The following is a 283,992-nucleotide window of genomic DNA, read 5'->3' on the forward strand; positions in this document are numbered from 1 at the left end:
AAGCCAGGAAGTGGACACACTCACCATGTGTCAAGGCTGGTGCCTTGACCTTGGGCTCCCAGAACAGTGAGAAACAAATTCCTATTGTTCAAGCCACCCAGTTCATGGTATCCAGTAAGGCACTTCGAATTGACTAAGACATAACCTTCTGGTCAGGGAGAGTGTTCCAGAGTGGGGAAAACTTGAGCTCAGCACACCAAAAAAAAAAAAAAGGCCTTTGGCTAGGGGATGAATGACAGCACTCCTGGAGGGCACTCTGAGTCTGCCCAGGTGTGGAGAAAAAAGGACAGCAAGAATTGACCGGTCTGGGGGCGCCTGGGTTAAGCCTCTGCCTTTGGCTCAGGTCATGATCTCAGGGTCCTGAGATCGAGCCCCACATCAGGCTCTCTGCTCAGCGGGGAGCCTGCTTCCTCTCTCTCTCTCTTCCTGCCTCTCTACCTACTTGTGATCTCTGTCCGTCAAATATATAAATAAAATCTTAAAAAAAAAATTAATGGGGCACCTGGGTGGCTCAGTTGGTTAAACGACTGCCTCTGGCTAAAGTCATGATCCTGGAGTCCTGGGGTCAAGTCCTGCATCAGGCTCCCTGCTCGGCGGGGAGTCTGCTTCTCCCTTTGACCCTCCCCCTCCTCATGTTCTCTCTATCTCATTCTCTCTCTCTCTCTCAAATAAATAAAATCTTTCCAAAAAAAAAAAAAGAATACTGTTAAAAAAAAAAAAAAAAAAAAAAAAAAGAATTGACCAGTCTAGAACAGGACGAGTTGAGAGAGACAAGGCCAGAAAGGTAGTCTGGGACCAGGTCATGTTGAGGGGACCCCAGAGCAGGCTGGGTGATCCGGCAGGAGCCCCTGGGTCACAGGGACACGTGGAAGGTTGTGGCACGCAGGAATAAAGCAATCAAATCTAAACTATAGGAAGCTAACTGGTGGCCAGTGGAGGAAGGTGCAGGGTGGTCAAGGCTAGCCAAGGGCAGGGGCTGTGGGGCTGGAAGGAAAAGGCTGGAGTCAAGCATTGGCAGAGACCAGATGGGGGACGGAGGAGGCCAAGGGAAGGGGCTAGACGATGGATGTCTCTGCAGCCCGCATCTCTCCCCGCCCTTGTCACTACCACCTACTGCGTCGGTTTCAGTGGCCAACCCCCACCAGCCCCCCACCGGACCTGCTCTTTCCTGCCCTGGAAACTCTGGGCAGTTGCTGTTGCTGGTCAAGTACCACTCCCCCACTTCACAAGGGGAAGCTGAGCTCATGGGTTTAACAGGTAAATAAAATCTATTTGTAAGAATTCAGGCTAGGGTGTGGGCTTTGGAGACTGACTGCTTACGTCGGGATCTAGACTCGACCCCCCTACTAGCTGTGTGACCTCGGACAAGTTAATTCACCTCCCAGGCCCTCAGTTTTTCCATCTGTAAAATGGGGACAATGCTGGTACTCACCTCATAGGGCTGTTGTAAGGATGGAAGGAGTTAATAACATTTAGCTCAATGCCAGGCACACAATAAGTACTCGGTAAATGTCACGTCATTTGTATATAATCATTTGTATATAACGGGTCATCTGCTGCCCTAGGAAGGCACTCCCTAGGGAGGCCAGACACTTACACATTTAAGGCAGGGTCCCAGCTTTGTAGAGCAAACAAGATACGAAGATATAAATACTTTTTTTTTTGGAGCAACAGACAAAAGAAATAGAAAATACCGCCGCACCCTCAGGGAACCCCCAGTCTGGGGAGAAGTGTGCAGGGGCTCAGTCTCTACCTTCCAAAAGCTTGGAGTCTTGTGGGACACTCACGGTCTCTCCAGGGAGTTTCCACTCTGCTGGGGGAGGGTGGATCTCTGCACATTGAGGTCTCTTCTCCTGGGCTGTCTGACCCCTTGGAGAACTCCTACTCTTCCTTCAAACATCACCTCCTCTGAGAAGCCCTTCTGGATCCCCTACAGAGACAAGGAGTCACCCATCTTTGACATTCCCAGAGCACTTTGCTCCCTCCTCTATTGGAATTCTTCATACTCTGCACCAAAGGAGACTCTGTTTTTTGGGTGGGTGGGGGGGAGGGTGAGTATGCGCGCGCGCGTGTGTGTGTGTGTGTGTGTGCGCAGGTTTGGGTGTCTGTCTCTAGGCACCTTGCCCCTGGCCCACAAAGTCCCACATTCATGAGGGTGGAGACCAGGCCCGTCCTTGGGGCAGGAGTCCTGGCCCACAGCTGGTGCTGACCCAGTCCGCAATGGCTATGGGACTGAATGGATGGGTGAGACGATCAGGACACATTGGTCAGCCAGGGAAAATGAACACTGGGTCAAGCCTCCTCTCTTTGAGACAGAAATAGGAAACCGATAACCTGCCCAGGGCCTCAGAGGAGGTGTGGGGTGCGAGACGATGGGGATTCTGCCATGTGTCTCTGTGCCAGCCTGCCCTCGATGTCCCCCTCTAGGTGAGGAGCAGCCCCAGTACTGGTGTTCTGCCCCTCTTGGGCAGCATACTTTGGAAGAAACACTAGGAATATATACCAATCTATTGCCAAACAAAAAAAGCGGGATACACGGCCAGAAAATCACAAAACGTGTCCCAAATTCCTCCGGAAGCAGGTTGGGGCCTCTCTGCCCGTCCTTCGGAGGGTTCGCACAGATCAGAACCAAAAGCAGACTCATCGGACCAGCAAGGGTTTGAGGGCCCAGAGGACAGCGCGGGCTGTGCTCCCCTCCTCCTGTAGGGGTTTCTCCTAAGAGTCCAAAGGACAGCCTACAGAAGAGCTGTCACACCCTGCCAGGTGTGATCTTGGACAAGACACCGGGCCTCTCTGAGCCTCGGCTTCCTCATCTAGAAAATGGGTATGATCGCATCGAGGCAAAGCGCTGTGATGAGAATAACACGTGCGCTTGCATTTGAAAGAGCTTTGTGGAGGATAAAGGGCTGCACAGCCAAGAGGCTTAGACCATTCGAATTGTTGCAGGACTATTGTCATTAGAGCAGAAGAGCAGAGACTCACACCCGTGACCCCGAGACCAGCGCTCTGACCACCCCCCCACCCCAGGGGTCCTTGGCATCTGCTCTGAGCTGGATTTTCTGAAACAAGGTCTGCCAAGGTGTAGAACAACTGAGGAGAAGAGGGGGAGGAGGAGGACGTGTGGGTGCGTGTGTGTGCACGTGTGTGTGCACACTGCATGTGTGTGTGTGCCCATGTGCGTGTGTGTGTGTCTCTCTGCCCCGGGGTGGGGGAGGGGAGGGGATGGAGGGAAGAAAGATAGAACTGAGCAGAAAAGCAGAAAAGCACAGGGAAGAGAAGGACTGAGGTATTCGGTTACATGATCTAAATTCTAATCAAACATCATTTAAAGCGTGTTTTATTTCAGCCTCGGGAGAGCCGGTCCCTCCTGGCTGCTCACCATGGCAACGGGCCGCTCATTTCAGAAGTGTCATGCCACATTATCGTCCTGCCGCCTCACACGCTCTCGCCGCCTGACAACTTCGCTCTGCCCCTCGCGACAACCATCCCCGCTCCGCTGGTTTATTTTTGGTGTCAGCCAGCCCCCCTTCCCTACCCCCTCTCCAGCACCAGTGGATTGAAAGACAACCCCAGCCCTCCAGCCGGTGAGCATCACAGCCTGTTTGGTGATAAGAGATAATTTCAGGAGATATTTGCTTACACATATATGAACAATTTGCTGCATTAAGACAATTCCGCCCGGTATGTGGGGAGAGGGAGGCGGTGGTCAGGGCTCAAGCTGACAACACCCCAGGAAATAGGAGGGCGGGGCACCCTCAATACTCAGGACCCCTCCAAAGTGGGGACCCTATGAGATTCTCATCTGGCTGTCTTCCCTAGCATCATCTGGACACCTGCTGCTGACTCACTGTGTGACCTTCTGCAAATCACTCTCCTTCTCTGCGCCTCCCTCTCCTTATCTCTCAAAAGACCAGGTTGGACCAGCGGTAGTCTGGATCTCTGACAAGTGTGGCATGGGGCAAATTAAGGATTCTAAGGACCAGAGTGGGCCCAGCAGGGAGCTGAGGACCCAGAAGGAGAACCCTGGTCTCATCACCCATGTGAAGACCAATGAAAAGAACAGAAATTAGCCTGACACAGCCCACTTCCATCCATGTGACTGTTCCATGTGGTGGGGTTGGGGTAATCCTGGTGGGAGCTGGGAAAATCCTGGACCTAGGATCAGACCCTGCCCTGGGAAGGGCTTTCCAGGGAATACACATCCCTGCCCTCTGCCTGGCCTCCTTTTCAGGACAAGTGACACATCTCAAACCACCCACTCCCTCTCTGGCATGTTTACACTCTCCCACATTCTCCCAGATCCTGGGCCAGATGGGGACACAGAGGCAGACTGAGAAAAAGTTGGGAGGGAGAGGTATACCCTGAAACCCCAGGTAGGAAGTTGGACTCCAGGCGCTCAGAGCCGAGCCCAGAAATAAGGGGCTGAAAGGCGAGAGGGCCCACTTGAAGCCAAGAACAGTAACAGCTGTAACTGCGGAGGGCTTCCAGGAGCCAGGCCCTGTGCTGAGATTAAAAGGGTTTGGAAGCCCCTCTCTACATGCCATGCCCTCCTGCTCACCCCCATGGGCGTTGAAAGCAGACGGGAGAGAGTTTACTCATCTGTCAGATGGGGTGAATAATAGCTCCTACCGCATACAAGGGTGGTCAGGATTAAGGGAAGGCTTAGCCTGGGGCACATAGTAGGTATTTAATAAATGGTAGCTAGTAGAAGTTGTCATAGTCATTGGGGTCTGAGGAACTAGAACTTCCTGAGATTGGGCCTGACTTCAGCCTGCAGTGCAGCTGGGTCCTGTGGCTAGTCTGGCTCCTACCCAGGCCCCATCCTAGAGAGGATGGGTTCCCTGGGATGTCTACCCCAGCCTTCCACCCCCATAGGATGTCTGCCTGGTTTCTTTGGCCCCTCTGACAGTGTTTTAGACCATGAACGGTAACCTCTCTCTCTACCCAGGCCCCTTCCAGGACATCTTCTCCTGAGACCCCAGAACCTACAGCCCCTCAGGTCACAGCCGGTAGACCCTATTCTTCTGTCCACCTCTGCCTCTTGTCTGCCCAGGGTTAAGGGTAACCCTTGAGCAGGAGCCCAGAGAGCACCTGAGAACTCAGACCTCACCCAATTACTCTCTGCCCTGACCAGAAGGTACATGCCAGCTTCCTTTCCCATCAGGCTCTGGGTGGGCTCCCCCTCCCAACCCCCAGGACACAGACATGGGGGAGAGAGGCAGTGGGCTACAGAGAGAAGAGTCTTTAGGGTTAATGGAACCAGGGTCCAATCCCAGCTCTACCACCTCTCAGCAATGGAGTCTTAGAACAAGGGACTAGTCTTCTCACCTATAGAATGGGGATAACAATAGGAACTTCACAGCGTTGCTGGCATGATTAAAGGCATACCTAACATAGCAGGTGCCCACACAAAGCAGCTATTATTTGTAATAACAACCAAAGCTGCCCGGGGCGGGGGGACCCAGGGAGCTGTTTCCCTTCCACTGGCTTGAGGCCTCTGTGAAGGCTTCCCTGGCCAAGACCTTGAGCCCTGGACTTACTCTTCCCCCAGCTCCCCTCCATTCTCCCTTTCACTCTACATCCTTGTCCCAAGTCTGGAAAGTGAGGGGCTGGGAACTCTCCTGCCATGTTATGCCCCAGCTCAAGCAATGCCCACATACTCCCCACTGGGTCCTCTTTCTGCTTCCCTCTCTTTTTCAGCAAGATAGCAAAGTGAATAAATTACTCATCTCAGCACTGCTCTCACATGTGCTTGACTCAGAACTGGTGGGCACAAGTGGCAGCACAAGGCGGGAGGGGCAAAGAAATCTGGGTCCAAAAGAAAAAAAGGGTACAGGGGACAGGCTGAAGGGTTACCTAATCACACCCACATTTCTGGATTTTTTAAATAGCAAGACCACGTGTTAATTTTTATAACCACACCTCCAAACAGCAGAAGGTTGGCTGGAGGCCTCATTTCCTGCACCCTCATCTAGATCCCAGAGCTCTTGAAGGCAATGTACTGGGGGAGAGAGGGCTCCACGGGGACTCAAAAGTCCCCTGGGCCTGAGCCCCCAGCCTCCTTACCCTTTCCCAGCTGCACAGCCTTCAGCAGCTCCCTTAACCTTCTGAGCCTCAGTTTCCACATCTGCACTGTGGACGTAAGGCAGGCCCTGCCTCCGGAGCCTCTGGAGGAGTTAAGGGAGAGTATGTGAGCTCCCTGCACATCAGACAGCACCCACTCACCCTTCGCCCAACAGAGGCAAAGGGCCCTCAAAGAGCCCGGGCTGTAAGCCTTCTTCTCAACTTCCCTCCCGCAGCAGCTCCGGGAGGATGCCAGGCTAAGGAAGCCCTCTCCTCGGTGCTCTGGGCTCTGGGTGCACTCAGCCTCCCGACCCAGGAGGAGTGTGGGGGTAGGGGAGCGGCTGGGGCGACGGGGATCCCTCCTGCGGCAGTCTGAGAATTGGGGCCTGGGTCCAGGGAGGGTGGGCAGGAGCGCCCACCCGCACCCCGCCGGGGCCTTGGGGGAAGGGCAGGGGCGGGCGCCGCCGGCTCACCTTCTGACGGTGAAATGTGGCCATTTACCTTCACGCTCCAATGCCAGCACCTAAATCACTGTCGCAGCGCCCGCGCTCAAGGTTGCTCCCGAGCGGCCGCCAACAAAGCCGCCGCCGGCCCCCCGCCGCCACCGGGAAGACCCGAGGAGGGCACGCCTGCGGCCCCTCGGTGCCCCCCCTTCCTCTCCGCGCCCCTTCCCCTTCCTCCTCTTCGTTCTCGCTCTCTGTTGTCCCGAAGCCCTATCTTGGGGACCGGGCGGCCACAATGCCCGCTCCAAACTCAGCACGAGCGTCCAGCTTAGGTCGCAGCCCAGAGCGGGGCCGCAGGACACCCGGACCGGCGGGAACAAGGCGGCCGCTGTGCGACAGCAACTTTCCGGGTGGATCCCTCCGCCCCGCCGCGGGCCGGGAGCACGCGGAACGTGCACAGGTTTTGATCCAGTAACTCCCTCCTGAATGTCACTCACAACGCAGCGAGCATGGGTGCGGCGGGGGAGGGGGGGGGTGCTACTCTGCGGTAGGCGACCATTTAGCCCATCTCAGTGGCTCTGTTCTGACATGGCTGCATTAGCCCCGCTCCCTTCCTTCACCCCTTCCCCTCCCTGATCTCTCTCATTCCTCTGCCTCCCCTCGGGCATCTCCCCTGGTCCTCCCTCCAGAGGGGATAAGGGCAGGAGGGGTGGGAGGAGATGCAGGCCGCCCAGGACATCTGAGGCCTCTTTGGAGAAGGGGGAGCAGGTGGGGGCTGCTGGCACCTAACCAGAGAGGAGGAGGTCTCCACACACACACACGCCCACCCTCCAGTCAGTCACAGGAAGGGGTCAGCCCAGAGGGAAATGGGGAGAACATCTGCCCTGGAAGGGAGAGGAAGGCACTGAGCTGAGACACACACATCCTCACCCCCCCACTGCCCCCCCACCCCTCCACCAGGAGGGGCCCACCCAGGTCTGCCCTCACCCTCAGAGCACACTATTGGCGATGGCCATTCCCTTGGCCTCGGATTTATTCTTTTGTACCTTATCTTTGCTTGTTGTGCGTCGATGAGTGGGATTGGTACTGGCATGCCCCTCATCTGACTGAGGGTTCCCCTGGGGACAGAAATTGCTTTCCTCATCAGACCGAAGAGCCCCCAGGACAGAGGTTGTATCCCTCCCATCAGATTGGGGGCTTCCCAGAAAATGGGCTGTGTCCCCTTTGTGTCTGGGAACGTTCCCTTGTCAAGGGATCTTGTTCCGCCATCAGACAGGAGCTCACCAAACAGAGGCTTCTGTCTCGTCCATCAGATGAAGTAACCCCTCAGGTCAAGGGCAGTGTGTCTCCCCTCCAGACCACAGGGTCCTCCCCAGGAACCTACTGACCACAGCTGACATAGTATTCAAAGCCCTACCAGGGTCCTGTCCCGCTCACAAACACTGTGGTTCCAGGAGCCCTCAAGTCTGGCCACAGATCCAGTTTCATCAGGTCTTAGCTCTGTGACCTTGAACGAGTCACATGACCTCTGGAGAGAAGACTGCCACTGTTCAGGGTCTTACGAGGTTCCAAGGAGACCACATTTGGTGAAAGGACCTAGCCCAGGGCCTGGCTGATAGCAGGCGTTCAGTAACTGCCTCTCATTCCCTTCCCCTCATCAGCCTGGCAAGTGTGTTCCAAGCCTGCTCTGTCAGCCAGGGCTGTGAAGACAGAGGTGGGCCAGGGTTGGAAAGGAGCACCCACAAAACACACACACACACCCTCCCATAGAGCAACTGGGTAGTGGCCTCCTTCGTTAGGGGACGGGGCGATGGCAAGGAGTTAAATGTATTAAGCAATTTACAATTAATATAGAAGTCATTCCAGAGATAGCTACTAGAAAGAGTACAACAGGGCAATTAACCCACTAATACACTAGGCTATTACATCGCTATGTCTCTTATTTTAGCCCGAGGTGATTTGAAACGCATTGGATTAGAGGATATTACAGCAGATAGCATGAAAAATAGCTTAATGTAATGAGCCATCCCGTGATGTCTGCTATTAAAGATGATTTGCAGTTGAAAACTACAACATACAGTAGTTCAGCTATTTGAGGACCAAGGGGGTGGGGGGCTGGGGCGGTGCTGTTAACCCTTCCCTCCTTCGGGCTGCCCCACCCCCACCGGGCCCTCTACTACCTCCACGCCAAGATCATCAAGTGCATCTTATTAGGCGACAATGGCTTCATTGGGAGATTGGAGATTGGGGCCTGGAGGTTGATAAAGAACCAATAATCTGCTAATAACCTTTAAAAAATAGATTCCCCCAGGGAACCGTGCTAATGGGCTGAGGCTAGGGAGGGAGGTTGATTGGCAACTGGGCGGCTAATATGGAGAAAGGTGTGGGACAGGGAGGGGGCCTCCCTGGGTAAGGAGAAGGTCCACTTCCCCTCACCACCCCCCCCAACACACACACCTAGGCTGGAAGGTGTAGGGGTCATGGACTGCTGGTTAGGAGCTGTGCGTAGGTAGATGTGTGTGAATAATTACAATACACAAAACTGATTTTTTTTTTTTTTCTATTTAGCCTATCTTTGTCTGGCAGGTCGCAGCTTTTCATTTTCACTCGTTTTAGTTCTCCGGGCTTTGCAGGCATCCGGAGGGGCAGGTAGGACTAATACCTTCCGTGTACAGGGCATCCGACCGGCAGCAAGCAACTTAGCCAGGGCTGACACAGCCTGCTACATAATAAAACAGGGATCAACGAGATGTTTTCTGATTTCAAAGCCCCTGCTTAAAACTATCCCACGCCAGCCATCACCATGTTCTACCCGAGAAAGCTCTGCCTGTCCCAACACCGCGGACGCCTTCTTTTGTGTTTCCTTCCAGAAGCTTTACTGTTTTTCTGTCTTACACTTAGGTCTATGCTCCATTTTGAGTTACCTTCTGTGCACGGTGTGAGGCGAGGTCTGATGTTCATTTTTTTTTTTCAACTGGACCGTGAGCGCATTTGCCCATCCACGTGCGTGAATGCGTGTGCATACACACGTCTGCCAGGGTGTGGAAGGGACCTACTCTGCAGTTGCACACACAGAGGCCACTTAAGGCATAGAAGCCTGGAAACCCACTGAACGTCCCGATTATCTATACACAGTGGGTGTGAGGGGTGCGTGAGTCCCCAGGGCGGGCACGTGGGCACATGCTTGTCTCGGGCAGCATGCACGTGTGTGGCACCTGAGTACGTGCTGGTGTGTGTCCATCGCCGGACCTGTGTGTTGGTATAGGTTTGCACCTGGGCATGTGTCCAACCGTGGACATTCACGGTTCTTTGTGTCGCTGTTGTACATGTGTGCAAGCAGCCTGTGTGCCATGTCATCGTCGTAGTTGAATCTGTGTGTGTGTGTGTGTGTGTGTGTGTGTCTGTGCCCATGTGTTGCTGTTTTCTGCCCCTCCCCGGGCGCTGCCACCTCCAACAGCTGCAGGGCCGGCCGGGAACAGCCCCCGCGCCCCCCTCACTGCTGTCTTTTATCATCATTTGCCACGAAAGGGAGCCCAGGAGGACGGTGATAAATAAGGACCACTTAAAATACGAGACGACCACTCTGACTTTGGGGAATATTTCTTCTGTGGAGCAGCTGGTGCTGCCTCTGTCCTTGTGGAAAGGGGTCCCAGGGGCCGCCAGCCCCTGCCCGGCTTCCGGCTTCCGCAGTCTCCCTCACCTCCTCCTCTCTGCCCCCTCCCCCGCCCTGGCCCTAGCATCTCTGGTGTTGGAGGCCTTAGGAGCCCTGGGGAGGGAAGGAGACAGGGACCTACCTGGAGGCCCATGCAGGCAGGGAAAGGCAGGCCCTCAGTTTGCCCTTCTCGTGGGCTCTGTGGAAGACGGAGTATCATGGAGAAACTATAACTAACTAACCCAATGGGCTAGGAAGGGACTGAGAGGGGACTGGAGGGCATAGGGCCTCAACCTCTGGAGGTCCCCTTCTAATTCCCTCTCCCTTCTAAGCTCCGGTGAGGGAATGGTTGGGGGTCCAGAGAGCTGAGATACACAGAGACACCCAGGGACACACACAGACCAGTCACACGATCCTGAGCACCTCCAACACGCCAAGCCCTCAGAGACGGACACGAAGACCCTTATCCCAAGAGGAGACGTAAGGTACACACAAACTATACTCGCCCCACGAAGATGCACAGACATGCAAAAGACAGGTGTAAGACTTATTCTGGGAGGAGATGAGCTCGGATGGGAGAAGGGGAAGAGATAAGAGAAAGGAACTGAAGAAGGAGGAAGAAAAGGGAGCAAATACCAAACCATGGATGTGAATTGTACCACAATTTTATCAAGATAGAGGAGGGCCCCCGAGGGTGGGGCAGGGATGCAGGTCGCTTGCTGCCCAAGGGGACAAGTGAGGGCTGAAGTCCAGCTTTCCCCACACTGGCCAAGCCACGGCCTGCTAGGAGGCTGCGCCCACCAGGTCAAAGGATGCCTCATTCACAGAAAGTACCCTCCACTTCCACGGATGGTCCCCACCAGGCTGGGGGCTGGAGCTTCCCAAAGGGGTCACCTTTTCCTGATTCTCACAGAGCCACGTTCTGAGCTAGCCAGGTCTGACCGAAAGGCTCTTCAACTCTGCCTGTGAGACATTATTTCCTTAAAAATTAAAAAAAAGAGAGAGTTTGGGGTGCCTGGGTAGCTCAGGTCGTGATCTCGGGGTCCTGGGATCGAGCCCCGCAACAGGCTCCCTGCTTGGTGGGAAGCCTGCTTCTCTCTCTCCCACTCCCCTTGCTTGTGTTCCCTCTCTCACTACCTCTCTCTGTGTCAAATAAATAAATATAGTCTTTTAAAAAAATTTTTTTTAAAGAGAGAGGTAAGGAAATAGAAACAGAGACATGAAAAAGAGGAAGAGGAAGGGAAGGAAGGAAAGGAAAAATGAAAGGAGAGGAAGGGGGAGAGGAGGAGTCTGGGGGTGGGGGAATCATCCTCAGAGGTTTTTCTAATCAAAGAACTTGTCACTGTCACTCTGCTAGTTGAGACGCCAGGACCCATCTGGGCCCGTCAGCCTCTGGGTTTGGGGGCGAGCGGTGAATCGGGCTTAACAGGTGATACACCCATACTTCCTCTCCCATGCCCACCTCTCTCAGCCCATCCCAGGTGGCCAGGGACCTGTCATGTCTCATTTCCTTCCCCCGGAACTAGGGATGGGAGCCGGGGGTAGAGGGAGCCTGCCCAAACTGACCTTTTCTCCCTCGATTTCCCTCCCGAGCTCCTCAGCCGTCAGCCACACTCACACTGACACTTCCTTTCCCATGAACCCCCTAAACACACAAAGCCATGTCCCCACCATCAGGGTTGTCCCCGGGAGGAGGGAAGGCAGGGCAGAGCTGGCCTCCTTTCTCATCTAGGGCTTTCAAGCCCCAGATGGGCACCCGAGGGCCTCTCCCCTCAAGGTTCAGACCGCTGAGGGCCTGCCCTGGCCCCAGTCCTCACAAACATTTCCTAAGTGCCCGGAATACCTTTCGGGCTCATCCACCCTGTGGAAGGGAAGGTGGAGGAGAGCTAACCTTTACTGAGAACCTTTCGGGCTCATCCACCCTGTGGAAGGGAAGGTGGAGGAGAGCTAACCTTTACTGAGAATCTACCGGGTGCCAGGGGCCCCTGAGCCCTGGCTGGATCACCTACCCTTCATGAGAACCCTTTCAGGCAAGTTTTAACTCAGAATCTCCAATTTACAGATGAGAACATCTCAACCAGAGCAGGGAGAGCCTCACAGTTTATAAGGAGAGCAGCAGGAGAAACTATGCCTATCTTTCGACCTTACATCCCTCTCTTTCTCCACAGCGTCGACTTGCTCCTCGAAATCTCCCTCTACCCAAATCTCCCAGTTTGATCATTGGAGGCGTACCCGGTGCTGGGCACGATGCTTAGTCTGTTACCGCATTATCTCATTCAACCTCACACTCACCCCGCAGGAGGCTTCTATTGTTAGCCCCATTCCACAGGTGAGGATGCTGAGGCTCAGAGAGGTTGAGTGACTTACAAAGAGCTACACAGCATGGGAATGGCAGAGCCAGGACTCAAACCAAGTCTCTGGCCTCCTAATTAACGCACCTTGCCCAATACAAGGACGTCGAGATTCTGCCATCACGGTCTACAGCCCAGAGCCTGCAGCAGGACCCCCAGGCCAGGCCCCTCCCCTCCCCAGGGCCAGCAAAGAGAGATTAAAGGGTGGGGTGCTCAGGCCCCAGCAGACAAAGAAGAAGGGGTATCGGGTTGAGCACTCTGCATCCTCTATCTTCCCAAGAGCACCGGCCCCATTGTCCCCACAAGTGCCCTCAGATTGTCAGAGCTCGGGCCTCATCTGGCCCTCAGAATATATGGCCGCAGAATAATATGACGATTGGGGGAGGAGGGCTGGGAGGCTGGGGCGGAGGGGCAAATGAAGAAGGCTCTGCACAGCCCCCAGAAGAAAACTTAATAGTCTGGGGGCTCCCTTGGGTCCTTCTCATTAAAAAAAAAAAAAAAAAAAAAATCTCTATTTAAATGCAAATTTGTGCTGGAGCTGGGTTGAGTTGGCGGGAGGCAGAGAAGCATCCAGACGCTGACATAGACCAGCCATTGGACCCCGCTCCCCAGTCTCGCCTTGTAATCTGGGGCCTGTGTTCAGAAGTTAGCTCCATCCTCAAAGATCACCCCCTCCCCACCGCCCTGGGAAGCCCCCGTTCAATTTAACCCTTTATTACCTCTCTCTTTGTGTGTCTGTCTCTCTCTCTCACACACACACACACACATCAGGTTTCAAACCACACAACAGAAGACAAACTTGGTCCTCAAATCTGATTCTTGGGGGAGCAGGGAATGGAGGGCTTAGCAGCTGAGATTCACACCGGCCCAGCTCCCAGATCCCGTCCCTGTCCACCTCCCACAGATCCCTCTGCTCCCTCAGCCTCAACAAACCCCTCATCCTGAGCTCCCTCCCACCCTAGCCCTCACCCTCACCCCCACCCCCACCCCCACCTCTCCAAGCCCATTACCTCCAGGAATAATTATGTGGGTGATTCGCTGGCCCTGGAGAGCTCTTCAGTGGCACTAACTCGATATGAGGGAGGGAGGGAGGGGTTGCCCCTGGTTACCACCCTGAGCTCCCCCTTCCTCCCCCACACCACAGAGGGTGTGATTTAGGGGGGAGTCAAGAAGGGGATGCTATGTAAATCCGTCTAGTACACAAATACAAATACCTGCCCCTGAATTGTCCTACTGGCACTTCTGGCAAGGTCAAGGGAAACTGACCAAGAACCTCATCCTAGGGGAGGCGCAAGTGGCCCGCTGGCTGAGAACCCCCAACATTCCTGTGGGTCCTGCCTCCCGCACAGCCTCACTCCTCCTTCCTGTTTCTGTCCTCTGCCAACCTTGGGACTTTTACTGATTCTGCTCCAAGTTGGTGGGATGAGCTATCTCACACTTCCACTGCATGGAGATTCTTAGAGGAGGGTCAGGAGTACCTGACCTCCTGGGGGTACCCAGGAGACTCCGTACAGCTTCTAGACCAAACTCAGATTTCAGGCTTGTCTGCTCATGGCCTTGGTAGCTGTTGAGAAGAAGAGTCATGGTCAGTTCACCCACAGCCTACTTTCCCACCCTCATGGCCTGCGCTGGGCTCTCCTCTGGACACCACAGGCTTCTTGGCATTGGGAGGAAAGGCCTTGGGGACCCAGACTGGTCAGAGGAAGTGTGGCCACATTGAGTGTCCCAAGACAGAGCAGGGGCTGGAGGTCAGGAAGAGGGAGAGACACCTCCTGCCTGAGAGAGAAGCAAACAACCTAGTAGAGAGAATGAGGGTCACAGGGACTTGGGGCCAGTGAATCCCTTACTGAGAGAGAACTGGGCCCAGAGAGGGAAAGGAGTTGCCTGAGGTCACACAGAAGGCTGGCATCTGGTTTCTTGACTCCAAAGCCAGGACCTGATTTCAATTTGATAGAAAGATATAGGAAGATATATATATATGTATATATATATATAGATAGATAGAGATATAGATATAGGAAGATAGAAGATATATATATAGAAAGATAGATATAGGAAGATATCTATCTATCTCTCTCTATATATATATCATGTATCTTCTATATGTACACACACACACACACACACACACACACACACTTGCAACAATGCCCTCCATGTAAAGGGCCTTTGTTTGCATAACTGAGTCAGTGTCTAAAATGGGCAGTTCGTCTGCCTCCCTGTTTGTGATGTCTGTGGGTACGAGCATGTCTCTGGCATGGGGTTGGGTCACCCATGGAGACAGGTGTGTGCAAGAGGGAAGGGCGCAGGGGCGCCTGGGTGGCTCAGTGGGTTAAAGCCTCTGCCTTCAGCTCAGATCATGATCCCAGAGTCCTGGGATCGAGCCCCGCACTGGGCTCTCTGCTCAGCAGGGAGCCTGATTCCTCCTCTCTCTCTGCCTGCCTCTCTGCCTACTTGTGATCTCTGTCAAATAAATAAAATAAAATAAAATAAAAAAAGAGGGCAGGGCGCAGCTCTGTCTGTGGGCTGAGGAGCAGAGGCCTCCCCATCCGCAGGGGTCCCCGTGACCAGAGCATCTCCCAGGGCTGCCCCCTGGACAGCCAGCTCTCCCAGCCTCAGCCGAGCCCCAGCCTGTGCTGTGAGCAGCTTCCTTCCGAAGGTGCTGCCTGGGGTGTGGGGTGGGGGGAGCAGCTCTTCCCAGCTCCTAATATGCTGGTAGAAACAATTAACTGGAAGAGACAGCTCATACCCAAAGGAAAACATTTCTAGATATGATATTACAACCTCGCCTCAAAAATGGGACTTTACCGTGAGGAAATACAGTTTGTGAGGAGACACACTTTCTTTTAATTTAATTATATAATCTTTGGCTTAAAAAAAAAAAAAAGGTGGTATGGAGTGGGGGGAGGGGCTGAGATGTTGGAATCAATCCTTTACATTTCCTTTGTGCTCACTGACCACCAGGGCAAGGGGGTGCAAATGAGAAGACATCTGGGAACAGGGCAGACCCTAATCTATCCACTAGCCCCCCATAAAACACTGTCACAGAAGAGGTGGCTTCAGGCACCACAGGGTAGGGGAACTGAGAAGGAAGGGCCACAGGCACCTTGGGGAATGGCAGGGGTGATCCATCTCACCCACCAATTCAGGATATAGAGTGCTCTCAGTGCCCTCTCCTGACATGCGCAAGTGCACGCGAGCGCGCACACACACACACACACACACACACTCACACCATGGAGTGGCCAGGCATATCAGACAGAAACACAGAAGTCAGACCCCGACCCTATACACAGTCCCAGGAGGAGCTCCTCCACTTAACCCACCAACAAGCGGCCCCACGCCCCAGTTTCCCCATCTTGCAGGAAGGTGGATAAGATGGTTTTAAGACCCTTCCCAGCTTTAACCCTCCTTGCCTTAAGTCACTGTCCCAGGTACATGCCTCCTTCCTCCTGGACTTCCACAAGGGGTAAGAAGCAGGCCCTGGAGTCAAGCAGTCATGGACTCCAATCTCCACCCACCCCTTGCTAGGTGTGTGGCCTAGGGCCAGGCACCACGTCTCTCCACGCTACTATTTCCCCATCTGTAAAATAGGGAGAACAACTATCCCATAAGATATCAGCCAAACCCTATGCCTATGCAAGGAGCTCGTGGTCTCTATCATGCTCATTCATCCCCAGAAGAGACCATGAAAGGCTCATGAACACCCTCCAGGGATGAATCTAACAAATCCTGGTAAAACAAACAAACAAACAAACAAACAAATGAACAGGGGCCTCCTATTTGAGGATGGGGTCCTCGAAGTCCCCAGCATGACCTCTTCCATCCTCAATCCCATGACCACATGACCACATGACCCCATGGCCAACACAATCACCTCCTCCATTGTCCATCCCCCAGCCCAGGTCCAGGGGCCACAGCGCAGCCAAAGAAAGCCAAGTGCCTAAGTGTCTAGCCCAAAGTGCCTGGTGCTGCCCAGATGCGGGGTAGGGGGAGGGCGGAGGTGGTGAGACAGCTATGGCAACAGCAAATCTCCCCACTTAGGTACTAATGTAATAAGTCCTATCAAGACACAGTGAAACGGGGTGTAATTTTTGCAGAAAACAATGCAGGTGATGTATGCCCGAGACTGGCACACAATAAAACTGTAGTAGAACGCAGAAAAAATGCACCCAGTCAATACAATAAAATCAGCACAAATACACCCGTGTAAAGCAAATAAATCTCCCAATCCAAATATTTTACAGCAGGCACACCACAAGGAAGAAAGTGGAGAAACGTGTGTGTCTGTGACGTTCAAGTTTTTTTCCCAGAAATCTCTAGGGGAAATAAACAAAATGACCAGAGACACCCCCCCCCAGAAGCCCCTCCAAAATGTGTACACACACACACACACACACACACACACACACATGCGGGGCTGGTTTGCATTTCTGGCCTCAGACCGTTGTGGTCTGGCAGCAGCGACTGGGGGCTGGAGGCCCCCAAATTACCATTCATCTGGCCCTTGTTGTGGAAATTTTCAAGGGATTTGCAGTAATTATATGACAAAATGCTTGCAAATCTCACTCATTGCTGAACAGAAACAGGCGGGTCAGGGATTGAACACTTTCAGCTGGGTAATTTGTAAATGTCAATCAGGCACCGGGGCAGAGAGAGAGAGAGAGAGAGAGAGAGAGAGAGAGAGAGACCAAGACAGAGAAAAACCAGAAAAATACTGTAGCAAATCTCAGTGTAGGAGGCCTCCTCACCCTCCAGAACCCGGGGCTGGAAAGACTCAGGCCAGAGGCAAGGCAGGAGGGAGAAGAGAAGGGAGCAGGGGAAAAAGACTGCGGGAGGGGCGGATAAGGAGGAGGAGGAGGAGGAGGAGGAGGAGGAGGAGGAGGAAAGGGACAGAGCCCAGAAACAGCCACAGAAAAGAGGCTGGGATGAGAGGGGAGGAGGGGTTGAGGATGGAGAATAAAGAGAGTGAATCAGGAAAACAGTTTAAATAAGACCAGGAGAGATTAAATTAACTGATACATACATTCTAAGAGGTAGGTCGCAGGAGCAGCCATAAATACCAGCTCCCTATCTCCCCTGCTCAAGACAGCAGGGAGAGCAAAATAAAATTAAAAGATATAACAATAAAAATTACAAATGCATCTTGAGGGCCATGTACCTGAGGTCTGTAGTGGAGGCACCAAGCAGGGCTGGGCTTGGGGCACAACTCTCGCTCCAGCCTGGGGAGGGGGCGGGGGGAGCGGCAAGGTGGGAGCAGGAGAGAGGGGACCAGTTTCTTTTCCATTTGGCTGGTTGGTCTATGTTTCCTATTTCATCCAACGGCCTTGCGGAGCCTCCCTGGCATGCATGTGAAGAAATCGTAAACGGTGACGTTTACCACATGACACTGGATTTGGCACTTTATAATTTATAAGATTTCCCCCCCACACCCGGTTATCACCACCCCTTGGAGCTGGGTTTCATTCCACTCATCTTACAGGCAAAGAAACCGAAGCTTGGAGAGGCCATGGATTGGCTCAGGATGACTCACTAGTTAACGGAGCAAGGATTCGAACCCAGGCCCCCTGACTCCACACCCTTTCCACCCACTGCCCTCCAAGGGCTCGTTCCTGCTAGTTTCATCCAAGAAACCGAACATGCTTTCTGAGTACATGCACATCTCAGCGGGGCCATGCCCCGTGGGTAGCGACCCAGACAGGTGCTAACAGAACAGGACAGCATCCTCTGAAGCAGGGCCGTCCACCGCTCCAGACTCCAAAGATCTTCCTTAGCATCCCAAAGTTACTGGACACCCCACCAGCTTCAAAAGAACACTCGCGGTTCTACCTTGAAACGTCTGTAAGCTGGGAAAGTGCCTAATGGCTCACAGCTATGGTAAATCCAGGCACACTTTTAAAGTAATTTTAATATTACTCATCACCATATTCTTGGGGGAAAAAAATAAAAACATAGACATAAACGAGACTGAATCTCTGTTGGCTGCAACAGTAGACATGTGTGGGAATCAGAAGGTCCCTCTGCAAGGATTCCTGGGCTCCTTCCCCCACGGAGGTCCACAGTCCAAGAGTCCGGAGACTCTGACCGAGAGGGGCTCTTTGAGCTACAGGGTCAGGAGGTTATGGGTTGGCAGGGTCCAGCCCAGGAAGACTCCCTGAAGGAGGCAGATCCTGCCTGAAGAAGGGCAGGGAAGGAAAGCAGTGTGCAGCACCAAAGCTGGTATGGGGCAAGAGGCGGGGTAGAGTGGGGCAGGGGGCAGGGCGGCATGGCCCCAGCACTCTGGCCCCAAAGCCACCAAACGTCTCAATTTGTCATGATCTCTAGATGGGATAGGTTGACAGCCACAGGGACTCTGCAGCGTGGTTTCAAGAAGGTGTTTCTCCTACAGCAATAGGCTGGAGCCTCCCTGGGGCCCTTTGCAGCCGGGGGGGGGGGGGGGGGGGGGGGGGGATACCCTTCCTGCATCAGTGAAGCAGCAAAGATGCTGGGGCTCCTACTGTGTGCCAAGAACGGCTCTCCAGTCTGGAGCTCCAGGGGGAACAAACCAAGGGACAGAAAGCCTGATGTCATGCAGCCTATCTCACCTTCATCATTTGCTCAGTCTTGAAATGACTTTTGGGAGCTGCACAATTACATGCACCGTCTTTTGTGAGTTAAAAGTGTTATCTTGTGGAATGTAAATCAGATGACACTTTGGCCACCATGTTCGGCATTTCTTCATATGTAAGTGTATTGGAGCTTTTACCATAGAAGAGGCGTGCAGGGCTGGGGACTGGAACTCTGTCTCACAAAGAGTAGTGGCTACCCTCCTAGATGCCAGAGGTTCCCAGGGTGACAGAGACGGGGCGGTGGGGGGACACCCTCCACCCCTAGCTGACCCACCTCTTCCTCTGCCACCTCCTCCCTCCACCAAGATCACAGCTCAGTAATGAAGAGAGCCCGTCCTGAAGGCCCAGCAGACTGTTTGCTCTTCCAGCCCACCTCCTCTCAACAAAAAGAAAGAAAAGGCATCAGGAAAAATTTGTAAATAATCTACTGAGCTTTGACTGCACAGGTGTGGTCACTGCAAAGGACTCTAACGTCACTGTGTCTCTTCTGCCTCATCTGTAAAATGGAAATATAGTAGCTAGTGTAGTGGGGGCCGCTGTGAGGACTCAAGGACAGAAGGCATGTGCTCCCCATTGTTAACTATTAGAATGATACTCTCCCTCTGAGGCTCTTAACAGGTGGTATTGTTGGGGAGGAGGAGGGAAATTGGGAGCTAAACTGAAGAGTGTAAAGCTGTTGCTGAGTCAGCAGAGTCCAGGAGGAAGAGGCCTGGGCTGGGAGTTAGGGTGACCGGGGTCTGCCGTTCCTAATTCTGCGCTAGCCTCTCTCTGGGCCTCAGTTTCCTCACTTGTAAAATGGGAAAGTTGGCCATCTGGGCTGGAAGTGTCTCTGGTTCTAGGAATTAGCACTGAAAAGAATGAGAGGACCCAAGTCAGATCGCAGTCCATGAGCAGAGGTGGGCTAACTCTGGACAGAGCGCTCTACAGGCAGGTTCTCTTCAAAATTCCAGCCCCCAGATGAGAAACTAAGCCAAGATCACCTCACAGACCCATCACCATCACCACCAGCAGCCAGCAAAAGCCAAGTGTTTGGGAAGGGGAGGGAAAAAGAGGGGAAGGGAAGGGAAGGGAGGGGAAGGGAGGGGAGGAGTGGAGAGGGTGGGCGGCACCCTACCTGCTAGCCTTCAGTTTTGTAATCCCATACCTGCTTCTTGTCATTAGCTCCACCCTCAGCTGAATTTAATGAATCTGAGAAAAATTATGAAGTCCCATAAAGCCACAAGTATCATAAAAAGTATAATAAAATTGAGAAAAGCTATTAAGTTATAAATACAACCAATGCATGCAACATCACTCAGTCGGGGAGGAAGTCGCTATAAAATAAAGTCATTCCACAAGTGACTAAATCTCTTAATTCACAAGGCACACGCTCCCCTTTACCGAGCCCAAACAAAATGAGGCACAGACGACCGAGGCAGAGACAGAGAGAACCCTCTGACCTAGGTGGAGGTCAGGGAAGTAGGATACGCTAAGGAGTCCGCAGTGTGCGGTGGGGTCATCCCTAGATCCCAAATCTAGATCCTTACTTTGCCACGCAGCCGAGATGAAAGGAAACGAAAATTACGAAAAGACCCTGCACGTGAGGGATGTTGGTGCTTTGGTTTGGGGGCTCCGGGGATCGCCTGAAGCGAGGAGGGGCTGTGATCCCACGCACCCTCCCGGTTCTGCCCTACTCCGAAGCCAGCGCTGCGCTCTGGGGCGCCCGAGACCAACGCCTCCCACCTCCGCGGGCGCCTAGGCCCCAGCGCGCGTCTCCCCCGGGCTTCTCCCGGTCCCCGCTGGGAGCCCCCCCCCACGCACTATGAATATTCATAGCTGTAATTAGAGAGCGCGCCCGGCGCCCATTACGGTGATTGTGCGTCCAATAAAAACAAACACGCTAATGAGGAGCTTTACGGCCGGGCGGGAGGTGCGGCCCGCACGCTCCGCTCGCAGCCCGGGAGCGCAGGAGGAAGGCGGGGTACCTGGGAGGAAAAGGAGCGATCCCTAAGAGGGGGTCCGGAGGGCACCGAGTAGGGGAGCAACAAAGACCGAGGGGCAAGGGGCGAGAGCCAAGGTCACCCACCACCACCACCCCAACCCTCTCCCCGGCAGCGGAGCCCATTGATGGAGACGTCGTCCCAGCGGGCGGGACGGGGGCTGGTTTCACAACCGGCCGAGAGAACTGGACACTGTCACATTCGGGAAGGGGGTCTGGGCATCCAGCAAGGGCTCCTGAGACACCGGGCAGTGAAGGCACACAGGCCCCATCCCAGGCCGAGACGCATTCCGCGCGGGTAAGCCCTGGCTGGACCCGGTGGTTCCAAAAGACCCTGTATTTTCGAAGATTTCTGAGGAGAGCCCACGGCCTCGCGCGCCCAGGCGTGGCTCCAGCTCCCTGGAAGGGTGGCGGGAAGCCGGCAGCGCTGAGGCGCAGGGGCCCGGAACAGGGCGGTATTGGAGGCGGCTGCCGAAGGGTGAGGTGAGGAGGCGGCAGTGGGTTCCAGGGCGGGACCAAGGACTAGGAGCAGTTGACAAGGCAGGATGTAGAAGCCGGAGGGATTTCAAGTCGACCCTCTGACCTCCTGAATACCCCCAAACTACTTTAGTGGAAAAGTGGGGTTGAGGGCGGAGAGCAGTAGACGCCATCCGCACACTATCCAGTTATGATCCGGGCATCCCTGCAGGTCAGCCCTAGTGTGCCCATTTTACCCGCTGGGCAAGTAGAGGCAGCAGAGGTCAAGGAAATGTACACAATCACACTTCTGCAAATAGGTTAGACCCAGCGTGCAGGTCTGCTCAGCTTCTCTGAGGAGCTATGAAAGGTGCATGGGTGGATGGACAGAGCTGAGCTGCGGGAGGGGCTCCAGTGGGAGGGAGTCGCAGGCCTGCTCTGCAGGGAGTTGGGAATGAAGGAGGAAAGCACCAATCTACTCTTCTCCTGTTAGCCTCTGGCCCACCCTAACCTAAACCAGGCACACGTAGTAAGTGCTGCATGAATGTTTGTTCGGGGGATGAAAAAAGGAAACCCCTGGAAGAAGGGCACTTCATGAAGGAAGATGGGAGAGTAAAGGAAAGATCTAGAAGAGAGATGGGGGATGAGGCCTAGCACAGTGGTTCTCAAGTTCAGCAAGATCAGATTAAAATACAGATTTCTTATGGTCACGCATACAGAACTTGATGCACCGAATTTTCTTCACAGCATTATTAGGAGAGCCAAAAACTGGAAACAACCCACAAGTCCATGAGGTTGTGAATGGGTAAACAAAACGTGGCCTATTCATGCAATGGAATGCTATTCGGAATCAAAAGGACTAAACTATTGACAGGCCCTACAACATGGAATAGGCTAATTTATTAGAGACAGAAAGTGGATGAACGATTGCCTAGGGCAAAGGGATAGGGGAATTTGGAGGTGACAGCTAAGGGGTACAGGGTTTCTTTTTGGGGTAATGAAAATGTTCTAAAATTGCTTGTGCACAACTCTGTGAATATACTAAAAGCCACTGAATTGTACACTTTAAATGGGTGAGTTGTATGGTAATGTGAATTATATCTCAATGAAGCTGTTAACAATTAACAAAACATTATGCTAAGTAAAAGAAGCCAGACTGAAAAGATCCCCCAGAATAGAGAAATCTATGGAGACACAAAGTAGATTAGCGGTTGCCTAGGGCTGGGGTGGGGAAGAGATTAACTGTAAACAGACACTAGGGATTTTATTGGGGTTATGGAAATGTTTTACAACTGGATTGGGGTGATTGCTGCCTAACTCAATACATTTATTCAAAAGGTATTGAACAGTATGCTTAAAACAGGTAAATTTCATAGTATGTGAATTACACTTCAATAAAATTGTTTTTATTTTTATTTTTTTGTTTTGTTTTGTTTTAAAAACAAAAAAAAAGCAACAAAAAAAACCACAAGATTGCTGGGTCCAGCCTCCAGAGTTTTTTGGGATGGGCTGTTTGGAGAATTTGGATTTCTAGCAAGTTCTCTGGTGACTCCGATACTGCTGGCCAAGACCACACTGGAGAACCTCCAGCCTATGGAGGTGAAAGGCCAAGGCCAAGAAGGGGGAGGGGTGTGTTAAAAAAAAATAATAAAGAAACCCTTTGGGCACCAGCTCTCCACATCCACCCACCCACTCCTCTAGTGGAACCTGGGCATATAACCGGGAAGGACTGTAATGGGAGGTAGGGAGCCCGTGGCTCTCCGAGCCTGGCCGGCATTCCTCCGCAGCAGACAGCGACAGAGTTAATTTCAAGGCAGCCTCTCCACGATCAACCGAAATTGCCTGCGTAAATAGGAACCGCTGTTTATTTGCCACTTACCTCTGTGTTGTTCCGCTTAAATACTGAGGGGAAACCTGGGCCATTAAGGTCAGAAGAAAATACCCAGCGTCGCCGTGGGTGGGTGAAAATGATATTAGAGATTGGGGAGGGGGGCAGCAAAAAATAGAGGAAGAAAGGAGGGTGGAGAGAGGAGGAAAAACTGCTTTGCACCAACAGAGCATGAAATAAAATTAAATTAAATAAAGATCTGTTTGGTGGGTGGGGAATCTTTGTCCCAGGAAATATGGGTGGAGTTTGAGGGAGGGGAGATTTCTGGAGTTGTTTGTAAAGCCCGCCCAGGGAGACTGTAAATTCTGATTTCTGTTTTCCAGACGGATTAGAACAGTTAGGACCGATTCTCTTTCTGTGGGTCACCGGGGAAACGGGCCCAGGAAGGGGACAAAAGCCCAAAGCAACCATCGCCCCCACCTTAGGGGTGTCTCTCCCCCAGTTCCGTGGTGTTGGAGGGTCCCTGCCCCTAGGGGCTTCACACCCAAAGGCGACCCCCCTTCCCCCCCCAGCCCCCGCCCCCTGGCGGCATAGATTGGAGGCGAGAGGAGTTCCACGTTTATTGCCTCCCCTCCTTCTCCACACTAAATCTTGTGGCAATGCTTCTAAAAGTCAATAAAACGAAAAGGAAGATGCGATAAAATTAAGGTGGAAAGTGCGATGGGGAGAGGAAATGGGAATCTTCTTTTTAATTTAGCTTTAATTTTAATTTTTTGTCACCTCTCCAAACAACCTCCTTGCTGCCACAGCAGAGGGCACCTGGGGGGAGGGGCTGGCCTCGCTATTTAAAGACTGGAGAAAGCTGCCCACTGGGCCGGGTCTTGGGGAGCCATGTGTTGGGGGAACCACAGGGGGGAGCGAGCATGGGGGTGCGGCCAGGGGCTGCCTGTCAAAACCCTACTGCCCAGGAAGGAGGCACTGTCTTCTGGGGTGCCCAGAGCCCACTGTCTAGACCAGAGGGCTTTCCTACTGCTCATTTTGTACCCCCTGAGAGCAGGACCTGTGTCTCGGGCATCTTAATCATCTCTTTTTTGTTTAGTTTTGTTTTAATTTAATTTAATTTTATTTATTTTATTTTATTTATTGGAGAGAGGGGGTGGGGGAGGGGCAGAGGGCGAGCGGGGGAGAGAGAGAAGCAGATTCTCCACTGAGCAGGGAGCCAGTCACAGGGCTTGATCCCAAAACCCTGGGATCATGACTAGAGCTGAGCCAAAGGCAGGTGCTTAACTGACTGAGCCACCCTGGTGCCCCCCAACCTTTTTTTTTTTTTTTTAAGATTTTATTTTTAGGTAATATTCGCACCCAATGTAGGGCTTGAACTCACAAGCTGGAGATGAAGGGTCTCAGACTGTATGGACTGAGCCAGCCAGGTGCCCCCATCCTAGTCATCTGTTTATCCACAGCACCCGACACAGAACAGAAGGAGCAGTGGTGAGGACACCTAATAGTTACTGAGCACCTGTCCCAAGCACTGTTCTAAGCCCGATTTGCAGTTACTATTTCATCTTATTCCTCCCATCAATATTATGAGATATGTACCATTATAAGAGCCCCATTTGACAGATGAGGACATGGAGGACGGAGAGGGCGAGCACCTTGCGCCTGGCCGTAGAGCCAGCAGGTTTTGGGAATGCTGCTCATGAAATAGATAGTGGCTAACACTCATTTATGGAGTGGATGAATACTGAATGAAAATGGCATAAGAGGGGCGCCTGGGTGGCTCAGTGAGTTAAGCGTCTGCCTTCAGCCCAGCTCATGATCTCAGGGTCCTGGGATCGAGCCCCGCATCCGGCTCTCTGCTTGGTGGGGAGCCTATTTCCTCCTCTCTCTCTCTGCCTGCCTCTCTGCCTATTCGTGATCTCTCTTTCTCTCTGTCAAATAAATAAATAAAATCTTAAAAAAAAAAAAAAAGAAAGAAAATGGCATAAGAGTTTTAACAAAGTGCCAAGTATGCATAGCAGTGGTCCTGTGGTATCCCTCTCCTTCCGTCCACGAAGGCTGGGGTTGGGGCTGATAAGCAATGCAGAGGTAGTGGTAGATGGCCTCGGAGCTCTGGGGAAGGGGCTGAGCTTCGTGGTATTGGTGGGAAAGCCCTGGAGCTCAGGCCAACATTTGTTATTACGTGCTTTCCCATTTTCAGGAAGAGTGAAATCACACTCAATCTCACATCTCCATCAAACCAGAAGCTGTTCTTTCCCCAATGGCCCAATCATGGGGCAGAGTCTGTGGCTCCCCCTGGAAGCTTCTTCTTGAGAACAGGACCTCTGAGGCCACAGCAGTATTGACCCTCCCTCACAGGGGCACCAGTTGGGCGTCTGGAAGCTCCCTAGCAGGGCCCCATGTTGGAGTTCAGAAATCCTGTATGTTTCCAGAAGAGACTTTCCTCCTCCTAGCTCAAGTTCTGACACAGCACTCCCCCATATCTTGCCCCCCCCCCACAGGGGCCCACTGAGCTACCCTGCCCTACACTATTTCTTTCCCCCGAGTCCTAAAGATCCCCAGCCTCTCCAACTGGAAGAGACAGGAAACGATGTACTTCTTTTCAAATGGGATCCTTCTTGTCCAAAATATTGTTCCTCTCATTAAAAAAAAAAAAAAATCATATTCTCAAAGACTAATCCCATGGGGGAAGTCTACATGAAAAAAAAGATGGGGCGCCTAGATGGCTCAGTGGGTTAAGGCCTCTGCCTTCGGCTCGGGTCATGATCTCAGGGTCCTGGGATCGAGCCCCGCATCGGGCTCTCTGCTGGGCAGGGAGCCTGCTTACTCTCCACCCCCCTGCCTGTTTCTCTGCCTACTTGTGATCTCTGACTATCAAATAAATTTTAAAAAATCTTTAAAAAAAAATCAAGTTACCAAATACAATATAATCCAATTGTGTTTGGTTCTGTTTTAAAAAATAGTTTATGGCTATATTTATGTACACACAGAAGATTGGAAAAATAGACATCAAGATATTTATACTGGTTTTTGTTTCCTTCTTGGTATTTCTGTATTTTCCAAATTTTCTACTGGGAACATACATCCTTTTATATTATATAAAGGGAAATTATAAATGAATTTTAAAATTCTGTCTTATTAGGTTCCGTTTTTTAAAAATACTAAAACTCCTTTAGCTTGCTGGCTTTGCGGACGGAGAAGCAGCAGCCAAGAACAGTTCACATGTGACTGTGTGTGTGTGTCGGGGGGTCCCAACTCCCCCACCCTCTCCCAGTGACTGCTGTTCATCATAACCAGGACAATTAACCATCCCCTTATTATTCACACGTCATGATTACTAATCACCCTTATTAATATCCATGCTTTGCAAAACCAGGAGGCAGCCTGGCTCAGATGCTTGGAACTCCACGGGAATCCATTCCTGACCCCAGGCACGTCCCTTTCTGCTCTATGCCTTCACCTCCCCGTGAATTGGGAAGATCTGCCCCCTCCTCATCCGTCCACAGTGACCAGTGTCCTCTGCTTCCCTCCTGTGCCAGTTCATAAGAGCCTCACACCCCAGAGGTGTTCCCATCCCCATCTGCCACCTGAACCACAGCCCTCCCTTCCGATGAACTGAAATGAGGGTCTCTTCCTACAGCAGATCCCTTTGCCCAAATTCCCTACGTGGTTCATAAAATGTGTCCTTTACACCAAACAGACTAGTTATGGCTAAAGACTACACTTTATGGTTATACCATTTAACCATGTTCCATCTCTAAATCTTATTACCTGTTTTGGGAAATGCATTAGCAGTTCCAAGTTAAGCCTGCTATTGATACATTGGCCATTCAGCTAATGTTAAATTTTCTGGCCAGTGTTGGAGGCAGATTTATGCTCAGGGTCACTTCAGCCCTTGGTTTTTAATGTGGTGCTGGCTCCGAGAAATGCCGAGGAGCTTCGCTATTATCAGGGAAGTGGGTCCAGGCTATACCACAAGGGCACACCAGCTCCTCGAGGGGTGGTTTTGTAAGCTCTTCTGGGTGCAGGTGACTTTGCCGTAAGAGGGGGCTGCCAGCCAGCTCTGCATTGGCCACACTCTGGGTCAGGACACCAAGCACTGACCACCACCCCAGCCCCGGTGGAGAGGCGGAGCCTGCGCCAATCCCGAACCTACACATGGAACTTGGGGGGGCGGTGTGACAGAAATGATGGATGTAATTTGGAAAGGTGCAGCAGTTGCATTTATTACGCAGGAAATCAGACACCTCTCACCCCACAAGAGTGACCAAAGTGACAATCAGCAACATGATGGGACACCATGTGGCCATTAAAATGACAAGACGAGGGGCGCCTGGATGGCTCAGTGGTTTAAGCCTCTGCCTTCAGCTCCGGTCATGATCTCAGCGTCCTGGAATCGAGCCCCACATCAGGCTCTCTGCTCAGCGGGGAGCCTGCTCCACCCCCCTCTGCCTGCTGCTCTGCCTACTTGTGATCTCTCTCTCTGTGTCAAATAAATAAAATTTTTAAAAAAAAATGACAAGACGATGGGCTTGGATGAGAGGGGAAAACAGGAAACCTAGGAGTGGGTGAGTGGATGAGAGGGGAAATCAGGAAACCCAGAGGACGGGCAGGCAGGGCACACAACCCCCCGGGGGAAAGAGACCTGAGTCAGAGAAGGGAGGAGCTGGGTTCCAATCCAGCCTTGGTGGTTAACAGTGTTCAGGAGCCTCGGGCATTCCATTTGTAGAGGGAGATCAGCAGCCTGGCTCCAAGGGTGGAGAAAAGGCTCAAATCAGGTCCCTGTGCTCAGGACCTTTTAGGTACTCTGGAACAAAAATGCCCCTGAAGGGCAGTGATACCTCAGAGAGGACTGATCCGAATGTGAACCTGTAGAAATTAAAGTTCTTCAGATCCTTTTGGACCTGGTTTGGGAGAACAGGCTCTGGCCCTTGGAAGGTTCCCCTTAGAGGACCGGTAGCCCATCCAAGAACAGCTGGGCTCTGGAAGAATGAAAGGAAAGAGAGAAATGTGGGCTCTCTACCTACCCCATGTCCCACAAAGGCTACGAAAGCCACACTCAGGAACTGTGCATGAGAAGTCCCAAGCTCAGTCTAAAATGAGAAGAAACAAAAATTTCCCCCACCCTGTGCAACTCAAGGGAATCATGGGGCCCCCTAGGAGTCCCCTGGGGACTTGCCTCGGGAATCAGAGGGAGACGGCACCAGAAGCAGGGAGGAAAAAGGGTCCAAGTTGCCTTTTACTTTAGCCTGTGTTCTTGCCTGCTGCCTGCTGTGGGTTAGGGACAGGCTCTCCCACCCTGCTCCAGGAACAAGAAAAATAAAGCAGGCAGCTCTGCCCGCAGGCTACTGGCCCGCCTCCTCACCCTCCTCCTCTCCCTCCTCCCTCCCCCTCCTTCTACCACCTCTGCTAGCCAAACTCCACCCCCTTCCTTTGGTATCCTAGAAAGAACGAAGAGTGTCGTGAGCCCAGTTTAATGTAAATTACTTGACAGGAGAATTTCTGGCAGAGAAAAGGATATTCCCCCCATGTACCTGCCTTCAGGGACCCAAGCGTGAAATGTGGCTTCGACACCTCCAACCCAAGGCCATCCCTCCTCATTATCGCAGGACAGTTTGGGGACCACCTATCTCCACCCTCCCCCCAATCTTCCTCCTATACCACCTTCTTTTTTGGAGGTGTGGAAATGGGGTTAAGGACATGATGGGAAGCCAAGGGAGAAGAGGAAGAAGAAGAGATTTTTTTTTTAAGCCTGTTATTCTGGAAGGGAAGGAAAAAGGAAGTGGGACACCTTGAGGGAGCAGAGCAGATCCAGGTATTTGAAAGAACATTTTAGTAATTTTCCAAATAATTCAGCCTCCTGTGCTCTTCCCTGATACAGTGCACTCTTGTTTTAATAATCTGGGAATTTGCCACAACTCCCGTTCAGCTTCAAGTCACTTAAACTTTGCTCTAGGAAAGCAGCCTGTTCTCAGTTTCCTGACTGTGGCCCCAGGCTTTCCACCTGTCAGGCAGTTGGAGTCATCTGAGAAACACTCCCTCTTTTATGAGAACTTTTCGGAATCCCCCAGCTAGAAGAGCTCCTTTTCTTCTATGCTGTCCTGGGAAGGAAGCATACTCTGGGATTTTCTGCTCACATCCTATCCCCCAACTGGATGGCACCTTGCTTGTTCCTGTGATGCCTTTCACCTAATCCATCAGTCAATGAGCTGAGAAAAGCAGCTGGCGGGGGGGTCGGTGGGGAGCCACAAAATTGCCCAAATTCCAGTTAAGTGGCCCTTTCTCGAGGATGCTTGAATTCACAGTCGAAGGCCCCTCACTCTGGTGATCTCATGCAAGTTGTGTATCTACCTTCTAGAGTGAGTCCTATTTCCAGTCATCTCGCCTGAGACACCCCCAGCTGGTGGAGATTGGAACCCAGGCTCCCTGACACCACCATCCGGGCTCTCCCCACTCGACCACACTGCCTCCTACAGCTCTTCCCCCCCCCCGGAAACGGGGGGGGGCCGCCTCCAATCCTAAGTCTCCCAGATGGGAGTCTCCTCTGTGGATTCTTTCCTTCTTCAGTCCCAGTCCAAGCTGAACCGTGGCCAGGGCCACCATTCAGTCAGCTGGGTGGCAGGTGGGATAGGTAGGGGTTGGATAGCCCCAGGCACTAATAAATGTGGCAAAGAGGTGAAAGGAACCCTCTCATCTATGTGAAAAGCCAGGAGGCAGACCTCAAAAACCTCTGGGATAAAGCCCACTGTATTATTTCTTCCTTGTTCTGTACCTAGGCAGCAGGAATTCGGCCTGGCAGGGAAGGTTCCACAGAGAAAAGGACACCCAGAGAGGGAGAGAGGACCCCTCCTGACCTCAGCAGACAGTCCTGCCCAGCTTTCAGCCCAGAGCTGGGGTGGGGGAAGGGTTGATCCCATCTCCATCTCTGAGATTTACTTCCGGACTCCCTAGGCTTTGGGGGAAATGCTGCAAATTCTCAGGCTGGCTCTCATCTCCATGTCTCCACCGGGGCCTCAGTTCCAGCCCTAGGGATCTAGAACAGACGTTCTGACATGAACCGGCAGGGCACTGTACATCCACAGTCAACTCTCCCCACTCAGGTAGCCCGCAGGGTAGACGGGGCACAAATTCTGGGGTCTTACACACACACACACACACACACACACACACACACAATTTACATGCACCCTTCCCAGGCATCCTCTCAGTGGGTTTCGGCCCCACAACAGGATCCTGTGCGGTGGGCAGGGCAGATGGTGTGAACCCTTTTCTTAGAGGAGGAACCCAGGGTTCAAGGAAGGTGAGCAACTTACTCACGGTCCCAGTCTCTGAGCTAGGGACTGCCCTCGTCCCAACCAAGGGCTCAGCAGTTCCCACCATTAAATGCTCTGCCCCTCGAGAGAGCACCTTCCCTGCACCCAACATCCACGACAGTCCCACAAGGAAGACATTTGATCTCCATTTTACAGACACTGAAACAGGGACTTCAGGGTGTTAGGTGCCTGGAGTCAAGCCTTGAGCAGCCTGATTCCATGGACCCTCCCCCAGGGACTGTGTCCGGCTGGGTCCCCTGAGCCCCCAGCCCCTATAGGAGCCCCAGGCCCATATAAGGTGTCTCGATGAACATCTGCAGAATGTTTGTCCCCTGAAGTCTGTCCCCACTGTCCTTGCCCTCGACTTACTGCTCCTAGACTCTTTCTATCCTTTCTCCAAGTGCCTCGCTGGTCTCAGGCCAACCATTTGACACCTCTTTCCTGGGAGTTTAGGGTGAAGACCCCTCCACCTCCCACCCCTACCGGAGTTCCCCAAGGAGGTTAGGACGTCATTCAGCCCCTCGCTCCCCACACCTACCAGCATTCAGGGATTTGTAGTTTGTCTCCATGGCTCCCCCTTGCCTCAGTTTTCCCCACCTGTACCAGCTAGGAGGGAAGTGGGGAGCAGACTACTGGAAAAGACTACCAGAGGCAAGTCTGCCCCTTTCCTTCCTTCCCCCCCAGAGATTGTGGTGGTAGATACCACGGAGCCCCAGACAAGCAGAGAGTAGCCTGCAAGGGGGGGGGAAAATGCTAAAATCTGAGGGCAAAAGTCTCTGGAGGATGGTCTCCCACAGGGTCAGATTTTGAAGGCCCCCTCTGGAACACTGGCAGCTCCAGCTGCCTTCACCCTCAGATATTAACCAGTCAACATCACTGAGAACTGACCAAGCCTGCAGGCACTGAGGAGACCAAGATGCCACTTCCACAAACTGAGGAGACAAGAGAGATGCCCCATGCTGGGTGCTGTGAGTGCCTGTGTGACCTCATTCCAGTGTCCCAGCAACTTGGAAAATAACGCCTGTGTCACCAAGAATGAAGCAGGGACCTGAGACTTCCCCCACGGGCACATGGGAAGGACACAGCTCCATAGGGACAGGAATCCAGGTCTTTGCGGCCTGGGCCCATGTCTTGCCAATATCTCTCCAGGCTTCCTTCAGTAGTAGCTGGAGGCTTACACACACCTGGTGTCCCCAGCTTCCCTCTGAACCTGGCCCTGGGGTCCAAAGACAGGTGATCTGGGCAAGTCCCATCTCTAGGGGGACCCTGGGTTTGGAAGCTTGGGCTTTAGCGGCTCAGGTCACCCACACACTCAGGGTCACAACCCACACGGGCTGCCCCTCCCTCACCGGTACCCCCACGCCCCCTTTCCACAGCCCCTCTGGTCCCTCTGTCCCTTCCACTGCTACTGTGTCAGCCCCCCTGCTTGAGGCCCCAGGAATGACCAGCAGTCAAGACTGGGAGGAACAGTGCCCCCGACCCCCCCCGCTGGCGTCTGGCCCCTTCCGCGGCCCCCCCACCCGGCCGTAACCCCCCCCCCCCCGCACCCCACCCCCAGCTGTTGGGTCCGGGGAGAGGGACTTCTGCCCCTCCCACCGGCCGCAGCACAGCCGGGCACTCGGAGGATTGACCAATATCAGAGCGCCACCTAGTGTGCTCGGCGTGCGCCCTGTCCCCTGCCTGCCTCGGCCAGTCCGCTCACTTTGTCTGGGGCACCACCTCTGGGGGGAATAAGGGGCTGAAAAGGAGAAACGGTTTCTAGCCTGAGACTCACACTTATGAAGGGCCTCAAATCCAGACTGCCGACACTATTCTTAGCTATAACTTTGTTAACCACTCTTCTGCAAATATAGTAACAAGAACCTAAACTGTCCAACGGTGGCTGAAGCATCATTAACCATCCAAGTGGCCCCGTCCGTGTACGGTGACTGTGCTCTGTGCCTTGCTCAGCCTGTTTTGTGGTCTTCTCTCCCTCCCTGCCTCTCCCTTTCCCCCTCCTTCCCACACCTGGCAGGTGGCCTGATAGAGTAAAACAAGCACTGAGCATGGGCAGAGAGGTCAAGCAAATCTGGGCTTCTGTCCTCACACTTTACCAGCTGTGTGACCCGGAAAAGTTCACCTGAGCTTTCTGAGCCTTACTTTTCTCATCTGTAAAATGGGCTCGTAATGAGCCTCACGTGCAATGACAAACATGAGGGACTCGCCAAAGTGGCAGCCGCTTACCAGAGGCCCCCCAACCGCCAGTCTTGTCCTCCTCACCCGTGGGGTCTCCATCGTGACATCTGCTTCCACAGCACCCCGAGCTGGTTCTCCATCACCCTCCTGCTCTCTGAGTGCGGGTCACAAGGCATCGTGCAGCTCCATGTTCTGTGGCTAAGTCCCTCTTCTCCCTGGCCCCCTGGAAGCCCAGCCCAGTGGCCAGCCAGGGGCTGAACAGTATGTTCCACGCCAAATGGCCACACGCTGGTAGGAGAGCCTGTTCTCCAGTTCCGAGGCCTGACCAGGTTTCTGGCCCTGTCAAAAATGAACGCTTTCTACAGGCTTCCAGTTATGGAATGTATAAGTCACAGGGATGAAAGGTATAGCGCAGGGAGAGGAGTCAGTGGTATGACACTAGTGTGGTGGCAGATGGCAGACGCACTTGTTGTGGGCACAGCGTAACCCACAGAGATGCCGAACCACTGTGCTACACACCTGAAACTAACAGAATATTGTGTGTCAACTCTACTCCAATTTAAAAATGAACAAATAAAATTTAAAAAAAGAAAAAGTTTTCTCTCCCAGGGCCTCGGTCTTCTCTTCTGACTGGCACAGCTGTCACCGGGATTAAGGAGAGGACATTTGTGAAAGAACTTGTAAAGGTTGTAACACACAGCAGGCCCACAGTGAGTGGAATTTATTATTGTGTGAGCTTGGGAGGCCCAGTGGGTGCTCAAAGCCACGTCGAAGGAAGACGGAAGAGTCGTATTATCTCAGCTGCGCAACTTAAACAAAGACGTCCGGGGCAAGGAGGCAGAAGGCAAGAAGGGGAGGATGGGAGATGGTTTAAAATCAGCAAAAATTAAAACCCAGTCAGGATCTCAGTCAACAACTTATTTAAGAGTAAGGCATCCCACAGGCTAGGGGTAATGGGGTGGCGGAAGCCAGGGGCTGGGGTGGGGATGGGGAACAGGCCAAGCGGGGTGGGGGATGAGGGGACGAACAGCCTCTTTATTAACACAATTATTTTATTTGCCGAAAGGTAATCATCCTAAGTGAGGTCAAGGCGGCTGGCCCATGTTGCCATGGTGATGGAGCCCGATCACTTCCAGCAGCTGCAAGGGCTGGAGGTTCCTGAGAAAGGTGCCCCCGGATCTCTCTTCTCCCCGCAGAGAGAGGTTGAACAGGACCTTCGGGTATCTGCCTTCCCCCTCCCAGCTCCAAGTGACAAACCTAGAGTCCCTGGGGGGAACCTCCAGCCGAGGTTCACAGGGAGCCCATCCTAAAGGAGAGGGGCCCCTGCATCCAACATCTCATTTCATCCCATAATCACCATGAAAGAAGGGACTGAGCATCACCTGACCATCTTCCAGAAAACAGCAGCTCCGAAGAGCTCGTGATCTACCCACAGACACACAGCCCCTAAAGATCTAGAAGCTGGAATCTGAAGCCTAAGTTCCCATTTGCAGCTGCCTCAGAACCAGGGGCTGTGACAGTGACAATCAACACCAGGGACTTGATTGATTGGAAAAACTGGGGCAGAGGAGAAGTTGCTAACTGAGAAGTCAGGGAAGCCTGGGTTTGTGTCCCAACTCCCCCCGCCACCCCACCCAGGCCACTTCACCCTTGCCAAATGTGCTCCAAGCCTTGGTTTATCCAATGCATTCTGCACCTGTGATTTGCCAGTCTCTGCAAAAGTAAGCAATGACCAAGACACATTTCCCCATCTGCAAAATGGGCCAACTAAGCCTTGCCCTCAAGGGGCCCGGGACGGCAGCGGTGATGGGTAAGGGAGCTGCAGTGTACCAACATAAGAAGCTTCTTCTCTAATGTTCACCCAAATCTCGAAGGGTGTCATCTGTGCCGCAAAGGGAACAAAAGGCTCCTTGACCTCCAATCCTCCAGCCCTCAAGTCCAAGAGACCGCAGAGCAGAGGGAGGCCCGAGGAGGATGCCTCCGCCCGGAGCTGGGTCCGTTTTGCTTGTGCCCACGGTATCTATCGCCCTCTGGTGGAGGAGTCTGACACAGTCACGGGGACAACTGTGCAAACCACAGGGAATTCAGAAGGGAGTGAAAGGGGTGGATAAGGGCAGGTGTGGGGTGTGGGGGGCAGAGAAGGAAGGAGAGGGGTGACAAGGAGGGAGTCCCATTCTCTGAGGGCCTGCTCAGCTCCTAGCCTTTCACAAGAGGTCCTGGTAACCCTAGAGATCAGTGCCCTGAAGTAATTATCCTTGTTCTACAAGGAGGAAATCAAGACTTGACATGGTTGGCAACAGCCCAAGGCCCCTGAGACCAGGACACAAGCCTAGGTGAGTCTGACCTCAAAGCTCCTCACGCCACAAGCAGGAAGAGAAACTAAGGCTCCAGGAAGCAATGACGCCTTCTTCCAGGAGTAGGACCACTCTGGCTCAGATACCAGGGAGAGGCCTTCTGGAAGCCCCTCTCCTCCTCCTGCAACCCCTCCCAGCCATCTTCTCCACCAACCACAACAAGGTCCCAGTGTCCCATGACACACACACACTCACACTCTTGCTTTGAGGGCACGAGTGATGAGGAATATCTCTGAGGACATTGTCAAAGAAGCAGTTCCTCTAACTGCCCATTTTAGATTCACTCACCTCCCCTGAGGCTGCCAGCTGGAGTCCCCATGCTGTGCCAAATGACATGGAGCAAAGGCAGGGGTTGAGAGGGGAACCACTCAGGATGGGGCCCGTGCACACGGCCGGCAGATGCCCCCAGCCCTGGGGGTCCCCAGGAGGAGGGACTTGACAGTCTGGAGAACTTCTGAGCAAAAGGTGGGCAGTGGAGAAGAGAGTTCTTGACGGGTTACTCCCTCTTCCCAACTAGTCACACAGAGACTCCCAGGATGGGATCCTGCGGAGCGGGGACAAGGGCAGCAGGTTTGAGGGAGGTTTCTGGGTCAGAAGACAGAATCCGAGATGAGGTGAGAGACAGAGAAAGGAAAGGGATGGTTCTGGCTTCACAGCCGGACCCTTCCCAGGGTACCAACCGGCCACACTCCAGCTGGGTGATGGTGCCAGTGCACCTTAAACTTCGATCTGTGGATCTAAGGCTTGACCACAAACAGCAGCAAGGAAGATGAGCCAAGACCTGGCAGGGAAAGAGGAGGGGGGCGTTTGGCTAAGGAAGGGTTGTATGGATCTCTCTTGGGTCGGAGTCAGGGGCTCAGTGCCCCTTCCCATGAGGTGTGGAGTGAAAGGCAGAATCAGGCTATGTCAACAGGGAGGGAACAAACCTGACCCACTGAGGCTCAGCCAGACCCCAAAACTCAGTCCCAACCCTCTGTCCCCCCAATCTCAGCAAGCCTCAAGTGAGAGCCCAGGATGCCTGAACGGGGCGGGTCAAGGTGTTCCTGCCATCCTTACTTGGAGGGGAATGGTCTCTGCATAGGAGCTGTGGTGGCCCCATTCTCCCCTTCAGGCCAGGCTGTACAGAGGCCTGGAAGGAATGGGCCACATCCCCACCCCCCAAGTGCGCTGGGGAGAGGGTGGAAAGTAGGAGGCGACAAATGGTATCAGCTGCCCAGCATAACTTATTAGCATCCAGGCGAGATTAATCAAGCCCAGAAACCTCGAGCAGACCCCTAATTAGTTGCTGCTGATAACTATATTTGTCATGCTCTCCAATTATTCCACTGTAAATTTCAGAGTTTAATTGCACCTTGTTCTTCATTGAAGTGTCACTGTTTGCACACGCTCCCCTAATTCTTTAGCAAATTTGACAAAATTCAGCATTAAATATAGATTATCTTTAGATTTCCATAATTAACACAACCAAACTGTCTCAGGCCTAAATATTTCTCCCAGCGCCATAAATCTGGCCTGTCCCCAGAACCCGGAGAGCTGCTCCCAACTCCCCGGCACAGGCCTCTGGGAGAACATGCATTCACATCCATGAACATGACAGGCCTTGCAGGACTGGGGTAGGGGCAGTAGACAAGACTTCACTGAGGGCACATACCCAGGGACCAGCCCACCCCCAAATTTATCAGAGGCCTCATTGAGGCTGCTCCCTGGGGTAGCTCAGCTGTGTCCCAGAGTTTAGAAGGCTGGTCTGGCATCATGGCTAACCTCCTGCCCTGGCAGGTGCGCTGGAGGCAAGTGGCCCAGCCTATGGCCAGGCTGAAAGTCACTTCACCCCACAAAAGCCAAAAGGCCCCTGTTTGTGACTTTTTTACCCATTAAGGCTGACTTTGATGTTTGACATTATGCTAGGAACATGACCAGCCCTTGGCCCCTGGGAAGAGAACCAGATCTTGGGTTTATCCCAAGTCAAGCCCCCTCCCCTTCCTCAGGCTGGCTGTCTCATGGGCAGCATCGTATCCAGAGCTCAAATGCAAGCCAAGACCCCCAACCCCACTGCATTCATGCAAACACACACACACACAGGCTTATAGACACACACACATATACAAAGATAAGTACATACAGGTGCACAAAGACACACCACTGACACCCATGGACACACACACAGACACACAAAATCACACACCAACATACAAGGACAGACAGACATACACAGAAACACATATCCCCCACTGCATAGGCCCTGCAACCCGGGGACAGCCAGATAGAGAAATACTCACTCCCCAGAATCCAGCTCCATGTCCAGAGTCCAGCGGCACGAAGGCCCGGAGTGGGCAGGGGGCTCCAGCAGACTCTTATGGCCGTCCAGCGGCGCACTCCTCAATTTCCCTGAGAAAGCTATGGTGGCGGTTGAGGGGCTGAAGTTGGAAGCCCAGCAGTAACATTGAGAAGCCTCAAAGTGTACTCGCAGCATTTTGGAGGAAAATCAATGGCCTTTAATGAGATTTGATTTTTCTCCATGATGGGCTGGGCTGGGGGTAATGTGAGGAAAAACATTTGCAAATCATCATCTGATAAGGGGTTAATATGCAAAATATATAAAGAATTCCTACAACTCAATAGAAAACAACAACAACAACAAATGACCCCATTAAAAACTGAACGAACGCATTGGGGCGCCTGGGTGGCTCAGTGGGTTAAAGCCTCTGTCTTCGGCTCGGGTCATGATTCCAGGGTCCTGGGATGGAGTCCCCGCATCGGGCTCTCTGCTCAGCGGGGAGCCTATTTCTCTCTCTCTCTCTCTCTGCCTGCCTCTCTGTCTACTTGTGATCTCTGCCAAATGAATGAATAAAATCTTTAAAAAAAAAAAGAGATTTAATAAAAACTGGACGAATGCATTTGCTAGGACATGGATGGAGCTAGACAGCAGAATGCTAGTGACCGAAATCAGAAACAGACAAATACCATATGATTTCACTCATATGAGGAATTAAAAAACAGAACATATAAGCAAAGGGGGGAAAATGAGCAAGAAAGACACAAATCAAGAAATAAACTCTTTTTTTTTAAAGATTTTATTTATTTAAAAGAGAGAGAGAGCACACTCACACCCAGGGGAGCAGCAGAGCAGGAGGGAAAGGCCGACTCCCCGCTGAGCTGGGAGCCCGACGTGGGACTCGATCCCAGGACCCCAGGATCATGATCTGAGCCGAAGGCAGACACTTAACTGACTGAGCCACCCAGGCGCCCCAAGAAACAGACTCTTAATTATAGACAGCAAAGTGATGGTAACCCGAGGGGAGAGGCCTGGGGGATGGGTGAAGTAGGAGATGGGAATAAAGGAGGGCACTTGTCATGATGACCACCTGGTGATTATGGAATTGTTGACTCACTATATTGTACGTCTGAAACTAATATAAAATTGTATATTAACGATACTGGAATTAAAACAAAGAAAGAAAAAGTTGGGAAAAGTACTTGAATAACCATTTCTTCAACTTTCATCAAGGTTAATACACACTTGGCCAACAGGCATAGGAAAATATGTTTGGCACCACTGGTAATTAAAGAAATTAAGCCCACAATGAGATATGACCTCATATCCATTAGGATGATTACTCTCAAAACAAAACAAAAAACAGAAAGTAACAAGTGTTGAAGCATTTGGGGGGCTCAATCAGTTAAGTATCTGACTCTTGGTTTCAGCTCAGATCATGATCTCAAGAGTCCTGAGAACAGGCTCCCCGCTAGGTGTGGAGCCTGCTCTCCCTCTGTCTCCCTCTGTCTCCCCCTCTCCCTCTCTGCTCCCTCAACACTTGTGCTCTCAAAAAGAAAAAAAGGAAAGAAAGAAAGTACAAGTGTTGGGGAGGTCATGGAGAAATTGGAGCCCATGTGCACTGTTGGTAGAAGGATAAAATATATAAACAGTATGGAGGTTTATTAAACAATTAAAAATAGAGGGGCACCTGGGCAGCTCCATTGGTTAAGCATCTGCCTTTGGCTCAGGTCATGATCCTGGGCTCCTGGGATCAAGCCCTGCATCGGGCTCTCTGCTCAGCAGGGAGTCTGCTTCCTCCTCTCTCTCTGCCTGCCTCTCTGCCTACTTGTGATCCCTGTCTGTCTAATAAATTAATAAAATATTTTAAAAAAATAAAAAATAGAATTACCGTACGACCCAGCAATACTACTCTTAGGTATATATCCAAAAGACTTGAAAACAAGATCTCAAAGAGGGATTTTCCCACCCACCTTCATTGAACTATTCACCAAGCCAAGAGATGGAAGCAAGTCGGGCATCCATCCGCCAATAAGTGGATAAATAAAATGCAGTATATACATGCCGTGGACTATTATTCAGCCTGACAAAGGAGGGAGATCTTGTCACATGCCACCTGGATGACCCTCGAAGGCATTAGGCCAAATGAAACAAGCCGGTCATAAAAAGACAAATGATTCCACTTGTCTGAGTATCTGAAGTTGTCGTGTACATAGATACGTAGAAAACAGGATGGTGGTTGTCAGGGGCTGGGGGAGAGAACAGGGAGTTACTATTTAATGGATGTAGAGCTTCTGTTCAGTTTCAGATGGAAAAGATCTGCAGGTCTGTTTACACAACAGTGTGAATAAACTATTCAATTCTATACTTAAAAATGGTTAAGGAGTGTGTGGGTGGCTCAGTTGGTTGAACGGATCTGACTCTTGGTTTCAGCTCAGGTCATGATCTCAGGAATTCTTTCTCTCTCCCTCTCCTCCCCCTCTGCTCCTCCCCACCCGCCTCTGTTCGCACACACTCTTCCTGCCTTTCTCAAATAAATAAAATCCTTTAAAAAAAATGGTTAAGACGGTAATGAAAAGAGACGGAAAAGGCAATGGTTTTGGAGGAAGAACTGGACTTGAATCCCAGCCCTGCCATTTCCTGTGTGTCCTGGGGCAAGTTGCCAAATGTCTCTGAGCCTCATCATCCTCAACTCTACACCTGGGAGTGAGAGAATCTAATCAGGTTACTGGGAGCGTTATCTCACTAACAAAGCAGTGAAGGACCTAGGACATTGGTGTGAAACTCTAGGCATGGAGTTGCGGAAGCGGCAGAACCATGTTCTGGAAGCTTCCCTTGGTGAAAGCTGCTCGGGCCTCTCAGACTGGAGTTGGGGCAGCTGTCAGCCTGGGCCTGACCATCTGCCCCAAGCCTTGGACAGCCCCTGCTCCCGTCCCATCTCCCACCCTTTCCCTCCTGCTTTCCTCATTCCTCACCTCACTCCCACCACATTCGCCTCTCTGGGAGCCCACTGCCCACGAAGCAGGCTCTGCCAGAGGGTCTCTGCTCTTCCTTGGTGTTTCCTCCACCTGGAATGCTCTCAGATGGCTCCCTCCCTCCCTCTCCTCAGGTCTTTACTTAAAGGTCACCTTTGCAAGGAGCCCTATCCCTCAGGAACCCATTTAAAATGTCACCTTCCCCCAACCACTGCACTCCCATCCCTTTTTCCCTGCTCTATTTCTTGCATAACACATTCTATAATTTTACTTACTGATTTTTGACTTGTTACTGCTGTAGCCCCAGCCGGCACATAGTAGGTGCTCAATAAATCTTGTTAAGTGACAGCATGAGCCGAGCCTTGGCCTTCCATCCTCAGAGGCCCTCTGTTCCATCCTCTACTCCCATCCTAGCTGGCGGGGTCTGCAGCTTTAAGGACTCCCACTCCCAGGTCCTGGCAGGGGAGGGGAGGCCCCACTTCCCGTGCAGCCCCAGGCTCCCCAACTGCCATTCCAAGCAGCCCGGGCACCAATCTAGTCCATCAATATCGGCCTCTAGCAGCCACACTTGGACGCCCACCCCAATCGATAACCAGCGGCTGCCATCGATCAGCCCCCAGGGTATCGGGAACCAGGGGAGAGGCAAGGCGAGGGACAGACAGGGTATGGAGACACAGCCCCAGAAAGGGAGCAGCAACAGGGAGCCCCCAGTGACATGCATACAGTCCAGAGATCATCAAGAAACAGGCAGAGCTGAGAGAGGGGCTCCAGACCCCAAGCTAGGAAGGGCAAGGAGGCAGACACAGAAGGGAGGCCCCTGAGAAGGAAGGAAGACATGGGCAAGGAAGAGTCCTTGAAGGCCTACTACGTGCCATGAGCATCTTTTCTCAAACCCCAGCACAACCCTGGGAGAAAAGTTACTGATGCCATTTTATAGGAAGGACACCAAGCTCAGAGGTTAAGAAAGTTGACAGAGGCCCAAGCCTTTATTTGGGAGCAGGGCCAGGATTAAAACCTGTCTGGGGTCTCTGTGAGTTCAGTTTCTTTTGCTGCATCCCTTGGTACTCCATGCCATCTACTCTGGCCTCCCTGCTGGGGCATATACCCCACAGCTGAGTGGGGGGCTTTGTAGGGATGGTTCAGGAGAGGTGGAGCAGGGAGAGGGCTGGGGGTATTGTGGGTGGGGGGGAGGCTGGGTGTGATGGGGGTGTGGGGAGGGTGGCTGTGTGCGGATTGGGCTTGGCCTCCCCAGCTGCAGGCCTCCTGGTGGATGCTTGAGCTGGAGGTCCTCTCCTGCCAAGCCTGGCTCCTGACCCTCCATCCCCCACCCCCTCCAAACCCTTCCGATTGCCTCCGCATGAGTTTAGGCAAGTTACTTAACCTCTCTGGGCCCCAGTTTCCTATCCAGTGCTTACACCAAACCTTCATGAGGATTAAATGAGACGAGGCTTGTAAAATCGTTAGCACATGGTAAGTACGTGATAAACGTTAGCACCATCACCGTCCCCATCACCATCATCATCCTGCTGCACGCACACGGCTTCAGGGTCCCATACCCGCCACGGGGAGACTGTTTGAAGTATGCGTGTTGGCCTCAGGACTCTGATGCAAACAAGATCCAGCCCCTCTCAGTGCCTGACCCACCGCTAGTCCCCCCATTACAGGAAGGGCATCTGTGCAAGACCCAGATACAGATGGGTCTCAGCAGGACCGAGGGCCGAGGGGTTCCGCAGAGCATCGCCTTGCTCTCCATTAGCTCCTTTGTTTCAGAGAATCAAGAGCAGCTGCGGCTGGGGAACCATTTGCGTCTTGCCTTCTCAGAAAGTGGGAGGGGAGGGCCAGCGGGAGTTGTGCTGAGATTTGCCCTAAGCTGACAACAGAGGATGAGGGGGAGGAAGCTCATCTTCAACCTCAGGACCCATTCCCGTGTTCATTTGTGATTTTTAAACCTTCTGTATGTGCCTGGCCCTGGGCACCAGGGAATATAACATGAGGAAAGCTCATTCCTGCCCTGCTCTGTAAAGGATGGGAGTGGGTAGGGGACTCCCAGAGGTTGGAGGGGCTTTCAGAGGTCTGCAGGGGGCCAAAGGGCTACTTGCAAGAAGGAACCAAGCCCCACCGTCTTGCCGCCCTCTTGGCTTGCGGATTTGGGCCTTGGTTTCTCCTTTCCAGAGGAAACTGCTCAGCCCACTGACATTTTTTTGAGACTATGGATCAATCACAAAAGGTGACACTTTTCATGGAATCTCTCTTCAGACACCCACAAACCTCAGCGGGGAAAAAAAAGCCCCTGAGTCTGAAGGGAAGGGGAGAGGCAGAGGTGGCGGGAGAAAGCAGGGAGGGCCACGTTCAGCCGCTGCGGGGGGGCCAGGGCAGGGAGGGAGGGGCTGGCCCACAGCTGGTGAAGGGTGTCCTCGGAAATGGAATATGGTGGCAGAGGGGGCACAGCGGGGGGCGAAGGACAGCCATTTCCATAAGAATCCTTCTTGGAGTGTCTGGAGGGGGAACCTGGTTTAGAAGCTGCCTTCCCAGGGCTCAAGATCTAAATCTCCTGGTCCTAATTCACCGACCAGCCCCACTCCTTTTCCCAGTCTGGGGAAGAAACTGGGACAATTAACTGGGGCAGAGCTTTCGCCCTTTCCTGCTTCTCTAAACGTGGCGGCTCCCCCACCCCCACCGGCAGGCGGCTAAACAAGGTTCTGCAGTTTAGAAAGATAATTCAGAGAGCAGGTGTGTTTGCAAAGCAACAATTCTGCCATTACTGAGCGTTCACAGCTTCCTGGGTCCCGTGCTACCCCACCACAGGGATGGTAACCCTGTTGGATAGAAGCTAGAGAAGTCATCCCGCTAGGAAAAGGCGGACCAGGATTAGAACCCCCAGACCGTGCTGCTCACCCCGAGGCACAGATTTGAAAGGAACAAAGTGTCCAGATCAGGATGCCCTGCGGCTGGGAGACTAGAACTTACCGAGGACAGGTTGATGGGGGAGGGAAAAGAAAGGGGGGAGCCTCAGGTACTGTGTCCCCTGACCAGGCCTCCAGGACTGGGGGGTGGAGGATGGGGGGTGGGGGGACAGTGACAGCCTCCTGGCCAGTGGCCACCTCTCTGCCACATAAAACCCTCTCTGTGTGCATGGGAGTCCAGACCTCAGAGCGGGCCACGCTGAGCTCCAGCTACATAGGGGGCAGTTAGAACTTTCTGGAGCACCTCCCCCAGTAGGATGAGCTGAAGACCACCAGGGAGGTGTTAATGAAACCAAGAAGCTGTGAACAGACCCAGGAGTGATTCCAATCTGACACCTCCACCCTAGCCCCCACCAGTAATGAGCTGGGACCTGCCCTTCTCCCCAGAGAGGAGGGTGAGGGGAGAAGAGGAAGCTCTTGGGCATCTTTGTAGCCTCAGAGGCCTCCCTTCTCATCATTACCATCACCATCTTACCATCATCATCATTTTCACCACAATGAAAAGCTCCCATTATTAAGCACCTACTGTGTCCCATGCACTGTGCAAAGTCCACTTCCTAAGTCCAGTAATGAATCATCTCAATGAGCTGTGCGGTAGGCACCATCCTTGTCTCCATTTTACAGGTGGAGAAACTGAGGCTCCGCTGGGTTAAGCGACTGGCCTGAGGCAGAGCCAATGTTTGGACCCAGGACTGTCTGACTCAGAAATCTGCATTCTTACTGCTTTTGCTACTGCACCTCTGGGCATGGACCCACGAGGTCCTCAGTAGGAAGGTGGGTGGAGTAGAAACGTTCCCCTGTCTGGAAACAGAGGAGTCCAACCCTTGGGACCAGGGGTGGGGGGGACGCCCTGGTGTGGGGAACTCACACCCCCATGCAGGGAGGCCTGTACATGTGGACCCGAGCCGGAGCTGGCGTGGTGAAGAAAGGCAGGGAGCCCACCCTGTATCCAGATTCCAGAACCAGGGAGAAAGAGGGAAGAGCTGGATCCTAGCCCCACCACTGAGCCTCATACTCTCCCAGCCCGCTCTTTCTGGGTCCTCTTCCCCTTTGTGAGCAATGGGAGTTGGACCAGGGCGCTCCAAGGAGGGACCTCCAGCTCTGCCCACTGCCTGGGGAAGGGGATGGAGAGGGATATTGGCCTAAAGATAGTGTGTGTTTTTGTGTGTGGGGGGGGGCTGTTAGGAAGACCCCTGCCTCTGGTCCTGGAGGGAGGGGCTGAGGAGCTCCAAGAGCAGAGGGACTGGAGTCCCATGTTTGTAAACATCATTAATCAGGGATTAGCAGATGGGCATGCTAATTGCACCTGTGGAAGCCAGAGACCTCAAGGTTGATTACATTTACAAACTGTGGGGATCCCTGGCGCCTGGCCCTGTCAGAGTGATGGGGGAAGGTCTCATTTAGGACCTCAGCCTGGGGGAGGGAGCTGGCAATTTAGTCTCCTGCCAAAAAATAAAAATAAAAATAATTCCAGCCCTGCAGGGGGCTGGAGGTACTGGCCACAATTCGGCTCTTCTGGAATACCAATCTTCTGAGCCCCTTCCCCTCTTGGCTGGGGAGCCCTGAAAAAGGAAGATCTTGACAATGTCATTTTAACTCCCTCCCCTCTCCGACTCCCTCCAGCTGCTCTCAGGGGTAAATCGTGTGTTGCAGCTGGAACAGGCCCTGGACTCTCTGGGGAAACTGAGGCCAGGCTGGTAGCACAGCAGAGCCAGTGCCTTCTAGTGGGGCAAGAACAGCTGCCCCGCTCCTCCAGGACTGGGAGTGTGCAAGCTCCTGGAGTCTGCACCCCAGTGCAATGACGCGAAGAAGTTAAGGGTATGTCCACACTCATGCAACTAGCAAGTCAGAGTTGGAACTCAAAGCACTACCTAACAGCCAGGGTCACGTTCTTTACCACCCCTGCTCCTCTCTGGCTTCATCCTGACCATGGCCTCCAGGAGATGGGCCCCCAGCCGGCCCCGCTTCAGAGCCGGAGCCACAGCCTCCCCGGGGCCTGTGTATCTCCCCAAGCTTGCTCTGTGGCATGCCCCGGAGGCCACCCCAAGGAAATCCCCACCATCCTTGGCCTTGGGGTCTCAGGTGCTTTCTCTCTGCCTTCATGTCTAGTTTACAGAACTACATATCGATGAGTGCTCGGCGGGTAATTCTGGCCTCAATACCCTTTGGTTCGAGTGAACCTGCCTTCCCAGAGGCCATCCAGGGTGCTGCCCAGGGAATGAAGCAGTAAGAGCCCCCCTTGCATGGCTGGTAGCCCTGGGAGTGGCCCTCTAGATGGTTCAGACTCCTGGGACCAGAAAGCTGATGAACCCAGCATGCCCAAAGCTGGTTTGATCTAGACAGTACACAGGAGTCTGTGGGCAGGAGAGCAGGCTGGGAACCCCGAGGAGCCCCAACCCCACCATCTAGGTTCCAAGCTGGGTTTGGCTGTAGAGAGCAGAGCTCAATTCTGTGCTGTCCGTGTACCTGTACCGTGACATCTCCATTCGTTTCCCTCAAGCCAAGGAGTCTGGATTCTCCTGAGACTCAGAGCTGAGCAGTGGTGTGTATCTATACCCATATCTCCATCCACATGTACACATGCTTGCTCGTTTATTCTGAAGACTTGGCTCCTGGGATTGTAAACCTGGCAAATCCCGGCTCTGCCAGGTGAGTCAGCAACTGGGGCCCTGGAGAGCGAGGATGTGGTTCCCATCCGAAGGCCCACAGGCTCCAGACCAGGAAGAGCCCGTTTCGGTTCCAGAGGGAGGGAAGAATTCTTAGGGAACAGCCAGACCTTTTTTTTTTTTTTTTTTTTTTTTTTGCCCCTGTTCAGGCCTTCCGTTGATTGAATGAGGCCCACCCACACTGGAAAGGGCACTCTGCCTCACTCAGTCTACCAATTTAAAGTTTGTTTATTAGTAATCTGTTTATTTATTAATAATCTCCACACCCAACGTGAAGCTCCAACTTACAACCCTGAAATCAAGTGTCATGTGTTCTTCCAACTGAGCCAGACAGGCGCCCTCAACTTCAATGCCCATCTCATCCAAACACACATCACAGAAACACTCACGGTAACGTGTGACCGAACTATCTGGGGATCCCGTGGTCCAGGCAACTCCACACGTAAACTGAGCGGTTCTATGCACGTCTGTGTTACCAGGTGCTGGTCCTGGGGTGCACAGAGCTTGGATGTCTAGAATGCATTTTACTAAAACTTTCATTTCTACAGATCCTGGTTGGGGAGGGGCCAGCGGGAATAGGCACTGAGGGTACTATCCCCATCCTACAGATGCTAGGAAGTCGTCCAGGCCAGAAACCATGGAACTGGGGCTGAACCCAGCACCTCCTTGAGAACGTTAGGGACAGAGGAAAGGTCAACTGGCCCAAACCTTCAGACATGCGTTCAAAAGCACGGGGGCAGAGGATTTAGACGGAGTTTCTTAGACATGAGAAGGTGGTTCGAAGACCAATGATTCTTGACCCCAGCAGCACATTGGTATCAACTGGGGAGCTTGAAGAAACACGGGACCGGTCTCCTTCCCCTGAGATTCTGATCGCATTAGCCTGATGCCTCTGGGCATCTGGAACAGTAAAGGTGCACCCCCCCCCAACCACCGCCACTGCCATGCACACCCTCAAGCCCATCTAAGGTGCAGCCAAGGTTCAGAACCACATCAGGCCTGTGGCCAAGAGTGCAGCAGGGATGGGGGAGGCCATTAACATGCCCAAAGCTGCACTGTGCCAGAAGTCAGAACCTGTGTGGGAGTTGACGCCGGACAGCTCGAGGGGCCCGATGTGGTAGAGAGATCTGTGGAGTTTTATGGAAGGGTTTCTTCCTCTTCCTTGAGACAAAAAATTCTGACTTTAGAGCAATCTTAAGCCCTTTTAATGTCTTTCTAAACTGACATCCCCACCAAAATTCCAAGATAAATTCATTCCACAGAGAAAAGGGAGCTACAATTTACGGAGCATCACTGTGAAGGGGGCTCCGAGCGAGCTCACGTTGCCCTCTCTGTCCTTGCACAACTCGGGAAGGGAACTTGCCCGAGGTCACACAGCAATCAGAATTTGAACTTGGGTTGTCGTCCTCCAGATCCAGGCTCCAGAGCAGTGGTTCTCAACTAGGAGCAACTGTGCAACTGTGTCCTCCGTGGGGGCGTGTGGCCATGTCTGCAGACACGTTTGCTTGTCAAAACAGGGGGCAGGGCATGCCACCCGCATCCAGTGGGGGAGAAGCCTGAACATCCTACAGTGCACGGGACAAGCCATCACAACGAATGTCAAGACTGCCGAGGTCCAGAAACCCTGTTCCAGTGGTGCTCAACCAGGACTACACAGCAGACGCATTCTGGGCCTTTAACAATTCTGATATCCAGGCTGCCCTCCAACCATTTACATCAGGTTCTCTGGGGGTGGGTCCCCAGCGTCAGTTGTTTCTGAAAGCTTGCCAGATGGTTCCAATGTGCAGCCAAGACTGCTCTAAGCTGCTTGTGCTGGGGGCTTCTGCTCCACTTACAGGACTCTGTGGGAGAAGACCAAACCCACCTGTATAATTGACAGCGACCCTGTGCTCACTATCTCAGAGGACCAAAGGCCAGTTCTGGGGTTCATCGGTTCCTTTCTCAGAGGTGCACCGATGGGTCGCTGGGGAGGGGGTTCTGGAGGGCCAGGGAGGAGAGAGTCGTTTGCTAATCTTTTCCTTGCCTCTCTAGGGGCCATGGCCAAGCTTCTCCCCAGGTAGCCACATAGGCTGCCACGGAGACTGCGGCTCGAAGAGCGAGGCTGCCACCTAGTGGAGGAATAAGACACAGCGGCCCAGGTGATTTTATTTGATCCTCACAAAGACCCCTGGCAAGGCAGGCGCAGGAGGAGGAAGCCCCCACTGGGGCAGGGTTTGAGCCTGGATTTGTACCTGTCTCATCCACAAGAGAAACCCAGGCCTCTCTCTACATTCTCACACTGGTTCAAGAGGAACAGGACACCTGGACTGGCCTGCCCGATTCCCTTCTGATGTCTTGACATCCAGGCAGGGCCCAGGACATCCTGGAGATGAACAAGCCGCCAGCTCCAACGACAAGGCCAAAATCAAAACAGGAAACAACCTTCCTCTGATCTCTTCTGCAGAGCTCACTGCCCCACAAGACAGTGGTTAGTAAACAGGGGCCTGGGTGCACTCTTGGGTAAGAGACTCCAGCACATTTGAGGGTGAGAGTATGTGTGCCCTCAAGCACACATGACTCAGTCCAAGTCAGCTCCCATTCTGCCTCTCTTGTTCCGATCCTGAGGACAGTCCTGGGTGCTGCGCCAGTCCAGGCCCTTCTGACGCGGTGGAGGGTTCTCGGGGGTCTTGGAGAAGGTGCTCTCTCTTCCCTTCCCCAGGGGAACCTTTCCTCTGGCTGCAAATGGAGTGAAGAAGAATTCCTGCACCAAGAGACAAAAAGGCCAAGGGGAAGGGAGAGGATGGAGAGAAGGAAGGACCACTGGCTGGCAGTCCCTTGTTTTATCCTCGAAAGGATACACTTTCCCCCTCTGGCACAGAAAGTGACTGAGACAGAGAAAGAGAAACTTGTTTAGGGTGAAGGAGCTGTGCGTGGGCGATCAGAGGGCAGGAAGCCGGGCCACAGGAGACTCACCTGCAGCCACGGAGACATTCAAGGACTCAAGTCCAGGAGGCAGCTGGCGGCCGGGCAGGATGGTAAGGAGAAGCTGGCAGGAGGCTTGAACTGCCAGGGACAGGCCAGAGCCCTCGTTCCCTGCAGGGCACAGAGACACAGGGTTAAGGAGGCCCCAGCTGGACACACAGGTGCTTGGGACATGCACATCTGAACACGGAAAAGCAGGGCCATCTACCTACCCAGCACTAGGAGAGTAGGCCGGTCCCAGAGGAACTCCAAGCAGCTAGTGATGGGGATATCAGAGGACGGGGAAATCTCAGGCCCTGGGCAGCTCACTGTACCAGCCACGAGCCAGCCCTGCCGGGATTTGGCCTGTCAAAGAAAAAAATCAAGTTCTAGCTCACCAAACTTTCATCAGAGCCCCAGGAGAGGGGCTGGACTTGCCCGTATAGTCACTGATCCCTCAATTCAGTCAATAGTTACTAAGCCCTTAGAATGGACAGGCTCTGTTCTAGGCTCTGGGGACAGGGCAAGGAACGAAACAGGCCAAAATCCCAGCCACCCAGCAGAAAGGTGATTAGGGTGGGCCTCACTGAGGTGACACTGGACAGCAGGGGCACCTGGGTGGCTCAGTGGGTTAAGTCTCTACCTTCAGCTCAGGTCATGATCTCAGGGTCCTGGGATCAAGCGCCACATCGGGCTCTCTGCTCAGCAGGGAGCCTGCTTCCACCTCTCTCTGCTCTGCCTACCTGTGATCTCTCTGTCAAATAAATAAATAAAATCTTAAAAAAGAAGAAGATGGAGGAGAAGAAGAAGAAGGAGGAGGAGGAGGAGGAGGAGGAGAATCTAGGCAGAGATGAGTAAATGCAAAGGCTGAGAGGCTGGTGCTTATGGGACATGTGTGAGGAACAGCACACCAGTAAGGTGGTGGCCTGCAGGGAGGGAGCAGCTGGGACTGGAGAGGGAAACGAGGGGCACCTAAGGCAGGACCGCAAAGGCCACTGGGAGGACTTTAGCTTACTCTGGGAGAGCTGTAAAGGCTTTGAAAGGTTTTGAGCAGAGGTAAGATGGTCTAACATGTTCCAACAGACTCACTCTGCCAGCTATGTTGAGAGCCAACAGAAGAAGGCTGGTGAGGTCGTTTCCGCACTAATACAGGCAAGAGAGGCGGGAGTGGGAGCTGAAGCAATGGGGAGGCTTGGTGGGAATACAAAAATAACTTCAAGGTAAAACCAAAAGAATCTGCGGGTAGGTGGGCCACGGGGTGGGAGAGCAGGACGAAGAATCAAGGCCCACCACGGCTCCAGGCCTAAACAAAGGGATGCAGTCGCTCTTGCCTGGTCTGGGCAAGCCTAGAGAAGGAAATGGGGAGTTTGAAATGCCCCTATGATAACAAAAGCAGCTGTTGAATCTGGGGCTCACGAGTAAGATCCAGGCTAGGATGTACACCTGGGAGGCATCCAAGTATAGGTAGAATTTAAAGCCTTGAGACTGGGTGAAACTAAGAAATGAACACGTAAGGAAACAGATCCAAGGACTGGGCCTGGAAGCCTTGAGGGGGTTGGCTGGTCAAGGAAGCCGCCAAATGCAAGGCAAGACTGCCCCCTTGTGTCCAACAAGAGAAGCACAGCCGAAGACTGGAACCTGGACCAGGAGTGGGGGTTTCTTAGGTTTACCCCTTCCTGGATATCAAAGTTGTTTCTTATTGTTGTTGGTGGTGGTGGTGGGGTTTGTTTGGGTTTTTTATTTTTTTGTGTGGGGGCAGAGCGAGGGGAAAGACATAGATTAGTCTGTCCTTCTTCAAACAGCCTTTCAAGCTGGGCCCCTACTGCAGGACTCCTGGCCACCAGCTTCCCACAGCTGATCAAAAAAAACCCATTTCCTGACAACCTACTGAGAAGGCAGTGAGGCTCGGAGGTACACTAGCCTCAGGGGCAAGAGGTACGCCTGGGGAAGGAGTGAGGTAAAGGTAAGAAGCTAGGAAATCTCTAACTTCAGATTCTGCTCTATTTATGGTTTCGAAAATTCCAGGATCCCTTCCTTCCCAAAGGGGTTTGGAAGGACGTAGGGAACGATGCCAACATCCTCCCCTTCCTCCATCAGAGGCTGGATGAGTGCCCTCGGAGAAACTGAGCTTGGCTCATTTCTGTTCTTTTACTCACCGCCCCCCTCCCCGCCATTACCTGTAGAAAACCGGCTAGGTCATCAGTGGAGAACACGTCCATCACCTCCATAGCCCCGGCGCTGGCTTTGCTGACTACTGGAGTGAGCGGGCAGCTGTAAATTTCCCCACGACCCGCTTTAAGCTGGGAAATCTCAACCCCGGTGCCCTGCCCTCCCCTGGCCCCCCAAGGGTTAAGGGTGAGAATTCTGGCGATGGGGAGGCCTGGCTGAGGAAACAAGGATCAAGGAGCTTAGAAACTCGGCTGCGCCCCAAACTGGGGCACATGGGGAGTAAGGGACGACCGTGCCTGTTTCTCCCGGTGGTGATGACTTTATCCACTCCGAGGAAGTGAGCAGAACGCAGCACGGACCCAAGATTGCGGGGATCCTGGAGCCTCTCGAGGACGAGCCACAGCTGCTGGGGGTCGTCGCCTGGCCTCGCCTCCCCGACCTCCGTCCAAGGCCGAGGCTTCAGCGGGCTGACCTCCATGCAGACGCCCTGATGGACCTGGGAGCGCAACAGGGCGTCCAGCTTCTGCCGTCTGAGCCGCAGAACTGGGATGTCCCGCGCCTCTGCCACCCGGAGCAGCTCGGCCCGCTCTCCCTGCAACCCGGACCTGCCGGCCTGGAGCAGGAGCCTGGCCACGCGGCGACGGGCGGCCCGCAGGGCCAGGAGACAAGGGGACAGGCCAAACAGAAGTTCCAGTCCCCGCTCAGAGCGCGGGGTCGGCGCCAGGTCATCCAACAGCAGGCGTCTCAGCTCCTCCCCGCCTGGCCGCTCCTCACGCCCCGCCGCTCGGGAGAAATGACGCGCGAGGTGGCGACCCGAGCAACCCCAACTCGAGACCCCGACGGCCCAGAGCAGTGCCATGGCCATTGCCCCTGCAGCGTCATCAGGAGCGCTCACTCCCGCCGGTGCCCGCTCCCGGCCCCCAGCATGGATAAGGGGACCAATGGTCTGGACTCAATCGGAAAGACTACCCAAAACCAGGGAGCGGAACCACAGCCGACCCCTCCCCGCCTCCCACGTGGGCTACCGCACTTCCGGGTTCAGGCGGCCCGCCCCCTGCCCGCAGACGCACTGCGCAAGCCTGGCCGCCAGGCCGTGCCCACAGCGCCTCCCACAGGGCTGGATGAGCAGAGGCACTCCTGTACCCGCCGCCCGCCGAGCCACCCCTACCGGCCACTTCATTCCGCGCCCTTCCAGGTCCCAAGAGGTCCCTGAGGCTGGAGGGCCACACTCACCGGGGCACCAGCAAAGGCCAGGTGTTCAACGAGGTCACTGGGGGTGACTCCCTCCCAACATCCAGCCCACCGCCCGGGCGCTGGTGATTTTCCTTAGAAACTTCTGCATCCCAGCCTCTCCACTGCTCTGTCAAACCCTCAGCATCCGTCAGCAGGATCCCAGCAGTAGCTTCCTATCCCGTGATGTCAGATTCTCTAAGTGACAGCTCTGTGCCTGTCCCACGCCTGCTGATTAGCCAACTGATGCCCTTGGCCCACAGCCCATGGGTCACGGGCAGTCTCCTTGCTCGGCACTCAGACCTTGGCTGATCCCGGCAGGAGCTTCCATTCCAGCCCTGTCTCGCCACCGCACTGTGTTTGTTCCGTGTGGTTCCCACAACACTGCCTGCTCAGTCAGACTCCCACCCTGGTCTCCACTGTTGTCCCCTTTCCTGGCTGGCAAACTCCTACCCATTTTCAAGACTCAACCCAAACCCACGTCTGCTACCTAAGGTAATCTACATTCCAGGAGTGCTGCCCCAAATCCACCCAACTTCCCACTCACCAGGAAGAAATTCTGAGGCACAACTGCCCCTGATCACAGACAAGGAGGAAGAACTGAAAGACACCCCAGAAGCCAAGGTAGGTTGTGCAGTTTTTCTTTTTTAATTCTCACAGTGAAATCCACTTGGGAGGCAGACCCCGGTATTCAGCTGCCATAGTCAGTGTGGAGTGATCACCCCGGTGGGAGCCAAGAAGCCAAGACTGGGCTGGAGAACTAGGATGGGGGACGTGAAGGGGGCGATGGGGGCAGTAGGGCCAGGAGAGAAGGAAGCCTGGAGCTTTGGATAGCCATTCCCATAGAAGGTGAGGGCTTCTGTCTGCCACCTTCCTGCTGAGGGACAGGGGGAAGCCCCGCTTTTGGCCACAGTTCCTTCCCCAGATTAAAAGGAAGAGACGGAAGAGAGCAAACAAAGGCCAAGGAGCCTGAGAAGGGGACCGAGAATGAGTTAACAGGTAAAATAATCAGGGACACCACCTCCTCTCCCCAGCTCACTGTTCATATTTGTGATGGGAACAATTGATAAGATATAAAAACTTCGAATTTTCTAGGCCCTGGTGGGGTGGGGAGAGGAAACGGAATCTAGGAGTCCAGAAATCAACACCTAAAATCCAGAGGCAGGAGCCAAGCTGTGAGGGGCAGGGAGGGAAGGCAGAGCGCCCCACAGGAAACTAGATCACCTGCTCCGTGGGCCTCATCTGGATGTCTCCAATCTGTTGGAAGGCACAAGGCTTAAGGCAGCCGGGACGTTCTCCCCACCCCCTCAGGCCTCCCGGCTGTCCTCCTCTGAGATGGCTGGGCTCTTCCAGGGTGGAGGCAGTCAAGACCAGACTCACCTGGACGTGTGGAGGGGTGCTAAGGATGTAGAGGACAGCCTCGGCCACATCCTCAGGCTTGAGACACTGGAAAGCACCGGAGCAAAGGGGTGAGGTGAAAGCAGAATGGACCTCCCGCCCCTGACATCCTTTCCAGCATGTTCACCCCCACCCCAGCCCTCTGGGAGGGACGACAGGCTGGCTAGAAGGGTGTGTTCTGAAGGCCAGGGTTCCCTCTGCCGTTATGGAGGGAGTGAGTGGCTCATCTGTCCCAGACAGAGGGCCCACCTTTATGCGTTCGTAGGTGGCAGCTGCCTTCTCAGGGTCCTTGTCGTGGAGTTTGAAGGCGAACTGTGTCTCTACCGCTTCTGGAGAGATACACTGCACCCACAGAGAGGACCTGCTCAGGGGCTGAGCCAAGCTCCACCTCCATCCAGTCAGAAGCCAGGCCTTGGGGAGGGCAGGATGGAGACAGCCAGGCCCCCTCCTTCCCCATGATGGCTACCCGATGTCCAGCAGCCACCTTGTCCTCCCCAAGCTGTGATGATCACAGTGACACCTGCCACCCACAGAGCCCATATCAGGTTAAGGGTTTTACGACAGTATCCCTTAAAACTTCATAGCCAGGTAGGGGTCATTGTCTCCATTTTATGAGTGAGAAGGCTGAGGCTTGGAGGGGCTGAGTGAACCGCCCAGGGTCCTGCGGCCTTCGAGGAAAGAGCTCAGAGTCCGGGTTGCCAACCATGCTTTCCCACACCCCTTGCTCTCCTCCCTCAGTCTCCCCCACCGTGCTCCCTTCCGGTCAGCCCCTGCCGCGCTCACAGGCAAGGACTGGGCAGGGTCATGCAAGCAGCAGCACAGCACTGTGCCCCTCGCGGTCCAAGCAGCGCACCCCAACAGCATGCGTGTGGGGTGGGGACTGCCTGCGCCCACCCTGTCCCCAGCAGGGCTGGGCTGTGCCCTCACCGTGGCTCGGATGTGGGTCTGGGCCTCCCGAAGCTCTTGCCTCAGTCCCTCTGTCAGCGCGGTGACGGCGTACTTGGTAGCACTATAGAAATGGATCACGGAGTGGGGTGACACTTGGTGACCATACATGCTGGGTGGAGGGAGGGAAAGGGAAAGAAGAGAGTGAAGCCGCTGACAGCAACCAAGGCCCCTGCTGCTGCGTCAGGCAGCCCCGCCACTGGGATGCCGCACGGAAGCCTGCCCGGGGCGCCCACTGGAGGCCATCCTGGGGGCCCGCTATGGTAGCTTCTGGGATGCCAGCCACTCCTACCAGCCCTGTGCTCCCTGGAAGGCCAGCTAGGGGCCGGCACTCAGTATACCCTATTCTGTCCCTTCCCGTAACTGTGCCATTTGGCAGTTAACGGGATATTCAGTCCCTACTTTACCACCAATGAAACTGACACCCAAAGAGGTCAGATGAGCTGCAGCAGATCAGCTGGCTCAGAGGCTTAGTTGTGATCTGAGCATTAGTCCTTGGCCACCTGCCTCACCTGCTGATGTTAATGATATGCCCGTCATCCACCTTGCGCTCCTTCATGGACTGGTAGGCCTCCCGGGTGCAGATGCTGAGGCCCAGCACGTTCACCTGCAGGCCGGGGAGGGCAATGGGACGTCTCCAGCTCAGGCCCATCTGAGCAGGTAATAGAGCACCTCCCGCCCAGGGGAGTGGCATTCCAGAACAGTGTCCGGGGCCCATCAGAGACCACCAATGGCTCCAGGGTACCTTGCCTCCCCCTAAAGCCACCAGACCCAGCTGACTGCAGTGCAGCTCCTCTCCCGAGGTGACCCTCTCTCCCTCCAGTTTCTGTAAACAGGAATGGAAGCCCCCCAAACCCACGCATGACCCCGGAAATCTCCCTGTCTTGGCTGTCTCCTCTGCAAACAGTAGCATATCTGCCTTAGAGAACCAGCTCTTTTTCCTCCCCAAACGCCCTACTCTTCTCTGGGTCTATGTCCCTGGCCCTGCTCTCTTTAAAAAGCCTACAATCCTTCCTAAGATGGCTGTAAAAATCTCTGTCCTCAGGCACAGACCCTAGCCGCTCCCTGCCCTACCGAGGACTTTCTGCTCCCTCTCTGTCCCCTCCCCTGCGACTCTGGCAAGAGAAGGCCTGACCTTCCTTCCTTTTGCACCGTCCTTTACCCTCTGTTTCATCTCGGAACAGACTCGGCACAGAGGTTTTTTAGGGGGTGGGGTCCTTGGTCACAGGACTGCAGGGGACCCCCCCAAGCACATGGGGGCTTTCTGTCTTCCATGGCTTCTGCCAGAAGTGACCCCAAATCCCTACCCTTCATGAAACAAAGGCCTGAAGCTCCCGCCAAGTGTCCCCTCTCCCCCCAATGAGGACAAGCTTTCAGCAGGTCCTCATGTCTCTCCTCCCGAGAAGGAACAAGACCAGCCAGGACATCAGGTAAGTTTCTGTTTATCAGGTGTCAGAGCCAGGCATCGGGACAGATCACTCCCAGCATGAACCTGCTTCACGAGAGGCTTTCAGCCCTGTTTCTGGGCCTCTGAGTAATGTATGTTTCTGCAGAGAACTCAACCATGAAGACACACAGAGTGGGAGAAACATGTTCCCTGGACCGGGGGTAGTGATTCTCCGAAGTCTGGTGGGGTGGGGGTAGAAATGTCTTGGAAGGCAATCCTAACAGGCTTATATAATGTTGAAGCTGAAAGGGTCTTAAGGTTTTGATGTAAGTCTCTCATTTTACAGATGTGGAAGTTGAGGTCCAGATTTAGAGACCTACTTCCTGCAGGTGAGGACCACAACTCAGATCTCCCAGAAGGCCTCATTTTCACAGCTCATTGTTCCAATTTTCATTGTTCATTTCCAGGCCCACCTTTTAGGGTGCTAAACCAATTGTGCAAAAAGATGTGTCCCCATGCACACACTGCTTTCAACTTCTCAGAATACTTTTATACCCTAATATTGCCCCTTAATATTGTCTACAGGTTAAAAAACCCATGTCCTGAAAGCTATGTTTGGTCCATACGAAATTTTAAAACATTTTTAATTCACTCCCAACATGTGCTGGAAGGTTTCATTCACTCAAAAAATATCTATTGAGTATCTACTGAATATCTATTATGGGCTGAGGCTACATAACAGAGAATAAACCAGACGGAAATCCTTGCCCTAGGGCACCTGGGTGGCTCAGTCGGTTAGGCGTCTGCCTTCAGCTTGGGTCATGATCTTGGGGTCCTGGGATCGAGCCCCACATCAGGCTCTCTGCTCAGCGGGGAGCCGGCTTCTCCCTCTCCCCCTGTCCTCCCCCCTCTACTCATGCTCTTGCTCGCTCGGTCTCTCTCAAATGAATAAATAAAAAATCTTTATTAAGAAAAAAATCCTCCCCCTCGGGGAGCTGAGGTTTTGGAAAATGGGAGGGGTAGGATGTCCTATAAAAACCCTAGGATCTGGTCCCACTGGCCCCACACCACACTACTGCAGCGATGCTGGACGTCAGCAGCTACACTTGTACTTGGCCATGTGCTCCCCCATTTACTGCAGACTCCACCTGGTCCACCTCACTCATTTACATATTTACCCAGCCCCAGGGGACACTGGAGTTTGCGGCCCTAGATATTGATGGTATAGGTGTGTTCACCCCAATTAAACGTGACAGGACTGTAGCTCATAGAGGCCCGAAGCCATATAGTGACTGGCAGGGCCGGGCAAGAACCTCGTCTCCTGTCTTCCGGCTCCTTTGCTTCCAGTAAGACCACGTTCCCAAGCACTCAGCATGGTACTGACACACGGGGGCATCCAATAAGCAGTTCTCTTCCCTAAGCCTTTCTTCCAGTAGGAGGAAATCAGCCTGGACTTTAAAAACGCTCCTTTAAGGGGCTTGAAGGGAAAAAGAACAGAAAAGATATGCCACTCCTCCTCTCCCTCTGCCTTTGGTAGGGAAAGAAGCAAGGTGGGGGAGTCAAGGTGCCCCAGGTAGGAACCTGAAGCTCCCTCGCACTAGAAACCCGCCCCCCCACCGCAAGCAGCCCTCTGGTTCACAGAGCCCCGGCTCCCCACCCTACCCTCAGCCCCTCCCTCCAGGTCTGCAGCTCTTACATTGAACATGTCCTTCCAGCCGCTGGTACTGCCTGAGAGCAGGGTGTCGGGCCGGGCCAAGCCAGCATTGTTGATGCAGATGTCCACACCACTGTGCTGAGAGCGGACGGCCGAGAACATGGAGAGGATGTCCTCCTCGCTGGATAGGTCACATCTGTGGGGGATCAAAGTCCCAGGATAGCCTGCACTCTTACATTCAGCAGCCAGCTCCTATGAAACCCAACAGGGGGCTAACTGCGGTGAGCTGCTCACTCTGACATCTTCCCGCCCAAGACAACCTTCCTCTGCTGTCACCACTCAGACAACTCGATCCTCTGGCCGCCACCTTCCAGCCACACAGACATCGGGACTAATTGTCCTCTTTGGTCAAAGTCCCCCAGAGTGAGGGGCACCCAGGGGAGTTGAGATCATCAATGGAGCAATCTCCTGATAAACTGAGTCTTCACTTCGGAGAAGGGGTCCTAGGCACAGTGTGGCCTCTCTTTCTTTTGCCTCTCCTCCAACGGGAACTCCTTCTGTGCTCCTAGGTGAGCCGCACTCCACACCCCAGCCCATGCTGCTTCCACCAGTGCCAAGAGTCACTGAGCCGGTTACTGCAGGATTCTTTCCTCTCCATTCCCTCCTCTAGTTGTTCCCAGAAGGCCTAGGTCTGAGCTGTCCCCCTCTGTCTACAGAATGCAGCCTGTTGGCTTTCAAGCTGGGCCCAACTGCCATTCTCCCCTAGCCCTACCTCTAGTAAAGGCGAGGAAGTTGAGACAGATCTTTTCCTCTGTCCCACATGGTACCATCCTCTACCCTAAAATTTTGGGGGATATGATGAGGCAAGTCAGGTGGCAGGTGACCTTGGGCAGCCCAAGTGTATCAACAGGGACCTCAGCACACTGAGGAGCCCAGAGACAGACCAGAGGAAGCAGAGCCACTAGGAGGTGGCTGTGAGGGATGGGGTCATTCAGAAGCAGGAAGAAACCAAGCTATGTGGCCTTGGAGGCCAGTTTCTGGGTGTCTGAGCCTCGTGAAGGTGACTGTACCTGTGTGGGAGGAAGGGAGTTGGGGGTAGGAGGTGCTGTAGAGGAAGGCCAGGTAGGCCAACTGCCCTGGCCTCGAACCCCTTCCTCCCCAAATCAACATGGGAATAAAGGGCTGGATCAGGTGACCTAGAGATTATTTTCTGCTTTAACTTTGCTAGAGTTCAAAAGGTATGGTCCTCTGGGACTAAAAGGCTCCCTTTCACTTACTCACAGTCACCTCAGGAGACAGGGCTTCTCTCTGTTGGAGGCCAGAACTCAAACTCTGTTTCAGTATTCATCGATAAAAGCAAACTAAGGAAGCCTGGGATTCTCCCTTCCCCTGGCATACAACTTCTCCCTCCCATCTCCAGACTCAAATCCCCACAGGAAAGCCAGATTGGAGGGCCTGGGGACATAGTGCTCCCTGTCGCTGCCTTCTCATTGTCCCACCTGCCCTCATTTATCCTCAGAAATGACCCGAAATCATGTCTGTCCCCTCACAGCACAGGCATGTCTCCCTCATTAAAGGAATCATCCTGGGGCTGGTGAGCAGCCTGGGATCCCCTTGGAGATTAGGGACCCCCCCTTTCCTGGCTAGTTTGGAGTGGGGGAGTAGGGAGAGAAGGCAGCAGTGGCTTTAGAATTAAGGAATCCAGAGGTCTAAGTCCTGGTCTGCTCATCTAGGCTCCAAGGCAGGGGCTGGGCCCTGAGATCCTCATATTAAGAGAAAGGGAAGGGTAGAGTAGGGCAGTAGTATGGCTGGGTGACCTTGGGACTATCTAGGCAGCGAGCTATAAAGTGTACCTTTGGTCAGCAGCAGGGGAGGAGACAGTCCTCCTTCCCGTACACCTTTTCCCTCTGTCCCCACCCAAGGCCTCCTTGCACAGGGACTCTGAGCAATGGTGAAGGTAATGCTCACTCCCACACCTTCAGCTAAGCACTGGCCCAAACCCGGAGAGTGAGTCCTGCCAGGAGCAAATCCAAAGATGACCTATGATGGAAATTTCTCATCTTCTTCCTTCTAGTTACAACATGGGCAACTTGATTTCATTTTTCTCTGAGCTCTTGTCGCTCACATCTTGGGGCTCCCAACCCCAGGTTAAGAGAAAAACCAGGAGTTCCAGTTCCACACTACTTTGTCCCCTCAGGGCTCACATATTCCCTGCCCTATTTCACCTACTCAGTCCCACCTAGGACAGTGAAATTGGAGAAAGGTCTATCTGTAAATATCCCCCTGGGTCAGGGTTAACTCTCAAATTCGGGGGTGAGGAGAGGGCAAGTCTCTTCCAAGAAGCTCCATTCCCACCCCAACCCCACCCTCAGTCCTGGGTTTAAAAAAAAAAAAAAAAAAAAGAGCCACTTTGCTCTACTTTGTGGGTCAGGTCTGGGGACTAGAGGAAACAGCCAGTAGCCAATTTAGCCCCTGCGGCCAGAGAGCTTTATTTCCTTCTCCTTGGCTTCCCCTTTCCTCAGCCTACCGGTGCAGGCAGATAGGGAGAAAGATGCCAGGTATTCAGAGATTTGGTACACTGGAGTAGAGGCTTTCAGGAGTAGGAAGGGGCTCCTTAAAAGACCGGACTTTCTAAATAAATGGGAAGGGAGAGGCCTGCCCTACTAGGTATCCCTCCCTCCCACTCTGATCCCGTTGCAAATGGCCTTGGGGTGGTGGGCAAGGAAAGACCCCCGACCAGACCCTACCGCGACGGAAACGACGCCTCCCAGAACTACCCTCTCCCCCGCGGGGACTTACCTCGATGTTGCCTACGGTGCGGGCACAGCCCACTACCTTCAGTCCCTGCTGGACCAGAGCCCGGGCCACAGCCGCGCCGATGCCCCCCGAAGCTCCCGTCACCAATGCCAACCGGTCCCGCCACCGCTCCATGCCAGCCGTGGCGGTGGCCCCGAGCCGTGCTCCCACCTCGCTCCGCGAGCCGGACATTTGGATCGCGGAACGTCCGCCACGGGTCGCAGGGGCTCGGCCGCTCTTCGATCACCGCCGCGGCAGCTACAGCAGCCGATATACCTCGCTCCGAGCCGCGCCCGAACCCGCCTCCATTCCGCGGGGCCCGGGGCTGGGGCTCCACCCTCCGCTCTCCCGCGACCCACCACATCCAGCGGGTGATGTCCGCGGCCTGGCCGACCCCGCCCCCAGCCTGGAGTTAAGTGGGAAGCCACGCCTCCCACGGCGCCCGGCCGCGCGGGAAGGTCCCGAGACCTTGAGGTCTTGCTTCCCATAGGGGCAAGGAAACCGAGGTTTTAGCCGGGGCTTGCTCCAGGCCCCAGGCCGCACACTTAAGGTGACTCCAGCGCCCCCGGTGGCTGATGGGAAGGGTTCAGCCCAGAAAAGGATGAGTGTCTACGCGATCACCGCCCAGGTCCGTTCAGAGACTCTCAACCCTGCCTGATCCCTCGGCGTTACCAGAATGAGAACGCAAAGTTAATAGTGGAAATATTCCCAAGTACACGTTTACTGGCCTACTGTCTCCAACTGTGCTAGGCGCTCCCACTCCCAGTGAAACAAATGTATCACTATGTATACCAGAGATTAAAGCAACAGCTAGTATTTATTGAGCGCTGTGTAATGGGCATTTATAAACACTTTAGATATATTAACAAATATACACAGCAGCCCTATGAGATACTACTTATTAGTTTTCATTTTATAAACGACTATACGAGACAGAAAAGGGTGAAGCATGGACTTTTAAACTGTCCAGTCCTAGGCCAAGGAATGCGGTCCTCCTAATCTGCCTTCACTTCATTCTCCCCTTTGTCTCTTCTTGGGCTATTGGTTGTGCTCAGAGGGTGTTCACTTTGCTCTCTAACTACTCAGGATGTTCCATCAAAGCTCTGGAAACTGCCTTCCTTACCTCTGCATTCTTAATATAGCCATCCTTCCAAAGAAAAAACACCTCTGCCTAAGGAATCCCTCCGCTGCAAGCAATAGTATAAGCAGTAAATGCGGCTGGTTTATTCATTCACCAAGTACTCCTGTGCTTGGCCCAAGGATAAAGATTAAGATAAAATAAAACCAGCCCTTGCTTTCAGGAATCTCAAGAGAAAACTAGACTGCAAAGATGGCGAAGAGAGGTTTGGGCTCGGACCCTGGGGCTGTGGGAGATCCTTAGTCATTTTTTCTAGATTCCCGGATGAAAGTGAACAAGTCAGAGAGTCTCATTTTACTTCTGCCCCACCCCTATACAACACTTAGATTTGAAATGGCAACCAAGGAGGTGTATCAAAGAAATGCCACCATCTATAAAAATTAAATCTAAGTTTTTGCTGTTGCCCACCTGAAATCTGGTTAAATGGTAGAGAGCCCATAAAATTCACTCCAACCCCACTGCACAGAGAGGTACTGACTGTCCCACTCTTTGCCTGCTGCCCACCAAATATTATCAACATGCAGACACAAAGCTCTAAGCAATGTGTTTACTGAACTACTGACTCAACCATTTTTTTTAAATGGCAGCCAAATGCTAGTCCTGGGGGAATTTCTCTCCTTCAATACACACAGACAGTTTATGGAAGCAGTAAACTGTAAAGCCATAGTGACTTTATTGTTGGAAACCAGATAAGGAGCATGCACTTATACATTGCAATGTGGTTAGCTCTGGGTGCAGCCTTCTAGTCCCAGGTCTACATGCTACAGTAATTCCTTCTCAGGCAACCCTTGGTGGAAATTCTGCCAAGTTCTGTTTCCATTCTTCTAGTTCAATACGAATCTCTGAATTTAAGGTGTTTTATGTTAGGTATGAGGGAATTTTTAATAATAGCAATTAACAATGTCATGAGAAAGATGCTAGCTATAGCCAGTATTTAAAGGTATCACAGCAAATTTATTCTTTCAAAACACAAGACTGAAAACTGCTTTTCCTGGCTGTCAACTCTGGTCAAGGGAAGAATTTTGTCCTCAACAATCTGTATCTCTATCCTCATTAGCACTTCATCTGATATAAACAGTGGCCAAGTACCGAGTTCAAAAGTGGCAAATATTAAAATACTGCCACACATTAAGTAGAAACATGTACACCAATTTTTACTATGCGTATTAATAAATATTCTTTATTTTAAATTTTGCACATTGCGCTTTAACATTACATCCAAACATTTCGCAAGTGGATGTCTACTTTGTAAAACCATATATTCAGCTCATTGTCATTTCTGTACAGAAGTATAAGTACAACATTACTTTTTGCCACTAAGTTGCTTTAGTAAGTCTCACAGGAAGAGAAACATTTAATGAAGAGAGATGGCTTAAATCATATGGCAGGCCTGCGCAGCCACGCAACTAAAGACACAAGCCTGAAGAAAGAACAAATTAATGAGGTTACCTCCACCGTCTCCCAAAACAAGAAAGAATCACATTGATTTAAGATAAAATTTTGCCATAAGTCACTAAATTAAGAGTTTTTTGAAAGAGAAGGCGCAGTAGTCATCTTGAGTGTTTCATTGAAAGACAGAGCTATTTTATTTATTTAATTTGCTCCAGCCGTTGTCAACCAGCCACTACAAATGGGCCTCTTGTGATCATTTAAGCGGCAGTATTTATTAAATTTCTCCTTCAGATGCTGTCGGTATTGTTCTCTATTGCTGTAGAAAGACTGGTTATTAGCCATAAATGACTGTATTTCATCTTGTGAGATAAAGATTTCCTCATCTGAAGTACATTCAGACTCATCCTGCAAATTAAAGCAGTAGTTAAGATCATGACTTATTTTAGGAATGCCAAATACTATGCTGATGGAGGACAGCTAAAAATTAAGGCAGTCTAGCCTTTTAATTTCAATTTAGTCACATAAAGTCTTTGATTGGACTGTTTACAGAACAAGCAACATGTCATTCTGTCTTAGAAAGTACTAAGTAAGAATAAAATCCAACTCAACTCAGTTTGAAACTCTGGATCTACAATTTGTCCTAGAAGACCTATGAGCCTGACAGACTACTGACATGTCTTTGCCTTTAAAAATGACTGACTAAGGGCACCTGGGTGGCCCAGTGGGTTAAAGCCTCTGCCTTTGGCGGCTCAGGCCATGATCCCAGGGTCCTGGGATTGAGCCCTGCATTGGGCTCTCTGTTCAGCAGGGAGCCTGCTTCCCCCCTCCCTCTGCCTACTTGTGATCTTTGTCAAATAAATAAATAAAATCCTTAAAAAAAAAATTACTAACTAGAAATGGTTACAACTAGTTACCAAATTTTAAATAACCAGACTGATCTGGTTTTTAACCATCTAGTTCTATGCTGAAACTTTTATCTCTACAAATTAAGTAAAATATAACCTTTTTAAAACTTATGAAATTTAACCACCATGTAAAAACAAAAAAATTGTTCTATAGGATTTGGTTCCATTAGGAGCCGAACTACTATACAGATGTATCACCCTTCTCTTTTCTTCCCCTCCTCCAAGCTCCACACTATGTACTGGGTTGCTCATAATCAAGCATAATTCATCAAGATGTGGAGTCTGTATAAAAGATTTTCCAAGTTCAGTTATGCCTTTATCCTATATAACCGAAAGGAAGTAACCTAGAAGAGTGGGCTCTAGTTCAGATTCTACATATTTTCCTGGTCTGGAAAGCAGTCCATAATAAACTGCCACTCAGAAAGGCAGTTTGCTTACAAATAACCTTCTCCAAGGAGGCAGATTCCTGGACATGATGCTAACTATATTCCCCTCTCCCAACTATTCTCTCCTATCTTGGAGACAAAAGAGGACAAGAAAATGTGCTCTAGAGCAGTTGCATAACTCATGAGGGGAAGAGCAGAAATGAAGTCACACACAAAAAAACCCCGAAAGACCGCCCTTAATTTCTTAAAAGCTCCCCCACCCAGTCCCAACTTCAAATTCTCAAATATTGCGCCCTCCCCTTTCCTACCCCATGAGCAGTTATTCACAGTTAAGATATCCTTACTTACAAGGAGTTCAACTAAGCTCTTGGCACCTTTTCCGGAATCAGGACCAAATGACGGTTCTGTGGATTCTGCAAACTGTGGTACGTTTTTCCTATGTTCAAACCAAGGCAGTGGCTGCCCACCCTTTTCAGAACTGCAACAGCTTTCAGGATGTGCATCTTTGGTCTTGTCTCGGTGAAACACTGTGTGCACGGTATTTCCTGAGGTCTCTCGATTACCTGGATCTGTAATACAGCTTCCAAGCTTTTGGATCTGGAACCACAGCAAAGGATGTCTCAGGTAAAAAGAGAGGAAATTACTGCAATTACTCTTTAAATAAAGGGGGAAAGGGGCGCCTGGGTGGCTCAGTGGGATAAGCCTCTGCCTTCAGCTCAGGTCATGATCCCAGGGTCCTGGGATCAAGCCCCACATTGGGCTCTCTGCTCAGCAGGGAGCCTGCTTCCCCCTCTCTCTCTCTCTGCCTGCCTCTCTGCCTACTTGTGATCTGTCAAATAAATAAAATCTTAAAAATAAATAAATAAATAAATGAATAAAGGGGGGGAAGGTGCATTAACTAATAGTGTGTTAACTTTTTAGAAGGAATGGTGAGTAACAGCAGCAGCTGGCATTCAGTAGGCGCTTACTACATACCAGATGCTATACTAACCCATTAATACCATCTATCTCATTTCATCTTCTCCAAACTTAATCTGATAGGGACTAGTCTCTCCTTACAGATGGGACAACTAACATCCAGCAAACTGTGCTCAAGATTACAGAGCTAACTGACTTAAAAGCATTACAAAAAATGGGGTGTCTGGCTGGCTCTTTTGGTTAATTGTCTGCCTTCAGCTCAGGTCTTCGTCCTGGAGGTCTGGGATCAGGCCCCTCATCATGCTCCCTGCTTGGCGGGGAACCTGCTTCTCCCTCTCCCTCTGCCCCTCACTCGTGCTCTTGCTCTCTCTCTCATACATACATACATGAAAGTATTATGAAAAGAATGAACTGGATTTATGACTCACATGGATTGCTGGTCAAATGACCACATCAGACACACATGCATACAAAACTCACAAGATGAGCAACTGATGGGAACTGCAATCTTTTTTTTTTTTTAGTATTTTATTTATTTATTAGACAGAGAGAGATCACAAGTAGGCAGAACAGACAGAGAGAGGGGGAAGCAGGCTCCCTGCTGAGCAGAAAGCCAGATGTAGGGCTAGATCCCAGGACCCTGAGATCATAACCTGAGCCGGAGGCAAAGGCTTAACCCACTGAGCCACCCAGGCACCCTGGGAATTGCATTCTAAAGGTACTCATTCTCAAATAATAATAAATACTAGCAACTAAGCTGCAGACTTGCCACTCCAAGGAAAATCGATTGCTCTCCTCTCAACAGCAAAGGTTTAAGAATTTTAACACTTACATGTTCATCACATTTCAACATCTTGCTTTTCTTTTTCTTTTTTTTATTTTTTCCTTTGGTGTTGTTCTCTTCAGAATTTGCCCAACATTCAACACAACTATCACCATCATCCTCTTTGTCTTCACAGTGATGAACACAAGAGTCATCACCTGCAGAAATCAATAATCTCTTATTCATGTGCTTTAATCAGCCATGTAGTAGAAATAATTGGGAAGCTTCATCTGAACGTACCGTGTTCATCATGATTACAAATGCCTTCAGTGCAGGCAACATCCGAACCCTCCCGAGAACCTGTTTCACTCCCTTCCATGCTAGATGAATATCCACAATCACTACCATTACAGTGTGGTGATAAACCTGCGAATCAATCAGTTGAAAGTTACAATTAAGATACCAATAAATACATTACACAAAGAGTGAACCAACTGGAAACTACGGAAAAATTTCAAAATTGATGGCTTATTGAAAACAGAAAGTGAATTAAGTAACAAAAACATGATTAGGGGCTTACAGTTTTTTGTTTTCATCAAAAAATAACTGAGCCAGCCAGGCACTCCAAGAAAAAGGAAATATTAAGTGTCTAAGTTACAGGATCTCTAAAACTTTTTTTCTCGAAAACTTCTTATATCTATTTTATTTTTCAAGTTTTGTTTTGTGTTTGTTTTTTAAAGTAATCTCTATCCCCAACGTAGGGCTTGAACTCATGAGCCCAAGACCAAGAGTTGCATGTTTTACTGACTGAGCCAGCCAGGTGTCCCATTTACATTTGAAAAAGAGAAAAAAGAAAGAAAGAATACTGGGGTGGGGGAAAACCCAGGTGGCTCAGGTGGTTAAGCATCTGCCTTTGGCTCAGGTCATGATCCTGGGGTCCTAGGATTGAGCCCCACATTGCGATCTCTGCTCAGCGAGGAGTCTGCTTCTCCTCTCTATCAAATAAAATCTTAAAAAACAAAAACCAAAAAGCTGTAGAGGCCCCTGGGTGGCTCAGTTGGTTGAGTGCCTGACTCTTGATCTCAGCTCAGGTCTGGATCTCAGGGTCTTGAGTTCAAGCCCCATGTTGGAGCTCCACGCTGGGCGTGGAATCTATATAAAAAAGAAAAAAGAGGCGTGGTACAGTCAGTTAAGCATCAGACTCTTAGTTTTAGCTCACAACATGATCTCAGAATCATGCGATCAAGTCCCACATAAGGCTCCACTCTCGGCACGTAGTCTGCTGGATATTCTCTCTCCCTCCCTCTCTGCCCCACCCACTCGTGCTCTAAAATAAAAAAATAAAAATCTTAAAAAGAAAAAAACAAAACTGTATCTGGTTACCTTTCTTTATTTTAGGGGACCCCAAGAGATTGCCGCTGCTAGGACAGGTACAGGATGTATTTTCATTGGTAACAATGACTTCTACACAACCATTACCATCTTCAGTGCTGCCACAGGCTTTGCAGCTGTTTTCTATGAAGTCTGTTTCCTTTAAGGATCAATATTAAGAGATAGTAAAAAATATTACCTTCATAATGGATACATTTTAATTTCCTTAACATCAACCAATTAGATAGGAGCTAGGAGGTTAACAATTGAAAAAATTATTCTCATGAAAAAAATCACTAAACCACTGATCAAGACTATGAAACAACTAAAAGCAAGTTAAGAGTTAATGGTATCAGGAAAGTCTAGGAAAGTAGTTCTCAAAGTGCAGTCTGCTGATTCCCTAGGTCAAAACTATTTTCATCCAAATGTAAGATGTGACTTGCTGTTTTCCACTGTATTGACACACTGATGGCACAAAAGCAATGGTGGGGAAAAGTTGCTGGTACTTAGCACAAATCAAAGCAGTAGCAATCAAAGGGTACTAACGGTTACTATATTCCTTACTTGACAAGCACGCTTAGGAAATCAATAAGTGGATACTCAACAATGTCTTTGATGAAGACATTAAAAATATTTTTATTAAGTATCAATTCATGAGTATATACCTTTTTAATAGTCTATGTGACAAAGAGGAAGTATGCTTTAATTAAAGCACTCTTGCTGCATACCAAAGTACAATGGTCATCTCAAGGAAGAGCACTTGAGCAACTGTTTGAGTTATAAACTAAACCAGGTGTTTTTTTTTTTTTTATCCTGGAACATCAATTCTGCTTCAAACAATGAGAGACAAACTGTGGTTATTCAGACTTAGACACTTAAAAAGACATTTTCTCAAAAAATGAAGTCAGCCCATCACCTCGAGGAAAATAATGGACCGTATTTGTGGTCAGTGATTAAAAATTCAAACTTTCAAATCACAATCAAAATTCTGAAAACTTATATAAACAAGCACAATAAGCTTGAAGTGTCCCACTACTTAAAGACCTTTCTGATGAGATCAGTAGTGGTTTTAACATGATTATGTGATATTATGTAAAGAAATGTCAGTATCTGGCAAGATCTGCATAACTCAGTATATCCGTATCTTTCAAATGACCAATGCATGATGTTACAAAATCATGCATGAGTAAAAGATCTATTCAAAGTGCAAGACTGACTAATGGACTTTAATTTAACTGAGTTATGAAAAGGTCACTGATAGGTGCCAGGTTCCATATCATAACTAATCTTTAAGACACTACCTCTTGTTGAGTTGTAATGCCAAAGAAGAACAGCCACAACTATCTGAAAAAGTTTGTAATATTCCTCCGTTTTCTGAGACCAGACTTTCTTCACATGCTTCAACCAAGCAACATATGGAAACAGACTAAATGCAGAAGCAGATCTGAGAATCCATCTAATTCCTTTTAAACCAAATATTAAAAAGATCCGCAAAAATACAAAATAATGCCACTCTTCTCACTTCTTTTTTGGGGGGGAGTGGGGGTAGGACATTTAAAAAAATATTATTCATGTTAACATAATAGAAGGGCTTATTTTTAAAAATAATTTAAAATTTCTCCATTTTAATTTCTAATACAGTGAATGTTGGTAAGTATAATCCATATAAACAAAAAGCACATTGGGCCCTGTAATTTTTAAGAATTCAAAGGGGTCCTGAGACCAAAATGAACTGCTCTAGGTCATGCATGGAGTTAATTTCCCCATTTGATTTAACAACACACTAAGATCGGGTAAAAAGATAATTATTGAATATTATAAAAAGAATACATGACATTAAAAATTTTGGCTTTTACCAATTATAGTAGGAAAAAAGCCAATATACAAGTTGCAGCTCATCACATTCTGGAAACGCATGGTAAAAATGCCAAAATCTAGCAAAAAGCAATACTACATAATAATGAGTCAAAATTATGGAATATTACCTTCTCTTGGCTTACTTCCTTTTCATCTGCTGCTTGTAAGGGAGTAGGAATATCACATACACATTTATTTTTTCGTCTATTCTTCCGTTTTTGGCGTTTCTTTTCTTGCTTGAGTTCTCTTACTCGTTCCTCCTCTGAAAATTCCTCACAAAGTTGTTCTAATCGGCTAATACCCTGTACTTTTTCCACAGTCATCTATTAAAAAACAAAGTTGAGAATAAATATTGGTCAGAACTTCCTTTATTTTCCATGGAATTTCTCATCTGCTAATTAGATTTTTTGAACTCAGGGTTTTAACTCACGACCCTGATTGAGAAGACCTTAGCTGAAATCAAGAGTCAGACCTTCAACTGACTGAACCACCCAGGTGCCCCTCACTTGCTAATTTTAAATGATACCACATACAGACAGATAATTCATGTTGCAATTTTACAGGGCATCCCCACAAAGAATCTTCAATTTTAATACTTTAAATGATGACATCTTAAAATCCATAGCAAGTGAATATACTATGAATCCCTACAGGAAAGGCAGACTTATACACACTCCTATTCCAAACTGGCAATATTCTAGTTTCAAATTCCAAAATTTTTAACACAGCAGAGTAAATATTCATTTCTTCACACAATGAGAAGACTATTTAACCTGATTAGATGATCTAGTTTCTGAAGTCACAAACATACAGAGAGAAAAGGAAACAGGAATGTGTTCACCAAGAACCAGTACAAATCTCCTCAGACTCCCCAGAACAATGTTTAAAGCTCATGGATATGCTTCTGAAAAAAAGGGTTTATAGCTTTCATACTATTCTCAAAAGGGATCTGTGACCCAGTTAGGGTTAAGAACATGCCCTAGAATGTAACAAAATGTTCACTAGCCAATATTTTATGTGCTGACAGTGTAGAACCCCCCCCTCAAAAAAGTTATCAAATCATAAGCACTAAACCCAATACCAGCAATATAAAGAGGCTACTGGACATCAGCAGGTAAGCAGAGACTCGCTAAAAGTTTCTAATTTTGTTGCTTATTTTGGGGTTGCTTTTAACTTTTCATTAGATATATTTGATAGCAACATCTTGCTAAATTAAATAATCATAAACTTCAGTTTTCTACTCTGAGAAGTCTAAAAACCAAAGCTGGCAGAATAACAGGACTGAAAAACAAAGAAAAATCCACAACCCTCTTCTAACTTCCAATTCCCCTCCCTGAGCCCCTCCACATACATGACACTATCACTGGATCACAAGCCTCTGAGGTAAAATCAGACTGGCAGCTTATATTAACATTCAGTGTAATAATGTGACTAAGCAATCTTAGACACTGAAGCAGCCCACTGTTCTTACCTCAAAACTCTTGCGTAAAGCATCAACACCAAGATAGAAAAGCATCTGCCATGTTTGCTCCTCTGCTCGTAGTTTTTGCCAGATTCGATGCAGTCTTTCATAAAGATGAATTCCCAAGCAGGTCAGAACTTCCTCTTGAGCTATATCTATTGTCTTAGCATGCCTTTCTCTTCGCCTGTAAAGGAGAATAAATCATACATAATTCCTAATATCCTTTACTGAAACACTAAGAGACAGATAAACTTCTTCAAGTTCAGGTTTTAAAACACAATTTGCATATGTAATAACAAGCCAGTTATACATTCAAATTCAATATACATATAAACATAGAAGCACACATGTATATAACCAATAAGAAATACACATGCAAGCAGAACTCAGTCCTAATATTGCTAAAAATAAGATAATTCAGGAACTGGCCCTGAAGAGATTTTTTCTGCGGCACAGAGAAGTTATATATGTGTCCAGCTCACAGGTAGGCATGACAGCTCCTTTCACCTTCCAATTTTAACAAATGCCTACTTGCTTTGTTTCTTTTTTTTTGAGGGGGAATGGAGAAATGCCAACGTGATTCAATCATGGACAAAAGCCCTCCAGGCTAGTCTTCAGTAGAAGTGTTCACGGAATTTCAGTTGTAAGTCTTCATGTTCTAAATGGCTAGCAGAAAGTAGGCACTCAAATGAGAGCTGATACACAAAACACAAAGAAAAATGGATTCAATTTATTCTAGAACAACTTTCTCTGATATTATTTTCACAACAAAGCCAGAGATAAAATTTTAGGTTCTTATACAATTCAGTAATAATATACACAGTTCATGAATTACACTCAATAAAGTATTTAATCCCCTGCCGCAAAGACCTTTCTTCCTATGCAAAAACCATCATTATGAACAAAATTTAAACATGGAAATGCATGGATGGAGGGGGTAAATCCCTTCTAATCATTTTCTAATGAAAATGATAATCTATAATAATGAAAGCCAAAAAAAAAAAAAAAAGCCTATCTACTTCAAGCAACAAGGAGCAGAGGACTGAAATGAACACCACACAACACTTTCTCCCTATTTTTACTCCGTCAAATGCATACTTTAAAGAAAGCAGAATCTTCACAGGCACACTTTAATTTATACATATATCATATGTACTGAGGCAAAAGGTGATGGAAATAAACTTTCAGTAATAAAATGAAGCAAAGCGCTAGATAGCCCATTCTAGCAAATTACATACTCATACCCTCCTGCGAACTCTGGCTCAGCACGACCCAAGAGATGTGCAATGAAGTCTGTTTCACAGCAAACGTGTATGTGCCGTTCGTGTGGACAGCACCGCAAGCCTTCATAAAGTGCAGCACAGTAGCCCTTCTCTTTGCTGCAATCAAGTTCACCAATAAGGATGTTGTATGCTCGGAGGACTTTATTTTTGCAATCAGTGCAAAACCTGTTGAAAAGAAAAACTTCAAAATTAAGAACTAGCTGCATAATTATTTCATGAAACACGTTAACAGTGTACTAGACAATGACACTCCCCTACCATGTGGAGCATTAAAAAAAAAAAAAAATCCTCCAGACACACATTTAAAACATACACATGTAAGAGAAATACAAATTTAGGGATTACAGTATAGCTAGATCTCCATTTGCAAATAAATGATTCTTAAACAAGACAGACACATGAAAACAAGAAGCCACAAACCAGTGACTCAAGAATCCCATTCCTTTTAGCCTCTAAAAACAGTTGTGCTACCTTCATTCAGTAAACCTGAATCCAAATGTTGCTATGACATTTTAATATCTTACTAGTTAAACATAAGAAAGAGGGTAGGGGCAAGAAAGTGACACATGTAGTTTTAGTTTACTAGTAATTTCCAAAAGTCAAATTTCTTTTTAAAAAACGCATGTTTCTCAATACATAATCATAATATTGAGAACATATACATAGAAATGTAGTCTAAATTTCAGTGTAGAAGAGAAAAAAAAGAATGTGAACATAGAGGATGATGACATTTTATTTTAGAAGCCAAATATTATTCAATCAGAAAGAAAAACAGAACCTTGTTTCTTTAGCTTTGCTTTCCTGAAACAAGAAAGAACTTGGTCTGATAAAAAAAGATCATAAAATTAATAACTGCATCTCTGAGAAGATCAGCTGTGGCGGAATGAGGAAATTTCAATCTCTTTATATTCATCTCCCTAGTTGGCCTCTTCTGTTACAATGGCTTCAGCCAATAGGTACACCTCTCACCTCTATAGCTCTTGTTCAAGTCTTCTGCCCTTACCTGAGGGCTAAACCCATACTGTAAAATGGGAGACATCACAGATGTACAATAGGCAACATGTTTTAACTTCCTCTCCAAAACCAAGGGCAACATGAATGTTCCCTTACAAACCTATTAAGAACATCACCATTCATACAGTCACCCAGGAAGAAAACCTCAGTTAACCTCCAACTTCTTCTTAGGTCCTCTTTTAGGGGTGGAGCCAACTGGTATCAATTTTTTCTTACATATCTTACAGGTCTTCTTCCCAATTACCCCTGTCCTGTTTTAAACTGCCTAGACAATTTACCCTGCTCCTGTACACATACCATATAGACAATGGACTACCATGAACATAAGAGATTATGTCCCTACTTCAAGTTTCTTCTGCTTCCTCCCCACCCCTTTCTGCATCCTTTTCCATCTGCCTAAATCATGTCCATCTTTAAAGATGCCTTCTGCAATTCCCATAACTAGAATTCAGCCTTCCTCTGTCTTCCCATATTTGCAATTTATACTTCTTACTTTATTTACCCTTATACTGCCACACATTAGTTGATGCACACATTTGTTTCTTGAAATGAATACATGTTAATATAGAGTCCCTAAGCCCAATTAGTAAACACAAGCAATAATGTTGACAAGTTAAATCACTGATGCACTAATGCTTCAAAAAACACAGAAATATGCAAAAATTAACACAAAATGGACTAAAGACCTAAACAGTAAGACATGAACTACAAAACTCCTAGAAGAAAACACTGGAAGAAAAATTTCATGCACTGAATAGGTGATGATTTCCTAATCTTCAGGAAAATGTAAATCAAAACCACAGGATACTACTTTATATACATTTAGCATAGCCACTATTAAAAAAAATAGAAAACAACATGTGCTGGCAAAGATGTAGAGAAATTGGAACCCTTGATACTGGTGTTGCTGAAACTGTAAAATAATGCTGCCAATAATGGCAAAGAGTATGGCATTTCCTAAAAAAATTTAAAAACAGAACTACCGTATGATCCAGCAATCCCATTTTTAAGTATATATCCTAAAGAACTGAAAACAGGATCTCAAAAAGATATCTGCACACTCATGTTCATTGCAGCATTTGTATAAATAGCTAAGATGTAGGGGCAACAACCAAAATGTCCACTGATAGGCAAATGCGGTACATACATAAATGGACTATTATGCAGCTTTAAGAAGAAAATTCTGCATCATATGCTACAGCATGGATGAACTCTTGAGGACATTATGCTAAGTGAAATAAGCCAATCACAGAAAGACCAATACCGAATGATTCTACAATAATCAAATTCATAAAAAACAGAAAACAGAACCCTGGTTGCCAGGGCTTGGGAGAAGGGGTTGATGGGGAAATTGTTGTCCAATGGGTATAGTTCCAATCATGTAAAATGAAAAATTCTTGAGATCTACTGTACAACAATGTGCATACAGTTAACAATGCTGTAATGTTCACTTAAAAACTGTTTAAGAAGTAAACTTACTTTTTTTTTTTACCACAATAAAAAAAAGTCTTCCCCTTGAGGGGGAGAATAAAGATTTGGATGCAGAAATAACAAATTCTTCTGTGTTCTTTAGTTAAAAAGATTAAGTTTACATTTTCAGGTAAATAAATGGTTAGATGTCACAGAGTAGCAAAAATAAAACTTGAAAATATCTTCCTCTTATTTTGCTAACTTGAAATCCTCATAGTAGTTTAATCTTTGTACATAATCTTTAATATTTGTAATAATCATAAATAACATAAGCATAAGTAGACAGCAATTTAAAAATACTATATATAAGCTATAAGAATGAAAATGATTTTTCCTGTTTTCAAAAGAAAACTTGCACATAAAAGTAAAAAAAATGTTAAGGCAGAGGTTTCATAGTTTAACACTTTATTTCTAATAATTTACTACCATAATACTTAACCAGCCAGTGTTATAAAATCTTTATTGTAAGTAGGCTCCACACCCAGCACCAAGCCCAGCATGGGGCCTGAATTCACACCCCTGAGATAAAGACCTGAGCTGAGATCAAGAGTCGGACACTCAACAGACTGAGACACCTCAGTTCCCCATCAAATTTTTATTATAAAGTACTCAAAAAAGTCCACTAAATAAAATAGAACTGTCAAAAAGGTACATTATTCAGATACTTTTTAGGATTTTTTTTTTTTTTTTTTTTGACAGAGAAAGAGAGCGAGCAAGCGCACAAGTAGGGAGAGCAGAAGGCACAGGGAGAGGAAGAAGCAGACTCTCCACTGAGCAGGGAGCCCGATGTGGGGGCTGATTCCAGGACCCTGGGACCATGATCTGAGCCAAAGGCAGACGCTTACTGACTGAGCCACCCAGATGCCCCCATTATTAAGACATCAGAAATCATTTTCAACTGATTATACATACCTCAAAAACTCAAACTGGACCTAAAACAAGAACTAGATACACAGGAATAACAAGCATTTGCAAATCTGGCATGCAAACATTCACTAATGTGCTTACTATGTGCCAGATATTGGGTTTTTTAAATATTATATATAATACATTCACATTTTATTTATATATTTTTAAAATTATTATTTTTAATTAACATATAACGTATTATTTGTTTTAGGGGTACAGGTCTGTGATTCATCAGTCTTATACAACACCCAGCACTCATCACAACACATACCCTTTCCAGTGTCCAACACCTTGCCACCCCACCCCTCCAGCAACTCTCAGTTTGTTTCCTAAAATTAAGAGTCTCTTGGGGCACCTAGGTGGCTTAATCGTTAAGCCTCTGCCTTTGACTCAGGTCATGATCCCGGGGCCCTGGGATGGAGCCCTGCATCGGGCTCCCTGTTCAGCAGGAAGCCTGCTTCTCCCTCTCCCACTGCCCCTGCTTGTGTTCTGTCTCTCCTGGTCTCTCTGTCAAATAAATAAATAAAATCTTTAGGGGAAAAAAAAAAAAAGAGCCTCTTATGGTTTGTCTCCCTCTCTCGTTTCATCTTGTTTCATTTTTTCCCTTTCTTCCCCTATGATCCTCTGACTTGTTTCCTAAATTCCATGTATCAGAGAGATTCTTTTTCTTTCTCTGACTTACTCTGCTTAGCATAATAATACCCTCTAGTTCCACCCATGTTGTTGCAAATGGCAAGATTTCCATTTTTGATGCCTGCATAATATTCCACTGTGTGTGCCCCACTCTCCCCTCCACATCTTCTCCATCCATTCATCTGCTGATGGACATCTAGGTTCTATTGTGGAACCTAGCCAGATGTGGACATCTGGCTATTGTGGAACTCCTGCCATAAACATGGGGTGCAGGTACTCCTTCAGATCACACATCTGTTATCTTTGGGGTAAGTACCCAGTAGTCAATTGTTGGGTCATATGGTAGCTCTATTTTCAACTTTTTGATGAATTTACATACCGTTTTTCAGAGTGCTGCACTAGCTTGCATTCTCAGCCACATACTGTTCTAAGTAAGCCTGACCGGGTATCGTCTATCCCCATGACAAATTTAATCCTACAATTCATCCATACTATCATTATTTTTGTCTTAAGAAAAGAAAGGAAGGCACAGAAATGTTAAGTAACTTGTACCAAGTTATAATTAGTAGAACCCAGATTCAAAGCAATCTTTCTTAATCATACTTCTCCCCACCCTTCAGATAGTTATTAAATAGATTCCACCTTCTCAGAGCCCTAAAATATTGCCACCCCAATAAAGGAAGTATCTACAACCATTACAGGGAACTACTAAACATTAGCTGTTATAACTAGTCATTTATCACCCCAAAAAGCTATCTTTTGGATGGACCAATTAATGTTGACTATAGGGATCAATTCATATTGAAAAAGGAAGCAATCTATAATGGACCTACATATTTAAATGTTTTTTGTCTGTATAATCCCTCTCCGACAAAACTGCAAATACTTGACATATTCTCTACTCTCTTGGGTATAGTCAACCAAAAAGGCAAATAAGCAAGGAAGTTTGTAACTGAAAAAAGAAAAACACTGAATAAACTTAGTATGCAGATTAAGTCATTAGCTCATTGCCATATAAACATCAATCTTGATAAACCCTAGTTTTTATCATTCACGTATGTTTTCTAGAAGTATCCCCAAAGTAAGTATGTATTTATGTCCCAGGTCAAAGAACACAAAACCACACACCAAACATGTGACGAATTTACATTAAAAGAGTACAGCTCCCTCCTAGAATACCATCTCTAGGCAGCTCCCTTACCAGTTTCCTTTCCTACTGCACTCTCCCTCCCTACAAATTTCTAAATGCTAATGACACTTAGAAAATTCCTTTGTAGGGCACCTGGGTGGCTCAGTCATGTAAGCATCTGCCTTCAGCTCAGGTCATGATCCCAGAGTCCTGGGATGGAGCTCCACATTGGGCTCAGCAGAAAGCCTGCTTCTCCCTCTCAGCAGAAAGCCTGCTTCTCCCTCTCCCGCTGTCCCTCTCCTCCTTGTGCACTCTCTGTCTCAAAGAAATAAAATGTAGAAGGAAGGAAGGAAGGAAAGAAAAGAAAAGAAAAGAAAAGAGAAAATTCCTTTGTAAAATAGTATTCTAAAAAGAAAAACCTGAAGTTACTTTTTCAGTACATGAACCACACAAATTCCAACTCTATTTTTAGGTCTTGACAAATGATTATAGAAGAAATCATTCAAAATATTACTAAATGAAAGCCACTAATTTAAACTTTAATTTTGAAAATGACAACATTAAATGCTTCTATCATAAAAACAAGGAATACTAGAGTTTCTAAAGTGATTCAGTACTTTACTCAACTAAGTACAGTTCACTAGCCTGGAACCAAGAGGTAAAAATTACAGAAAGAGGAGATGCTGGCTCAACACAAGAAGGCTAACACTGAGAGTCATCCCATAAAGAAATGCTTATCCTAATATTTAGCTCTACCTAGCACCAGGTATTAATGGGAAGACTGGAGTGCTATTATATGAAGGAGGTAAGAGCTCAATCCAGATAACTGAGAGAGCACTACAGCACCTTCCAACTATATTGCAATGACCTTTAGACTTACCTGTGTTTTCGCAGGTAAGTTTCTAGTGTTTCTAAAAGACAACTAGAGTCAATTAAAACTACTTCATCCCTGCATTCTTGGGACATTAGTTCCCATACGTCCATCCAACAACCTCTGCAGAAAGAAACACATATTAGTGAAAGAAGGACTAGATAAACATTAAAACATTAAAAAAGGCATAGTAAAGGATTGCTTGATTTTACCTGGCTGTTCCCTGGAAAGGTCCATAATGGAAAATGATCCTACACTTGCTGTCCTTCCTGTGGTCTTCACTACTTCTCTTATCTGTACTTAACTTCTCTGAACTGACACTGCTACTGCTCCCTTCACTGTAGTACAGTATAGTACAAAGCTTAGTGACACTCAGATAACCTGAAGGAATAATTTCTATAGTCTAAATTAAAATCATGAACTCTTTAATACATATTAGTATAATAAGTTTACAAATTTATATATAATTACATATTCATTTTAGCCATATTAAAATATTAAACATATGCTCATACTTTTATATAAAAAGTTCTGCTCAACTATTAAGTTTATCTGACACAATTTAACAACATTTATATTTATCAAGGTACCAACTCATTAGATACTAAGCATTTCATTAAGCAAATCTACTTGGAATGCTTTAAAGTCAACACAGCTAAAAGAAATTATATTTTCACCTATAAACTTGGTCAATCTTCCACAAATTGAAAATTTAATGTTTTGTTCTACTTAATGTGATTTTATATCTAACCCATGGCAACAAAACTCAATGTTTTGTACCTTCACATTTATAAGTAGCTGAGGGAAAAAAAAATCAGATTAATCTAATTATAGTAAATAAATTTTTACATTAACTACAATAAAATTTTACATTTACTAAAATAAAGACAGCACACTAAGAGGAACATTTTACATTTTACACAGCCTATATCAGTAATAAGTACTATATAAATACTTTTTTAAAAACTTACTAAAACTTCCCGGACTCTCCCTCCCCCACAGGTTTCAGTGTGGCGTTGGTCCTGCATTTTGCTTTATTGGCAGATGTACATTCCAAAAGAAATGTGTGTCTATATTCCATTCAATGACAGTCTTCTTGATATTTCAGGATTCTGAACAACTGACTCCTGCCTGTTCCTCTGCAGGTCTGTCTACAGTCCCAGAAATGTTACCTTGGATGCTTGAGATGGAAAAACCTCTGAATCTTTACTTAACCTTCTCTATACAGCTGAATAGGTACTTTTCAACTCCTTGCCCACCATTTAAGTTCATCCGTACAATTCAGCTCCCTACTCCCTGAAACAAGACCTCAAGCAAGGTTCAGCACCCTAATTTGAAACAAAGACCACAACAACTGCTATCTTCCATGTTCTATCCTTCAACTCTCTATGCCTGTATTTCCTCTCTTTCTAATTATGCGTGAGCAATCCATAATTTCCTAAAACTGATTAACTCTCAAACTCAAGTTCTCATAATTCAGGAAAAGGTTCATGAAATCAGTGCGGGGATGATTATTATATCATCAGAACACAAGAGCATTAATTTAAGAAATACTTCTAAAAAAATGCTACAGTTAATATTAAGACTTTATCCATAACCTCTCTCGACTTTCTATCACTCCATCCTTTCAAGATCAAGATTTCTGAAAAAGAAGTCTTTCCACTCCTGTACTTTCCACTCACAGCTTAATCCACCATAACCTTAGATTGCAATCACTTTTCTACCCATTCTTATCTGGATTGTTTCGACTCAACCACAGATTTGGTCATCAAGATCACCAATTACCACAGTGTTGCTATATCCAATGGACACTTCCGGGTCCTTGATTCAGGAGCATTCAACACAGCTGAACACTCTTTTCCCTTCTACCTCTCTGGCCACTCTTTCTCAAGTTTCTTTACTAGATTCTTTTCTACCAATACGCTGAATTCCTTAGCATTCTTCTCTCTTACTCTACTCCCTCTCTAGGTAGACTTTATATACTATTCTCTAAAATAATCTTCAGTCTTCAGTTACAGGCCTACAACTGTAGCCTAGACTCTTCTTCGGGATCTCAAACTTACTCCCAAGCAGCCAATAACTTGGGTTTACTTGCATGGATACAAGAATACTCTCAAAAAGAAGGCTGAGCTGGATTGTTGCCGTTGATTAGGTTGAAACCTAATCAACTGTTAACACTTCCCTGGAAGAGAGTCTAAACAGAAAAGGGGGGGGGATAAACAGTTGAAATGTGTAAAATGGAGAGTCACAGTATCATACAATGGCAGTAGCCATCCAAAATGGAGGAGGGGGGAGTCTTGGCTAAGCACACTGTACTCCCTGGCCTGCTATCCACATGGTGTGTGGAAATACCTGAAGCTCCCTTAGGAGACAGTGCTCAAGATCAACTCATACTGATTTCATAATTCAGCAAACAACCTTCTAAAACATTTGGCTTCCCATGCGGTGGGGCTGTTGCTGAAGGGGAATGTGAAGTCTGTGGAGGTTTATTTCTGTTTTTAAACTGAAAGATAGGAAAACAGAGCTGTATGCCAATTTAACACAAGTGGGTAATTGATAAAGCAGTCACTGAGAAATGGAACCTGGAGCAAAGGTAGAAGAACTGCTCTTTGAAGGAAGGTACCAACGAACAGCTATGTAAGATGTTGAGGTATCTGTTGCTCTTTTGGTTCCGCAACAAAGAAAATTCATAACAAGAAAATCGGAAGGCAGGCTTTTTGTAATAGGTTACCACTCTTGTGGCTTTAGCCAACAGGTCATTCAGGTAAAGATTACTGTCTAATGAGAAAATTAGACTGAATTTTACGTTTGCAAGATAGGAATTCTCTAAAGATATTTGTACATCAGTTGTGTAAAATAATAATTTTCTTTCGATAACCACTTTGAGTTGTGTGGAGCTTTGCTGCAGGTTCAGAGTACTCGCACATTAGGGACCATATACTTTGTGGTTCAGTCTGGATCCTGATTCTAACAAATCCATTTTTTAAAAACGCACTTTTAGAGAAAAATGTGGAAATCTAAATTGGGTATCAGATTATTATAGTTAATTCTTTTAAGTGATATAATGGCAGTGTCATTATGAAAGAAAATGTCCATGTATTTAGAGGTGGATGTGGAAATATGCAGGAGTAAAACAATGTGATGCCTGGGACTTGTTTTAAAATACTTCAGCAAAAAAAATAATAATAGTAATTAAAAAAAAATAAAGTACTTCAGCAAAGAAAAAGATGGATAAATAAAACAAATGTGACAAATCTTGATAACACTACTGAATCAGGGTGACGGTATCTGGTAGGAAGGAAGGTTGCTGAATAGTCTAACTTTCCTATACGTTAGGCAGTTTTCATAATAAAATTGTTTTAAGATTTTGTTCCCGAGTATAGGAAAACAAACAAACTTGCTAATAGAGTATCAACATACCACCAACTGGTCATCCAGGTCTTTTATTTAGGAAGGAAAAGGTCTATACAACAATGATGTCAGCACTACTCATGAGATATTCAAAAACTAATTTTTTAAAGGCAATCCATTATTGTTTTAGATCATCCCATTCTCCTCAAAACACAGGTTTCTTCTTAGAAGCCCCCCTTTCAAATTCAATAGCTTTTCCTTACCACCCCCAACCTAAAGCAATTTTGTAGGGGGCAAATGTAACAATGTGCTGGGAGATGAGGGCAAAAGCAGCCTTGGACATTGTATCACCTAACCAAAACAAAACTGCAAATTAGTTACATAAATACACATTGCTACAACTAATACAAGACTTTTTTTTTTAATCCTCGATAAATTATTAGGGAGACCTAGAGATAAGAAAGACAAGAAAAATAATTTATACATTATGACTATTATACAGATCAAAGAATTATGTCACTACCTTGAAAAACTCAGTATTGGCTAAATAAATTTTCATAAAGATCTCAACTTCCTTCCTTTGAAACATATTTAATATAAGAAAAAAAAAAAACCTCCAAAATAAAAATCAAATCTATACTGAGACCCTACACAGTCTCAATGCAAAAAGGCCTTACAGAATTAGGAGACAAGATTTATTTTAACCTATGTTACAATGTAACTAATTGATAAAGTAAAACTAACAGTGTTTTTTTTGTTTGTTTCACTAAATACAATCAACATTTATAATCTTAACAATTACTAAGGATCTTGACAGTCAATTCTACTTACCCCAAAGGTTTTGGTTTGTGCGTATCTAAGGAGTGCAACTGACATCTCTTGTTCTTTTTACTTTTTGGAATAGCATCTATCATGTCATTAAGTTTGGACCTAATCAAAAATAAATCATTAAAAGTTTGATTAATATTCATTTTTCTTCAGAATTTTCAAAATCTCTATTTACTACCTTTTAGTGCAAAAGTGTATTTCAGGTATTACAGACACATCACTTACCTTGAAAATTTCTCAACAAACAATTTCTAACCGAGAAGAATCCGTACACTTGTCTTCTCCCTTCCATTCCCAGTCTGTCAGTATGTTGAAAGAGACCTGTTCTATTCAATGTACTCATTCCCCCAGACTGCATCCGTCTCGTTCATCCCTGTATCTGCGCTGTATCTAGCAGTGTGCTTGACACTCAAATATTTTATGACTGACTGCTACCTCTCAGCGATCTTGCCCTGTTCAAACAATATCTAAATAAACATGATCCTTGATGAGGAACCATCAACAGAAATTTTACGCAAATACAGAAATGCCTACAGCTAATAGCCACACCCTACATCCAACCAATCAGCAAAGCCTATCAACTCTAACTTTTGAATTATCCAGAATTATATCATTTATCACCTCCACCATTACCATCCATGTCCAACTCGCTTCTCTAGCTTAGTCAAGTGCAATAGCTGACCTCCCAAATGGTCTCCTTGCTTCCCATCCTTTGCCTTTACGTTCTAGGCTTCACTCAGCAGCTGAAGTGATCTTTTCAAAACAAAAATCACATTGTTTTCCAATCAAAAACCCTCAAGCCTTTTCTCAGGAGAGTAAAAATTCTAACTCTCTACCACCACCTCTAAACAGAAAAGCCTAGGCTTTGGTTGTCAGACACCTTCTCACTTCCTATTTATATTCAGACTTTGGTGACCATCTCACATCTCACAGATTTAAATTATGTCCATGTGTTTGAGTGTGTGTGTAGTTTATACATAGTTCAAATACTACATATGTGCTGATGACACCAATTTTTATCTCTAGAGCAGACCTCTCTGAACTCCACTTGGATGCCAATTGGTATCTCAAACTTAACAGGTCCAAAAGTGAGCTCTACAAAATTGCTCCTCCCATTCTTATCCACCTCAGTAAATGGAAACCAATGGTCCTGTTCTTTAGATCCCAAATCTGAGAATCATCCTTGATGTCCTCCTGTATAGCCAATCTATCTAAAAATTCTACTGGCTCATTCCTCAAAATATACCCAGGATCCAACCATTTCTTATTACCTCTGTGACCACTACATTGGTCACCATCTCTTGCATGGATTATTATTATTTTTTTTAAAGATTTTTATTTATTCATTTGACAGACAGAGATCACAAGTAGGCAGAGAGGGAGGAAGAAGCAGGCTCCCTGCTGAGCAGAGAGCCCAATGCGGGGCTCGATCCCAGGACCCTGAGATCATGACCCGAGCCGAAGGCAGAGGCCTCAACCCACTGAGCCACCCAGGCGCCCCTCTTGCATGGATTATTAAATAGCTTTTGTTTCTTCCCCTTCCACCATCCTTCCACTTATTCTCAACACAGAGGTCAAAGAAAGCCAAACTTCAAGTCAGACCATGTCACTCCTCTGCTCAAAACATTCCCAAATCTTCCCATCTTACTCAGAGTTAAAAAAAAAACAAAAAAACCAATAACCAAAAACTCAGGATGGCACTACATAAGTAGGCCTTTTATTACTATTCTCTTCAATCACCTGGCTCAAGCCATAATGGCTTCCTTACTGTTCTTCAAACATGTCAGGAAAACTCCAAACTTTGAAACTTTACACTTGCTCCTCCTTCTGTGCCTTCCTGCAGATATGTACATGGTTTATTTACTCACTTCATTAAAGTCTACACTCAGTGTCATTTTATCATAGAAGCCTTCCCCAACCGTCCTCCATATTAATTCACCCAAACATTCTCATCTCTCTTATAACTTACCTGACAAATCACATATTTGCCTACTGCCTGCCTCTCTCCATATGAGCACAATATGTATAGTCACTGGCACACAGAAGATATTCAATAAAATTAATGGTTTTGGGGGCACCTTGGTAGCTCAGTGAGTTAAAGCCTCTGCCTTCGCTTGGGTCGTGATCGCAAGGTCCTGGGATCAAGCCCCCCACTGGGCTCTCTGCTCAGTGGGGAGCCTGCTTCTACCTCTCTCTGCCTGCTGCTCTGCCTACCTGTGATCTGTCAAATAAATAAATAAAATCTTTAAGAAAAATTAATGATTTTGGACTCAAGATTTGCCCCTACCAAATTTAGTAAAAGAGCCACCACTGTCTCAAAGTTTAAAATTTTTTAACAAAGTCATCTAACCCCTATTGATTATACTTACCCATGTACATAAAATAAGGTATAAAGCTTCTTTGCATCAGTCATGCAGCTTCGAGTTACAGATAGGACTCCCTTGGGCCCTACTGTCAGGGGTTCAAGTGCAGGATTTCCAGACTCTACAAGCTGGGAAAAGAGGCGCTCCACACTGCGACGACAACCAACACATGGGACAAGCTGAGAAAGTGCACTCAATACTTCACGTGATGTCACCACCATGGCAATACTTAGATCTTGCTGCTTAAGCATGCTATGTCGCTGAGAAAGAGGAAAAGAAAAATGAAGAACAGTCCTTAAGAAAGACATAAAATTTCTCTTCATTACTACTCTGGTTCCTGTCCTTGTGTAATGAGTACAGTATGGGCAGGGCTTGCCATTTCTATCTGACACTGAGTCAGAACAACAAGTCGGCCTTGCCCATGCTGTACTGAGTTTGCTCCACAAAGCCCTCTGTTCTAGCATCTAAGGTCTAAAAAACTGCTGAGGATGTCAGGGCTAAGCAGTTACGTGCCTCAGCATACAAAAAGAAGCCCTGCCTCTGGAAATTCAGTTTGTTCGGAGACGATTAACCTTAGTACACTCACTTGAAATAAAAATATTTTTAGAGCGCCTGGGTGGCTCAGTTAGTTAAGCAATTGCCTTCAGCTCAGGTCAAGATCACAGGGTCCTGGGATTGAGTCCCACAGAGGGCTCCCTGCTTAGCGGGGAGCTTGCTTCTCCCTTTCCTCCCTGCTATCTCTGTCGCTATCTCTGTTCTCTCTTGCAAACAAATACAATTTTCAAAAAAAATTTTCAAACAAAAAAGATGGAATGCAGCTTTGCCATGTCTTCCTCTCAATTTTTAACAAGAACACTATGTTTAGCTACTAGAATCAAGTTAGGATGGTGCTCATGCAAAGCAGCAATTCTCAACCTGGAGGTATGGACAGGTGTGTTACAGATTAGTGGCAGAGAAAAAGGCCTATCATACCTATGTAGAAGCCTGCAGTGAGTAACTAACAGGGTGGTACATATGAATGTTATCTGTTGGTTATGACAAGGTAGAAAAATGACTGAGAACCTCAGCTGTAGAGAAATGGGCAAAACTCTAGTAAATAACTTCTATCTGGATTGAGTTACAGTTATACTACAAATAGTGTTTCTAGCTTTACCAGAAAACATGGGTAAGATACTCCTAAGAATTTCCTCATATTTACCATTAATCTTTCATTCAAAGTTTTCTCCAAAAGCAGAAATAGAATTTTGAAGCACAGCAACAATCTACCTTCCATTATCTTGATTATATACAGGATTTTATAAGGTATCATACTGTTTAAAAATTAAATACAAATCATGAAGTTCACAGTACCAGGATTTTTTTTTTTTTTTTTAACTTGAACAAAACAACCACTACAGAAGAAAACCAACAAGTTCTCAATGAAAAGTTGTATACCCTATCTTTCAAAAACAGGGAAAGATGGCTTGGTGAAAGTAAAGCCATAGGGACATGTACAACACAACACCACCAAATTTCTTTCATATAACAAGTACATAAATATAGTAACAAGTACATAAATATGTAGCAATACTAAAAGAAAGCAATTTCAGTGCAATCTTAAGACCTAGAGAGCCCCAGATAAAATGATATTAATACTTAAAGCTAAAATTTTGAAATGACTCTTCAACACACACACACACACACACACGATTTAAAACATTAATTTTAAAAAATATTACCTGAATAAACTGCTTTAGTTGTGCACCATTATTCTGATGCCCATCGAGATTTAAAACATTGTCAGGGAATTCCATCACCATCTTAATATGCAAAAGAATGAAAATCAATTACTGTATCTTCTTTGAACACGTGCTACAAACTATTTTATACACTCCGAGGACAGAAATAGATCCCTAAAGCAGGATTAGTACATCCCAGTCCTGCCCCCTGTCAAAAGAAGCTAAGACAATCACCACCACCACCACCACCACCCACAAGTTTCTAAAGCCAGGAATGGTATAGTCATTAGAAGCAAGGACACTGAAGTCAGACAAACAAGAGTTCAAATCCCAGCTCCTCCACTTACAAGTATGTCATAAATCTGGTCAAGTTACTTAACCTGTTTGATTTTCAGCTTCCTCATTTGTAAAATGAGATTAAGTAATAATGTTTAATCTCTCTCACAAAGTAGACTGTAAAGATTAAATTACATTTAAAAATGTTTGTTGCAGTGGCCAATAATAATAAGTAATAAGTAAAACAGCCTGATATTTTACATTAAATATACATATTTTGAGTTATTCCTCTTAATTATTATGCAAATGGCCATACACATACAGATCTCACAACATATATGAAATACTCAGAACAATACCTGGCATATATTAAATGTTTGCTCTAATTAGGAACAAAAGGATACAGAGATATTTATTCAATTATCAAAATTCCCTACCAGAAGAAGAGGGATATAAAGCTTAAGGATATTTCTGCATATCAGATAATGGAGAATCACTAATTAGCACATGTCACTGATCTGTGACATCACTCATTTTAGAAAGTACCACAGTCACATACCACTAGGAAAAAGACTTTGTAACTGTTAGATGTCACCATATAAAAGAAACATCCCAGTTTCAGAGATGGTAAAATGTACAGGCAAAAAAAGTATGCCTTTCAAAACAATGAAATAAAGTAACACATTTATATCTTAACTAAAACATTGTTAAAGGTATTAAACATACTGTGCTAGGACAACTTCTATTTCCAGATGACAAGGACCACAAACTCCTACATACCCAAAGAGTGAAGTCATGATAAAGAGATATATTTGAGGCAAAAACAAAACACTAAAAATGCCCCAACCAGTTGAACATGATCTTAAAAAGATTCCTTCTTCAACAACCAGCACCACAAAAATCTGCTTTCTTAATAGACGTAACCATTCTTTTTCTTCCAGATTAGAAATGACAGCCCTAAAACATGCTTGTTCTAACAATACATGAAGGACTGAACAATAAAGCATAAGCAATAGATAGATCTTCTCTTGATCTGATATGAGGGGAATACAGGATATATGAAGTAGAGACAAAGGGATACCAAGAACTCAACAATCCAGGACACCACTGTATTTCACAGAACCAAAAGCTGCATTACAACATGATTCAAATGTTTGCATGTGGGTACTTTCTTACAGAAAAAGAAAATACATGATGTGTTAGATGTGGCCTATCTCTACAGAGTGAAAAGATAAGACTTTTTCCTTCATGTGTTCCTTCCTACCTTTCCCAAATTTATTACAATGCACATACATTGTTTGTTACCAAGGGGAAAAGTTAGTGTTCCTTGCTTCCAATTCTATGTTCATTATACCAAATTCAGAGACATGCTTCCATCTCAAGAGCTTTTATTGTTCTGGAAGTTTCTTCTTCCACACACATAGAATATTATGTCCAAATCTTATAGGTTCAAGGATCAATTACCAATTTTCAGGTTTACTGACTTCTCTCTAAGTCCTCCCTCTTACAGTCTTATTAGTATCTCCAAAGACTGGCAGTAGTAATAATAAAGACATTTAGTGTACTTCATATATACTGGGTGTTGTTCTAAGCAATTTCGTATGTTAACCACTAGTACTAAGCAAAATTGGTCACTGGTCTGCTTTAACAAGGTGTTTCTAAATGAACAAGTGAGGATGACAGAAGTAAGTGTGCAAAAAAATCTAATGATCCATACTGTCCACTGTACTTAATATTTAACAGAATCTACTCAAATTTTTTAAAAACTTAATAATCCCATTATTAGAAATCCTGGTCCATGAAAACGTATAAAACATAAAAGTAGTTAGCAATACTGTACAGTTAACCCACGTTTTTTGTCAGCACTACATGGTTTAAAATACAAAGAAACTGAACTGTCAAGTCAGAAAAAAGGTATAGGATAAACTTTTAAAGCCATACAAGACAACACTGCAGGTCAGTCCAAATCTACCACTTAAGCAACTAACACCTTGATTTGCATTCTCACTTGTTTGATACAAATGTACACCATTTTACTACATATCAATTGCCACCATAAAAAAATTAAGATAATTACCTGTATTATTTTAAGATCAAAACTACCAATTTAAGGAACATTCAAAGCATGCTTCTTATTTAACCAAATCAAGGTCTCTCCAGTCTGGTTTATAGGTAAAATCTTAAATTCTGACTCTGTATAAATGAAATTTTATTCTTATCAAATATGTTTTATTGTTTTAATAATTAAAGCAGAGATCAAAGAACAAATCTAACATACTGAGATCTAACGGCTGATGTTTAAAAATACATGGATAATACCTGCTTTAGGAATCTTTTTTTTTTTTTAAAGATTTTATTTATTTTATTTGACAGATGGAGATCACAAGAAGGCAGGAGGCAGGCAGAGAGAGAGAGAGAGAGAGAGAGAGAGAGAGGAGGAAGCAGGCTCCCTGCAGAGCAGCAAGCCCGATGCGGGGCTCGATCCCAGGACCCTGGGAACATGACCCGAGCTGAAGGCAGAGGCTTTAACCCACTGAGCCACCCAGGGGCCCTAGGAATCATTTCTAAAAGGTACAACAAAGGACAGGGTTAAGAATTTTTTTAAATCCTCATTTCAGATCATTTGATTTTCCCCTACCCAGCAGAGATAAATGTCAAGATTAAGTCTATTACTGTGTCATTCCTGGGTTTCACTGGCTTGTATAATACTAAATTTTCTCTTGTACTTACTCTATAGCACCCTGGTTACAAACTCTGCACTCACACTAAATTAGTCTGTTCTTACCTTTCAAACACTGAGGACAATGGCTTTTTACCTTGGTGTTTTCTGGACAGTCACTATATGCTCTTTAACACTGAGAGAGGACAATAAGAAAAAAGGAAAAAGGGAAGGCAAAGAGGAAAGTAGCACTATTTTTTCCCATTCTTTAAAACCACTTCCTTGACTTAATCTTCAGATTCTAGGTTACCTAAAGGAAGACAGTCATGAAAAGTATTTCAGGTGTGGTTTCACAGAGGAATCATTAGTGTTCTGCTTCATGATGAGGTTGCCTTTCCCTAGCTGGCCGAAAATAGAACCAGTAATTGTCCTGCAATTACTGCTTTATAAAGTTTATTGAATCCATTACCCACTTTCACTCTTAAATATCTGTCCTGGTTTCTCCTGACCACAAATAATCTGTTTTTAGCACATTCTCATAATCTCTAACCAACAATATTAAATTTGTATTTATTAAAAGTCATTGTCACTGTAGCTTTACTTTTTTACTTTATCCTCACAGCTATTTGTAACATCTATCACCTTTGGTAAAATCAATTAAATATTTAAGAGTTAAAAGAAAACATTAAGTACTAAATTTAAAAATGCTAAACACCTAATCCCCAAGTGAATATGCTACCATTTACTATCTTTTGATGTCTCCATTAAAACCCATTATCAGAGTCTCTAGTCCAGTTAGATCATTCGAATTATCAGGAGAGTAAACTGCTTCCAAGCAATATTATAGCAATGTGACACTATGTATCAAGAACTTTACAAAAGGCTCTTCTCCTTTGATCCAGCAACTGTACTTCCAAAGCCTGAGGAAAAAATTTTTAATGCATAGACTTATGCATTATTTATATTCTTGTAATATTATTCATAGTCAAAAGTAGAATCACCCCTATATCCACAAAGGAATAATGATTAAATTATGGATGTCACACAACAAATTATTACATGGCCAATAAAGCTACTTAAGAATGACAAGAACAAATGTTCTCAGTATTACATTTAGTGAAAAAAAGCCAGATATAAACTGTTACAGTAGACAATACATCTCAACTCTGCATCTAAGTGACTATGAGTAGAATTACAGCAAATGCTATCTCCTTAGGTTTCGCTGGGAAGTAGAAGTAAGGATAATTTTTTTCTTTGTTATATCATTATTTTTCAAGATTATTTTAAAAAGGGTTTAAATTTTAACTCAATTTTTAAAAAATACTACTTAAAAATTGCAATTCTCCAAAAATATCTCTAAAATAAAATCCATATTCTGCCTATTTGCTATTTTACAATTCCAGTAACACCAGAAAGCATTTTGGCCACACAGCATACCAGTTTCCTAAATATTCCACCAACTTACTTCTTTGGGATTTCCTCAAATACACCTATACTAGTTGTACTCAAGTACTCAAACCCATTTAATTACCAAATGAGTCTTAAACGTGGATTTAACATACCACATAAAAGAGGAGACTACTTCCTCCCATACAAGCTTCTCAATTTCATTTTACAAATCCAACCTAAAATCACCAGTAGAATTAAGGCTAGAGGGTTCAACTTTGTGTTACTAAAACGATACAACATTTATAATTGAACTGTGAAAGCTGTAACCAGACTTAACAAGAAGGCGCTAACAAGATTTTAAGGCTACATGAAATAAAGATCACACGTTTTTTCAACCCATTACCTACCAACCCTAAGAACAAAGGCCAGACCAAATGTTAACTTCAGGGATACACTGCCATCAAACCATTAGTGGACCAGTGCAGAGCATAAACTTCTGCTACAGATATCTTCCCTCCCTCTTCCCCAACAGGTGTGTGTTCTGCATTCTTCTGAGTAGTAATTAATAAAAAGTTCTGAAAGAAAGTTGTTTCCCTAAATATAAGACACTTTTGACAAGAAATTTCACTAAGCATTCAATGACTATGCACAAGTTCCAAGACAAAACAATAAATAGTCCCATTCATTCCTAGTGATAAAAACCCTTCTAAAGGAAAACTGCACCTTTTCCTAAATAAAATGCTATTTTGAGATATTTAAAATTAAATGACCCTAGATTTTACTGGCCTTGGTCACAAGTCTATAAAAAGAAAACTCAACCACCAAGTTCAGTCCAATCCCAATTTTCTGGAGAAGTAAGTACAATAATGTATCACAGTGCAAGGTTACATTTTTTTCCATGGAAAATTTTAGAAATCAGTATTGTTGTACATAGAGTATAAAAACAGCCACTGTTTTAAAGTGCTATATGACAGATGTGTCAATGCTGCACTCACAGGAAAGGTGGTTATGTGACCATAAGGAAGTGTCAGAAAGTGTCACTAAGTGTTTTTTAAAATGCTGTAAATATGCAAATTTATTTTGACGTTCCCTATGCTTTGATATTATACACTCATAAATAATCTTATGTCTAAACCCATTGGTTTTTAAACTTCAAAGGCATTCTGGGACAATAATCAAAGTTGATACCAAATTATGTGCTCTAGAAAAGTGTGTAAGAGGAAGAGAAGAAAGTAACAATGAACTCATATTAGGAGTTTTCAAATGGAGAAATGCATCATTTAATTTGATCAAAGTGCTAGTTTTTCTTTTTAACTTAAAATATAACTCCATTATACTTTTAATGTAAAAAATACACAAATCATAACCAAGGCATACAAACACTTCCTAATACATCAACACAAATTCTATTTACCTTTATGTCAGGCCAAATCATTTTTACCATGGGGAAAAAAAAATGCACTTTCTTTCCATGAAAAAAAAGATGTTTTCACATAAAAAGTTCTAACAAATTAAGTCACCAAATGGCTCTTCTACTCCTTTTAAAAGTAATGCAGCTCAATCAAGTCTTAATTGAGACTGGCAAACAGAAAGGCATAGAGTGGCAGCTCTACAATGACTTGCATTTTATATAAAATTTGAAAAAACTTCAACAGATATTTGCAAAAAAATATTCAAGAACAAAACAGAACTACCTCTGAAAAGCAATAAGGCAAACATAATATAATGAAGAGACTGAGTTACACCTATCAAAATAGGCAACGTATAACCCAAAGCTTCAGCATCATCAAAATGCAAATTTCAAGTTATTCAGAAAAGGTTCATTTCATTTCTTTAAGAAATAGTGGCAAGCAACTGCACTCATTTCCTGTTCAGATTCAATTCAAATTTCTGCCATTTCCTTTCAAAGGAAATAGTACAGCAACACAGGGCAGAGGGTCAGTAATGCTGTACTACCATCAACTCTAAAAAAGAAAACTACCCAGAAGTGGGTTTTGACACTCGAGATGAGCAATCAGCTTTTTAGAATGCTCTTCATTCAACAGTTTTGCTTTATTAAAAAAAAGAAGAAGAAAACGTTACCTGCAAACTAAAAAACAACTACTGCCAAGAAAGCCCATTTTGAAGAGTCACGGCCTACCAATACAGTCATTTCAGAGAGTTTTAATGTACTAGGCAATATGACACTATTTACAACGAAACCAAATCATTTTAGTGGAATCTTTACTGTGCGAGAGCATGTCACTCCGCCCTAAGTAATTAAGCTTCTGTAGTGAGCTACAGTATTGAGAGAAAAAATATACAGGTAGCAGTGCAGCTGCGACATTTCCAGATAATTAAGCTTCCCCGAGGGTAGGTGGATTCTGTAAAGGATATAGGCCCTAAACGCCCAAGATCCTTCAACCCCACGCCGAAGCGCGTGCTTTGGCAAAAGCAGCGCCTCACTGAGACACGGGGGAAAGGAAGAGGGTTCAAAAAGGAAGGAAAATCTGGCGAGAGGGGCTCGAAATGCTTACGGAGCGCTGGGCCAGGGGCCCGCAGAGGTTACCGTGCGACACACTGCAAAGGCGAGTTTGTGGGGCCTGCCGGAGAGAAGGCCTCGCCTAGGAGTTGCAACACACTCTTTCTCCAGTGCGCAGCGCTCGGCCTGGGGGAGGGGGAGGAGGGGAAACAGCTGCCAGGGGAGCGGCGAGCCCGGCCCGGCCCGGCCCGCTCACCGTGAGGGTGTCGTCTATGTAGAGGGGAATCTGCCTCCTCTCGAAGGGGAACTCCTCCTCCCCGTCCCTGCACACTGCCACCAGTCGCGCCATCGTCCCCGACGCTGCCGTTGCCACCGTCACCACCTCCTCCCAGCTGCCGCCGCCGCCGCTGCTGCTCCTGCCGCTGCCGCTGCCGCCTCCTCCCAGCTCCTGCCTGCAACAGCCAAACCCCGCGAGCGTAAGCACCCGCCGCCGCGCAGCACATTCGCCACGGGGGGGAGGGAGAGGAGCAGTAGGGCACGGGAGAGCCGGGCTGCGTTTCCCATCACCCGATTCCACACGCTCTCAGCCAATCAGCGCCGAGCAGCGCCGGGACCCGCCCCCTCGCGCCGCTCGCCCTCCCCAGCCCCCACCCCCGCCGGCCTCCAGTCAGGGTCCAAAGGAGAGGCGGAAGGGACCCGCTGGCCCCGGGGCTTCCCCAGCCCGTCACTGGAGTCCCAGCTCCAGGACCCCACCCACGGCCTCAGCTCCACAGCCCACCTCCAGTTTCCCGCCGCCGGGGAGCCCTCAACCCCCAGCTGACCCCTTATTCCCCTTTCTTGGCGCGCCCCGCCCAGTCAGTCCCCAGGGCTGCAGTTGCCCAGCGCGACCCCGCCCCTGGGAGGGGTCGACCCCGCCTCAGCTCTGCAGAGTCTGTGGAGGGAGGCTCAGACCCTTTCCTCACCCTTCTCGGAAGAGGCTCCTCGGTTCTGACCTTCACCGTTTTCGTGGTCGCCTCCCTGACCCCCACCTCTGCTCCCCGTTACCGGCTGACGAGGCCCGCGTCAGGGCCGGCCTGGGCGGGAGCGCGGCTCCGAATGCCGTTTCCTCTCCAGGTTCAGTCAGCCGCTCGCGCCACGGGGAGTGGGGGAGGGAGGGCGGGGGACGTGGGGAGGGTGGGGCAGGGAGGGGCCGAGAACTCCGGGCGGGGCCCCGCCTCCTCTCGCGAGACTGTAGACAGCCGCTCCCGGCTCGCCTCTTTCGAAACCCTGCTGGAGTGGTGGGGGTGTTTCCTTGGGTGTCTCGAATGCGTGATCGACCCCCTGCTCTGAGTCTAGCTACCCAAATAAACCCGAAATAGGGCTGCCAGGAGGAGTGAATAGGCCCGAACCTCTGTCCCTCTGCCGCGCGGGCCTGGGAACCGCTCTCCTGAGGGCGGAAAGGGTGCGGAGCCGAGCTGACTCCGGGCCCACCCGAGGGTCGAGGCCCTGGGAGGACTTCGGTAAGTGGGGAGGAGCTGAGGCGCTTTCCAGGTCAGTGGGAGCGGAAAGCGGGAGTGAGGGAAGGGGAGACGAGCGTCTGGAGGATGAGCGAGAAACTCCAGGCTTGGTTTCCACGTACTTGACGCCGCTTTCCCTGAACACCCTGATTCACCCGGAGCCTGCCGCATCACTGCTTCCTTGCCTGCGATTGCGTCAAGGTCCCGCCGAGGGAAACTACCGGAGTGCGGATGCTTTTGCGTTGTAGTTGCTACACTAGAGGCGGATGGAAGACTGTGTGAAGAGAGGCTAGTCCACGCACTGCCCAGAGAAACTTCTTGGGCCGGGTTAATATTAACTTAGGGACTCGGGACACGGATTTCCCTGGGCAAAGTACTGGGACGGGCCAGAGGCCCTTGTCCCTGACCCTCTCCTGAGCCGCAGAGCCGCTATGGAGGCAGTTCGTCTGCACTCTGCGTGCCACCGCGTACTCCTTTCCTACCTTGAAGGCTTTGGGAGGCCTGTTGTAAAGCCAAAACTGTTGTTGGGAAGTACTTTGCCTATGAAAGGCTTGATGATTTTAGGGATAAATCCATTTCCTGCTCTTACAACTAACTAATCCTGATGACAGATCTGTATATCCTGGTAAAATAGGCTAGAGCGGTGATACTGATCTGTAAAAAGAGTGTTCGTCATCACCTGAAATCTTAGACTCGCAACAACAAAAAACCCTACAGTGCATCTTTAGCCATGTTGACTTCTGACATTGTGTTGTCACTGTTAGGTTAGGTGACATAATAAACTGGAAGAGCCATTGTTCAGTCCCAAAGGTGTGATTATCCCGCAAGTACTTATTATTTGTGTCTTTTGGCCATGTTTGGAGAGCAGAACACGGGATCGTTAGCTTAGATCCAGAAGGCATGTAGGACGAGCATGCCGCATCTGACAGGTTAGACTACATAAACAAACTTTGGGCTTTTGAGAGAATCTTGTGCTTTATGTAAAAATACTCCTCTAAGAAAAAAAGAGTACTGTGGCTTTTAAGACCTAAAGGGCCTTTTTAAAATACTAAACTAATGTACCTACTTTATATCTTTTAAACTTTTTTTGGGTTGTGGTTGGTAAAGGACATTGAAAATGACAAGCTCAATATATAGGTGCTAATTTAAATAACTTTGGTTATTGAGTATGCACTGGGTACTAGGAAAGAACAGAGTTTTCTCCCTCCGGGATTTGAATCTTAAGTTAGAAAAGGTATGAAAACCCAGATAAAAAACATAATAGTACCACAGTAGTCTCTTTCCATCTGAGGTTACTTTCCCTGATTTGGATTTGTCTTTTATTAAGTAATCTCTACACCCCACATGGGGTTCAAACTCACAACTCTGGGATGAGGAGTTGTATGCTCTACCAACTAAGCCTACCAGGCACCCCTGGATTTGTCTTTTAAATTCACTGAGCATGCTGCTTCATGTCTTTGGACAACACATAGGTACTCAGTGAATACTCACTGTAAGGTTATAAAGGTGGGTAATTTGCTACGTAAGTTCCTAAGGAGGTAAGGTGATAGCCTGGGTGCTCTAAATATGATAAATATTCGAGGAGAAATGCTTAGAAAATTATTTCACTGGGAAACAATTTTTAGAGGTTTTAACTATGTTATCTTAGTTTTCGAGCAGGTACTCATCTTCACTATTGGTCTAGCTTCTACTAAAACCAGGACTGCTGCAGGAATTATTTCATGACTAAGCATCTGCCTTTAGAGAGCTTAACTCTAATCGACAGAATAAGTTATTACTACATAAAAAAGCCAGCTGTTGCCTGTTTTTAAATTTTGGTACAGGCATTGTGAGAGGCAATGTTGAAGGATTTGAAAGGCCAGGAGAACACAATCAACAGCAAAGGATATTTTGCTGGTACCTAGTAACACCTAGAGTGATGGAGAGATAATAAATTGTCAACAAAATACCTTTCTTTTTCTTATTAGATTCCCAGTGTGCGAGAGCCAGCCACAAGACTCAAGCATAAAAGAGATAGGACTATTTTCCAAGCAACCTACGTTTAAAAGAAATGAGTACCGATTTATGCCTTATGTTACTTCCTGTATTCATAGATTGTACACAAACTCCTAGGGAGCAAAATATGATTTTGTATAATCTATACATCATATTGGACAACAATGCTCAATAAAAATAAAATGTCCTCTTCTAAACACAAGCTATTGATACATATTGGTAGATAGCTCCAGTTTTTGTAAAGTTAAAGTCGTGGAAATGAGTCACTTCCTGGAGTCATGAGTAGGATAAAGTCATAGACCAAATTATATTCTTCCTTCTTTATCCCCTGCCCTTATCTGTCCTCAAAAACTGATAGTTGAGGGGTACCTGGCTGGCTCAGTCAGTGAAGCATGTGACTCTTGATCTCAGGATTATGAATCCGAGCCCCACTTTGGGTGTAGAGATGGCTTAAAATTTGTTTTAAAAAATTGATAACTGAAAAAGAAATTAGCCAATTAGAATACCTTTTGTTGTTTTCACTATGATAACCATGTTGTTTTGTGTGATAGTAAAATCAATAGCAGAATGTTATTTAAATTACCATGGTTGTCCAAATCTAGAATCTGTGAATTTGGATTTCTTTCCCATGAGCTGACAGTGGGAAGTTTTGTTGTGTCTGTTAAAAATAGATACATACTTTCCCCACTTAAAATTTTTCAAAGGGAGCACCTGGGTGGCTCAGTCAGTTGGGTGTCTGCCTTCAGCTTGGGTCATAGTCTCAGGTTCCTGGGATCGAGTCCCCTATCAGGCTCCCTGCTCAGTGGGGAGTCTGCTTCTCCCTCTCCCTACTGTTCTTTCTCTTTGCCAAATAAATAAATAAAATCTTCTAAAAATTTTTTTCAAAGGGAAAAAAAATTTAAGGGAAAATAATGCCTGTAAGTTAAAATGTGAATAAGCCCCTTGAAGGCAGGGACTTTGTCTTATTTTCTGTTGTTTCCCTAGCACCTATACCTGGTACATTGGAGCTCAGTAATCTATGTCGAATGATCTTTTCTGTAAACTAGAACCAAGTCAAAATTTTTAAACTAATTCTTCTGTTTTTATGAATGCTGTTTCTTTAGCTTTCTCTTACATGACTTTCATAACTGGAGGTAGAAAAAACAGAGAGTACACTTTGTTCCTTTATGATTCAGTATCCGTAATTGTGAGACATAAACTTGTTGAGAGAGATTTAAGATCTAGAAAAGATGAAGGAGCAGTTACCGAAAAGCAGCAGACCAGTTAGACAACATATTCATCCAGTCATCAAATAATTTAAATTACTTTTTTTAAATGAGAGAACAGTATGTTTAGATTCCTCAGCCCTCCTTTGAATGCTTTAAACAGATAGGTTGTGGGGTATTAATCACTCTGACATAGCAAGAGAACCAATCACCTTTCCTAGTCATGCTTAATTGATAGGTTATAATCTTAATGGTTAAATTTCAAAAATCTTTTTTTTTTTTTAAGATTTTATTTATTTATTTGACAGAGAGATCACAAGTAGGCAGAGAGGCAGTCAGAGAGAGAGGAGGAAGCAAATCCCCACTGAGTAGAGAGCCCGATGCGGGCCTCGATCCCAGGACCCGGGACCATGACCTGAGCTGAAGGCAGAGGCCTTAACCCACTGAGCCACCCAGGTGCCCAAATTTCAAAAATCTTTTTAATTGAAAATGGAATCTGATTTTTGTTTTTATAGCTGTATAACTGCTCAACATACTGATTTCTTTAGAGAGAAAATTCCTTTCAATAATAGATTGACTCCAAATATCATTGATTATAGTTGGCAAAAATGCCACATAAATACTAAATTAGCCATCATCAATGTAACAAATTGAAGTAAGCTAATTAGTGTAATAACATGACTCTATTTAACAATTTTGAGAATAAAACAAATGTTTAAGTTAGAGGCAACTGATTAAAACCACAAATCCAAAACTTAATGTTAGAGGAGGTGCTATCTACACAAGACAAATAATCCAGATTCCTTACCAAGTATAAAATTAACTTGAGCATTCTGACCCTTCACTATTTCTGCAAAGATCAGATTTTTTCTTGAAAATGGAACACAACAGAAAGGCAGATTTTAGGGGGGTTTTGCCCACTTTTTAAATTTATTTCTTAAGTAGGCACCATGCCCAGCATGGAGCCCAACGCCAGCCCAAACTCAAAACCCTGATACCGAGATCTGAGCCGAAATCAAGAGTAGGACCCTTAACCAACTGAGCCACCTCGGCACCCCTCTTTTTTGCCCACTTTAAACAATATACAGGGAACATTATAATTGGAAACTAAGGATTTTGTGGTTTTTAAATCTTAGATTTTGAACATCTGGTTCAAAGGTCTGCTTAGAACTTTTAAATGACTCAAATTCCCAGTAGGATATTAAATGTTAATATAGCCATCATTGTATTAAAGCAGCCTAGTACTTGACTTTCTCACATGTTCTCTTTCCCTTTAACATGGTAGATTAAATGAGGTATGTCTGATATGGTCCCTGCCTGCCCTCTAGCTTATTACCCACCCTCTACCTTTTTCTGAGCTCCAGCCTTGAGTACCAAGATGTGCAATTTTCCTTCTCAACTCAGGACCTTTGCTGAAGGATTCATTCTACCTAGAATGCTGTTTACCCCTTCTCTTAACACATTTTAACTCCTTATCCTATCCATCAGTTCTATCTAAAAACAGAACAAAACAAAAACAAAAACCATCCATGGGTGTGTGTATCTGGGTGGCTCAGTCGGTTGAGGCTCACTCTTGATCTCGGCTCAAGTCTTGATCTGAAAGTCCGACTTTGAGCCCCATGTTGCGCTTCCCTCCCACTGACCTGTGCTGGGTGTGGAGCCTACCTTAAAAGAAAAAAAAAAATAATCATTTGAGGGGAAAACTTTGACTCTACTAGATCAGCTCTTGGTTTGACACTCTTGATAACCTGTACTTAATGACAACACAGTTTATAATGGTTGTTCGGTGTCTGTTTCCCCACTGGATTACAAGCTCCAAGGTATCAGGAAACCTGCTTATTCGTAGCAGAGTTGGCTAAAAAAATTACTAGTCTCGAAGTAGAACTATTGTCTTATAATTACTAGGCATGTCAACTATATCGTACAATTCAGTCCATTCTTTGGAGCATTTGTTTTCTGACTTTATAATATGTATTTGATGATATATCAGACAGGGGTGTCTGGGTGGCTCAGTTGGTAGAGTGTCTGCCTTTGGTTTGGGTCATTATCCCAGGGTTTGGGATCAAGCCCTGCCTCAGGCTTCCTGCTCAGCAGGAGGCCTGCTTCTCCCTCTCCTTCTGCTTGCTGTTCCCCCTGCTTGTGCTCTAATAAATAAAATCTTTAAAAAAATAAAAAATTAAGAAGTTGACAATTTCGTGATCACACTGAGATGTTTTAATGTAAACTTTATTATAGAAGTCATACAATAAAAAAAATACAGAATGGTTTGTGATCTAAGATGGAGAGTGAATCTCCTCCTTCCCACCACCCTCTAATCTTTCAGTGTCATGACTACAGTTTCTTTAAAATTATATGGTGTTACGATACATTATAACAGTAAGCATCACTACTATTATGGAGGATTGAAACTCAATTCTATAATATGTTTTAAAAAACTGGGTTGCCAAAAGCCCATTTTCTTCACATTTAATATTCTCCCTCATTAAAGTAATATTTTTGTAACACAGGTACTTTGTACCCACATTGGTCACCAAAATTTTATAGTCTTATCTTGCAAGTGTAACACATATATAATTGAACAGTTAGTGAACATATAGAGATTGAGCACAATTAAGGCCCACAAGGTACTGCTGTGTAATGTATCTACTAACAGGTTGATCAAACCAGTAGTTATATTTGACAGCAAGAAAAAAATTAACTGGTTTCTGTTCATAGCTGTGATTAAACAAAGACTGGGTTCCTTTCTTTCAGCTTCAGAGACTAGAGATTCTGAATGCTTTTTATTTGTGGCAGACAACTGGATTGGTTTCCAAGAACATGGTACTATAGCCCCTTTAATTAGGAATTTGGCAAAACTCAAAATTATGTCACACAGTAATAAACTACTAAGAAGTATCAGGCTAGAAGCAATTATCCAAATACAAAAAGCTAAATTGGCCATTCTCCGAGATACTACTTCTACATTTACCTGAACTATGTAAAGAGATATGAAGAGGCTAATAGCTGTCAGCAGAATGTGGTATGTTCCTTTTACCCAGTCTTTGACATGTGATCTTTTTTTAAGCATATATGACCCTGTTTGCACACCAGCCATATGAATTGCCACATACCCCAAGGTAGAGATTATTCCTTCTCGGTTGGCATTTAATAAACCAATCCTTGTGCCACTGCCATCAGTGCCATACAAAATTAACCTTTTCAGTGGGGTAAAGTCAAGGGCTAGTTGGTAGAACACAATAATGCTAATGGCCACAATCCAGGATTTATTTAGAGGAAAAATAATTAAAAGCAGTGATGTTAACAGTTTCACAACTATTAAGGTAAAAAAAAAGTTCCAGTGAACTCCATACTCAGTTAAATGTTCCTGATAGCCTATGGATTTTATAATGACTAATCGTCCGACTCCTAGGAAGACTAGTGGCCAAACAGAGTACAGTGACTTTGTAAGATAATAAAATCTGGACACGTCAGTGTATTTTCTCCTAACCTCTGGACAAACCATTGCAGTCCCAAAAATAAAACCTCCTACTCCAAAATCCATTGCTCCTGTCCCATAGAGCTCAGTTTTGGCAAATCTTCTGGGAAAAATTGGGAAGTCCACAGCCAAAATGGCAATAGCAGTAAATGCACTGTTAATTACACGGAAACAAGAGATGGCTGGAACGTATTCTGATTCTAGACCAATTTTCAAGAATTTTTCAAGTATTTTCTGGACAGGCATTCTGGCACAGCAAGTTCTCCTGCGGTATATTTGATAGAATAGCCCTGCCCCAAGGATAATTACAGCAAGGTGCTCAAGGAGGACAAATGAAGACAAAATGGTCAAAGTGGCCACCAAGGGAACTATTAGGAAAACAAAGTCAGTGAAGAATCTAGTTCTCCAGGTATGTGAAGAACACAAGTGCTGTGAGAGAATGATCAGGAGCCCTCTGCACAGGATACAGAATGCAGGTAAGCATAGGCCCTGGGTGACTTCCAGCAGGCTGGTTCCATTGTGGTTACTGACAAAAGCTTCCTTCATCTGCTTTTGAGACATTTTTTCTTCTTCCTGTGAAAATAAGAGCAAAGGGATGCACTGGAAAAGCAATGTTCTTCTGGAATAGGCATATATATGTAGAGGACTTGATTTTACTTTTTTTAAAGATTTATTAGCACGTACGTGTGTGCAAGTAGGAGCAGAGGGAGAGAGAAACTTAAGCACACTCCTCAGTAAGCTCAGAGCCCGACAGGAGGCTCGACTTCAAGATCCTGAGATCATGACCTGAGCTGAAACCAAGAGTCTGGTGCTTAAACACCTGCCCCACTCAGGGGCCCGATTTTACTTTTATTCCTAGATTTCAGAGCAGAACTTTAGGCCTAATGATTTCAAATCAGGGCAGGAACTAGAATTTGTGATTCCCCTTCCAAGGATTGTGGGAAGAAGCCCAACACCTCAGGGTAAGAATGTCAGGGCACCTCGGTGGCACATTCGGTTACACATTCGACTCTTGGTTTCAATTCATGTCCTGCTGAGATTAAGCCCCACCACTGGCTCTGTGCTCAACCCAGAGTCTGAAATTCTCTCTCCCTCTCCAACTAGTGCTCTCACTCTCTCAAGTAAATAAATACATCTTTAAAAAAAGAAAAAGTAAAAAGGAGGGGCCCCTGGGTAGCTTAGTTGGTTAAGCATCTGCCTGGGGCTCTCTGCTTAGCAGGGAGTCTGCTTCTCTCTCTGTGCTCTCAGGTAAATAAATAAAATCTTGGGGCTCCTGGGTGGCTCAGTGGGTTAAAGCCTCTGCCTTCGACTCAGGTCATGATCCCAGGGTCCTGGTCATTGGGCTCTCTGCTCAGCGGGGAGCCTGCTTCCTCCTCTCTCTGCCTGCCTCTCTGCCTACTTGTGATCTCTGTCAAATAAATAAAATCTTCAAAATAAATAAATAAAATCTTTTTAAAGGAATGTCATGCCAATAGTATGAAATTATTGGTTAATGAGCTGTAGCTATTCTCTATATAAGGCAGACTCACAAAGAAAGTTACTTTGGGATATAAATCCTGAAAATGGAATCAGAGTCAGAAACGAATTTCTATTACAAACATGTAATATGCTATTAAAATTTTGTAATGCAAACAAAACTAATGACTTCAAGTCAAATCAGAAGAGGACAGGGAGAAAGAAGATACTTAAGTACACGCTGGAGTTGAAGACCTTGGTTTGTGTGAAAAGCCTCTCCGAACCCATTGCCTCCAGTACAAAATACTAGACCTCCAGTGACATCCTGAGCCCCGGGCTGCTCCCTACCTCATTCACAGTCATGCTTTCAGGTTAGGGTGGAGATGGGTAGAGTGGATGCTAATCCTCGGAAAGGGGGCGAACGTCCAGGAAAGGCCTGGATGTAGAGCACACGCTAGTATTCGTGGTTTCAAAGAGCTGTAAAACACCTCTCTCATATTTCGAAGTCCTTAAAGGGGCACACAGCAAGAACACGTTTGTTGACTAAACCAGAACCATGGAGAACAAATGGATGCATGCGTGCCTGACGACCTGTCTGAGCCAGCGATAACTTCACAGGGTAACAAACCGATCAGAATCGTCTGGCTTTTAGAAATAAAGGAGTCTTTTTCCTGACGGACACGCGCCACGGCCGCGCCGTCCCTTACACCTCACGTGCCTTCGATGTTCCGGCGCCCCGGTGGCCGGCCGTCTACTTGGGCCGGGCTGCACGACTCCCACCGCAGCCGCAGAGCCAGGCCGGAGCAACCCGCTTCCGCCTCCCGAGCCGCGCTTCCGGCCGACGTGAGGCAGACTGCGCTTCCGGGCCGGCGGATTCGGCGCACGCGCGCACCCCTGCCAGGACCCGATCCCGTTTACCAAACGCTTAGGCTCCGCGCGCCAATTCTTGCCTGTGGTGGGCTTGCTGCGCCCAGGTCCGTCAGAGCAGCCCGGAGCAGACGTGTCACGCGCTTCACCGCGGCCGCTCGAACCTCACGATGAGTCTCTCAAGAGTGGTGGGGTCAGGGGACCCGGCTCAGTGTTCGACCACGGCGTCCTCTACCGAAGGACCCCAGACCCAGTGAGACTCTGGAGGCCCCGCCTCCCGCGCCTCTCCAACGGGAATACGGGAGGCCAGCGTCTCAACCCCATCTTACCCCAGGTTCTCGAAATACTTTGCCCCAGCTGCAGCCCCTAATTGCGACCCCGGCATCCAGAGCGGGCCACGTGCGCCCGGAGCCCAGTGCGCGCCCCGCCCCGGGGGGAGGAGCCGGCTGGCTCCCGGCCACTGGGCCCGAGCGGCGGCGGGCCGGTGCGCTCTGGCTGTCCCGGCTTCCTCTCCTCCCCGGTTCGCTCCCGCCCTCTCTTCTTCCCTCCCCTCCCCGGGCTCTTCCCGCCGTCTCTCCCAGCCTGCCTTTCCAGTCGCGCCTGGCGAGGGCCGCGCACTCGGCGGCTCGGGCCGTGGGACTGGTGAGTGTCACCCGCAGCCCAAGTCCGAAGCGCTTCTCGAGCCCGAAAGGGCGAGGAGGCCGATCTGCCCCCGGAGCGCTGAGGAACGGGGGGCATTTTCCTCTCCTTTTTCCAAAGAGCCTTTGCCTACCCTTTCTCATTTCCTTTTTGACTGTCTCGTATCTCAGCAGCAAGCTCTTGGTCCTTGCCTAGAAAAAGAAACTTTCAGGGTCCCCATTCCACCTCTCCACCTTGGTGGCAGGCGGTGGTCCGGGGTCGGGAAAAGGTTTCAGCTGGGAATCTGAGTCCCATCTCCTGCCCTTATTTTCTCACTCCTAGGGACCGGGGAAGGGGCTGCTGGCCCGGATAAGCGTCAGGGCAGCCGCGCCCTTGGCTGGGGTCACATCCACCTTCCTGGGAAGGACACACTCTCCCCGTACCAGGTGCTTCCGGAGCGGCATCCCAGCTCGAGTCCCAGCGGGCACCTCGTCCAAAGAGGGAGTCCTGGTTCCCGCTGGGAACCCGGGGGCGAGTCCAGCTGGGTTCCCGGGACCCTTACCCAGCTCTTCTCACTCGCCCTCCCACTGTCCTCCAAGCCGAGGACGAACTGGTTGGGGAGGAGGAGGAAGAGCTAGTGATCAGGTTGCCTCTTGCCCTGACTCGGAGTTTCATCTGCATGTTACCATCTCCTTTCTGCCCACAGTGGTCACACCCTTTCCAGAAATTCTTGGTTGGTAACCGCGAAGCTGGGAGAACTGGAGAAAACCGCTCTAATCTGACTTGATTCTGGCTGGGTACGGAGACTGCATCATCAAAACCAACATTTGCAAAGCGTTCTCTGAGGTACTAGCCCAATTGATCCTTACCTCAGTATTCTGAGGTGTAGGTATTAGTATTCCTTTTTGCAAACGAGTAAACGGAATAAGGCTTAGAGAGCTCTTGTGATCTGTCTTGGAGGAGTTGTGGGCTTTGATTTCTAACTCCACAACCTATTTTACTCCCCCTAATCCACTCTTTTAAAATGAGCTTCAAGTTGAGGGAGCTTTGTTCTCCTTGACTCTCTGGTTGCCCTCTCCATAGCTGTCCCTTATATAGTCATGTCCCCATATGGTCAATGTCCAAGGTGAATATGCCCAACACATTCCTGATGCTCTTCTCTGCCCTTTTTTCCAGCTTGTATGAAGTCCCTATCCCTGAAGTCTTTGACATGCTAGATATATTCAGAGCCTCAAACAAGTCTCTGCCAGGGTCAGTCCATTACAGACACCCCTCATCCTCATCCCTCCTTGCCAGGGAGGTGTAATGCCTGGGAAATTCTAAGTCTTAGGGTCTCTTAACAGGTTTTCAGAGATTGGCCTCTGTATAGCCTCACAATACCCCCTTCTCAGATTTTCCTCCTCTGAAATCTTTGCATTTTTAAAGTTGACACTGGACTGTTCTACCTGATTAGTGTCCCCAAATGGATTATCCATCCTCTGTAGTCCTTACAAGTAATAACAATATTCCCCCTCTGACTGAATTTCAAATTTATACTCCATGACATCATTGACCTTCACAACTACTCCTTGGGTGGTAGATTTTACTACCTCCATTTTCAAGATGAAGGATGAAGGTGGGCCAGGAAGGTGATCAGTGGCTTTCCTGTGAATGAGCTATGATTTTGCTCCCACACAACTGCTTTCCTAGAGCATCAAGAATTGACTTCAGCTTCCCTGGTCTATCAATTACTCGCTATACAAAAATAGGATCTTTCTGTTTACTGGAGAGGGTAGGGCATGAGACTTCTCTGTCTCCCAGTGTCTCCATCCTCCACAGCATTGATTCAGAACATATGCAGCCCCACCCCAAACCTCTGTAGTAAAACTGGCCCTGAAGAGCCTGGGGAGCCCCTGGAGGCTCTCATAAAAGTTTCCCCTGTTCCCTAATTGTCAGGGGATAGGACAGACTTTCCCTCTCTGCCCGGGCTCGCCTTGATTCTTGTTTTGGTTCCCCTTGCTTGGTGGGAGGAGCATGAGTGAGTCACCCTGAAGAAATCCTCACTCGTGTTTGGCCCTTGTCTTCTCTCTCATGTCATAGGCTCTGAGGTGACTCATCTCAGATTCCTCCAGAACTGAGCCTTTTGCTGGACCTATGTTCCAACCTGTGCCTCCATGACCAGGTGGCTAGCACTCCTCGTGCCTATGACCCAGAACCCTGGCTGACCACACTGAGGCAGGATGCTCCAACAGGTAAAACCTCACCCTTAGGTAACCTAGGCCCTGAAGCATCTAAGGCACTTCCCATCTGTCAGTTAGGTGGCTGAATGACGTTTCTACTTACCCTGACCTGGAAGGAAGGGAAAGATCCCTTAAAGGTCTTTCTTCTTCTCATTCTTGACCTAGTCACTCCGTTGCCTTTCACCTGTCATTGAGAGGCTTTTCTTGATACCTAATTTGAATCTCTCTTATTGTGGTCTTTAGCCCTTTTTTCTGGGATGAGTAAGATGGGACGGGTAAGATGGAATGGGGAGGGCTCTCCTTGGAGTACTTTGGTGACTTCACAAGCCTGAACCAAGGAGGGAGTCCTGAGAGATGTCCCTGCCAGCCTGAACTGTTGAGATACAGTGAAGGCCTGAGGCTTCCAAGAGGAGGTATTCTTTGAAGCTGAACCTTAAAGAATATGTAGGAATTAGCTAGGTGGAGAAGGGAAGTAAGCAGTCCAAGCAGAGGTGTCAGTGCAAAATGTGGGTGAAGATACCTGCATGGAAATACAGGAGTCTGATGAATGGATCATGAAGCGCATGGTGAGGGGTTGCTATTGTGGCCCTTACGCCAGGCCTCTGCCTCTCAAAAAATTCTACTGTGGCCCCAGGCCTTCAGGAGTCCAAATCACCCATCTCCTATCCGTATCATCCTTCTCATGCAGCTCTCGCTCCAAAGAGAATGCCAGTAGATAGATATTTGCTGCATTTTTATTTACAAAATGTGGCCAGGCACTGGGCTGAGGCAGATGTCTAAGGTGATACCTGCTCTCCAGAAGCTCACAGACTAGGTAAGTGCCTAAGACTTATTAGGATGACCAGGTGGAAAGCCAGCCAGCCTCAAGCCAGCCCTGGTAGACACTACTGCTTGATCATCTTCCAGACTTTTGTCTTATGAAATGAGCTTGAGACTGAGGAGAAGCTGGCAGGACAATTGTCTGCTCTGGGCTTTTTTGTGTTTAACTTTTTTTTTTTTTTCTTATTAAAAAAGCAGTAATGTTCATCATAACCATACTGGCAGCTGCTCTGTGTTGAGCCCCACCTAAGTAGTAGGTACTAGTCTAAGCATTTTACGTGAATAATTTTGTTTAGTCCTCAGGTAAGTTACAGTGTTACATGTATAGAGCTACTATATCCCCATTTTGGAGATAAAGGTCAGAGAGGTTATGTGACTTATTCAAGGTCACATTCACCATAAGCAATGTGGAAAATATAAGCACCGAGAACATTAAAATTATCTGTAAGTATACTACCCAGAGATAACATTTTAGAAAATATCCTTTTTTCCCCTAAGTATATATTTTTAAAATGTTTGAAGCTATCATACTTTTTTGTAACCTGCTTTATTCCTTTGTAAGGATATACTATAAATTGTCCACCATTAGGACATGTGAGTTGTTTTCAATTTTTTTACCATTATAGATAGCTCAATATATACTGAATATTCCTATGGCCTTTACATAGCATCATTTTCTAAAAGAATTGCAGGCTAAAGAGGTGTGTGCTTTTTAGGCCTTGATATATCATTGCCTAATTAAAGAAGAGCTGTTTTTAAAAGAATAATAATAGCTAACTTTGGATGCATATATCAGGTACCTTCTCTAAATACTTGATGTGCTTATTAGGGTCTGACGTAGGTGCTATCAGCATTCCCATTTTATAGATGAGAAAAACTGAAGCACAGAGAGCTTAATAATTTATATAACATTATGCAACTAGTAAGTGGTAGAATCAGAATTCAGATACAGAAAATCTAGCTTTAAGGTCTAGGCTCTTGACTGTTATACTCAGCTACCTAATTGGTTGGATCAGAGCTGATTTTAAAATATGGCTTGGCTTGTGATCCCCCCGGCTCCATCCCCAGAATAGAGTGATTTGCATGGTTCCAACCATGGTCTAACCTCAGCATTTATCCTGGAGGCCAAGAGCCTGCCTTTTGAATTATGGTGGACCTACATTCAGAGAACAGGCAACATCTTTAGAAAGAAACTTGTTGCTGGGCCTCTCAAATGACACTTCCCACCTTGGGAACTTCGAACTTTTCAGATTCACTAATCTCATTGAAACCTACACAGTCGTATTATGGATTCACTTCTCCAAAAGCAGATTTCAGCCGGGTACTACTTTCTTCCACTCCCCACCCCATCTTCACTGCAGTCTCCAGAGAGATAAGAGGAAAAATGAGAAATATGAAAAAAAGAAACATGTGGAAAGTGTTGGCATCAAGGATCGGAAAGGGCGAAAGAGAAACAGCCTTTTCCCCTTGGTGCCTATTCTTAACCTCATCCAACTTCCAAGTCAGGCTCCCTGTCAGGTGGACCCAGGGCAGAGGAAGCTAACTAAATAGCCAGGCTAAATTTAAGCCGAGAGAGCCAGGTGATGAAGGCATGGGGCTACCTCACAGCTAGTTTTTCATCAAATGGTAAATGTTCTCTTTCAAAAAACGCCCAAACCATGGTTCTTTCCTGGGGGAAGGGTGGTTTGTGATCCCCTATAGCAGTCCCCCACCTTGGTCCTCAGTCCTACCAGGCCCAGTAAGGCTGGTGGCTGGCAAGTCTGGAAGCTGGCACTCATTCAGAGGAGAGGGGATAGCATTTTTTCGTTTACTGAGTACACAATGTGCCAGGCACTAAGTGCTTTAGGTGTCTCTTTATTTTTCTGTCCCGTAGCCCTGCAAACTGGTTTTATTTTCCTTTATTTACAAATAAAGAAGCTGTGGCTCAGAGAAGTTAAGTAATTTAACCAGGCTCGCAGTCAGTATGTGGCAGAACTGAAATTTTAATCTAACCAGATTATGGTAGTAGAAGCCTGTTCTCTTTCTTCAGGCCCTCACCCCTATATTACTGCCAGCTGGTCTCAGTCCCAGCTTTCATAGCCCTCTTCTCATGGCTTCTCAGGTTAATGGTCACAGTTCAGGCTTTGGTGCCCAAGGTGGGGAGTCTCTCAGAGAAGACCTGCAGGAGTTCCTGAGCGGGGAAGCCCCGCTGCACCAGCTAGATGACCTCACCAAGGTGAATCCTGTGACACTGGAGACAGGTATGGGCCTCCCTCTCCTCGACAATGCCGTCTCCAAAGCAGCCCTTGGTGGTTGCCGGGCTCAGTTGGTGGAGCGTGCCGCTCTTGATCTTGGGCCTGTGGGTTTGAGCCTCGTGTTGGGTGTAGAGATTACTTAAAAATAAAATCTTAAAAAAGGTGCCGTCTCTAAGAGCGTGGAGATGATGTGGGTAGTCCGCACAGCTTTCCCTGGCCAAACCAAGGCAGGCAGGACCTCGAGCCAGATAGGCTGCTCCAGACCTCTGCCTGGCAGCTGCACACAGACTCCCCAGGGCAGACTTTGCTCCAGATTTGGGGCTCATCTTAATTAGATCTTGTACCTATTCATCAGGGAGCTGCTGGGATCTAAAGGCACTTGGCTAATTGCTAGTAGCACTGTTAGGCCAGTGTTTGTGTGGGCAGTTGTGTCTATATTTGAGCCAGAGTTTGCTAAAGGTGCCTCTGCCTCAGTCTTGAGGTGTTTGCAGGCTCGGTACGCAGCAGACACGTTCTACACCAATGCTGGCTGCACCCTGGTCGCTCTGAACCCCTTCAAGCCCGTCCCTCAGCTCTACTCACCAGCACTGATGAGAGAGTACCACGCTGCTCCTCAGCCCCAGGTAAGACTCAGCCACATCCTGGGCCTCAGGGTTCCGCCATATCCCCTAGGCCTCCTTGCAGCTTCCCCATCATTACCCATCTATTCACCAGCCATGCGGTCATTCAGAGTCTGCTGGTGCCACGGCCCTGCCCACCAAGGGATTGAAGAATTCTGGATACAGGACAGGTGCAAAATGAGATATAAATAAATATTTGTTTAACTGAGTTTGGAACCTAAAATAAAAAGATAGGATAACGGATTTTTTTTTTTCTCGTTTGTGATGTTGTTAATAGGGACGGATTTATGAAGGTATATTTGTGTATTTAATGAACCTTTTTTGGGGGGGAGAATAAAATTATGTATAATAAGGAGGGCCCTAGAAAATTCAGCACTTGTTCCTCTCCTCCAAGAGGAATGAGAGGAATAACTTCTGGTGGGGTTGGAGTCGGAGCAGGCAGCAAATAAGCTAGCTGGTGTTTAAGTGCATGATGTCCTCAGAGAGAGGGAAGAGCAAACTTGCTGGCAGGAAGGGTGCTGTCAGGGAGAGAGACAGCAGATGAGATGGAAGATGAGACAATCCAGGGCTGCTGGCAAAGGGTCTGAGGCAGCACAGCAGGTGGAATATATCCACGGTGCTGCTCCCCCAGGGGTGGAGGGACTGACTGGAGCCCACCATGGGGATAATTACTCTGGAAGCTGGGGGAGTCAAGTTCAGAAAGGTGAAACAAGACAGAGGGAGAACAGGGGCACCTGGGTGGCTCAGTGGGTTAAAGCCTCTGCCTTTGGCTCAGGTCATGATCCCAGGGTCCTGGGATCCAGCCCTGCATCGGGCTCTCTGCTCAGCGGGGAGCTTGCTTCCTCCTCTCTCTCTGCCTGACTCTCTGCCTACTTGTGATCTCTGTCCATCCAATAAATAAGTAAAATCTTCAAAAAGAAAAAAAAAAAGATATAGGGAGAACAGTTGGAGGCTTTTAACAGTTCAGGGAAGAGGAGGCTGGGGCAGAGGCAGGTGCAGAGAGGGAAGGCTCTGTCACTATCCACAGCAGTGCCTTCTCTCCAGGAATCTGTGGGTAGATGATGATTGCTGGGTGGGCCATGCTGGGCTGGCTAGGCATTGTGCAGATGGCCTGGCCCCCCAGAAGCTCATGCATGGTTAAGTGTCTAAGTCTTCCCTGAGAGCCCATATCTCACTGAGAGCCTCTTCAAAGGCAAAAGCCATGTCATGGTTTCCTGTTTCCCCAGTGCCCAGTTTAATGCCTAGCACATTGAGGATAATTAGTATTTGTAGATGGAAAGAAGAATAGTGGCCTTGAAATTCAAGACACATGGTTACAATTACTTGCTGAGTGGCCTTGGGAAGGTTATTTAACACCTCCAAACCTCGGATTTCTCGTCCATAAAATAGGATTAGCTATCCAACTAATGGATAGGTTTTTTAGGCAGTAACTTGTAGGAAAGTTCTTTGCATGCTGTAGAGTACAGTAACATAAAATAATAAGCAGCAGAATAAAACTAAAGGTAAGATAAAATGGGAGGACGAAGTGTTAAGGTTATAGACTGGTCAAGGCCAGCGCTGCTTCCATACTAAGAGAAGGTGAGTGGATACAGCCATCGTAGGGGTCCCACAGTTGGGTCAAACACTGTTATATCCAAGAGATTTTTCTAGAGGAAACCTCCTGGCGCTGCTGTTGGCAGCCTCCCCTCTCAGCCGTCATTTGATCAACCACTCCTTGGAGACAGGCGTTCCCTTATGTGACCTCTCCCCCCTTGATGTTTTAGAAACTGAAGCCCCACATCTTCACTGTGGGTGAACAGACCTACAGGAATGTCAAGAGCCTGATTGAGCCAGTCAACCAATCTATCATTGTCAGCGGAGAGAGTGGTGCTGGAAAGGTAGGAGGGCCTCTTTCTTACCCTGTCAACTTTTTGACTGGTGGGGTGGGCAGAGAAGAAGGAGGTCATTCCTTGTGGAGTCGTTTGCTGCCTAGTCATTCCCAGATAGGCTGACTAAAGCAGGGACTCAGCATGCAGTGGTAAGCAAGCGCTGGGCAGGAAGTCAAGACACAGCGTTTTAGTCCAGGCTCTTCCACGTAACCCTGGGTGAGATACTTTTTCTCTCAGTCTTCATTTTTCTCCTCAAAGGTCTGAGCTCTGACACCACTGGAAACAAAAGTCAGCTGTTGGGGATTCCAGAATATGGTTAAGAGGTTCTGCAAACCTCAGTTCTTTGATTTGTAACATGACAGGGATAGAACCAACTTGAAAATCATGGGACTCCTACGAGAGTTAAATGGACCAGTGCACATAGGCACTTGGTGGCACACTTGGCATGTGGCAGCACTCTAGAAGTACCTGGGGTTACTGGTGGGAAAAGGTTTAATGGAGTAGTCCACCCACTACATGGGTTGGCCATGATGGCAAGGACAGTGCATTGGGCCGGCTGTGGGGAAGGACAGAATCATTTGATGCAGTCATGTGGCTCCCTGGGTGCCCAAACCACAACAGGTGAGACAGAATGCTACACAGGGCTGGTTCAGGAGTTGCACAGCTGGTCAGAGGAGGCCACCAGGCCAGGCCTCACCACCTTTTTGCCAAGGCTTACCCAGCCACCTTACCCTTTCCACAACGCTTTTACCATCACAAGGGATTTTTTAGATCATAAACTCTCACATAAATGTGAGAGGATTGCTGAGCACTGAGCACCTGCCAGCTTCTAGGCCGTGGGCTAGCCACTAAAGAGTGGCAGAGGAAGGAACAGAGATGAAAAATGCAACATACGGCTTCCAGGGGGCTCTTAGTTCACTGGGAAAGACAAGGAAACAGGTGAAAATAGTAAGCTGCAGGGATAACAGCTTGGACTTGGGTGTGGAGAAGATCTTCAAGAGCTCTTTCAAAGTGGCCAGTGCAGTGGCTCATACCCAGCTCGTAGAGGAAGCCCATCGTCCTCCAGAATTGCTCTGGGGAGCAGAGGCGGACCTGGCCTGAAACCCATGCCACCGGAGCTCAGTAACTTTATTGACCAGCCGCTATGGTCTTTTGCTGGGTCTGTATTTTTTTTTTTAAGCTCATTTTTAATAAGTAGTAGCATAATTACATAGTTCAAAAATCAAGCAATACCGCAAGGCTTACAAAGAAAAACAGTAGGGGCACCTGGGTGGCTCAGTGGGTTAAGCCTCTGCCTTCGGCCCAGGTCATGATCTCAGGGTCCTGGGATCAAGCCCTGAATCAGGCTTTCTGCTCAACACGGAGCCTGCTTTCCCCCTCTCTCTGCCTGTTGCTCTGCCTACTTGTGATCTCTCTCTCTGTCAAATAAAAATTAAAAAAAACAAAACAAAATAGCAGCCCTACCCATATTTACAAAGACTATCGCTCTCTTCCAGAGGCAACAACTTTCATATCTTCTAGCAGTTTATTTGGGCATTTGCGTCAGTATTTCTTTTTTTTTTTTTTCTTTTTTTTTTAAGATTTTATTTATTTATTTGACACAGAGAGAGATCACAAGTAGGCAGAGAGGCAGTCTGAGAGAGAGGGGAAGTGGGCTCCCCACTGAGCAGAGAGCCTGATGTGGGGCTCCATCCCAGGACCCTGAGATCATGACCTGAGCCAAAGGCAGAGGCTTACCCCACTGAGCCACCCAGGCACCCTGCATCCATATTTCTAAACAACATCCTTTTATTAAGTTTTCAGTTTTTTAGCTTATCGTTCATTTTCAGGTATGATGAGGATTTAGCCCTATTTCTCTGCCCCCAGATACATAAATGTCATGATTTCTAGTTAATATGCAGTATTACAGCCATGTATATATTGCTCATAGCAAAGCAGTATAATAAACTATCCTTTCTTGTATAATTTTACTTTCCCTCTACTTCATAATTGCCCTGTTTTTTCACTTGTTTAGTTTCTGTATACGTATTATTAAGTTATTACTAAACCTATCACCAAAGCTGCATAACACCTGTCCACTGGCCAAAATATCAGATCCTTTTTTTTTCTTGGTGATGTTCTTCCCAGAGCTCCCAGATCTCTGGCTCCCACCTGTACTGGTGGCTGTCAGTGGCTGTTGCCACAAAGTTATTACTTGGGAGCTTCTCTGCCTCACTCCGGGATCCCCCAATTGCCCTTTGTCTATGACAAACCCCCTGCCCCCCAAAAAACTGTTGCTGGAGCCCATGGCTTCAGCTTCTTAACGGCCTTGTTTTTATGGAGCACGTTCTTTAGTAGCTTCTTGGAAAAGGTACATTTGGGCAGATTTTTGAGTTGTTGCACCTCTGAAAATGTTTATTTTGCCTCAAATTTTATATGTTGGCTGGATTTTATAATTCCAGGTTGGAGACCATTTTCTTTCCAAATTTATAAGGTTTTTTTTCCTTCTCTGTTTTTTGAGTGTTGTGATTGAGAGTCCCGATCCATAATGGTGATTTGTGTTTTGTTTTGTTTTGTTTTTCAAAAGCTTTTATAGTCTTAATTATTATTCATAGGTATTAAAACTCACAGTGCTGTGTCTTGGTATGGTTGTTTTGTTTTGTTTCATTTGCTGAGCTGGATATTTTGTGTGGATTTTTTTAACCTGTTCTTTTGTTGGGGGAAATTTGTATTACAGCTAATAATTTAATAATTTCCTCCCTTCTGTTTTCTCTTTTTGTATCTCCTGTTAGAAAGAAGTTTGATTAATTATCTAATATTCTTATTTTTCTCACTTATTCTTCTGTCTTTTAATATTTTTGTTTTACCTTCTGGGAGATAATTCTCTACCTTCCAATTTTTTGGATTTTTGTTATAAAAGGTTAATTCTGAGAGTTCTCTCTTGTTCTCTGAATATTATTCCCTACTGCCCCACCATCCTGGTCTTATTTCACAGATCAGTTTTTGTTTTTTTTTTTAAGATTTTATTTATTTATTTGACCGAGATCACAAGTAGGCAGACAGGCAGGCAGAGAGAGAGGGGGGTAAGCAGGCTTCCTGCCGAGCAGAGAACTGGATGCAGGGCTCGATCCCAGGACCCTGAGACCATGACCCGAGCCGAAGGCAGAGGCTTAACCCACTGAGCCACTCAGGCGCCCCAAGTTTTTTTTTTTTTTTTTTTTAATTTATTTGACACAGAGAGAGATCACAGGTAGGCAGAGAGGCAGGCAGAGAGAGGGGGAGAAACAGGCTCCGTGCTGAGCAGAGAGCCTGATGCAGGGCTCAATCCCAGGACCCTGAGATCATAACCTGAGCCGAAGGCAGAGGCTTAACCCTCTGAGCCACCCAGGTACCCCTCAGTATCTTATTTTTGAGCATACTTCATGATTTTGTGTTCTGCTCCTTGCATTGACTTTGTTTCCTTCTAGTTCCTTTACCTTCATTTGTTGTGATATTTGTCATTTGTATAAAAGAGGTTTATCAAATAGTTGATGATCACTAAGTTTCTGTTCATATTTAAGAATAACGCATTAAATGCTTCATTAAGCAACTGATTAGAATCTTCATGTTTATAGATAGGATTGTCAACCAGGGAGCCTCACTGTAGGTAGCTTTTGAAACCTGTGGGACCCTGAATGTCCACAACTTTTCTCATAAGCTTGTCAGGCTCCAGAAAAGATTCTTTAGCAGAGATATGGAAACTATAAAGAGTTAAATGAAAACGATAAAAAGTAAAAGTATAATGAATAATTGTTTCATGCTTATCAACAGACCAGACTTGCAGATGAATACATCAGTGAATTTGAGAGTAAATCAATAGAAATAATTCAAATTGAGAAACAGAGAGAAGCACATCTGAGAGCTGTGGTACGGTAGCCCATGGTCTACCATAGTTGTTCTTGGTGTACCAGGAGAAAGAAAACACATGGGTCAGAGGTTATACCTTACACAATGAACAAAAGATGACAAGCACAGATCCAAGAAGTTCAAAAAGCAAAAGCAGATGAATACAAAGAAAACAAATTGCTGGAAACCAAACATAAGGAGCAAACTTTTATGGGAACCAGAAAAAAAGAAATATTATGGAAAGAGGAATAAAAATAAGAGTGACAATGGGCATCTTTCAAAAACTGCAAGCCCAGGGATGCCCGGGTGGCACAGTCAGTTGAGCATCTGACTCTTGGTTCCAGTACAGGTCATGATGTCAGGGTGGTGGGATCAAGCCCTGTGTCGGGCTCCACACTCAGCACAGAATCTGCTTCAAATTCTCTTTCCTTCCCTCTGCCCATCCTGCTCATGCTCTCTCTCACTCTCTTGCTCAAAAAATAAGTCAGTCAATCTTTAAAACAAAAACAAACAAGCAAAAAAACTGCAGGCCCAAAGGTAGTAGCAACATCTTTAAAGTGCGGAAAGAAAAAAGTGCTGAAAGAAAATATCTGTTGGGGAACCTGGCTGGCTCAGTTAGTAGACCATGCGACTCTTGATCTCAGGGTAATGAGTTTGAGCCCCACATTGGGCATATAGAGATTACTTAATAAATAAGAAAGTTGGGGTTGGGATTTTTTTTTTTTTTTTAAGAAAAAATATCTGTCAACCTAGAATTCTGTTACGAGGAAAAATACCAAAATATCTTAAAAAATGTAAAACAAGGGATGCCCGGCTGGCTTGTCAGTGGAGCATACAACTCTTGATCTCAGAGTTGTGAGTTCAAGCCCCACGCTGAGCTTTACTTTAAAATATTTTACTTTAAAATTTTACTTTAAGATTACTTTAAAAAAAATTTTAAAAATTTTTAAAAAATGGAAATGAAATAAAGACGTTCAGACAAAAGTTGAAGGAATTCATTGCCAATAGGCCTATACTACAAGAAACATTAAAGTTCTTTAGGCCAAAGGAATATGAAACCATGTGAATATTTGGATTGATACAAAGGAGTAAAGAGCATTGGGGATGTGATATTTTTTATCTCTAAAAGAGAACTCATTTTGGGGGGGCCTGGGTGGCTCAGTTAGGCATCTGACTCTCAGTTTCAGCTCAGGTTGTGATCTCAAAGGTTGTGAGATTGAGCCCTGCATCAGGCTCCCTGCTCAGCAGAGCCTGCTTCTCCCTCTCCGGGTCCCCTCTGCTGTGTTCACTCTCTCGCCGTCTCCTTCTGTGAAATAAATAAAATCATTAAAAGGAAAAAAAGAAAATGTGCAGAAAGCATCCATATTAGCTCAGTGCCTGTCATAGAATGGTCAGTTTTAGCTGTGAGCCCTCAGAGACACTAAGTAGCCTGCCCAGGTCAAGGTCGGTTGTCCCTTCTCCTGGCTTCCTTCGTTTCTTAAAGGTGTCCTCTGGAACTAGGAGCAGCAGAAGTGAGCAACCCCCCATTTCACAGATGGGGGAATTGCCTTGCCCAAGGACACAGTTGAATTCAGCATTCCCCCATTTGGTCAGCACCGTGCCCGATGGAGAAGAGGGCTCTGGTGGGCCCCATATCCTGAGGTACAGTGGGAGGGACGTGGACACGGCTCCCACGGGGTTGTTTCTGCCACAGACATGGACGTCCCGCTGCCTGATGAAGTTCTACGCTGTGGTGGCTGCCTCACCCACATCCCAGGAGAGCCACAAGATTGCAGAGCGGATTGAACAGCGAATCTTGAACTCCAACCCTGTCATGGAAGCTTTTGGTGAGCTTGGTGTCCTCTGCATAGTACCTTGATTCTATTTCCCCTGGGATTTGCCACCTCCCAAGGAGAGGGGTAGTGCTTTGAGTCCGTCTCTGGGAGTTGGAGGATGAGAGTATCACTAACTGCCTTGGACCCGCAACCTCCCAGGTGCCCTTGGGCTCCTTCCGTTAGAGTCACCCCCTCCTCTGGCCTAGGCAGATGTAACAGTGTGCCAGAGAGGACCTTGTGGCTCACCTTGTTCAAATCCTGTTCTTACGTATGGTTTCCTGAGGGTTCAGAGAAGGGGACTTGTCTAAGAGTGCTCATCAGTGAGTGTCCATGTTGTGACTTGAGCCTAGGTGCGTCTGGCTGGGCCCACAGCTGTCCCGAGGCAGAGCGGAGAGAAGTCTGTTGTACCTAGATGTTGTCTAACTCAATAGTGACAGCTTGTTGGTTTTGGCCCTTTCCCTTCAAAGAATACAGTCCCTGACCACCTAGGCTTGCTCATTCCAGTTCGTTGCCAAGAAGCTCTAACCCTCCTGAAACACATTTGCTGAAGCCCAAGTGCCCATTCCCTAGTCCTGTCCCCTGTGACACGGAAACCCATAAAGGGGCTGTTAGGTGACTTGAGGATAGGGACGTGCCCTCATCCCGGCCCACGAGAACCCGGTCACACCGGGGGAGTGGTATGAACCTAGGTGTGATCTGTAGGGAATGCGTGCACCCTGAGGAATAACAACAGCAGTCGCTTTGGGAAGTTCATCCAGCTCCAGCTAAACAGGTAATGGCTGCTGCCACTCTGGCTGAGGGGAGGACGGGGATGGGGAGTCTGAAAGTGGCTAGGGCAGCTTCCAGCCTGGGCTGCTCCTCTGGGCAGAACCCTGCCCCTCCTGGCATGTAATGTTTGTGGAATAAATGAACCTGAGGGTGATCTTTGAACCTGGAGAATTCTAGCTACTCTAGCCTCTAAAAGACACTGAGGCAGTGTGCTTATCATGGCCCATGAGTTCCTCCTGGCTTCTACCCTGGTTCAGGGGCTTCCAGTTAAACCACCACCTCTCTGGATTGCACCCCTGAGCTTGAAGCAGGGGTTTCTGTTCCTGCCTTGAGTTGGGACAAAATGGTATATAGAGGTCTTGGCCCTGTCCACCTGAGCTGGTCACCGGGGAATGTTCTAAACGACCCAAGGACCTGCCAGGTGGTCCCTAGTGCTCAAGACCCACTTTGACTAGGTGGAAGAGCTTTGGGGGGAGTGGCTATGTTGCATTCTGGCAGACAGTAAGTCCTTAGTAAATGCCTACCTGCTTGTGCCCAGGGCCCAGCAGATGACCGGAGCTGTAGTCCAGACATACCTCCTGGAGAAAACACGAGTGGCCTGTCAGGCGTCTAGTGAGAGGAACTTCCACATCTTCTACCAGGTTTGTGTCCAGCTGGGCCTACAGCTGCCCAGATGTAGGGTAGAGATGGGTCTGAGTTTCCGAGCCCTCTTCTCTGTCCCCCAGGCCGCAGGCCTGACCCACCGCTTTCAGTGATGCCGCCACTTATTCCTGCAGACTTTCTGTGACTCTTCTGCCTCACGCTGGACCTTGGCTCCCAGAATGGTTTTGACCTGGAGATGCATTTGCTTTCTCTATCAGACCAAAAGGTCCTTGACACTGGGACTGTGTCCCCCTCATCAGACCAAGGACTCTTAGAATGGCATCTGTCTCCAGCAGAGTGAGAGCTTCCCTAGAGCTGTGTCTGATGTGTCTCCCATCAGACTTGGGATACCCCAGAGCCTGGATAGGATGTCTCCTGCTCATATGGACCTGGGGCTCCCCAGACAGGAGTCGTGCTTCCTTCATCAGACCACAGGCCTCCTCAGGAGGCTGTTTTTGCATTGGGTTGGAGACATTCAGAACTGTTGCTGCGACTTTTGTCCCTGGGCCTGTCCTGGGCTCTATGCCTTGGCTCTCTCCCCTCTCAGCCTTGTGATATCAAAGCATTTCTCCTCTCACAAACCCCAGGCTTATGCAGGCCTGGCTTCCTCACACCCTCACCTCGGCCGCCCGCCCACCCCTCCCCACAGATCTGTAAAGGAGCCAGCATGGACGAGAGGCTCCAGTGGCACCTTCCCGAGGGAGCAGCCTTCTTTTGGCTGCCCAACCCAGAGAGGACCTTGGAAGGTAGGGGGAGCCTTGTCCAGCACCCTGGACTGGCCCATCAGTACCCACTCACCCTCTGCACAGGGCCTGCCTTCACCCCTCGATGCCCCTGCTGACCTCTGGTCCTGACCCTGGGCTGTGACTTGGATTCCTTTTCAGAGGATTGTTTCGAGGTGACCAGAGAGGCCATGCTTCATTTGGGCATCGACACCCCTGCTCAGAACAACATCTTTCAGGTTAGAAGAAAAGGCACATCTCTTATGTTTGGCAGAGGTGATGAATGGGCAGCCCCTTTCATGGGTCCCTTCTCTGAACTCTGAAGATCTAGGACTTGAAGCCCCACTGTGCAGCCTCTAAGGAGTCAGTTACCCTCTGTGCTACTGAGCCTAGACGGGGTGTCAGGATGGATAGGGCATAGGGGACAATGATTGAGTGCACAGGTGCGGTGGTTAAAACCTAACACAGTGGTTGGGGGCTCAGCAGGGGGAGGGGGAGGTGCCTAGGTCAGTTACTACTGCAGTGATCAGAATACAGAATAGAGAACTAACGCTTTTACAGCTTCATCTAAAGTATTCAGACCTTAAAATCATGTTCATACCTCTTAGTCCACTTGGTTTTTTCAGTAGTCCTACACATATGGAGATTATTCCCATTTTTATGCTTGAAAAGACTAGAGAAGTAAAGTGACCTCCCTAGCCCTAGGTCAGACATCACTGACGGTTTGTATCAGGTATAGATATTCCGACTTCCCACTTTTCCCTCCTCTCAGAGTGTTGACCCAGGTGAGCTGGGCCCACCAGTGGCCTCCCTTCTCACCCTCCCAGAGCACCAGGGGGTTATATAGGGTGGGTTGGCAGCAGCCACAGGGAAGCCTATGTGGGGAGATGGTGGTGCACTGGGAAATGACCTCTGCCTCTGGATGGGGGCTGCTCAGGCAGGAGGGGGTCGTGGCCTGTATATGCACTCTAGGGCTAGAGTTTGGCCAGAGGGAAAGTGGACAGCAAGTGGACAACAGTTGGGTTCTGGATAACAGTGTTGGCCTTGCAGTATCCTGACGCTCTGTCCACTGGGCATGGTAGTCTTCTCCGAAGGTAGGCTGTGACCTCAACTCTAGTAGCATGTAGAGACACCCTGCCTGGAACCAGACAGGGATGGTAGGGGAGGTCCTATTCCCCCAATAAGGGTCTGAGAGTTTTCAAGTTGCTGGACTTGAGTCTCTTCTCTGTAGCCCCTGGGGACTCATCCGTGTGGATCAGTGAGTGCACAGTACGAGTGCACAGTCCGCTGTACAGTGTGGACTGGGACAGAGAGCCCGCTACACAGTCCCAGATTCCACCCCAGGCTGAGCTGTCAGAAACCTCACAGTGCTGAGAAAAGGCCAGAGGGAGCCAGGACCAAACCCCCACTGGCCACACAGCAGTGAGCCTGGCACCCAGGTAACAGTGGTGTTGTCATAGCCTGCCGCTAGAGAAGGGGAGGCACAGGGACAGGCAGTGGGTGACTTAGGAGCTCTACTGGCTGCCCTGGGAGGCATCTGAAGTCAGACTGCCTGGGTTCTCATCCTTCTTTCGTCTTTTACTAAGTCTGTGGCCTGTAGGCTTGTGATTTGAAGATTTTATTTTATTTGAAGATTTTATTTTATTTTTAAGTTTTGTTTTTTTTAAGATTATTTATTTATTTATTTGATAGAGATCACAAGTAGTCAGAGAGGCAGGCAGAGAGAGAGAGAGAGAGGAGGAAGCAGGCTCCCTGCCGGGCAGAGAGCCCGACGCGGGGCTCGATCCCAGGACCCTGAGATCATGACCTGAGCCGAAGGCAGAGGCTTTAACCCACTAAGCCACCCAGGCGCCCCTTTATTTTATTTTTTTAAGTAATCTCTACACCCAACGTGGGACTTGAACTCATGATCCCAAGATTGAGAGTCACACACTCCTCTGAGCCAGCCAGGACCCCTGTGTGATTGAACTTCTCCCTCTGTCACCTCTGTCATGGGCATCATCACAGCACGTTGCTCACTGGTAGTTGACAGGACTAAACAAGGTGATGCCTGTAACTCTTACAGAATTGTGCCGGCAGGGTCCCTTCTCAGGGGGCATCAGTTAGGAGGTTCTCTTCTTATCCTGGTACTGTTCAGCAGGAGACGGGCCCTTCCTGGGCGAGGCTCCAGCCCCGGAGAAAGAGCTCACAATGTGTCCTCTCCTGCCCGCTCAGGTCCTGGCCGGACTGCTGCACCTCGGCAACGTCCGCTTTGCCCACTCTGAGGACGAAGCCCAGCCCTGCCACCTGACGGGCGATGCCAAGTGTGAGAACAGGGTGGGGCCTGGGGCTCAGGCTGCGGTCACAGCACCAGGGAGCAGGGCCTGCCCTGTCTGGAAACGGGCCAGCATGGGTGGGACTGGGCGGGGAGGCCTGAGGGGGGAATTTGGAAGGTGATGCTCTTGAAACTGTGGATGTTAGTCCTCGCCCCATCTCTGGGAAGACAGCATCGTCCCTATCTTACAGATGAGAAAAAAGAGGGTTTATAAAGTGATTTGTCCCACATGAGGCAGTGCGGACTGAGACCGAGAATCCTGGGTTCAAGTCATGTCTCTGCCTTAGGCAAGTCCCACTCACCTGAACCTAGGTTTATTCTGTCCGGTTGGGTGGGTCATAGTTCCACTGTGACGACTTCCACGTGGTCTTGTGAGAAGGGCTGTTTGGATGGAGGGTGATGTGTCCCTCTCAGGCTCTCTCAGGACATCAGCCTTGCTGCTGCAGCTTCCAGAAGACCCGCTGCTGGAGACGCTGCGGATCAGAACCATCAGGGCAGGCAGGCAGCAGCAGGTGTTCCAGAAACCCTGCTCCCGAGCCGAATGCGACACCCGCAGAGACTGTGTGGCCAAACTAGTCTATGCACGGTGAGCAATCAGGCCCTGCCCTCATATCACGTTCTCTGCCTATCTAGAGCTGGACCAGGCACCCTCAGGCAGTATGCCTACGCCCCTGGTGAAGGCTTCTAGATAAATCAGACACATTCTTCTCGCTGCTTTCCAGACCCTTCCCAGATCCTTGGGACAGCAGGGAGTGCCTCCTGGGTTTTCCCTGAGCAAGGCCTTTGACCTTAATTCCAGAGTCCTCTGCCTGGGGAAGTTGCCACAGTCTGGGTGAGATTCAGCTCATTATGAAAGCATAGGAGCCTGCCTTGCCCTTGGCTGTGGGTGAGGAAAGCCTGCCTGACTCTGCTGGCAGAGCGGGCCTGGAGGGCAGTCTGGGGCTGTCACAGTTCCAGGCTTAGACTTCTGGGTGAATCGGCTCCTCTGTCTCCATGTGCCCTCGTACTTCATGTCTTTATGTTACCTGGGGATAATGATAGATGATGGAGGCAGAGTGTGGCCCACTATCTCGCACAGCATAGAGTGTCGCAAGTGCGAGCCCAGAACATGGTGAAGGTGGGGTCCTGGCCTTTCCCTGGTCGGTTATTTGGGCATCTCCACCCTCTGGCCATGTGGTTAAGGTTGATTTCTCACCCTGGCTTCTGAGAACCTTCAGGATACCAAGTAAAGGTATCAAGGGCTCAAAATCCTCCAAAACTATGGGACCGAGTGTATGCATGTGCTTATGGGAACTCGGGCCCTGGGGATAGAGGGTCCCCCTGCTTTTGTGAACTTCCCAAGAGGCATTACTGGGGGAATAAGATCCACTGAGATGAAAATGGCCTGCTGCATCTAGGCTCAGGCTGACCCCAGTTCAGCAAGAGACTTCATTCCCACTGCCCCAAAGCTGATTTCAAGCCAAAGACTTTTAAAGCCTTTGTGTCAAGTCACTGCAAAATGAGCAGATAAGATAAATATGACGACCACAGACAGAGTGAGCCTGTGTGAAATAGAACATTTCATACAGGTTTACTGTATTATCAGGTCATTTGTGTCTAGTACCTCAGATGGGTAGTTGAATCCCCTGTGGCAAAAACAGAAACCAGAGCCTGATTGCAGTAAGTTGCAGAGCAGTCACTTTAAGAAAAACTATAAGAAAGAGGCCCCTTAATAGTACCGTACATAGTGCTGAATGTGTCCCCAGGACAGCGACTGCCTTGTCTTCTTGGGGGTAGGGAGCAATGGTCCAGAGTACAGGATGCCACCTTGGGCCACTGTGGGATTGAGTCTGGGGATGTGGCAGGGTCTCAAGCTCTAGGCACTATAGGTCTAGTTTTGCAGGGGAGTCTAATGAACTTGGTTCTTTGCAAGCCTAATGCAGGCCTGCCCATCAGTTCCTTCCCTTCTAATCAAGACACCAGCTGAGTGTCTGGCCAAGTGACTGATGGGAGATGCACTCCCCATCTAGCCGCAGGGTCTCGTCCTTTGTTCAGCGTGCTGGCAGGACAAGACAAATTTCTGTCTTGTCAGGGGACAGGCACGACTATGTTTGACCCTTTGGCCTGCCAGGTTTGGGATACGGGCCCTTCGGAGCATGGCACCTTGGCTGGAGGAGAAGTGCTGCTGCCCCTCAGGCTCACCTGACCTCTCACCGGAGTCCTCTCTCCCTCCATCCCCATCCCAACAGGCTGTTTGACTGGCTGGTGTCCGTGATCAATAGCAGCATCTGTGCAGACCCTGCCTCCTGGACCACTTTCATAGGTAGCAGGGGCTCACCTTTCTGGGAGCACTCCTTCAAAAAAAGAACCATAGTGTCCGCTGTGCGACTCCGGGCAGCTCTCTGTTCCCTTCTCTGCACCCCCTTGTCCTCAGCCACCAATGTCTGGGCAAGATGGCTCGTGTTCTCGGTGTCCACATCTGACCCGTCGGTAGCTCTCCAGGCAGACTCGGATGGTGTCTTGTCTGTGAGGGTCCCTCTTCCCCTGAGACCCTGGTCCAGCCTCAGGAAAGCAGTGGGGGGAGAGGCAAGATAGCTAGATTAGAGGGATTTGGGGGACATGCCAGCATGGTTGGAACTGGGTGGAAAAGTCAGGGAGGGGAGGAAGTCAAGCTCAAAGATGGGAAGTTTGCTCAAGGGACAGTGGCATTTTAGATACCAGCTGGGCTGGTGAGATTAAGGCCCTCCAAATTGGATTGGACACAGAAAATGTTCTCTAGGCCGCCCCTCAATCCGCATTCAGCCTTTCTTCCTGCTCTGAATTCTGAGGGGCCATGAAGTGGAGATGGGCCCCACCCCAAGGTGGGGTGTCTGCTGTGCCCACTGCCGGGTGTCATGCTCATTCAACTCCATCTCCAGGCTGCCAAGCGTGCACCTTTGCCCCGGGCTCCCACAGTCCCCCCAGTACTCCTCCTGCCTGGGCAGCAACCCCATGGGCTCTCCCCCATCCTCTCAGGCCTGCTGGATGTGTACGGGTTTGAGTCCTTTCCCAACAACAGCCTGGAACAGTTGTGCATCAACTATGCCAATGAGAAGCTGCAGCAGCACTTTGTGGCTCACTACCTGAGGGCCCAACAGGTGAGGGGTGGAGAGCTTCTTCCGGGAGCTTACCAGGAGCCTTTCGTTCCTTCTTTGATGCCATTCTGGAATATGCTCTGGTATGGAGGCCAGCCATGGATGAGCCATCTCGGCCTCAGATCACATTTGCCTTCTCCTGCCATCTTTATTCCCTAGGAGGAATATGCAGTCGAGGGCCTGGAGTGGTCATTTGTCAACTACCAGGACAACCAGACCTGCTTGGATCTCATCGAGGGGAGTCCCATCAGCATCTGTTCCCTCATAAACGAGGTGGGGTCAGCTAGTTTGCTGAGCACCAGAGTGGGGCCTTTCTGGGGCCTTGGAGACTATACTGTGCCCCTGTGCCTCTGTCTTCCCATCTGCCAAATGGGTTTGCTAATCCCTATGTTCCTTCCCTCTCAGTGTCACTGTGATGCCTCTGTGACAACTCTGCAGTTGGGGGGTGCCACAGGGCATGAGGACTGTGAGGGTTGTGGTGAGCCCATCTCGTGTTTGTGGCTGACTACCCATCCCATCCCACGTAGGAATGCCGCCTGAATCGGCCAAGTAGTGCAGCCCAGCTCCAGACCCGCATCGAGAGTGCACTGGCAGGCAGCCCCCGCCTGGGCCACAACAAGCTCAGCCGGGAGCCCAGCTTCATCGTGCTGCATTACGCGGGGCCCGTGCAGTACCACACTGCAGGCCTGGTGGAGAAGAACAAGGTGAGGCCAGGCCATGGCTTGGGGAGACCTGCATGAAATGAGGTGTTGAGTTACTGCTGCACATAGATGGACGTTTCCGGTCATGCACTCTCTCTCCTGAACATCCTTACCAGAATCCAAAGTCACTTCTTAGGCTTACCTGCCTGAGGCCCCTCAGGCATGAGGGATGAGCTGCCCCGAAATGACTCCTGTCACAGTGGGGCTCCCATGAAGCCATCTTCTGGGGCCTGGTGAGCAGGACTGGCGCACCAGATGGGTGCATGCCACTTTCCCTTACCTGCTGCCCTTATCCTTTTTCAATAGGACCCTGTCCCCCCTGAGCTGACCAGGCTCCTACAGCAATCCCAGGACCCCCTACTCAAGGTGCTGTTTCCTACTGACCCCGAAGAAAAGGCCCAGGAGGAGCCCTCTGGCCAGAGCAGAGCCCCTGTGTTGACTGTGGTGTCCAAGTTCAAGGTGGGTCTGGGGGTGCTAATATGTGCCTGGTTCACTCATCAATCTCATATATTTACCAAGCACCTCCCAGGGTTGGTACTGTGTGCTGGGGAGCACTGACGAGTCACAGAAACATGATCCCATCCACATGGAGTTGGTAGCCTCACAGGGAAGATCGAGATGGGAAACTGACAAAGAGACATAAAATTGACATGATTGAAAGCCTAGGATCTTGTGGGTGGCACAATGAGGGCCTCTCACCCACTGCTGATAGGGTGGTCATGGACAAGCAATAGTTCCTTGAACTTCTGTGCCCCATTCCTTCCCAGTTCTCTAGCGTCCTGGTCCAGCTGTCCTTGGCTAGCAGACTGGCCATCTCCTCTAGCACCTTTTGCTTTCTGCCCCCTCTCAGCCCTTGCACATTCTGCTCCCCCTTCCTGGGACGCCTGTTCCCCTGCCCCTGCCATTGCCCCCAGACTCCCACTCTCCATACCCCTTGCCCTAGTTGATTCCTTCTCCTCCTTCAAACCTCAGCTTGATCATCACCTCCTAGAGGAAGCACCTTGTGGAGCCCAGATTTTGTTGGGACTTTCCTGCCTAGCCTCAAACACGCCACTGAGGGGGGCCCACCCCATGTCTCTGTGTCCCATCAGACTCTGGGTTCTGAGCCCCAGACTGACCATGTCATTACCCCAGCACAGGTCCCCCGGCACACAGGATAGGCTTCATGAGAGCAACTGTTGCCTGAATGAGTGGCAGTGGCTTCTGAGATGGTGCTCTTCTAGGAAGATTGCACTGGTAAGGGTGGGGGGAGAGGAGCAGAGACCAGCCAGGTGTAAGATCGTAGGTCAGGAAGATCCCTGGAGGCAGGGGGTGCGGAGCAGTGGGAGGTAAGGCCAGGAGGGTGCTTAGACTCCGTGAGCACCTCCCATAATCATCCCAGGACCCGGGAGCATCCCCGTCTCCGGGCTGTGAGGACCGCCGGGCGTGTTGGAGGCTGTCACTAACCAGGGCCCAGCTGACGTGCGCCGGCAGCCCCAGTCTGCCTGACCCACAGTCTCCCTCCTGCAGGCCTCCCTGGAACAGCTTCTGCAGGTTCTGCATTGCACGACTCCCCACTACATTCGCTGCATCAAGCCCAACAGCCAGGGCCAGGCGCACAGCTTTCTCCAGGAGGAGGTAATTCACAGAGCTGGAGCTGCTTTGCAGTGAGTTCTATCTGGCCAAGGCTCTGAGGGATTGAAAGGCAGAACTTACCCTCCAGATGGACTGACCAGAGTGTGTGTCTCAGGCTGAGTCTCACATGAGGGCGTCTTGTGTTCCCTGCTTTGGCAGCATGGTCACGTATGGTTTCGTGGTCTGTGCACGGCATGGTAAGCTAGCCGAGATGTCCCCCTGCATCTGACGCTCTGTGCGCTGACTGTGCCCTGCTGACACTGAAGCTGCCCTGTGGGACAGGTGACTCTTGTGATTCGCTGAAAGCCTGCGTCGCCTTAGATGAGCTCAGTGCAGCCATTTCTGTCAAGTTATTGCTGATTTGCATGAATGCAGTCGGCCAGCAGCTGCTCTTTGTTCAGGGTACCGGGCTCTGAGGTGTGGATGAAGTCTGAGTGCTGCACAGTGCTGGAGAGGGTCCCACAGCCAAGTGGTCTAGGGTTGAAGGCCAGGATCTCTCCACTCAGGTCCCGAAGAACCTTTACAGTATGATCTCTCCTCCCTCTCGGCTGTGATTTACTCTGTTGTCCGCAGAATATAAAATAAATAGAAAACAGATTGGGTTGGGCTACATGGTGAGGCAGAGCCTCTGCGCTGCTTGGAGAGCTGAGACAAAAGCAGGACCAGCACTTGCCTCAGCTGCATCCAAAGCCAGGCATCCGATAAGGGTACCTGGGGCCACCTGGACCCTTTCTAGCAGGGAGATCTTCTTAAGGTCCCAAGGAGTAGACCCCCAGCAGCCACTCCTCTGGACAGCCTGCAGGTTCATACCGACCAAGGCCAGGGTAAGGCCTCAGAGGGCAGAAGGAGTGGTATTTCTGACCTGCTGGCCCCATGCCACAGGTGCCCATCCTGTCTCTACCCTTGCAGGTCCTGAGCCAGCTGGAGGCCTGTGGCCTCGTGGAGACCATCCACATCAGTGCTGCTGGCTTCCCGATCCGGTGAGTGGGGCGAGCCAGGCGCGGGGCAGGGCCAGTGCTGGGGTGGAGCTTGGGACTCGGGCGTGATGAGCTGCCCAGCCCAGAGCAGGAGGTGGAGGTGAAGAGAAAGTAGCAGGGCTGCGGAGGTCAACCTGGAGCTCGAGAGGCTTCACTCATTCATTTCGTTTATCCGTTCACTTTCAGTGTACTGTTTTGTAGCAGGCATTGTTTCAAAGTGTCAGTGAATAAGGAGGGTGAGCCTCTGCCTCTTGGGGCATACGTTCCTTTGGGACATACAAGAAGTACGAAGTTAATCAGTGCTAGGAAAGAAACAAAAAAATGCTGCTCAGTAGACTAATGGGAGAAAAGAATCTTTGGGCTGTTGAGGGAGGGGCCCCTCTGAACAGCTCAGGCCTCTGTTAAGGAAAGGTTTGGGGGAGGAAACTGTAAGCACAAAGCTCCCAGTTTAGGAACTAAGATGCTAACGTGACGGGCGCATAGAGACCTGGAGGAGAGCGGCCGCACGGACCCCACAAGGACTTGGCAGTTTGTCCACAGGGCCTGGAAGCTGCTGGATGTTGTGAGAAGAGAGTGCTGTGCTCACATTGATGCTCTGTGGCTGCTGTGTGGAGGATGGACATAGGGGTAGGAGAGAAGGGACATGTTTGAGAAGGCTGTTGCTGGTGTGCAGGCAGGATGGTGACCCAGATGAGGGGGCAGCCATGAAAAATGGAGTGAAATGGGGGAAATTGGAGTATCGTTTCTGATAGAAACGGGATTTTGGGCTGGTTGACCATGGGGTGTGGGCAGGGGAGCAATCAGCTTCCAGGTCACACAGGAAACTTCCAGGCTTCCATCTGAGGCTAATGGATGCATCAGGAGGCAGTTCCCTGAGATAGGATGTCTGGGGAAGGCACAGGCTGGAGGTGGGATGGGAGGAGAGACAGGAATGTGACCTTACCAGGTTTGTAGCGCCTGTAAGATAGGCTTGGAGCCCAGAGCTTTGGGAACTAGAGTGCGTGAGCATCTGTCCTCATCGTGAGCAAGGAGGAAGTCATGGTGGGGAGAGAGAAGTGCTCTGAAGCCGTTCCCTGAGGAACATTCACATTTATAGAGAGGGTAGGTGACAAGAAATCAGCAATGGCAACTTGGCAGGAGTCGTGGGTGAAGGAGGAAGCCAGGCTCCCGGGGGTTGCTGGGGCTGAGAGAACTGCATGAAGACGGGGGCCAGCTGGGCACCTCCCAAGGCCAGTCAGAGCGCTGACTGTTAGATTTGGTGGCGTGGTGTTTGCTGATGGCTGCAACAAGAAGCACATGGGAACAGCGCTGGGGACAGAAGCCAGACTCAGGAGGAGGAGGTAGAGACAGATACAAGGTGTCACCAGCAGTTTAAGTGTTGCAGTGGAGGGGAACAAAGAAATCAGGAGGAAGCAAGGGAGGCTATGGGGTCAGAAGCCACAGATGTGGCTGACTGCATACGCGCCAGGAGCCATCCAGCTAGGGAGAAGCCTGCAAGTCCCTTGGGCAGATCACCTTGGCAGGAAAAGCAGACCCAGTTTAAAACGGTCTCCACTGGCTTCCGTGAATGACTACAGTCCTCCCTCCAGAACCACACCGCATCCATTCACCGCAGGCACTCTGAGGGCAGCGCCTCGCTCCACTGTTGAGTAGATTAAATCAAGGAACTCCCGTTGGCCCCAAGCTCTGTGCCAGGCTCACAGATGAAGTCACTTCATTTCTTCTGCCCCCCCCCCCCCCCCCCCCCGTCCCCTCGGCTTCCAGGATCCCTCACCAGAACTTCGTGGAACGATATGAAGTACTGAGAAGGCTCTGTGCTCGCACATCCTCTGGCCCCCACAGCCCATCTCCTGCTGAAGGGCACTCCGGTGAGTGGGACCCGTGTGCTAGTCACGTGTCCAACCACAGTTGACCGAGTGCCTATCCTGAGCCATCTCGGATGGGGCTGGGCATTCAGAGCAGAGGAAAACACAGCCCTGCTCTCATGGTTCTTGGCTCAGTAGGGGAAACAGACTAAAAGAAGACAAACACTGGGGAAAGTGGAAAGGCAGAGCTGAGAACAGAACGCCTGGGTAGTGCTGGGGAACTGTGAATCAGGGAAAGCTTCCTGGAGGAAGTGGTGTCTGAGGACAGATGGCATTGGCCAGGTGAAGAGCATTCCACAGGACAGGTAATTGGATGGAGGGCTGCATGCAGTAGACAACACTGTGTGTGTGAGGAACTCCAGGCCAGAGTTGCTTGTCCATAAGGACAGAGAACAGGTGGAGCTGGGACTGGGGTGATAGGCATGTCACAGAAGCTGAGCTGTATTCTCTGGGTAGATGGAGCCACGTCAGAGTAGCAAGAGAGTGACATCAGCCTCATGCTTTCTGGAGACCACTCTGGGGCCCCTATGGCAGGCCATGGGAGTGAGGCTATTAATACTGGCCAGAGTCAAGCTAGAGGTATGGGCACAATGGGCAGTGTTGGGAAGAAACTGGTCAGACTGTGCCTGGCCAGTGGGGAAGAGAGGTTTGGGGGAGCTGCTGAGCCCCATAGGGCTGACTTGAGCTCCAGGTCCCTGGAGTCATCCTGTGGAGGCATCTGCAAAGCCCTCAGCAAGCTCTAATGTCAAGGGAAGGTCACATGTGGCCCCAGTTTGGGGGTTGTCAGCATGTAGGGTAAGCCCCCTGCACAGGTGGAGGAAGAAGAGGCCAAGGACAGAGTGGGAGGACCCTGCCCAGCAGCAGTGGCTCCCACGCACACAGCCCTGCCCTGGAGCCTGGCAGACCTGGGACAGTTCTGCTTTCCCTCCTCTCTTGGGCACAGTTTTGTCACTTGCCTTTCACTCTTTTCCCCCACTTCTTTCCTTCCCCTCTCTTCATGATCTGCTCTACTGCTCTGTGTCTCGTGCCCAAAGCCCCCTTCGCCCCTGGTTGATTTTGCGGTTTCTCGTCTGCGGCGTCTTCTTTGGCAGCCTCTGTCTCCAGAGTGGCACTGGGCAGCAAAAGGTGGTCAGAGCCCTCAGGTAAATCCTCTATAGGAGCCAGCCCTGCACACTGCGGGAGGGCAGGCAGGGGCACCTGTTGGGCCTCTCTGGGACCGGGATTTGTTCGCCCTTTTCTCACGTGGCAGGAAGTTGAGGGGTCAGGCAGAGGGAACGGCCCAGCTGCCCTACTTGGCCCTCAGCATGTTTGGGGCCTTGGAACACATGCTGGCAGAGTAGCCTGGGCTTCCAGATTGGGGTCCAGGCACCAAGTGCTCTTTGCCAGCTTGCCCAGGGAACCCGTGGGGATGGAGGCTATGGGCCAGCCCAGGGCCCAGCCACAAGTAGGGAGTTCAGTATGCCTCAGAACACTAGGGTTCTCCCCACAAAAAGGGTGGAGAAGTGGTTAGAGGCAAAAACAGGAGCAGAGAAGCCTGTGGAGTAGTGAGGAGACCAGAACCAGTTTCTCAAGTCCACAGAAGTGTGTAGATGACCAAGAGCTGATGGGACCTCCATCTCCCATTCCACAGAAAGGTCTCCGTGCACCGAGGCGGCCACTCTGCAAGCTATCCTCCAGGACATCCTCCACACTCTTCCAGCTCTGACTCAGGCAGCAGCCACACTTGGTGACCCTGCTAAGGCCACACCAGCCCCAGTTCACTGTGGCAGGACCAAGGTGTTCATGACGGACTCCATGGTAAGCTGGTTGATGGTGAGGAGGGGAGTTCTCCGAAGCCAGCCGCTTGCTCTCCTCAGCACCACGGGGTCTGGAACCACTTCGGGGCAGTGGGAGGAGCGGCTGAGGCCCTCAGTGGATACCCCTTCTCCCAGCTGGAGCTTCTGGAAGACAGACGCGCCCAGGTGCTGGAGCAGTGTGCCCGCCGCATCCAGGGCAGCTGGAGGCGACACTTGCATCGCAAGCAGGAGAGGCAGAGGCAGGCGGCGGTGCTTATCCAGGCAGGTAGGAGGCAGACCCTGCGTGATCGGAGTGATCGGAGTTTCCTGCAGAACCTTATGCCAAGGCCGTGTCTGAGCCTCAGCACATGGATGGCACGACCCTATGGTGCACTGGGATTCGAATTCCAACACACCTCACCCATTGTCTCCCCAGTCCAGTGAAAACCAGGTCACACCACAAGTAAGGCCACTCTGTAGGCAGCAGAGACTTAAAAAATTGCCTTTATTCCCCTTTCCCAGACCTGGAGGGTGGCTTATGCCACCTTCCTCTGCTTCCACAACAAATCATTATGTGCTGGGTCCAGGGCTTGTAATGAGTTTGAGAAGATTTGATTTATCAAAGGAAGAGACATAGAAAGCATATTCACAGCAGTCTTAGCTTGAAAATACTAGAAACCACCCACATAGCTGACCGTAGTAAAGTCATGGTTATGTCATGAACCAAACTTATGATACAGCCAAGAAGTCTTTTTGAAGAGTATTTTAAATTTAATGGAAAACCACTTGCAATGTGATGTTCAAATCAGGATACCAAACTGCATGTCAAGCATGATGCCACCTTCCTCAGGTGTGTTTCTGTATTTACAGGCCTAATAAAATCGTGTAAGCAAACTGTAGAACTCTGCATTGGTCAGATAACAGGATTTGGATCTGTCTTTAAACTTTTTAGTTTTCTAAAATCCAAACTATTAATAGTGAATGGAATAGCCCCTTTTCTGAATGTAAAAGAACGAGAAAATGCTCAAAGTGCAAGAGAAGGAAATGAAAATTGCGACACGATCAGTCTACCATCGTGGGCGCATGGTGGGGGCTCTGTTTATGAATTCTTAAGGCCAATAAGCAGCTTGAGCTGAGGATTTCCGCCTTGTTCCCCAGGCACTGCCTCGGGCAGTGCCTGAGGCGGAGGTGAGCTTGCTCCCCGCTGCCCTTCCACACGAGGTCTGTCCCAGCCTGACGGTTCCGAGCCTGAAAGCCTTCCAGAGCTTACAGAGGGCCTTTGTTCCCTCCTGTAGGCGGCATCGTGGGCTGGCCGTTCACCAAGGAGGCACAGGTTCTGGGCAGCTCGGGCGTGGCCGCAGGGCCAGGCTTGCAGAGTTCTAACGTTTCATTTACTTTCTTGTCTCTGGGCAAACCTGCCAGCCATCCGTTCCTGGTTAGCTCGGAAACACGTGCAGAGGCTACACACAGCCGCCACAGTCATCAAGCGCGCGTGGCGGAAGTGGAGAGTGAGTATAGGACTCCCGCAGGCAGGATGGGTGGTGGCTGGCTGGCACCCAGCGGCCCTGGGCTGGAGCGCTCGCCGGACACTGCACGGAACACCACCTGTCCCCCGGGGCGCCTGGGGTGCAGAAAGGGCAGCATCAGCAACTCGGCATATACTAAAAACCATGGAATTCTGCACTTTCAAGGGGTGAATTTTACAGTCTCTTAATTAGATCTCAAGGCTGTTACTTTTAAAGTAGCAAATGTAAGGCCTGAGCACAGGTGCCTTGGGCACAAAGATGTTTGGCCACAAGGCACCCATCTGTTTGAAGGCATCCAGCTGTTCAACAGCCCTGTGCCCTTCAGATCACCTTGTTGAGCTATCTTATTATAGTTTGGGTTTCCATTAAGAACTAACAGATTGAAAGCTATAAAGTGGCATTCTCCTTTTTTAAGATTGGAATGGCCTTCCTTGCCTCGAAAGAACTGGATGGTGTGGAAGAAAAACACTTTTCTCAAGTTCCCCTTCCCACGGGCTCCTCCCTGCTGCCACAGACACAGACCAGCCTCCTGGCAGCAATAATCCGCCTCTGGCCCCTGGGACTGGTCCTGGCCAACGCAGCTGTGGGGGTCCGAGGCTTTCAGAGGAAGCTGGTGGTCTGGGCCTGCCTCCAGCTCCCTGCGGGAAACCCCACTAGCTACCCAGTCCAGACAGCACAAGGACAAGCTGGTGTCACATCCATCCGAGCACTGCCTCAGGTAAGCTGTGTGATGGGACAGCAGTCCTGCCCACAACGGCTCTGGGTCCCTCACACCTCCTTGTAGAAGGCAGGAGCCAAAGCCCAAGTCCACAGCAGGAGCAGGACTGAGGCAAGAGCTGTTATGACCAGGGAAGCCAGAAGCCTGAGCTTCCCAGCTGGCTACAGGTTTGGGTGGTTTCCATCATTACAACTCAGAATTTTCCAGATTCCTCCCACTTTTTATTTATTTATTTTAAAGATTTTATTTATTTGACAGAGAAATCACAAGTAGGCAGAGAGAGAGGGAAGCAGGCTCCCTGTTGAGCAGAGAGCCCAATGTGGGGCTCAATCCCAGGACCCTGGGATCATGACCTGAGCCTAAGGCAGAGGCTTAACCCACTGAGCCACCCAGGTGCCCCCCTCCATTCCCCTTTTATAAACTGCCTCTAAGTGTTCTGGCTTCTCCTCTGAAATCTCCATTTAATTAGTCCCACTTTTTGTGATGACAGTTTATTGTCTCAAATAGCACTGAAGTTAGCATCCTATTTTCCTCAAATTATTACTTCGTTTATCTCCTGCTCCAGCTGTGCAAATGACAAGCAGGTAAGTCAGTGGTCCAAGATCTCTGTTTTTATAGTATGGGCAGCCAGGGGAAAGACTCAGCCAACACACATAATGGGCTAATGCTCAACCTGCCACATGAGGTCCCAGCAAGGGTTAAGTGACACAAGTCAGAAGGAAGGAAACAGCGAGTTTTCATACCTGAGGAATTACGGTAGGACGGAACCTAGACATCTCCGTGACAACACATGGGTCAGCCAGATAAACAGCAGTGGGACTGTTTGCCAGTTTTAAGCAGTCTTAGGACTGTGACAGGCAACACTCTTACAGGAGAGAGCTCACGATATGAAATGTTGTATTTTAATTTGCCACTTGTTTAGAATGAGCAGAAAGCCTGCATTCAATCCTGCTCCTGCTGGGACTCTGCTATCAGTGCTTGTCCACACCTCTGCGTTTCTAGCACTGGCGCTGTGGGGCACCGAGAGGGCTTGAACTCCCGGGATCTGGGATTCCAGCAGTCTCTCTCTCTCTCTCCCTAGGGCTCGATCAAGTTCCACTGCAGGAAGTCTCCACTGCCGTACGCTGACATCTGCCCTGAACCCTCACCCTACAGTGTTAGTGGCTTTAATCAGATTCTGCTGGAAAGACACAGCCTGGGCCACGGGTGAGGTCTTCTCACCTTCTAGCCTCACCTGGCTGGGCAATCCTTTGGTGCCTTTGTGTCTACAAGGCCTTTTTCCTGCCAGCTGCGTTGCCAAAGACATTTAATCCACACAAAGCTGCCAAACTACTCCCACAGCAACTCCAAGCACTTGTGACCAAGCAATGTGTTGCAGCCCCTGCACTAGGGGCCTGGGGCTGCCCTCTACATCTCAGGCCCTGACAGGTGTCGGGCTGGTTAGCAAATCAGGGCTAAGAAACCTCAGGGCCACAGAGGATGTCCCCCATTTTACTACCTTCATAGATCCAACGCAGCAGGGCAGTCCATCACTACAGTGGGGCACCCCGATTCCCTGCAAATAGAACAGGTGGGTCAGCTTGAAATTAGCCCCCAAATTTCAACTAGGATATTTGCATTTAGTTCCTTTAAAAGGAACAAATCCTCACTATTTTTAATATGTTGATTTATTTAATGTAATAATGTAACAGAAGGGTGAACAATACAATTTACCACAGAATTACCATATCCTGATTTTATTTAGCAACAGTGAGCAAGTTTTAACTCAAATGGGTATAAAACTTGACCAATCATGTGATGTCTAAACTGTACCAAAATTAAAATATTTAAATACCACCATCTGAATGTCCAGTTCTCCCTCCATCAAGGGTTTGTCACCTTGAGTATCCTCCTCTTGTCTGAAACCCACGCCCACAGTGCTGGAGACAAAGACCTTGTGCAGCCAGCCTGGAAGTCAGCACTGTGGCCGAGGGCCCCACGCTAGCTCTTCTGGGGGTAGCAGGCAGGACAAGCGCACGCGCACATGCCAGCAAGCAGCCCGGGAGTCCAGCTCACGAATCCTCCTCCCGGGATGGCTCCACGATCCGTAAACAGCAGTCCGCAAACTCCACGAACAAGGGCTCCTGCATGCAGGCTCGCATGAGCTTCGCCTTGTTGTCACCCTGATCGAGGCTGACCATCAGCTGTCGAAGGTGCGGGTTAAGCAGCAGGCTTCTCAGTGCTGCAGACTTGCCTGAAGGACGAACGAGAAAGCCGATGTGGGTTCAAGTGGGGACAGATGGAGACGGCTAAAAGCTAAATGCGTCCAGTGTAGTACACGTCAAGGGTGCTGCATACCCTAAACCTTTAAACCCGAGAATGGAACCCATGCTCCACGTTAACAAGGTGAGGTCACCAGAGCAGCTGATCTCCTAGTTAAAGGCCGTCAGATTCTTGTTCTCAGCATCTCTATAAATAGTTTAACTTTATGCCATTTCAACTAGGAAAAAAATACCAGCACATACACAGAGAACAACATGAATTTGTTGGCACGTTCTGTTTTTCATGGGCCTGAAGGTTCTCCCGGGTGAGGAGAGTTATACCAAACAGTCTGAGTGCTGTAAAAGCCAGCGCGTGGCCCTCGCACCGCAGCCTTGGTAGCAATGAACAGATACGGACATCTGCCTGCTGCCTCACGGTTTACAAAACGGTCCACACCTGCCCTCAGCCTCACTGCCGTGGGACTGGGTGCGTGGCAGGGTGGGCCTCAGGTGACAGAAACAAAACCTTCCCCATGCAGGAACCACACTGGCCCGTTCATCACACCCTTCACAGAACCGCCCCCAGGCCTGACCATGTGGGCCTACAAAAACGCCAGGCGTTATGAACACCTGAGTCCCTCTAAAAATCTGTCTGCCGGAGTGACCAGACCACCTACGGAGCACGGGGGAGGTGGGAGTAAATGCAGGCCCTGCTCTACAGACTGGCGTGGGAGAAGTTACCATCAAGTATGAGTGGTGTATTTCCAGGCCCTATGGGAAGGTGAAAGTGTTTGCTTCTGAGAAAGACAAAAGGTCAAGGAAAGTTAAGGTGAGGAAGGGTAACCTGAACCAAGCCTTGAGGGAGAACTTTGCCAACCCACAAAAACAGCAGGATTCCAGGCAGGGAGATGTGAAAGCCCCGAGTGTTTATGGAGTCAAGTGGCCAGAGGGCTCTGCGTACCACACTCCGTTACAGGGACCCCTGAACACCACAGGTTTGAGCTGCACGGGTCCACTCCTATACAGTCTTCCCCCACCAATACAGCAGTGTTGTAAATGTGTTTTCCCTTCTTCGTGATTTTCTTAACATTGTCTTTTCTCTCATTCACCTTATTGTAAGAATACAGCATGTAATACATGTAACATACAGAACGTGTGTTAATCGACTTAAGTTATCGGTAAGGTTCCGGTCTACAGTAGGCTAGGAGTAGGTAAGTTCTGGGGGCGTCAGAAGTCACAAATTTTCAACTGGAGGGTGGACGAAGGGGAGCCCTACCCCTGTGCAGTCTAAGGGTCACCTGTATTTAGTAACTTAAAAAAAATCAGACTCTATACATTGAATTAAATATATCAGTGGTTGATGAAGAAGCAAGCACACACTTACCTAGATTCTTTAAGTTCTGCAAAGACACTCTGTCCTCTTCCTCATCACTATTGAGAAAGTCAGCTACAGAGTCATCGTCATCTGAGGAACACAGAGCACAACTAATTATGACTAGAAACAAAGCCTGGACGCCAGACTTGAACAACTCCAACAGATAAAAGTGCACATAGGTGACAGTAGCGAGGGGAAGCAGGTACTGACAAAACAAAAATGACCTTGTCTGGAATTCATGACTTTACCAACATTCCTCTTTTTGGGGAAGGAGGGTGAAGCCAAGAATTGGGGAGTTTAACAAATGTACCCTAGTGTGTTCACATGCTTGTTCTATGTGCTTGTCTGGTCTTTAGGCCAGGAGCCTGATTTTCCAATCCCTATCACCCCAGCTCTCCTCACTATGGCTCCAGCCCTGTCAGGGGCCAAAAAATTCGGTGCTCAGTAAAAACCTGCTGACATGAATACCTTGTGTTTTCAGTACAGTCAAAAATTTCTGACACTGCCTAAACCCAACAAGGAGGTTTCTCAAAGGGCAAAAATAGGATATCCCATGCTGTGAATGTTCAATACCTCTTTGCTGGCACCAGGAGGGGCTGCCTTCAGAGGCTGGCATGGTGCCTGACACCCAGGGGAGACTAGTCTGTAGAGATGGCTGGGATAACTGCGCTCCCACAATAAGCTGGGAGGCGCCCCCAACAGCAGGAAGGAGAGCTTGGCCCAAGGGAGCCTCCCACATGAGCCTGGCTCAGGTGAACCGACGCTCCAGCCAGGCCCAGGGAGGGAAACCTGAAGCCATGACTGGAGAAGGCTCCTGTCATGAGGGTGTCCCCCTCCCCCGAACACCACAGCCAGCTGCCTCTCACACCCTTATTTCCTGTCCTTAACAGTGCCCTCAGGCTGCTCTAGACTACACAGCAGGGGCCCCCACTCCTAGTGCTCTGGGCTATGGAAGCTGTTCTTAATGAAGCCATCTTTCCTGACTCCCTGTCCCAACCCACATCTCTTTTCTTTCAGTTATTACCTTGAAACCCTTTCAAGGTTAGTTTTTTTGAAGTCAAGCAACCCACCTTTGTTTTCTGCGGGCTTTACAGTTTTTGCCATAACAGCGGACCTTATTTTTTTCTCAGCAGGACAAGTTTTGGGGTTGCACTGCTCTGAAAGAGACATAAAGAGATGCACATCACCTCCACTTCAGTGACAAGGCCACACTGCCCCACCGAGCCAGCTTCTAGGTAGGAAACATGTATGTGGTTAGGGATGGCGGGGGGAGGGTGGAGATGGATGCAGAGAAAGTGAGGGACCCTCTCAAAGGGCAGCACTGAGAAAACAAGCAACCCTGGGCCCGGCAGAGGATGGAAGAAGCAGGCCTCACGAACCTGAAAGCTGTCCCCATCCTCCTTTCCCCTGCCTAACCTCGCTGGGCTCTCCCTAGGATTAAGTGACACACTGACTTCAATTAGCGAACGATTTTCTCAGCAGTTTCAGGTACCAAATTTGCATGTACCACATGCCGCTGGGATGACAGAGATGAAAGTCATCAGGCCCACCTCAGGGGGTTAAGCCTTAGGGATGGCAGCTAGAAACCTGGATAAGAGTCCGATCGATGTCACCTGAGAGGACTGGAAGACAAAGGGGAGGTGCTGCCAGGTGGAAAGAGCATTCCTGACAGAGAGGTCTACAGCTGGACCAGAACCCTGGAAGAACAGGGTCATGTGCAAGGACAGTGATACGCAACTAGCAGCTGACTGACAGGGCAGGACTGGCAGGTGGCTGGGATGCAAGTGGAGGAAGCAAGAGCAGGAGAGGGCCACACGGGAGGCTGCCCTTTCTTCCCAAGAGCAGTGTCTCTCATCAAAGGCACTGTGATGTTCAGGGTGGAAAGGTCTTTAACAGTGTGAGATGGTCTCACACTCCACACGATGTTTATTTGCACCAACACCAATTACCAGAAGTGCCCCCAACCCTCCTCAGCTATTGTCACAACAGAAACATTCTCACAATGTGTCTCCATACAGAGAGCAATACCCAGGCTAAGAACCACCACCTACCTCTGCAACAAGGGAGTGAATTACTCAAATGTGCATTTTAAGAGAAACCCTGGCCGCAGCAGGGCCACACAGTGAAGAGCTCCAGATTGCCCCGTACTGCCCTAGGGTTTCTTAGAGGGGCCACTCAGGACCGCACTGCCAGAGCAAAGCTTACCAGCCCGGCTCCCCAACCCAATTTTCAGCAAAGCAGTTCTACCTCTTTCTATCTTGAACGGAAAAGTTTCCTTTGAAAATGCTCAAGAAATACTAGGGTAAAAAACAAAAACAGCAGGGGGAGGCGTACAGCTCGAAACATACCTCTAGGCCAAGGAGGGCGAGGGAATCACGCTACAGGCAAAAAACCAATAAGGCACTTCAATAACCAGAATCAACTCAGCATGAGGTCATGGGAAAGGGTCCCTGAGGACTAAGAGGCTGCTCCAGATTGGAATTAAAATGTAGACTTAACAGCACTAACCTCCCCTTAAGGTAAACGGATCTACCTCGTTGTTTCTAGCCAGGCATTTAAAGAAGAAAAAATTGTTAACTGCAGCCAGCGCAGCTTTTGAGAATACTAAGAAACTACTAGGGCTGACTTTGGCGGCCAAAGCAGTCACCTATTTTTAAGGGGAAGGGGCGGTCTCTAGGAGGAAAGGTATAGCAGAAGTTTCTGACTGGTCCAAGTCCCGGGAAGCATTCACAGGCAGAGATTCCCCCTGGGGCTCCAACAGGATTGGGGGAGGCAAGGCCGGGAGAGACGCGGCGGGACGTGGGGGCTGCCCGCGCGAGAAAAGGGGCGGCTCGGGGGCGCGGGGAGACTCGGGGGCCTTACCTTTGTGCTTCCGGAAGCAGGTCACGGAGCAGCTGTAACAACAGAGGCCACGGGCCGCGTTAGCCCGGGAAGTCGCGCGGACCCTCCCGGGGTCCCCGTCCGGACCCCGCCGCCCCGCCCGGTCCCCTTCCTGACGATTCCCGCACTCACTAAGGCACACGGCAGGCGGGGCAGCGGTATTTGGGCTTCTCCAAGCAAATCACGCAGACGGCGGCGCTGCAATTGAGCGACGCCATAATCCCCCCACAGCCTCTTCTCCCCGGACGCGCCAGCCTCTGACCCGGAGTCCCCCACGTGCACGCCCTTTTTTCCTCGCTTCCTTAGCCGGGACCAATCGTCGCGCAGCACTCAGCGGCAGTCAAAAGCAATGGACTGATCCTGCTCATTGCTCCAGTCCTGATAAGTAGAAAGTAGATACACTCGATCCTTCGGCTTCCCGGAGTAGGTCTCGCAGTCGTCCCTGGGTGGGGGCAGGGAGAGGGAGAGAGAGAAGGCGGCTCCCCACTGAGCAAGACGTCCCACGCGGGACTCCATCCCAGGACCGAGGGATCATGACCTGAGCTGAAGGCAGACGCTTAACCCACTGAACAACCCAGGCGCCCCTTAGACTTTCTAATTCTTGCAAGGGCACTGGGTCCTCCCCCTCGACATTCCATTTGCTTATATCTAGCAAATGAGAAATCCAGACCCTGGTCCAGAATGGGTTAGATTGAGTGACACACACATGCTCTTCCCTGCTTAAGCCCTTTTTCTCTCAGGAAAGAAAGCTGAGGCTTGACCGCTGACCAATGTTTATTGAGCTCCAAGCAACAACACTGCACAGCCCAGATGTTGGGCTGGGGGCCCCAAGGCAGTAGCAGGCACAGTCTCTGCCCTCTATGAGCTCAAAGCTTAGAGTGGTGGCAGGAGGGAGAAGAGACCGTCTTAGGGTCCTGCCGGTGCTAGCCTGCACTTGCACGGCCCAGAGAGCCAATGCCTCTTCAAATCTTGCATTCTGGGCTCCTCACTCACTTGGCTTGGTCATGGAACAGATGAGTGAGCTCTGGCCCAAAGGAGGGGATTCTGGCCTAATGAGTCCAGATAGATGAACTGCGACGGGCCTTGAGTGGCACCTCAGGCTTTAGGAACAGTCATGTTTCATTAGCACCCTTACCTCCTTGAAGCCCTTAACACCGCCCAGCCCAACCAGGGCTGCCACCACACACCTAGGGCCATAAGTCATTCTCACTCCCAAGTCCCTCCTCCCTTGTGTTGAGCCCATTAGCTCTCAGGATTCCACTACTCTAAAGGCTCCACATGATTGTCATTGTTTTTGCAGATAACCTGGTAGGACCAAAGAAATTGTTCGAGTCTTGGCTCAATCCCCTCCCTGGCTATGTGACTTCTACAGTCTCTGAGGTCCCTCACCTATTAGTGTGGATGTGCAGGCCTGATGTCCTGAGCTGCTGAGAAGCAGAGAAAAGACCATGTGTAAAAATGTATGTAATCTGAGCAGAGACAGAGTCTCAATGATTGCGGGCTGGGGCTTGCAGTGTGGCATGAAGGGACCAGATTCCAGATTGGCTCAGATTCCATCCCGGTATCTACCTCCCTCCTTGGAGACACAGCGACCTCCACTGGCCTTGCCCAGCACTTAGCCCGGAAGACCAACAAACAGGCATTTACAACAGCTATAACCTTCAAAACAAAGTAACTCCGAATTACTGATGGAAAACAGGATCGGGGCGCCTGGGTGGCTCAGTCATTAAGCGTCTTCCTTTAGCTCAGGTCATGAACCCAGGGTCCTGGGATCGAGCCCCACATCGGGCTCCCTGCTCCGCGGGAAGACTGTTCTCCCTCTCCCACTCCCTCTGCTTGTATTCCCTCTCTCGCTGTGTCTCTCTCTGTCAAATAAATAAATAAAATCTCAAAAAAAAAAAAAAAAAAAGAAAGAAAGAAAACAGGATCAAAGGAGAAATAGAGTTCTAGCAGCATGGCAGAAGTGAGGATTTGTAACTTATGTAGAATATATACATAAATAAATAGATTGAATGTTTTTAAAAGTTTGTAATTTGAAGCACTACAAAGGATTTATTTGCTAACCCAGAGTCTGTAACTCCTGGAGCTCAGGTCCCAACCCTATGAGTGCAGGTGTTGCCCCCAAGTCCCTCAAGGCCAGGGTCCCGAAGCTCAGGCCCCTCCAAAGGGGTTCTGCTGTCAGCCTCTATGGGCCACCCTCGGTGGGCCTAGGCCACTATCCATCTCGGCTTTGGATTTGCCCAACCGCCCTGGGGATGCTGTTCAATCCTTTGTGCGGGAGTAGCATCGACCCCGACCTGCCCCACATGCAGCTGCCCCCGGGTAAACCAAGACCTGCCTGAAATCTAAGACATGTCCACACTGACCCAATAATCAGCGGCATCTCCTGTATTCTTCAACACTTGTGACCACCCCAGAACCATCCCAGAAGGTCCACGCTTACCTGGGAAGGCCAGAGAAGGTCAGTGATTTGCCCAGGCCATGGTTGAATCCTGTGCCCTGTCTCACACCTGGTAGAAATCTGCTGACTGTGGACAACACCACCACCCATTCCAGATTTTTCCTGTGAGTTGTGTTTGGAGAATGAGGCCAAGGAGAGTCTCCACAATTTTCAGGGCTCAACCCCACGTCACCCACATCCAAACCACGCTTATTCCTCTACCTTGGGGTCCAGAGATGGTGACTTCAGTGAAAAGAAAGTTTCTGGAATTCCTCCCATGCACATTCCACGCAGTAAAGGCAGCCTTCCCTCTACTCTGGGAGACACTGCAGCATCCCAAAACAGCTGTACCCCTCCTGCTCCAATGTCCAGGAAAGAAGGTGGCTCGGCGATGGTGATGAGGTTGGGGAACATCAAAAGGCCAAGCAAGGCCAGTATAGATCTTCTTGGCAGTGGCCAGTTCAGAAAAAAAATGACACATAAGACTCCAGGCCCAGCAACGCACGTCCACACTGATGTAGCCACCCTTAGCAGCACCCTGATTCTCCCTGGACACCCGTCCAAACCCATCCTAGCAGCTAAGGCTGCCTCACACCTTCCAAACCCGACCTGGAGAGGGGTGGGGTAGAATGATTTTCAGAGCTCTGCCACCCCGCAGGCGCTGTCCAGCACATTCCGGGGACCAAAGCCAAAGCTTGGCGTTGCATGTGGAGGTCCAGGCCCGCCGCTAAGCACCGCCAGAGGGCGCTCCAGGTCCAGACTGGCCTGGTGCCGCGGAACTCGAGCTGGATTGGAGTAAACACCCCCTCCCCGTCAGAGCGAAGTCTGTCTCGCTGCACAAGGGAGGGTAAATCCAGGCATTGGCCTCTTTGTACCTCGAGCATCGCCAAGAGGCAGGAAAAGCGTGGAGGGCGCGGTGCTGAAGCCAGCCACCGGATGGGCAGGAGTGTGTCCTCCACAAAAGCAAGACCCTTATCAGCAGAGGGTTCCAATTGCAACTGGCCTTCGAGCGGCAACTCCCCGCCCAACGCTTCCTGGCATTTCCAAGGGTGGAGATCCAGCTGCAAGCTGGCCACCCACATTAACTGATGAAAGTTTAACCGTGCTTTGGGAGCATGGGCTTACTAACCAGGGCCTGAGCCACTTCCCTGCACCTTCCCCGGTGCCATGATGGGGTTTGCTGAGCCATCTAATCACCCAACCTGAGCTACATGTTCTGGTTATCAGACGCAGGAGGTGCATAAGGTTGGGCTCTCTGCTGCCTTGCCATATCTCAGCTGCTGCTGCTTCTTTAAGATTTTATTTATTTGACAGAGAGCACAAGCAGGGGGAGCAGAGGAAGAGGGAGAAGCAGGCTCCCTGCTGAGCAAGGAGCCCAATGAAGGATTCGATCCCAGGACCCTGGGATCATGACCCTAGGGGAAGGCAGCTCATTAACCAACTGAGCCACTCAGGCACCCCTCAAATCTCAGCTTCTTGTTGCAGCCCTAACACCTCTACCCCTCCCCAGGGCATGGGGGACCCAGGGTCAGCACCAGGAGGAGTGTCTGAGATTGGGATATTTGAGGGCCTTCTGCCTCATTCTCATCTACTCCTCCACTGCTGTTTCTCCTCTGGTATCTACATAGTTCAGACGTTAAAGTGAGTGAGGCTGCTGGTGGGAATCAAATTAAGGAGGCCCGAGGTTCAGGTGGAGTGGAGTGGTCGGTTTCCAACTCTGAGTGTTATCTTACAGCAGTGAAGAGATATTCGTTCCCAAATTCTAGACCGTAACAGTCTGACCTACAATTAGACTTCAAGGAGAACTTCCAGACAGCAAAAGGGATAAAGAATAATTGCACTAGGTAGGCCTGGGTGGCTCAGTCAGTTAAGCTTCTGCCTTTGGCTCAGGTCGTGATTCCAGGGTCCTGGGATCGAGTCCTCCATCATGCTCTCTGCTCAGCAGGGAACGTGCTTCTCCCTCTCCCACTCTCCCTTCTTGTGCTCCCACTCTGGCAAATAAATTAATTAATTAGATATTTTTAAAAAGGAATAATTGTGTTATTCCCGGTCCCAGAGCTGTTGAGAAGGCACAGACAAAAGAACTCACCATTGTTTCATAAACATATCCTACCACCCAAACCTCACACTTTTCTCACACCCTCTCCCACTTGCAGATCCACACAGATCCCACCTTACACTCCGTAGGACAGAGATCAAAGGAATCAGGACTTCCCAGCCAGATTCTCCAGGAAGCCTCTCGGGGTCCCACGTGGACAGGGAGTGGATCTGGGCTTTGCACCAACCTCATATCCATGTGACGGAGAAGCACAGGAACTCCACTCAGTAAGGAGCGGAGAAACTGAGACCCCAAACTGCCTTCCCCCTTCTCAAAAATAAAGACCGAATAAAGAGTCCAAACAGAAACCATGAGAATTCTTCACTAGCAGATCTGCACCAGAAAGTTATAAAAGCCAAAGGAAAATAATATCAGATGGAAATGATACCACCACACACCGGGTGGAATGACGAAAATGAAAAAGACTGGCAATACCCAGTGCTGGCGAGGAAAGAGGCTGCTGGAGTCTGGATTTTTGTGCCCCGCCCCCCAAATTCATACATTGAAATCCTATCCCTCAATGTGATGGCATTGGGAGGTAGGGCTCTGGGAGGTGATAGGGTCATGAGGGTGCAGGCCTCGTGAAGAGGATTGTGCCTTTGTGAAAGAGACCCCAGACAGAGAGCTCTCTTGCCCTCTTCCTACCATGTGAGGATACAGTGGGACGATGGTGGCCCGTGAAACAGGAAGCGGGTTCTCACCAGACACCCAATCTGCATGTGCCTTGATCATGGACTTCCCAGCCTTCTCCAGACCTATGAGAAATAAACATTTGTTGTTTAAGCCACTCAGTCTCTGGTATTTTTGTTATAGCAGCCCAAGTGGACTAAGAATTGGTACTAAGAAGTGGGGTGCTGCTATAAGGAATACCGAAAAATGTGGGAGCAGCTCCGGAACTGCACAACAGGCTGAGGCCAGAGTTCCGAGATGCTCGCTAGAAAATGAGATGTCTACATTGCCAAGAATGCACCTTAATGGGCAATTCTGCTGAGGGCTCAGAACGAAAAGGAGAGCGCTGTAGAGAAAGCCTCCCTCTTCATAAGGAATCCATAGGTGGTCACAAACAGAACGCTGGTAGAAACGTGGGCAACGCGGGCCATTCAGGTGACGTTGCCCAGAAACGAGGAACATGTTACTGGAAACGGAAGGAAAGGCGATCCCTGCTGTAGAATGGCAAAGAACTTGGCTGAATTGTGTTTGCGACCCCTATTTTGTGAAAGGTGAATCTTGCAAGGGATGGACCGGGCTGTTTTGCTGAAGAGATTTCTAAACAAAGTGTTGGAGGGATGGCTTGGCTCCTCCTAGCAGCCTAGGGTGAAAGGTGAAAAGAAAGATTTGACTCGGGGCTCTTGGGCAGCACAGTCGGTTAAGTGTCTGAGTGCGGAGCCTGCTCCTCTCTCACTCTGCTGCTCCCTCTGCTTGAGCTCTCCCTCTTTCTCTCTCAAGTAAATAAAATAAAATCTTTAAATAAAAAAGTAAATAGTAAAAGGGGGGGGAAGGAAGGAAGAAATAAATGACTTAAAGGTAGAGTTGCCAAGCAGAAGAGAGCTGATCTTAAAGATTCTCAGCTACACATACTGCAAAAAAGGACACACTAGTGGGTTGGCCACCTAACCACTGGACCAGGAGGTTAGTGTGGGTCAGTCATCTCAACAGGAGCCAGGCACTCTTCTTCAAAATACAATGGGACAATGGCCCCAAATGCGATTCAGAGATCAGCAGACTGTCATGCCCACCACGGGCCCAGAGTACTCGGCCCATAGACAGAACAGTTTTCAAAGGGTAGGACGGCCTCCCTAGCTCAGGGGGGCCAGATGCTCCCAGCCAGTGCCTCAGGGTGTCCTCCTACCCCCCACAGAGAGCCTCAGGCAGGGCATCAGCCAAAGGGGATCATTCTTAAGTCTTAAAGTTTAATGTCTGCCTTATTAGATTTTGGACTTTCTCGGGACGTGTTACTCCTTCTTTCCTATTTCTCGATTTGGGGATTACATTAGCTCTGCCTTCTTTGGCCCCCTCCAGTCTCTTTGATTTGTTTTGTTTTGTTTTGGTTTTTTTACTTTTTTTTTAAAGTAAAAAAACTTTTTTAAAACTTTTTAAAAATTTTTTAAAGATTTTATTTATTTATTTGACAGATTGAGATCACAAGTAGGCAGAGAGGCAGGCAGAGAGAGGGGGGAAAGCAGGCTCCCCACTGAGCAGAGAGCCGGCTGCAGGGCTTGATCCCAGGACCTTGAGATCATGACCTGAGCCAAAGGCAGAGGCTTTAACCCACTGAGTCACCAAGGCGCCCCTTGTTTTGTTTTTTAAAAAAGATTTTATTCATTTGTCTGAGAGAGAGAGAGAGAGAGCGCACAAGCAGGGGAGCAGCCAGCAGAGTGAGAAGCAGGCTCCAAGCTGACCAAGTAGCCCAATGTGGGACTCGGTCCCAGGACCCTGGGATCATGACCTGAGCCGAAAGAAGAGGCTTAACAGACTGAGCCACCCAGGTGCCCCTCCTTCAGTCTTTTTGATCTTATGGTTTCTCTTACAGTGGCCCTGATTTTAGTCTTTGATATTCTTCCCCATCCATTACCCAACGCACAGGCTTCTCGCCTAGGTGCTGGCATGGTGGAGAAGTGCAGCCTTGTCACTAACATGCAAGCCATATGTGCCTGAGATTTGTATCTCTTTCAGAGCAGTGCAACTCTAAAACTCCAATTCCTGTTGAGAAAAAAGTCAGTTCAGCTTTTACTGCAAAAACTAAGCTAAGGTAGCATCCATATGCAAGGTCCATCTCTTCCTGTTGGGTCTGCAATTGATAGCAAGCTATAGGGCCTGAGAGCCTGCCCTGCCAGACTCCCCACTCCATTCTATTTTTTTTTAAGATTTTATTTATTTATTAGAGAGAGAGAGAGAGAGAGGGAGCGCACAAGCAGGGAGAAGGCGCCAAGTGAGAGGGAGGAGCAGGCTCCCCGCTGAGCAGGGAGCCCGATGCGGGGCTCGATTCTGGGACCCTGAGATCATGACCTGAGCTGAAGGCAGATGCTTAACCAACTGAGCCCCCCAGGCACCCCTCCACACTCTATTCTAGACAAGCTTTCCTTTTATTGATTTCCACATTTCTTGCTTTTGATCAAGATCTTTCTTTGAAAGCATCACTGATCAAGAGTAAGATTCTCCATACTTGGTGGTTTGTCCTGCAGCACCAGGAAGGACCTTTCCTGGTCATCATGTCCTACATCAGAGGGAAAGTGCGTAGCAGCTGGAAACCACTTAAGGCCACATTTGAGCAACAGGGAAGATCAGAAGGGAGAACTCTTATGTAGCTTCCATGTAAACTCTGTATTTTCTCAAGGCCGCAACTGCCAGCGAGTGTCAGAGATTGTCCTGAAGCACTGAGCCAGCACCAGCGTATTGGGTACATTGTTGTTGTTTTTTACAGTGTGACAGGTAACAAAATACAAAACCTAAAACAATTATACATAATGGAAGAAGTAACATACCAGTTCCAGGGGTGAGTGGGTGGCTCAGGTGGTTAAGCGTCTGCCTTCGGCTCAGGTCATGATCCCAGGGTCCCAGGATCAAGTCCCGCATCGGGTTCCCTGTTCAGCAGGGAGCCTGCTTCTCCCTCTCCCTGCTGCTCCCCCTGCTTGTGCTCTGTGTCAAATGGATGGATGGAATCTTAAAAAGAAGAAGAAGAAGGAGAAAAAGAAGTAGTAGTAGTAACATAACAGTTCCAAATTGTATCATAGTTCCGAACCAAGACTCTAGGTGGGAAAGTAACCCACTGAAATATTCGTTGGCACTTACAGACCTGTTGTCACAGGTCTGTCCTGTGACAACAGACCTGGTGTCCGTATGTTTCCTGCCGTCTCTGCTTAAGAACGAACCAGGTGCGTTTGGGAAGATTCGGGGCAGGTATAAACATGGAGCAGCAGCTAATGTACTTTTTGCAAAACAGCAAAACTTCAAAGACGTTTTAAAACACTATTGTTATCTCTGGGGCGCCTGGATAACTCAGTCTTTAAGCATCTGCTTTCCACTCAGGTCATGATTCCAGGATCCTGGGATCGAGCCCTGTGTCAGGCTCCCTCTCTCGCTGTGTCTCTCTGTCAAATAAATAAGTAAAATCTTTAAACAAGAACAACACTATGTTATCTCAAAATAACTGTTTAGAACCACATGCGTTTTCAATAATAGTCTGTAAAGATGTAAATTCAGAAAGCCATGAATTTGAATAAGAATCCAGAGTTTAGATAGTTTAGATGAAAGAAGACTTTCATGAATTTAGAACCTTCTTACCCTTTAGAAAAATCAAGTGAAAAATTCCTTTGTCATGGGATCATGATGAGATGGTTTCCAAAAAGCCATAGTCACAGAAGAGGTTGCCCCCTTCCTTATGAGTTTGGGAAACATGACAAGGGCATTTTCTTGCCACAAAAGAGACAGAAGAAGCAACAGTGAGAAAAAGGTACACAGACCTAGTCTGGACATCTTGGCAAAGCCATGTCATCAGCTTCAGCTCCTGGAAATCTTTCCTTTCAGGTCATCAGATGGCCAGCAGGTCTCCAGGCCAAGTTTGGTGCTTGCTTTAGGCGTGTCACGTGACTCCGTGAGTCTGTTCCCTGGTCTTCGGTGGCACAAGAGTTGGTAAGCAATTTCTTGAAAAGGGCCTTTCCAGAGAGGTGGAAGAGTCTTTCTGGAGGTCTTGTCTTTACTTTTAATTTTTTTAAACAGAAATTTGTTTTTAAAGTAATTTCTACACCCAGTGTGGGGCTTAAACTCACAGCCCTGAGATCAAGAGTCGCATGCTCTACTGTCTGAGTCATCCAGGCGCCCCAAAGCATGGTTATTTTTAGTGGAACCTTAATTTGAATCTTGATGGGGTGTGTGCTGCGGGTTCTACCAATATCAGTTGAGGTTTTTGCCTGTAAAGAGGAAGGTAGCTGACCCAATAGGAATAAACAATCAGGGTCCCCAGACTTGGGTCAGAGGTGGAGCAAGTAAGAGACGGCAAAGGGCCATTTAATTCTCCTGGTTTGGCTATTTTGATCACTACCATCAAATTCTAAAATTATTTCCTCCTTTTGGGAGAAATTTTGGTGTGATAATTTTCTAAGAAATATCAGCCCAATAAATGAGTAGGGGTCAGAGGAACTAAGGAGAAAAGGGTGTGTATCTCTCAAAGGACCTAGAGAAAAGGGAACGTGTTCCTAGGCAAGAACCAGTTGAAGTTTACAGAGACCTGTGCTCCTTGAAATGTTTTAACCATTCAAGCCTTCACCCATCTCCACAGACATATGGGGCTACTCAAGGCGACAAATTCCTTGTGGAAAGAAAACTTGACATGACATTTGCTTACTGCCAAATGGTTGTTTTTAAACATTTGGGTTTTTTGTATAATTAAGGTAAACCACATAAAAGATTTTATCATTTGGAAATGTTTTCTTTATTAAAAACTAAGGTTTGGTTCCCTTTCAAAAGTAACTCTGTGCCAAATCCCTACTTCCTCCCCAGCCAAAATTTTAAGTCACCTTTCATTTTGGCCTCCCCTGAGTGATCGCACTGTTCTCTTCCAAAGAGCTCGTAGGGAATCTGTAAAAATACTATCATAAAATGTCATGGAGGAAACTACCCATCAATTAGAAAAACGTCAAAGAGTACCTAAGTAATGGGATGCTAATCCTCTGTACCCAAAATGCCAATTATCCCCTAATTCATCTGAACATTTGAAGAAATTCTAATTAAAATAACCCCATGGAAAGTCTCCGGCTAGAATGGATCTCCATCGAATGGACCTGTGCTTTCCAAGCAGGATTTGATGTGATAAATCCAATCCCACTTTGGGCTTTGAGTTCACTGATGCTCAGTGGACACAGCCTGTAAGGGGCGTGGACAGAGGCCAGGAAGATGTGCAGCCTTAGCACAGGTCCTGGGAGCACCACAGCCTAAGACAACTCCCAGAGGGAAGGCTGCAGGGTGGGTTGGATTCCATGTACAGGAGGAATATGAGGCCCAAGAGGTGCAGTGACTCACCTGAAGTCACCCAGGTTTCTGTGACAGAGCCATCCTTCCACCTCAGGCCTGTTATGGGGCTGAGTCTCCTCCCTAACTCCCCAGGCCCGATAATCAGATACTCACTGCGCTATGCAGAGTCGGCGAAAGCAGCAACCACCGGCAGCCTCCAGATATGTTTCCAGGTAAGCCAGGAACTAGCTGCTAATAATTTCAGCTTCAAACAGAAAAAAGAGAAAAATTTAAATGTCATTAGAGCTGTTAGGTATCTGTCTCTGATCTGAGCCCAGCATTCCAGGAAAGGTTTGAATATATTTTCCATAAAGGTTATATCCTAAAGTCAGCACCAAAGAACTCAGAAATGACCTTGAGAAATAACCCTCGAACCACCTGTAGCTTGAAGAGATGGCTGGCTCTTGCCCCCTCAGCACTGCACAGGCTTCTCCTGTCATTCCTGCCTCTAACCATTTCTGTTCTTCCCTCTGGGCATTTTCTGAGGAGCTCAGGATCTGGCCATTCCGAGGCGTCTTGCCATCCCACTTGTGGTTTTACCTGGACTGGCTTGGAGCCCCCGTTGCTGTGGGTTCCCCTGGGCAGGGTGGCAAAGACTGCTTGGTGGTGAGTGGGATGACCTTCCAACCTGGAGTCCCAAGCCTCCTAGTGAATGCTTATGAGGCCAGGTGCACCTGGCCCTCTCACTGCCACTATATAGGAGTAAAAGGTAGATGAGACCTGCCAGCCCTGTGAAGGCCCAGTGGATCCCACTGCCTGCCCTCCTGCGTTCACGGGACCTCCAACTTGGAATTTACCTGAGTGCTCTGACCAGTTGCCCAGTGCCTCTCTGGAGACAGAGGCTGCCCAAGGGGAGACTGCAGATGATAAACAGCAACAAAATCCATTATAAGCAGGGGTGCCTGGGTGGCTCAGTCAGTTAAACGTCTGCCTTCAGCTCAGGTCATGATCCCGGGGTCCTGGGATCAAGCCCCATGTCAGGCTTCCTGCTCACTTCTCACTCTGCCTCTCCCCCTCATTTCGCTCATTCTCTCTCTCTCAAATAAATAAATTAAATATTTTTTTAAAAATCCATTATAACCAGAAGCCAGAGGCCAGAGACACTGAAGAGGAAGTAAGCCATGAAGAAGAGGGAGGTGGGGGGGGGGAGTCAAAGTGACAAAACTTTGCCCCAGACTCGAGAAAAACTAAACAGACTGTCTCAATAGGGCCCGTGTGGGTGTCATACTATGTTTAGACGGGACTCACTTCCTACTTCCAAGCCCCATGCCAAGAATCTGGTCCTCCTGAAGAGAGATCACGCTGCTGAAAATGGTCAGTGGTGGTCAGGAAGTGGCAGCAGGATAATTCAGCCCCCTCCCCAGCTCCAGCCCCTGAATGGGAGCTGTTCACTGATGTAGGGACTAGAGCCGGCTTCCTCTCCTGGTTGGGCACCTCCCCTGACAGAGTTGGGGGGGGGGCGGTTACCTGCCTTTTGAAGGATGCAAACAGCCTACTCCATAGGCTCATTGAGGAGATGAAAACCATGAGATCCAGGCTCCCCCCGTGTCCCCAATAAATTGATCACTCTACTTAGATCCCCACCTACCCCATCAGGCTGATTCCCCACTGGGCTGTGGCTCCCAGTGGTGCCCAGTGACCGGGCTCTTTCACAGACTACAAGCAGATAAGACCTATACAACTCACTGGCAAGCGGTTCAAAATAACAGTGATAATAACACATATGAGTGTGTGTACTCAAGAGACAGGGAGGGAAGGAGAAAATGAGAACAGAGAATAGTAGAAACTTGGCAAAACATTAACAAGAGCTGAAGAGGAGCAATGGGTTTACTGAAGTTCTTTGAACCACCTTCTCCAGAAAGTTTCTAAGTATTTCAAACAAGAAGCTTTAAAAATTAGCATAGCGAGCAATCGGAGCTTCCAGACGTGCCCCTCTCCTGGTTTCGTGGAGTTTCCTCACAGCATGGCCCCCAAACGCCAGTCTTCGCTCCCGCCTCAAACGAAGAAACTGAGACTGCCTCCCGTCCCCAAGCCAGGGCAGACGTCAACATCTCAGCACTTGCGTAAGGGAGAAAAAGAACAGCAAGAAGCAACTGAACATATTGATGAAGTACAAGATGAAACAGACAGACTTAATGAACAAGCCAGTGAGATTTTGAAAGTAGAACAGAAATATAACAAAGTCCACCAACCATTTTTTCAGAAGAGGTCAGAATGGATCTCCAAAATCCCCAATTTTGGGGTAACAACATTTGTCAACCATCCACTAGTGTCGGCACTGCTTGGGGAGGAGGATGAAGAGATGCTGCATTATTTGACAAGAGTTGAAGTGACAGAATTGGAAGATATTAAATCAGGTTACAGAATAGATTTTTATTTATTTTTTTAAAGATTTTATTTATTTATTTGACAGAGAGGAATCACAAGTAGGCAGAGAGGCAGGCAGAGAGAGAGGAGGAAGCAGGCTCCCTGCTGAGCAGAGAGCCCGACGTGGGGCTCGATACCAGGACCCCGGGACCATGACCTGAGCTGAAGGCAGAGGCTTTAACCCACTGAGCCACCCAGGCACCCCTAGAGTTTTGTTTTGATGAAAACCCTTACTTCGAAAATAAAGTTCTCTCCAAAGAATTCCATCTGAATGAGAGTGGTGATCCATCTTCAAAGTCCACTGAAATCAAATGGAAATCTGGAAATGATCTGATGAAATGTTCAAGTCAAACACAGAATAAAGCCAGCAGGAAGAGACAGCATGACGAACCAGAGAGCTTCTTCACCTGGTTTACTGACCGTTCTGATGCAGGCACAGATGAGTTAGGAGAGGTCCTCAAAGATGGTATTTGGCCAAATCCATTACAGTACTACTTGGTTCCCAATATGGATTATGAAGAAGGGGAAGGAGAAGAAGAAGATGATGATGATGAAGAAGAAGGATCAGAAGATATTGATGAAGAAGGAGATGAGGGGGGGCGCCTGGGTGGCTCAGTGGTTTAAAGCCTCTGCCTTCAGCTCCGGTCATGGTCTCAGGGTCCTGGGATCGAGCCCCGCATCGGGCTCTCTGCTCAGTGGGGAGCCTGCTTCCTCCTCTCTCCCTCTCTGCCTACTTATGATCTCTGTCAAATAAATAAATAAAATCTTTAAAAAAAAAAGGAGATGAGGATGAAGGTGAAGATGAAGATGATGATGAGGGGGAGGAAGGATCGGAGGATGGAGAAGATGACTGATGGAACACTGATGGATTCTAACTTTCCTTTTTAAATTTTCTTCAGTCCCTGGGAGCAAGTTGCTGTCTTTTTTTTTCTTCTTTTTCTTTTTCTTTTCTCCTCTCATGCTCATTTGCCCTGTTTTTTGAAGTCTCCTTTTTCTCTCCCTTTATACCATGGTTCTCAGCTTATTGGGGTGGGGGGAATACCTTGAGCAGAATTTCAGTGGGAAAAGAATCTTTACCCCTTTTTGTTCCAAATTCATTTTTGTCCCTTCCTGTCTCAACAAAAACAAAAACTTATGGAATCAACACCACCGTGCTCTGTGGGAAAAAAGAAAAATCTGCTCCCTTAGCTCTGCTGGAAGCTGGAGGGTGCTAGGCCCCTGTGTAGTAGTGCATAGAATTCTAGCTTTTTTCCTCCTTTCTCTGTGTATTGGGCTCAGAGATTACACTGTGTCTCTATGTGAATATGGACAGTTACCATTTACCAACATGTACCTATCTACTTTCTCTTGTTTGAAAAGAACTTTAAAAAATGGGGCTATAGAAGGTCAGCAAAGGGTGGGTTTGAGACGTTTGGGTGGGTTAAGTGGGCATTTTGACAACATGGCTTCTCCTTTGGCATGTTTAATTGTGATGTTTAAAGGACATCCTTGCAGTTTAAGATGACACTTTTAAAATAAAACTCTCTCCTAACAATACTTGAGCCCTGCTATTCAATGGGAGAATCAGCAGAACCTGTAGGATCCCATTTGGAATTGACATTCTCTATTGTAATTTTGTTCCTATTTATTTTTAAATTTTCTTTTTGTTTCACTGGAAAGGAAAGAGGATGCTCAGTTTTAAACGTTAAAATTGTACAAGTTGCTTTGTTACAATAAAACTAAATGTGAAAAAAAAAAACTAGCATAGCTTTTAAAGAGTGCCCCCTCCTGCACTGGGGTCTCCCCTGGACCTTTCTGATCCTATGAACAGGCTAAAGCGTCACTGCCTACAGGTCTCAGCTGATGGCGCAGTACCACCCGCCTCTACCCGAACCCTCCGCTACTCAGAGAAGGAACAGCGCCTATCTGCACTGCTTCCTCCCAGTCACATCCAAATAGTTCTGGTTCTCCTGGTAGCTGAGAAACGACCGCTCTCTCAAGTCACATTCTCCTCTTATGTCACCTGAGAACCTGTCTTGCTGCCTCAAGGCTGGCTTTCTGGGAACAGCCACCCCTAGGACAGTGTCCATAAAGGTACCCAAGGCTGCCAGGACCTTGAGAGCATGTTTGGACGTCGTGGCTCGGCAGCATAATGCTATGATAAAGGCAATTAGTGGAGAGGTGACACAGACTGAGGGCCCCCAGGCCCATAGCAGGTAAATTTAGGGCTGCTTGTTTGGTGGTTTTTCTCACAGGTTTGAGCTGAAATGAGGTTTTCCCGATGTTTCAGGTCCTACCTAGTGCTGGCCCTCCCCTGCCTCGCTGTGTGGATTGGGGCGATTCTTAAGCCCTCCCTGGGCCCATCGCTGGTCGTAGCGTTTGCTAGATAGGGTGGCTTCCTAGGCAGGGATCCAGCATCCCCGCGAAGCCGCTTCTCCTCGCGTTTGCATAATGCCATAAGTCCAGGCACTGGCTAATGCGGATTGGTGGCGCTGGGTCACGTGACACCTGCCTCGCTGCCCTGGGACAAGGACACCCTGCCCCTCACCCCAGCCCCAGCTCTGGGCCCACCCTGGAAACTCCGTCCTGTTCCTGTCTCGTTCCTTCCGCGCGAAAGGTCTGCTTAAGAGAGGACAGCCGTCCCTGCTGCGCGCCACCAGCAAGCCCTGAAAGGCGCTGTCCAGCCCGCGGTGCTGAAGTGTGCTGGGCCCTGCCGCCGGAGAACAGAGAATAGTCAATCCATCCCTACCTACAGCCACCGTTCCCAAACCAGCGGACTCCAGGCCTTGTTCACACGGGCCTAATAATCCACAAGGATGCTTGTTCGCCTCAGCAGGCTTAAAGAGAATCGACTTGGAGGTCCGAACTTCCCAGAGCGGGCCCAGGGAGGGCCAATGTTTTCAGGGGCTGCTCAGCATAGGAAAGTGGACTGTACTCAATTCCCATGCTCCATTCCGGAGTAAGTAGGCATTCACGCATTATGGGCATCTCCACTGCCCTCTCCCCGCTTGTCCTATGAGCTGTGCGGGGAGACTGGGCCCAGGGGAGGGTCCCCTTACGTTCCAGGAACTCTATTCTTCCCACCTGCATCCAAACCCGGTAGGCCTGCTACCTGAAGACGATGAGGTGAGACAATCCCTGGAATTCCTCCTGTATACATTCCCTGCAGTAAAGATGCTTCTCCCTCCACTCTGGATGACCCCCAACTTTTGTGGATGCCCACAACCCCTCCCCCCACCACCCAATGCCCAGGCAGGTGGGGGAGACCAGATGTTCCCGGTGAAGGGCTCTGCAACTTAGAGTCTAGAATCTTGTCCCCAGAGGAGTAAATGGCACAGCATAATGACAATGATAGTAATGTTGGGTAGCATAAAGAAGCTGCATATATATAGCTCCTGGGGCAGAAATTAGTCCAGAAAAGAGGGCCAATAGAACCCCAGAAAGAGCAGCCAGAAGACTGCACTGGTGTTCATGACCAAACCCACACATGCCCTGGCTTGCCCCAGGATCCCATGGGTGACCCTCATGGCAGACCCTCATTCCTTAGCATCAGCTGGTCTCAGTTCTGGCTGGAAGAGAGATGAGGTACTAGTTGAGGCAAAAGGGTTTTGAGAGATCACTCCAGAGTTGCTGAGCATACGGTTAGCACCTAGCAAATATTCTCTTCATAGATTCATGAAAGTACACAGGTCCGGTGCTTACAAACACCAGCAACTTCAGTTTGAGGATCTCCAGGGTATTGAGAGCATTCTGGCTGGACATAATTTGCCAGGCCCCAGGGGACTGTGTACTAGTGGAAGGATGAATTCACACCAGGAGGAAGGGCAGGCAGTGGCCTCAGGACTGTTGAACCATTCAAGAATGAGAATTCTTAAAATTGATTATTGCACTGCAGAGTGAATCATGTTGCTTGACTCATGAAACCTACCCCTCTCCTTATCCAGGGTGCTTGCTAGTACACCCTGGGTGAGTGTCTAAAGATGGGCAGTGCTGCTCAGCACACACCTGCATGGGAGGGAGTGGACACTCAACCAGGAGATAAGAAGGTCTAATCCCACCACCCATGAACACATGGGCTCCGCAGAGTGGCCTCCATGGCAACGCACAATAACTAATGTCACCATGGGCATCATAATGACCCCAAGAGGCAAACTGGATATTAGCAAATCAATTTTAGGCAGATGGGAAGACAGAGGGGCAAGAGAAGGCATGGGACAGTCACCAATGCCCCCTGAGAAAGCCTAAAGACCAACTTCTGATGTTCAACTCACTATGACACTCTCCTTCCCGTCCTCTGCCTTCCACTTTATCCATCAAGGAGTTGATGCTAACAGAGGTCCCCTCAGTCGGATCCGAACAGCTCTGGTTACCATGGTAGTTAAAATACCACCACTCTAGGCTCTCAACAACATAATCCTAGGGGACAGGAGGAGGGCCCATGTGGCCTGAGGGCCAATGTGCCACCCCTTGGCTGGCCCCACAGCCAAGGCAAGGACTCAAACAGTGTCCAAAGAAGAAAGGATGCTGCTGGGAAGGCCATGGGAAAGGGTGAGGGCCTGGAGAAAGTGCAAATGTCTTCCAGATTTGATTGCCTCCCACATATGCTAGGCCCTCAGGCCTAGTGAACCACAGCTGGAATTTGAAACTCCTAGTGCTCCTTCTATGCCATCTCCCTGCCTTCTTCTCACTGGGACCCCCAACCTCTGCATCCTCTGATAGGCAGTGATTCCAGGAAGGGTCTGCAGGGATTCTGGGTACCCCAGGTGTCTGTGGAGATTAAACCCAACACAAAATAAGGCTTAATCAACAGCAATGGAGAGCAAAAACAGGAAAAGTTCTCTTCTTGCTAGGCCTGAAAAAGCTGTTGCTCCCCTCCCTTCCCCTTCACTCCAACCCTACAATTCCTCCATGGGCTATTGAGGGAATCCTAGAAGAGTGAACAAAGCAGGGAGAAGGCTAGAGGTGGTCACAGGAGTATGACGGGGCCTCCTCAGCAGAGTGAGTGAAAGAACATTTTGCCTTTAAGTACTTTGAAATAGCAGCAGACACAGGAAGTACAAATAGTCCCTACAACACAGATGGCATATGTTCTCCTCCAGCCTAGGGGCCCCACCTCCCAAAGCCCCACATACATGAGCCCAAGCTCACACCAGCAGGAGGCTGGGACCAGAGCTTCTGTGGCCTTCCCAAGTGTGCTAACTTGCATTCCTGTGGGCCCCTGAGGCTCCCACTGAGGTTCTCAGTGTCTACTGAGGAAGAAAAAACACAGCCCCTGACATTCACAATTGATCTGACATTCACGGTTAGACCTCAGCTTTGCTAGGAACTGGTCAAACAGAGCCAAGTATTTTCTTCTCCTGATAGACATAAGCAATCAACAATACCAACCTCAGATAAAGTTACTCTGAGACCATGATAAAATGAGACAAAATAAGGCCACTTCATAATTTTTAAGCACAGACAAAAATAAGATCACCGAGCTGACACCCAGCAAATATCAAACATACCACTCTATTGGCTACAATGAGTGACTGGTATATTTTTTAGCAACTCTATTTTTTTTTAAGATTTTATTTATTTATTTGTCAGAAAGAGAGAGAGAGAGAGCACAAGCAGGGGAAGCAGCAGGCAGAGGCGGAGGGAGAAGCAGGCTTCCCGCGCGAGCAGGGAGCCTGAAGCAGGGCTCAATCCCAGGACCCTGGAATCATGACCTGAGCTGAAGGCAGACGCTTAACTGACTGAGGCACCCAGGCATCCCTTTTAAAAGCAGCTTTATTGACATATAACTCAGATACTGTATAATTCATCCACTTAAAGTGGACACCTGGCTGGCTCAGTCGGTAAAGTACGCAACTCTTGATCTCAGGGTTGTGAGTTTAAGCCCCATGCTGGGCATAAAGCTTACATTGAAAATTAAAAAATAAAATAAAGCTTACATTGAAAAATTTTTAAAAAGCGTACAATTCAGTGGCTTTAATCATATTCACAGAGTTGTGCAACCACCACTGTGGCAAATTTAGAACATTTCCATTACCCCAAAAAGAAACCAAAAAGAAACCCTGCACCCCTTAGTCATCACCTCCAAATCCTCTCATCCCCTAGGCAACCACTAATCTTTGTCTCATAGATTTGCCTGATCTGGACATCTCATATAAATGGAATCACACAATATGTGGCCCTTTGTGACTAGCTCTTTCACTTAGCACCATGTTTTCAAGTTTAATGCACACTGTAGCAATGCATCAGTAATTCACTTCCATGATAGCTAATTTCATATGTCCATTTGACCAGGACACACACACACGTAAATGTGCATATAGACCTTACTGGTTCTGCGACAGTGTGCACCAAGAAGCTTAACCTTAACCTTCATGCCTTTGCCCCCAATAATTCTACTTCTACGAATGAACTAATTCCACTCCTAATGAAATAACCAAATCGAAAGACTTTATTTAGCATTATGCTCATAGCAATATTATTTAAAAAACTAAAAAAAATCAGAAACGATCCAAGTATCTGATAGCAGAGGAATGACTCAGTGATGGTACACCCTTCATTCCATTTGTGAGTGTTCAGAAAAAATCCTGCAGGAAAATACAGCAAAAGCATGGGGGAGGGTGAGGTTATAGGTGATTTTTAGTTTCATCTACAAATGTCAACATACTGAGTCTTATGTCATACCAACAGCATTTCTCATTTTGATACAAAAGTACCAGGTATACCTCCTCACACAAGGAGATGGAACCCTCATACACTGTTGGTGGGAATGTAAAATGGTACAAACACTCTGGAAGAGAGTCCCACGGTTTCTTAAATTGTGAAACATACACCCACCAGATGAGCCAGCCACTGAAGTAATATTCTTTTCTCTGAAGGTTGTGTTATGCTTCTTCATAAAGGTCATATTCTATTTTTTTTTATAAGTAGGCTTTGCACACACGTTGGAGCCCTACGTGGGGCTTGAACTCATGACCCTGAGATCAAGACTTGAGCTGAGATCAAGTCGAATGACTAACCAAGTTAATCACCCGGTGCCCCTCAAAAGGTATTTTAAAAACAGACGAACACCTCCAACTGCCCTTAAGCCTGGAGAAATAAATACCTGCACTTTAAGAGGTGTAAGAAGCTGGGACCAGCTGGGGGCCTGACCCTCTCCCCCAATCTCAGGCTCAATTCTGGAATGGAAGAAAATGGAACTGCCTGCACTTTTGAAATTCCTCCTCTCTTTTATTTTTTGCTTGCCAATCCTCCATTGAATTTATCCATGATATGACTACCACAGGAGAGAATGCCCCACCAGAGCTCCCGGCCCCACTCAGCCCCTGCAGAGGCTAGGCAGGCAGTCTGCACCCCCCAACTCTGGCAGAAACCTGCACTTCCGGAGCTTTAGCTTTGGATTATTTGTACCCATACAGCGAGGAATTTTCCAAAGTCCCATTACTTCTTAAAACCTCCCAGCGAAGTGTTCTGGCATTTCCTGTGAATTTTTAATTAATTTCGCTTCCAGAGAATTAACTAGTCCTATTTTTGTTGACAACTTGTTCTGTAAAATGGCACTGCATTACATAACATGGCTTTTTTGGTGTTGCAATTTGTTTTTCAAATCTCATTACTCTAATTTATCTCCCTCCCCAGCTGAAGAAATGGTGACGCGGCGGTGGGGGGAGGGGTTGGTAGTGAATGTTGCAAGGCCGCCATGCTACTTATATTATGGGCAACCAAGGAAGAACGGGAATATGCTTGGAGGCAAACCCCCAGAGTTCTGGAGTGTAGACAGGCCTTCAGGAACCTAGATGCCCCCCAACCCTGCTTTAGGCACAGAGGGCTGCTTGCTGTGATTTCTTCTGAAAAACAGGGCTTCTCAATGGGGGAGCTACAAGAGCAGGTAAGACTAATGAGACTGAGCAGGAGACCACAGGGCCTCTGAGCACAGCCAGGGGGCAACGTAAAGGGCGGGCTTGACCAGACTTAGAACCAACTGCACTGGGGAGTCAGGGGACCCCTGTCCCCGCGACAGGACCCCGCACTCGGGCTTCAAGTACCTCCTGCAGGCGGTGCTGATGCCGCACGATGCCCCACATCCTGGGCACCCGCCTCCACCTGCTCTCTGCTTGCACCGTCTTTTCTGGGTTTCCAAACCACAGCCAATGCGCACTCAGCAAGACCTGGAGGGGAAAACCAATCGATTGTCCTGCTTGGTCTTCGAGACCCAGAAGCCAAGCATCATGCACTCGATGCGTGGGAGGTCCTGGACCCGAAGGAGGGACGTCTGCCGAGTTGGAGGACCTTGCTCTGTGGTTGCCTCCTGGGTGGTTGGGAGATCGAGATTCCAAGGCGTGTTATGAAGTTGTTCTGGAACAGTTCAGGTCCTAGAAGAACACCATTCCTGGTCCTCCCCTTCCCGCACCCCCAACCTCACAGTGTGGCTTGGGGCAAGTCATCTCTTCTGTCTGGGTCCTTTGCTCCACCTGTACAACATGAATAGGACAGAACAGTATGGTCCCTCATTCATGCATACCCAAGATCAGCGCAGGTATCTCTTGGCCAATGTCAGTGGTTTCACCTTGGCCATGACCTTCTGAAGCTCTTGGAGCAGTAACACACGCAGCCAGGTTTCCCCTAGTTCTGGTGAAACTGAGGCTGAGGGGAAAAAAATGGGGGGCTTGTTCATGGGCAAATATTTTGCTCCTGCTACATTTCTGGCCCTGGATTGCTGCTGGGTGCCCTGGGAGAAACCAGGGTGGTCCTTGCACCACCAGTGAAGGGCCATACTTCCCCCATCAGACAGTGAGCTCCCCAGGGTGGGAGTTGTCCTCTTAATCCAGGCTGCTGTCACCAGGAAAGACGTTATATGCTTTTTGCAGTCTATATGCTTCTTTGCAGTGTCCACACTGACTGCCCCACAGATACTTCCAGAACTCTTCCCACACCTTAGCTACACAATTTTACGCCTTCATGGGCCTGGGCTCCCCTCGGTCTGCCACTGGCTCTCTCTCACCCACAGATCTACAAGGAACCAGTGCCAACCGGAGGCTCCCGTGGCACTTCCCCACAAGAACTACCTTCCCCTGGCTGCCCAACCCTGAGAGGGAAGTTTTGGGGGAGCCCCACGCAGCCCGAGTCGGCCAGAATGCACCCAGCCAGCCTGCCCGGGCTCGCCCCTCTGCTGGGATTCTTTTGCAGAAGTTTGGCTTGAGCTGACCAGGCAGGCCATGCTTTCCTGAGCACCAAAGCCCCACCAAGAAGAACACCTGGAAGGCCAGGAGAGCGTCCCAGAGTCAGCTGAAGTCAGGCTGCCCTAAGTTCAAATCCTAGCTTCTCCTTCCGTGACTGTGTGGTCTGTGCTGGTGACTTAACTATTTCCGGCCCCATCGGTATGGTGGGCGCTGTCACAGCACATGCCTCCCTTCTAGTCAGTGATGGATACAAGCTGCTTGCATTGTGCCGGCAGGGTCCCTTGTCAGGGGGTGTCAGTCAGTTATCCTGTTACTGGGACTCTGTTCAGCAGGAGATGGGCCCTTCCCGGGAGAGGATCCAGCCCCGGAGAAAGAGCTCACGCCGTGTCCTCTCCTGCCCGCTCAGGTCCTGGCCGGACTGCTGCACCTCGGCAACGTCCGCTTTGCCCACTCTGAGGACAAAGCCCAGCCCTGCCACCTGACAGGTGATGCCGAGTGTGAGGACAGGGCAGGGGCCTGGGGCTTAGGCTGCGGTCACAGCGCCAGGGAGCAGGGCCTGCCCTGTCTGGAAACGGGCCAGCGTGGGTGGGACTGTAGGGGGAGGCCTGAGGGTAGAATATGGAAGTCGATGCCCTTGATGAAACCATGAATGTTAGTCCTCGCCCCATCTCTGGGGAGACAGACAGCATCGTCTGTGTCCTACAGATGAGAAAAAAGAGGGTTTATAAAGTGATTTGTCCCACATGGGGCAGTGTGGACTGGGATGGAGAATCCTGGGTTCAAGTCATACCTCTGACATTTACAAGGGCCTTTTGTAAGTCTCCTCGCCTACCAGGACCTGAGTTTCCTCAGTCTGTCTGGCACAGCACAAGGGGACAAGTGTCCCACTGAATGACATAGTGACTCCAAGAGGCCCATTCTAGGCAGACGGGAAGACAGAGGGGCAAGAGAGGGCGTAGGACAGTCACAGAAGCCCCAGAGAAAGCCCAGGGACCAACCTATGGTGTTCAGCTACCTGTGACACCCTCCTCCCTGTAGCTTGCTCTCCATCTCCTTCCTTCATCAAGGAGCAGATTTTGTTCCCTCTGTCAAATCCAAACACCTCTGCTCATCATGGTAAGTAACACCCACTCCAGGTCGTCAATAACAGAGTCCTCCTGGGGAGGACAAGAGGAGGGCTTTTCTCCCCTGAGAACCAACATGCACTCCCTTTGGCCAGCCTGCCAGGCACCCAAGCACACACACGACACTCCATGAGGAAGGAAACTGCCGTCAGCCCCCGAGGCTGTGGGGTAGGGTGGCTGGAGGAGGTGCAGGTGCAGGTGCAGGTGCATCCCACACCTGCTGGGCCCTCAGGCGGTGAGCCGGGAGCGTGGCTTCAGCTTCTCATTGCAGGAGCTGAACCACAGTTGTGCCAAGCCCTTGTTGGGACGAACGTGGATCCAAACACCTCCAGCAGGCCTGGCAGAATGAGGGAAACTGAGGCACCACCAGAGAGGGTTTCCCCAAAGGCCAAGGTAGGAGCTCTCCCACCAAATTGAATGATTGGCAGCCTAAACATCTACACTTGACCAACATGAACCAGAAGAAACCCACTACCAGGGTGCCTGAGGACGAGGTTAGGGAATGCGATGCTGGGAGGTGAACAGAGCAGTAAACTCTTCCCCGTACATACCCAAGGTGGTCCATGCCCTCCTCTGCCCCCCTCTGTGAGCCCATAGCAGGCAGAAAGTCCCAATGATGAGGGAGAAGGGCAGCTCAGGGCATCAAGGCCCATGCAAAGACAACACAAGGAACACGTGAATAGATCAGTAGGTATAAGTGATCTCAGGGGCCACGGGTGACACACGGTGAGGGGCCCCTGCCCACTGCTGGTGGCATGGTCATCGGGATGTCCTAATCACAAGCACTTCTGTGATCTGGCCCGTTCCTACCTGCCAGGTACATCCCCAATCTCTGCCTTGAGCCAGAACCAGTTTGTGGCTTCCTCCAATATCCCACACTCTCTCCTTTTCTCTGAGCCTTTCCAGGCACATACTGTTCACCTTCTGGAATGCCTTTCTTTTTCATTTTTTTTTAAATGCTTTTCAACCACTGCCCCCCTCAACTCTATCCTCGGTCCCATCCTCCACATCAGTTTCTTAGTTAATTCGTTCTCCTTATAACACCAGCTTTACCATCAGCTGCCACAGAAGGACCTCTCGAGACACCGAGGTTTAGTTAGTGCCCTGTGCCTGCCCTGGCATCAGTCCCAGGCATGGCCACTGTGACCCATTAGACTCTGAGCTTTAAGAGAGCAGAGATGGATCATTCATAGCGCCGACATGGCTGCTGGCACACAGGAAGTGTGGTCATCAAATGGGGCATCCCAGAACACACGAGGAACCTAGCCTGGGGACCCCGATCACAGGGCTGGGAGGGTCTATCTAAGTGTCTGATCCAGTCAACAAGCCCCTGGTTTGTCCTCAGCTGTTCCTGGGCTGCTTTCTCTACCTTCTGAAGGCTTTCTTGGCCCATGCCCTGCAGGGCCTACACAGCACCACACTCCCTACATCCTCTGCACCAAACCCAACAGCTGGACAGGCACAGACCATATACCAGGAAGAGGGAATTCATATAGGACCTCACCTCTGCACAGAGACTAGCTTGGCCATGGCCTGGGGTGATAAGGAGCACGACCATGGACATGGTGTAGTCCGTGCACTGCATAAGGGCTTAGCCAGTAAAAATATGGGCTTCCACCCAACCTCCCCCAGAAAGAGCCAGCTTTTCCAAGTAATAGGAAGGCCCTCTCTCTTAAACCACTCATGGGCTCTGTGTCTGACTGGGGTGGGTGAGTCCTCCCACATAAACCATGCCCCAAAAAACAAAGAAAAAACCACTTACCCATTAGCAGTCACTTCTACTTCCCCCTCAACACTGCCTGCCACATGCAGTCACGGATCCACTTTCTGTCTCTCTGGATCTGCCAGTTCTGGACATTTCTTTTTTTTTTTTAAAGATTTTATTTATTTGTCAGAGAGAGAGAGAGTGGGCACAAGCAGACAGAATGGCAGGCAGAGGCAGAGGGAGAAGAAGGCTCCCTGCCGAGCAAGGAGCCCAATGTGGGACTCGATCCCAGGACGCCGGGATCATAACCCAAGCCGAAGGCAGCCTCTCAACCAACTGAGCCACCCAGGCATCCCTGGACATTTCTTATAAATGGAAGTATGCAGTATGTGATCTTTGGTGACCTCTCTTTAGCTCACGATTTTCAAGTTTTCTCCATGTTGTAGCATATGTTAGAATTATCTTTTTATGACTGAATCAGAGTCCACTAAATGGACATACCATGTTTTACTTATCCATTCGTCAGTTGGTAGACATTGGATTATTTCCACTTTGTGGCTACTGTGAATAATTCTGGTATGAACAGTCATGTAGAAGTTTTCGCCTGAACATGTGTTTTACTCCTCTTGGGTAAAGACTTAGGAGTGGAATTGCCAGGTCACATGGTAACTCCATGAGTAACCCTTTGAGGACCTTCCAGCTGTGTTCGTGTTTCCCCACAGCTCATGCTGACCTTGTGCTACCCATGCTTGGTTCTCTCCAGCGCCCTTTCTGCCAGTGTAAGCCTTTGACACATGGGGTGGGGGGCGCAGAACCAGTCTGCACTCAGCAGCCCCCATCTCGTGGCCAGCATCACCAGTAGAGCAGCACTGCTGTTTCTCAAGTCTTTGGGAGTAAAGCATGGTTGCACTTGACCAACACCAGAACCGGGAGACTAGAGCTAAGTTTGAGAATTGTGTTTTCTGGCTTGATCTGGGCAGCGAAAGGATCAAATTTTCTGTGGTCGTGGTGGTGGTGGGCAGGGGGTAGAAAGTGATCTCCCCGATCCATTGATGTCTTAGAAAAACTCTGACACTGTTTAAAAAAAGAAAAGGGAGCAAAGAGAGAAAAGGAAAAAAGGAGAGAAGGGAAGAGAAAAGAAAAAAAGGAAAGGAAAGGAGAAGAAAAAAGAAATGAAAAGCAAAGCAAAGAAAAAAACTCTGACGCTGTTAATTTGAAACTTCCGGAGCTTCCCCGGTGTAATCTGAAATAGGCCCCCCTATGCAGAGCACAGGGAGAGAGGTTGAAAGAGGCAAACCTTTCTGGTCTGATAAGCAAGGGAACTTCCATATGAGGCTTGTCTTGGCCGGCTGCATGGTCAGTTTACCTCCGCACCCACTGACAGAATCATAAGAGTTTACAGAAAGGCCTTCATTGGGTTCAGTCACATGCACAATCGAGATGGTCTCATCAACACCTTACTCTCTCAAGGTTGTGTCTTTGGGCAGCTTCTCTGTGGGAAAGGCAAGCAGCTGCGTGCACATTCCAAGGACAAGGGAGGAGGTGAGGAGCCTCCCTCTGATTGTCTGGGTCTACCTACCTCGCTGGGTGACTTGGGACAAATTACCGCCCCCTCTCTGGACCTGGAGCCCTAGTAAAATGAATTCAGAATGTCCTGAGATCCACCATGTTATTTTCATAACATTGCCAATACATCTTGCAGCTGGATGAGCCTGGGTTTGTCCCAGCTGTCGGGTCCTGACAGGCACTGCACAGAAATCCTCCTGGGGCGACCCTGAGCCACTGGCCTATAGGGACCCACCTTTCTTCAGTGAGACCACCCACAGTGAGTAAAGCAAGACAAGGCTGGTTCACGGACCCATATTTGCCAAGCTCCGGCTGCATAGCTCAGCTGTGGAAGAAGCCAACCTGGTTGGCTCCTGACCTGACAGAGCTCAAGGCCTCAGGGTTGGGAAAGACTGATCTGGGAAGAGACAAAAAAACCACACCCAGGGACATCTGCCTGGGGAGTAGGGAGCTGGGGCCAAGGGCTCCAAGCTAGGGAGACTAGGGAGACCCCACCCAGCTGGAGGTGTTGGGACACTGGCCTGAAGGGATGTACAAGCTTGATCCGGAAGAGTGTTGTGAGTAGATGGAATCAGGAATTCCAGGAGACTGAAACAGCCAGGAGGGGGCCCCCAGACGGGCGCTGGCAGACTGTCTAGAGCGTGGTTGTGGGCAGAGATGAGAGGGACATGTTGGGTGTATGGCAGTAAGGAGCGGAGGCCTTGTGTTGTAGATGGGATCGTGTTTAATGGAAGTCCAAGGCCTCATCCTGGTCCTGGGGTGCAGATGGGTGTGCCTGCCCTCCCATGACCATAATCTGCTGCCCTCAAGTGTCTCCCCTCTGCCTCTGTCCACTCATTTCCCTCTTCTGACAGGGGTGCCCCACGATGAGCCATGGAGGCTCTGGGGACAGGGTGGCTGCCAAGAGGAGGCCCAGGCTGCGACGCTGCTCTGCTCCCCTCCCATGAGACATGGAATCTGAACCCTGTCATTTGCATGTTTCCTAGAAACAGTCCACAGCATCCCCCTGTCACCAAGTCAGCACAGCTGGACCTCTCTGCCTCTCTCCCCCAGAAAAGCCCATCTGCACCTCCGTTTCTCCTCAGAGGTGTCCTTATCTTTCCTTTCTACTTGAGGTGTGAGGTGGAGGCCGCACACCTGGGCCTGCGGGGACAGGAGGGTTTGTCACAACAAGCACTGCAACCAGAGTCTGGAAGAGCCGCCAGGGGTGGGACCACGTCTCTGCCTCCAGCTCCTGGCTCCACAGTCCCAGAACACCAGCCTCCCTCCTTAGGCTAGCTCCGTTCAGGCTCCCTCCCTCCCTCGTACCCCCCATCCCTGACCTCAAACTCTGGCTGATCCCCTGAGCATAGGCTCCGAGCCCCATCCACCCTCTGGGGCTTGTGGCCCTGGCGCTACTGGGCCCACTCCTCTGCCTTGCTTCCCAGGGTAACCAGAGAGGGTGTGGGGCTGTCACCAACCCTACAGGGCTTCAGCCTCCGCCTCAAGGGTGCTGTCCCTTTCACAGTGCTGAAGCTCCTGATCGCTCCCATCTCTACCAGGAGCCGCTTCCCCTACTGTAGCCTCCACTCACAGTCTGACCCGAACTCCAGGACATGTTCACACTGTCCAATAACGTGCATGATTTGAACTGGAAGCATGTGGAGTCCAGAAGAATGTGACCCAGCTGAGGGCTGGAGAAGGGGCTACTGGTCCATGGGTTCTCTCAGGCACCACTGCCTGCTTTTGACCAGCCCTAGGAGGGTGGAGGTCCAGCCATTGCACCCCACCCCACCCCCACCCTGATATCTGCTACAAAGTGGAAACACAGAGCACCCCATTCAAAAATTGTCAAGAATGTCTAGAGCGGAGACGCCTGGGTCTCTCAGTCGGTTAAGCATCTGCCTTTGGCTCAGGTCATGATCCCAGGGTCCTAGGATAGAGCCTGCTTCTCCCTCTCCCTCTGCCTGCTCTCCCTGCTTGTGCTTTCTCACTCTCTGTCAAATAAATAAATAAAATCTTTAAAAAAAAATGTCAAGAGGTCCACAGCGGACTATTCAAACAAGTGCAGCTGCCCTGTGTCTACACAAGTCCCACACTCATGAAGCCAGCCTTGCCCATTCCCATCCCACAGAGGGCTCACTGAACTTGAACTACATTTCAGAGTTAACTTTGAGATTACTTACTACGGCAGCCACTCACCCCCCACCTCCCTTGGCTGCCAGAGTGAGGGAGGAGGCGGGCAGATTATTCTTACCTTCCCGCATGTGCCTACACGTATCTCCTACCAGAGGCAGGAGGTGAGCAATTTACAGCCTTGCTAAATCCCAGCTTCCATTTGAGGCTTGCACACCTTCCTCCTGTCCCCAGGGCACAGCGGAGCCGGGGCCACACCCGAAGGAAAGAGCTAGGGCGGGGTTCTTGCTGACACATGCTCAAGGCCCTGTCTCAGTTTCCATTCTGATATCTGAGAGTAGTTCAGGTGTGAAATGAGGTTGCTCCAGGGGGTCGTGGTGGGAAGTCCCTTGAAGCGGGCTAACGTTCTGGGAATCAGGTACAGGGTGGCTCTAAAGAGTTGTTTTTCCAACTTTCTGCATGCTACCTCACAGTCATTAAATGATGCCCCCTGCCCAAATGAAAAAGAAACACCAGGGCAGGGCCGATGGATCTAGTTAGTGGCCAGGAAGAACTTGTAACTGTAAAAGGCCCTGATGGGTTGGAAGCACAGGGACAGCAGAGGGCGCCGTTGCTGTGCAAACACACCGCAGGGCGGAGGCACCCAGGGGCACACTCTTCCTCACTGCCTCTCTTCCCCCCAGATCTACGCAGAGCATCCCCCCATCTCCCCACCCACCCTCGCACATGTTCCCTATCTTACAGGCACACCGGAGGTCAAAGAGTTAGACTCCAGGCTCAGATTCTCCAGCTGGCCTCTGAGGGTCCCTTGGCTGGGGTCCCTCACCAAGCTTTGCTTTATCCCTTATCCCACCTCCACATTGCTCTCCCAAACTGACGGTGGTTCTGTTCAGTGAGGAGCTGGGGAAGGCACCAGGATGCCTGGTTTGCTTCCCCAGTCTATGGCTCTACCTCTCCGGTGGAAAGATGTCCCTGCAAGATGGCAAGTCAGCTGAGGACAGCCTGGGTACATTCTGGAACCACAAAATGACAGTTGGAAGGGCTATGAGGTAAAGTGGACTCGTGTTTGCACTGAAATGTGAAGGTTGAGAAGGATGACACTGAGCTGTTCGTTCTGTCAACAGTGTTTTGCATATAGATAAAGACTGAAAGAGAAGACACAAAAATTAAACAGATTAAGTTGGGGAGATGATTATTTTGTTAAAAAAATTTTTTTTCTTAAAAATATGTCAAATTGGGGCACTTGGGTGGCTCAGTCGTTAAGCGTCTGCCTTCAGCTTGGGCCGTGATCCCAGCGTCCTGGGATGGAGTCCCACATCGGGCTCCTGCTCCCCAGGAGGCCTGCTTCTCTCTTTCCCACTCTCCCTGCTTGTGTTCCCTCTCTCATCGTGTCTCCCTATGTCAAATAAATAAATAAAATCATTTTTTAAAAGATTTTTTTCGTAAATGTCAAATTGAGGGGCGCCTGGGTGACCAGTCAGTTAAGCATCTGTCTTTGGCTCAGGTCATGATCCCAGGGTCCCACACATCAGGCTCCCTGCTTAGCCAGGACCTGCCTCTCCCTCTGCCTGCCACTCACCCTGCTTGTGGTCTCCCTCTCTCCCTCTCTGACAAATAAATAAATAAAAATCTTTTTAAAAAATAATATGTCAAATTATAAAATAGTTGCCTCTGAGAGAGAGGTTTTTGGTGATTTACACACACACACACACATGCACGCACACACACACACACCTGCCCGCTTCTTTCCAAATAGTCTACAAAGGTAAGAATTATCTGGATAATCAGAGACAAAGAAGCTAACACACACACACACACACACACACACACACACACACACCTGAAAGAGCCTGTTCTCCTCTGGTGGCTGCATCCTGAATCAAGGAGGGAATGTTCCCCTTTCCCCCAAGGCTGCCTTTTCCTCCCCACCTGGTTCAGCCCTCATCATCCTCTCCGGAGTTCTTCTGCCACAAAACCAGAATGTAAGTGAGTACACTTGGAAAATCCAAGGCAGCTCTGATCCCAGCCTCCTGCTGGTGTGAGCCTGGATTCCTGTGAGAGGAGAGGGGACAGCCCTGGGGGAGTTTTCCTGAACTCTCTGCAGGGCAGGAGCAGAACAGACGTCATCCCCTCTGCTGGACCATGCCCCCATGCGTCTTCCTGCTCTTACTATTTCAGAATGTTCAGCGGAAGAAGTTTCCACCAACCCGTCCACGAAGGAGGTTCCTACCCTGCCCCCATGAGAGCCTCTAGCTCTCTCTGCCCCCTCCCTCTTCTCCCCCTGGATTCTCCCCATAGACCAGAGAAACAGGGTAGGCGTGAAGACAAGGGAAGAGGAACAGCAGCTTTCGCAGATGCGGGCAGGAAGGCTCTCTTGTCTCTGCTAGAATATGGCAGAGATCCAAGGTGGGGAGTGGTGGAGAGGAGAATATTGATTAAGCCTTCTGCATGTGGGTTTCATCTTAACGTCCAGGGACACAAACCTGGACTCGAATTATCTGCTAATCTGAGGAGGCCCTGAGGGTGCAGAAAACAATGGGAGATGGAGGCTGGGGTTCCCAACAGATGGGAGGTGTGGGTGTTTGTGGGGAGGGAGGGTGAGATGGCATGGAAAGAGTATGGGGAGAGGAGCAGGAGACCAGAGTTCAAATCTCGGCTCTGCTGTCTTTGCTGGGTACCTTGAGTGAATCACTGCTCTCTCTGAGCTTTAGCTTCCTCTTCTGTAACTCGAGTAATTAAGGATCCCTGTCCTTTTCTAGGGCCGTGTGATCCTCTCTGAAGAGGTTTCCTGACCTAGAAAGTCAGGCTCTTAAGATCTACCGCCCCATCAAAGTAAATACCCGTCCAAACTTCCAACCGCGACAAACAGGTGCTATCCATCTGATTGATGGCAAATACCTCCCCGATCCTATCTCTCTGCACACTTAACCTCCTCCTTGGGAGTCTATCCACGGTGCTCTATGCCTCTTCTCATTCTGTTCCCTCTGGCTGGATTTCCCTTCCCTTTTTGGGCTCTGTCTTCTCGTCTTCTAATACTCAGCTTGGATCTCATCTCCTCCAGGAAGCCTTCTCTGATTCCCCACTCACTGGCTGGGTTAGGCGCCACTCCTCTGGGCTCCTATACAATCAAGGGCATTTGCTTAATGGCTAGTAATTACAGCTGAGGTTTACTGAGCACTTACTGAGTGCCTAGACCTCTACAAGGCTCTTTACTCAGCATCACAGAGGTGGAGCCTAACACACCATGCGAGGGAGGTGTGATCTGTATCCCGTTTTCCAAGACACTGGAGCCTGAGGGAGGTAAAGGGTGAGTGGTGGGGCTGGGATGCGAATGGAGGGCAGTGTTGCTCCAAAGCTGGTTCTACACTTCTGCCTTATACTCTATCTGCCCACTTTGCCAACTGAACATGGATGCGATGGTTTTCTGTTTAGGGATACGTGCTCGTCCTTCCTCTGACCTATGAACCCCTGGGACCACCTCACACTAATCAGAGTCCCAGCAAGGGCTGAATTCGAATCTCATGTTCTTGGGTCCACGAAGTTGGGACCCAGCCTCCCTCCGCAGCCTTCTTTACCGGCTTCCTGGGTCTTAGGAGTCCAGGAAGAGCCTTTCCGGGGTCTAGCTCAGTGTCCCCTCCCACCTGAGGCCACATCCACACCTGTCCAGGGTCAGATTTAATCCAGGTAAAGGGACCTCTGTTTAGAGATCATGGTCACATGTGCTCCTGTATCAGCCTGGGCCAGTCCACCTCAGGCGCAGGTCACAGAATTCTCACAACAACCCAGGGGGAAGACAGGGGTATAATTTTCATTCTGCAGATGAGGGAAACCAAGTCTCAGCTGTCCTCACAGAACACATGGGTGGCCCCAGAGGGAGCCCAAGGTGGTGTGTCCTCAGAGCCCTTCAGCTTGGCCACTGCCTCCATCCCTCTCCGGACCAGGCTGTGTGAGTGCACGTCCCCAGAGGATGACAACTGTGATTCATCTCGGAGGCTGCCAAGGGGCAGTGGCTGCACCCAGGAACCGTGAGGCACGTTGTGAAAGTCTGGGCTGGGCAGGGGATGGCTCACAGCTGGTTCCCAGTAACTATTTATTGGCACAGGGCCAGGTGATGATCCCCACTTTATAGATGAGGAAGTTGCAATCAGAGGGGAGTTGGAAAGCTGCCCAAGGCCATGCCTGAGTTAGAGGAAAAGCAGAGACTCGAATGCAGGGCACGTGGGGGAGCCTGGGAAGAGTAAGAAGAAGGAGGCTGCGCCAGGGCTGGGGCCAGTGGGCCTGGGCTGACGGATTTATGGGTCCTGTAAGTCACTGAGATTCGACAGGACCCATCCCTGCTCTAATGATCCCTGCTTGAATGAGGGCTTTGTCGCCTCCAGGGGAGTGGGGCCCTGGGCCTGGACAGGCATAGGTGACTAGTTAATGGCAAGCCAGGACAGCAGGGCTAGACTGGGAGATAAGGCTGGGAATGTTACAGCTAGAAGTAGAGAGCCTCTTGCCCCGTGTAACCTTGGGGAGATGATAAGGCTGCGCCCTGACCTCCCACATTGCCCACGTACAGCCTCTGGGGTGGCTCTGAAGGCACATTTGTGAAGACTTGGCCATCCTTAAGCTCCTCCCACATGAGCCCATGCCTCAGAGGGGACACCACACCAGAGCCTGGCTTGCCCCATCTCCCCCGCCCCCACATAGTAGCGGGCACACTCACAGGGTAGGGCACACTCACAGGCATAGAGCCTGATTACCTAGGGGACAGTTCCTCCTACCCATTCTTCTCCCTGGGAGGCCCCAAGGGGATGGACTTTGAGGTGGGTCCAAAGGTCACTGATCAGTAGCCCCTTAACCCCACCAAAGGTTTTCAATCTCTCCTGCCAGTCAGTGGCCTGTCCTGGGGTGACGCAGACCCCATGAAGTGCATTTCATTCCCAGGAATAGGGTTCCTCCCCACTCCATTCTTCAGTCCTGAATAGCCCTGTGGACATAAATCCACGCCCCAGAAAAGTCTGTAGGGTGTGGAATCCCTCCCCGACTGCCTGGTCTTAGCTGCTGATTAAATTTAAAAGCAGTGGAGACAATAGAGCCCTAAACCTGAGGAGGTGGGCGCCCCCTCCCCTCTCTGTAGGATCAAAGCTGTTCCTTGAGGCTGTGATCCTGGGCCAGGATGGAGGGGGGTGCAGGCGGTGGTAGTTACAGCCAGGACTCTCACCAAAGAGGAAGGCCCTTTGCCTGGAGAGTTCTAGGGGAGGCAATCCCTCATCAGAGGTCCCTAGCCTAGGTTCAAAGGCTGGTGGGAGCAGAGAGGTTGGCAGCGGATGGGGAAGCGACTAGACCAGAAAACAGGGGCTTCCTGTTGATGAAGGGGGCCCAGGCCCACTGCCTGGTTCCCTGTCCCTCTTCCCTACCGGAGTCTAAGCTTTCCAAACCCCTACGGAAGCCCCCACCCAATGTGGGACGCACAGTACCTAGAGCCATCATGGAAGAGTCTAGAGGCTCTGCAGCAGGGGGGTGGCAGCCAGGAGACTGAGTACCCCTCCTGAGACCAGAGGCAGCTTCCTCTCTATGACTCCCCTCAGCCCTGTCCTCCCAAATGCTAGGGCTTCCTTCGAGGAAACTTTCCTTTCCCTGGACCCCTCTGAAGATCCTGGCAGATGAGAGAACTAGGGGTCCACTCAGACCCCTATCTCTTCTCTTCCCACCTCATCTCAGGGGTCTGGGCGCCTCAACAGGAGCCAGTCCGGTCCCTCTGACCCCACAAGCTTCTCTTCTCTCCCTGAGCCCCTTGGGATCTATTTCTCAGTCCTGCCCCTCGCCTTTCCCCCTCCCTCCTCTGGCCTTCGCAGAAATGCTCACACCGCGGTTTAGGGGCGTCTTCACTCCGTGTTGGAAGAAGAGTCTTTGGTCTGCTTAGAAATTAAGTTTGGAACAGCCTGAGAGGAAACAGAAAAGAGACCCAGAGAATCAGCGACCACAGCCTGAGGGAGAAAAGCCAGCCCTCTCTTTGGGGACACCGGATTCAAGAAACACCAGCACACCTCCCTCATTTGCACCATCCTCGGGAGGCTGTCTCCACCCGTCCACCTCCAGCCCAAGGTCCCGGCGGACGGCTACTCAGGCGAGAGGGCTGCGCTGGGAGTCCAGGCCAAACCGATCAAAGGCAGGAATCCGGGCACCCCTCCTTGTATGGATCAAGTACCTCGCGAGGTCACCACCCCGTTCTCAAACAGGAGACCAGGTGTGATGGGGGCGGGCGGCTCTCGGAGGCAGGAGCGAGAGGAGCGGCGCTGGCGGCGGGGGCGGGGTGGTGGTGGTGGTGCGGGCACGAGGCACAAGGTGGCCCGGCAGGGGGTGGAAGCGGAGGATTTCGGCGCAGGGACAGGACGCGGGGAGGGGAGGCTCCGCCAGGGGGAGGAGCCGCTACCCGCGTCCCGCTGTCGGGGCTCCTTCCCGTCGCAGCTCCGCTATAAAACCCAGGACCGGCATGATCGCGGCACCCCCGGAGGCCTCCTCGGCACGCGACCCCCGGCTCGGCGGCGTCTTGGCTCCTGTGCGGGATGCGGCTGCTGCCTGCGCTCCTGGCCCTCGCCGCCGCCCGGCCCTCGGCCAGCGCAGGTGACCGCGCGGGCTCCCGTCCGGTCCCCCGGCGGGCGGCCCCTCGGCGTCCCCGGCCGCAGGGCGCGGGGCGCGCGCCGGGCTCGGGCTGCGTGGGCACCGCTGCGGCGACGGGGCGGGAGGGGCGGACGGGGCGGACGCGGACCCCCGGGCGCTCCCGAACGGCCACGTGCGGCGGCGGAGCGGCTGGGTGCGCGCGTGTGCGCCGCTGCGGGGGTGCTGGGGCCCCGCGGCGCTCAGCCCGGCGAGCGTTCGAGTCAGTGATGTGGATGCTTCCCCGACCCGCCTCGACGCACGCCGCCGTTCTCGCCCTTTCTGGCACTGCACGCGCCTTTGGTCCTCAACCTGTCCCTGCGTCGCTGTCTGTCCCGCCGGGGCTCAGTGCTGAGGGGCTGCCCACCTGCCCAGAGCACGGGAGGCCCTGGCTTTTCCGCTTCGCACCCTGGGTTCCTGGTCGTTCCCTTTCCCCTCCCCAGCGCCACATTGGGAGCTTGTGGCCAGGGGGGACACGAGGAGACCCGAGACCCTGGCCGAGCCGGTCTTTCCGGCCAGGGTGATTTTCGTTTAAAGATTAATGATGTGGCCGAGCTCTTAATTATTCGCCTAGGTGGGAGGTGGCAGGAGTTGTGTGTTAATATTTGATAAGGAGCTGAAAGCGCCTCCAGTCCCAGGGCTGGGCACGGGGATCAGGGGAGGAATCTTTTCTACGACCCCACAGGGGACCATCTCCTCTGCAGGAAGCCCCCCCCCCCCATCTGCCAGTCCCCAGCTCAGCTACCCCTCCGATGGTCCCCTGTTGGGGTCCAGCTGGCCAAACATCCTCTCCAAAGCTAGATGCTCCCTTCTGGGAGTCGTGGAGTAAGGGATGAGGGTGCCCTCCCTCTGCAGCAGAGAAGGAGAGAGTATGTGCCTTTTGCAGGAAAGATTTAGCTGGTGTGTGTGTGTGTGTGTGTGTGCGCGCGTGTGTGTGCGTGTGTGTGCGTGCGTGCGTGTGTGCATGTGTGTGTGTGCGTGTGTTGGAGGGGATGAGGGGAACCTTGCAGAAATTACTGGCTTCTTCCCAGGAGAGGAATAAAAAGGAGAGATGGGATGTGACAAAATTCATATGTAAAGTCGGAATTTGGAAACTTACCTAAGCGGCTGGACTCAGAAAAAGAGAAACACTTTACAATTAATTCTGTTGCTTTGTAGCTGTGTGGCCCTGGGTAAGTCACTTCACTTCAGTTTTCTCACAATATAGAGATAGTAATTCTGACTTAAGGGGTTTTAAGGGTTCAGGTGAGCTAGTGGGTGTAAGTGCTTGGTGTGGTACTTGAGTGGTGCATGGCAGACACCCCATGCCTGATGGCTGCCTGGGGCCAACCAGCCAGGAATCTATCTCAGCTGCCCCCTCCTACAACCTGTGCTCACCTTAAGTGCTGGGGCTTTCAGACTGGAAACTGTCTCGGGACCGGTCTCCCTTCACCCATTTCATCCCCTGGAACACTTGAGGCTGGGGAGGGACCAGGATACACATCAGACAACCCAGAACATCTGCTGTCACGGAGGGAGGAGGAGAGGAGTCCTAGGACTCTTTGAGGCCCCAGAACCCTGGCCAGGAGTTGCTGAGACTTTGCCAGGACATACTTGGGTTTTGCTGAGCTGGTTTCCAGGATTCCTCCTTCCCCACAGAGTGGGAATGTAGAGTGGGCAAGGTCCATCAGAGAGAACTTCTTGGATCACCAAGAAAGGTCCAGGGGGGCAAGTGGAGGGTGAGGGACAGTGGCTGGGTAATTGGTGATAGTTGTGAGGTTTGCAACTGCATTCCTGGTTCACCTAGGCGGGTCACTTATGTAGAACCTGGTGCTTGGAGCCAAGATCTGTCTGTGGGGAGCCCCTCTCCTTCCCAGGCTGCCTGAGACAGCAGGCTTGTCATTATTTGCAAGGGCAGCCCTCTCATGAATACAGGAGCGTGAGCTGCTTTGGGACCCTGCCACCTCAGCCCAGGGACGTAGACCTGACCTCTGGCCTCATCAACGTTGTTTTCCTAGTTCTTGCCTCCCGAAGAGGGTAGTTACAAGAGCATTCAGCCGCACAGGTCAGAAGTCTCCACAATTAAGACGGTGAACCAGAGGTCATCATTACAAAACCAGGAGCTGTAGCCAGAGTCAGGGAAGAGCACATTCCTGAGAGTGGCTCAGCCTGAACCAGATGGGCCCTGGGGAGGCTGAGAGGAGGGTCCCCCCTTCAGGACTCTGACTTCAGCAAGGCTTCCCCCCGGAATAGCTTCCTTTGGGGCCTCCGGTCAACCTTGGAGGCCCTGTCTGCCTTCAGGACCTTTGAGAGGGGAAGATACGGGTGAATTCTGATAAGGAGGCTTTCACGGTTGCAAATGGGCTCCATCCAACCATCGTCTGCTCAGACACTGAGCAAAGTCCTGGCTGGCCCAGTGGCAGTTCGCTCTGCCTGAGGTAGAACGGAGGGCTGGCGAAAGTTGAACTCTCCTTCGGAGATGAAGCAAGAGCCAGAGCCAGGATTGAGTCAGGTGCTCGGGCTCCAACTTCTGAGCTCTGGCCATCTGCAGAGGGGGGCCCAGGAGGTGGGGAAGTGCCTGCAGCCCCTTGCAGAGTTGACCCACCTGGGGGTTCCTTGGAGGCAGAAATTACCCCCATGGGGGGCGGGCTGCAAAGCCCTGTCCAGGGCAGGGAGTGGACCGTGATGGGGAAGACACTGCAGGATCTGGCAGACTCTGAAAGAGGGCGGAGCAGCAGAGCAGGCAGCGGGTGAAGCCTTTGACCCAGAGCCTGGAAATGCAAAGCCCTAGCTGACTCCAAGGGGCCTGGAGCGAAAAGGTGCCCCGTTTTCTGGGGATGCTCAGTCCCCTGGCCTGGAACCCCTTGTCCCCTCCTCTCCCAAGAACTTGATTGTCCCCTCCCGAGAACCTGACCACCTCCTGGCTCCTGCCCCACCCTGGCCTCATTCCGGAGACCCCAGAGGAGGTGGACGGAGGCAGCCCCGAGAGGAGGGGGCGGATGTGCTCAGAGGCCTCAGCTCAGGCTGAGTGGGAAGCTGTGCTTTTCTTAGGAATTTTCTCATCCCTGAGTTCTTTCCAGCTCACTTCATTTCTCTCCTCTCGGCCCAGCCTGAGCTTTGGCCATCTGCACACTGATCTGAGGCCAGGGGGAGGGAGGCCAGGAAAAGGAAGGACTCACTGGGGACTTAACTGTGCTACAGGCTGCCTGGACTACTCCACTGTCTCTCATTAACTCCCACAGTCCAAAGAGGCGGATGCTATTAGCTCCATTTGACCGATGAGAAAACTGAGGCTCAGGGAGATTAAGGTGACTTGCCCCTAAGTGGCCCAGCAAGAATTTCAGCTCTGGATCAAATGTTTTGTCCACCCTACTGCCGCAGCCTTCCCCCCGCCCCCCACTTAATTGATAGACTATAATGGTAGAGCAGATTTAGATTTACAGAAAAACTGAACAGAAAGCACAGAAGGTTCCAAGGCACACCGCCCTGGCAGGCCCCCCTGGTGGCTAAATCTTGCACTTAGGTTTGCCGTGCAACCTCTTCTCAGAGGTGCTGGTTCTCCAGCCCTGAACCACAGCTGAGATTAGAACCTGAATCTGACCCCACGTACCAGTATTGCAGGGTGTTGGGACAGGGTTTGAAAGGGCCCGACTACCGTCCCTGGTGGGCTGTGAGAGTTTAATCCAGAAGGGTCTTAATCACACGAGAGCGCGTGTTCCAGGGAAGGGCTCGTCTAATCTCCTCCATCATCCCGGATCAAGTCTGGGAAGGCAGCCAAGCTGAACTCGGCTCTGTTGTCCCAGGAGGGGAGACTAGGACTAATCCTCCTCCTGTCCTCTTGCCAGAACCTCGCTTCCAGGTTTGGGGTGGGAGATACAAGGAAGGAGGAGGAGGAGGAGGAGGAGGCCGACAGCAGCTGGAGGAGAGTGTCAAGGCCAGGCCCTGGGGTAGAGGTGAGGGCCTTAGAGGACCTCACAAGGCCCCTCAAGAGTGGCTGTTTTTCCCAAGGACCAGTGCCCTGGGCACAATAACCAGTCAATCAGCTATGGGTCTGGACTTTTGGGGTCTGGCTGCTTCTACCACTTCCGTCCCCATCCCTGTATTTCCTCAAGTCTCCTTCCTTTGGGCCTGCAGTGCCAGATTGCAGGAATGCTCCATCCCAACCCAAGGGGGTCTCTGACCCTGGGGATATTCCTAGTCTTTGACCCACTGTGTACACACACACACACACACACACACACACACACACACACACGCAGTGTTGCTTATGTGCACACAGCTCCAGTCTATTCCTAGACACGTGTGTGCGCAAGTGCACTGACACAGGCGTCATGTCCTTCCTCTCTCTGCTCCAGAGTCACACTGGTGCTACGAGATTCAAGCCAAGGCCTCCAACTATACTTGCTTGGGTGAGTACAGCAAGTCTCAGGGATGGGTTTTCTGCATTGGGGGGACTGCCCAAGTCAAAATAAAAACCCAGGAAGGGCGGGAAGGATCAGGGTAATGATCCCCCCAAGTCAGCTATCAGTTACTCAAACACAAACACACATCGGCATGGGCATGCGTGCATGGACACGCACATACACAGTCCTGGTGCTCAGAGGATGGGGAAGGTAGAGTGACCTGAGGCTTCCCTGGCATCTCCCGTCGCTGTCCCTAAGAGGGGAAGTATTCTATCAAACAAATCAGCAGTTGCATCAGTTATAGAGACACTTTTTTTTTTTTTAAGTTGGCTCCCTGCCCAATGTGGGGCTTGAACTCACAACCCTGAGATAGTTACATGCTCCACCAACTGAGCCAGCCGGGCACCCCCTATTTTGCTCTTATAACGAAATGGAGAGTTGGTTCTGTTCCAACGACCCCTCTTCGGGTGGACCTGGGAGGTTGTCCTTGGCATTTTTTTCAACTGCTGCACAATTTCCCTGCAGTCAGCTCTGCAGCTGCCTCTGCCGTGTTTCAGGGACTGAACAGTACTGCCCCCTCCCCAAGTCCCAACCACACCCATGTCCAGGGCAGCCTTCCCCGCCTCCAAACCCTCAGATTATACTGCCAGTCAGTGAGTCTTTTCCTAGGCCCCCTTCCAGGGGGCTCCACTGTCAGCTTCCAAGCACTCTCCCTTCCCCCTCCTTGAATCTGAGGAGGGGCGTGTGCCCCTGACTCTCAGCCGGCCCCTCCTCCCTGCTCAGGGCCTAGCCAGTGGGGTGAAGACTGCCAGAAGAACCGCCAGTCCCCCATCGACATTGTCACTACAAAGGCACAGGTAGACCCAGACTTGGGACCCTTCTCCTTCTCTGGCTATGACGAGAAGCGAAAGTGGAAAGTCCAGAACAATGGGCATTCAGGTGGGTGTCGGGCAGTGGGGGTGGGGGGGGACCTGGGCAGGCAGGGGCAACTGGTCCAGGGACCCCTGACTTCCAGAGGACTGGGCTGGAGGTGCTCCTCCAGGCCCACCTTGGCTGCAGAGCCCGGGGCTTTGGAAGTGGGGGAGACGCTTCCCAGTGGCTTTGGTGCTTCAGTGGAAGACAAGCAGCATCCTAGGAAGAGGGAACAACACGGCAAAGGCGCAGAGCTGTAAAGCGTCTTGGGGTGTGCCTGGAGGCAGAGAGCACAACTAGGGCGGGCCTGGGTCAGGCTAGGAGCAGCTGAACTGGGCCCAGGGGCAGGTCACCTCAGGGCTGAGGAGTTTGGACACTCCCTTGAGAAGGCCCAGACATCAGGGAGGGGCTTGATGCAGGGGAGGAGCTGGGCTGAGGTGCATGTTTTGGGGGGGGGGGGTGCGTGTGCAGAGGGAGAGGCGGGCCCAGGGGCCACAGGGGGCCAGTGACAGGTCTGGGCTGTACCACCTGTCCCATCCCATCCTGTCCCTGCAGCCCAGGACTGTTGCCTATGAAGGGTGGGAGGCAGAAGAGAAGGCTCTGTGTGTGGGGGGCTTGAGAGGGTTGCTGGGGACTTAGCCCCCTCTTGTGCCCTCCAGTGATGGTGCTGCTGGAGGGCGAGGCCTCCATCACTGGAGGAGGACTGGCTGCCCGGTACCGGGCCACGCAGCTGCACCTGCACTGGTCTGAGAAGCTGGATGGGGGCTCAGAGCATACCCTCGATGGCAGGCGCTTTGCCATGGAGGTGAGGGCCCTTCTCCAGGGTGGCGTGTGGCTGGGCTCTGGGTGGGCCTGCCTTGGGTGAGAAGGGTGCTCCAGGCCCCTCATAGGTCCTCTCTCCATTCCTCTCCCTGCCACCAGTTGCACATAGTACACGAGAAAGAGAAGGGGACGTCGAGGAACGAGAAAGAGGCCCAGGATCCCAAAGATGAGATTGCAGTGCTGGCCTTCTTGCTGGAGGTGGGACTCTCATTCCCCAGGGGCTGAGGGGCTGCTTCTTGGGATCAAGAGGTCTGGGATTCCAGAAAGGCAGGAAGGGGTTGGGGGACCCTGACCTCCCCTGTTTTTCAGCAACTTGTATACCCCTGGGGGGGAGCCCAGAGGCTCTCAGGGCCTCAGTCCCAGAAGCTGCCTGCCCTCCCCAGCCCGGACCAGGAGAATGGACTTATGGTCAGCACTGGCTCCCCACAGGTCCCTCTCAAGGCCCCTTCCCTTCTGTTCCAGGCTGGATCTGAGGAGAATGATGGCTTCCAGCCCCTGGTGGAGGCACTGGCTTATGTCCCCAGACCCAGTGAGTGGCTGGGGGGAGGGGAAGGGAGGAGACTTCTTCCTACAGAGGAAGGGCCAGGGTGATGCTGTGGCCTGGGCTCTCAGGGATTCCCCTGCTTCCCCAACCAATCGACGGTATCCTCCCTACCTACTCCTGCCCCAGAGATGAACACCACGATGAAAGAGAGCATCAGCCTGTTTGACCTCGTCCCCAAGAAGGAGAAACTGAGGCATTACTACCGCTACCTGGGCTCCCTCACCACTCCAGGCTGCAAGGAGACGGTTGTCTGGACCGTGTTCCAGGAGCGCATTCAGCTCCACAGGGATCAGGTACATAGGGCTCAGCCCAGGGTACAGCCTCCCACTGCCCAGTTCCCCAGAAACCATCCCTCTGTATCCTCACAGAGGCCCCCGGGGCTGCAGTGGGCATGGGGCACCCCAGGGAGCTGAGGTCCTATTGGTTGAATCCACAGACACTCCCCAGGGTATGACAAACAAGAAAGCTCTTGCCTATCCCATCCCCAGTTCAGTTCGAGGGCTGAAGGGGAGGCTGTGGCAGGAGCGGTCAGAAAAGGCTTCCATGCTGTCCCCTGCAAGTAGGTGGGACTCGTCCAGCAAGGGCAGGGAGCTGGTGTCCTGGGAAGAGAGGGAGGGCGAGCAAGGGGGAAGGGCCGGGACTGGCCAGGAGCAGCTGAGAGAGGACCAGTGCAGCCCCAGTAGGAAAACAGTCCATTCATTCAAAAATAGTACTCAAGGCCTTACAACACACCAGGCTCCAGGGATACAGCCAAATCCCTCCTTCAGTGATCCTTTCCTTGCTGAACAGTAATTTTGAAAGGGTGGTCCCTGGTCCAGGGGCATCACGATCATCTAGGAACTTGCTAGACATTTGAATTCTCAGACCTCGCCCCAATCCTCCTGAATCAGAAACCCTGGGGATGGGGCCTGGCAGTGTGGGGCCCAACAACGCCCCCCAACCCTGGCCCCACCCCGCCCCGCCATGATGCTCATGTACTGTAGTCTGAGAACCACTGTTCTGTAGGAACAGCGATAAGACAGCAGTGACCCGTGCTTATGGGCCCTCAAAACTGTGAGCTGTGTGTCCACCTAAGGGAAGCTAAGCACTCTACATCCTTATTCTTTTCATCTGCACAAAAACCTGAGAGCTAGGGAAAACAAAACAAAAAGAAGCTTGAGATCCAAGGATTCCAAAGCCCTAAAGAGGGCTCAGACAGGCAAGGTGACTGGTCTGGGGTCACACGTCAGGGAGCATAGCTCTGCTTGCTCCTGGCTTCGTGCTGAGCCCCATCTCTTCCACAGATCTTCGCCTTCTCCAAGAAGCTGTACTATGATAAGGAGCAGACACTGAGTATGACAGATAACGTCAGACCCTTGCAGTACCAGGGGCAGCGCCCCGTGTTCAAGTCTCAGGCCCCAGGACAGCTGCTGCCCTTGCCCTTGGCCACCATTCTGGTCCCTACGCTCACCTGCCTGATGACTGGCTTCCTCTGATGAGCAATCCCTTCCGGACACTTTACCTCTGCTTTCAGTGTGTAGAGGCCTGGGACCTCCATTCCTTAGGCTTCCTAGCATGGATTTTGATGATGATTAAAGGGATATATTTTTGGAGAAACCTTTCTCGGGTCTATTTTTAGTTCCCATGACATCCTTGCCCTGTTCCCCTCAACCTGCCACCATTTCAGGGAAGGGGCCTGAGTCTTGGAAGTTCTTCCTAGCAGGGACTGCCAGGCACCCCTTCCCACCTTTGTAAATAAACTTCCTGTCTGTACCCCACTTGGAGAGATGCAAAGACAGCTCTGAGTTCCCATACCAAGAAAGCCCTGGAAGTTCCAATCCAGCCTCCTCACTGTATAATGGGGGAAGCCGGAGCCCAGGAAGGAGAAAAGGGTCAGTGGAGACCACACAGTGGGACTCTGGCCAAGGGGGCTCCGCCCCCTGCCCAGCACTGTCTCCTCTGGACTCCTCTGGGCTGCAGAGCGCAGGTCATGTGTGGGTGCAGCCTAGGGAAGCTAGGTGCCAAGGCATTCATTTATTTGCCCAAATATTTCTTGAGCGTCTATGTTCTAGGCACTGGAGATATGGCAGGGAGGACAGACAAAAAATCCCGGCCCTCCTGGGGTCACCAGACTCGCTGGAGTTGCTGGAGATGAAATATACACAAACAGCGTATCAGAGGGCAGTAAGAGCTATGAAGAAGGATAAATTGGAAAGGGAAGGGGGTTAGGGAAGGTCTCAGCAGGAAGGGGCCTCAGGAAGACTTGAAGGAGGCCAGGGAGGGGGACCATCTGGGAACCAGCAGGTGTCCTTGTGGGGAGGGAAGGGCACCTGTCAGAGGAACAGCAGGTAGGCCAGCTCAAGTGGAGAGAGGAAAGGAGAAAGCCCTCCAGAGAGCTGGAAGACAGAGAAGAGGAAAAAGTCAAGGGGAAAAGGAGAGGTCAAGTGTGTTGGGGGCAGGGAGGGCTTGTAGGAGGGCACTGTAAGGATGCTGGTTTTGAATGGGAGAGAGCTGGGAGCCTGGAGAGGCTAGAGCAGAGGGGCCTGATGTGCTGCTTTGGGGGAAGCAGGGGCTGCAGGGGTGAGGAGGGAGGGGAGGCATCTGCAGTGTTCCCGGAGCTAGCTCGTGGTCACAGGTGAATAGACAGGACACTTTGTGAGTGAGACCAGGGGGAGGCAGGTATGAAGCGGATGGTCTAGAAAACTGAGAGAAGGAAATGAGGGCCCCAAGGACAGGTCCCAAACCAGGCAAGCAGGGGCCAAGGGGCCCCAGGCTCTGGGATCTCATCATCCAGGGAGGGCTGGACTGGGGAGTATCAGCTTGGGGAAGGGGAGGAGAATGAGCCTTGCTTGGTGAAGAGGGGTCCCTGGGGGGCTCTAGCAGGTTCTATCATCTGGAGGTGGTGAACTTTCCTACAGGAATGTGCAAGCTAGTTAGGCACTCAAGGGATTCCATTACCCGGTGCTAGAAGCCCCTCCAGCCCTCCCCCCCCGCCACGCCCCGCCACCTCCTGCAAGGCAATAGTCTCTGGAGGGGAGCTGGCTGGTAGAGGTGACCTCTACGCCTTCTGCTGCCCTTTAGATCTCAGAGAACCTGACCCCCCCCCAACTGCCCCGGGACGTCCCCCTGCCGCCCCCCCTTGGCGGGGGGGGGGGGGGGAGCCCGCCCCCCCCTTTTCCCCTTGGGGACCAAAAATAAGCCCCCCCCCCTTCAGGGGTGATCACGTAGCCAGGGGGGGGGGGGTGTTACCGTCACCATGGCAACAGCAGGCAGCCTGTGTCAGCAGGGGGTGTGAGGACACCAAACCTGTTCTCTTTGGTTCCTGGTGCAGCCTGTAGGGGATCTGAGATTTCACCTGAACCCTGCCCCTCCCACCCAAGGTTCAGGGCTCTCAGAAACCCACACGGTGCCCCCCACCACTAAGCCCCACCCCCACCCCTAAACAACAGGGCAGCAAGGCCCGGAAGTGCCCCGCTCTCTCCAAGGGTGTAAAGGAGCCCAGGGGTAAGGCACATGACCCTCCCTCGTCACCCTGACCCCACAGTAATAAACCCGGCCAGTGGGTGCCAGAATGGGCAGAGCACGCTCAGGTCGCAGGGCTGAAACCTCTTCCCTTTGTGTCCGCCCTTCCTCGTACCTAAAGCCCAGTAAGTGATGTCAGCCTGTGATTCATAGCAAGGTCATTCGCGGCCAGTCACGGCAGGAGCCATTCCTGGAATCGGCTCCCACACGCTGGAGGGTGAGCCTGACGGGCCATCCCTCTTGTGGGGTGTGTGTGTTCTAGAGGGCCTCCTCTCCCACGGTGGTTCAGTCCTTCCATGCTGGGCACGGAAGGCACCGCCCTGGGAAGACCCCATTCTAGAGAACGTGCTCCCTCTCTAGAGACCCAGCCTGGCTCCTGACACAACTCTGCCAGAGATGACGGGGGGCAACCAGGAGCCCCCTTACCCAGAAACAGGGCCCAGCGTCCCTGCTGCACAGCCCTACTTTCATTTACTTCTGATGCCCCTTGGTCACTGCCCTGGGCATACCGTGTGTACTCACACTTCACTGTGACTCGCGAGGCCTCGGAGCGGCTGGTTTTGGTCACCCCCTGACTTCTCTGAGGCTGCTGGCTCCATTCCTCCAATTCCCGCCGCGGGTCCAACATGGGTCACTACAGTCCTGTAAGGGCAGTACTACCGCAGAGGCAGACGAGATGCTGAGGCACAGGGAGAGGTTAAGGTGATGTGGGGAACAAAGTTGGAGAAAAAGTCTTCAGTTTCCTTACTACTTACAGCCCATTGACGAGTCCTTGAAACAGGCAGAATGACGTTCCTCTAGGGACTCAAATGCCTTGATGTTGACCCTTTGACAAAGGCGAAAGGCAATCTTAGGCTGACCCTCCAGGATCTTGGGTCTACTTTAAAACATACAGAAATTCCTTTGGAAGCTCCCTTTATCTCTAGCCGGCCACCCTAAGATACAAGTTAGGATTCCTCCTCCAAGCATATGGCCCACTGATGTGCATCTGAAGAGTCTCTTGACAGAGAGTTTACTGAACGGTAATAAATGACCTTTTCGTAACAATAGCTAGCCCCCCTCTGGATCCTGGAAACGTTGTTTCCAAAATACCTTGGAGGTTTGTCTTGTCCTGAAGCTCTTCCCAACTTGCCAGTATAGAATGGGCCACTCCTCCTGACCCCAGTGCCGCTCTTTCTGCCCACCGGTCCTGTCCCTGTGCTTTAATAAAGCCACCTTTTTGCACCAAAGACATCTCAAGAATTCTTGGCCGTCGGCTTTGAACCCTAACATCTTTCCTACATCAAGGGGGCCTATCAGAATTCGGGGTCACTTCTCTGTATCTCCTCGGCTCCCACTTGTGACCTGGGGCAGTTCGCAGGAGGACAGATCTTCTGACCAGGGGTAGGGTGGAGTCCACAGCACCCTGTCCCACCCTGTCCCCGCTGGCTGCTCTGTATCCCCGACGGCTCGTCTCTCTGGCCTCCCTCTGACCCCCTGTTTAGATTTGGCATCTGGATGGAAGCCAGGGGCTAAAAATACTCCCTATGTGTTTAGATGATTCTTGAAAAATAAACTTCCCCATCTTGGCTCTCAGTTTGCACACTTGCTGGCCCTGTTTCCTGTGGCTCTGATCTGACCGTGTATGGGCGGGTGCAGTGTTGGGAGGGGTGGAATGGGAGGGTGGGGAGAACAGAAGGGTCTATAGGGGCCCAGAGTCATGGTGAAGGGTGCATGTGGGCACAGGTATGCGGAAAGGCCGCTCTGACACCAAACTCTGGGGGGTGCCTAAACAGAAGCCCCATTACGGATAGTGCCCCCGTGTGGTATGACCCTGAGATTGTGCGTCTGTGTGGGAAGACAAGGAAGCTGGTGGCATGGGGGCAATGCCTCCCAGAGCTCTGGGCCTGTTTATCCATCTACAAAATGGGCTAAGCTTGAGTTTTCCATCTAACTGGACCTAGCTGTCTTCAAGCTCCCGCAGGTGACCTGGAGAGGAAGGCCGGGCCCATCTCTGCGGGTGGGGCACTGCTCCTGCACCTCCAATGACACAGCTAGCAGCTCTGTTTGTTTATCTGAGTAGGGACAAAGGCATTATCTCCTCTAGGGACTGAGGACACGTCCCTGGGCCCAGGCGGGCCTGGGGAGGGGCTTCCTTTGGAGGAGAGCTACAGGACAGGCGAAGTCACAAGCCAGTTCCTTCCTCTGAGCCCTAGCCCCAGCTGAGAATGGACACGTGGAAGGCTCTTCACATTCCAAGTGTCGGCTGCTCCAAGGCCTGGGAGGATAGGCAGAGGGCAGGCGACAGGGGCGGGCTAAAGGTACATTTTGATCTTTCAACTAGATTTAGTCTTTCAACAAACACTATTATTTCCACTGTGACAGGGGCTGAGGATTTGGGTAGAAAAAAACCCAGTCTGTGCTCTTCCCCCAGGACTCCTGGCCAAAGGGCAGACAGAGAGGGCACAATACTGCCAGCTCTACAAAATACACCCATGGAGAGTGGGCCCCAGGGCCACAGACCTAGATCTGAGTCTTCTTCCACTGCTACGAAAATCAAGTGAGGAGCCTTTGATAACTTAATTCACCTTCCTGAGCCTCCGTTTTCCTCATCCGTAAAATGGGGGTGATGATGGTATTTACTTCATAAGGACACTGTCACGATGAAACAAGATGCTGGCCGAGAGCATGTATTCCATAATTTGTAGCTATCATGAGGATTCTTTTTATTACAGGGAGCACTGAAGTTTGGGTAGGACCTACAGATAGAGAGAAATTGGCCACTTCCAGGGATGGGGATAGGAAAGAGTGGGGAGGGGTCCGAATTCTGAGGAGTGATGCCCAGATTTGCCTCTGTGATGGGGAGCAGAGGTGAGGTGGGGTGGCAGTCCTGAGGGGCCTGCTTCTCCCCTCAGTGGGACACGCCCCCCAGCCCTGCACCCACCTGCGTCTCTGCAGGGTTCACGTCCCTGCCTTATTGGGTAAGAAGTGTCCAGGGTAGAGTCGGGTTGAGCCTCCGTAGAGCTCCTGCTGTGGAATCCATTTCGCTTTCCTCCGGCCTTCCTCGGGAGCTGCGATTACCAGGAGTGACCTCTGATGGGTCCCTTTCTCTATTACTGGCTCTGTTCCTGGCCGTCTGTCCTATCTGGATTTGCTGCAGGCTCTCCCCAGCATATGGTCTGCACCTACCTCGGACTGCCTGATAAATCTGAATTTCAGGGGCACCTGGGTGGCTCAGTGGGTTAAGCCCCTGCCTTCCGCTCAGGTCATGATCTCAGGGTCCTGGGATCGAGCCCCACGTTGGGCTCTCTGCTTGGTGGGGAGCCTGCTTCCCTCCACTCTCTCTCTGCCTGCCTCTCTGCCTACTTGTGATCTCTCTGTCAAATAAATAAATAAAATCTTAAAAATTTTTTTTAAAAACCTGAATTTCAGAGAAAGAATTTTTAAAGTATATCTCCAAAATTGCATGGGGCTGACTCATACTAAAGCACTATCTATTGTTTATCTGCCCCTGAACTTGACCTTGGTGTCTTGAATTTGTATTTACCAGGTGTGGTGACCCTACTCCCATGCCACCTACGTCCGGAAAACGGAGGCCAAGAGGGAAGGGTGGACAAAGGGTCAGAGACCGAGCCACCACCATCCCCTCCTTGACCATCCCCCTCTCCCTCCCGCTGGCCACACCTTCCAGGAACTGAAGCTGGCTGAGGGTATTCCCCCTGCCTGGCATCGGGTTCCCTGGTGGGAGGGCAACCGGGTACACTTGGGAGCAGGCCCTTCTGCCAGTGGACTTCCTCCTCACAGTTTTCTAAAGACTGAAGAGAGGTCTGTGCCAAGGAAATTGATGTGGGAAACAAAGCTGAAGAAAAATTCTTCGGTTTCCTTACTATTTACAGCCCATTGACAAGTCCTTCAAACGGGCAGAGTGACATTCCTCTAGGGACTCTACTGCCTGCATGCTGACACTTTGATAAGGGCAAAAGGCATCTTAGGCTGACCCTCCAGGATCCTGGGTCTGCTTTAAACATGCTGTAATTCCTCTGGAAGCTTCCTTTATCTCTACCCCGAACCAGGATACCTGTTAGGAATCCTCCTCCAAGCATGTGGCCCGCTGATGGACATCTGAAGGGTCTTCTGATTGTACTGAACAATAAAAAATGACCTTTCCCGACAAAAGCTAGCCCCCTCAAGGTACTAGAAACCTTGTTTCCAAAATACCTTGGAGGTTTGCCCTGTCCTGAACCCCCTCCCAACTTGCAAGTATATAATCACCACCCTCTGCAACCCCAGCGCAGCTCTTTCTGCCCACGGATCCCGTCCCCATGCTTCAAGAAAACCATCTTTTTGGACCAAAGACATCTCAAGACTCTTTCTTGGCCGTCGGCTTTGAACCCTAACATTTTCCTACATCAGTAACCTCGTCCCTTTTCCTTGGGTCTCTGCTTGATGCCAGCCTCCTGGCGCTGGAGTGCCAGGACCCCGTTCCTGAGCTCAGTTCCCCCCCCACCCGCAGACCAGCCACCTCACACAGAAGGGATCTCTCAGGCAGGATTTGGCTCCAGTCTCCAGGTGAGGTCAGAAGGGACCCAGTGCCAGAGTTTTATTAACAAAGTGAGGAGAGACTCAAGAGGAGCAGAACTGTGTGGGAGTTGGAATGCTTGCTCGCGTCAGAGCCTGGAGTACAGAAGAGCGGGACCCAGACACCAGCAGGCAGCTGAGATCTTTCTGTCCAACTTCCGCCCTTCCTCCTGTTCCGTTCACCTTGTAATCACCTGATCTGTTTCACTATTTTGAGCTGTCATTATCTGCATGCACTGTTTCACTGAATCCTGACAGTAATCTTTAGGACAAAAGCCCGCACTGGCACCGTCTCTTGGGGACAGCAGGGATTTTCATCTGTTCTGTTGACTATTTGTGGGGGATGCTGTCCTGCACAGCTCAGAGCCCTAGGGACACCTGGTCCCCCTGTGATGAGTGCCGGTGGGGGCGCAGATGCCTTCAGCTGTTGTCCTCTCTGGAGAGAAGGAAGCCCCTCACTCAAGGTCACTCTCCTTTCTGCAGCAGCCTCCAACCAGTAACTGATCAGGTTGGAGGTACAGTTAGCCCAGCTCAGGGTGACACCAAGGGATCGTTCCAGCTTCCGAGCTCTAGGTGGGGCCTGTCAAGTGACGACTGGGCCTGTGTGGCAGCGCCATCTCTCTCATCCCAGCCCAACCCCGCTTTGCTCTCTTCCACAGGTGTGGGTCCTAGAGGCACTTTTTTTTTTTAAGATTTTTAATTTATTCATTTGACAGAGAGAGAGAGCTCACAAGTAGGCAGAGCAGCCGGCAGAGAGAAGGGGGGAAGCAGGCTCCCAGCTGAGCAGACAGCCCGATGTGGGGGTTGATCACAGGACCCTGAGATCATGACCTAAGCCGAAGGCAGAGGCTTAACCCACTGAGCCATTCAGGTGCCGGAGAGGCACTTAAAAAAAAAAGACTTTTATGTATTTATTTGCTGGTGGGTGGCTGGTGGGGAGCATCAGCAGGGGGAGGGGCAGAGGGAGAGGGAGAAGCAGACTCACTGCTGAGGTGGGGCTCCGTCCCAGGATCCCGGAATCATGACCTGATTCAAAGGCAGATGCTTAACTGACTGAGCTATCCAGGCGCCCCTTAGAGGCACTTCTTTTTTTTTTTTTTTTTAAAGATTTTATTTACTTGACAGAGATCACAAGTAGGCAAAGAAGCAGGCAGAGAGAGAGGAGGAAGGGAGGAAGCAGGCTTCCCACTGAGCAGAGAGCGCGATTCGGGGCTCGATCCCAGGACCCTGGGATCATGACTTGAGCTGAGGGCAGACGCCCTAACCCACTGAGCCACCCAGGCGCCCCCCTTAGAGGCACTTCTTAGTAAACACCTTGTGCACGGAACTCTGTCAGCTTCCTGGGGGGCCAACCTGCAGGACTGGGGCGCATCAGTACCCATATAGCCTAGAGCACATAGTAGGCTTTCAATCAGTACGGGCTTGGAAGAATACTGGGATAGGCATTGCTAGTCCTGACTCCACACAAATAACACTCCTCTAACAGCAGCAAATATTTATTCAGGCAAAACTGTGCAACATGCTTTATGTCTCAATCCTTAAAACAAGCTTCTGAGATGTGCATTGGAAGTCCTTCCATGGAAGCTTGCAATCAGAAGTCACCTAGCCAGCCAGAGACACACCGTTCCCTCCATCTGGAACACTCACCCCTGGCCCCTCCCTACCTGTCTTCTCATGAGGTTTACACACCAGCCAAAACACCCAGCTTAGAACTGACTCATCTGTGAAGCCCTGCTCAATGTCAGCTCCCCTCCATCTCCCCGACCAAGACCCCCGACCTGACCTGATGGAGGACTGGAGGATTGCCTCTTGGCCATCCGAGTATGGAAGTGCCACATCTTGGCTGGCCACACAGAGGGGGGAGTAGATGTTTGCAAGATGAATGAATTTGGAAAAAAAAAAAAAAAAAAGCAAAACACTGAATTAGCAGGCACCATTCCAGGGCTGGAACTAAATATTTACCTTGCCCACGGGGCAATCCTGAGAGATAAGCCAGGTTTTCTAAGCTCTATTTACGCTGACTTTCCTTCTGTGACTGACACAATCAATCCGGGTTTGTTACAGTTTGAACAGCTGTTTCCACATGCAGGGCCTGGGCGTAGGAGATACTTGATCCTGGGCTTTCACTGTTCCCTGACATAATGCATCCTCCTCAGGGAATCTGTTTTCCAATCCGTGGCCCGAGGTGCCTGGGCTCCTCCATTCCGTGGACCCGGAGCCGGCACTGTCTCCACAAGGCTGCGGGTCAAACGGGGGCTTCGCTCCCATGCGGGTTGTGCATTCATGTGCCGCCACGGGGTTAAGGGCTGTATCAGGAGCTGCTTGGGGTATGTAGGACGATCTTGCCGGAGTCTACCGCCTGCGTGGTCTCCTGGGAGACAGCTCTCCAGGGAAAGGCACTGGTGTGACATGCTGGGTCCAAGTAGAGTCGAAAGGGAGGACGGACTTGGGAGTTCAGTGTGGGGTTTATCAGTCAGCCTCTGGGGTTCACACTGGGGTCTGCCAGAAAGAAAACCTCAGGCCCCAAATGGAGCCACTTATGTTAAAAGACCAGTGTCAGCAAACCAAGACTTACTACCTAACCTAACTGGAGCTTCAGCGCCCCTGGGATTGTAACCTTGAACCAGTCAGCCAGGAATTTCCCGGTCAGCACTAGGAAATGTACCGAGAGACCCTTTCCCTTCCCTTGGAAGAAGGGTGACCTTGTCTGAAACAATGCATTCTTTGCTAATAATTTCCTTTTCTTCTGTTCTCTCTCTGCCTTTGAGAACCTTTTCTTTCCCACAGCTCAATGGAGCTCTCCTCTACTTGTTAGACACGATGCGGCCCGATTCATGAATCAATTAAGAAAGCTAGTTAGAACTTGAAAACTTACTTGGTTGAATTCTTTTTACTCAGCAGGTCATAAAAGTCATGGAAGTGGCCCACGAAGCTGGAAGATGCAATCCCAGCTAAATGCCGACGCTTGCTCGTGGGGGGCAGGCAGCTCTGATGTGGGGACACTGGCATGAAGGCCCAGCGAACAGCTCCCACCCTGGTGTCCACTCTGTGAGGGGACATTTGGGGGAGGCAGTGGTGGTATTGCACCAGAGGATCAGGGATTGGAGGTTCCTCCTCAGGGGACATCACGTGACAGCCGAGAGGATTAGCTTAAGACGTATTTGAGATATCCTCGGGAGGCTGCCTTCGATACGTACACGCTCAGAGCACGGGGGTAAGAGGAAGATGCCGTGACACCCGGGTCATCACAGGGACTGACCGTCCATTCACAGAGCGTGAGGCTGCTGTGCGGGGCGGGCACTGTCTGTGTGGGTGGGAGACGCTGCTGTGTGCCATCTGCTGAGAGTTCAAGCTCGGGGAGTGGGCCTGTGATCCAGATGAGGAAGAGGGTTTCCACAAAGAACATCAGTGCAAACAGGGAAACAGAGGAAATGTTTCATCCAAGCCTCTGCCAGGCGCCGAGCCCGTGCTGCCACCCCTGGAAAGGTAGTGCTTGGGCAGCGCAGCAGCCCCTGACCTCGACATCGCTTTTCACATCAGTTTGCATTGACAGTGGTGATTTCCTCAGGGTCCACATTGGGCATGCTTCTCTCTCTCCCTTCCTTCCTCCCTTCTCCTTCCTTTGTTCTCTCTCCATTTCTCTCTTCCTCACTCTTTCTTTCTTGACATGTATGGGTTTCCCTCGCTATCTAAAAGTAGAGGCTTCCTGGGGTGTCTGGGTGGCTCAGTCAGTTAAGCGTCTGACTCTTGGTTTCCACTCAGGTCGTGATCTCCAGGCTGGGAGATCAAGCCCCATTGTCGGGCTCCATGCTCAGTGGGGCATCTGCTTGGGGTTCTCGCCCCCTCCGCCCAGCCCCACCTCTAAAACAAAAACCAAAGCAAAAGCCAAACCAAAGTAGAGTATTCCTCTGAAACCTTTCATAAATGGAAGCAGTGTAAAGCGAAACCTTCTGAAAGTTCATGTTACACCACTGAGCTTTCATGAAAGACCCATGTCCGCATGGTAGTGGCTTTTCTCATAAAAGTGAAAATCCTCTTTGGATGTCTTTTGGTTAGCGAAAACAGGTACTTGTGTAAGAGTTCTGTAAAAGGGAAGTGACATAACTCCAACTTTCGAAAAGTGGGGGATACGTGTATCAGTTTTGGGTTGAGGTCTAGCATTTCTATTATCACTGAAGAGGACAGAAAATCAAAGTTGGGCTCATTAACCCCGGTGGGGAGGCGGGGGGTAGGTGTGTGGAGAGGAAGACAATGGGCTGCGTCTCTGGGACTCAGCGCAGCCAGGACTGAATGGAAGGCAGCTGAGGAGTCCGCCTGCTGTGTGACACAGCAGCTACATAGACATGTGGTATTTGGTTTAGAGCCCTGGTTTACAGGCCCAAACACCTGGGTAGAAACGGTTTGGCTCAATTGTTCTCCCTCCCTTCCCGGGAAAAGGTCAGGAAGGAAAAGGCCCCAGCTTAGAGGAGGAGGCATTGTCCTCAGTGGGTTAAGCATCGTCAGGTAGCCCGGTCTGGCAGGAGGCCAGGGGGGAGCAGGAGACTCTCAGGGCTGCTCTGGCTGGTGGCTGCCTTCCCAAGATCAGCTCATGCGATCCTTGTCCTTCCTATCGTGCTTCTGGAACCATCACATCCCTGTCGAATCCCTGATAAGGTATTTTCCGACACTTCAAAGTCCAATTTGGATCTGCAGGCCTTGACCTGACCCAGAGTCCTTTCTCTTTCCCTCCCCAGTCCCACCTCCCCTCCTACGTCCTCCTTCCTCCCTCTGTCCAGCTCCTAAGGTCCCTGGGCCACCAGAGGTGGAGAGAACAAACCTAGAATATTATCTCAGACAAGAGTCACTTCATGGCTGTTTGCTCCCAGGAGTTTTTCATCTTCCAGGAACAAAGGGAAAAGGCTGTTTTTAGGACACCTACTTCCTCCCCTTATGTAATAATAATATTTCATATTTGCATAAGTGTTATCAGCTGTAAAAGGGTTTCATGTTCACCTTTTTTAAAATTTTTAATTTACTTAAGTAATCTCTACATCTAACGAGCTCGAACTCATGAACCCAAGATCAAGAGTCGGGTGCTCTTCTGAGCCACCCAGGCTCCCTATCACTTTCTCCTTCAATGCTTTCCACAACACTATAATGTCGTCAGGGTCATGGTGACCCTCATCTCTTGTCAAAGAAGCTCACGGGGGTTGTTCAGAGAGCTGGGTTGGTGAGCACGGGGAGACATGAGGAGAGTGGTATGCCTGGAGAGGGCATGAAAGCTCCACAGCCTTTCCTGCATACCTTGCCCAATGCATCTAGCCATTTCTGAGCTGTATATTTGTGTAGTCAGTTATTAAAAAAAAAAAAAAAAGGTGGCCACAGGGGCTCAGAGTTCTTCACCATCTTGCCAGAAGTTGCTAAGTGGTAGATCACAGACTCCAGTTGAGGCAGCAGTGAGGTGGTATAGAAGCAGCCAGATTAATCTGGGTTTGAATTCAGCTCGGAAATGTTCCATCTGTGTGACACTTTGGACGAGAGACTTGATTTTATTGAGTCTCAGTTTCCTCAACCATAATAAGGGGTGATATTGCATCCCTCATGTGGTGGGCATTTAATAATGAACAAGATGTGCGCAGCATGGGATCTGGTCAATGGTGGATGTCCACTGAATGTGTAAGTGCCCCTCTGAACGCATCTTCCGCTTCCAAGTGCAGGCCTATCCTTCATGCCATACAACAGGTGCTCAGAACACACTTGATGGATGAGCAATAAACTCCCCTTCCCCACCACTGCCAGAATTCGAGGATGTTTATTCAGAGCTCCAAGCACAGGGAGCTCTGCAAAAAGGAGTGGCAGCAGCAACTTTCTCCAGCTGACACAGTGGAAGGTCACAGGCCCTGGGGCTGGCTTCCTGTAGCAGGCCAGCCCCAGGGGCTCCAGCTGCTTGCTACCTGCGGTAGGGAAGGAGGCGGGCCCTCACTCTCTCTAGTTGTTGGCTCTCTTTTCTTCCCTCCCCAGATGTCCTGAGGATAACAAAATAGCTTCAGAAAGGTCCATCCTGAGGCCAGTGATTTCCAGCAGACCAAATGAGAATTTCTCCTGTGTCTTGGGACAATCCTCTGGGACTTCCTCAGGCCCTGCAGGACAACTTCCTATATGCTTAGAGGTCAAAGGGTGCTTTAATGCACATCTGATCCCTCAAAGGTTGTTCAAGCAGCATCCCATCTCCACCCTCACTTCAACCTGAGCAACTCCAACCTCATCTGCTCGAGCCGCCAGTCCTTCCGAGCAAATGAAGTTGGAAGGGTCCAGTCTCAATGTTTCAAACTAAAAGCTGGAGACCACTGACTTAATGCAACCCCTTCATTATTCACAAAGGGGACTGAGGTGCAGAGGAGACAAGTGACCTGCTCAAGGTCATACAATTCTTCATGGAGCATTAAAAACACTACGGACTAATCTCTAGTCCATTGCTTTCTGTGGTGGCAGCTAAGATGACTGCCCTGAACTTGAGGCTACAGCCTCTGACAACCACAGGCATCTCCTGATGCATTCCCGGAGGCTCTCTGCTGATCACCAATATGGAAGTCCCTGCCCTTCTATTCAACCTACAATCCCAGTGAGCACTAGGGTTCAGCCATCAATAGCAGAGGATCCTGCCGTAGAGAACTAAAGAAGCCTGCCTCCATGATTGCCCAAAGCTTTAGAGGCCCCAACAGCTCACTCTCCTTTCACATCCTCTCCTCCACTCTCTGGGCCACACTCAGCTCCTCTCTCCCACTTGCCTTCTTCCTTTCCAAAGCCCTTCTAAGTTTTTCTACCATCTCCTGCCCGATTCTTTTTTTCTTTTTCCTCCACTTACTTTGATTTTATTGGAGCACTTTAAGCCCAGCACCCTTCTGCATTCCTCTTGGGCTCATGGTAAGGTTGAAAGTCTATTATCAACAGAAATTTCAGCAAATGGGGATTGTGTGTATGAAAAAGAGAAAGTTAAATGACAGCAAAAACTTGTTTACAATAAAATGGTCTAGATGTACTGTGCACTTATGTAAACCACAAGAAGGGGCGTCTGGGTGGCTCAGTCGTCGTTAAGCGTCTGCCTTCACCTCAGGTTATGGTCTAGGTCGAGCCCCGCATCCAACTCCCTGTTCAGCGGGGAGCCTGCTTTTCCCTCTCCCTCTGCCTACTGCTCTACCTGCTTATGCTCTAATAATAAATAAATTTAAAAACTTAGAAAAAAAAACGTATAAAATATGTTGCAACCATACCAAAATACTTGGCAATGGCCTGACTTTTGAAGACCTTCACAACATGGTTTCTGCCTGCTTGTTATCTTCCACCATATTCTTCAAGCAGTTTCAGCTCATTCCAAACAGGTCTACACAACTCTGCTCCCTTGCCTGTTTAGACTGCCAGACTCTTCTGCATGCCTCCGATAAAGTCCTTATCTTGCTTCATGGCACAGCTCACTTCCCTTTCCCATTTGGCTTTCCCTAAGTACTTTGTCAACAGCCTACTATCTAAGTGCCCTCAGCTAGCACCTCATCAAAGACAATTATATCTAGGGGCGCCTGGGTGGCTCAGTGGGTTAAAGCCTCTGCCTTCGGATCAGGTCATGATCCCAGGGTCCTGGGATCGAGCCCCACATCGGGCTCTCTGCTCAGCGGGGAGCCTGCTTCCTCCTCTCTCTCTGCCTGCCTCTCTGCCTACTTGTGATCTCTGTCAAATAAATAAAATTAAAAAAAAAACACAAAGACAATTATATCTAGAGAGCTTTGGTTAATTACTACCACTGCTCCTTGCCCGTGTGCATATGTGTATCATCATTCCCTAATTAGACTGAATCATGACTCCTTTCTTGGAGCAGTGGTTTCCATAAATGACCAACCTGAAGACCAGTGTGAACTGGCTGTAAAACATTCTCCCCTTAGGAACTGATTGAAATGCAGATTCTTGGACTGCACGGAAGAAGATCTCATAAATCTGAGCGCAGACATACAGAACACAGGTTTAACATGACAGTGATGGATGGGGACCCTGGAATCAACACTTCTAACAAGCTCCTAGTTGATTTTTTTTTTAATTTTTAAAAAAGATTTACTTATTTATTTGATAAAGAGAGACCACAAGTAGGCAGAGAAGCAGGCGGGGGGCAGGGGGCAGCAGGCTCCCTGCTGAGCAAAGAGCCCAACTCCAGGGCTTGATCTCAGGACCCTGAGATCATGACCTGAGCCGAAGACACAGACTTAACCCACTGAGCCACCCTGGCGCCCCAAGTTCCTGGTTGATTTTGATGATCCTGACGAATTGCCAGGTTGGGAGCTGCTGCCCCAGAGAACCTGGCACAGAGCTCTGTACCTAGAATGTGCTTCCATCTTGTTAGCTACATGCCTCTGGACAGGTAATGAACTTGATCATAACATTACGCTTGTATTATACCTCTGTTCTGTTTCCCTAAATGAGGAAAGAATAGTTAAATATTTGAGTACATAATAAGTGTCAGATTCTGTGCCTATTTAGATCCATTATCTACTCCTTATAGTAACCTTTTGAAGTAAAATGGTGTTCCCTGGACTTAAGAATCTGAGCATCTAAAGGAGTTTTTAGTGCATAGCGGTTGAACTAGCTGAGCAATAACCTGACTTTTGACTTAATGGGCTCTAAGTCCATAACCTCTCCATTTGCCAGAAGGCATAGACTGGTGGCTTGTATCTAGTTTGCAGATAGGCTTTATATGAACACTACAATGTTTAAAAATTAAAAAAAATTTTTTTAACATTTCTAAATTGGGTATTTTGTATTAAAATCTGGGTTAGATTTCTCTTTAGGGGTTAAAAAAAAAAGATATGGTAACACGGGGGCCCGCCTTCCTGCATGGCAACAATCAAATGGAACTTTCCAATGGATGTGTGCCCTAGAACCCACCACCATAGTCCCTAATACTCCCCATTCTCATCCACGGCTGAACCTGTTTCTCTTATACTCTGGTCTGAAACCGGGGCCTTACAGGCCTTAGAGTTTGCAATTCTTGCACTCTTATTTACGGTCTTGCTTTTCATTGCTCAGGAAGTTTGGCAAACCTAAAGACATCCTCTTTTTATTTGCACTGTCTTGCATGAGTCTCTGACCATAGGGGTGGGTGTGTACACTTCTTTGTGATGTCAATACTAAGGAACCTGCTGGTACATCATCATGGAAACTAGGATCCTCTGTTCCCTAAGCTACACATTCTGGTTCTGGACTAGTAAAATCCTATATGCAACCCTTAAAATAGTTGGGAGAAAATGTGGCAATTCATCAATTTTCTTCAATTCAACTGTGTCTACAATTACGAAAGGAGCCCACAGGAAGCAAAGCCACCAAGTGATAGGGAGATTGCATGTAGAAATGCTACCCTCAGCCAGAGAGGCTAGGGGGCCAAAAACCTCCCAATTTATTAAGGGCCACGCAGAAGCTAGAACCATAGGCTGGTTCTTTTCAAGGTTGTCCTGTAGGGTACCTGGGTGGCTCAGTGGGTTAAGCATCTGCCTTCAGCTCAAGTCATGATCCCAGGGTTCTGGGATCAAGTCCTGCAACAGGGGTCCCTGCTCAGGTCTGCTTCTCCCTCTCCCTCTGCTTCTCTGTCAAGTAAATAAGTAAAATCTTTTTTAGAAAATTGTCATTTAAAGAGCCAGAGACACCAACTACACTTTAGGAGCCGTAATTGATTGACTGATTTTTTAAGAGACATTTATTTGTTTGGGGGGTTGGTGAGCACAGAGGGAGAGTGAAGGGGAGAAGATGACTCCCTGCTGAGCACAGAACCTGAAGACGTGGGGCTCAATCCCAGGAGCCCAAGATCATGACCAGAGCTGAAGGCAGACTCTTAACTGAGCCACCCAGGAGCCCTATTTTCGATGACTTTCTGGATTCTTTTTGTTTCCTTAAACAAGCTACAACTGCTGCTGATTCAACATGTTTCATTCTATTACATTTTTATTTTTAAATTTTTATTTATTTTTTTAAAGAATTTTTTTAGGGTTTTATTTATTCATTTAACAGAGAGGAAGAGTAGAAGCGGGGAGAGCAGCAGGCAGAGAGAGAGAGAGGAGGAAGCAGGCTCTCCGCTGAGCCAGGAGCCAGATATGGGACTCGATCCCAGCACCCTGGGATCACGTCCCAGCACCCTGGGATCACGACCTGAGCCAAAGGCAGCCGCTTAACAAGCTGAGCCAGCCAGGTGCCCCTCTATTACATTTTTAATGTGTATTCCTGTTTTTGAGAATTTGATCAAAGAGCTATTAAATGCTTTTAGCATTAGAATAGCAAGAGTAAAAAAACCTCTTGGCAAAACATGATTGAGTTTCACAGGGGTAAGAGTCCACATTCATTGAGCATTTACCAAGGAACCCACAGGCTTTTGTACACTTCATTTACTTAAGATAAGGCCCAGAGGTAGGCATTCTATTTTTAAAGATAAACAAAGAGGGACTAAGGGTGAAGGACCCAGGGCCAACTGCTTCCTTGGTGACCTCCCAAAGAGACAACCCAGCGATATCCCTGGTTTCACAGCGCCCCCTAGAAAGCCAGGATCATTCGAGGCATTATTCAATGGGAAGTCTACCTCTTCACCTTATCTCTTAATCTTCAAGAAAACTGTTAAGATCTCCTTCATCAGGTCTCCATTCACCACTACCTCTCATACACACCCTCTCCCCCACACCAGTGCCTTCCAATGTCCTAATTAGGGATGTGAGCACCTGGTCACAGCAGGGATCTTGTTCTACCTTCAGCGGTTTCCATTCTTGGTTCTTTCAGAGATGGAGAAATCCACTCTATTGTCAGGTAGGTATTATTCAAGTAGGAGAATTAAACAGGGTTACAGAGAGAAATGCTGAAAAATCTGACTTTTCTGGTGTTTACTTGTATAGAAGAAAAACAGCACATAGATGCATCCACAGTATTTAATTTGTTTGGATAATAGTTACAGATAAACAGGTACACTCCATATACAATTACCAATACTTTTTTATACAGTTCGTATTTCAGTACATCAACACTATTTTATTTACACTCTATTTATGTACATTAACATCTTTCTAAAGTCAGTGCATTGTCAACAAGTTTTATACAGTAATTTACAAGGTGAATGTAGTTAATAGTTAATAAATTTTCTGCTAGTCATGAATTAAAAAATTAATTACAACCAATATAACAAACACAGATCAAACAACATTAGTAGATTGTGCTACCTGCTTAAATAAAACATCTGTAAGGAAATTATTTTAAATCTTCCACTTTTTCATGGGACTTGTCCAGGTAGAAATGGACAGATTTTTATATACTGAAATCATGAACTATAAAGCCTGTATTTTGTCTGACTTCATCATATTTACTATTTAGGCCATTCCTTCTTACTTGTAATTACAGTCTTTTTCTGAATAGGGTTTCAACTTACATATCCATTTAAAACAACCTTTCCAAATGCTCTGAGAAGAACTGGATAATAACCGGCCTCAGGTATCAGAACACAAATGCTCAATTACATTGGTACCTACTATCTGTGAGGAAGGGAAGTTAATGAAATCTGACAATTAATGAGAGTTACTTCCAAGGTCCAGATGAATGAAAAAAGACTGGGGAAAAGGGGAAATATTTACTTCATATATATTTAAAAACAACACAGGGGGAAAAATGATGCTTGAAATAAATAACACTTATACTTTTGTTCCAGTTTTGAATTATCAGAGAAAAAAAAATTAAGTGAGCAAAGAAACATAACTTTTGATGACCACTACTGTGAAATTATTAAAAGAAAGAAAAAAAAGACACACACACACACACACACACACAGAAGGACAATACAAACAAAATAAAAGCTTGCTTCCTAAACCCACCAATTAAATTAAAAATACACACTATCAGTGCCTGGGATGAGTTTTGTTTTTTTAAGTTTAATATGATGGGGCAAAATACCCCCTATTCAAGTTAATTTATAGCCCTTACAGCCATCAAATATGAACATATTTTTAAAAGTTCAGTTGCATGTATTTTTTTAAAGTGCAAAACAAAGAAACAAAGAACAAACAGCCCCTAGTTGTAAAACGCCATCTACCTTTGATGTCACTTTCCTTCTCAGAAGCTCTTGTGCAATGTGGGCATGAGAGATGGTGCAAATATTGGCACAACTACTCTACCGTGCTTCAGCATGGGGGGGGGGGTCCATTTCTGAGGACACCTGAAGTGTCCTCAAGGTAAGATGCCTCTAAGTGCAGGGCTACTTTAGCTGGGTTTCTCCCCTACAGGGTCTCCGACCACGGCCCTGGGTAGAAGGCACACAGCTCTTAAGAGAGTCTCCCTTTCGAACTGACCACTTCTATATGCCTCTGCCACGAACGACTGGTTGTGTCTCAAACACGAACACAGCAACAGAAACGAAAAGCAAGAAAGGCATAGATAGAAAAAAATAGAAAAACGTTGTGTCCGTGCCAGAAGAATCCTTTGCACACCTTCTAATCTTGCTTTCTCCATCTTGTCAATATAATGGAATAAAACTTCAGGAAAAAGGAGGTAGCATATCATGTCGTCCCCAGACAACACTACAATTTTTTGTTTGACTTTGACTCCAAGGAAATTCTTAGCATTTTGTTATGGTTATTGGTAAACTCTACACTCACTACATGTTTGTTTATATCTGGACAAGCACAATTTAGTTCTTATTTGGTCCCAGGTGGCTGGTGCCAAACCCTTTTGTTTACAGGCTAATGGTGGGCTCTGCCTGAAAAGTTCTCTACCAGAGAGCTTGTGTGAGACACTTCCAAACCAAAGTATTACTACTGTTATGTTAACTGCTATTTTAATTAGGCTTTTTATTTTGTGCTTCAGGGTCACAGGATAAAATAACTACATTTAGCTTGCCTTTCAGCGACGCTTCTGCCAAATGTCAGCTACGGGGCACCGTCTCCCTCACCACCAGCCTGTCTAGCAGCCAGAGGGGCAGCTCTACTGTAACACACAGTACTTTTTGTAATCGGACTCAAAGTCTTCATCCATGCTGCTTGTGTCTGCCATCTTTTTGCCATCGATCTTTGGCAGAAATTGTGCATAGTCTATCCCCTGCTGCTCATAGAAAAGGATGTAGGCAGAGTCGGTGTCAATTTCATCAGGGTGAAGTTCCTGAAGGGGCAAGAAAAACCTTTAATAAAAAAGCCGTCCCTATGCTGGCTCTTAATCCTAGCTAGGGAAGGGAGCACCAACCCTCTTTAATTACTGAGCCAGACTGCTTCCAATCAATTCGATATTGTGGCTGCCTGACACTGGCCCTAAAATAAGTCCTATTATTCTCAATGTTTGCTTTGGGGAAAATATTATGACCACTGACAAAAGAATAACAAAAACCCATCACATCCTAATAGCTCAAAAGATAAGAACTTTTTCTCATTAACCAATACCTTCTTTTTCCTCACCATTCATGTTTTCATTCTCTACTCTGCACATCACTTTTGCTCCTTTAATACTGAAGGGACCTATATACTGACTCTAACTAGATTTATTTCCTGTTTGGGACAAAGTCCATTATTTAAACAAATGTCCCCTAGATCTGTTGACATTTCTGCTTCTTTTATTTAAAGACTGGGGATATTTACCTTACAGCTGCTGTCATTGTAACAGTACCACTTGCTGTTTGGGTTTTTGGCATAAGTGACATAATGGCCCCCACCCAGAATTCCTGAATGGCACTGCAAGAGAGAAGAAAGTAGACATATGTTAGTGGTTAACAGCAGTCTGGCCAGGGCGTGGTACCAGAACCCAATCAGGAAAACAGCAATCACTTAAGTGATTAAGAAAAATGTTTTCAAATCACCTACTGTTTTCTAAAAACAAAACAGAAGAGTCAAAATTTAAAAGCTCCAAATCCTACCATTTTATAGTTGTAACTATTTTTTGAAAGGCAAAAATTCCTTAAGTGTACATAACTGTGAATGCCTTGAACCCATGACTCCAATTATGATTATGTGATTATCCCCTGCTAACTTTGTCTATCACCAAGTTCAATGCCTAGCAAATAAGCAGGCCCTGAAAAAAATGACTGATGAATGAAGATGAATGAACCACAGAGAAATGCCAATCATGCTGCAAACCATGTAACAAATCACTTACCGAAATTGCATATAGATTATAAATAGGCTTCACATGAACCTCTTCTCTTTGGTCATCAGTGCTGTCTTCTTCACTGTGGTTTTCAAGCTGACCATTGCTGTAGCCATTGCCACATGCCTCATGCTCATAAAGAAATCCATTGGCCAGAGCTACTTCATGGTCCTGAGGGGTGACCAGTTCAGTCTGGCTGCCCCCCAGCATGTGCCCTCGGCTCAAGGCATCAGCCAGCTCACACACTTGTCCAGCCCCATTCTCTTTGCTGGCATCCAAGTTCTCCTTACTACTTGACAGTTTATTCTTGCTGCCGATCTGGGGTAACCGGAGCCTCCCTTTGCTCCTCCCTAAAGTCCTAGGGCTACTGTTAGGGCTGCTATTTTTGCTGGAGGGACAGCTAGTTCCGCTTCTTCTTGTTGAAGAAGGTGAACCTGTGAAAAGAAGAGAAGGAAAAGATTCATAAATCCAAATGCCACAAGTTTAACCAGCCACCAAATGCTAATTTTGAAGCCAACTTCACAAGTGCACACATAAAGGCAAATACAGGGGTGCTCTGACCAGCTACTTTTTATTCCTATTTTGTAGCCAGTAAGTTACATTCTTGTCTTCCTCAGGCCAAGCTCCCACAGGCAGCAATGTCCTGAAAACGTAAAGTACCGTGTAGGGACTTAAAAAGAGCAGAGAGATAAAAATAAAATAAAAACAGCAGAAAGATGTACATGAGACTAATAAAACACTGTTTATTAACTATACTAGATTTAAAATAAAGTAAATAAAATAAAGACAAACAGTAGAAAGATTAACAGGTCAGATTCAGGTCAAAACAGACAAGGAGACTAAGACATATTACAAATACATATCCTCCTTCGTTACATTAGATTAAAAAACACGATCACCAATTATTAAGCACCCCCTATTGCTAGGCACAGTACTGGGAACTCTCTCTACTATCTCTACCTCTCACAACAATCTCGTAAGTTAGTGGGTCTCAAACTTTTTGGTCACAGCCTCCCTCACCTCCTTATATACTCTCAAAAATTGCTGAAGACCTGTAGAACTTTTGTTTATGTGGGTTATATCTATCAGTATTAATCATATTAGAAATTAAAACTGAGGAATTAAAAAATATAATACATAAGCACATATTTCACTGATGTATCATCACATATCATGGTGCTCTGACTCCATTACACATTTGGGGAACAAAAGCTGAAACGGTGAATAATGACTTAGTAGTTTTTATGACAATCATTCTGCTCCTCCAGGCCCTCTGAAAGGGTCTCTCAGAGACCCTCTAGGGGTTCCCAGACTACACCGTGAGAACCTTTGCTGTAGGAACAAGGATGACAACTATCATTCATGATCACCAGAGATATTAGGCATATATGGTGCTTCGCTCCTGATGTGACTCTGGGAACTTTTATGAATGAGGAAACAGATTTAGGGAGGCTGTATCTCTTGCTAAAAGTCACACAGGTGACTCAAACCTAGAAAGGTCTGACTCCAGGTGGGTTCCTTCTACCTCATCAAGCTGCAGAGTGGAAGGCAGAGGGAAAAAAGAAGCCTACAGGGGTCCCAGGAAAGCCCCTCTGAGGGTGAGATCTGGGTGCTGTGAGTCCCCCAGGCTTCCTCACCCTTAGGGCTACTGACGATGTTTGCACTGAGTGAAGATGGGCTCTTGCTCAGGAGGACATCCTCTTCGCCAGCCGAATTCAGAGCATCTGCTTTCTTCACATCTCCTCCTGGAACCCTGGGCTCGGAGAGGTCGTCCCCCTGGGGTGTGAGTGGTTTACGCTGACAGAGAGCCGGGTCTCTTGGTACCAAAAAAGCACTAGGGTCAAAACTTTCACGAGGAAATTTAACAATTTTCTGTGATTTTATCCATCGGCCATTTACAAACTGAAATCGTTTAAGGTGAATAATCTGGAGAAGCAAAGGCAGAAAAAAAATATATTAAAGGGTTCAGAAGATACAAAATTACATTTAAAACCCCAAGTCTGGGGCACCCTGGCTCAGTGGGTTCCGGCCTCTGCCTCTGGCTTGGGTCGTGACTCAGGGTCCTGGGATCGAGCCCCACATCGGGCTCTCTGCTCTGCGGCAAGTCTGCTTCCTCCTCTCTCTCTCTCTGCCTGCCTCTCTGCCTACTTGTGATCTCTGTCAGGTAAATGAATAAAATCTTTAAAAGAAAAAGCAAACCAAAAAAACCCCTCAAGTCTAATTCATGTGAATGTTCAAGAATCTACAAGGTTTTTTTCCCGAAAAGAATGTATTTTATTATGTAATGGAGTTATCAGTGGGGCCACTGGCCTTTAGATACATAGGTAACATGATAATCTCCGTAATTTCATACCCTGTGCATATCCTAAATTCTTCCCAAATTTCTGCAACATTGTAGGGGCCCATATTTGCATGTCTTCCCTTGCTTCCTAGGCCTGTGACCCAAACTGACCTTTCCCTTTTTCAAACATCAGAGAAGACCCCATCACAAATATACTTCTGTCATGAAGACAGAAGACTATACTGAATGTTTTGAAGAAAAATGGATGAAACTTACCCAATCTCCAGTAGGAGGCCTCTCATTTCTTACCATATCCTTTAGTTATTACCAGGGAGTTTCACTGTCCTAAAAAGCATAAGAATCTCCCTTTTCCTTTGTGACTTCGCTTTTCTTTTTCTTTTCTTTTTTTTTTTTTTAAAGATTTTATTTATTTATTTGACAGACAGAGATCACAAGTAGACAGAGAGGCAGGCAGAGAGAGAGAGGGAAGCAGGCTCCCTGATGAGCAGAGAACCCGATGCGGGACTCGATCCCAGGACCCTGAGATCATGACCTGAGCCGAAGGCAGCGGCTTAACCCACTGAGCCACCTAGGCGCCCTCGCTTTTCTTTTTCAAGAGCAACAAATTCCTCTAATCTTACACAGTTTATTATACAACTTAGTGTGGGCACAGATCTTTGAGTGGCTACCTCTACCCTAAATGTTAGTAAAATGCTAACAATTTACTGTGTATATAAAGAGAAACCCTTCCATATACTGGCATACTGGATCTACAGAAGCCCAACAAACTCTCAACGTAACATATATTCTTTATTATTCTTTAAAGACATAAAAAACATAGTTTTTATATAAATGCCTTTACTGCATATGTTCTGTGTGATTATTATTCAGGTATATATAATTATCAAAACTCCTCAAACTGGGGGTGCCTGGGTGGCTCAGTCATTAAGCATCTGCTTCAGCTCAGGTCATGATCCCAGGGTCCTGGGATTGAGCCCCACATTGGGCTCTCTGTTCGGCAGGAAGCTTCTCCCTCTCCTACTCCCCCTGCTTGTTTTCCCTCTCTCAATGTGTCTCTCTCTGTCAAATAAATAAATGAAATCTTTAAAAAACCCACAAAACTCATCAAACTAGACATTTAAAATCTATACATTTAATTTCTTGTTAATTACACCTCAGTTAAAAATTAACTTTCTCCCTTCCCACCTACCTCTCCCAAGCCTGCCCCGTGACCCTTTTCCCCTCTTCTCAGAGTTCCCAACCCTGGAATTAGCTAATTTATGTCATTAATTTCCTGTTGCATCTTTTCCTCTGAAGTTGTTCTGGTCCAAGGAAAGAAAACCCACATTTACAGACTCAAAGAGTAGTAGGAAGAAGACATGAAGAAAAAAATACACACAAGGTCTGGTTAAAATATACCGGTGCCTTATAGTCACATTTGATATGATACTTCCACCCTTAAGGAAAAACACTTCCTTAAATGAATGTGAAGATCTGGCACTTCAAACTCTCCTGACAAGCAACAGAAGCATCTTCTCTATGAGGCAAAAGGCAGAAGTACAAGAAGTACACGTACAAGACACAGGCCCCAGTGCACCTGTGTGTTTGTGCTGTGGCCAGGTGACCAAACACAGTGGGACCAGAGATCGGGCTCAGCTGCTCTTTTAGGGAAGGGCCTAAGCTTCTCTCTCTACACCCAGAAGTGCTTTCACCTTCTCCTGAAGTTCGAATTCACCAGGAGGCACAACCTGCAGTGTTTCTCACATACTACATGGAACTATAGTTAATGGTCTGTTTGACTTCTCTCTCCTTCTAGTCTGTATGCTCCTTCATAGCAGCAACTGGCAGTAATAATATGTGCAGAACAATTAATCTGGGTTTAACACATAAACCTTGCATAGCCAAAGTGTTTTGAACACTGTCACAGGAAAGGTCTTTTTATTCTCTAAAGTCATAAAATTCCTATTTGTGCATGACTTCCTTCCTTTATGCCAGGCTCCTGCTCTCTCAGAGGTAGAGCTGTAACATACCAGGATCGGGGGAAGCCTCCAGAGATCCAGCTTCTTGGTTGCCAAGCAGTGGGTCTTACACTTGGAACAGTAGTACATCTCATTTTCCCCCAGCTCCTCCTCACTGGTGAAAGCACGGAGACAGCTGTCCAGGTTGATGGGCTCAGCTTGTGCTCGCCGACTCTGTTCCACACTTTCATGCTCATCGACAACCTGCAAATGGAGAAGGGGTGGGAGGGAAGGAGGGAGTTTAAAATGGTCCCATGGCTAGGCATCATCTGTTAGGTGACTGATTCTCATTTTATTCTACATGAGGAGAAAGAAAACATGACTCAAATGAGTCTGAGCAAATGCAGTGTTTGTACATTTACTTCCAAAATCACATCAATAACATCCTGGATCAAATTTCTATTTATATGACCATAACAGCTTTTCTTGAATATTCTCTGAACTCTTCAAAATGACAAAAACAAAGAATTGCCTGTTCGTTTTACAATTTTTTGATTATAATGATGTATTTTATCTAAAACAGTATCATTTCAACATGTGATCAATACAAGAATTATTGATGACATATTTTAGAGTCTTTTTTACTAAGTCTTTGGAATCTACAATCCTCCTTAACTTAAATCAGGCACCTCTAAGTGTTCAACAGCCATATGCGACTAGTGGCTACTGCACCTCTATTTTACAATTTTGAAATCCTAAAACAGCTTACATGTGCGCTCACCCTCAAGTCAGGGGTGCTTAAGTTAAGCAATTAATTTTCAACCAGAAAGACATTATTAGCAGGCTGCAGGCTTTAAAGAGGCTAGGAGAAATATCACTGGAACACAAAGATCTGGATTAGATCAGAAAGGGTACAGAAAAACTCGCCATAGAAGGGAACATATGAGAGCACGAAACCCCACAGGATAGAACTCATCTGCATACTGGTGCCATGTAACACAGTTATCAGAATACCAAGTGTATCATCTGTCTCCTGCCTCCTGGGGCCTTTTTATCTAAGACGGCAATAAAGAGATGGCAATAAAAGCAAGAGCGGTCTCAAAAAGTGCTGAACTTTGTTGAGAAGGCCCTTAATACCTGCCCAAACCTCTCTGGTCATATTAACCAGCACACTAGGTTCTGGAGCGAGAAAGACATACATGTGAGAGAGAGAGCAGAGGTGGACAGGTGTGCAAGTATGTGTGTTGGAGGAAGTGTGGGAGATCAGGAAGAAGGAGAGGAGGAGGTACCTAGAATGCAACAGAAAAGGAAGAATTTTGTCCTCTTCCATTCTTGGTTGCCACTTAACAGCAACCCAGAACCACAGCGGGTGACACACAGCATCAGGACTACATATGCTACTGGGAGACTTCATTCAGTGATCTTTTCATCCCAGGTCTGGACACCAAGTCCAACAATAGGTGTGTCTTTTTCTGGCAAAGGGCACACACATGTCCATTTACTGAACTTATTACTCACCCCATCCAGAGGTAAATTTGTTCTCTGTGTCTGAGGCAACTTCCCTTCTGTTTTCCTTCCTGAACTTATGATGGGAATACTGAGCTCCCTAGCTTACAATCTGGCATGGCTCAGGACATTCGGTTTACAAGAGGTTGTCATGTGTGACTTTTTACCTACATGAGAGAATAGCTTAGTCACAGGCTGTCAAATGCTGGGGCTGACCATGCAGTTAATGGTTTCAGCATTGCATCACCAGCCATTTCTAAAGATCTGTAAAAAGGGGAACTTAGAAAAAAGTTTTTTTTTCTTCCAGAATGAGAAATGTGGCTACTGACTTCTTTTCTGATACTAACTTTCATCATCTTTAGAGCTGGTCATTCGAGAGAAAAACTGACATGCTTCAAAAGAAAATATGTTGCATCATGGTTGCTAGAATCAGAGTAGAAAAACAGTAATATTCTTTTCTCTTAGCTGGTGAAACATTATCTCTATCAGGGATGCTTTATGGACAACCACAAATTACAGGAAGCTAGTAATGAATGTTGATCTTTATTGGTTATATTTCTTGTGGAACACACAGGCTACTGGAGACAGGGAGGAAGGCTGATTAAAAAAAAACCCAATATCAATAAAATTTCCCTAAATGACAAAGATTCGCTTTTTACCTCTTGGGATCCATTCCCAGATCCTCTACCACTATTCGAATAATTTAAATCACTCACTGGCACCCTCTTTCTTCTTCTGCTTGAAAGCGCATTCTTAACACAAAACATAAAGAATAAAGTCATGGCTTCCTCACATGATAAGACTATTAGAAAGAGGGAGACATAAGAAGCTATCTAGTTCAACTACCTACTTAGGAATATAAAGTCTAAACAAGTGAAAAAGAAAAAGATTAAGAGCAATTGCCTTTTTTCCTATTTACCAAATAAAACATTTACAAAGAAATTTTGGAGAAGATGGAAAATATAAAAAGGCAGGGAACCTTTTATTCTTTAATTTATTTGTTTATTTATTTATTTTAAAGATTTTATTTATTTATTTGACAGAGATCACAAGTAGTCAGAGAGGCAGGCAGTTTTGGGGGAGCAGGCTCCTTGCTGAGCAGAGAGCCTGATGTGGGGCTCAACCCTAGGACCGAGATCATGACCTGAGCCAAAGGCGGAAGTTTAACCTACTGAGCCACCCAGGTGACCCTTCTTTTATTTTTTTTAAAATGCAGGCTCCATGCTCAGCGTGAAGCTCAATGCAGGGCTTGAACCGAGATCATAATCTGAGCTGAAACCAAGAGTGGTTTTATATATATATATATATATATATATATATATATTTTTTTTTTTTTTTTTTTTAAAGATTTTATTTATTTGTCAGAGAGAGAGTGTACACACAAGCAGGCAGAGAGGCAGGCAGAAAGAGAGGAGGAAACAGGCTCCCTGCCGAGCAAGGAGCCCGATGCGGGACTCGATCCCAGGACCCCAAGATCATGACCTGAGCCGAAGGCAGCGGCCTAACCAACTGAGCCACCCAGGCGTCCCCAGATATATTTTTTAAAGATTTATTTATTTATTTAGAGAGACAGAGAGTGTGTGAGGGGGGAGAGGCAGAGGGAAAGGGAAGGAAAGAATCTCAAATCTCAAGGTACCCTGTCCCCTTTTATATTCTTTTTTTTTTTTAAAGATTTTATTTATTTATTTGACAGGCAGAGATCACAAGTAGGCAGACAGGCAGGCAGAGAGAGAGGAAGGGAAGCAGGCTCCCTGCTGAGCAGAGAGCCCGATGCGGGGCTCGATCCCAGGACCCTGAGATCATGACCTGAGCCGAAGGCAGAGGCTTAAACCACTGAGTCACCCAGGCGCCCCCCTTTTATATTCTTAATACAAAGATAAACACTGTCAAAATATTGGCAGATTTTCTTGTCCTTTTCCTAAATAGTATTCCTTTATATCAAGTAGATTTTTCAGTATACGCAATTTTATACCTTGCTTTAAAAAAAAAAAAAAACAACAAACCATGACATCTTTAAGTATCTTCCCATACATGACAGTAAAAAAAAAAAATCCCTGGTAATGGGGCACCTGGGTAGTCTGCTAAGCACCCAATTCTTTGTTTCAGCTCAGGTCATGATCTCAGGGTCATGAGACTGAGCCCCATGCAGGGTTCTGAGGTTGGCGTGGAGTCTGCTTGAGACACTCTCTCCCTCTCCTTCATATACTTGCTCTCTCTCAAATAAATACATCTTTTAAATACCACCCCCTCCAAAACTCCTGGTAATCACTGTTTTCAATGACTGTATAATATTTTATCCAGCTAGGGGCGCCTGGGTGGCTCAGTGGGTTAAAGCCTCTGCCTTCGGCTCAGGTCGTGATCCCAGGGTCCTGGGATCGAGCCCCGCATCGCATCGGGCTCTCTGCTCAGCAGGGAGCCTGCTTCCCTTCCTCTCTCTCTGCCTGCCTCTCTGCCTACTTGTGATCTCTGTCAAATAAATATTTTATCCAGCTAATACACTATGCTCTATTTAGCCATTCCTGTAATGTGGGACAAATACAAGTTGTTTCAAATTTTTCTACTATTCTAAAAAATATTAATGATGAAGATCTATCAGCAAATTACAGAGTATTTCCCTAGAATCAATTCCTAGAATCACTGGGATAAAATAACATAAAATATATGGGTAAAAATGTCAATTTAAACCAAGGGATCTCCTTTGTCTACGTGACTCCCCAAGCACACGCAGAAATCATGGGTAGGAAGAGAAATTATAAAGAAAGAATTAGTCATGTGGCCCCAGTCCCTAGCAAGGCAGGATATTTCAACAGCAAGTTGGTTTCCATGGTATCCTAAGAACATCACTGAAAGTGGAAATGGGGTGAGACTGAACAGGTCATGCAGGCCCTTCTTTCTAAAAGCAGGATGTCCTCTAGAGTTTTTCAGATTGTACACTGGAAATTTCCATCAAGAGCCACATAACTGTAAAAGCCACTACAATTCTTCACGTGACTAAAAAAAAATCCTTTGATTCTGTTCCTTTTACTTCTCTATCAGATTCGTTATATTTCTATCCACAAGCTACCTAGCCAAATTACCCTTCAAATGATACTTGGCAAACATTTTTAGGAATGGAGTTAGTATTGTTTTTGAAGTATTATTTTCCGAATTTAAAAACTGCTCTGCCAGTAGAGGAATGCCAAGTGTAAGAATAGCCATTGAGATGTACTCTTAGGTGCCCAGTCTTGAAACATTCAATCTTTTCTCTAAAATTCTTCTGATCACTATGCCCACTAAGAACCTCTAGCCCTGGGATGCCTCTGAGCTAAGTAACAGTGGTTATCAAATGTGGCAGCTTCAATAATAATTAATAAACAGGCAGAGAGAGATTTATTGCTTGGTATGTGATGGCCAAACAATACAACATCTTTTTTTTTTTTTTAAAGATTTTATTTATTTATTTGAGAGAGAGACAGTGAGAGAGAGCATGAGCGAGGAGAAGGTGAGAGGGAGAAGCAGACTCCCCGTGGAGTTGGGAGCCCGATGCGGGACTCGATCCCAGGACTCCGGGATCATGACCTGAGCTGAAGGCAGTCGCTTAACCGACTGAGCCACCCAGGAGCCCACAATACAACATCTTAATTATACCCAGAGTTTCCAGATTTACTTATTATTAGTATTTTTGAAATATAAGGCCCCAATACAATTAACTCCAGAAGTGGGAAAACTGAAACATCCACGTAACCATGCCAGTATATTAAGTGCTATAGAGAATACCAACGAATATTCTTCTGATTCATGATTTAGATAATCTAAAACAGAAATGGCATAATACAGTTAAACTGGGAAAATGTTCACAAATCACAATCACCATTTTACGGTGGCCCTGAGTACTTACCCTTTCCTGTGATGTTTGATAGCGGAGGTGAAGAGCTGTGGGGTCCCAATCCACAGCAATATAGGCATTTCCGATGAAAGCTCTGTCTTCCCCACAATCAATTTTACAGCCTCTGCAAAATCTAAAGGGAGGAAAATGATCTACTGAAGGATGGAGTAATTATGAAAGAATCCAAATTTTCTTTATCAGGAATATTCTTTCTTTCTTGGGTTCACAGTCTGTCATGGGCCTCTAACTTAAGACTGATCAATGCATGAATATACATTAATATAATTATTATTATTTCAGGGAAGCACGCTTATCACTTCTCAAGTCTGTTTTTTTCAGTGCAGTGGACAGACATTTTTAATCCATATGAGTGGACTTTATGGCAAATAAATGACATGGGAATTGGACATTTGAGATAATACACCTGTAAGAAAATTCTAAATTTAGTTATTTAATGCTCTGAGGTAGGATAACTCATCTGATATAACAATCCCTATTTCCTTGTTCGTAAAGTGGCACATTAAATAAATGCATATAAAGTTTTATGGGAGGGGAGGGACCATGACAAAGCCAAGGTTTCAGTGCTATTTAGGTTGTTTGCTAAGTCTATTACAGTTCTCTGAAGGCTGACTTCAGTACTCAGGTATTTTCTAAGCTGCAACAGTAATGACCAATCAATCTCCATAATTCTTCTAAAAATAAAAAACAGACTTCCAGGGAAGTCTAGTAAGGAGACTATGTTCTACTGGGTTCAGAACTGCTAAACTGATTTATATTTAAGGAGCAGAAAGTATAAAATAATAAATGTTGATCATAAACTATGAATTTGATGAGGAGCACAGTTTACAGAACCAGCTAAGGCTCAAGAGCAAAACTAAGCTATAGACCTCATAAGAAGGAAAAGATCAGTAAAAAATTCCCAAGTTTATTTTAAGCTTCTCATTATTCAGTATTACTTCCAAAAACTGGAAACCTTATAAGAAAGGTATAATATCTCAAGTTGCAATTCTACTAAAATTTTTCCTTTGCAGAAGATCACTTTACCTATACCATGGGCACCAAGCACAGGAGTTCCCATCTTTCTGCACAACTCGTAGAGTGAAGGGATATTGATAGCCCATACTGTCATCACTGAAACAGAACATAAACCAGAATATAAAAAACATTTCTGATTTGAGGTCTCAAATCCTTTTCATTTTCTCTTGAAGTAACCCAAGGCAGGGACATCTGTCATAGCAGTAGGCTCATGGTGATGGTTCGATGCTGGTTATCTTAACCCACTAGCAGCAGCCCTGTACCAACCACACTCAGGGCTCCCACACTGTATCCCTGCATACAGAAGGGTAGACAGACTAGACTGCCAGATGTCTCTAATAAGACAGTCCATGTGGTCCACGCAAATTTTATAAGAGCAGCAAATTATGAAATCAAATACCAATTATCCTTCAGTTCTAATTCTATCATAAGATTTAATTCACATTAAACTAAAATAATTACATCTTTCCATGACAAGAACATTGACACAGCACAGAAGGCTGAAAGGTCGTAATTTTTTTTTTTTTAAAGATTTTAATTATTTGACGGAGAGAGAAAGAGAGAGCGCGCAAGCAGAGGGAGTGGCAGGCAAAGGGAGAGGGAGAAGCAGGCTCCCCACAGAGCAGGGGGAGCCCGATGTGGGACTTTTGGGTCGTGACCTAAGCCGAAGGCAGCCGCCTCACCAACTGAGCCACCCAGGCACCCCTCATAATGGTTTTTTAGAAGAGCTGACTAGAAGCTTTCTTTAATGAGAACCCTGATGTGGTACAAGAGAGGCACTCTTCTTCCCTGCTTTAACTACTCAAAGCTATAAGGTACATAACATTCTTAGAGTAATGTCTTTTAGCTGCAAGAGAGCCTTGAATTCTCCAACTTAAAAAAATATGTATTCATCCTTTCCCCAATAAGAAGCAATGAAGGACAGCATATCTGGCAATTGGTACTGGCTACTACATGGTTGCCAAAGATAATGAAGCCACGATAAGGAATTTACGACCTCCAAAAATCTCAGTTCCAAATATCCTGCTTTGCAACGACCATCCACCTCTTATCCTTTTAAATCACTTATTCAAGTATCACTACTTTAACAATTCTTTGGCCAAAGAGAAATTTCTTTTTTATTTACTTCTTATTTATTTATTTTTAAAAAGATTTTATTTATTAGAGAGCACGTGCCTGAGAGCAAGAGTGAGGGGCAAAGGTAGAGGGAGAAGCAGACTCCCCGCTGAGCAGACTGACTGATGTGGGGCATCACCCCGGGATCATGACCTGGACCCAAGGCAAATGCTTAAGTGACTAAGTCACCCAGGCCCCCAGGGACCGAAGAGAAATTCCTCATCACTGTCCTCAAATCCTCACTTTTCTCCTTGTCCACTGTCCCTCAAAATATTCTTTTATACAGATCAATTCTAGGAATTTGTCCCTCTAATGTAAACATGCAAACTTACTGACATTAACACTCACAAAAATGGAGAACTAGACAATGAAACCCCAGGTATCTGTCACCCGGCTATAATCATCATCAACTCTTGGGCACTTTTATTTCATCTATACCCTTACCTACCTCCGTAAGATTCTTTTATTCCATTAAAAAAAAAAAAAAACCTATGCTAAAATATACATAAAATTTACCATTTAACCATTTTTAAGTATACAATTCAGTAGCATCAAGTACATTCACAATGTTGTGCAACTATCACCACTATCCATCTCAGGAATTTTTCATCTTCTCAAAGAGAAACTCTACCCATCAAGCAATAATAATTCCCCTACAGCTCTTCTCCCAAACCTTGGTAACCTTTAATCTATTTCTGTCTATGAATTTCCTACTTATCTTATAAAAGTTAAATCACACAGTATTTGTCCTTTTGTGTCTGGCTTATTTCTCTTAGTATAATGTTTCCAAGGTACATCTATGCTGTAGTGTGTACGGGAACTTCATTCCTTTTCATGGTTGACGAATCCTCCATTATATGGTACACCACATTTTGTTTATCCATTTGTCTGCTTATGAACATTTGGGTTGTTCCTAGCTCTTGGTTATTGTGACCCATTAATTATTTTTGAAGGGAATTAGAGGCATTTTATCATTTTCATTAATACTTCAGTGTGTTATCTTTAAAAGGTCAACTCTTATTATCTTTTATTGCTCGTAGAAGCACTTTTTTCTTACCTATTCTAACCTCCATGCCTTCATCTACACTACTCCACTAAAACAGCTTTTGCAAAGGTCACCACAGACTGCCATTTTATCAAGTCCAGTGGTCAGTTCCCAGTCCCCTTCTCAATCTCTCTGCAGCACTCAAAATTGACCAGATCTACCTTTAAACACTTCTTCACTTAACTTTTGGGACACGACTTACTCTTGATTTTCTTCTTACATCACTCGCTGTTCCTCCTCAATCTCTTTTATTGTCATTTTTCAACCTCTAAATGTTGGAAGGGATCAGGAATTAGATTGTGGGTGTCTTCTCTAATTCTTACTCCCTAAATGATACCATCTGGTCTCAAGGCTTTAAATATCAACTATTTGCTGTTGACACCTATGTTTCTATCTCTAGCAAAGGACACTTAATTCTATTTCCTACTTGAAAATATAACCTACATCTTGAATTTAACTTGATTCTTGTCATCTCTTGCCCAAACATATTCCTTTCTCAGTTTTCCCATTCATTAAGTGTTAACACCATTCACAAACAAGTCCTAAGGCTGAAAACCAAGCTTGGATTTCTCTTTCCCTCATATTCTATATCTAATTCATTAGCAAACACTGGGAAAAGTCGTCATTTGGAAGTCCTTCAATTCAGTCAGACTTTTGCTTCAAATTTAATCTTGCCCTACTGTCTTTTTTTTTTTTAAGATTTTATTTATTTATTTGACAGAGATCATAAGTAGACAGAGAGCCAGGCAGAGAGAGAGGGGGAGGCAGGCTCCCCGCCGAGCAGAGAGCCTGATGCGGGGCTCGATCCCAGGACCCTGGGGTCACCTGAGCCGAAGGCAGAGGTTTTAACCCACTGAGCCACCCAGGCACCCCGCCTACTGTCATTTTTACTAAGCACAACATTCCTCAACTAAATTCCCTATTATTTGCAGTTTTCCTTTAAGATTTATGCTTAAGCCTTACCCTAGTCATCAAAAAACCCCATATCATAACCTATCTGCAAAGAGAACTTCTATTCAGTTAACACAGAAGCTGAGCTCTCACCTGCACTATGACAAGATAATAAACAGCAGTTAGTTCAGATATAAGTAATGCATCATGATCCCAACAATTATTACAAATAAATATATTTACGAATCTAAAAGAACACTGGTAGGAGGAATGGAAAGAAAACAGAAGATGTTTATTTTCTTTACCTAGACTTATGATATTATTCTGTGTTAAACTGACATAGTATGGAAATAATCTAACTGAATCATTTGTTATGGCATGGGAATTTTTTAGAGTTCATATATAGAAACGCACACTAGAGGATACAAATTTCCTGGTGAATTCATAGTCTCTAGTTTTGCAATAACAGAAGTCAAGGATATTACCTGAAGGATTTAAAGCATTAGCAGGAAGGATTTTAGGTAAGAGATTAGAGAATGAAAGGATTTTTAGACACTAGAATGTCTAGGCGATGAAAGGAAGCTGTATAGTCTCCTATTCAAAAGATCAAATGGTTGAATTATATACTTTCTGGATGGTTGTTCGACAAGTGATTAACCTAACATGGGAAGTATCCTATGGATCACACAGAATTCACAGAAATTCTTCTTCTTGAGTTTGGAAACCATAGGTCTAGGCTGATCCCCTAAACTCACCAATCCTGAGCATGGTTACTGGCTTCCTGAGGTGGGAGCGGGCTGGCTAATCGAGACACCTGAATCCAAACCGCATCATACAAATCCTTCTTCCGGGTATGCACGGTACATGGAACAATCAGTGGCATTCCAAAGAGGCTGGGGCGATTCTTCTGAGATGAAAGGAAATAGAGTTCTGTCCTCATCTGTATGTACAAACAAAAGAGAAGGCTGAGAAGACAGGTCTTTGATTCCTCCTTTTCACTAAGACTGCCAGTGACAGACATCGTTATCATTTTCAGCGTCACTATCACACCTCCCCTTATTGACAGAACCATTTTTTATTAATATGAAGAGACTGGTGATTTAAAGTGGAGTCACTGAAAGGTTGAGGTATTGCCAGTTTCAGAGCTGTTATCTATCAGACAGACATTTTCAGCATTTAATATTTTCAAACTAGTTTTCTCTGATAAATATTTCTCACACATACTGAATCATACATAGAAACTAGTGATAGTTTCAGAGCTCAAGGCTTTTAAAAGCAATTAAAATCCTTTCTCTAGAAAGTATGCCAGTAAACCAAAACTCCCTCAAAATGCAATTTTCTAGTAAGGCGGTGATAGCTGTTGTTACAGCATAATTCTCAAACTTTTGGAAAGGTACAAAACCCAGCCACTTAATGTTATAAAAACTTATGCATCTTCCTACAAGTAGCTGAGTGACTTTAGTCTTTTTTTTTTTTAATTACATGATAGAATAAAAGGTACACTTTAAAAATATTTGCTTTTAGTATGTTAAGGAGATTTTTATGATATTCCTTAATATAGAGATACTACACAGAAGTAGCTTGGAAATAGCTGCTTAATAAAACAAAAGTTTAATGTAATAGAAAGGTTGGTTAGAGTTCAGGATTACTGAAAAAAACTGCCTAGCGGTGGCTGGGTGATGGACACTGGGGAGGGTATGTGCTATGGTGAGTACTGTGAATTGTGTAAGACTGATGATTCACAGACCTGTACCCCTGAAACAAATAATACATTATATGTTAATTTTTTTTAAAAAGCTGCCTAGCACTTAGGACATTTAATTCTTATTTATTTGACAAACAGAGATCACAAGTAGGCAGAGAGGCAGGCAGAGAGAGAGAAGGAAGCAGGCTCCCTGCTGAGCAGAGAGCCCGATGCGGGGCTTGATCCCAGGACTCTGGGATCATGACCTGAGCCGAAGGTAGAGGCTTTAACCCACTGAGCCACCCAGGCGCCCCAGGACATTTAATTCTTTAAGTATGGTCTCTGTGTAGTACTTACAGAAGCTAAATCAACAACTTAGAAACTCACTAAAGGTTATCTAGTTTCTAGGGGAAAAGACTTTCATTTCAGATTCTCAAGCATTTTATCTCGCCATTATTTATTTTTTTTAAGTAAAAGTTTTCAAAAGATCTTATTTTACTTTTTATTTTATTTATTTGACAGAGGGAAATAGAGAGCACAAGCAGATGGAGCAGCAGGCAGAGGGAGAAGAAGAACAAAACTCCTGGCTGAGCAGGGAGCCTGATGCAGGACTCGATCCCAGGACTCTGGGATCATGACCTGAGATAAAGGCAGCCACTTAACTGACTGAGCCACCTAGGTGCCCCTAAAGGATTTTCTTTTTAAATAATCTCTACACCCAAAGTGGGGCTCAAACTTATAACCCTGAGATCAAGAGTCCCATGTGTCACCAAATGAGCCAGACAGGCACCCCTTGCCACTATTTATTTAAACTTAGTTAAATAGATGATTCTAAGACCACATTTCATGTGTTGATGTTTTTACAAGACTCAGAGAAATGTGGATAAATTCAGAACTATTTTAGAATTCAGAACTTTTAAAAACCTAAAAACCGGGACGTCTGGGTGGCTCAGTTGGTTAAGCCGCTGCCTTCGGCTCAGGTCACGATCCCAGGGTCCTGGGATCGAGTTCCGCATCGGGCTCCTTGCTCAGCGGGGAGCCTGATTCTCTCTCTGCCTCTGCCTGCTGCTCTGCCTGCTTGTGTTCTCCCTCTCTCTCTCTGACAAATAAATAAATAACATCTTTTAAAAAAATAAAAATAAAAAAATTTAAAAAAAACCCTAAAAACGTAGATTAGTTCTTCTCTACTTGAACTTCTACTATTCTTCCACTCTCAGCAGATGACTTACTTAACTAAATAAGACTAAATGAGATCAGCTAAGCAATGATCTCTTTCCTCTACTCTTATCAGTGTAACTCTTTTCTAAAGCCACACAAAATTTTCATCCTCTTGAGGGTAACTTCTCCCAGTACCTTACAGAGATTCTGCTCAGTTTCCCCAGGGGTAACACTCCCACTTTCCTACACCAGAAATTCTCCTTTTGCTCTCTCCTAACAACTTTTCCTCTCAGTTGAAATAACTCATTTGACCTGACTATGCAAAGAACTTCCTCATTTTCTTACTAGGTTACACAGTGAAACTGTAGTTTTCACTTTTTGACTTCTCTAGCCCATGTAAACTTTTTTTTTCTTTTAAATTGACTTGCCCTTTAGCTGTCATGTCAATACTGTTTTTCTATTTCTCCCTTTATTTTTTGAATATTGTTTATGTTGCCTTGCCTTATTCCTTTTCTTTTTGTACCTTGTAGAAGGGAATAGGAAAAAAAAAAAAAAACTACTTTCAAAGTAATTCAACCATGATAGCAATAAGGTCTGAAAGAAAGTGGCAGGGAAAATGAAGAAATGGTAAATTCAAGTACTTAAGTACTTTGAAAGAAGAAATTAGAGGGCATAGTGATATATGAATATACAGTTAGAAGAAAAGGGGGAAAAAATCCTAAGAACACTCCCAGCCGTTAGCTTTAGCATGGAAGAATAATGTTGCCTTTCACAAAAATGATAGGAAAAGGAACCTGACTTGAGACAGACAGATGGTAAAATCAAATTTAGGCATTCCCAAAGCAGCTGTCTAGATCATGAAGGAATCTGGAAACAGGAAACTAGTTAAATGTGAAAATTAAGAGCTGACAATGTGGCTTTATAGCCCAATAATTATGAAAACCTGTACATAATGCTTTAGCATTTACCAAGCAATTATATAACATATACATGATAATTGAAGAGAGATGTTTTCCAAGAAAGACTGAAAAAAAAAAGTACATCAGAGTTCTTAATTTATGATCTGATAACATTTGGTAAAAAAGGGAAATACACAGATCAATTATTTTAGCTGATGGGACTAGTTGGAGCCATGCTGAAAGACTATTCCAAGTCACAAATGGATCCTTTCTCTGTCGACTCATACAATCCTGGTCCACAGAATGTTATCCATGTGGTCAGAAACTCACTTTAAATCAAGAGTTACTAATTCAAAAGGAAAGAAAAGAATTATCAGAAAGCAAACAGCTGTATCATTACCACTCAGGTCATGACCCAATATAGCCAGCACTCTAAAAGCTTCCTTCTGCTTTCTCTGAATCCAAATTCTTACTTCCTTTCAAAGTTAGCAGTTTTGGGGCACCTGGGTGGCTCAGTCGGTTAAATGTCTGACTCTTGATTTTGGCTCAGGTCATGGTCTCAGGGTCGTGAGGTCAAGGTCCCTCTATCCCCCTGGCCCTGCTCATGCACTTTCTCTATTAAATAAGTAAAAAAAGAGAAAGTTTACAATTTTTCTGCATTTTATGGTAGTCAATTATTCCTTGCTTTTTAAATTTTGTAGTCTATGCATAAAAGATAGTCAATTTCATTTTCCCTGTTTCTGAAGTTTTTGTTTTTTTAAAAATCATGTAATTTATATTTGTGTCTGGTTTCTTTCCCACAACATTGTTTATGATGTTTCATTTATGTTGAATATAACTCTTAAGTCCGTACATTTTCATTGCTGTACAATATTCTATTACATGAATATGTCTCAACTTGTTATCCCTTCCACTACTAATGGAGATATATATATATATATATATATATATGCACATATATATATATGATTTATTTTAGAGAGAAAGAGCAAGAGCAAGCGAGGGTGAGTTGGGTGAGGGGCAGAGGGAGACGGAGAGAATCTCAAGCAGACTCTCCGCTGAGTTTGCAGTCCAATGCAGGGCTCAATTTCATGCCCCTGAGGTCATGACCTGAGCTGAAATCAAGAGTCCAATGCTTAACCAACTGAGACACCCAGGTGCCCCAACTAATGGACATTTAATGTTTTCATTTTTCTTTTTAGCTTTCGGCTATTACAGTTAATGCTGTTATCTGAATGAATATTCTTGTATATATCTCCTGGTACACATGTCTGTTTTTAGATGCTTAAAAAGAAGATTTATCTTTAACTAGATAACTATTTTCTAAAAGAGCTATATTAATTTATACCTTTAATAGCAGGGTATGAGAGTCCCTGTTGCTCAAATATCCTTACCAACGCCATCAACCTGTTCAATCTTAGCTCTTCTGGTGGGTGTGCACTGATAGGGCAATGTGACTTTAATTTGCATTCCCTGGTTCATAGTGTGGCTGATCACTTTTTGATATGGTTACTGGCTATCTGAATATCCTTTCTGTGAAGTGCCTATTTAAGTATCAACCATTTTTTATGGAACTGCTTTTTTCTTAATAATTTATGTAAGTCCTTTGTATTTTCTGGATTGAGCCTTTTGGCAGTTATAGGCATTACAAACATCTTCCACTCCAAGGCTTGCCTTTTTACTCTCTTACTGGTGTCTTTTGATGGAACTAAAGTTCTTAATTTTAATGATATCCAATTTGTTAATCTTTTCCTTTATGGTTAGTGCTTTTTGTACCCTATTTAAGCAGTCTTTCCCTACGTCAAGGTCATGGATGTATTCACCTTTATTATCTTCTGGGCATTGTTTTATTGTTTTGCTTTCACATTTAGTTCTATAGCCCACCTGGAATTGAACACGGTGCGGTGAGAGAGACTGAGAAAACTGTCTTTCTCTCACTGATCTTCAATGCCATCTTTGTCATAAATCAAGTGTTCATACGTTTGTGAACCTGGTTCTGGGCTCTCTATTCTAGTTCACTGGTCTACTTGTCTTTTCTCACACCAATATCACAATGTCTTAAGTACTGCAGTGTTATAAAATCATAGTATCTGGTAGCTCAATTACTCATGCTTTATTTTTCTTCAAGAATGTTTTGGTTATTTTGGTGATTTGTACTTCTACTTTTTTTTTTCTTTTTTTAAGGAAGCTCTACGCCCAACATGGGGCTTAAACTCAAGACCCTAAGATCAGGGGTTGCATGCTCTACCAACTAAGCCAGCTAAGCACCCCTGTACTTCGGTTTTAGATTCAGCTTATCGAGTTATACATACACAATCATCTATACACAGAGTTAGAATTTTCATTGGGATTGTGCTTTGAATCTGTAGATCAGTTTGTGGAGAACTGGTATCTTTGAAATATTGGGTCTTCTAATCCATGAACATGGTCTAGTCCTTCAAATATTTGAATCTTTTAAAATTTTTGTCAATATTTTATTTATTGTTTTCCATATAGATGCCTTATATGTCTATTGTAGTTTATTTCTAGGTACTTAATTTTTTTCATACTATGACAAACGATGTCCGTAGTGGATTGAATGGTGGCTCCCCAAAAGATATGTCTACATCCTAACTCCCCTGAACTTGTGAATGTGACCCTATTCGGCAAAATAGTTTTTGCAAATGTAATTAAGTTGAGGCTCTTGAGGTTGAGAAATCCTCATATCTGGATTATCTGGATGGCCTCTCAATCTAATGACAAGTGTTCTTATCAGTAAATCTTATTAGTGAAAAGCAAAGGGAGAAGGAGAAGACCACGTAAAGAAGGAGGCACAGAGTGGAGTTCTGAGCTAAGAAATGCCTACGGAAGCTGGAAGAGACAAGGAAGGATTCTCCCCTAAAGCCTTTGGAGGGAGCACGGCCCTGTTGATTTCAGACGTCTTGATTTTAGACTTCCAGCCTTTAGAACTATGTATGAAAGAATACATTTCTGTTGTTTTAATCACCAAATTTGTGCTAATTTTTTATAGCAGTCCTAGGAAACAACATGTTTTACCCAAGAACATCCTTGTTTCTCTCCAACCAACCAACCAACCAACCAATCTCCAAAGGTATCCACATTTACGTGGCAGAGAAGGTGTACATGCGTATGCAACATAGGAGACAGAAACCGTTAAAAGAAAGTAGTATTCTGATGTACCAGCTATCCTGCTGCTGTTTAATATGAGTGAGGAATGTCATTTCATACATAGGTCAGCATGTGTGATACCAAATCCCGGCTCAATCACACACAATATCATCATAATACATTGAAAGTGAACACAAAGAAGATGCTCCAAAGACAGAAAGTAGCTATGTTTCACAAATGACACTGGCAAGACCAGCAATAACTTGCCTAACATTAAACTAACCATTTTTCGGTGGACTGCAATGATGTAGCCTGTAAAGGAATTGTCAGGAAGAGATGGCATATGACCATTCACCATTCCATTTGTGAAGTTCTTCTCAGTTCCACATGGCACAACAGTGTTTGGCATTCCATTGGGTATGAATATTGGTCGGGGCAAGTCCCCATTGGTGGTCAGAGTGAACATTCCATTTGTAGATGGGGAAGAGGAGAAATCTACAAATTTAAAGATAAGTACAGCATCATAAGCTTCTGGTGCCTTCACCTTTGCTCTTTTCTCAAATAATGTGGGGACCCAGACCACTGTAGTAGATTCTCTTTTAGCAAAGGACGGGGAGAAATCATAATTCAAATAATAATTCTAGATTGGAAGATTTTAATTTCAGATTCTACTTCTATAACTCACATTTAAGACTAAATAACAAACCAAGAGTAACTGCTGGAAAGTTTTCTGAAAAGTTTAAGTAAAACTTTTTAAAGAATCTCGATCAGCACCATATTGTTGCATGCAAACAGTTCTCTCTTATCTTCTTCTTCCTCTACAAATTCATTTCTCCATTCTCTTAAAAATGTTTAGTTGAATACAGTGGTCTCTAGCTAGATGTTGCCTTTTTTGTAATCTTTTTAATAAAATACTTTATTTTTTAGAGCCACTTTATGTATATAGCAAACTAAAGAGGAAGGGTACACAGATTTCCCATATACCCTTTGTTCCCACAAATGCAAAGCCTTCCCCATTAGCAACACCTCACCAGCCAAAGGAATATATTTGTTACAAATGATGATGAAAAATACTTTTTAAATTTAAATTAAATTAAAAATGCATTTGTTTCAGTCTCAACAGTGCTCAACACTCCATGTGACTAGAGGATATTCGGTTGGATGGAAAAGGTTATAGGACAGACAAACAATACTATATGGTCAAAAAGACTAAGAAAACTGTATCGAATCACATGCAATATTAAATAAACAGTAACTTTTTTTTTGTTTTTATTTTCCATCCCAACCCTAAAACAGATTCTTTTTTAGCTGTGTTTATGGTTTTATTTTCTGATTGTATATATCTCTTACACCATCTATTGCCATGTTACTGTCAGATAAAAAGAATTAAGAAATCTGAATTCCAGTGGAAGATTTAGTTAACCATCTACCTGTCACTTGTATTGCCTGAATTTTAGGCTCTTCATCTAAAAAATGAGGAATTTGAGCCAAATGATCACCAAGGTTTCCATCAGGCTCCAAAGTTCTTTTGCCCAAATATCTTTAGCTCAAACACATATAAGCTCTTAGGCCAATATTTAAAGCTAAAATCACAAGAGGGAGCTCTAGTTCCATCTTACCTGTCTGTATCGGACTAGAAGCTGAAATTGGAGATCCAGGAATGGGGATCTCAAATGCACACAAAAACCCACTCACTGAGAGCCGTACTTTTTGGTTGTCCTGAGGGAAATTCTACAGAAAAAAAGATAAGATGAGAAGGGGAAATTTTTCAGATAAAATGGAAAATCATTCTGATACATACAAGCTAATGTTTTAGATGCTTTCACCAATAAAACAAACAAAAAGACAATAATTCTTCTCAAACAACTAAAAGATGAAAGCTTGATAAACTGGCTGAAAACTAAAACTAACCTTACTGACAAAACCATTATCCCTTTCCATAGGAAAAAAGTATGTTTTGCATAACTGGCTCCTTAAGATTGGTCCTTCATTTCAAGCATCTAAACCCCAAACTCAGAGAGCTCTTACCTTTGCTTTACACATGAGAAAAACATTAATTAGGTGAGTTCGTTAAGAAAGCCCAAAGATAAATGTTAATAATACCAATGGCAGGAGCTCAATTCAGGGTAGGCAACATACTTATTATTTTACTGAAAAATGTTTTAAGCTTATTTTATTTAAATTCAATTAGTTGGGCGCCTGGGTGGCTCAGTCAGTTAAGTGTCTGCCTTTCACTCAGGTCGTGATCCTGGAGTCCCGGGATCATGTCCTACACTGGACTCCTTGCTCATGAGGGAGTCTGCTCCTCTCTCTGCCTGCTTCTCCCTCTGCCTTCAACCCCCCTTGTGCCCTCTCTAGCTTCCTCTCTCTTAAATCACGAATAAAATCTTGCAATAAAAAAACAAATAAATACATTCAATTAGTTAGCATACAGTGTAGCATTAGTTTCAGATGCAGAGTTCAGTTATTCATCCACTGTGCATTACATCACATGTCCTCCTAACGCCTGATACCGTTACTCCACCCCCACCCACCTATATTTATTTATTTTTTTGTTTCGAGTTTTTTTTTCTTGAAAGATTTTATTTGACTGAGAGATCAAAAGCAGGCAGAGAGGCAGGCAGAGAGAGAGGGGGAAGCAGGCTCTCCACTGAGCAGAGAGTCTGACTCGGGGCTCAATTGCAGGACCCTGAGATCATGACCTGAGCTGAAGGCAGAGGCCCAAACCACTGAGCCACCCAGGCGCCCCTGTTTCAAGTTTTTATTTATTTATTTATTATTTATTTATTTTATTTTATTATTATTTTTTAAATTTTTATTTATTTGACAGACAGAGATCACAAGCAGGCAGAGAGGCAGGCAGAGAGAGAGGGGCAAGCAGGCTCCCTTCTTAGCAGAGAGCCTGATGTGGGGCTCGATCCCAGGACCCTGAGATCATGACCTGAGCAGAAGGCAGAGGCTTAACCCACTGGGCCACCCAGGCGCCCCTCAAGTTTTTATTTAAATTCTAGTTTGTTAACATATGGTGTATATTAGTTTTAGGCAATATATATGTTATATATGTAGGCAATATATATATATCCACATTATATATAATGTATATATAATATATTTATTAAATTGCTTATTTTTTCCAGCTGGTATGCAGAAAGAAATGATTTATGTCATTTGCCTTTGCTCTCTAACTTAGTGTATTGAAAGGCCAGGTGTATATATTAATAAAGAAATAATAAAAGAACACATTTATAACTATGTATTTTAACCTAGGAAGAATTCTAGTGAGCATAGTAATATAGGAGGACCATAAAGTGTAGCAGCAGTAGTCACTAGGGTAATTCTATACTGCAGTGATATAGCTAGATTACTCCTTATAGATAGCACTGGACTTACATGTTTCTCTTTTTTAAAAATGCCACTACTATTATTACTTTTTAATGCTGGTAGATAACCCTTTTTAAAATTTCTGGAATGGGAAGCTTGAGAAATTTTTTTGTTCAGCCTCTGTTGCATTTTAGTATCTCCTTCAGTCATTAATTGACCAAACGGTGATTTTTTTTTAAATTTAAAAGATTTTATTTATCTGAGAGAGCAAGAGCAGGGAGAAAAGCAGAGGAAGAGGAAACAGACTCCCTGCTGAGCAAGGAGATGGCCATGGGAGCTTGATTCCAAGACTCCGAGATCATGACCTAAGCTAAAATCAAGAGTTAGCCACCCAAGTGACTGAGCCATCCAGGTGCCCTGAGAAAACTATGATCTTTGAAGGATGGAATCAAGGTTTTCTTAGAAAGAATAGTTAATATTACCTTTATGTTGGAACCATGTACTTCTGCCAGAAGGATTTGTTCTGATTTAAGCCCACAGAGATCGCTCAGCTGTTTTTTTAAACCTGTGTACTTTTCATCCATATTCAGTCGTAGTCCATATCGTACAGGAGTAGTACCATCCAGCTTAATAACTAGTAAAGGAAAAACATCTTTTATCAGTAAAATACAGGTTTCACTGAAAGCTTTCCTATGTGTGTGTGTGTGAGACTTGGAAATAGCAAACATTTCAGTCTAGAATTTTTTTAAAAAGATTTTATTTATTATTTATTTGAGAGAGAGACACACACACAACAGAACATGAGCAGGGGGAAGAACAGAGGGAAAGAGAGAAGCAGACCCTCTGCTTAGCAGTGAGCCCAGAGTGGGGCTCAGTCCCAGGACCCTGGGATCATGACCTAAGCTGAAGGCAGACGCTTAACCGACTAAGCCACCCAGGTGCCCCTCAGTCTAGAATTTTTATTTTATATGTAAATTATAATAGATGGTACTTAGGGATGATGCTGAGTGCAATCATTATTTTTTGATGTTCATCTGCTATAGAAATGTGAATGGCCTTGCAAGATTTTAAAGAGTTTCTGGCATGTTTGAAACTAATAGAGGAATCGATGGGTACAAGGCTTGGACCCCTATTCCAGGTCTTTCAAACCACAAATTATTCTTAAAATTAGATTGTTAGATTATAACATGCTGGCCAATTTTTATGAGAATGCATTATAAAGAAATGACTATACTTACAAACTCAGGTTACCTGAATAAGGTAAAAGACATTGAAGTTAAGTAATTTTTCAGAACTTTGTGACCTACCTGTTATTTCTAAGTGCATATAACTGTCCATTGGTAGTGGCAAAGACAAAAAATTGAAAGGGTCAAATCGGACACTTATATGCCCACATGTCTTGCATCTGACTTGGGACCTCAGCTGCCCATGGAACAAATCTACAACAATTGATCTATTCCTTCTCAGATGGTTGTCCCAGGCCTAGCAAGGAAAAAAATTAGAGAACTTTTTTTTTTCTAAAATTCAAAAGATAATTATTTCTACACAAATTCAAATAAACTGGCTAAATCTATTAGGTTTAAATGTCAAGAATATAATCCTCTGAAGCTAATGTAACACTGTATATCAACTATATTCCAATAAAAAAAAAAACAATCCTTAGTCTTCATTCATATTGCATGGAGCACTGGGTATGGTGCATAAACAATGAATTTTGGAACACTGAAAAAAAATTAAATTAAAAAAAATATGGAAGCTTTCTGCCTGTAAATTTATAGTATAGATATGTAATTTAAAATGTACCATCTACTGAGATAGTACAGAAAACCAGTTCTTGAATGGACTTTGATTCTTTTTGTTCAACCTACATATTAAATACAGACGGGAAATCCTATTTTTTTGTTCTTACCATGGTGACAATGGTGAGTATTAAAATTCTCTGTCCATTAAAGGTAGATAAAACATGCCTATTGGTGACTGTACACATTATTTTAGCAATTAAGGGGACTCCCAAGTTCTACTGAATAATTATTCCTACATTTTTTCCCAAAAGTTTACAATGTAAAAAGCGACATTCTAAAACTTGCATTAAAGATGCTTTGTTTTGGTGTTACTGAATAAGAATTAAACAGAGAAATATAAATTCCTTCACTTCCACAGTAAAATTCTAATCACAGAAGAGTGATTAGAATTCTATTAATATTAATCTATTAATATTAATTTAATAAATTAAATGTTAATAGTTTAATTAGCATTTAAGTTGTGTGACACACGTTTGTGGCCAGAACATCTGATCTATGGCTTACATTAAAAATGCAAAACCGACAAACCTCTGCAGCTACTTCCCAGTCTGGTCGGCCATCGCTGTCCTTCAATTCCACATATGGCTTCTCATGGACTCGGTTGAGATCTTCATGAAGACCATCCAAGAGAAAAGCCAGAAGTTCTTGGGAATCTTGCTGCTGGAACCCATTAAACCTGGGAGCATATTTTGCTATGGTCCACTATAAATATAACAGGAATCAAACTCATTATTTGCTACCACATAAAATTTGGAATGAACATGCCCCATAATTCATTCAGCGGCATTATGAGAAGGTAAATAATATTTAGTCTGCCTTGATTTCAGCAAATATATTTTGAATAATCATGAAATCTTTCTAGTCTTAATCTCAAATGACAAGGAAAAAAAGGTATTTTGGCCAATACTGTGCTCCAGTTCAGTATCATATAAGCAAACAGTTCTTTAGGTACACAGATATTATTTAAGCCATGTAGGACAGAAGTACTAAAATAGCATTTGCTCTCATTGAAAAAGTGTTTTCTTTTATGGTTAACTTTTCTAGTCTTGTATCCTAACTTTTATTATTGGAGGCAGAATAGCCTGTTTAAATGTGAGGACTGACTTACTAGCTTATAATCTTGGGCAAGCTATTTGACTGCCCTGGGCCTTAGTTTCCTAAGCCATAAAATGAAGATAATAGTATTGCTTTACATTTTAGGACTATTTAGAAGATTAACTGAGTTAATACACATAAAGTAATTAGAGTAATGCTTAGAAGTGGTTAAAAAGTCACATTTTTAGCTATTAGGTTAAGAAGTCAAATTTTTAGCTATAATGATTATTAATTTTTAATCTAAAAAGTTTTTGTATTGTTTTTAAATAAAGATAAAAAATAATCCTAAAAAATCATCGTAACTTCACTACATATAAAATTTGTATCCATGGACTTCAGTAATTACATTCTTTCTGGCTCCTATTTTTAATTAACTTATTTTTTAATTTGGCTCTATGCCCAGTGTGGAGCCCAATGTGGGATTTAAACTCCATCACCCTGAGGTCAAGACCTGAGCTGAGATCAAGAGTTGGATGCTTAATCCACTGAGCCACCCAGGCATCCCTCTTGCTGCTTTTTAAAATTCTATAGATGGGGGGTCCTGGATGACTCAGTTGGTTAAGTGTATGCCTTTGGCTCAAGTCATGATCCCAGGGTCTTGGGATCGAGCCCAGGGAGCCTGCTTTTCCTTCTCCCTCTGCTTGCCGCTCCCCCTGCTTGTGCTCTCTGGCTCGCTCTCCCTCTGTGTCAAATAAATAAATAAATAAATAAACAAAGTCTTTAAAAAAATTCTATAGATAGAACTAATTATCTTAGTAACATTAAAAAGTGTACTGAGTATCATTTATTAGGCTCAGAGGTATACCTTGCAGTTAGAATACTACTAACAGTAAAGGACTAACAAAGGAAGATTTCCTATGTATACAAGATATTTGATAAATTAGTAAACTGAATGACAACCCAAATGTAGACTATGACTTTGATCATTTCCTAACACTACATCTACAGCAGTATTTTGCATACATCTGAACAAGTAAAAGCATCTGACATCCAGTTTATTCTCATGAAAGATCTAAAACACATTAGTTAAACTAAAACTAAAAAGCTAAACATAAAAAGCATATAGAAAAAAATCAGTTACTTAACTGCTTAGGACTTAATACTTCAGTATTATTTTAATCTGCTTACCCGAAGCTTTAATGGGGCAACATTCTTCTGAGTTCCACTCCAAAGTTCCTGTACTAAATCCCCATAGCATTTAGCCATATGGCCCTTCATACCAATAGGATTTGTCCTAGAAGTTTGAGAGGAAAATTTGTTGCCAAACATTCTCATAAATCACAATCACATGGGGACAGAAATGTCTAGCATCTATTTTCTCACAAATTTCTTTTTAAAATGAGAGAAGTATCCCTTGCCCCTTATTTCATACTAAAAAGGGCAAATAAGACTTTTCTCCTCCAGGGTTTAGAAGAGGAGATTTAAGTGACAGTGGGTTCATATCAAAGTCATAAAAGAGGGCAATGAACCAAGAAATATTACCTGTTGAGTTCATAAAGATGTCTCCCTGAGATAAAATACTGTGTCAGTGGCTGTGTGTTACTAACACACTGGATGCTTGAGTTCATGAAGCAAGTGTTTCCCAGGTTACTCAGACCGGTGGCTCCTTTTTCTGTGGGAACTAGAACAAACAATATGAGAAGGAAGCCTAACTATAGAAAGATGTCACAGGCAGACCAAACAGTTACTTGTATTTGATGCAATGATTTTTATAATTTTTTTAATCAGCTAAATGGAGCTAATACTTCTTTATCTGGTCTTGGAATGCTGAAGTAGAGGTTTTTCACATAGTATCACTGGCGATCACGGTAATCTAAGCTCACTTGTGATCTAAAATTAGCTATGATTCTCTTTAATTGCTATGATAGATTTTTACAATTCAAACAATTCTCTCCCAGTATTATGTCTTTAAAAATATATATAAATTATGTAATTGCCAAGGTTAGAAAAAAATGTGACGCTCCAGGAAAAAGAAAAAGGGGTCCTAATCACTTTTGAACTAGAAAGCCTAAAGTTGTTAACACTTCAATAGTTTAGTAATTTTAAGATAATTTCTTTAGAAATAATTAACCAGAGACTTACCCTTGTGTCTATCTATTTTACTACTGTTTGCTATAAAGGACATTTCCTCAGGCCAACTCATATCTTTGTTGCGAACTGGCAAGACAGAGAGAGGAATGTGTTAATTTCTTACCTATTCAAATCAATTGCTTCTTTTTTTTTTTTTTAAAGAAAGGTTTTTATTTCTAAATCAGAAACTGAAAAAAATTGAGTTAATTTTCGTAATTGATTCTGAAACCATTCTAAGTCTTTATACTGGGAACTTTATAGTCACTTGATTCGAATTCACTGGTAAGCTATTCCCTCAATTGCCTACCTGAATTAAAATTATACTCAAACATCTATAGAAATAATTAAAGCTCTTAAACTTAATGCATAAGAATTATCACAATTCCTTCTTAAATTATGACAACTGTCAGAGTAATTTATTTTAATACAAAGGCAGCCTGCAATGCTTCCAAAAATCTGGAAAGGAAAAGATACATTTTAAGTTTTCACTGACCTGCCCATGCCAGTGTGTAGATCTATGTGTGAGTATACAAGTAAGTTCTGTTGGAGAGTGACCAGTGTTGATGACTAATGAAAGCCTCTGCCACTAACTATGCCAGAGAGTTAGTTTTCTTACTCAAACTCAAAAGGTAGCTTGAAATTTTGTACTTATAACCGAATTCACTTGTTTCTACCTAATGTTTCTATTCCTTGCCAACCAACGAATGCAGATATTATTTTTCTTTTAAAGCAATTTACATAGTATGTAGGGTTACATAAGAGCTTAATGGTTTTTCTTACTATAAAGAATATAATGATCAAGTAATAGAAAAATTATAAAGTAGATTATTAGTATGTAAATCTTTAAATTCGTCCCCTAAAATCTAATATAGATGCATGCTTCCATCTTATACCTTCAATTACTAGATGCTGCTCATCTTGGATTTTCAAATATTCCAATCTATGATCTTCATCATCCAGAAGTGTAAGGTAATTCTGTGCATGGAGGAAGAAATGTTTTTGTTAATTTGATTACTAAACTTAAAACAGAAAAGGAAGTAAAAATGAATGATAATTAAAAATTTAAACACGTCCGTGTAGTTCCCTAACTCCTGTGACAGATATCTGGCATATTATAGTTGTTCAGAAATATTTACAATTTAGGCTGCAAAATGAGAGAAAAACAATGTCTAAGTCATAAATAAATACTCTATATCTAAAACAAAATCATAACAGAATTTTGGGGAGATGAGAAGACTCATCACACACCAATCCAAAATTCACTGAGATTTAGATTTTCTGAAGCACTTGCACTAAAGTAATTTTCTTTAGTACCCAGTATGAAATTCAGTAAACATACTTATGATCAAGATGAAACATACTGGGAATCAAAAATACAAAATCAAAATTCTACAGCAGAATTACATGTTTTTGTTTGTGCTCACAAAATTAAGTTATTTAATTCTAAGGGAGTTACTATTATGTTGGAATGTTAAGGAAGATACTATTATGTTGTTATTAATTCTAAGGGATATTATTATTAATTCTAAGGTATATTATTAATTCTAAGGGAGATACTATTATGTTGGAATGCATTCAATTTTCATGTGAAAATTGAGACAGTTAAGTGACTTGCTCTGGGTTATACAACTAAACAAGTGGCAGGGCCAGGATTTAATTCCTGGTGGTGTGGCTATAGGAATTGTGCTCTTAACCATTATACTATACTACCTCTCAGTGGTGATCACAGGAAGATAAAAGAGGGAACAATGGGATACAGAACTGGTTAAAACTACTTATGATCCAATTTCAGAGTATAATCTGAAAACACTGCGATGTTAGGAAGACTACATAAGCAATTAATAACACTACATCAGCGGAAGATGGAAGACAGGGTTAAGAGGATGAGAGTGAAGAATTTTCAGTATATACTTCTGTACTGTTTGGATCTTGTCAGTACGTGTACAAGTCACCTGACAACCAGGAATGACTTACCTCACTGTTGTAGAGCCACAGGCGCATATCTTCCTCTTTGATGCGTAGCCTTTGAGACAGATATTCATGAATTTCCTTGATGGTCTGCATTCGACTAAAACAGCCTGTATAGGCTAAGACCCGCTTTAATGGTGCATTTGGAGAAGGTACATTGCCTATGGTCATAGTAATCATAATAAGGAAAAAGGCAGATGTAAAAAAAAAAAAGGCGTCCCATTCAGCAATGATTGTTTTAGGAAATAATGATGAGAAATCAGAATTACAGGTTTAATAATTTTATAAATTAAGAAGCTTTAAAATGCAGACAGGAGACCAACTGTGTTAAAGTAAATTCAAAGCCTTAACTTTGAACGGAAGAGCAACAAAACCAGAGGCCCAAGTAACAGGCAGTATTTGGATCCCAAGAGGAGTGGCAAGTATCAACAATAGACACTGGTACCTTGGCTGCCCTCAGCAGGGTCACACTCAATAGCAAAATCAATATTCAATTTAAGAATGGGGAAGATCATATGGGACTGGATCTGAATTCCACAGATAACTGAATTCATTAAAAAGAATTCCACAGAAAACTGGATTCATTAAAAAAAAAAAAAACCATTGGCCCCAAATGGGATCACTTACGTTAAAGGTGTGAGTCTATAAACCAACACTTAATACCTAACCTAACTACAGTTTCAAACCCCTAGAAATGTAACCTTTAACCAGTCAACATGGGAATTTCCAGGTCAGTACTAGGAAATTTGATAGACCCCTATTATTCCCTTTTAGAGCAAGACCTTGCCTAAAACAATGGAGTCTTTGTGAAGTTTCCTTTTTTCCACTCCTCTATCTTTAACCCCCACTTTTCTTTCTGTAGTTCTTGGGAGCACCCCTCTACTTGCTAGAAAGGATGTTGCCAGATCCACAAGTCAATTAATAAAGCCAATTAGATCTTTAAAATTTACTTGGTTGAATTTTTGTTATTTAACAACCTGACCCACTTTCTTAAAATAAACTGTCTTTGAATTACTAATCCCATTACTCTCAGTAATTAAGTGCCCCAATTACCTGGCACAGTAGTACAATTACACAAGAAACTTTTACTTAAAATTCGAAATAGGCATAGACTCTACAATGGCCAAACAGAGTTTAAAGTGAAACCAAGAACCTTCCCATGCCAAAAAAAAAATTGCCCTGCTGAAAAGGTAGGAGGCAGGAAAACCGTATGGCCTGCCTGCAAAATAAGACGACAGCAGACATGATCTTGAATTCCAAGAGGGGCTTAAGAAACAAAAAGAATGACAATAAGGGGAAAGAGAGAAAAGTGAAGAAAGAATATACCAAGTTTAATTAACCACCTGCTACTTCTAAAGAGAAGGGGGATGACATGACAAGAGATGATGGAAATCAAAAATAGGTTGCTAAAACAATCAACTAACCTTGGTTAACTATTCAGCCAAAAAAGCAGGAAAGAGTTGTAGCTTAAAATGTCCTCTCTAGCTATAGTAGGTTATAGTTAACTGAGCAACCCAAAACAAAAATGAACTTAGTGTATCAATATAATCCATTGAGGGTACAATTATACATGCCAGGTAATTTTCCACCCATCCAATGGAGACTTAGCTTCTTTCCTCTTATTAAATGCCTTTGAGTCTTCAACTACAAACTTCAACAAATCAGAGAAAAGTATTGGTATCATCCGCTTTTTTAAGAGCTTCCAAAAAAAATTTACTCACCTAAAATAGGCTGAAAAATCTATAAGAAACAAAGACCCTGTAGCCTTATCTGTCAACAAGGCTACATTTAAGTCATTGTTAACTGTGTCACAGTTTGTACATCCATCACTTCAAAAGTAATTAAAGAGTCTAGTAAACGGCCCTAATACATTAATGAGAAAGATGAAAAATATGTTATGACAGAACAAAACCCAACCATGATCAATTTTTAAACACACTCTAGCAAGTTTTTTACTATCAGAAAGCAAAGGATAATTCCTGACAGAAAATAAAAGAGTGAAATTTTCCAATTATACATCAGAGGATTAGTTATAAGATTACAGCAAGAAAGCATATTTTCATAAACTTCAAAATGATTAATGATTGATTTCAGAACTAATTAGTAAGGAATAAAATTTCAAATTAAGAATAAATTTGGAGCTACCCAGTTCTAGGATTCAGAAGCATTTGCAAGTGTAGTGTCCAAGTCAATTTCTATTATCTTAAGCCATGTAAGAAATTTATTTGAATTCTAGACAGTTTTTATAGCATAGCTCATTAAGCAGGCAGCCACTTATTACACATAATTTTGTGTTTTTGAGTAACACCAACAAATCTAGTGGAATTTACAGAAACAGCAAAAATCTAGGATCAGCACAAGAGTTACAAAGAATACTTACTAAAAGTGCAACAACACATCTTGCCTCTCATGTTATCTTTCAAAGAGAATTGAGAAAGATATATGCTATGGGTGTCATGGAAGCAAGGCGAATACTTTTATTCAATGGAAAATTAAATCAAGAAAATGTTTCATAGTGATTCTGTTTTCACTGTTCCTTGATTTTGACATTTTCCCCAAAGACAAAGTTTGGTTAGGCAGAAGCTAATGCTTTGCAATAATTCTTACCAAACGGAATGTGTAAGAATCTGCATATATTATGCGAATATAATCTTTAAGGAAGACATAAAACTATTTGATTTCCAAATATAGGGTTGGCTTGGGTTCACAGGTAGTTCTTGCATCCTAAGTTATATTAATAACATTCTGGCATTGTTACACAAAGCCTCAGACTTTGTGTAAATGTGTAACTCATTATTTCTGCTGAAGAACAATGTCAAATATTTGCAATGCAAAAGCATAGAGCAAGTCCTGCCCATCAATAAAGTGTAACCTCAGGGGCGCCTGGGTGGCTCAGTGGGTTAAAGCCTCTGCCTTCGGCTCAGGTCATGATCCCAGGGTCCTGGGATCGAGCCCCACATCGGGCTCTCTGCTCGGCGGGGAGCCTGCTTCCCCCTCTCTCTCTGCCTGCCTCTCTGCCTACTTGTGATCTCTCTCTGTCAAATAAAGAAATAAAATCTTAAAAAAAAAATAAAATAAAATAAAGTGTAACCTCACAGAGATATCAAAGGGGAATTTTTGCCTGTAATACATTAAAATCGGAACTTACGTGTCATTTTGATAAGCCAGGCTTGATGTTTTTCAAAGCAAATGTGGCACTTTAATTTTCAAAAATATATTCTTCACTTTATGTTATCTGTCTCTTATAAAAGGCTCCTTGGACCAACCATGAAAGATACTCTTTTGCCAAAAGAGTCCCCCCCAGACACCAACAAATAAACAAAAATATGATATTGTGAAAAGAATTACTTCTCAGAAATTTGAGTGGAGTTGAAAAGACCAGTCATCAATTGGCAGATTCTAACTTAGGGCAAACAAGTAATTTATAATGGCTTTTTCAAAGAAAAAAATGTATGTGAAATTTATTCTACTTATTTTCTTTGTATGTTTAAAAACCAGAAAAGGAAACAATTCTTCTCAGTTTGATGCTGAGACTTTGCCACTACCCCATCTAGTCTTGCGCATGACCATAGATCTAAGCCCCACGGATGATTTACTGATTCTGTATGAAAGCAGATGGGTGTATGTGTTAGGACAGTGGCACCAGACTTTGAGCAAGCTGGTTGTTTTTGTTTTTGTTTTTTTAAAGAAATGCATGGTATTCTTGCTGCATTCTTAAGTTACCTCTTGGTAAATGCTGAGGAAACATTCTCAGGCTCATCATACCCATATTCACCCAGATGTTAGACTGCTGTGTCCGAGTGGCAGGCTGCTGTCTTAGGAAGAGAAGATAGCGAGGAAATAACTCCAGCTCTGGGATTTCTGTCTTGCTATTCTTGATCACCTATTGTTATAAAAGATATAATGTGATCACTATAAAAGAAGAAACAAAATTTGTCATTTTTTATCGAATTTCTGAGATTTATTTTGAAACTAAAATGTTCAATAGGTTCACTACTTGTATTTGTTAGATTACAGAGATTGATAGATTTAAATTATATGGGTTTAAATACTCTCAGGCTCCTGGTCCTAAACTCATCTTCCAAGATTTGAACTCCTGGTGAGTATTTTCTCCTCTTTTATTTAAAAGCAAGTAACACTGAAATTAAGGGGGGAAATCTTAAATATTATCTACAATTATATTACCTTCACACTATAATTCTTCTCACTTTTACATACTTCATGTATATAAATGATGGTCTTTTTTGTTTTTGTTTTTTTTAAAGATTTCATTTATTTGACAGAGAGATGCAGCAGGACAGGGAATACAAGTAGGGGGAGTGGAAGAAGGAGAAGCAGGCTTCCTGCAGAGCAAGGAGCCCGATGTGGGGCTTGATCCCAGGACACTGGGATCATGACCTGAGCCGAAGGCAGATGCTTACCACCTAAGCCAACCAGGCACCCCTAAATGATGGTCTTTTAAGCGACAAATTCTTAGGACTGGAGCTATAAGTCAAAAAGTATGGAAGGCCGTATCATTAACTGTCTAAGTCATTTTGCCACCTGAAGTGTAGCAATTTACAATATCCTCAGAAATTTATGAATGTACTTCCCTCATAAAACCTTATCAGTGGACATTATTTGAAAATACTTGGTTTCTTTAACACATATAAAAAGAGTATTATAAATATGCCTAAAATTTTATTTCTTAGGTTTTTTTTTTTTTAAAGATTTTATTTATTTATTTGACAGACAGAGATCACAAGTAGGCAGAGAGCCTGATGCAGGGCTTGATCCCAGCATGACCTGAGCCTAAGGCAGAGGCTTTAACCCACTGAGCCACCCAGGTGCCCCTCTTGTATTAGTTTTAAGAATAGAAATGTTTTCATATAAAAAATTTGCTATGTTCTACTATAACTGGTTTGTTCCATGTATTTTTGTCTATGATTAAACCAATTACTCTGGATGCACAAAATTGAGATTCATGTTTAAACAGGATTTTTTAGTAACCCCCTCCAAATAATATGCTTGCCAGCCCAAAGATACAGGAAAACATTTCATTATAAAAATATCGCTCTAGGAATTTTAAGAGTAGAACATTATCAATTTAGTATTCCAAAAGGAGAGCAGGATTAACCTACTTTAAAACACAAAATCCTACACAATCTTTAAGAGTCTCAAGTGAGCAGGTTTTATTTTATTTCCCTCTGCCCTAGTAACCAATGTCTTCTGCAGTAGACCATTTTCCAATATCAAGAGGGAGCAGTAAAGAACCAAATGAAAACAATGCTACAAACCAAATCTTTAGGACTTTTTCTTAACAGTATTCCACATGTTCTGTTATTCTACAGTATGGCACTTGAAAAGCTCCACTGGGCAGCTTTTTCAAATCCTACTTAAATAATAAGCAAGAAAGGGCTCTCCCTGGTATTCTATACTGCTGGAAGAAGTCTGTCCACTTCTGGGCAGGCACTAACAGTTACAAAGGCTTGTGTGAGGCTCTGAAAATGCTCTTAATGATGATGATGATATTAGCAATGGTCAACATTTACTGACCACTTACTATAAATCAGATGCTGTGTTAATCATATGTATTATTTAATTATCAAAACAACTCTAATGAAGTAGATACTGTTACCTCCATTTTACAGAGGAGGAAGAAACTAAGATTTAGAGACTGGAACACTGGTAATCCAAATTTAGGCAGACTCTAAAACATCAAACTATATGTATGTCAAAAACGATTATCACAGTGTTTTCCCAGATATATTCCCAGATATAGAATATTAAGCTAGAGCTGGAAAGTCCCAGAAATTAAGCAACTAACTGAAGGATTACCCCACCTCTCAATAAATAAAGTATATATGTTTAAGCATCTCTATATATTTGTATTTATACGCATCTTCTAGGAGTTCTGATGCCAAATACAGTAGGAACCTTTTGGAGCCAACAAACTCAAAGCCCAAATTCCTGATTCTGACTTGAACACAATTCTTAATAAACATAATTATTAATAAGTCATAATCAACATCAAAATTATAGACTAAGGCTTTATAGCAGACTTCTACTCTCTTTGGAAGTGATCTAAGTCACTGTATCTCATTTATGCCAACTTTTCTGGTATAAGAAGATTCTATCTCAGACATTGTATGATGGAGAGTGCTTCCTGATCTACAAAAGGAACCTTATTACGAAGCATTTTACTGCACTGATAATGCAAAGAGTATTCAGGGTATGCGTCCTGTTGCTTACAGTATAAGCCCAACAGTATAATGGTATAGTTAAATCACTCATGTTTTGTTGTTATATTCTTCAAGTCTTTTAAATCACCTTAGAGCATTTTATTTATGCTCTGAATGACTCATCCTAGTAATGGTGACAATCAGAATTCACTTGCTTGCATTCCTGTTATGATCATTTTTGTGTCCTTCTTTCAAAAAGACGAGACACAAAAATCCACCAACAACTACGGGATGAACCAATCCCTAACTGGATGCCTGTGTGGTTAATGAAAATAACAGTCTCAGAAGTAATCACTGCACCACTTCCCCTATATTCACTGAACTTTTTGGCACTGGTTCTCAGACTTCTGCTCCAGCCTAAGCCCTATATCATTCTAAAGTCTATGTTTATATGGATGGCTTATTTAATAGCCTAGCCTAACAATTCCTTGACTTAAGTCTAGTGACTATTTCCTTCAGCCCAGGTAAGACACCCATTTCCACAGGCACATCACTGTAGAGCTGGTACTAATACAGTGCTTGGTTAATGTATGAATAAATGAATGAATAAGTGATTAAATATAAAGGAACCTAAATTTTGTTCAACTAATTTATAGGTACTGAGCACTCTGCTATCATAAGAAAGAACTAATTTGTGGATAGTGGGATTCACATAGGAAAGTAATGGAAGACCCAAAATAGGACTGTTCCTTATATAAAGCTCCACTGGTTATACTTACAGGTCTAGGTAGAGCCAGGTTTGCTCCATACCAGTGATAAAGTGCTCTCCACACAGGTTCTGGGACCATTTCATAATCTCTTCCATGGATCAGCTGTGGGGTTCGTTTTAATCGTCCTCCTTCTAGTGTTAGTGATGTAGCCTTAGAAAGAATGGAATACAAATGTTGGTTTTTAATATTTTTAGTATTACAGTCTCTTGTGTTTTAACAAAATCTAGATACAGGAGAACAAACACATATGTCACTACTCAGTTTCATGTTACTGGAAAATCATTTTCTAAAAGAGATTTTTATTTTTAACTTCCAAAGTAAATTATTTAAGAAAGAGAAGTCAAGGCAAATCATTTGAAAAATCATTGGAGCATTTGGAAATAAGACTGGTTTTCACAGATTTCTTTCAAACAACAGAAAATATTATTTTGGAAAAAAAAATTCCACATACACATAAAACTACATTTTCCCAGTAGCTGTCCTAAGTAAGAATATTTCTAAGGATTACTACACTGCTTCTGTGCAATTACTAAATCATAAAATATCCTCATGGAAATATACTATGCAGAGACACCCACCTACAACAGGTTAATTTAATGAACCGTGAATGTATGAATGTCATGCTATACATTAAAACCTCTAGAATGAAACTTACTTGTCACCTGAAAGGGAATTATTTTAAGTAGATGTCATATCACCTACCTTTACAGGTTCTTGAGTTACTAGTGGCTGGTTATCAATAGCCCCTGGTTTCTGAGGATTGAGATGCAATAAAATATTCCCATTGGCTCCTAGCAAACACTGGTTGTTATTGTCAGAAGTGTTATGTTGTCGAGCAAAGCACATATCTGCCCCTGGTGTGGCAGAATACAGAAAGCCTGTAAGGGAAAAGAGGATGGAATCTCTTTATTTGTAGTTATTATACATAAATAAGCTTGAAGATATGAACTCAATGTCCATGTCAGTACAGTATAAGATTCTGGCAACTCTGTAGAAGATAGGAAATATACACGTAATCCTTCTGGACAACACCTAGCATAACACTAGGTGGAAGAAAAGCTTTAAAAACTGTTACCAAATTACCAAATGAAGCCCCTGACTGGCACAGTCGGGTAAGTGCCCGACTCTTGATTTCAGCTCAGGTCATGATCTCACAGTCATGAGATCCAGCCCGTGTCAGGCTCTGTACTCAGCATGGAGTCTGCTTGGGATTCTCTTTCTCCCTCTGGCTCCCACTCCCTTCACCCTGATTCACATGCTCTCTCTCTAAAATAAATAAACACAAATCTAAAAAACCACAACAACAAAAAAAAACCCACGACCAAACTGTGGCCAAATGAACATGTGGCCAGCCTCCTAAAATATCTAGTAACTCACAATAATTATACATCTTTTAATAGAAAAGGAAGATGTATGGCCAAATAGCTGGGCTTTCACAGAGTCACCCTTAATTCTTCTTTTCCACCTGTAAACACATTCCAAATGTTCTTAAGAGACTGGTCATAAGAAGTCTTTAAACCAAAGCGAAGGAGCTAAAACAAGAACTCTTAACAGAAGAGTGCCAGGGAGGAGGGATCTTTCCTAGTAAATTTATTTCAAAGGAAGGCATGTCAGGTTACAATAGAAAAATGCACACAGAAAAATGATTAATAATGACTTAAGAGTTGTGAACCCCAATGGTATTTTAAGGTATTTCAACTCTGGGGGCGCCTGGGTGGCTCAGTGGGTTAAGACTCTGCCTTCGGCTCAGGTCATGTTCTCAGGGTCCTGGGATTGAGCCCTGCATTGGGCTCTCTGCTCAGCAGGGAGCCTGCTTCCCCCCACTCTCTGCCTATTTGTGATCTCTTTCAAATAAATAAATAAAATCTTAAAAAAGAAATGTACTTCAACTCTGAACAATAGACTAACCATTCTAGCCATCAATCGGGTAAACATTCTAGCCATCAGCCACTTTAAACCTTTCGTGTGGGGCACTGCTCAGACTATGGATAGCACAGGACCTTAGAGAGGGTTAAAAATAATCTTGGTGTTAAAAAATAATCTTGGTGTTAAAGCTCATCAGAGACAGAACTTCTAGGAGTGCTAAATGATTGCTATAATATCAGATGGGGAAGGGGTTCCTGGGTGGCTCAGAGGGTTAAGCCTCTGCCTTCGGCTCAGGTCTTGATTTCAGGGTCCTGGGATCAAGCCCCATATTAGGCTCTCTGTTCAGCAGGAAGCCTGCTGCTCTGCCTACTTGTGATCTCTCTGTCAAACAAATAAAATTTTTAAAAAATCTTAAAAAAAAAAAATCAGATGGGCAAGAAGGAGTAGATTCTACAAAGAACTTTGTAGAGAAGAGGCTAGCTCTGTCCGATTTGCCGGATCTCAGAGATGAAGTAAGAGTAAGCTTGAGAGTACTGCCACTGTTATCAGCAGAGGGATCAGCTCAACTCAGCTATGCCACAAAAACATCAAAGAATTTTCCCCAAATGTGTAGAAACACTGAGTTTTAGGTAGGACTAAAGGACTGCAAAGGATTATGGGATGCATTTTGACTTTTTCTCAATAGTTTCTCAAAATAAACCCCTAATTCCAGCCTGAAATGTCTGCAGAATCTAATATGAGGGTGCACTTAACCCAATGAAGGCAGAGAGAGTCTTGGAGATGGAAAAACTATCTCTCCAAATGACTGACAAAATAATTAAATAGCGATATGGAGAGAAGTAGCTTTAATCAATGAAAATAGTGAAAAAAATATATATATGTATATATATATATATGGATATATATATATACATATATATTTAAACAAATGAACTTATTTAAGTAGGCTCATGCCCAATCTGGGCCTTGAACCACAACCCTAAGACCAAGAGCTGCGTGCTCTACTGACAGAGTCAGCCAGGTACCCCAACAGCGAACATATTTTCAAATTGAGAGATTCATGAAATAGAATACAGAAGAGTTTCTCTTTGTAAAGCTACTAATATATTCAAGAATTTTATAACTGACCATTTCATTTAAAACTTATTTCTGTGAACGGACGTCTGGTTATATCCTACGAAGCACATTCTCTGACAAAGTATACACTTTTAAGAAGTGACCTTGAATAAACTTTATGGGAAGCAAGCCATCTTACCACTGCCAGCAGTTTCTGAGGCTTCAGATGCAGAAGAAATGTTGTCTGAAAACTTCTCTTCTGTGGTATTCACATAGCTGAGGCTGCCTCCTCCGATTCTATCTTCACTCTGCTCTATACAATGTACTGCTGTTCCAAATGAGTATTTCCCTCCATTCAGAACAGATGACGGCTCAATTACAACAGGGCTGGCATCCTAAAAAATCACGAGGTCAGAAATTAAAAGGCACAATTTAATAATCCAAGCACTAAGCAGGTTTCGAAAATGAATCTCTGAATTATCTATCGCTTTTAATCCTCCTGTAGTTAGCTACTGCCAATTAAGAACATTTTAATCTGTAACTAAATTTCAGTTTTTTCAAAGGGGAAGAGTGTGTGTAAATAAAATTGATGAAGCAGATTGGGGACACATAGCACAAAGGACTCTGACACAAAGGGAGAGAGTGATGTATGTACGTATGTGTGTTTATTTTATTTAAATATCTTTTTAAAATCTTTTTTTTAAAGATTTTATTTATTTATTTGACAGAGAGCACAAGTAGGCAAAGTGGAAGGCAAAGGGAAAGAGAGAGAGAAGCAGGGTCCCCGCTGAGCAGGGAGCCCCATGGGAGCCCCACGCCGGGCTCAATCCTAGGACCCTGGGATCATGACCTGAGCTGAAGACAAGATGCTCAACTGACTGAGTCACCCAGTGCTCCTGTTTATTTATTATCTTCTAAAGTAAGCTCTATGCTCAACGTGGACCTTAAAAGCGTGACCCTGAGATCAAGAGTTGCATGCTCTGGGGCACCTGAGAGGCTCAGTTGTTTATTAGCATGTGCCTTCAGCTCAGGTCATGACTCCAGGGGGTCCTGGGATCCAGCCCAGCATACAGCTTCCTACTTGGTGGGAAGCCAGCTTCTCCCTCTTCCACTCCCCCTGCTTGTGTTCCCTTTCTCCCTGTCTCTCTCTGTCAAATAAAGAGAAAATATTCGGGGTAGGGTGGGGAAAAGAAGGTCCTTCTTACTCATGGGAGGGTCAGCTTTTTTTTTTTTTTAAGATTTTATTTATTTATTTGACGGACAGAGACCACAAGTAGGCAGAGAGGCAGGCAGAGAGAGAGGAAGGGAAGCAGGCTCCCTGATGAGTAGAGAGCCCAATTCGGGGCTCCATCCCAAGACCCTGGGATCATGACCTGAGCCAAAGACAGAGGTTTTAATCCACTGAGCCACCCGGGCACCCCAAGGGGGTCAGCCTTTAAAAAAAAAAAAAAAAAAAAAGGTGAGGGGGCATTGCATGCTCTACCGACTGAGCCAGCCAGCCGGCCGGCCAGGTGCCCCTGACACAAACTAATTTAGGCCTTTATTCTGTCAAAATCTGAAAATTATGGAAGGTTTCTTTAAATATTTAAAAAACTAAATAATATTTATTTTTTTATTATTACAGATTACACTGTCACTGCAAGAACTACAGAAGAATATCATAAATATGCTAAATGATCCCATCATTCAGCATTAACTACAGTTGATATTTTGGTGTGTTTCCTTTATTTTTTCATGACTGAAAACATACACATACATGTAAAAAATAAATAGTGTGAAATATATAGTTAGAACTAAGGGCAGTGCTCTGACTTACCAGCTATGTAACCTTTCAGGATAACTTTTTTGAAAATAGGCTCCACACCCAGCATGGAACCCAACAGAGGTCTTGAACACACGACCCTCAGATCAAGACCTGAGCTGAGATCAAGAGTCAGATACTTAACTGATTCCCGACCCACCCAGGTACCCCCACAATAAGTAAATTTCTAAGCCTTGGATTCTTCATGGGTAAAAATCAGGGTAATGTTAGTATCTATCTCAGAGTTACTGTAAAGATTACTTGAGCAACACATGTAAAGTGCCTGGTGTTTAGTAAATATGAACCATCATTCTGGTTTCTATAAAACTGGTATTACATTTTAAACACAGCACAGAATTTTTTCTTTCGTTTAACATTATATCCACAGGATTTTTCTGTGAAAGGCTTTCAAATGGAACAGTATAATCCATTTTTTGCTTTCATAAGTACTCCACAGAAAGGACCAGAGGCAGAAATGGAAACCTGAAACACAAGTTAGAGGGCTCCTATACTGGGGCACCTGGGTGGCTCAGTCACAGCTCTTGATGTCAGCTCAGGTCATGATCAGGCGCTGTGATGGGCTCCTTGTTCAGTGGGGAGTCTACTTGAGATTCTCTCTCCCCCTCTCCCCTTCCTGCACAGTCTCTCTCTCTCTCTCAAATAAATGTAAATCTTAAAAAAAAAAAAATAAGGCTCCTATAATAATTCAAGGCAAGAGATTGTAAGGTAATAAACCATAAAGATAGATCCAGAAGTAAGGAGATGGAGAGAAGAACATGGACTAAGAATACATAAGAGGTGAAAAAATTTGACAACTAATTGTGTATAAAAAAGAGGCAAAGATAATTCCAAGGTAGAACCTGAGGTGCTGGTGTAGATGACTAAATGGGAGTTGACACCTTTATAAGATAAAGTTTATGAGTTAATGGGATCATCTGGGAGAATGAGCTTATTTTGGGATATTCTTTTTGAGTTACCTGGGACACTTGAGTCTTGTGCTCAGGACAGAAAAGAGAGGCAGAAGATAAAAATTTGAAGGTCAAGAGCCTTCCTGAAGCCAAAGAACATGGTGTATGTAAAATAAGGGGAGAATAATATTTATAAAATCTGTAATGTAAGAATCTAGAGTCTGAATGATGAAAGAAAAATCAAGAGATTGTACAGTACCAGAACTTGAGATGACTAGCACAGAATTATTTTCTACTTAGTGATAGAAAAACAGAAAGATAAGACTCTGAGAATGTATATCTATGAAGATCAGGATATTTGTAACTGAGAGGGTAAAGAGACTAAAGGGATTTATCAGTGAAACAAGGTCCAAAAGGCATCTGAGAAGATATACAATAGCATGGGTAGAAGAACTCAAGTGGCATTCAACAAACACTGACATGCGTTTTATAGAAAAAAATGATTGTTGAAGGCACAGCTTATAAAACAAATGACCCAACCCAAGAAAAATATCCAATTTAAAAGACAAGATCCAAGTAACACCATAGCAATAGCATAGTGGGACCTCTAGTTTCTTTTAATGCAATTAGAACATCCCTAATTTTAGCCCAGAGAGGCACTGGATCAACATTTTATTAGATGCTTTCTCCTATGTCATCTATAAGCCAGGTGAATACTATCAATTTATAGATCCTTCAGAAGCCAGCTCTGAAAAAATTTCAATGCCTTTAACTGAAAGAGTGGCAAGAAGAATGAGAATAAAACCTAGATTCCTTTCTACAAACCAATTCAATTTTGGGATTAAATTTTTTTTTTAAGATTTTTATTTATTTATTTGACAGAGATTACAAGTAGGCAGAGGAGATAGGCAGAGAGAGAGGAGGAAGCAGGCTCCCCGTTGAGCAGACAGCCCGATGCGGGGCTTGATCCCAGGACCCTGGGACCATGACCCGAGCTGAAGGCAGAGGCTTTAACCCACTGAGCCACCCAGGCGCCCCTGGGATTAAATTTTTCAAAATAGCAATTGTTAAAACTGCAAACAATTCAGAAGCATGTAGATTCTTTATTATAGATCCTAATGTTGGCATCTTCTGTCATTTAATATGTTTCCTAAAGTGTAGGAAAGGTACTAGATTATTTTGGGTATTAATAACTAGTTCACAGTGAAAAAGTTATTCCCTATTCAGTTCTCTCTCAATCCTCTAATTACTTCAAGGAAACAGTCCCCGTTTGGTACTGATGTGCTAATCTTTTTTTCCTAATGTGCTAATCTAATACTTAATCTGCTAATGTAACACCTGATAATTTCTCTTTTTAACAGAGAACAGACCTTAATACTATTCTTTAAAGGGCAACACTGTTTAGCTGGAATTTGATATTATATCTTATTTTCACTGAATTTATTTTTATCTTGACCTTCTATTTCTGGAGTGTGACACTGATTTTCTACTTAAGATGTTGATATAAAGTTTACTTTTAAAATACATTTATTTACATAAAAATGATAAAGTTATTTAAATAAACACATTAAGCACATAATTATATGGCAAAATATGATGGCCATAGTACACAAATGCCTAAAAACTGGGAATCTACGTTAAATATGGATTTGGGGCCATTAGGATTTTATTTCTTTTTAAGTAAGCTCTATGCCCAACATGGGGCCTGAACTCGTGATCTGGCAAGAAAGAGATGCATGTTCTACCGAATGAGCCAGCGAGGCGCCCCCCCCATCAGTATTTTAAATTAGACTATCCACCAAAGAAGTCAAATTGTATGTACAATGAAACAAAAATGACCTATGGCCAAAGAATTAGAAACGTAAACTAGGCTTGAGTAGTTTATATTATTAATCCTATGTTTGGCCTTTTGTGTGTGGATTTCATGGCAATTTCTTAAAGATAATACTGATCTTCTCAAAGATAATACTGATCTTCTCACAGCTTTTCTGATGTTGAGCCCATACCAACAGAAATGGGTTTAAATTTCAAATTTTTTAGTAAATAAGATGACTTATTTATATTAATTCAATTTTCCCCCCTCCCCAATTATACTTTCTGATTTATTTGGTCTGGAGAGGAACAGAGGCATTTTTTTTTCTCTTTTTGTAAAGGCCTTTATGTGATCCTACTATGTAGTCAAAACTGATAACCACTGCCCCAGTGAGGATTATAGGCTCATACTTTTGTTTTTATAATGTGCTCCCAATGCTGAGAGTAGAGTAGTAACTGATTTCTTACTGAATGTACTACTTCCTCTGGAACTTGCTTTTTAGGAAGATTCAGATTTTTAATGAACTTTTGGGTCATTTGCTTCTTTCCTATAAAGATGTGAGTAAAACTAGTAAGATAGCCATTTTGAAAGAACAACTTAAAATTTTTAAGTCTTCTCTCAGGTTACTTCATTTATCCTCCAGAAAAATCTTTTATTTTTGCTACAAGTGTTTCTGAACTTAAATGATGTCCACGTAACTATCATGTGGACTTGACAGGCAACTCTTTTTTAAAATTTATACTCATTTCTCTATTCCATTTATTTTAAGTTTGTTTATGCACTGTAACTCACTTTTTAAAAATATGCAGTAATTGGGGCGCCTGGGTGGCTCGGTGGGTTGAGCCTCTGCCTTTGGCTTGGGTCGTGATCTTGGGGTCCTGGGATCGAGCCCCACATCAGGCTCTCTGCTCCGCGGGGAGCCTGCTTCCCCCTCTCTCTCTGCCTGCCTCTCTGCCTACTTGTGATCTCTGTCAAATAAATAAATAAAATCTTTAAAATAAATAAAAATATGTAGTAATATACTTTGAGGAAGACTGGGTCTCCTTTAATTATACCTGAGGAAAAAAATTCCTTTAAGCTTTCCTCTGAGTTTGACATTTAGCAGAATTTCAAAGAGAAACATTTGGAATTGTATTTTAAATCTTTAAAAAAGGTTTATTTATTTATTTGAGAGAGAGAACGAGAGAGCTGCACAAGCAGGGGAGAAGGAAAGGAGCAGAGGGAGATGGAGAAGCAGACTCCAGCTGAGCAGGGAGTCCAACTCGCTCGATCCCAGGACCCTGGATTATGACTTGAGCTGAGGGCAGACACTTAACCTAAGACTGAGCCACTCAGGCCCCCAAGGTTTGGAAATCTTATATATAGCTTATATTTCTAAAGAAAACTTACATGAAACTTTTTTTTTAAAAGATTTTATTTATTTATTTGACAGAGAGAGAGAGATCACAAGTTGGCAGAGAAACAGGCAGAGAGAGAGGGGGAAGCAGGCTCCCTGCTGCGCAGAGAGCCCAATGTGGGGCTTGATCCCAGGACGCTGGGATCATGACACGAGCTGAAGGCAGAGGCTTTAACCCACTGAGCCACCCAGGCGCCCCTGAAACTTTTTTTTTTAAGATTTTATTTATTTATTTGACAGAGAGGTCACAAGTAGGCAGAGAGGCAGGGAGAGAGAGAGGGGGAAGCAGGCTCCCTGCTAAGCAAAGAGCCCGATGCAGGGCTCCAATCCCAGGACCCTGAGATCATGACCAGAGCCGAAGGCAGAGGCTTAACCCACTGAGCCACCCAGGTACCCCTAAATGAAACTATTCTTATTTCTTATTCTGAAAAGCTTAGTCCTTAGGATGAAATCTATAGATATCATTGGTAAGAAAATGGGGTGATAAAAGTATTACCAGGCATTAAATCTGTTAAGTTTTATAATAATTCAGCAACAGAATAATTGTAATAGCATATCAGAGACTGCAATTTTTGTCACCAGCGACTGCACACTATACCATATGCTTTTAACATGGTGCAGTGAGATACCCTTTTTAGATAGAGAATAAAGGCTTTTCTTCACTTATTTTCCAATGTTCCAACTAGAGTGGTCTATCTTCTCATTGTCTGGCTTGTTTTTCTATTCTAGGAATCTACTGCTCTCAGTGTTGGGCCATGTCTGAAACTGCCACCATTACTAAGGTTCTTTCTTCCTCCCCCTTCTCTGTCCTATTTTTCAGGTCATTGCTTCCACCCTTGTCTTTCAGTGAAATTGTCAACATTTTCAGTTGACTAATCTTATGACTACTTTCCTTCTACATCTTAAACAAATCAATAATGGTCATATACACAGTCACTGGCTCTGAGTGTTATTTCCAGTTGCTCTGGGAAAGTTTTTCCCCTTAAATGTCAAAGGGTCTTGTTTTGTTTTTACTGACTTCCGGCTCTGGAACTCTTAGCAACTACCCTGTGTTTCTCTAGGTAGATAAAGTTTCACCAATGGTGAAAAACTTCATCCTCCTCTGAGCTCTGAGTCACTGACTCCCAAAAGGGATATGTGGCACTTTAATATAATTCTACTTTGAGCATGTCATGATTTCTTTTGAGTTGTGTCAGTGTTTAATGATATTCCAAAATAAGGGTCAGGATTCACTTTCTTCTCTATCAATGATGATGCTACTTTTTTCTATACATATGTATACTACAACTATTAATGAACCTAACTACTAGTTATGCCAATTTTATATTTCATTAGTCTGCAATGCTGGTTTTTAAAAAATGGAAGGTAGTATGGAGTAATGGAAAAAGTACTAAGATAGGAGTCAAGAGACCTGAAACTAGAAAATCTAGATCAGGAATAAAATAATTGCCCAATACAACTCTGTGCAATTACAAAACCCAAAGGGCCCTCAGAAGCTTTGCAAGTTTGGAAAAGAGAAGTGCTTAAAGTGCTTTCTAACTCCAAAGTCACATACCAACCAATAATACATAATGAATAGTAAAATCTGTACATGAGTAGTAAGAGCTGCTCTCTCAGCTCTCAAACAGGAGGGAAGACAAGAATATATACTACAATGATGACAGAAAAGATTTCACCATTTCTCCCAGTTTACATTTGTGCAAAAGGAGATTTCACACAGTAGAAAAAAAACTTTGGCTCCATAAAGAACAGATCCTACGAGCAGATCCAAAATTCAAACTCAAGTCAATCATTCATATCTGAGGCAAGACACTTCTGAGAAAGGATTGCTTATTTTTCCTGTTCCCTTAGTCTCTATTTAGACATGCTGCTGTCTGAAAGATACAGTCTGCCCTCATAGACAATTAGTAATTCACATCAACAAACACGCCATTTTATGAAGAGACATTAAATAAAGCTAACGGATTTCTTATTAGGTGGGCAGACTAAGCCCAGAGGAAATTACCCAACACACTGGAAATATCGATTATTTTTCTTAAACAAAGCATTTGCCAAAATTGCCATATATACTGGAAAGGCAAATATAAATCACTAATTACTACTGCTACTGCTGCTGAAACCCCTGCTAATATTACTACCATTACTTCCTCTAACTTTACATTGGGTCCTACCTGCCTGGCATGGGGCTGAGTGCTTCATCTATGTTAATTCATTTAATTCTCTGTAATAACCCTATTGAAATAGGCATCATTATTAACCCTGTTGTTTGTATGAGAAAACTGAGGTACAGAAAGGATAAGTAACTTGTTCAAGGTTATACCACAAGTAGCAGGACCAGGAGGACCCTAACACATGGGTCACTACTATTATCCTATAAGAGGATAACAGCTCACTACTATTATCCTGTACTGTTTTCTCAGACTACTAGCTAATACTTACTGAGTTCTTACTATGTGCCAGACACTGATCTAAAATGTTTAACATGTATCGACTCCTTTAATCTTCATAACATCCTGTCATGGAGGTAACTGTTCTTTAATGTCGTTTTACAGACGGCAAGAATGTCACTTTTTAAAAAGGTGATTTGCATTTATTTTATTTATTTATTTATTGCATTTATTTATTTTTTTAAAAAGATTTTATTTATTTGAGAGCGAGAGCACATGAGCAGGGCAGAGGGAGAAGGAGAAGCAGATGCTCTGCTGAGCTGGGAGCCCAACAAGGGGCTTGAGAGTCAGATACTTAACTGACTGAGCTACCCAGATGCCCCTGACCAACTTCATTTTAGAGTAAACTTTAAAAGTCTGCATTTGACAGACACATACTGGACAGTAATACAGAATGCCACAGTGGATAGAATACAACCCTTAAGTGTAATTTCCCCCTCCACATCTTTCTCTGGCAACCCTCCACTAATTCTTTTAATGCACAGAAGGGTTACACAGGTGAGAGCAAATCAGGTTTGTGTTCTCCTCAGTGCACTTCTGTTTATAAGGGATGTGCTGGTACGAACAAGACCATGTTCCTACAGAAATAAAAAGTAATACTTCAAAACACAAAATGAGGTATCACTTTGAGTCCGCAGCCAGTAAAACATTAATAACCACTCATTCCAAGGCCAATCTAAGAACATAAAGGACAAAAAACATTTCAACACAGACTGTGATGCTTTACCCCATGTTTTCATTCTCTACTTACAATAACCATCATTATCTACCTACAGGGTTTGAAGTCATTTGCCTACTTTTCTACTCCTTCAACAACACTGATTAATGTATTTTATATGTGAAAACACAGTGTTAACCCTGCAAAACAGAAAAAGAACCAGGCATAATAATTAAGTAGATAATAAAACAATCTACCAATATTGTGATTAAAAAATAAGGATAGAAAAGGACATAGAGAAAAAAAAATAAAAGTCAAAAAACCAGGTTAGTGATTATTTGGTAACTAACAATGAGTCTACATACCAACTGGCTCTCCAAGTATGGAGAAATTGGATTCCTGGAATTACTCTGAGTCTTTTAATTCTAAAGAAAAATCCATTCCATTTTAAGTACGATGAGAATATTCTTCACTAATGACAATTTCTCTTTGAACTCTTTATTTGGAACAATGGCAGATTCTCAATTAGAAACTGAGTTCTAATGTTAGTCCTGAAATTAACTTTTTAAATAGAAAATCAGCACTTCTTACCCAAGGGTCTTCAACATTTTGATGAAAAAGGTGAACAAATGAAGGATAATGTAAATGATGTGGTTGAGACACCACTGGCTTAAAAGTCAATCCTTAGGTTTGATCCCAGAACTCTACCCTGTATTTAGGTTACCTTTAATCTCAGCCTCAGGTTCATCACAGGTAAAATATGTTAATACCACCTTCCTCCCAGAGATACTGTGAAGATCAATTGAGATACGCAAGGTGCATATGCATGCACCCCCATGTCCACGGTTACCTTCCTTGCAGAGCTGTTGCAAGGGAGGAAATTTATGTGGAAGTGTAAGAACAGAGCTTGGTCTGTGGAAGTATCACATAGGTATTCGTTTCCTTCCCCTTCAAATCCTTATCTACACCGAAGCATTTCATTACTGGCCAATAGTCACACAAAGTCTGATGGAGCTGAAAATCCTTTGTAATATGTAGATAAAGGGGAATCATACTCACATATTTCACATATTCTTTCCACTGCTGCCACCACTGCATGGAGATGATAAACCAGTTGTGTCCTGGTTGCAGACCATACCTGCTCTCTCGTTCTAACCACCCTCTGTACATACAAAAGAAATTCAGTACATCAAATGGCATATGAAACAGATGATCACACACACATCCAGAAATTATTAGAAATTTTTACAAAGTAAAAACATGACACGGATATACTACAGAGACTGCCATAGTTTCAATTAGTCAAACAATGGTAAGTCCATTTCAGGAGTCATAACAACACTATCAAGCTCCATACTCGATGTTTTTAAAAATAGTTTTATTGAGGAATAATTTACATAACATAAAATTTACCTGTATTAAGAGTATAACTCAATGATGGTGGTAAATTTATAGACATGTACAACTATCACCACAATCCAGCAATCCAATTCTAGAACATTTCCATTACCCCCAAAAGCTATCCTGTGTCCACTTGAGTCAATTCATGTTACACTCTCAGCCCAGGAAACCACTAGTCTATTTTCTGTCTCTTACAAATTTCCCTTTTCTGAACATTTCATATAAATGGAGTAATAGAACACATGGTCTTTTACATATGGCCTCTTTGACTTACCATGTTTTTGAGGTTCAACTACATTTTAGCAGATATCATTACTATGTGTTTTGTTATTCCATTCCAAACACTATTTTTTAAAAAGATTTATTCATAGAGAGCGAGTGAGTGAGCACGAGTGGGGGGAGGGGCAGAAGGAGAGGCAGAAAGAGAATCTCAAGCAGACTCCCCACTGAGCACACAGCCTGACACAGGGCTCAATCCTAGGACCGTGAGATCACGACTGGAGCCAAAATCAAGAGTTGCCTGGCTGCTTCACTGACTGAGCCCCCCAAATACTATTTATAATGCATCCCACAGGTATGTATACACCACATATTGTTTACCCATCTAACATCTGATAATTTGAAATTGATAAGCTATTGTCCAAAGTAGCCACACCATTTAACATTTCTATCAGTAATGTATAATGGTTCTAGTTTTTTCACATTCTTGGCAACATGTTTTACCATCTATCTTTTCTATCATAAATATTCAAGTGGGTATGAAGTTGCACCACATTGTGATTTAAAAAAACAGTTTTTACAGAGGAGAAATTCATAACATAAAGTGGTGGTTGTATATTTTGAATGAACCAATGCCACTGAATTGTATGCTTGAAAATAGTCACTTCCATGTTATGTGCATTTCTCCAAAACATTCTCATACATCCCAATTAAGCAGTTATACATTAGGCAGTTATTTCCTATTATTACCTTTCCCCGGCCTTTGATTATCACCTTTCTACATCTATTCATTTACCTATTCTGGATATTTCATATAAATGGAATCCTTCAATATGTGACCTTTTGTATTTGGCCTCTTTCACTTGTGAGGTTCATCCCTGTTGCTGCATGCATGAGTACATGTACCATTTCTTTGTAAGGCTGAATAATATTCCATAGTATGGATATACGACATTTTGTTTATCCATTCATCCACTGATAGCTGTGTGGACTATTTCTACTTACTGGCTAATGCGTATAGTGCTGCTATGAACATCTGTGTACAAGCATTTGAGTTCCTGTTTTCAATGTTTGAGGTATATACCTACAAGTGGAATTGCCAGGTTACATGGTGATCCTGTTGAGGAACTACCATATTTTTTGCAGAGCAGTTACACCATTTTACATTTCTTTTTTTTTTTTTAAGATTTTTTATTTATTTATATGATAGAGATCACAAGTAGGCAGAGAGCATGCAGAGGGGGAGGGGAAGGCAGGCTCCCTGCTCAGCAGAGAGCCTGATGCAAGGCTCGATCCCAGGACCCTGAAACCATGACCCAAGCCGAAGGCAGAGGCCCAACTCACTGAACCACCCAGGCGCCCTCCATTTTACATTTCTACCAGTGATGTATCAGGGCCCCGATTTCTCCAGATCCTCACAAATTTTATTTTCCATCTTAAAAATTATAAACATCTTAGTAAATGCAAAGTAGAAACATTGTGGTTTTGAGTTGCATTTCCTTAATGACTAATGATTTTGAGCATCTTTTTATGTGCCTGATGACCAACTGTCTGTCATATCTACAGAAGTGTGTATTCAAGTCCCTTACCCAATTTTTAGTTGAGTTTTCTTTTTGTTGGTGAGCTGTAGGAGTTCTGGATATATTCTAGTTACTTGATCTCTGGCAGATCTATGATTTACAAATACTATCTCCCATTTGACAAGTTATCTTTTCACTTTCCTGACAATGTGTTTTGATAAAACTTTAATGAAGCTTTAATGAAGACAAATTTATCTTTTTTTCTTCGGTTGCTTATGCTTTTAGTGTCACATATAAGAATTTAACTTAAAATCCAAATCACTCTTGAAAAAATCTTTTTCCCGGATATAGAATAAAAGTACCATTCCGCTCACTTCTGGATTCCGAGATTTCTGATGAGAAACCTGTTGTTAATCCTATTGAGGATCTATTGCGTGTGTAGCTTTTCTCTTGCTGCTTTTTAAAATTTTCTGTCCCCAGGCTTCTGACCATCTGATTATAATGTGTCTTGGTGTGAATCACTTATAGTTTTATCCTTCTTGGAGTTCAGTGAGCTTTCTAAATGTTTAGGTTCACATCTTTTGTCAAATTTGAGGAGTCTGGTGCCATTATTTCTTCAAATATTCTGTCCCTTTCCCTCCTCTTCTTCTGGGATTCCTATCATGTGTATGCTGGTAAGGCTGCTGCTATTTCACAAGTCCAAGAAGCTCTGTTCATTTCCCTTCGTTCTTTCTTCTTCTTCTTTTTTTTTTTTTTTAAGATTTTATTTATTTATTTGACAGAGATCACAAGTAGGCAGAGAGGCAGGCAGAGAGAGAGGAAGGGAAGCAGTCTCCCTGCTGAGCAGAAAGCCCAATGTGGGACTCGATCCCAGGACCCTGAGATCATGACCTGAGCCGAAGGCAGCGGCTTAACCAACTGAGCCACCCAGGCGCCCCCGTTCTTTCTTCTTTCTATTCCTCAGTCTCAATAGCTTCAATTGACCTATCTTTAGATTTTAACTTCTCTCAGCCAAGCTTTGTGATCCTCAATGTATAACAACAGGGGAAAAAAACATTTCTAGCTTGCAGGCTGCATCAAATCCGGCAACAGACCAAAGTTGGTCAGTGGGCCATAGTATAATAATCCATGGCTTAACACATACTTGGTCCTACACAACATTCCATGTGTACTTGAATATGTACTCTGTTGTTGCTGGGGGGTGTTCTGCTGCTGTAGACACATGTATTTACAATTTTTGTATCTTCCTGATGAATTAAAACTTCTATCATTATAAAATGTCTGCCTGTAATAATAATTCTTTGCCTAAAAGCCATTTTTTTCCTAATGTCGGTATATCCACTCCAGCTCTCTTACTGTTACTAGGTGCCTTGTTGTATCTATTCCATCATTTTACTTTCGATCTATTTGTGTCTTTGAATCTCAAGTATTTGTTTTGTTTTGTTTTTTTTAAGATTTTTTAAAAAATTTATTTATTTGACAGAGAGAGATCACAAGAAGGCAGAATCAGGCAGAGAGAGAGGGAAGCAGGCTCCCTGTTGAGCAGAGAGCCAGATGTGGGGCTCGATCCCAGAACCCTGGGATCATGACTTGAGCCAAAGACAGAGGCTTTAACCCACTGAGCCACCCAGGTGCCCCTCAAGTATTCGGATTAAAAATATCAGTCTATCTTAAGCTTTGATAACTGTTTAATCCATTTATATTTAAGGTAATTATTGATACAGATTTGTGCCTACCCTTTTGTTACTTGTTTTCTATTCATCTCAAGTGTATTTGTTTTTCTATTCCTCTTTTACTTTCCTTTTGTTTTAAGTAGTTGTTTTCTACTGTATCATTTTTTAATTTTTTTTTTTAAAGAAACTGTATTTGGGATTATTTTCTTACTGGTTGCTCTAGAGGTATAAAATAAACCTTAACACATGCTACTTCAGATTAATACTAATTTATGCCAGTAAATTATAGAAGCTGCTCAAATACAGCTCTACTTCCTATTCTTTCAGTTGTATTGTCATGCATATGACATCTTTTTATGCTGTAATAACAGCATAGCTTTCAAATTATTATCTTACAATTTTATATTTTATTTTTTTTAAGATTTTACTTATTTGTTTGACAGAGAGAGAGAGATCACAAGTAGGCAGAGAAGCAGGCAGAGAGAGAGGGGGGAGCAGGCTCCCTGCTGAACAGAGAGCTTGATGCAGGGCTCGATCCCAGCACCCTGAGATCATGACCTGAGCCAAAGGCAGAGGCCCAACCCACTGAGCCACCCAGGCGCCCCACGATTTTATTTTAAATAATTAAAAGGATAAAACAGAAAAATGTATTTATACTGTCTAATTTTTAAGTATGTAATTATGCTTACTGGTGCTTTGTATTTCTTTGTGTAGTTCAAATTATTGTCTGGGGTCACTTTGTTTTAGCATGAAGAAGTTCCTTCAGTATTTTAATCCTTCAGTATTTAAGTGTTTACTACCAACAGTGTTATATGAGAATGTTTTCAAATTACCTTAATTTCTGAAGGATAGGTCTGCTGGATAAAGAATTTTAGGTTGACAGTTTTTTCCCCTTCAGCACTCTGAATGTCATCTCACTACCTACTGACCTCCATCCTTTCTATAAAAAAATGGTCAGCCGTTAATCTTACTGGGGTTGCCTTCTACAAGAAGGAGTCATTTTCCTCTTCCAACTTTTAGGATCTTCTCTTTGCAGCTTTGAACAGTTTGTGGTATGTTTAGATGTAGATCTCTGTTTTTAACCTCTCTGCAGTTCATTGAGCTTCTTGGATTAACAACTTAAAGCAATTTTAGGAGGTTTGGCCATCATGTTATCAAGTATCTTTTTCTACACCTTTTTCTCCTCCTTTTGGGACTTCCACATATCTCGGGTTCCATTCATTTTTATTTATTTTTTCTGTTCTTCATATTGGAAAAGTCTATTTAACTCTATTCTATTTTGCTGTTATTTCTCTGTGGCTCCAATCTGTTGCTGAGTCACTGTGGTGAATTTTTGTTTAATTTTCAACTCCAGAATTTCCATTTAGTTCACTTAAAAAATTTCTATCTCCATTGATATTTTATACTTGGTTAGTTATTGTCATTATAACTTCCTTTAATTCTTTAAACAAAGCTTCCTTTAGCAGTGAAAACATTTATAATACTACTTCGAAGTCTTTTGTGTCCTAAGTCAACCATCTGGGGCTACCTCTATTAACTAGTGTCCCCACCACCACCACCACAACGGGTCACATTTTTCCTATTTTGTTGCGTGTTTCATCATCTTCCATTCCTAAGAATTGGACATATTTGATAATATATTTCACCAACTCTGGATTCTGACCCTGCCTGTGTGTTTTGCCTTGTGACATCCTGGACTAACTCTATAGAATCTGCTTCCCCTGCAGTGTGAGGTTGTTCCATTTTCTTCATTATTATTTCTTACCTTTAAGTTTGGTTTCCTTGGGAAGAGCAATACTTACTGGTCGGCCAATAACTGGTGAGGTGCTGTGCTAAAACATCTTGAGCCAGTGACACTTGCACCTTTTTCTTGATGTATCAGTTCAGTTTGGGAAATGATGCAAAGTTCAGGCAGGTTACAAACTTTTCTTGGTTTTTATTTTCTGCATGAGCTAGGCCCTACATTCCATCAGGAATGAATAGATAGCTAAGACCCTCCTTGGTTTCTGCTGAGCTTGCACACAGCCTTGGATATATGAGCAGCCCTACAGATCATCTGGGACATGGGGAAGTTTATTGTTTATCAATACACACTCTGGTTGTCTTGTTCTCTGGATCTCGTTGTTAAAATTCTGACTGGTCTCTCAGTTTGTTGCTTTCCTTAACCAGTATCTCAAACCCAAGCTAATGATGTTCCTTGATTATTTGCCACCATGATCACTATTTGTTTGTTTGTTTGTTTGCTACAATTCTCTTAGGCGGGCATTCAACCCTGCTCTAATACAAATCAAGTCAGCCCTGTCACACATGCCTTGGTAAAACTATCATGTAGGAGGGAATGGGACCAGCCCTAGGTAAAATTACTATGGATTCCCATTTTTCTTACCAAGGTTTAGTAGTTTTTCTTGAATAAATGCTTCCCAACTTGTTAAATACCTTTGCTCAGTTTCCAGAGTCCTAAAATAGTTAGCTGACAATTTTATACAGTGTTATATTTTGTCTAGTTGCTTTTCAGGAGGAGATATGCTGAGATCTTCACTCAGCCACTGCAGAAATCATGACGCTAATTTTGCAACAAATTACTGACTCTTTAAATTACAAATATTTCTTTCACCTCACTACTTGTATACCAACCTGATTCATCTTTAATAAATCATCCTAAAAATTCAGATGAATTTTTAACAGTGAAAATGGAGGTAAAATAAAACAAAATTCAAAAAGTCACAAATGAAATTAACCAATTTGGAATCTAGAATTTAAGATTCAGATTTTTTGAAAAATAAAGATTACAGAACACAGACCACTTGTGTTTTCAATGAAAAAGATTCTAGACTTGATTCTGCCACTTCCATCCAATTTTTGGTAAGTTCCTCAACTTTTGTGAATCTCAGTTTCCTCGTTTATAAAATGGGATGGTGACACTAATTCAATGTAGTTATATTCTAAGGAACAGATGAAATAATGCAAGTAGTATAAAGTTCTATAAAAACATGAGATTAAAAAAAAACAAAAAAATGAGATTATACCAGCATTTTATTTTTAAATAGGGATGCTATGAGCATTTGCAAAATAATTAAGCCAAGAAATATATATACTGTGCTATGTAGCATTCCTTTAAAAAAATTTTTTTTTAAAGATTTTTATTTATATCAGAGAGAGAGCACATGGGTTTTAAAGATTTTTATTTATATCAGAGAGAGAGCACATGGGAGAGAAAGAACACAAGCAGGGGGAATGGCAGGCAGAGGAAGAAGCAGGCCACCTGCCAAGCAAGGAGACCAATGCGGGACTTGATCCCAGGACCCTGGGATCATGACCTGAGCCAAAGGCAGATCCTTGATGGATAGAGCCACTCAGGCGTCCCTTGTTCTTTTTTTTAAATCAACATTTCTTTTCTTTCTTTTTTAAGTTTTTATTTTAATTCCAGTTAGTTAACATACAGAGTTATATCAAGTTCCAGGTGTACAATATAGTGATTCAACAATTCCATACATCACACGGTGCTTATCTCGATACCATTCTTAGTATGTATGGTAAGTCATGCTGACTTCAGAAGGTATTAGTATGTGATTAAATTAGATTGCAATAGTTAAGAAAAAAAAGCTACTGCAGCTACATAAAAGCCTTTCAGTATTTCTCTGCAGTATCTCACTTGTACTCTTAAATGGATTTTAAAATTTTATTTTATGATAGCTAAAAATCAGACAAAAATCAAGATGAACATTGTCAACATATGAATACCATAAACAAGAATGAATCTTCTGAGCATGAAAATTAAAAACACAACGTGAGACTAGTGTTTTTATGAAAACAACATTTTAAAAAACGGATTTTGCTTAACGTTCTTTAAAAGAAAGGACCATTTTAAAAAAGAATCCTTATAAAAAGTTGGAAAGTATATTTTGTTACTTAAATTCATCTGAACATCAACTGGTATTCTTCACATAATCCTGTTTTCAGGTATTCCAAACAACTCTATTTCAGTAAACTCTTTTTTTTTTTTTAAAGATTTTTTTTAAAGATTTGATTTATTTAATTGACAGAGAGATAGAGATAACAAGTAGGCAGAGGCAGGCAGAGGGAGAGAGAGAAGCAGGCTCTCTGCCAAGCAGGGAGCCCGATGTGGGGCTCGATCCCAGGACTCTGAGATCATGACCTGAGCCGAAGGCAGAGGCTTTGACCACTGAGCCACCCAGGTGCCCCTATTTCAGTAAACTCTTTTACAAAGCAGTCTCACACCAGAAAAAACTACTGAAAAATTTGTATACACACTACTTTTAAGAATAAGTGATAAACTATGTATTGAATTTATTCCTTTTAAAAGCGAAGTTTAGGGGGCACCTGGGTGGCTCAGTGGGTTAAAGCCTCTGCCTTCGGCTCGGGTCGTGATCCCAGGGTCCTGGGATCGAGACCCGCATCGGGCTCTCTGCTCGGCGGGGAGCCTGCTTCTCTGCCTGCTCTCTGCCTACCTGTCATCTCTGTCTGTCAAATAAATAAATAAAATCTTAAAAAATAATTAAATAAATAAATAAATAAATAAAAGCGAAGTTTAGTAGAGATTCGGTTCTGTTTCCGAAACTTTCTACACAAATGTATAGTATAATGGTAACACTCAAGCAATGAAGGATACTTGATGTATTAAAAATTGAATCACAATTGGGGAGGGTATGTGCTATGAAATGTATAAGCCTGATGATTCACAGGTCTGTACCCCTGGGGTAAATAATACACTATATGTTTAAAAAAAAAAAAAAGAACAGGAAAAAAAACTGAATTACAGCCGTAAAAACATGCAGGCCTATTAACCAAGATATTTCACCTCACGTAATTTTGCCTAAATACATACCTAACCAAAGGCATACAGCCTTTATTACTAAATTATACTGAAGAAAAATAGAGATTAAAAATAGGGGATGAATAAGGCCTACTAGCTAGTCATTTAAATTATAAGAGGCTTTATTGATATGTAAAAGTATCATCTGATATGATCTGCAGTGAAAATGGAAGCCAAAAATAAAACAATATTTTGAAGGATTCTCATTAAAAAAAATTATAAATTCCATCAATGGCATATACACGTAGGTATATGAATATAAAAGTGTCAATAGTGCAACCATCAACAAATGAAAAGTCAATCTATGGAATGGGAGGAAATATTTGCAAACCACAGCTCTGATAAAGAATTATATCCAAAAAATATATATAGGAAGTTCCTATCACTTAATAGCAAAAAAATAATAACAATCACCAGTTAAAAATAACCAAGAACCTGAACATTTTTCTAAAAAAAGACATACTAATAGCTAACACCTACATGAAAAGATATTTAACATCACTAATCACCAGGGAAATACAAATCAAACGACGAGGTACCACTTCACACCTGTCAGGATGGTTATTATCAAAAAGACAAGAGATAATATACACTGGCAGAGATATATAGAGAAAAGAACCCTTGTACTCTGCTGATGGGACTGGAATAAACTTGAACAGCTACTATAAAAAGCATGTTTCACGTGAGATTAAAAAAAGAACTACCATATAACCCAGCAATCCCACTTCTGGGTATATAACCAAAGGAAATAAAATTATTTTCTTGAAGATGATAGCTTTACTTCCATATTCTTTGCAGCATCATTCACAAAAGTCAAGGTATGAAAACAACCTAAGTGTCCAACAATGAATGAATGGATAAACAAAATGTGGTATGTATATACAATGGACTATTATCTAGTCTTAAGAAGGAAATCCTGTCATTTGCAGCAACATGGATGAGAATGGAAGGCATTATACTAAGTGAAATAAGCCAAAGACAAGCAAATATTGCAAGGATAGCACTTGTATGTAGAATCTTAAAAAACAAAACAAAACAAAAAAGTCAAATTCAGAAACAAAAAGTAGAAAAGCAGTTGCTGGGAGTTGGCGGAAACAGAGAAAGGGTGATAAAAGTGTAAAAAATTTTACGATATGATGAATCAAGTCTGCAGATGTAACGTATAACATGATCAGAGCTGATAACACTATAATATATAACTGAGAGTACAACTTAAATGTTCTGACACACACAAAAAAGTATGTGAGGCACTAGTGATGGATGTGTTAATTCAATGAAGGAAATCCTTTCACAATGCATACATATATCAAATCGCACTGCACACTTTAAATATCTTAAAATTTCAGATGTCAATGATACCTCAATAAAGCCGAAAAAAATGCCAACAGCAATTACCTTAAATACAGAGATGATGGGTATTTTTTTGCTTCTTTTTGTTTAGCTCTACTTTATAATCTTTACACAATAAACAAGAATTACTCTGTAGTAAGGAAAATTTGCTACCTTTTTTCTCATGTCTTATTTCAAAAAATTAAATTCAGTACTCAGTGCAATTTTAATGTTAAAGAGAATCTGATTTCTAAATTAATTCAATCCCTTGGTTAGGAAATTACTTTAACAAAAATATTTCAGTATGAAATTAATCAGGAGAAATAAAATGTCACTGTAATGACTGTATTTAAGTGGGACATGCTGTTATGTATTAACAATATATTTCAGGTGTCAAAAATTTCAACTATGTAATGAAAAATACACTACAAACTTACCTAATAATTTGTCCTTCTTCTTCTGGAGTAGCTGGTCTTAGCCCCAGAACTATGTGACATACCTAGAGAAAAAAGTGGTAAATCAAACTTCACTGACTGATGGCAATGACTGGACTGTGTAATCTCACATTCTCTGCATGAGTTCCACTTTGTAGATGGGAATCTGAATTAGCCATAGCTTTCAAATGATGAATTATCAATGATTCACTTGGGCAACTCTGAGCTTTAAACTTTAGCTGTTGTTTTTTTTGTTTTGTTTTTAAACAAACTGTTTCAGTAGAGGCCAATTTCCAAATCTCTGTATGAGACAGGAGAGGGAGGGAGGGAGAGAGGGAGAGAGACAAAGAATAACGAAAAGAACCATGCAGAAAATATTATTTTCATTCCTGAAATCGGAAGAGCACATCATGGCACGTGAGGAGAAAGGTGAGGGGGATGAAGAGAATACAGGAGACAAAAGATACGGGTGGCATTTTAGTTTAAACAGTTCAAAGAGAGAAATTATTGCCACTAATGCTAAATATGCTTTTTAAGGCTCATTTCATCCTCAATTTATTTGCCTTAAGTATCATTACAAAAGATATAATTTTTTCCAACATTTTCTCATGAAAAATTTCAAAAATACGGAAAACTTTAAAGAATTTTACACTGAGGACAACATATCCATTAACTAGATTTGACATCAACATTTTATTATACTTGTATCTATCTATCCCTTAATTCACCCATCAATCCATCTTAATTTTGGATTCATTTCAAAGTAAATTATAGACATTAGTACAACTTTTTATAAATACATCAGCTTGGCTAACATTAACCAGAAAGTTCATATCTATTCACAGTTTTGTTTACCTTTTGAGGTAACATTAACATAACAACAAAATCCACAAATTGGGTTTTTGAGACTCATCTATGTAGCAGCTGTTCATTTTTACTGCTGAGTAGTATGTCACTTTTCGAACATAACACTGTTTGTTTCATCCATTCTCATACTGACAAATACTTGACCTTCTGAAACCAATTTTTCTTTTTCTTTTTTAAAGATTTCACTTATTTATTTGACACAGAGAGAGACCAGAAGTAGGTAGAGAGACAGAGAGAGAGGGAGAAGCAGGTTCCCGATGTGGGGCTCGATCCCAGGATCCTGAGATCATGACCTGAGCCAAAGGCAGAGGCTTTAACCCACTGAGCCACCCAGGCGCCCCACCAATTTTTCTTTTCTTTTCTTTTCTTTTTTTTTTTAATTTAAAGATTTTATTTATTTATTTGATAGAGAGATCACAAGCAGGCAGAGAGGCAGGCAGAGAGAGAGGGAAGCAGGCTCCCTGCTGAGCAGAGACCCCCCCCGATGCGGGGCTCGATCCCAGGACTCCGAGATGATGACCTGAGCCAAAGGCAGCGGCTTAACCCACTGAGCCACCCAGGCGCCCCAATTTTTCTTTTCTAAGATTTATTTGAGAGAAAGAGCAGGAGCCTGGGGGTGGGGGAGGTAGCAGGAGAGGTTTCTCAAGCAGACTCCCCACTGAGCCTGATGCAGAGCTTAATCTGACTACCCTGAGACCATGACCTGAGCCAAATCAAGAGTCGGACACTTAACCGACTGAGTCACGAAGGTGCTCAGGTGTTCTAAGCGAACTTATAGAAAATGGAAATACAGTATTCACGCTTACAAGTGAACAAATCTTAAGTGTATAGTTCAATGACTTTTCACAAAGTAACATCTATGAAATCTTTACCCAGTCAAGAAACAGAACACTGCTATCTCACCCAAAATCCCACTTTGAGTTCCTTCCCACCCCACTGAACCCCTTTGATATATCCATGATCCTGAATTCTGTCACCATAGAATAGGTTTTGTCTGCCTTTGAACTTTTTGGTCTAGTATTTTCAACTCAAGATTAGATATAAGATTCATCCAAGTTTTTGTGTGTGGCACCATTATACTTATTTTCATTGTGTTACAATATACCACTCTATGCACATGTCACACTTTGCTTATTGTTTGTGTTTACTATTGATAAATATTTAGGTCATTTTCTGTTTTGGGCTATAACAAGTTATAAGAACTTACTTGTATGTCTTTTGATGCTCAGATATACACATTTCTAGGGTTTACATACAGAGTAGACTTTATGAGTCACGGGGGAAGCGTATGTTCAACTTTGTAAATACTGCCAAGCAACTTCCTAAGTATTTGTTTGTTTTTTTTAAAGATTTTATTTATTTATTTGTCAGAGAGAGTGTGAGAGAACACAAGCAGGGGGAGTGGGAGGCAGACGGAGAAGCAGGCTCCCCCCTAAGCAGGGAGCCCGACACGGGGCTCGATCCCAGGGCCCCAGGATAACGACCTAAGCTGAAGGCATACATTTAACTGACTGAGCCACCCAGGAGCCCCAATTTCCAAAGTATTTGTAGTAATTTGTATTCCTACTGACAATGTATGGGAGTTTCAGGTTTTTGTTATCCTCACCAATACTTCTTATCACTTAAAAACTAACCATTCTTGGGGGTATGTCTACTAGTATTTCGTATGTGGTTTTAATAGTATTTCTATGATGACTAAGGAGTCCCTTTTCATAACATTCATTAACTATTGGATATTTTCTTTTTTTAAAAAAGATTTTTAATTATTTATTTGACAGAGAGAGAGACACAGCGAGAGACGGAACACAAGCAGGGGGAGTGGGAGAGGGAGAAGCAGGTTCCCCACTGAGCAGGGAGCTTGAGGTGGGGCTCGATCCCAGGACCCTGGGATCATGACCTGAGCTGAAGGTAGACGTTTAACGACTGAGCCACCCAGGCGCCCCCTGGATATTCTCTCTGGTGAAGCATCTCTTCAAGTTTTCTTTACACATTTTTTATACTGAAGTTTTACCTTTTTCTCATTTTTATTCTCTGTATGCCCTAGTCACATGTCTTCCTGGATACAGGTATCACAAACAACTTCTCCCACTGCATAGCTTATCTTTTCATTTTCTTAATGGTATCTCCCAATTAAAAAACAAAAACAAAACAAAACAAAACAAAAAACTGCTTAATTTTACTGAAGTCCTACTTAAAAACTTTTCCTTGGTGGTTAATGCTCTCTGTGTCCTTTTAAAAAACTCTTTGCCACCTCATAGCCATTAAACTATTATTGCATATTATCTTCTAAATGCTTTATTTTTACCTTTCAAACTTATCAGACTTATGTTCTCACTTGGAATTAATTTTCATCTATGGCATGAGGTAGGAATAATGATGCATTTTTCCCCATAGAGATACCAACTGACCCAGTACACCATTTACTGCCAAGATTACCCTTCCCATGTTCAATGCAATGTCTTCTTGTTTATAAATCAAGTGATCATATACATGTAAGTCTGTTTAAAAACTCTCAGTGTTGTTTCACTGGTCTTTGTCTACCTTCACACAGATATCACACTGTCTTAATACCGTTGTTTTATAAGAAGTCCTAATATCCGGTAACTTCAGTCCTCTAACACTGTTCTTTACATTATCTTGGCTATTTTTGGCCCTTTCCACTTCTGTATGTACTTAGAAACAGCTTGTCAAGTTCCATAAAAACATTGACAATATTAAACTTTTTGGGATTTTGATTGCTAGTGCACCAAACCTACAAACTAATTTAAAGGGACTTGACATCTTTAAAATGTTGAGCCTTAATATAATATGGATTATCTCGCTCTGTTTTGGTTTTTTATTGCGTCTGTAATAAATTATCACAAATTCAGCATCTTAAAGCAACACAAATTTATTATCTTACAGTACTGTAGGTCAGAAGTCAGACACGGGTCTCACTAGGTTAAAAATCAAGGTGTTGGGGCACCTGGATGCCTCAGTCGGTTAAGTGTCTGCGTTCAGTTCAGGTCATGATCCCAGGATCCTGGGATGGAGCCCCACATCAGGCTCCCTGTTCTCCCTCTGCCTCCCTTCCTCTGTTTCTCATGAATAAATAAATAAAATCTTTAAAAAAAAAAAAAAGATGTCAGCAGAAGTACATTCCTTTCTGGAGGTTAAAAAAAGAATATATTTCCTTGCCTTTTTCAGCTTCCAGAGTTCATCCACATTACGTTGTTCAGAGCCCCTTCCTCTATCTCAAAGCTAGCATCTCTAACTCTTCTTCCAAGGTCATCTCTTTCCCTCTCCTCCTTTCTCTCCCTCCCTCCCTCTGACCACAGCTGGAAAAGGTTCTCTACTTTTAAGGACGGATGATTAGCGGAGCACCTGGGTGGCTCAGTGGATTAAAGCCTCTGCCTTCAGCTTGGGTCATGATCCCAGGGTCCTGAGATGGAGCCCCACGTCGGGCTCTCTGCTCGGCGCTTCCCCTTCTCTCTCTGCCTGCCTCTCTGCCTACTTGTGATCTCTCTCTCTGTGTGAAATAAATAAAAAATCTTTAATTAAAAAAAAAAAAAAAGGACTCATTATTAGAAAGGCCCATCTGCTGGGCTAATCTCCCTATCTCAGAGTCCTTAACCTGATACATCTGCAAAGTCCCTTTTGCCATGGAAGATTATGTGCGTGGGTTCCAGGGATTAGGGCATGGATAATTGGTGCTGGAGGTGGTGTGCATTTTTTCTGCTTACCACGCTTTTAAAAACTTGACATTTTTGACAAATGCAAAAGAAACAAGATCCTGGTTATATTTAGCATCCTGCCTCTGCAAAATATTGGGCACTGAGTGTATAAAGAAGATTGAAAATAAAGATATTATTATAGGGATGGTTTTCTAATTCTATTGACACTTATGTATGTTGCACTTAAATACCCAAAACACTCAGCTAAGAGGAATCTTGGCAAATAAGAGTGTAATTGGCAAATAAGAGACTTACCAAGTAACTCTACCAATTTTAAGACACACAGAAAATACAACTTAGCTAACAGTCTCTTACTCATATACTAAGTGAATATATAGTTTTAAAAACATATTGTATGTGAAATAAAGTGAATATAGTAAAATGTAATGTTAAAATGTCAGTGACAGGTATTCATGGGAAACTATCAGCTCTTTATAATACAATATTAGAAACACACACATACAAAAACAAATCTCAAGCATATGCTTATTTATAAATTAGTCATAGAAAATTAGTGCCACTGCAAGTCCCTAATAAGAAGGAGGAAAAAAAGGAATGAGAAAATAGAAAAGCCAATAGGAAAAAATCAAAATGCTATGCTATGTGAGAGCTACAAGATGACATAGATATAAGCCTAAGTGATCTAAATGTTTATATAATTATGAGATAAAGTAATGAGGATATTATTTTAAATGAGATAAAAATAATTGATCAATTTTGATATTATCAAGCAAGCTTTTTCTGTTTAGAATAATGATTTATATAATTTTTGTACATGTTTATGCTTTATAAAGCCATCAACTTAAATCCTCCTGAAAACTGTAACTGATAGTGGAGTAACTGATTGATATAAATGGATATTACAGGCTTATTAGATTGTGTATGTTTTATATCCATAGTAATTAGTCATTAGCTATCAGGAAGAGACCAATTACCATTTATTCCAAAACAAAACAAACAAATGAGTTATTCTTTATTTAATATGGAAGAGCATGATAGATACAAAAATACTGAACTTTTTTTAACTTCACAGGGCTGTTTTTACAAGGAAAGGAAAATAAAATAAGAATCTAAAATACCACTACTAGGGGCGCCTGGGTGGCTCAGTGGGTTAAAGCCTCTGCCTTCCGCTCGGGTCATGATCCCGGGGTCCTGGGATCGAGCCCCACATCGGGCTCTCTGCTCCGCGGAGGGCTTGCTTCCTCCTCTCTCTCTGCCTGCCTCCCTGCCTGCTTGTGATCTCTCTCTCTGTCAAATGAATAAATAAAATCTTTAAAAAAAAATAAAAATAAAATAAAATACCACTACTAAATCAACTTAAATATTTATGAAGAATTATAAAAAATGGGAAATCATAATTTCTTTTTTTTTTTAAATTGGAGCAAGAGAAATACTCTAACCAGAAAAATAGTTGAAATCTGGCAAGCCTTATAATTTAATGTTCATTCTTGGCACTTTGCACTTTTTCTCTCTTCCTTCTTCAATCTTTCTTATTTCTTCTAAAGAACTTTTTAAAAATTTTAGAAACAGCTTTGTAGCCAGGATAATCTAACTGGAGAGACTGTGTACACTGAAAATTTTACAGCTGCCTACTTATGATCCATCTGTCTGTTCACACTGCCTGACTTGTTAGGAAGGGCCTTTAAAAAAGACAACGGTGAAGAAAAATAGGAAATTATGATGGCTTTTGCAATCTAAATTATTTTCTATGTATTTAACATGCTGGCCTACCATGAGTCATAAGATAAATAAACGTAGCTCTATTCTACTTCCTCGTCTCTCATGTCATGATTTTGAGATGCCTCAGGGCTCTCAAACTCTACCTTACCAATCTTTCAGTTGTATAAAGGATAATGTAGTTCTTTTTATAATATGTGGTTTTGTAGCTGAGTTATAATAACTACTACACAATGAAACAGATGTAGAACTACTACTCTCTGTACCTGTCATTTATCTTAAACATACCTGGAAAAGCAGATTCAAAAATTCATTGGCAAGAACATTTTTCACACTCCAGATCTGATAGTCCTCTAGAGTAAGATGGCCCATCTGAAAGAGAAACAATATTTTAGAAAATCTCATGTTAAGAATGTCTTTTTTTTTTTTTTTCATTTATTTGAGAGAGAGGGAGAGAGTGGGTGCATGAATGGGGAGGAGAACCAGAGGGGGGAGGACAAGCAGACTCCCGTCTGAGCAGGGAGCCCAACAGCAGGACTCAACACTGGGCACAATCCCAGGGCTCTGGGATCATCGCCTGAGCGGAAGGCAGACACCCAAATGACTAAGCCATCCAGGCGCCCAAGCATGCCCTCATTTTTATAGCATTTGAATAAAATCTGGTTTATTAAACTTATATCGGTAATTTTTCTGAAAGCAAAGCAAAAATTTAAAGTGGACACTGTGTGTTCATCTGAAAACTAAACCAGCTAGGATAAGGTTAAAAGCAACAAAACTCTGTTGAAGCAGTCAATGGTAATTAGGACAATTTATTGTCAACAGTCTTCATTCCTCCAATAAGACCTGGGAAATAACTCTCATTATCTTCTGCTTCAAGGGTTATCTATGGCAAGATGTCTATGGAAAGGCTCTGTATAGAAATATTTACAAATTTTGAAAGCAAAAAGCAGACTCTCTGGATTACACACTTTCACTCTAACAATTTTTTTTTTTTAAGATTTTATTTATTTATTTGAGAGAGAAAGCTCAAGCCCGAGAGAGCACCAGCCAGAAGGAGGGGCAGCAACAGAGGGAAAAGCAGAACTCTCTGGTGAGCAGGGAGTCCAACACAGGGCTCAATCCCAGGACCCCAGGATCATGACCAGAGAGGAAGGCAGACGCTCAATTGACTAAGCCTCCCAGGCACACCAATTCCAACAATCTCCTAAGACCATCTTAGAAATATCTGACAATATTATCAGACTAATTAGACATTTAAGAACTTGCTAACAAATTTTTGATGTATCAAAAATAAATAACCATATTAATCTTCCCCCAAAATAAATGAGCAAATTACAAGTTGAGTAAAGAAACATTTTTGTGGTGTCAACATGTACAAAACTTACATATGCATATAGAGGCAATATTTCTTTTTCTTGTTCAACAAAATTATAACCAATTATTTCCCTGCATGTGTTCAATTCTAGATGAATGTTTTTTACTTTTATTATTTAATGATATTAATACGTTCTCTTTTCACTACATAACCATATACGATACAAAAAGATTTTAATGTACTGTGATTGTAATTATTAGTTTTCATAATACAGCTTCTCTTAGTATGTTAATACTAAGTCTAAAGGTACAAAAAAAGTTTACTATTGACATAGTATGTCTCAGGTGGCTATGGTTAATAGGTTTGGCTGAAAGGTCCAAGTTTTATTCTAAACTATTACCATTTCATTATCATCGCTACAAGGAGATGGAGCAGCTAAATTATCTTCTTGTTAATGTTCACAGTAGAGCCAGAAGAAGAATTACATCTTACCTAAAAACAGACAGTAATAATACCTACATATTTACCACTCAGAAAAAGGGTGTTAGAAATTGTACCTGAGGCATTTTGTAACAGAAAACTTTCCAGGTTTCTATGCATATCAAATAGAAGTGGAGACCTTAGTTTTTAGGCAGAGAGAAGTAAATGAGGGCGAAGGCTATATTGCCAAACAAAGTTCAAGTCCTGTTAAGACTCACTTCTATTATTTGTTTCTGCTGAGCATCAGTTAATAAGACTATAATGATTCCTTCTGTAATTGTGACTGAAGAAAGAAAAAAAAAAACAAAACTGATGTCACTTATTTTTCCTAAACCTCTGTAACATCACTATGGACTATATCCAACCAATCTGGTACTTTGTACAAGTCAATGTTTGAATGCAAAGGCTCAAAATAACTCAAATGTGCCTCACATATGTGCATTATTTTCAGTTTCACACAGGGTCACAAAGACATTACAGTAATATAAGCCACAGGAATAAACCTATAATAATATCCTTACTAATAAATGTTGTCCAACTTAAAAAAAATAAAGAATTTACTCTTTGTAAAGCATATGCTTATTCCTGGTATTACACGATTAATTTGGGTGCCATTAAATAACTCAGAAGAGATCTTTACCAATACTGTTGGAAAAAATAATTCAGGAATGTATGCATTACCCAGACTGGGATAAAAAATCATTTCCAGGGCGCCTGGGTGGCTCAGTGGGTTAAGCCGCTGCCTTCAGCTCAGGTCATGATCTCAGGGTCCTGGGATCGAGTCCCGCATCGGGCTCTCTGCTCAGCGGGGAGCCTGCTTCCCTCTCTCTCTCTCTGCCTGCCTCTCTGTCTACTTGTGGTCTCTCTCTGTCAAATAAATAAATAAAATCTAAAAAAAAAAAAAAAATCATTTCCATCAGGGTACCTGGTGGCTCAGCTGGTTAAACATCTGACTTTGGCTCAGGTCATGATCACAAGGTCTGGGAAGGAGCCCCAGGTAGGGCTCCACATTGTTGGGATACCTGCTCAGCAGGAAGATTGCTTGTCCCCTTGCCCCTCCCCCTGCTTGTGCCCTCTCTCTCAAATAAACAAATAAAATCTTAAAAAAATAATTTCCATTATCCCAGATATCCTGTGGTTCTTCCCAATTAATCCACCCATTCCCCAAATCACTATTCTAATACCACTCACCATTTGTTAGTTTTGCTTCTGTTTTTCAGTTTCATATACATGGAATCACACAGTAAGTGTTCTTTTTTGTGTAACTTCTTTTGCTCAATGTAAGGTTAGCCCTACCATAACTTCTTAAAATGTGAAAATTAAATATTATAAACCACGTATGACAAGGGTTGTGTCTATTTAATTTTTATAAAATACCTAGCTTATAAAATATAAATGTATATCTAAACACTTAATGGAGTTGTTTGAAGATGGAACGGGCTGGCTGGGCACCTGGGTGGCTCAGGTCATGATCTTGGGGTCCTGGAATCGAGTCCCACTGGTCCTTCCTCCACCCCTCCTTGTACTCTTTCTCTGGTACTCTCTCTCTCTCTCTCTAATAAATAAATAAAATCTTAAAAAAAAAAAAAAAGAAAGAAAGAAGATGGAATGGACTATCTTTAGAGACAACTTGAAGGTACTCTAACTGTAGGTCCAAATAAGCACTTGGCAGAGATGATGCAGAAGAGACTCAAATATGTATATAAGTTATATACCCTAATTCAGAGTACCTGGTATTTTTAGAAAAGAATATAATTCATTCTAGTCCTGGCTAGACTCACCTTTGTGGTGTCATGTGCATTCAATATGCCTTCTACAATGTCAGATAGATCCGTATGTAACTCCTTTAAAAACAGAAATCCAAAGGAATAATTAGAAAAGAGTTATCATTTTTATTATTCAATGGCTAAAGTACAGCGTATTTTGGTCAAGTATTTAAAGAATTTTTAATTTTAAAAAATTTTAAAATATTAATTTTATATTTTACAGTGTTATACATGTTATATTGGTTTCAGGTATACATTATAGTGGATCAATAATTCCATACATCACCCATTGCTCATCACCACAAGGGCTCTCCTTGACTCCTCATCACCTGTTTAATCTATTCCCCCACATCCCTCCTCTCTAGTAATTACCAGTCAAGTACATTTTTTTACCTTAATAAATAGGTGTTCAGATCTGCTTTGAAAAAAATCAAGAGAATTCTGCAGTTTTATTCTTACTTTACACAATAAGTTCAGTTTATTAAATTTTTTAAGGTACATTCTCTTAAGGTACAATTTTGTACCTTCAGCTATGAATATTTTAAGTAGTAGTGCAACATAACAACTCAAAAGTAGTAACAAATCCTTTTCTCTTTCTCTCTCTTTTTAAATTCTCCACTCTATTTTCCTATTGGAAGTTTACATGCAACAGTATGCTTAAAATCAGAACTTACCGGGATATCATCCGTGCGGTTGTCCTTCCACACCTCTAAAAGTGCGACCACCATGTCTCTCAGTTCAACCCTGGAGAGAACTCCATCACGGTCAACATCAAACACCTTGAAGCAAACTAAAGAAAAGAAACTCTTATGGAGGGAAGTTAATTTCCTGTTCTGAAGTACAGTGCCTTTCACTGAAGCTGCCCTAGTAAAATCACTTAGTTTCTCAAGCAAGTATATTCTGGATTAAGTTCTCATCTGGAGTAGGCTATGGTATGTCATTAAAGTCTTCTGCACTCATATGACTTCCTGCATACTTCATGTATCCCTCTCTGAATCACTACCTGGTTACAGAGTCTTATCCATCACCCAAATCTAGAGCTAAATTCCTTGCAAACTAATAAAAAAGGGTTAAGTTACTATCAAGAAATATTACAATACCTCACACGTTTTGAGGAGGTAATCCAAGCCTTTAAATTAATTTCTAATATTTAAAACTGATCATTACAGAGTTAATTTTTATAATGTTGAAAATATTCCATTTATATTAAGAATAGTAAGGTGGGGCACCTAGCACCTGAGTGGCTCAGTCAGTTAAGTGTCCGACTCTTGGTTTTGGTTCAGGTCATGATTTTAGGGTTGTGATACTGAGCACCATGTTGGGCTCCACACTCAGTGGGGAGTCTGCTTGAGATTCTCTCTCTCCCCCACTCACTCACTCTCTCTCGAATTTAAAAAAGGAGGGGCACCTGGGTGGCTCAGTGGATTAAGCCTCTGCCTTCGGCTCAGGTCATGATCTCAGGGTCCTGGGATCGAGCCCCGCATGGGGCTCTCTGCTCAGCAGGGAGCCTGCTTCCCCCCTCTCTCTCTGTCTGCCTCTCTGACTACTTGTGATCTCCCCCTCTCTCTGTCAAATAAATAAATAAAATATTTTAAATTAAAAAAAATTAAAAAGGAAAAAAAAATAAAAAAGGAAAAAAAAAAAAAGAATCAGTAATAAGGTGTTATAAAGATGGCCTGCTTCCACTCTGCCCCACTAATGTAATTAAAGCACTCTCTATTTTTCTGCCAAAGAACAATTTCAACTCTTCAGTGAAGTTTATATACAACATGCTAAGAATTAGAAATATCAGCACCAGGGCGCCTGGGTGGCTCAGTCAGTTTGGGTGTCTGACTTTGGCTCAGGTTGTGATCTCAGGGTCCTGGGATTGAGCCCTGCTCAGCAAGTAGTCTGCTTCTCTACTCAGCAAGAAGTTGGCTTCTCCCCGTTTCTCTACCCCTTCCCCAAATCTTGTACATACTCTCTTTCACAAAAAAATAAAATAAAATCTCTAAAAAAAGAAAAGAAACATCAGCGCTTTCCTAATTAACTCCAAACAAATCATGACAGTTTTCTAACTTCTGTTAGTCCATCAGCAAAAAAGCAATTAAAAACTAATATAAGGTGATAATTAACATCACATGAGAAGCAAAGATTTCAGCATCCTTATTTAATATTAGAACTTTAATGGGAACAAATAATCTAGTATAAAGCCAGACTGCAGTAATGGTATATCATCAGGGAAGAATCGTGAATTTTAAGATTAAACAGTTATCTATTTCAATATACCTCCATAATAATTACGCTATTAAATCAACTGAGTGCAGCATAGTAAATATTACTAAAGAAGATAAAAATATCAAATAGCACACCCAAAATAGGTGACACTTGTGAAGCTGTATTTTAGAAAGACACAGAAATGGTGACCCTATTAAATACAACAGAATTAGGTTCCAATTAAATGTAAACGGCTGCATTTTCTCAAATATGGTTAAGATTTAATGACATAATGTACTTATGCTTGTAAATTATGCTACAATAACATTTTAGCTAGGTTAAAAAGACCATTTTAGTCTTTAATAAAATTGTGTTCTGATCACAGATTTCATCTTACTAATAAAATATTAATGTATACAAGTGACAGAAAATGAGTTGTACTTTAAATTATGCAAGACACAAAATTCTCTATGGACTACCAGAAAGTATTTTCTAAATGCTTAACATTCTCAAATATATTGTGACTGATGTAGTTCACTTACCATGAACTGCAAATTCATCAGGAAAATCAATTCCATTAGTAATCACAAAGATCCCAAACTATTCCACAGTAAAAAAGAAGAGAAGATTGAATCCTTAGACTCACCTCAGTAAAACCTCAACATGAGACTGGTATTTGCCAATCTGACAATATGATGAAAATTCAAGCCTTAATACACAGATGATGCTACATGGATGAATGCTAATTTTTTGTCTGTATATACAGTTTGCAATTTTTTAATCGCTTAAATTAAATGTTTAACACACTTACATTTTTGTCTTTCAGCCAGAGGTCCCCTGCAACAGGCTGATAATCCACAAGATATCTCCTTAAAATCTATGTGATTGTCACGATTTTCATCAAAAGCATTAAACAAACCTGTGAAATAGGAAAGGACAACATAAATCCCAGCCAACAAGCCTCCTGTTAATAGTATCATTTTTATGAAAGGAGGAATGACCCCCACAAACTGGCCAAATTTAAAAAAAAAAAAGTTTATCAGTAGTTCCCACGGTCTCAGGAAGTATTTTTCTCCAGGTATGACTAAAACTTAAGATCCTCGCAGAAAATACATTACAGTCGTTTAGCATTCAGTTATATTTGCCTGTTTGTCTCTATCTTCTATCAGTTGTAACAGCTAAAAATGACAAAAGTATGTAAAAAATTAAAATCAATGTAAAAAATTAAAAACCAAAAAAATCGGAAATTATAATTATCCTTACTTAGAAAGATTGAGAAGAAAAAGGAAGAATGAAGGAGAAAAGCTAACGTACACACGAAGACATAACATGTTATGTAAACTCCTATAAAGCTCCCATTAAGCAAAGAAAAATAACACACCATATTACAAACAAAAGATATTCTGTACTGTAGTCTTCTTTGTCATAGTTTATATTTTATAAACAAATACGTAAAATCAGAAAGGGAATTTATAATCCTGTGGTTTTTAACCTTTTTGTAAAATACAAATGGAAAAATTCTGTCTTGAAATAAAATGATTTCTCAATATCCAATTCTAAAAAGGTATAATCCAAATTGCACTGCTGAAGTAGGCGGAAAAGCTCAGGGCCCTATCTGCTGTGGCTCCCTCAGTAAGTACTTCTGAAGTATGCTAGGAACCTGGTGAACACAGACTGTACCTTTTAAGAATGTAATTCCTTAAAGAGTAGAAAACTAAAGCTCAGGAGGGGCAAAGTGATTGGCCAAAAGTAAGAAAAATTAAACAAGGTCAGAATCAAAAACAGAATCCAAATATTCAGATTCCAAATATGATTTTTATGATATCACCCACAATTACTCTCTGTATTCCTAATAAAAAAAAAAAAGTTACAGTAATGAAAAGTTTAGAGCTAGCAAGGACCTCAGAGATGGTCCAGTAAAATAGTTTCTTAATCTTTTTTTGGTGCGGGGGTGGGGATGGAGTGGGGTGGATACAGCAGTGGAAACTTCTTAAAAAGGGGAGGCGCTTGAGGTGAGGAAGGGGTGGGGTTACGTGTGGAAACCTGGAGCTCTACCCAGGTGGTGGCCACCACCCTAACACCTGCACCATTGGCTGAGATACTTCACTGCAATACAGTGACTAACTCAGTCAAATTCATTTTATATTTGAGAATATTCTGGAGCTTACCTGATTTATGCAAGGTTACATAGGTAGAATAGGAAGCTCAAGACTACAATCTTAATTTCACTTGTAACATTATGGTCTTTTAGAGTTAAGATATATTGATTAGAAAGAAGGGATGGCTTCAGGTATGTTTACCAAAGAACATTTATAGAAAAGAGAATGATTCCTACCTTCACTTAGAGATGGACGAATGGGTGGTGAAACCAATGGGCCAAACGTCTCTAAATCAAACCGTCCAGTCCGGGATTGAGCTTTTAGCAACCAGTAGCGTTTCTCCAGATCAATGATGTCTGATTCCTCCACTGAGAGTCAAAACAAGTAAGATTATAAAACCTCAGACCTCTATTCTAGGCAGTTAGTTTATCCTGATCATGTAACTTCCAAGGATGTAATTTAATTTCCCAATTGTTAAAAATAATAATTGCCTAAACAAAACTCTGAAAGACAAATACATTATATCTAAAATGGCATGAAAATTGGGGTGCCTAGGTGGCTCACATGGTTAAGTGTCTGACTCTTCATTTCAGTTCATGTCATGATCTCAGGGTCATGAGATCTAACCCGGAGTTGGGCTTCCCACTAGGCGCGCAGCCTGCTTAAGATTCTCTCTTCCTCTCCATAGGCCCCTCCCTCACCCCTGCTTTCACTCTAAATTAAAAAATTAAAAAAAAAAAAAACAGCATGAAAATTAAATTTGAATTAATATAAAAGTGGCCTCAAAATCAGAAAAAAATATTTACAATTTCCCATTAAGTAGGTTGCTTAAATCCAACAAGTAAAATAATAAAAAACAGAGACATTTCTTTTTGGCTTCCTATACCACTTTTACCCATACTCATTTTTCATAATTTTCAATCTTTACCTTGGATTTAAAGATTCTTTTTTTTTTTTTTAATTCATGTTAGTTAACATATAGTGTATTAGTGTCTGAGGGAGAGACTTCAGTGACTCATCAGTTGCATGTAACACCCAGTGCTCATTACATCAACTGCCTTCCTTCATGCCCATCACCTAATGACCCCATTCTCCTCACCTACCTCCCCTCTGGCAACCTTCAGTTTGTTCCCTAGAGTTTAAAGTCTCTTATGATTTGTGCCTCTCTCTGTTTTTATCTTATTTCATTCCTGGCCACACTGTAATCATCCTAATAGCAGGACCCATGTCTGACTCATCCTGTCGATATGGATAACTATCTACACAGTCAATATTTATTAATGAAAAAGAGTATGAAAAGGACTTTATAAATAATAAAAGTCAATAAACAACAGATGAGGTAGAATAGGATTTACAATGTGGTAAGTAATGGGGAATCATGAAAATGTGAGTATCTTTCTCTCCTCATTCAACAGAAGATACAATAAAAAATTACAGGTAAGCTCCAGCCATTGTTACATTTTATGTATGCTTTCCCCCACCAAGGAACTAAAGTAAAATTTGGAAAGCAAGCAGGTGAGAGGCCTTCCATTGCCATGGTTTTTTGCCTACAGTCACTTTCCAGATGTTGGTAAGGTATGAGGAACCTAAGCAGTGAAATTTCACTAAGGTAAACAGAGAAACTATAGTTTTGGGAGGTTAAGATAGTTGAAATTTACAGGGCAGAGTACTGGAGAAGAAAGAGTTAATACAAAGAAAGAGCTCCAACAATCTGCACAGGACTCTTGCTGAGTTTTGGGAGAATAGCAGAATAGTAAGCTGTGTATGCACACAGTGAAATTCATTGAGGCTGGACTTGGATATGCCTAAGTTTTGACCAGCCAAGGTAGAGACACCTTCCTGAACAATGGGAGTATTCACAGACTAAAAGGGTCACACTTAACTAGAAGGGGAAAAACTAACTCCAGAATAAGGGCTACTCCAGACCCGCCCTAACAAAGCTCTTAAAAAATCCTTCAAAATGTCAAGCTGATCCAAAAGTACTTTAAATGCCTGTGAGAAGAAAACAAACTCCTTTTAAAGGGAGAATCCACTTAACCTTAACATTCACAATGTCTAGCATCCGCAAAAATATGAAACAAGCAGGAAAAAGTGATTCAAAACCAAGATAAAAATCAGTCAATACAAAAAGCTAAAGAAATAACAGACGATGGAATTAGCAAACAAGCCCTTAAAACATGTATTCTATAAAAAAGTACCAACTGAAACTACTAGAGATATAGAATACAATATTTGTTTTAAGATTTTATTTATTTATTTATTTATTTGTCAGAGAGAGAGAGAGAGAAAGCGCGCGCACAAGAAAGCAGAGAGGCAGGCAGAGGCAGAGAGAGAAACAGGTTCCCTGCCAAGCAAGGAGACCGAGGAGGGACTCAATCCCAGGAACCTGGGATCATGACCTGAGCCGAAGGCAGCGGCTTAAACCACTGAGCCACCCAGGCATCCCAATACAATATCTGAAATATTGTATTGTAAATATCCAGTGAAATTCACTGGAAAATTTAATAGATTAAAACCTACAGAGGAAAGATATGTGAATCTGAACACCAAGCAACAGAAATGCTACCCAAATGGAAGCATAAGGAGAGAAAACAGGTGAAAAGTTACTAGAATCTTAGTGAACTATAAGATAAGATCTAACAGCACAACACACATGGGATACCATGAAGGGACAGCAGAAAATATCTGAAATAATAACAGCTGAAAGATCCTCAAATTTAATGAAAACTGTAATTCCACAAATCCCAAAGTTCAATAAACTTTGCGCAAGAAAAATTCAAAGAAAACCAAACCAAGGCAAGTCACAATCAAATTGCTAATAGAAAATTTTAAAGCAGCAACAGATGGGAGCAAAACACATTACAAACAAGGGAACTAAGATAAGCAATGATTTCCCTTCAGAAACAAGGGAGCTAGAAGACAATGGAGGAAAAAAGTGCTGGGGGAAAAAAAAAAGTACTGTTAATCTCATATTCTATATCCTATGAAAATATCCTTCCCAAAAAAAGCAAAATGAAGAATTTTGGGGACAAACCAAAGCTGAGAGAATTCATCAACAGCAGAACTGCACCAAAAGGACTATTAAAGGGTGTTTTTCAGACTGAATGATGAAAACAGAAATGCCCAATCCCTAATTTCAATGGGGCTGATATCACAGAACATCCCAGATTTTGGATAGGAGCTTGACTGCAGCTTTGGTTAGACTGTTAGCTCCTAGTTCAAATGCTTTGAAAACTGAGTTCAGATTTCTATTCAGGAAAACCCAGGAACTGCTAGTTGTTGAAATTAGGGGGTCCATAAACTCCAGCCTAAAGGCCGCATGCATGTTTATATAAATAATGTTTTATTAAAACACAACCACGCCATTTATTTACATATAGTTTATGGCTGCTAATGTGTTACAAAGGCAGAACTGAGTAATTGTGATAAACAGACATATGGTCCACAAGTCTGAAATATTTACTACCTGTCTTAAAAAAAAACCATTTTGCCAATCTCTGTGTTAGACCTTAAAATTTCATGAACTTCAAAACTAGGAGACTTTACAAAATGAAAGTACCTGGGGACCACCACAGCCTTGAGACTGCGACCCTTCAACAGTATGAGATTTCAAAATTGTTAGGCCATGAAACTACAAATCAAGAGATCCCTTTTCACTTTTCAACTTGCCCCCAGTCTCAGCGAGACTTCCACAGGAGAGAACTGGGTGGAAACAATTATCTTTGTATTTAGGGTCCTTTCACACTCAAATCTGAAACAGGTTTCTCAAAGTTTGGCTGGTTTCCCCTTGTTCCCGTAAAGC

The 283,992-nt window shown here is 45.9% G+C and overlaps 9 protein-coding genes and 2 long non-coding RNA genes across 38 annotated transcripts in view; 3 read left to right on the forward strand and 8 right to left on the reverse strand.

Annotated features, from left to right (window-relative positions):
• Positions 1–47,451: 47,451 nt before the first annotated feature.
• MRM1 (mitochondrial rRNA methyltransferase 1) lies at positions 47,452–52,179 on the reverse strand. 2 transcript variants are annotated; one of them, XM_032871819.1, is made up of 5 exons: positions 51,503–52,179; positions 51,215–51,308; positions 49,271–49,403; positions 49,050–49,169; positions 47,452–48,812 (listed from the first exon to the last, which is right to left on the reverse strand). In XM_032871819.1, exons 1-5 carry the CDS (start codon positions 52,069–52,071, stop codon positions 48,655–48,657), a joined length of 1,074 nt encoding a protein of 357 aa, XP_032727710.1. In that variant the 5' UTR covers positions 52,072–52,179; the 3' UTR covers positions 47,452–48,654. The 2 variants fall into 2 exon arrangements, with proteins under 2 accessions (XP_032727710.1, XP_032727709.1); XM_032871818.1 differs by having other exon boundaries at positions 47,452–48,837.
• Positions 52,180–53,069: 890 nt separating this feature from the next.
• On the reverse strand, positions 53,070–61,096 carry DHRS11 (dehydrogenase/reductase 11). 6 transcript variants are annotated; one of them, XM_032871822.1, is made up of 7 exons: positions 60,620–61,091; positions 57,863–58,072; positions 55,292–55,386; positions 54,762–54,843; positions 54,084–54,176; positions 53,817–53,882; positions 53,070–53,405 (listed from the first exon to the last, which is right to left on the reverse strand). In XM_032871822.1, the coding sequence occupies exons 1-7, from the start codon at positions 60,806–60,808 to the stop codon at positions 53,091–53,093; spliced, it is 1,050 nt and encodes a 349-aa protein (XP_032727713.1). In that variant the 5' UTR covers positions 60,809–61,091; the 3' UTR covers positions 53,070–53,090. The 6 variants fall into 6 exon arrangements, 5 of the variants coding, with proteins under 5 accessions (XP_032727713.1, XP_032727711.1, XP_032727715.1 ...); XM_032871820.1 differs by having other exon boundaries at positions 54,762–54,891; positions 60,620–61,085; XM_032871824.1 differs by having other exon boundaries at positions 54,762–54,891; positions 57,863–58,016; positions 60,620–60,729.
• A 1,809-nt stretch (positions 61,097–62,905) lies between these two features.
• GGNBP2 (gametogenetin binding protein 2) lies at positions 62,906–94,304 on the reverse strand. 5 transcript variants are annotated; one of them, XM_032871836.1, is made up of 15 exons: positions 94,125–94,304; positions 93,419–93,614; positions 86,378–86,458; positions 84,666–84,919; positions 82,300–82,398; positions 78,330–78,455; positions 78,127–78,240; positions 72,053–72,256; positions 70,818–70,992; positions 69,475–69,669; positions 67,502–67,649; positions 66,419–66,544; positions 66,188–66,336; positions 64,786–65,034; positions 62,906–63,551 (listed from the first exon to the last, which is right to left on the reverse strand). In XM_032871836.1, the coding sequence occupies exons 2-15, from the start codon at positions 93,509–93,511 to the stop codon at positions 63,348–63,350; spliced, it is 2,217 nt and encodes a 738-aa protein (XP_032727727.1). In that variant the 5' UTR covers positions 93,512–93,614; positions 94,125–94,304; the 3' UTR covers positions 62,906–63,347. The 5 variants fall into 5 exon arrangements, with proteins under 5 accessions (XP_032727727.1, XP_032727725.1, XP_032727729.1 ...); XM_032871834.1 differs by having other exon boundaries at positions 72,047–72,256; XM_032871838.1 differs by lacking the exon at positions 78,330–78,455 and having other exon boundaries at positions 94,125–94,303.
• A 5,772-nt stretch (positions 94,305–100,076) lies between these two features.
• Positions 100,077–113,308, reverse strand: PIGW (phosphatidylinositol glycan anchor biosynthesis class W). 7 transcript variants are annotated; one of them, XM_032871847.1, is made up of 2 exons: positions 113,300–113,308; positions 100,077–101,906 (listed from the first exon to the last, which is right to left on the reverse strand). In XM_032871847.1, exon 2 carries the CDS (start codon positions 101,892–101,894, stop codon positions 100,386–100,388), a length of 1,509 nt encoding a protein of 502 aa, XP_032727738.1. In that variant the 5' UTR covers positions 101,895–101,906; positions 113,300–113,308; the 3' UTR covers positions 100,077–100,385. The 7 variants fall into 7 exon arrangements, with proteins under 7 accessions (XP_032727738.1, XP_032727735.1, XP_032727732.1 ...); XM_032871844.1 differs by lacking the exon at positions 113,300–113,308 and adding an exon at positions 103,985–104,068; XM_032871841.1 differs by lacking the exon at positions 113,300–113,308 and adding an exon at positions 103,739–103,857.
• On the forward strand, positions 103,967–135,972 carry MYO19 (myosin XIX). 9 transcript variants are annotated; one of them, XM_032871827.1, is made up of 27 exons: positions 104,104–104,297; positions 104,616–104,719; positions 104,980–105,119; positions 106,353–106,504; positions 109,413–109,551; positions 110,020–110,168; positions 111,929–112,042; positions 117,591–117,723; positions 118,414–118,483; positions 119,018–119,120; positions 119,771–119,867; positions 120,006–120,082; positions 122,058–122,148; positions 122,572–122,743; positions 124,386–124,459; positions 125,152–125,273; positions 125,430–125,543; positions 125,798–125,974; positions 126,278–126,430; positions 127,481–127,588; positions 128,495–128,565; positions 130,327–130,430; positions 132,058–132,224; positions 132,359–132,488; positions 133,625–133,710; positions 134,144–134,446; positions 135,528–135,972. In XM_032871827.1, the coding sequence occupies exons 4-27, from the start codon at positions 106,493–106,495 to the stop codon at positions 135,654–135,656; spliced, it is 2,895 nt and encodes a 964-aa protein (XP_032727718.1). In that variant the 5' UTR covers positions 104,104–104,297; positions 104,616–104,719; positions 104,980–105,119; positions 106,353–106,492; the 3' UTR covers positions 135,657–135,972. The 9 variants fall into 9 exon arrangements, 8 of the variants coding, with proteins under 8 accessions (XP_032727719.1, XP_032727718.1, XP_032727722.1 ...); XM_032871828.1 differs by lacking the exons at positions 104,104–104,297; positions 104,616–104,719 and adding an exon at positions 103,967–103,989; XM_032871831.1 differs by lacking the exon at positions 104,616–104,719 and having other exon boundaries at positions 122,058–122,159; positions 122,604–122,743.
• A 179-nt stretch (positions 135,973–136,151) lies between these two features.
• ZNHIT3 (zinc finger HIT-type containing 3) lies at positions 136,152–141,198 on the reverse strand. Of its 2 annotated transcripts, XM_032871850.1 has the most exons (5): positions 141,074–141,198; positions 140,924–140,955; positions 139,132–139,218; positions 138,071–138,151; positions 136,152–136,679 (listed from the first exon to the last, which is right to left on the reverse strand). In XM_032871850.1, the coding sequence occupies exons 1-5, from the start codon at positions 141,157–141,159 to the stop codon at positions 136,498–136,500; spliced, it is 468 nt and encodes a 155-aa protein (XP_032727741.1). In that variant the 5' UTR covers positions 141,160–141,198; the 3' UTR covers positions 136,152–136,497. The 2 variants fall into 2 exon arrangements, with proteins under 2 accessions (XP_032727741.1, XP_032727742.1); XM_032871851.1 differs by lacking the exon at positions 139,132–139,218.
• Positions 141,199–141,639: 441 nt separating this feature from the next.
• LOC116875993 lies at positions 141,640–160,736 on the reverse strand. Its single transcript, XR_004384300.1, has 3 exons — positions 160,132–160,736; positions 155,140–155,144; positions 141,640–141,650 (listed from the first exon to the last, which is right to left on the reverse strand). It is a non-coding gene; the product is annotated as an uncharacterized LOC116875993 (long non-coding RNA).
• LOC116875991 (protein SET-like) lies at positions 153,434–154,706 on the forward strand. The gene is made up of 3 exons (XM_032871852.1): positions 153,434–153,861; positions 154,068–154,459; positions 154,636–154,706. Exons 1-3 carry the CDS (start codon positions 153,449–153,451, stop codon positions 154,704–154,706), a joined length of 876 nt encoding a protein of 291 aa, XP_032727743.1. The 5' UTR covers positions 153,434–153,448.
• A 1,501-nt stretch (positions 160,737–162,237) lies between the features above and the next one.
• LOC116875992 lies at positions 162,238–175,637 on the reverse strand. Its single transcript, XR_004384299.1, has 4 exons — positions 175,550–175,637; positions 172,447–172,635; positions 164,006–164,092; positions 162,238–162,299 (listed from the first exon to the last, which is right to left on the reverse strand). It is a non-coding gene; the product is annotated as an uncharacterized LOC116875992 (long non-coding RNA).
• On the forward strand, positions 175,594–184,420 carry CA4 (carbonic anhydrase 4). Of its 2 annotated transcripts, none has more exons than XM_032871849.1 (8): positions 175,594–175,749; positions 180,494–180,547; positions 181,325–181,480; positions 182,113–182,258; positions 182,375–182,473; positions 182,738–182,804; positions 182,946–183,112; positions 184,103–184,419. In XM_032871849.1, the coding sequence occupies exons 1-8, from the start codon at positions 175,698–175,700 to the stop codon at positions 184,292–184,294; spliced, it is 933 nt and encodes a 310-aa protein (XP_032727740.1). In that variant the 5' UTR covers positions 175,594–175,697; the 3' UTR covers positions 184,295–184,419. The 2 variants fall into 2 exon arrangements, with proteins under 2 accessions (XP_032727740.1, XP_032727739.1); XM_032871848.1 differs by lacking the exon at positions 175,594–175,749 and adding an exon at positions 175,916–176,126 and having other exon boundaries at positions 184,103–184,420.
• A 19,270-nt stretch (positions 184,421–203,690) lies between these two features.
• USP32 (ubiquitin specific peptidase 32) overlaps positions 203,691–283,992 on the reverse strand; it is a 205,505-nt gene continuing 125,203 nt past the window's right edge. Inside the window, exons 6-34 of one of the 2 annotated variants that reach the window (XM_032871855.1) lie at positions 280,427–280,558; positions 278,903–279,010; positions 276,570–276,685; positions 275,911–275,973; positions 272,623–272,706; positions 266,081–266,142; positions 255,727–255,829; positions 245,844–246,039; positions 243,425–243,600; positions 242,732–242,872; positions 239,557–239,674; positions 235,798–235,952; positions 234,717–234,798; positions 233,836–233,910; positions 233,236–233,374; positions 232,882–232,987; positions 231,187–231,360; positions 230,164–230,338; positions 229,339–229,490; positions 227,155–227,266; positions 225,819–226,030; positions 219,442–219,626; positions 215,644–215,730; positions 214,612–214,732; positions 209,301–209,492; positions 206,627–206,915; positions 204,999–205,423; positions 204,485–204,577; positions 203,691–204,014 (exon numbers count right to left, since the gene is read on the reverse strand). In XM_032871855.1, coding sequence (XP_032727746.1) covers positions 203,841–204,014; positions 204,485–204,577; positions 204,999–205,423; positions 206,627–206,915; positions 209,301–209,492; positions 214,612–214,732; positions 215,644–215,730; positions 219,442–219,626; positions 225,819–226,030; positions 227,155–227,266; positions 229,339–229,490; positions 230,164–230,338; positions 231,187–231,360; positions 232,882–232,987; positions 233,236–233,374; positions 233,836–233,910; positions 234,717–234,798; positions 235,798–235,952; positions 239,557–239,674; positions 242,732–242,872; positions 243,425–243,600; positions 245,844–246,039; positions 255,727–255,829; positions 266,081–266,142; positions 272,623–272,706; positions 275,911–275,973; positions 276,570–276,685; positions 278,903–279,010; positions 280,427–280,558 — 4,247 coding nt within the window. In that variant the 3' untranslated portion in view covers positions 203,691–203,840. Of the gene's footprint in view, positions 204,015–204,484; positions 204,578–204,998; positions 205,424–206,626; positions 206,916–209,300; positions 209,493–214,611; positions 214,733–215,643; positions 215,731–219,441; positions 219,627–225,818; positions 226,031–227,154; positions 227,267–229,338; positions 229,491–230,163; positions 230,339–231,186; positions 231,361–232,881; positions 232,988–233,235; positions 233,375–233,835; positions 233,911–234,716; positions 234,799–235,797; positions 235,953–239,514; positions 239,675–242,731; positions 242,873–243,424; positions 243,601–245,843; positions 246,040–255,726; positions 255,830–266,080; positions 266,143–272,622; positions 272,707–275,910; positions 275,974–276,569; positions 276,686–278,902; positions 279,011–280,426; positions 280,559–283,992 lie in introns of both variants that reach the window. The other variant, XM_032871854.1, reaches the window with a different exon arrangement.

This window comes from Lontra canadensis, unplaced genomic scaffold (genome assembly GCF_010015895.1).
Source record: "Lontra canadensis isolate GAN:19392208 unplaced genomic scaffold, GSC_riverotter_1.0 scaffold43, whole genome shotgun sequence".
Taxonomy (NCBI): Eukaryota; Metazoa; Chordata; class Mammalia; order Carnivora; family Mustelidae; genus Lontra; species Lontra canadensis.

What these genes read in the sequence shown, in the direction of transcription:
- ZNHIT3 (XM_032871850.1), bottom strand. Translation starts at nt 141,159, where the DNA reads ATGGCGTCGCTCAATTGCAGCGCCGCCGTCTGCGTGATTTGCTTGGAG. An exon ending in AAAGCCCGCAGAAAACAAAG is followed by an intron (nt 138,152 to 139,131) that starts GTGGGTTGCTTG and finishes TGTGTTCCTCAG; the next exon opens with ATGACGATGACTCTGTAGCT. An exon ending in GCAGAACTTAAAGAATCTAG is followed by an intron (nt 136,680 to 138,070) that starts GTAAGTGTGTGC and finishes TTCGTCCTTCAG; the next exon opens with GCAAGTCTGCAGCACTGAGA.
- LOC116875991 (XM_032871852.1), top strand. Translation starts at nt 153,449, where the DNA reads ATGGCCCCCAAACGCCAGTCTTCGCTCCCGCCTCAAACGAAGAAACTG. An exon ending in GGTTACAGAATAGATTTTTA is followed by an intron (nt 153,862 to 154,067) that starts TTTATTTTTTTA and finishes CCTAGAGTTTTG; the next exon opens with TTTTGATGAAAACCCTTACT. An exon ending in AGATGAGGGGGGGCGCCTGG is followed by an intron (nt 154,460 to 154,635) that starts GTGGCTCAGTGG and finishes AAAAAAAAGGAG; the next exon opens with ATGAGGATGAAGGTGAAGAT.
- DHRS11 (XM_032871820.1), bottom strand. Translation starts at nt 60,808, where the DNA reads ATGTCCGGCTCGCGGAGCGAGGTGGGAGCACGGCTCGGGGCCACCGCC. An exon ending in CCACCTACGAACGCATAAAG is followed by an intron (nt 53,883 to 54,083) that starts GTGGGCCCTCTG and finishes GGTGCTTTCCAG; the next exon opens with TGTCTCAAGCCTGAGGATGT. An exon ending in GCACCCCTCCACACGTCCAG is followed by an intron (nt 53,406 to 53,816) that starts GTGAGTCTGGTC and finishes TCCCCTTCTCAG; the next exon opens with GCTCCTTGGCCTTTGTTTGC.
- MRM1 (XM_032871818.1), bottom strand. Translation starts at nt 52,071, where the DNA reads ATGGCCATGGCACTGCTCTGGGCCGTCGGGGTCTCGAGTTGGGGTTGC. An exon ending in GCCTACTCTCCTAGTGCTGG is followed by an intron (nt 49,170 to 49,270) that starts GTAGGTAGATGG and finishes TGTGCCCTGCAG; the next exon opens with GGAACGAGGGCTCTGGCCTG. An exon ending in GAATGTCTCCGTGGCTGCAG is followed by an intron (nt 48,838 to 49,049) that starts GTGAGTCTCCTG and finishes CTCTTGGTGCAG; the next exon opens with GAATTCTTCTTCACTCCATT.
- GGNBP2 (XM_032871834.1), bottom strand. Translation starts at nt 93,511, where the DNA reads ATGGCGCGACTGGTGGCAGTGTGCAGGGACGGGGAGGAGGAGTTCCCC. An exon ending in AACTAAAGCAGTTTATTCAG is followed by an intron (nt 84,920 to 86,377) that starts GTAATATTTTTT and finishes CCTCTTTCTCAG; the next exon opens with CGACATAGCATGCTTAAGCA. An exon ending in CCTTTCCAGGGAACAGCCAG is followed by an intron (nt 78,241 to 78,329) that starts GTAAAATCAAGC and finishes TTCTTTCTGCAG; the next exon opens with AGGTTGTTGGATGGACGTAT.
- CA4 (XM_032871848.1), top strand. Translation starts at nt 176,069, where the DNA reads ATGCGGCTGCTGCCTGCGCTCCTGGCCCTCGCCGCCGCCCGGCCCTCG. An exon ending in GGCTTATGTCCCCAGACCCA is followed by an intron (nt 182,805 to 182,945) that starts GTGAGTGGCTGG and finishes CTCCTGCCCCAG; the next exon opens with AGATGAACACCACGATGAAA. An exon ending in TTCAGCTCCACAGGGATCAG is followed by an intron (nt 183,113 to 184,102) that starts GTACATAGGGCT and finishes TCTCTTCCACAG; the next exon opens with ATCTTCGCCTTCTCCAAGAA.
- MYO19 (XM_032871828.1), top strand. An exon ending in GAGAGAGTGGTGCTGGAAAG is followed by an intron (nt 112,043 to 117,590) that starts GTAGGAGGGCCT and finishes TTTCTGCCACAG; the next exon opens with ACATGGACGTCCCGCTGCCT. An exon ending in ATCCAGCTCCAGCTAAACAG is followed by an intron (nt 118,484 to 119,017) that starts GTAATGGCTGCT and finishes GCTTGTGCCCAG; the next exon opens with GGCCCAGCAGATGACCGGAG.